The sequence below is a fragment of the Ambystoma mexicanum genome, chromosome 12 (genome assembly GCF_040938575.1).
Source record: "Ambystoma mexicanum isolate Mex_15411 chromosome 12, UKY_AmexF1_1, whole genome shotgun sequence".
Classification (NCBI taxonomy): Eukaryota; Metazoa; Chordata; class Amphibia; order Caudata; family Ambystomatidae; genus Ambystoma; species Ambystoma mexicanum.
In genome coordinates this window covers 985,598,278-985,886,635 of record NC_090936.1, presented here as the reverse complement: position 1 = coordinate 985,886,635, position 288,358 = coordinate 985,598,278, and the positions used below count along the sequence as shown (strand labels likewise).

Sequence of the window (288,358 nt, the reverse complement as noted above, 5' to 3'; positions counted from 1 at the left end):
CCCTCAGCTGACTTGTGATTCAGAAATATTGCTCGATCAATGCTTGTCGCACGGAACGTCCCTCCCGTGCATCGGCACCATGTTGCTGTTCTGCCATTCCTTCCTCCACCTCCTCCTTCTCCTCATCTGGTGGCAGCAGTCCCACGTCAGGGGGCAGTGGCACGATCCGACGGATGCACATGTTGTGCAGCATTACACATGCCATGGTGATCTTGGAAACCTTCTCGTGGCTGTAGATGAGGGCCCCACCTGACCGGCTGAGGCAACGGAATCGTGCCTTCAGAAGGCCGAAGGTCTGCTCTATGACCACCCGTGTATGGGTATGAGATCTATTATAGTCCTCCTCGTGCCTGTTTTGGGGGTTGCGGACCGGGGTCATGAGCCACGGTTTCAAAGAGTAGCCAGCATCACCTGCATGAGAGTGGAATGAAGGTAAGTGTTAGTACATTCATGGTGGGGAACTGTGCTAGTCTTACATTGCAGCGGGTGATGACTGGCCATGCACACATGTCCCTGGATACAGTCAACCCATTACTGGTCCGGCCATGTGTGCTGGACAATGGAATGATGGAGGGGGTAGCTTCTCCCTGATGGGTCATGGTGCGCACTCATGTCTTGTTGCATGTGCATCGTTAATGCATGCAGCAGTGTTGGACTGCATTAATTGATGACTTGCATGAGACCTGCTGTAAGGGTGTGTTGGTAGTAGTTGGTAGCATACCCTTCATTCAGCACTGATCCCTATCATGGTGATTGGCAGCTATCCTATGGAGGTGCCGAACCAGTCACACGCAGTAGGATCCCTGTCAGACTAACCTCTATGCACTCCCATGGATGACTGTCCTTTGTGTTGAGATGCAGGAGTCAGCGACATGGTGCTATTGCACTGCATGGTGCACGATGGCCTTACGGTGTGCAAGGTCCACCGATGTGTGGTGCATGTGTCGTGGTCTTTGGCCAGGGTAACTGTCAGGTACCATTAGGTGTTGGCTCGTATTCACTACTGTGTGGTTAGGTGGTAATGTGGCATGCCACTTGTCATGGGGCACAGTGTTCTGTAAGGTGCACAACGTACAATAGCGTTGTCATTCCCTCCCGGGTGGAGTATGCATCCCCCCCCTTTCCCTCCCGGGTGGAGTATGCATCCCCCCCTTTCCCTCCCGGGTGGAGTATGCATCCCCCCCTTTCCCTCCCGGGTGGAGTATGCATCCCTCCCCCCTTTCCCTCCCGGGTGGAGTATGCATCCCCCCCTTTCCCTCCTGGGTGGAGTATGCATCCCCCCCCCTTTCCCTCCCGGGGGGAGTATGCATCCCCCCCCTTTCCCTCCCGGGTGGAGTATGCATCCCCCCCCTTTCCCTCCCGGGTGGAGTATGCATCTCCCCACCCCCTTTCGCAGTGGGGTATGCTGACAACCTACTCAGAGCCCCAATGCACTGCCATGGCCCATTATGGTTACTCACCAAGCAGCCAGGTAGGTTGTCAGGCATGTCGGCCCATGTAGCGTGGTAGTGTTGAGTTCCGCAGGACCAAGGAGTCATGAGTTGATCCGGGGTACCAAGCATTGCATTGTGTGATGGCTTTACTGACATTGCACACCATCTGGACGTTGATGGAGTGGTATTGCTTGCGGTTGCGATACGGCACCTCCATTGCATGAGGAGCCACCAATTCTACGTGGGTGCAGTCGAGGGCACCTATGCAATTTGGCATGCCTGCAAGTGCATGGAAGGCAGCTTTGGTATCATATATCTCCTGTGGAGTCCGGGGGAGGCATATGTAGTCCCTTCTGTGCTTGAGGAGGGCATCCAGCACTTGGTTGAGTATCCGGGAAAATATTGGCTGTGAAATGCCATGCATGTGCCCCACTGTATGCTGGTAGGTGCCTGTGGCAAGGAAGTGGAGCACGGACACTACCTTTAGTAGAGGGGGGATGGCAGTGCTGATTTCTATGAGGCTCACTATGTCGGTATGTATCAGGGCCACTATGGTGGTTATGGTGTCCCAGTCAAGCCGGTACAGGGTGTGGATCTGCTCTGGTGTGAGGTTGAAGGGGGTGGCTCTGATGCAGGGAATTGGGGGCTGCCGGCGTGGTAATGGTGGCTGCACCGGTAGGGCATGCTGGCCCTGTCTCACCCTCCTTCTCCTCCTGTGTATCCTCTGTGGTGGGGGCTGTGGTTGCTGTGGTTGCTGTTGTCGCTGTTGTCGTAGTTGCTGCCTTGCAAGCAGGGCCTCCAGCTCCAGGAATGCTGCTACAATTGGTATCATCTTGGTGTGGGAGGGGGTGTGGTGTGTGGGTGTGCTCCTTTTGTGCTGTGCCAGACTCTATTGCCTCCACCTGTGCTGATTGGGTGCACCTCTTCCTCTTCCAAACACTGATCAGGGTTGTTAACACCTTCCCCGCGATGCCGGTATTAACGCCATGGCGGTAAGGTACTTTGCGCCCTTGTGGAGGTCGTTATTTCCGTGTTCGCTTTGCTTGGAATCGGAGATGGTTTACGCCTTCCCGTTATTTCCGCGATGGTGTGCTGGGCGCGCGACACTGGTCCGCTATTTACGCAATCGTAGTTTACGGTGGCGTAAATAACGGTGTGGCGGGTCAGAATGGCCCGTAACAGTAAAGGAAGTCGTTATTCCTTTACCGGCCTCGATTTTCCCTTAACGCCGGACTCGGAATGACCCCCACTATCTCGCCCAGATGTGACCCTGTAAGTCGTAACCAATATTTGCTTCCCATTTTATACGACCTTGAGATGCATTACTGGGTTCCTACTGCACTTTATTATACAATGGTGACACCCATCCATGGCCAAGTGTATCTTCCGGGAGTAGTTTTCTTAGTCACTAGGAATAGCTTGGACTTGGACCAGTTTATACAATACCCTGAGTACTGGGAGAAGGTCTGTATTTCTTCAAGAGGGGAGCGGAAGTTCAGGTCCCGGTCACGAACATTAAGGAGTTCATCATCAGCATATAGCAATATTATATCGAGATGAACCAAAATACATAAGCAGCGATGGACATTTTTCACATGAATGAGCTCAGCCATGATTTCAATACACAGTGCGAAAAGAAGGGGAGACAGGGCACAGCCCTGCCTAGTGCCCCTGCCAATTGGTACCACTGATGATAAAGTACTGTTCACTTTTATTCGAGCTTGGGAAGCAGAGAACAACAGAATGACACAGTTAATAAAGAATGGGCCCAGCCAAAAAGAAAAGAACCCAGGGCCGCAAATAGATAATCCCAGGAAACCGAGTTAAATGCCTTCCTCTGCATCCAGGGTTAGATCCACTGCCCTAGTCTGGGGATTATTTTGAGAAAGGATACTGAAGGGCATCTCAAATTTAAGGCCGTCAATCTAGAGGGCCGGAAACCTGCCTGTTCCGGATGGATCAGATGTTTCATTAACGGCAATAATCTATTGGCCAGGAGCTTGGCAAAATGTTTGGCGTCCATATTAATGAAGAATAATGGACATTAGGAGCCCATCATCTCCAGTGGTTTGTTTGGCTTCAGTAGGACTGTAATTATTGCTTCAAGCATCGTGGGGGGCAATCTGCCACAATCCATCGATTCATTCCATACCTTCAGTAAATGCAGTGCCAGCGTATGTCTATATTCCTCGCAAATTCTGAAACCAAGCCATCTGATTCCAGAGCCTTACGTGTAGGTAGATTTGAGGTCGCCATATCAATCTCCTCCTCCATGAATGGTGCAGTCAATTATTCAGCAGCCTCAGCTGAGGGTGAGCGGAAGGTTTAATTCTGATTGATATTCTACCATGTAACAAGGACCTTATAGAATTCCACAAATGCTTTGTAGAGAGAAGCGTTGTCAGTGCGGACATCCCCTTCCAGAGTGTGTATCCCCATGATTGTCATCTCTTCAGCACCTGAATTTATGGCCTGAGCAAGGGCTCTACAAGGCCTGTCTGCCTCCTCGTATGTACGAGCCTGGGCAATACTAACCATGTGCCTGTACTAACCATGTACAGTATTTCCCTATATGCAAGCTCCAGGAACTCGGTCAGTTCCAATTTAATTTTGCCCAATAAGTGCTCTGTGCGTTATTCCCCATATCTATTTTCAAGATCCTGAATCATCATCTCTTTCGTACTGGGTGCCGCTCTGATCGACTTAAATCTTAAATGCACCAATAGACGTCGACATTGCCACCCCTCTGACATGTAGATTGAATGCCTCTCATAAAGTGGAATGTGAGGAGACTGTGCCCGTGTCAATGTAAAGAGTGATATTGTCAGACAATGTCTGAGCAAATGCATTGTCTAAGAGTGCGACCTGGGAAGGTCTCCATAAGGGCCGTGGAACATAATTGCCCCAATACTGATTAACAATATTATCAGGGAGTGATCAGAGTCAGTGCGGAGCAGTATAACACAATAGAACATCAACTCAAGCAAGAAGGAGATCAGCCAATAGTTGATACAAGACATCATATGGTGGACTGATGAATAGTATATGTATTGTCTGTATTGCAGGTGCAGGGTTCCTCATGCGTCTTCCATAACTTGTTTAAAGGACTTTGCAGCGTTAGTGAATGCTCTACTGGTGCATGCAGAGCAATCCATCGTCACATCTACGATTGTGTTGAAGTCCCCTCTCCATACTGCTCTCCTGAACAGCCGAGAAGATCTGCTCTCCAACCTTGACTCTAACATTCCCTCTGTCCTCATCCTACTTGATCTCTCTTCTGCCTTCGACACGGTCAACCATACCATCCTGCTCAACCATCTCTGTGATAACCTGGGTATCACCGATCAGGTTCTGGCCTGACTGACCTCTTTCCTCTCTGATCAACCCTCCCAGGTCAAACTTGGGCCCTTCCTATCATCTATCTCTCTCTCTACCTGTGGTGTTCCCCAGGGGTATAACCTCTCACCATGGCTGTTTAACCAATTCCTGGCAACCCTCGCCCACTGCATTGCCATTTTCTGGTCAAATTGTCAGTGCTACGCTGACGACACTCAACTAATCCTCAGGCTGCCCTCAGCCACCTCCTTACCCTCTCTCATCTCTGAATGCCTAACTGCCATTCAAGATTGGTGTGCCGCCAATGATCTTTGTCTGAATTCCAGCAAGACGGAGAGCCTCCTCATTAGCACACCTTCACCATCCTTTCCCCTCACTCTCTGGCTGACCTCACTTGGCCCTCCTCCTACCCCCACCTGTGAGACTAAGAACCTCGGGGTCATCTTAGACTCCACACTTTCCTTCTCCGCCCACATCTCTGATGTCTTTAAAAAGTCAAACTTCCAACTGCACTTCCTCAGAGGTACTTAGCTCACTGTCTCCAAATCTCTGGTTCCCTCTAAGTTGGACTATTGTAACAGCCTCTTTCTAAATCTACCTGCCTCTACTCTTCACCCTCTGCAACTAATCCAGAACAGGACTGCAAGACTTGTCCTTGGCCTCAAGCCCTGGGATTGTATCTCTCCAGCTCTGAGATCTCTTGATTGGCTCCCAGTGGATGCAAGGATTAAATTCAAAACCCTCTGCTTTGTCCACAAGGCTTTCCGGGGCCTGGGTCCAAAATACCTTCAGCTATCCCTCCGCAAATACCTAACCTCTCGAGCTCTTCGCTCCTCTTCCGCTAACTCCCTCAGGGTCAGTCGTTTTTCAAAGAAACGAGCTGGGGTTAGATCTCTGACTTCGGCTAGGGCCTCCCTCTTGAAGAACAGCCTCCCTACCACTCTAAAACTTGAGGAGAACCATCTCCGGTTCTGGAAGCACCACAAGACCTTCCTCTTTGCTTCTGCCCCCCCCCCCCCTTTCCCCTGCTGATCTGTTCTCTCTTGGGACTGTGCTCCTGACCACCCTGTGTCCTCCGGGGCCAGGTACCTGCACACCCTGCCACCCTACTGCACTGCCTCCTGGCCACCCCTTGTGCAGGGACTGTATCTGTACCGATACAGCCCCCCCCTTTTTTTCTTCCTGCACTTATCAGACCAACCCAGCACTTGCCACTTGCTGGCTGCGCTACCATTGTTTGCTGCCTTTATTATTTATTTATTTATTATTATTTATCTGTTTCTCCTTTGCTCTGCACTTTCCACTTCTACCCCCTTCCATGCACGTTTCCCCTACCCCTCTCCCATGCACTTGTGCATTCTCAATGTCACTGGGCCTAGTAAGATCGTTGTTTTGTTCTCCCCTGTTCCCCTCCCTTGCCTTGTCGCGCTCTGAATCACTTGTGTATGAGCGCGATATAAATAAAATATCAATTCAATTCAATATAATAAGAAGAGCTACACAATTATCCAGGATGGAGGCCAGCTGAGTGTAAAATGTAGGGTCGTCAAGATTGGGCCTGCATGTATTAAATAAGAGAATGTTAGTGTCGGGCCACCTTTCCTTGCAGGAGAGCATACCTACCACTGGGGTCTATAATGAAGTGGGCCAATTGGAATGAGAGAGTATGGTGGATTAATGTCAGCACCCCACAGGATTGGAATGAGTATCAAGTATAGTACCTGGTTTTCTCCCATCTAGGAACAAAAGCATCATGAACCCCCACCATTGCATGCGTCTCCTGCAACATCACTATTCGCAGAGAGTGGCGTTCAATATACGTCAACACTTTTCTAGCCTTCCCTGGATTGTTGATGGGTCTCACATTCCAGCTAAGGCATCTCACCAGTGTGAAGAGGCATGACATCATCAGAGTGTAAGCTTGTCTATGTGCCTAATATCAGTCACAATGTGTGTACCATGAAGCCTAAGGTCTTAGTCAACAAAGAGCCACAACAATGCAATTGTATTGTATAACTGTGTTTAACCCCATCCCCGTTCGCCCCAACACCATCCACCACAGTGAAACCCTCATCCACCCCAACCAATATTACAAACTTTGAGAATTCGAAGAGGACATTATGAGCGGCACACTAACTTGGCAGCCCATGGGAAAACTGCCCAACAGTGTAAAGATTGTGCCTTATCGCCACAGGGCATGACAGAGTTCAGAGTAACAGCCCGCATCCCCAGACTGCAATGCTACATTCCTCCCAGCATACCCCATCGCCACCAGCCACTGGCGCACAGGTCCAATATCCACCACAGAAAACCGTACCAAGAAAGTATGGTGTATACAAGTCATAACTAATTCACCAATCAGCCAAGGCACAGTCGGCTGCATTTCGCGGCAGCTGTGGCATTTCCTTGTAGGCACGCACATGGATGTCCAGCCATTTGCACAGGCTACTGGAACGAACAGAGGAACAGAGGCACTCTGGAAACAGCAGGTCATGCCGTCAGCCATTCCCTGTGAACCAGGGTGGTGTTTTTTTTTTGTTGCTGCGTCCTCTCTTCTCTGCGGCTCCATAGGTATATTAGACTCAATGGAAAATGTTGCCTTCCCAGACGATGTTAAAAAAACATGCACAATCTTTAAACTGAAGTCTGAGCTTGGCTGGGAACAACAATGCATACGGCACCTGTCTGTTCCTGAGAAGCTGTTTGACCTCATTGAACGATCTGCACACCGCCTGCATTGCGGGTGCGTGGCCGGATATATAAATATTCTGCAGGCTTCGCATCGTAGTTTAACACGTTGCATGGATAGCTTCAGGATTTAATCTTGGTCCCTACAGTTGAGCAGGTGTGCTATGAAGGACCTCAGCGGGCCCCAGCCTGGGCGGAGGATGCAGGGCTCTGTGGGCTCTTTCCACCATGAACTGACAGGAGAATTGAAGTTCATCAAGTATCACATTGAGGATATGTTCTTCATAGACCTCCATAGATCCTTCGAAGGGTGTCTCTTTAACCCCCACAACACGTATGTTGTTCCATCTGGAGTGAGATTCAAGATTGTCGCATTATCCTGAGTGAGTGTCAACTAGTTTCTGCATGTGTAATCCGACCCCTCTCCTTCTCAAGCTGAGCACAAGGTTGAGGATACATTGGCCGACAGGTCATCTCATTTCGAGTTCACCAATGCAAATCTGCTCTGTATGATTTCCACTATCGGGTCGAGAGGGCCTTGCCCAGTAGTGTCCTTGGGTCTGGCTGTCGATTGCATAGCCAGCAGCGGAGTGTCCTTGGAGGGAGTATTGGTATACAAATCAATGGCCATGCTTCCTTCTCGAGCCTCTGGTCATAACTGGGAAGGGCACCAGCAGTGAGCACTACCTATAGTGGACGTCATGCTGCGGCACTAATACTACCGCATGCGGCCCCACACTGATTGCCCCACCCGGCCCTGAACCCTGGCCCCACACAATGGGTCCACACCACCACCACAGGCAGCCGCTGGTTCCACCTCTCCTCAAGCATCAAATAAAATTACCCCTATTATCCAGGGACTCACCATATTTACCCATGACAGTCACAGCTCACAGGAGGGCCTGTAGGGATAGTGTAAGTCCCTCCAGCTGCCGGTGAGCAGGGGGGGTTGTGTACCAATTACGCTTCAGCAGCTAGCTCAGGCCACCAGCCGTCATCCCAGTTGAGGTTTACCCGTCTCACTCGTCAGCGGGTAACCGCCGAACTTGGAACATCACCCATCCCGGCTCGAGATGGCCAGTCCAGGAGAGCAGTCGGGGAGGATATTAGCCCAGCAGTCTCTACAAAGTCCTGGGAGCGGGCACAGCTTCTTCGGCGGCCAGGTGCTGCTTCTGATGTCACATGAAGGCTTTGCAATATATGTTGCAGATTCTTTGATGGCTAATAATTAGATTTTCCACCCAACTATGAACTGTTTGAGAATATCACTATTTTGACGGATGGCTGCCCTAAACTCTGGGATTATGTGATGATATGATATGATATGGCATTTGTAACGCGCCTATACACAGTGAAGAACTGGGGCTCCTCAGTTCTTTATTCTTTGGCTGTCACTCTGATTATGTTATTAGAGCTTGGCATTTTACTTATGAAGGATTTCACAAGTTTAGCAATGGCTCTGCGTAGTCTGGTTGTGGCTCTCTATTGTCTGAAACTAGTTCTCAAGTGTCTTGACTGTAAATCCTCCTTATCTTATAGGGCCTCTCCATTGTCTGATAGTAATTTTTTTCATATGATAATGCCACTACATTGTATGATTCTAACTTGATTGTCATATGGTGGTCCCGAATTTCCTCATAATGTCTCTCCATAATCTGAATTGGCCATTTCTTAAGTGACATGCCCCTCCATTATACAATGTTTTTCCACAAATGTTGTCTGATGACGTGTGTATCGTAAGAAGGTTGTAGTGGTCCAGGATGATGACATTGATGTAAAAAAGCCCTTTCTATATTAAATTAGGAGCTACATTTGTCTGATGATGGCCTTATTTTGGCCAATGGTAGCTGTAAATGTTTTATCTAAGTGTGTGTATTTTGTTATATCATACCCTCCACTGTCTAGAGGTGAATTATGCCTTTATGATAGTGGTTCTCTTTGTTAATTGTGGTCACCCATTTCCTGCTGGTTGCTCTCATTTAGCGAATGGTGCCCTTTAGTGTCTGCTAGTGTCCATCCATTGTGTATTAATGGTCCGCTATTGTTTGGCGGTAGTTGTCTGTTGGCTTTATATTATTTCATGTTGGTTCTCCATTTCCTAATGACATTGCTCTGTTGTATGATGGTGGCATTGCATTGTCTGATGGTTTGTCCTTTATATCTGATAGTGTGAGGAATTGCCATCTAACAAAGGTGCAAATCCCTGCCTTGTTTGATTTTTAGTACATAAAACGATGCAGGTGATTCCTTCTCCAAAGGGGTAATCTGCTAACCAGATCCCCCTTTGTCGCAACTCCAAACCAAAAGCATAGTGCACTTGTGCCCCGCTGTATCATTAGCCTGATCCGCAGATGCCCACTTGACCGCCTCAGCAACAGCAAAGTCACTGCAGCACAGGGGCGACATTTAAGATAGGCCTTCTGTACCAAAACAAAGATGATCATGAGTACCCCATAGTGGTGGCAGGGTAATCTCTAAGAATAAGACATGCCTGAGTTTAGGCATAGTACATGGTGATACTTATGATCATGGGCACCACACCCCAATTGATATTGCACATGTGTCAGCTTGTGTGAGTCAACTCAGCTGTAGAAGGGAATGTGTATTGGGGTTAGACAGGCCAATACTGCCACATGGCTGGACAGAAACCCAAAGGACCCAGCCTCTCGTTGATTCACTTTGTGAGGGCCGGTAAACCCCCTCTCCCAGGGACAGCCACACAGCAGACAGCTGTTGGGCCCATGTTTCAAAGGAGCACACCTATTCAAGTGGCACAGCGAGTAGAGCGCTTTGACACCCGTGCAGAGCCTGTTAACGCAGGTTCGAATCCCAGCGGGGCCAAACTCAGCCTTTCATCCTTCCGAGGTCGATAAATGAGCACCACACACCGTGGGTAATAATAAGCAGCGCTCAGATACCTGAGGGTTTGTAGCGCTATATAAATGCCTAATTATTATTATTATTATTATTATTATTATTCAGGAGGAGTAGCCTCACACCAGAGTGCTGCACATCCAATGTTTTTGCTGTCAGTAGGTGGGAAGGGGAGCAGGCGTAGGATATACAGGAGTGCTCTTGACACTAGAAGAAGCCTTCTTGTGTCTCTGTTTCCCTTTCCTGTCTCCTCCACTTCCTCTGGAGCAAAGTACTTTGTAGGGCAAAGCCCACTCCAGCCAGGAGCAGGGATTGGTCCCCTAAAGCAAACTAGCTTTATTCCAATCATCCGAGGACTTGTGGCTTTAAAAGAAGGAGTCTTGCACCCTATCAGCAGAATTCCCTCAGTTCCTCAAAAATCCTTTAAAGCCAAAGAGACTTTCTGAACATTCTGAACTGGACTTCCGTTGGGACAGTTGCACTGTTCAAAGCCCCAGGCCAGAGGTGAAGAAGGAGCCGTCCAAGACAGAAGGAAGATCTACCTCCTAACCAATCCCAGGGAACAACGGAAGTGACCAGTACTGTGGACCAGGACCAACCGCTCTGCAACAGAACCTTTTATGGCAGCAGAGCATACCCTGAACTGGAGTATCCTTTCCTCGAGTCCTTTGCAAAGGCCTCACAGTACCCAGAGGGCCAGACCAGCCGAAGCTCCCTGTTCTATCACACTCAACTGATCGCTCTGTGTTCCCTGCATCCTGATAAATAGGGAATGCGCTGATGCTGGTGTCTGCATTTCTCCAACCAGCCGAACTATCACATTGCATCTAAACCAGCTTGACACTGCATCGTATCCTATCGAAGCACGTCACCTGCTAGGCACAAAACAGGTGCTCAATGCTGCAACCCGAACCAAATCTCTGGAGGTTCACTTGCTGACTCTAACCGGGTGTGACAACCACAGCTCGGCCCACCTAGCCTGAGAACCACTGGCTCATTGACTGCAGATTGATGCAGCCTGGAACACCACTTGAACCACTGCCGCCCACAGACTCAAGCAGCTGGAACGTCATTCGCTGACCTCTCCAGTAGCTAATGCACGACTCAGCCTGGCCAACAGTGAAGTGTTCTTGGGACTGCCCTGACCTTCATCACTTGAAACACTGTTTGAAGGCACAGAACACCCACCTTCACCCCTGATGGATGCCCGCTTCCTGCTAGGGCCTCCACGACCCTACGTGCCCGCCTGAGCCTGATCAGCTCGCATCAACATTCGAATCTGGGTTTGATGCGTCAGCCCACCGAGAAATGAATCCAGGTAATGTGATAATGAACTGCCCCCACAGTTCACCTGAACCTTAGAGACTGCTTAGGACACAATTGCTCCTGTTTTTGACCCAATATCCTTTTTATGGTAGTACATTACCTACCACCCCCGGAACTATGCTTATAGTGCCTTTTTCTCCAGTCTGTTGCATCTTCTCTGTTCTTTCCTTTGGGGTGGGTTTTTAGTAATCTCTTTCATTCTACTTGCAGATGGGGTGTTTTATTAGTGTTTATATCATTATAGAACCTTGATTATTCCCTTTATTTTGACAGTGATAATGTATTGTTTGGGTCTCTTCTGGTACACCTTCATACTCTTTTTAGGAGTATAGCCTTCCCTCGGCCCCGTTTTACCTTTACAATTGCGTTGTGTTTTGGTTTGTAGAAGTGCAAGGGCTGATAATGATCCTCCTTTCTATGATGGTGGTGTTAAACTATCTGGCTACAGTCCTGTATTATCTGATGGTGTTTCATCTTCATCTTTGTCAAGTGTGACGCATCTCTGATCCCCCACAATCCATCCCAGTGCAACACACCTCCCACCCACAGACAATCCATCCAGGTATGACACCTCCCACCCTGAACTGTCTTTCAAAGTGCGATGCAATTCCCACCCGAACAAACTGTCTCGGGGAGCCCGAATCCTGCAAGATACCGATGTTACATAGTGCCCATCTCAGGTCGCAGCAGGGAGTATAATGGTTAGCTTAGTGTTAACTTGTGGTTCTAGTGTTAGCTAGTGGTCCACTAGGATTCCAAGGTTTTTGACCACTTGGACAGTTCAGGTGGGGTTTCTAGCTCTGTGGTCCATGGGATGTCCTGGTTGTTTCCTTGATTGCTGGGTGAAATCATGATTTCCATTTTGTCTGGGTTAATTTTAAGGCAGTTTTCTTTGAGCCAGTGTGTTAGTGTGGGGTTCTCCTCTTCATTGCAGTAGATTTTGTAGATGATTTGGTTATTGGCGCCCTGATTCTTCTAGATCTTTCAGCGGCATTCGACACCGTGGACCACGCCATCCTTCCCACTCGCCTGGCCCAGATTGGTATTTCGGGTCAGATATTGGCCTGGTTTGACTCCTTTCTGGCCGATAGATCCCATACTCTTTCTATTCCTCCATTCACGTCTTTGCCCTGTCACCTTAGCTGTGGTGTTCCCAGGGGTCTGCTTTGTCCCCCATTCTTTTCAACATTAATATTTTTCTGTTGCTGCGCCTTATCCGCTCCTTCAGTGTCAGGTGCTATTCGTACGCTGACGACACCCAACTACTGATTCGTCTCGATCTTAATCAGTCTGAGGTGTTGTCGTGCCTGCATAAGTGCCTGATGGCCGTGGGGGAGAGGATGGGACACAACTGGTTGAAATTGAATGGGGACAAAAGGGAGGTGTGGGGACAAAATGGAGGTGCTGGGTTCTCCTCCCGATCCCGCACTCTGGGTTTCCTCTTTTTGGCCCTCTTCTTTGGGTTTGCTTCCGGTAGCTTCTCTAAAGATAAACAACCTTGGGGTAACTATGTCAGCTGACTTTTCAATGACTGCCCAGGTCTCTGCAGTATGTCAGATGGGGCATTTTCAGTTGAAAATCCTAAGAACGGTGCTCCACCTGATTCCAACAAGATTACACCCTCCGGTGGTGGCGGCTATGATTCTGAGTAGGCTGTACTACTGCAACTCCTTGTAATTGGTGCAGCCCAAGGGGTTGGTTAACGGATTATAACGTCTCCAGAATCTAGCTGCCAAGGTGGCAACTGGTACCCCTTATGGGTCCCTTATATCTCCTGTCTTGCACGCCCTCCATTGGCTCCCAGTGGCCCGCGCATTCAGTTCAAGTCTTTGTGCATTGTTCACAGTGCCTTACATAATCAGGGAGCTGAGTATTTGCGCACCAAGTTTGAGCGTTATGCCCGGAACCGCCCCCTGCGGTCAGCGGTGGCTGGCATGTTGTGTGTGCCCTCCTTCTGCCTTACTCGGGTGGGCGGCCATGCTTTCTCGATCGCAACAGCACAATTGTGGAACATTCTTCCTCCATTTATGAAATTGCTGCCAAATCATCTAGTTTTTCGTAAAGCACTTAAAACTTATTTGTTTTGAGTTTTTACTATCTTGGTTAAGTTGGTGACTTGTGACTGGCCTTTTACCCTCTCTAGCGCCATGATGCCTACGGGCGACCGCATGCTCTCTAAATGGCCATAACATAACATAATATCATCTGCGTAATTGTAGCATGAAGCTGTGTCTTTTGATGAGACTGATTAGGGGCGTTAAGTAGATGTTGAACAATAGTGGGGATAACAAGGAGTCCTGTGTCACTCCACAAGTGGTGTTCTGCAGTGCAGATTTGAATGGTTTTAGCTGGATTGTTTCGGTTCTTCCGGACAGGAAAGACTTAATTAAAAGGAGTGCTGTGCTGCCGATCCCTTTGTCTCCAAGTCTTTTTATGAGGGTGTTATGGTTGACAGTGACAAAATCTGCAGAGAGATTGAGTAGTATCAGTGCTGAGTTTGTGTTGGAGTCTGCATTGGTCTTTAGGTCATCCCCTAAAGAGAGTAGTGCCATCTCGATTCCTCTCAGGGGTCTAAAGCCTACTTGTGTCTGATCTAATAGATAGTGGTTTTCAACGTGTTCCAGTATTTGTTCGTAAACATAGGTCTCCATTAGTTTTGCCGGGCATGGAATGTTTGAGGTCTGTAGTTTGAGAGGTCTTCAGTATCACCTGTTGTATCTTTGAGGAGTGGTTTGATGTAGGCTAATTCGAAGGCTTGTGGTACACTTCACGTTGAAAGTGACAGGTTGAAGAGGTTTAGGTAGTATTCTGATGGTGTTCCCTGTGCAAGGATCGCTTTGTAGATGTCTGGTGGACAGGGTTCATCTGGGAGCCTGCCTTGTTGCTTTCGCTCACTAGGCTGATTCATTTTTCTCTTGAGATTTGGGGAAAGAGGTTCAGCCTGGTCTGTTGGTCGTGGGTTGGTTTGAGATGAGCGGTCGGGTGGCCAGTCTACTTTGTATAATCAGTTGTATGGTGGGGATTTTGCAAGCAGATTGGTGTGTTATTGCACCCGTGAGGGTTTCTCATCTCGTTTATGATGTTGAACAATTCTTTCTGAGTGTTGTTGGCTTTCGGGATGCAATCATTGTAGTATTTCCTTTTTGCTTTGAGAATTTCTGCTTTGTATGATCGGATATGTTATTCTTTTGTCTTGATCATAGTTTTTCCTCCATTATTGTCCAAGATTCCTGTTTTTTTTTTCATTGCTTTCAGATGGGGCATAACCCATCTAGCCACTGATTTATTTCACGATGGGATGACAGGTTTTTCTGGCGAGATGTTAGCTATTGTTTTCGTGATCCAGTTCAGGATTATGTCTGTTGTCTGATCAACTATATGAGTGTTTTCAATCGATGGGTGGTAATTACACCATGAACAATACAGGAAGGCAATGCGTATATCTATGTATTCATAAAGGGCATTATATAATTAATGGGACATTGTGACAGGGTTTTATTACTGTCTAGGTGCTCTTATATGGAACGCAATCTGTTTGTGTTTTGAGAGTTACACTTTTATAATGTTTTGATATGAAACACATTATGTTAGGTCACAACAGAGATCAGAGCCATACCGTGATTGGTTGCTTTACATGAGAGTTTTTGGAGTATAGATTATCGAGTTGGCAAGAGGGGTGACTATGGAACATATAACAGGGACGTTACAGACTAATCCAGTAGCAGTGCATACAATACGTACACAGTATAACAATCCTTCAACTATTATTTATTAGCATTACTTACAGATGGGGGAGGAATGAAGCCTTTGGGGTATAGATGATGAGATAGGTAAGTACTAAGGGCTCTTGATGGAAGAGGATATGTTGTTTCTTTTTGGGTATAGCGGAATGCTAATATTGTGGGGATGTTCTTGATGCTGCGAGACAGGGAATTCCAGTGGATGTGAGCAAGAAGATTGAAGGAGCGAAAATGAGAGCCTGTGCAGAGTGGATGAGGTGCAGAAGGGATTAAGTGGAGTATTGCAGAGAAGGGTCCAAGTTGGACGGTATCAGGATATAGAGGTATACATGGGCGGAAGTGTGATCCATGGGTAGATTTGAAGGATAAGGGAAGAAATTAGAAGACAAATCAATGATACATAGAGAAGCATTCAGCATGGATGTGATGGGCAGATGTGGAAAAGGTGTCAGGGAGGTTATAACAAGCATGAGTTGCACAGTTAAGCACTGTATTTAGAGGGGCAATGTAATCCACTGACGGGCCCAGTTGAAGCCTGGAAAAATAATTAAGTCTGCTGTGTACAAGTGTTGAAGATGAAGGGTATTAGTAGATTGGTAGGGGAGGTGGGTCCGGTCTTCCTAGTGTTCGTTAGAATCCGCCTTGCAGCTGTGGTGGGGGTTAATTGGTGGAGGTTTTTTTGTTGTCAAACAACATCCAAAGGTTGAAATCTGTGATGGTTGGTGTGTGGAGGAGAAGGGCAAAGGTTTAAGGGACAGCCAGAGGGATTTGGCAATAAAGGCAAGTAGGTAAAAGACACTGGTCTTTGATGAGCTGAACATTAGAATTAGAATATTATCTAGTAACAGGTGGGTGAGAGACAATTAGACAACTGTGTGGATAGCTGAGGGGGTGAGGTCTAAATATCATGAACACCAACAATTTATTAAAAATGAGGAAATAAGCTTTCCAGGTGAAGTGGTATGGAGGGCAAACAGTTGTGCGCTAAGCACCAAATATGCATTGAAAGGACACAAGTGTTTACTTTGTACATTCCAATGCCAACAACTGAGCAAATATGCTTTTGTAGTAGTTTAACCAGAGCCATGGTCCAATATCTCTTCCAGGGACATGGAGAAGTTACAGCTAGTGACAGGGGCTAGTGAGCTGCTGCACACCAACAAGACGGAACAGATTATCAAAATCAAAAGTGTCAAAATGCATGACAACTACACTGACAAGACCAAAGGAAGTGACATTGCCCTTGTCGAATTGGAGACTCCAGTCTCCATGGATGTTTACACTCAGCTTGCCTGCCTTCCTACTGATGACTTGGATATCAGCACTATGAACTCTTGCCTCATCGCTGGTTGGATAAAAAGACCCGAGTCAGGTAAGAGACATTATGCGGCCCTCCATGTTATTTGAGTTACACGACAGTGAGACAGCACCACATACTCTTTCCTACATGTGAGCCTCATTCCTCCGATTGAGGTTGCAAAGCAGTTCTATATGTGTCTCGGTGTGATTTATGACAGGCACAGGTGCTTCATTTTATGCCATTCTGTTTCCTTTATTCCAGCACAAAATATATCTAAACATTATCTTTATTTTGATAGGAAAACATGTCACAAATGTCCAGTCCTTCAGACCATTTGCGATAGGCTATTTCGGATCTCCATCTCCTACACTGTCCTCAGTGTTATCAGCCCAAATACTCTTCTCTTGTGGCTTTAGGATCTACCAAAAAATGTTGCTATGTTTCCCTCTGCTAAGCCATTTGGGGAACTAGGGTACTGCAGTCCGTTTCTGCCTCGATTCTAGCAGGGCCCACACATGCATTTGGAATGCTGCAGTCTTTTCAACTTGGAACGCTGCACACACACATTCTGCCAACATTAACTTGCTTTGTCCCTTTGTGGGAGGGGTGGGAGGTTGTGCACATTGTTATGTAAACCTCCACAATTGTCTAAATCAAACTGGCTGTTCAGTGCATACCGGAGCATACTTTAGTTTAGTTTGGTTTTAGTGTGCATGCACTCTAGCATCCCTGATCTTCCCCTGAATGTTTATTTTATCATAATTAAACCCTGGCCAGTCCTCAACTATAGCGGTGGCCCCTCAATATTAATATAATAATAATAATTATTATTATTATATTTTTTCTCTTTATTGAGCATTCAGTTTTATGACAGAATAAAACCTTACACAAATCATTATTAAACAAGAAACTCATTATTACATAAATTCATTTCTACATAAAATTACAATCATAAAATCATACATTTATTTTTCCTAAAATCCCAATAAAATGACATCCCTCTCAAAACCTAAACCACGTGTGTGACACTAGAATGCTAATTTCTGAATCATTAATTATTTCATTCTGAAGAGTTTGCATATCATTTATTTTCTTCTACTCCACTAAATGTATCATACCCAGGAATTAAAAAAAACCTTACTTGGTTGACATGGCAAAGTTGACCAACACAAATTCCATACCGAGGGTCCCATATTACGGCAAGCCCTACTAATGTATTTTTCAAAACAAGTTTGTCGCTGATCAACCAATGCCTAACATTCAAGGAAAAGATTGAGCACATCTCACTGTTATTTAAACAAAATCTACACTTATCTGACACACAGTTCAGTTTCTTCCATCTGAGACATTTTACCCTTGTGGGTAGGATGTCCAACCTAAACCTTAATAAGGTATATCCAAATGTCCATGATGGATAGCGGCAGAGTTATTGCACACACACTCCTAACTGTTTGTGGCATATCATTTGTCTATTGTACCGATTATACCCACCCACAGATTATACCCACCCACAGAGTCACAAGTACCATACCAGTCAGTGAACCACAATGGTTGCTTATAAGCTCAGAGGTTCCCACACAGGGAGTCTCCACACAGGCCCCACTCTTCCAATTTCTACATTGTTTTAATCAGAAGAGTGTTCTTCAATGTTGAGTCCTTTTCCTTGAAGTCCACAAAGAGGGAGTTTACCGTAGGGGTTTTAAATTTATGGCACAATAAAACTATCTTCCATAAAATATGTGCTTCCAATGACATTAACCCCAATTCAAATCTAATTACACTTACAGGTATTGACATTGGAAGCCTTAAAACTATTTTCCATATAAAACCTTCAAGATGTGTAAAATCCTCATCCAGCAAACTATGATGGATTTCAACTCTGTAAGTTAAAGTAGGAATTAATTTTCATTTGTACAATTTTAAGAGGAATGATAGAAAACTGTCCATAACTATAATTAAAAATGTTCATTTGTGCAACGGCTAGCAATGCTTTTTCATAAAAACCTTCCAAAACCACTCTTTTTCCTGGGTTAACAAAAAGACTAAAACCAAGATATTTCATGCTGTCAACCTGTTCCACTTTACCACCTACTAAACACACATTACTTTTCTTGTTCTTTTGCCCGCCATCAGGACTAATAAATGGGTCTTCCTTGTATTTATCACTAAGTCATTATTTTTGCAGTACGTATTGAAACTCTCAATTAATGTTTGTGTTTGCACCTTAGTGCAGTACACCAATATATAATGTTGTCAGCATAGGTTAGCCAATATATTTTTGTCCCTAGCACAATAGGGACTACAAACGACGCAACTTCAAATGCTGCCCCAAAACAGCCATATAAATATTAAATAAAAAGGGGGCAAAAATGCAGCCCTGATGTAGGCCATGGTTGGTTGGGATCATGGCAGACAGCATTCCTTCTTGGTTTAATTTCACTTTCAACACTGGGTTTTCGTGTTGGTGGATGAGTATTGCTATCAAACCATGTGGAAATCTCCATTTCTGTAATTTTAGCCACAATTTGTCTCCATTTAACCGATCAAAGGCAAGAGAGAGCTCCACTGTGACTACGAACACTTCCTTTACCAAGCCCTCCCAGGCAAAGCACTGCATGTAGTTCAACACCCATCCTGCTACTATTGTACCCACCCCATTCTAAAACCTACTTGATTAGGATTTCAAATACCCTTTTCGTTAGCCCACTCTTTAAAGTGACATAAGCACTACTGGCACAAAACATTTTGAGTCTGCACCTAGTAAGGCAATAGGCCTATAATTTAAAGGAGAATCCCTCTCAACTTTAAAAAAAATCAGTACTATATGTGCCATTTTCCAAGTTGATGGAGTCTATTTTTAGAGAAATAATGGACTGGAATAGGCTACACAAAATATCCGTCCCATTACGGGATCTTCTTTAATTACTTTGTTACAAAGACCATTCGGACCTGGTGCCCTTGAGTTAGTACTGCGTTTGATGATATTTTTAATTTGAATCACTGTTGGATTCAAGAGCCATGTTTCTTTCTTGAAACTTTCCCAATCTAGTAAAGTATCTTCAGGTTGTTCGCACAATTTTGGGAAATGCTATGCCCAAGTGGATTCAGAGAATCGATTTTATTGTGTTAAAAATTGGAATTCATATTTGGTTTTAAATAATTTGCAATCATGTATTTCCCCTTTAGCCATTATACAGTAGAGCATCTTTCCCCCCTCCCTTTGGTATATCCATGCCTGAATAGATTTTCTATTTTTTTATAGCATTGTCTTAACCTCTTCAATTGGCTTCCCGTCAGGAGGCTTGCTACACCCAGTCATTATATTCTTCTAGCATCATTCCTGAACCTTCTTTTATAGTACTGAATGTCCGCGCTATGAGGAGTACTTCTTGGATTCTCTTTCAGTTTCCTCGGTACTAAAAGGTTCTTTATGAAAATCAAAAGATATTGACCCGTGCACTCATGTTTACTTCTCCTTGTTCATATAACAGTGTCACCCAAATTCTCATATTAAAATCTTGGATATCCCTACGTGCCCAAATCAGTCTGTTTTTCCCCATGGGACACACCGACCATACCCATTTTATCCCTGCATGATGACTGACTAAGCATAGAAAAATTTGCTTCGGAACTAGCATGATCACTATGATATCCTTCATTTATTTTGAAGTGATTGTTGAGTGCACACAAACTCTCAGATACAATTATAAAATCAATAATAGATGTACTAGTCCCACTTTTCCATGTGTTCTCATAATATTCACCTTTTGATAGTTTCCAGTGACCACACAAATATTCTAATTGTCAAAAAACGTGAACAATTTTTTCCCTTTTTGGTCTTGAACTACTTTCACTGAGTTATTAACATTTTTATTTTTTTGGCATCTAGGAATTTTAAAGGGATTTAAACAATTCACATTAAATCACCAGCTATTATTATGGACCCTAGAGTACGTAATTCTAACCATTCAGTCAGAATATCAGCATTATGATCCATGACGAGAGTTTGTGACTTCTATGCATAATTACAATATACATTAATTATTATAAAATGATGCTCACCTTCCTTAAATGCTGTATGACCTCCCAGAACAGCATACATGAAGCTTTTCAATACTTCCAGACTATGTACTGTATCAGCTTTTGTCGCTGTTAGTAAGCCTCCCTTCAGGTGGCCCGATGTACCTTTAATTGCTATTTGCTGGCAGTTGTGGTAACCATCCAGTGAGACATTTTTCACCAAAACCTTTTTGTAAAATGATAAGGTCATGGTTACTTAGTTTCTCACAGAAATGCCCTGGATTAAGCGAATGATGAAAACCTCGAGAATTCCATGAGCAAACGCTAAAAACCGGTGCTTGACAGTCTGCTGCCACCCTCGTTCGGCACCAAGCGTCTGAGACAACCATGACCAGTCCTTGCTCAAACTGCCATTTGCCCCCTCTTGTGGTTCCATTGTCACGACATGGTCTTACTCTGGTCTTTTGGGCAAGAGATTATCATTCCCGACAAGGCCTGCACTTCATGCCCTTTAGAATAGATTACAGTTTGTGGGTAACTTTTTGGGTCACACCTAGTAGTGTAAATGTCAAAACCCCTTAATCTAATATCATCCACTGATGCTAGAATGAGATAACTGACTAAACGAGAGCTCATAGTAACAGCCACCTGATCCCTCCTTTTATCATCACAAAAATCGATCAGGTCGATGTCATTGGATTCTATTGCTTTTACACATAGGATTTCATGTAGGATGCCTAAAACCGTGCTTTTATTCAAAGTTACACCATCCTCATATCTAATAACTGCTTCCAAATAGAAATTGGTGGTGTTCGTTTCCTGTGCGTCCAGGCTAAAGGATGGAGCCCGCTGGGGATTCATTTACCCTTGCTTTTTCATAGGCCCTTGGACAGCTATTTGGCTCTAGGACACTTCCCGTTGGTGGTGATCCCCAACCCGGCCCAAGTCCCCCAGAAGAACATTTTCCATGCGGCATAAGACGTGGAATTCCAATTCTGTTTTACATACCATATTTCTCTGTACTTGTGCGTCATCAGTAATACCCAAATCTTTGCACTGCAAAGGGACATTAGACTGAATCCCCAACTCTTTAGTTTTTGGTTCCCCAATAAGTTGTACTGAATCACAAGAAGTAGGTTGAGATATGGTTAATGCCAGATTACTCGTATGACCGCAAGACTGCTTTTCCCTGTCCTTTTGAAACAACGTATGACCTAATATGTCATTTAGGGAATACTGCGAGGCCGTTTGAACTGAGGCCTTAGACCTCTGTCTACCGATACATTTTCTAAATAACAGAGCAATCTTTAGCCCCCCTGTCCCCTCCCTTGGTAACTACATGACTAAGTACTGCTTCTTGGTCTAGTTTGAGATTTAATGTTCTAACAAACTTCATGGAGGAACATCTATTAACTTTCTTCAATTTTGTTTTTTAGTCTCTTTACTCTGCTGCACCACTTCCTTTACAATATTTTGTTTCTTCTTCTTAGATATTCTTGTTTTTCTTCTCCTTTTGTTTCTTATTCTTAGAAATTCTTGTTTCACTTATCAAAGCCAATGAGGAATCCATTAAAACTACTGATTGTTCCAGCCTATCCTCAATGACTCCTAAACTGAGAAATTCTTCTATTAACTCTATTGCGAGGGGAATACCCATGAAGTAAAACTCCTCCATTCTAAGGATTGGCAAGCAAGGGGTTAGTATCGCTTGTTCCTCCCTTACCTCCAACTTATCCTCCACACCCACCTTAGTCACTTCTGCCAGAGCAATTGAAGGTACATTAACAAAACCCTGATGTAAACAATTAACACACACATTTTTATGCCCACTTTGGCTTAACACGAGTGAAACTAATTTTTTAATGTCCTATGTTTTGCCAGCGATATCAAGTGCCTTCTCATGGAAGGGCAAAGTACTTAATTCTCTTGAATGTCTACTAGTTTCGTTACATCCCCAAGACCTCATTTTGAAGAAGCATCTAACTTCTTCCTTCTTGGCAAAAGCGTCCAATGTCTCAAGAATTCCCTGCAATTGTTCCGAATTAACCCGGACCGCTTCTTTTAAAATGTCAAGGACCTTGACCAGAGATGACAAAACCTAATCCAAGGCTGCCAAAGTTTGCCGGCCCATGTCCGCCCTAGAAGGATTAGAATACTCTGTAGAGCTTGATAGAATGGAAGAGTCACTTAGCAGTGGTTCATCCTCACCCGCCGGAGTGTTAAACAATGTTCGGGGTATTCAACAGTGAATCCCGCGACATACAAATTCCAAACTGGTTCACACTTTCTCCCCCCCCCCTCCATCTGCACATACTCAGCAGGCACAACCTCCAAGTTTGGCATTTTTGGATCGCTCACACTTTCCAGTTTAGAATAGTTCAAGTTACCGGTGCACATTTGCAAACCTATTAGTTCCTCTTTTTGACAAGGGAAAAAATCTACAATTTTCCTTTTAATTCACATAGCATTGAGCGTAAAATCCAAACCAGGAGAGCAGTTGAGTATAGCAGGGGACAAGCCCTGAGCCAGTCCCTCAGTTTCGCATATCAACATTGAATTTTCCCTATTGTTGCAAATCAACTCCATTTGGGTAAAGCTCCTGAGCCTCCCCTTTGGTGACTACAGAGGTTCATGCTGACTGAAGATAAGAAAAGAAATATAAGGTTTGTATACTCATCAGGGCGTCCTTCGGATGTGTGGTCAAGAGTTCAAGGGTCCACTCAGAGATGTCTTTATGGGAGGGCAAAAGGGGCGCTTGCACAGGGCGCCAACCTTGGAGGGGGGCCCCAAAAAGGCTGCCTGATCCGAAGAAGTAAGATTGCATTATTAACCAGTCTTAAATAGCACACATCAGGATATTTTATGGGGTGCTGCTGAGTCCTTAAACCCATTGCCTTTCTGTTTTCACAAGTACATTCTGCCTCGATCCATCATGTATTGCTTTCTGTGTTCACTGTGGTATACATAGTTTGTGTGTTCTTTACGGTACAACTCTGTAGCATTCTTTCCTTCCTGTGGGAATTATGTTGATTGTGTGCAATAGGGAACAGTGAAATATGGTTCAGAAGTTAGCTCAGTGTGTGAAGCACCCATTGCAGAGATACGTGTTCATATGCAAAATTAGAATATCATATTCCATCAAGGCTGGCTGAGCTTTTCCTGTCTGATGTTTATAAAACTGCCTGCATATGCACTTGGTTTTGCAGAACAACATCTGCTGGTATCAGCAATGTACCTGTACCAGATAGGGAATGCTATAAAAACTAACATGTCATCGTATGGTGAAAGTCTAGAAATGGGTTTGTTCAGATGAGGTGTTGTAAAACCTAGACAATCGCCTCTAACGATGGCATAAACTGTTAGTCCAAGAGGTGAATAAGTATCCAAATTCAAGACTATGGAACAAAAGCGTTCATGCTTGTATCCTGGCTTTGCCAGCAGACGATACAGTGATCCTGTCAAATCATCTAATATATCTTACATTACTTTGCTGTCTTCTGTGAGGTTTGCCTTCTTGTATGCTATGCTTCTGGCATCGTTTAGCCCATTACTTGATCTTTCTTCTTATGTAGACAATTAGAATGGAAGGGGTGGTAGACCGAAGAGAGCGGACCAGATGTTCCAGGCCTTAGGAAAGCATATTTCAAGGTCTGCTTGTTTGACACAAAAAACGGTTAGCTTTTTGGTAAAAGTCAAAGGTTTTTATGCACGTTTATAAATGAAAATGCCACAAGCCATTGTTTTGAAAGTATTTAATGCTTTAAAATACAAAGCTAGATTACATTTGTTAAATCACATCGATTGGTATGCTGGTACTTATATACTTCCCTTGATGATGGAGAGAATGAAGCTAGAACCATTCCCATTTTGCATAGAACCCTTCTATAATATTTTATTAAAAATGGTCCTGTTTGGTAATGTGATTTGTGTACATTCCAAGTCTGTTTTTATAAAATGAGATTGTTTTAGTTAATGGTAAGAACTGGAAAAGAAAGTGTTCAAATGCAGAAATTGCAGTGTTGGCTCAAATCCCAGCTTCGACCCTTCAGCCCTTAACCAATGTGGGATCCTGGGCATCTCATTTAATCTTATATTGCCAGTCCCTAAACCTTTCAAAATTGTCAGACCTTCAGAGTGAGTTCCTTCTCATGGTATGATCTTCATAAAAGACTTATTCATGGTTTCATTGGCTATAGGGTTGCTTCCACTTTAATAGTGAGTATATTTATGATCGCACACCACAGGCATGTGTCCCTTTGATATCTAATGGCAACACTATTTGAAAACCATATCCCACTTCTAATCTCAATCTGTCTGGATAAAGACACCTTTCTGGTAACTTCTAATCTGCTTCCACTATCCATGTTACGGTATGTGTAGCGTTCTCCTTCCTTCCAATTGGTCTCCTATGTCCATGCATGAGCACTTTTGCATTCTGTGAGGCAGCTAATGTGAGTTCTCTGTCTATTATGGGTGAAATGTACCTTTTACATATGGTCCTGCATTAATACTGCAGGCTGCACACCTTCCTGGTTACTGATAACAATTATCCTGTATGCACTAGAGCAGTAACCTATTCGTAGATTGCTAATGTTGGTCTTCAAATGATACTTGTTTATCATTCTGATTAGAGCAAGAATGAAGAAGGTAAGGGGACTTAAAGGTAGTACACGTGCTTATTATGCTGCGAGGCAGCATATCAACCTATTGGTTGCGAGCGCAACGGGTGGGGGGCACGACCATTATTCTTGATCCCTTAATTCGTTTGGTTTGGTGGAGGGGGCCCCAAAGATGACCGTGCCCAGGGCCCCAAAAGTGCTTAGGATGGCCCTGGCCCACTCCTCTGTGAATGGTCCAAGAGTCCACTCCTCTGTGGATCTTGGAAAAGCAATGCTACCATGAATCTTTTCTGCGAATTTCGGAAGCACTAGATACAAAGACACAAAGCATGAAACACGGAAACACACTGCTGCACTTCACGAATTTTGTAGCTGTTTTGTATGTAAGGCACCTCCTTCCAGGAAACAATACTGCAGACAAACTCAATGCTCTTAAGTCAGTCACAGAAACACACTGCAGAAAACAGCTGTGCACCATGAATTGGGAGTCGTTTTGTGTGTAAGGCACTTCCTACCAGGAAACAATACTGCAGACAGACTCAATGCTCTGAAGTCAGTCACGGAAACACATTGCAGCACACCGCTGCGCTGTGCTAATTCTGAACCGTTTTGGGTGTAAGGCACCTCCTGCCAGGAAACAATACCGCAGACAGACTCATTGCTCTGAAGTCAGTCACGGAAGCACACTGCATCACACCCTATTATTATTATTATGGTTTTTATTGAGCAGAGACCTACTTTCTGAAGCACTGGAGCACTTTACGAACTATGGGGGGAAGAACATGGCGAAGGAAGGAGAGATACCAGGGGCGAGGCAGTGGAGGGCAGGCAATTTGGCAGCAAGGGATCTACAAGCGACAAGGGCATGAACCAGTGGGGAGAAGATCACACATTGTCAGGTAGAGTGGAGGGTGTGGATCTATGTGTTAGAGAGGCCCAGAACTGCATAAATAATAACATTCTGTACAGCACTCATAGCCAGTAGCAAATCCTGAGAGCAGATTTTGACGATCAGAATACTACATATTGAATTGGAATAATGGAGAGAAACAGGAACACACCCTCCTGAAGAATTGCAGAAAGATAAATAGGAACTGTATCCACTAACCGCCCGGGACAGGGAAATTAATTTCCTTTTTTGATGTCTCCATTTGTTGAAACCTGAGCAGAGCTGGGTCTGCTTCATTAACCTTCTTTTCAGCAGAGATTGGGCGATCCATTTACAATACCTCTTCCTAAATAATTACAAGACCCAGAGTCAGATTCTCCAGGGTCGCACTGCACGGACTAGTGATGATGGGTGCAGTGAGTCTGGGGTCTGACCTACACCCAAGACCACATCATGTGGGACACTAGCTCACCAAAATACAGGCACCTGCTGTTCTTTACACAAGTAAACCTGAAAACATTAATGTTTTATAATGTTCTAAAGCTACATGCGAAATTGCTCACTTCAGGGCAAGACAGCAGGAACAGAGAAAGTGTTAGGAGAGTGGGAGGAAAGAGAGTGGAGGCAGGGGAATATAAAAGCAAATCTACAGAAAAGAGGTAACAATGTATGCACACTGAGGATGAGAGTGGTATGTTTACCATTGACCCTTCACAACTCATAGTGATGATGGGTATTCTTCTGTCTATGGGAAAACACGTAACAAAGTTTCCCTCTGGTTGCAAGGTACACATGCCAGCTAAGAACGCACAGTCTACTCCAGCTCTAATTACATTGCCTATTGACCCATGGTCTTGGTCTTCCCTGGAGGACTACAGTTCTCTTGATGAGATAGTCGTGATAGATCCTGTTGAGGATACACCCCAAGACCTACTGGAATTAGGAATCCAAGTGGCGAATTCATGTTTAATCCCACAACCATTTTATGTATTTATTTATTTATTTGGATTTGTATAGCGCACATCTGCCCGGGGGCATCGTGGCGCTGATAAGGTAGGCCCACTTAGTACATGTCATTCACGGGTGCTAAATTTACAGCAGGTAGGTAATTTGAGTGCGTTACATACAGTAATTACATGTATTCATTGCATACGATCGATACATAAAGTTGTTACATAAAACGATATATAAAGTTGTTGCATACAGTTTTTACATACAGTCATTATGAGGAGTATAGAGAGGAGTTAGGTGAAGAGAGTGATTTCTAGCAATTTGCGGAAAAGCATGGTATGATTTTTCGTTCCTTAGTGCCATAGGAAGTGCGTTCCAGCTTTTTGGTGCTAATTGTAATGTATGACATTCTTTGTCACAAGTCACATTTCCTCTAGACTAGAAGTGACAATTAGAGGCAGCATTGAGCAGAATGCCACAGCTCTTCTGTGCCTGGAAATGCACAGCTACTCCCGCCATGGACCCCAAAATAGGACTCTTTTTCTCAAACTATTGGAAGGAAATTAGCAACTGGGTGGGTAAAGCCGGGTTTTACCGTCAAGACAAACCTTTTGATACAATGGGGGGTCTCATGTTCGATATGGCGTAAACAAAAGTTAATGCGTAAAATGTATGTGTAAACATTTGACGTATTAATGGTTCTGCCTCGACCCATCCTCTCAGGCATACAAATACTCCAGAATGTATGGCAACATGACATTTTCATGATGGCATAAATGCTGTGGATGTAAACACTTCCTGCATGAATAAAAGGCTGGCAGCATTTACTGATTTTTCACAGCAGATTTTAGAAGTGAGGCATAAAGGTGAATACACCTCCACTTTACATCTACCTTTTGCACTTGGATGTAAAAATGATGACATTACATGGAGAAGACTTGACTCACATGCAAGTGAAAAGGCCCCCTCTGCGTAAATTATGGGGAACTAAAACATGAGCCCCAATGGGTCCATTGCTTAAGATCATTGACCATGCTGAACCAGCTAAAACTTAGGGTACTCAGATTGATCCTAATATACTGATAGTGGGGTAGTGGGGGAGAGGGGGGTTTAAAGGGTCATCTCCTTTCTCAGAAATGCCAATACCTTATTGAGCTCTAAAGGATTTATGGGCATTCTTTTAACAATGAACCTTAAATAAATGAGCTTAGCATATACCCATCCAACCATTTTGGTGGGTCTTCAGTTTGGGGGATATCTACATGACAGGTGTTAGCCGATATGTCACCAACTTGTCCTGTCTTGACATGCTGCAGTCTATTATTAAATGTATTTTCTATACTCAGGATTTCTCATGGGCCAGCTGAAACAGAGGTCATTCAAACGATCAAGGACCAAAGCAATCAGGTCTCAGAGCACCTACGTCTACAAAGTAACAAGACCAATCACCAGTTTTATTCCCTAGAGAGGCCAACTGTACAGGTGTAATTGCCCTATGATATGACATGGTAGGTGTCTTAATGGGAGACTTGCTTGCTGCTCGGATGATACACAGTCTGTATGAAAAAGGTACTATATAAAAGTGTTATTCACCTACAAGAGGTTGGTCAAATGTGTTTCTGGTACAAAGAAAGACAAAGGTTTTTATACACTTAAGAGTTATCAATCCATATTGTTTTTTTTTGCCATTTCAAAATGGAGGAGACTGAAATTCTTTGAGAAGTGCTTCCAGAAAGTGATTGGATTGTGAGGCTGGACCTCACGGATCCATACCTTTTTAGCTCCTATATTCTCTCCACATAAACATTTCCACCAGGTACTTTGGAGCAGGCTCTCCTTATAGTTTACATGAATTCCATTTGGCCTGTTCTCTGCTCCATGGTGCTTCATCAAGCACTAGCATCCAGTGGTGGCTATGTTAAGGAGTCAATGAATGTGTCGATATAGCTTGATAACATTCTGATTACAGCCTACTCTCAACAGGAAGCCGTGGTTCACTTCCAACAGACATTACATCTCCTACAGGCACTCAGGTTTGTTGTAAATCTGTAAAAGTAAGAAATATGCCCCTCACAGATGAGTTCCAGATCAATGTGGTTCAATCTTTGTAGCATCTTCCCTCAGGGAATATCTATTCAAATAGAAAGGCACTGAGAAGGTACTGGGCTTACACGCAACATCCCTGAAACACTATGCTAGGGTAATAGGTCTATTCTGCTCATCCATTCAAGCAAAATTCCCAGGTCCCATCGATTAAAGTGCATTGAAAAGGCTAAAGATCAATCAATTTAGGGGTGATCTTACACAGATTGGGTCCTTCTGACAATAGAGGCAAAAGATGAAATCAATTGGTGATTCAGGCCACATTGACGCATTCAATCGTAGGGCAATTCTCAGTTCATCCCGAGTCACCATTAGAATGAAATGTGAGTGCAGTGTGCTGGGGAGCAAGGTGTGGTGAAACCTCGGCAGGAGGGTTGTGGTCACCCTCAGGGTCGGATTGGCCCCTCAGGCTTTCGGCCCGTAGTCGGGCCAAAATCGGCCCTCGGGAGTGGGGGACAGTTTCTGGCCATGCCTGGGTCGGTTTGGAAAAAATTAATTGAACAAAAATATATCTTTTTTTCCATTTTCTTTTCTTTTCAAAAAGCCTTTCATCCTTCTTAGGTCGATAAATGAGTACCAACACACGTTGGGTGATATTGTATGCATATTTGTTCTATAAAAAAAGAGCTTAAGCGTAAGTGCTATACAATAACATATCATTTGGTCTTGCACGTCTGCTTGGATTCACAGTAATTTAGTGTACTTAGGTACAATGCTATTTGATGTCACTTATTTTGTCAAGAGTTGAGGTCATGTTTCATTGCTTCCTGGGATGTCACTTTGGGTGGGGGTCAAATGACATCACTTCCGGTGATGTCATCAGAGGTCAAGGGTCGTGAGGTGAGGGGTGGGCCACTTTTTTGAGGCGACAGGTGGGACACTTTTATTTGGGTGACCGGCCAGGCCTATTTCTTGTCCCATTCTGACCCTGGTCACCCTGGGATGCAAAGAAGAAGACTTGTCACGTATGGACAATGTATTAGCAGTGAGTTACAATAACATCTGGGAGGCACATGCTGCAGGCATTGGCAAATATGGCCCAGACTTTCTTCTAATTCTACCTCCTTTGTGAAATTCAGGTTGTGGAATCCAGGTCAAGGTCGCATTTCTACCAGGTTCATAGAACATGATAGGGGACTGGTGTTCCAGAGAGTGGAGATATTCAGGCTCTTTGGTCTGGCTGAGCTACCATGACCACAATAATTTTGCTCCCAGGCTGTACACACAACATCCAATTTTCTTTATTTGTAGACCAGACTCAGACTCAGACTCAGTCTTATTTTGGGACCAGATGGGCCCACATGGGAATGTTGTGATTGACTTTGCATTCTTGTGTGAATCCTTGGATCCAGGTACAAGAAAGGTGTAGGTTATCTTTAGGAAGGCCTGGTTTTGCTTTGCTATTTAGCAAAGGACATGGATACCATTGCATCACATGTGCTGGTTTTGAGTGAACCTACATTGTTCTTATTCCTTCCGATCTGTTCATATTTATAGATTGGCTATTTTGGATCAGCTCACCCAGACCTTAAGATAGAACCTTCAGGTTTGAAGCTTATAAAATAGTATTCTCTTTAAACCAATTCCCGGATTTTAGATACTCAGTTTTATGTGATGTCAACCAGGTTTTCTTGGATTGACCTGACCACAATGTACTACTATCTCTGAAGGCTCTTTTGGCTAAATGGGTTACCTTTCTGTCGCCTTTTCTTTTGATGAGTTTCAGTTGTTCAGGCCCTGGATTTGCACAGGAGGGCCATTTTCCCTTCTGGGGTTGAGATTTGTGATTAGGCAGAGGACTTAAAAGAATACCAAATGTGTACAATACCCTACTTTTCCAGAATGTCCTGAATTAAGTGTGATCATTTGTCTCAGCTCTCAAAAGGATTGGGCCAAAGATATGAGGGGATGCTTTTTACCGTTTTTATATCTTTCAGGTATTCCCTTCATCCCCTAAACTGGCTGGGTGGTTTTTCTGGATGATGTCTCAGGGTGGGGTAGCTGTTACTGTTCTTGGGTCTTGTCCCACAAGAGGTGCCGTGACATCCAATGCCTATTTGTCTAGAGGATATACTCAGCAGATTGCTCTAACAGAAAGGTGTTTGGAGAATTGTTCATGCATCTGCTATGGTTGTGACCAGCTATTTCCTGTTTTAAATGTATTTATTGTTCGCTTGTTAGGTGTTTAAACTGTAAGTCAATTCTATTTCAGGGAGGGAACATGGGATTGAAACATTAAAATACAGTAGAGGGAAAAAAGGACAAACCTGCTATGCCTTGTGAATATTCAGAACATGCAAGTGCAGCAAGGAAGAGGGGACTGGGGGTAGGTACTGGGTTGTCCATGCTTGTGGGTGAGCAACAGATAAAGTGCATGGTATGGTAAGTGCTAAGCGGCCAGGAGCCGCCTTGGGTGGAAAAAGTGCGAGCCTCCAGGACGGAGGCTGGAGGGTGCAGAGGCGAGTGCTTAAAGGTAGACAGAAGCTGGGACGATTGGGTGTGGAAGGTCAAGGACCCCAAGGATGCATAAGGGCCCTGGACACCAATCACAGCAACTGTGAGATTAGCAGAGGAGGGAAGAAGGGAAGGAGGAAGTAAAGAGGAAACAAGCTATGAAGTTGCATTATATGAAGTTCATGTTCCTGCCAAAAAATACAGATTTTTCTATTTTTACAACCTAAAGTCATGATTTTATTAATGCATGGAGGCAATGATTATCCCGCCAATGGTTTTTACTGAGCCAACCACCCTGATTGTTGCTTTGTGTGTATTTCAATCTGGAGTGATAGTCCTGCTTTTTGAGATGCACTTTGTTATCTGTTAAATTGGCTGGACTTTTTCTCCCTTTGATAATTATAATTGTTCATTTATTTCACTCTTAATACCAGCAAGTGGTTTCTATGAGCAGGATCGGGATTCGAACTTGTGTTGCACCACATTGTTTTGCTTCCAAGACAAGCAAGTTGCCCCTCAGCTATCCATCCTTCTGTATATGAGGGTTGTCTATGGCACATATAACATGCATTAAAAAAACAATAGCTTTGGCAATTACTATTTATTGTATCTATCATTTTTAGGCAAAAATGCAGTAAATGCTTGGGTCATACATAACCAGTAAATCCAAACATGCCTGCAAGTTGGTATTTGCTTGAAGGCACATACCAGTATTGAGAGAGATAACAAAATAATGCTTTGTTCGACACAGTGTGTTTTTAATTTTGTTATCACGAATGTTCTGTCTGCAGTCATGATTGAATCTTTACTGAAGAGTTCATGCCCCACTCGATGGGCGTACATGGCCGTTAACGGCCTGCAGCCTGAGACAGGTAGGGCATGAACTCTATAAACCCACTGGGTCAATCGTCCCTGGGTACCCTTTTTTTGTTTTAGGGGAGAAACTAGAAGCTCTGGTCATTTATGCCCAATTCCCCCTAAAATAAACAGCCAGGCGAAGATGGTCGCCAGCAACTTAGAAAAGGCACATAGTTTCTTTTATATGTTTAGGGCAGCCAGCCCAGTAAAACAGCAAGACAGAGGCATTACGGATAGAAGGAAGGCATGTGGATTTCTAGGCGGGAGGAACGACATGGGGTGGAGGTCAAGAGGGTGTGAAATGGAGGCCCAAGCGGGAGGAGAGAGAACAACATGGCAGACCCATAGGAGAGGCAGATGTAGAATGCAGGCTTCCACTGGCAGTTCACGTCACGTTCTCTGCATCCTGATTGTCCCTGGACCCACGGCGGGTGCTAAAATTAATTACTCCACATTTAGGGCATGTTTAAATGATCATGGTGATTTTAGGGCTAAGTTGGGAGGGGGAGGGTGGAGCTGGTGGAACTAGAGTGGGTGGGTGGCTGGGGGTAGCGTGGGATAGGCAGGCATAATGGAAGGGAAGAGAGTGTTAAGGCTTGATTTGTAATAATGTGGAGTTCGTTTTTATACTTTTGAGTTTGAGTTTCATGGTTCAGTTTATAGTGGTATCTAATGAGTGTTTGAATTCTTCTTTCTGCCTGGATGGTCCAAATGTGAAAGGAATAAGAGACCCTCTCTTTTATAGGGCAAATGTCCAGAGGTGATGGGACAAAAGCAAGCCTGCATTAAGGGGTCCAATCAATACCTGCCCATCTGACAAGTCGTCATTGCCTTATTGGGTAATACACAAAGTGCATCATGCTAAAGGAAGTGAAGGAGACAGGAAGGAAGGAGAGCTGCAGAGAGAAACAAGATATTGGAAACCTTCCCCACTTGTGCCGGGCTGCCTCTTGCTACACTAACTCTGCCCCCTTCCCAGACCCATAGCCTCAAAGGCCCTTTGGTATGCAACAGCCTGGTGTAATGCTAGTCCTTTGGTTTAGGGTGTGCCCTTTGATTCTTGTTTCCCAGGACAGCTCCCAATAAGGGGCTGTCCTGCTGGTGAGAGGTGTTACCCAACCTCATAAAGGTCAAATTAGGCAGCCCCCACTGGCTCTAGTCTTGCTGGGGGCAGCAGGCACAGCCAGTCTGGGGCGAATACACACTGCCTGTCCATGGCTGGCCTGGCTCAGAGTGTTCACACAAGTGTGATAAAGATTCAGGTTTGGCGTTAATATTGATATGAATTACCAACCACAATACCCCAAACACAGGTATGGTTTATGTTTAAAGATTATAATTGCTATCAGGATGGTGATTTATTTTAAATATGTAATTTGGGAACAACAGTGCATATTTTAAATGCAGCACCTGCGCTGAAGAGCCTTGGCTGCCACTGCAGCTGCCAAGATGAAACCTGTGACCCCTGGACCTGCAATGTGCCACTGGAGAGCAGGCGCTGCACATCAGGATAATGCTGCAGCAGGGCACAGGTGTCAAATATGCTTTTGGCATGGGGTTTGCTGAAAGAGAGGTGTGGTTATCAGGTCACCCCTTGTGAGATAGAATTACCTGCATCATTTTATTATTAATACAAATCCCAGAAAGCCATGGCTTTTACACCCTTGTCAATCCTTCACACCAGACATTTGTTTGTCAAATCTCCCTCCTGCCCATTTGTTAATCGTGACACCCCATCACCTGTTTTAGATTTCATCAGTTGGTGCTGATTGGTTGGGAAAAACGTTTCCATGTGGACGTTCCTATCTTAAACTTATAAACCCTTTAAGCATCATCTCATACATTCCAAAGTATCTTTTTAAGCCTGTACATCAAATGTCCTACTTTGCCCTTGAAAAAGATGGCAGCAACATTACTTTCCACTAAATGTAATATTGAAAATGTAAAGAGCAGCACACACCATCAACTGCTATGCGATTTTCTTAACAAGTGTTACTGTACTTCTGCACAATATGATGGCCCTCATTTCTTCGAGCGTCTTCCGCAACCAATCACGATTCAAAACTGAGGCCTGTCACTCACAACACCAACAAGTGGACATGCTTTGAATTCAACACAACCGCCTGCGATTCCTCTGGACAGCCTTACACTCCCCCATCGTCATCGCTCAGCCATAACAGAAAAGGTATGTTAAGACAAAAGCACACCACCCGTCCCGTTGCTGCCTCAATAGTGGGAGTCCAGACCAAACCACTAGGTCCCATCACTTCTAAACAAGACTAGAACAATTACCAGGCATCCCTAGCGAAGTGCAGCCAGCTACCATAGTTACAGCCAGCTTTGGACCCAGGTCTGGGTACACCAATGCCACTCAGGGCGACGTGCTAACACTAAAACGTAAGGAATGGAAATCTCTATTTGATGATAACATGAATGAGTCAAAGCTATCCAGTGGGAGGGTATGCCGAAAAGCACGTTCACTGCTCACTGCTACCAGGGAATGAAACTGCACTCACATGGGAGTTCCAGCTGAAACACATCTGGGGCTGCCAGTGCCCATGCTCATGTGCAGTGGCAATGTTTAGGCTCCGTCGCCTCCATCAGTAGGAGAACCAAAACAGACTTGCACAAATCCCCGACCCCAAGTCACTATGATTAATTCAAGCTATCCAGGCATCAATTGTGTGCTCACCTGTAAATCAGACATAGAACTCTGTAGTATGAGTTACCTTGCCAGTTTCATTTTCTGCTGCCTTTGCCCATCTGTCAGTCCACCATTTCTACCCAGAATCACATAGAAGAGCAACATTATACACTACACTGGTGAACAAGTGTTACTGCCATGGATCCCTTCCAAAGTCAAACACCTCTTTTCCCAAGTATATATATAGAGGTTAGCTGTGTCCTAGTGGGCTTTGTGTAGCGTCATTAGTGGGTAGTGTGTGACACTGGCACTGTGAGGTAGAGCAATGGTGGGTATTGTGAAGAACATTAACTCATGGGTAGTGTCAGAAAATGAACTTGGTTTTCAATATGTGAAGCATGAACTGGTGAAAAGAACTGCAAGCCTGCACTACAGGGCAGTGTGTGAAGTTGGCCTTCACACACAGTGTGAGGAATTGGAACCGGTGGCCATTGTGGAAATGTCAACCTGGTGGACAGACTGAGAATCTTGTGGGCAATGCAAAAAGCTGGATCTGATGAGTCATATGTGATGAGCTCGCACTGGTGGGTAGTGTGAGAAGCTGGTAACGAGAGATGTTTGCACAGCTGGGCAGTAGGAAAACCTCACTTGGTGAGTATTGTCAGGTATTCACACTGGCGGGCCGGGTGAGGACTGCAGCAGATAGGTAGTGTGTGACGCTGGAGTGGTGTGTGAGAAGCTGAAATTGGTGGACAGTGGATTAAGCTTGCACCAGAGGATAATATGAGGAAGTGGCACTGGTTGACAGTGGGAGGAGATATCCTAGGTGTGCAGTGTGATTTTCTCTGTTAGGTATACAATAATAAAGATATTTTCAAGAACATCCTTTTTCAGCTCTCTGAGGTGTCCTGCAACGAAGGTTCCAAACCATAACTGGACTCCAAGGAAACAGTTATGCCTTTCCATGCTGCACTGTCACAGTTTTATAACCCGGCACACTCCAGTCAGAGACTCCTTCCCCGACAATGAATGTGGCGCACAATAAAAACGCTTTTGATTTTTAATAAACCACAGGTTCTTTTATTTCAGTAGGCCTTCAACCTGTCTGCACCCAACCTTCACAAACACCCCGTGTCACAATGGACTAGGAACCACGCCGGTGTGTGTAATAAGATATTTATTAATTTATTATTTAATGAAAGGGAAAAAATATTCAAAATACAACAACCACTAATATGTGGCAACACAAATGTAATGATTCCTACAGAACAATTAATTTCAGATAGCCTGTATCACAGTTTACACAGATCTTTAATGGCAAAATGGGAATAAGAACAGTTTTGAATCAAGTAATAGCATCAAGGTTTAGCACGCCCCCTGCAACACTCATCCCAAAACATCAGCTAACTTAATTCCTTTGAATGGAAGGCAGTGGCAAGGAGTAAGGTTAGAGAGAGAAAAATCGGATTTGGAATAAAGCCCACCACCCCAAGATGGGAAGCCAGAAAAGAACGTGAAAACCCGTTTTTGGAGCAAAACGGCAGAATCGGACTTGGATTATTATTCACACGGCTACTCGCAACCGCTGTGGGACAGAATAAAGGAAATTCATGTTGCTACACTTGAGGAGATAGGGAAGCTTAGAGACTACTAATCAGTTGACAGAACAGCGTGGAAATGAGGTAGGAAAATCGATTTTGGGGAGAAAGCAAATGCAAAAGGAAAAAATTACAAAAGGCAAATGAAAATTTGTTTTACATGGGATTTACAATGACAGGTAGCTAAGGAAGGGGTTTGCTTACAAAATCGGAAATCAGTTTTCAAAGACAAGGACAGAGGCACATAACAGATAGGATTCTTGACAAAAGGGATTGCTCTCAATGGGACTACGGTTTGAGGTTTTCAATAGGACACAGCAAATTTGGAGTTTGTCGGGTGATGCACACAATACACGGGAAAATTTGATTTTCAGTTACACAGAGACTAATTCTGTTGAGGCAATACTTTAATGACTATAGTTAATAAAAAACACTCAAAAAGATTGTTGATTTCGAATGGCAACAATTTTGAACATGAATTTCAATGGGGGATTCATTGATTTATTTCAAAATGATACTAAGGACTTATACAGACAACTGAAAGATTTATCAAAGGAATACGCTAACATACACAGGCTAATACAGATTCTTCTAGAGAAAGCTGAATTAATTATACTGGCAATTTGGGACTTTAAATGGGATTTTCAATGGGATTTCAATGGGGTTAAGTTGCAAAAAGGAAAAGTTTATGCCATTTAGGGCTGGGGTTATTTGCTACTTACAAAGTAAGCCTTGGTTTAGGATTCTTGAAAGCCAGCTGGATCTCAGGACACTCTGGACAGCTAGGACAAGGGATCTGGTCACTGCACTCTCCTGGATGGGATTCTGGACAGCCAGCTGGATCTCAGGACACTCTGGACTGCTAGGCAAGGGATCTGGTCTTTGCACTCTGCTTGGTATGTTTCAGCTGCCTCCTCTCATCCTCCTTCTCCTGTCTCCCCCGATTCTTGTGTGTGGGTCTGTCTCTCCTGTATGTACAGTCCCCCCTTGTATGGCCCAAATGACATCATTCACTTTATAAACTAGGGGGGTACTCTAGAATTACTCCTACTCTGGGATAGGACAGCCTACCATTCCTCTCTCCACCCCTGGCATCATTGGTTCAAGGGGAGTGAGCACCATCTGTCTGTATGGCATTAATTACAGTTTTTGTTTCTCGGGTCAACTTTGTAGCAAAACTGAATTATGTTTCCTAACTTCATATTTATACTAGCCACTGCCATAAGAAATAGATATGTGGTTTCAGTTAGTCATAAGGAATTAGGGAAGCCTATCGCTAACTCTGCAAATGATTAAGCATGTTCATAATCTCATTTTCCATCTTTCCATCAAAATCTCATGCTTGTCACATTTTTAAATCAGCCAGAAACTAGTCTTTACTGGCCATTTCAGTCCACAAAGTCTTAGGAACATTCACTTAGTCTCTAAACAACATCCTGGAAATCACATGCAAATATAGCAGAAAACGAAATTACTTCGTATTCTGAATGCTGCAAAAAATGCCTAAAATGAAGCAATCCTTTAATGTCAATTTGGAGGATCTGTCACATATGGGAGGGTGGTGCTTCATCCCTCACAGCCAACTGTCTTCCCCTCGCTCAGCGAGTAATCAGCGATTTTGATTAAACCCTTGAAGTTTGTCAGATTGTCCTTGGTAGTGGGTGCAGGAAGAACTCACACTTCCTAGTCAAGCCCTAGCCACACCTGCTTTCTTTGTCCTCCCTGCTAGTACTGCCTTCAAGTGTGGCAGAACAGGGAATTATAACACCCACAGTCACACCATATGTCATTGCGGAATAGTTCACTTATAGGTGCAACTTCCAGTGGGAGGCAAGGCTTTCAATTGAGAAGTTTCCTGGCTGAGCTCCAAAATACAGTTTTTTCTGTTATTCGGAGCCTCTTCCAAGGTGATTGAAGTCTTGTGGGGGAAAACATAATGTACATGGCTTTACTCAACACCCCACCCACAACATATTTCACTGACATTTTCTGTGCAAGCAAAACTATCCTTTCACAGAGGCTTTTAAAAATCATTTTTCTTTATTTCACACGTGTGCAGGCCGTTTTTGATCTACCATTTGAAATGCTGTTCTGTAGGTCATAAAAAACTTTAATTTGTCCTTTTTAAGCGAGTTTGCATCTGCTGTTGGTCCATAAACACGGAGGGGTAGATTTGACATGGAATAAAAGCAAAAGCCAAGCCATTTTTTTTTAATTTGCAATGTTTTAGAGCACTGCTGTGCACATGAAAGGGAAAACAAAAGCTGTGTTGGGTTGCAATGTTGAAATCCTTGCCCCTCATGTGAATTAACAGTAAGACAAGGCAGTTTTTGGATGTAGTGCATATCTTTTTGGTATTCCCATGAAAGAAAAGCAAATGGAGGGCCGTTTTTGAATGCAGCACACAACTTCTTGTTATTCAGATGAAAGAGAAGCAAACGCTGAGCCGTTCTTGGTGGCAATGTTTAATGCAGCTTTTCAGGTGACAGTGACAGTGATTTCCATTTTGGGCCTGTAAATGCACCCCACAGATTCCCCCCCCCTGCTCTTCCGTGACTTTTTATTGGGGAAGAGTAGGGCAGAGTGGGGTTTCCTTCGACATAATTTTCCTTGCTCAGGGCGTGGCACTCTGGAATCCCCTTCCGTCTTTGGGTTGGAGAGTGTAGTACAGGACCCTCTTTCCTTCCTTCCCTTCCAGGTCCCCGAGGTGTTCCTCTCCAGGCTGGAATTTAAGGATGTTAAGTATAGTTTTTGTACTTTTGTAGACATTTGTCCCAGAAGATTTACAACAATCGAACAACAACAACAACTTGCAATTTTCATGACATTTTTATTTTTATTTTTTTACAATAACACCAAGTAAATTATACTACCTGTTATAATGATATACCTATGCATCTAAATACTTCCGTCTGTTTTTTCCTCCTTTCTTTTCATTCTTCAGATGGTTCCTCTGCTCGATTTTCATTTGGCTCATCAATCATCCGCAAAGCGTGTCTGAGTTGACAGCTTTTCAACTGATTGATGAGGACCCATTTTTTTCTGACAGTTCTCCTTTGGGGATGCAGATCTTATAGGCGACAGGTGAGATTTTGTCTACAATTTCAAAGGGGCCGCGCTAGGAAGTGTGGAATTTCCGCTCCTTGGTCTGGTTCATCTGAACATTGTACAAGTAGTCCCTGTCTCCTACTTGATATTCGTTTTTAGTAGTCTTTAAATCATAGTGGGTTTTCATCCCCTCTGCCGATTTTTCCAGATTCCGCTGAGCGTACGCAAAAGCATGCTGAAGGTGTTTTCTCAGATTTTCAATATATTCGTGTGTTGCGGATGTGTTAATCAGTCTCTGCTCTTGGGTTCTGTAGAGCAGATGCTGGGGTAGCACCTTTTTCCATCTAGTCATTAGCTCAAATGGAGACATTTTGGTTGCAGAAGATGGTGTAGACCTGATGGGCATCAGGACAAGCAGTAGTCAGATGTCCCAACCAGGCCCATAATCCACCAGAAACTTCTTAAGAATGCTCACAATCGTTTTATTGTACTTCTCAACTCCCCCACTAGAGGCTGTGTGGTCGGCAATAAGGAGTTTACTCTTTACCCCAAGTATCTCCCACATGTTTGTCATCACCTCGCTGGTGAAGTGACTTCCTCGGTCCGACTCAATCCTTTGGAGAAGGCCGAAACGCGAGAAGATGTTGATCATCAGGGCAGCTGCTGGTTCTGCCTTGCAATTTGGGGCCGGGAGACATGCCACTCATTTGGTAAACAAGCATGTTACTGTTAACATGTGCTTGTTTCATCTAGAGGAGCGAATCACGGGCCAGATGAAATCTACTTTTACATCTGACCAAGGCAGTGTCATCCCCGTTTTCTGGAGGGGAGCTCAGTGTGTGAGTGAATTTAGCTGAAATTGTGCATACACAAGACACTCCTTCAATTATTGGTTGAGGTCCTGACCCATGTGTGGCCAGTATGCGACCTCCTGCAAGATTTCCAAAGTAGAATACAACCCACAATGACCGGCTGTGGCCGCGTCATGAGCATGACTTAGCATCAGGCTTCGGAATGAGGTAGGTACTACCCACTGGTCACATCCAGAGATGGATCTCCTTACCAAGAAACCGTCTTGGATTCTAAACATTTTGGGAAATTTCATCAACACCCGTAGATCCTCTTTCCTGATGTAATTGGTTTTGGTCAGAGGAAAATTCACAGGGTCTTTAATGTTTTGGTAAAATTTCCCAATAATCGGATCCCTCTTTTGTGCCTTGATCAAATCAGCATCTGGGGTCTCATTACTCCACTGGGCAGTTGAGAGTTCATTTTGGGCAAGTTTTTGGGACCTGGTGACAGCAGCGACATGGATTTCCCCCAACAGGGACTCTATCTTAAGGAGATCCCACGATTGCTCTGGTTTTGGGCAACTGGTCAGCCAGGTCATTTCCAGTTTTGTCTGGTCCCTCTATTCTGGAATGACCCTTGATCTTCTTCCAGTAGATGGTCATCCTATTAGAGGTGACCAGACCATCAATAGATTGTATTAGTTTGCCATGCTTGAGTGGTTTATTGTTTGCACACAGCATGTCTCTGGTTTTCCAATTAATCAGATGGTCCACGAACCCATTCCGGACATAATCTGAATCAGTGATTATGACCAGTTTGTGGAGTCGGTGTTGCACGGCAGTGAGGATGGCCTGGTGAACTGCCATCAACTGTGCCAACTGACTACTTCGGGGACCAATCTTGTACCCAGAGGAGGGCTCCGGGGCATCATTCACCCAGGCATTCCCAGCGCCGGCCACCAGTTCCTTTTCCCTGTTGTTATCAACATGGTAGGAGCACCCATCCACTTAAACTGTGGGCATCCCCTTGCACATGTCTTCTTCATAGACTTTGTGCAGGGAATCCAGGTACGCCTCCATGTTGTCTTAGGTTTTGAGATTTTCGTCCTCGAGACAGTTTTCTCAGGTACATTCATGCGAGTCAGCCAAACCTTGTGTAATGGGACTCTTCTTTTTTTAGCCAATCTGTCCTCCACAGGAAAGCCTTGCATGGACAGAATCCAGGAAGTAATTCTGGAATTACTCACATTCCCTGCCCGGATTTTGTCACTTTGGAGGTATTACAAGGGCTGGTGTGGAGTCTCGACAAGGATGTGCTCCCCCTGGAAGAACGGGCTGTCATTTTTCAATGCAAACGCCTTTGCCAGGAGTGCCTTCTCACAATTCTTGAATTTTTCCTCCACAGAGGATAAAGTCTTACTCGCATAGGAGATGACTTTATTAACCTTGTCATGCTTCTGGTATAATACTGCTGTTAAGCACGTATTCGAGATCCCCGTCTCCAAGTAGAACTCCTTGTTTTTGACGGGGTAAGTTAGACAAGGTGCTTGTGAGAGGCTTCTCTTCAGTTGTTTCACTGCCTCGGCTTGTTCTGGACCCCACTCCCACTTGACCCTGGCCTTTAATAAATGGACCAGGGGTCTTGTGACCTGTGCGCAATCCTCAATGAACTTTCTACTGTAATTAGTCAGTCCCATGAGGCTCCTTAGTTCACGCAGAGTTGTGGGGTCTTTTAATTTTAATAAGGCTTCCACCTTTTTCACCTGGGGACAGAGACCCTCAGCAGTGATTTCATGCCCTCAGAAGTTCAAACGGGTCCTACACCACTGCGCCTTCAGGAAGGAAAGTTTTGCTCCGGCAACCTTCAACTGGGTCAGAACATTGCGGATTTCCGCTATGTGTTCCTCCACAGTTGAGCTTTTAATTAGGACATCATCCACATAGGCCAGGTTACCCCTTTAACCTAAGTCGGGCATGGCCTTATGCAGAAAGATGTTTAATTCATTGCCGAAGTTTATGGGCCTCATTACGACCCTGGCGGTAAGTGAATAACGATGCCGGTAAAGGATTAACGGCATCGCTTACCGCTCTGCCGATTAGGACCTGATAAACCGCTATTAGCAGCACCGTAATTAACGGTGCCGATAAAAGCGCCAAGTGCACGGGCACGCGACCACCCATGCCGCAAATACCGGCATGGCGCAAACAGGGGATCATCACAAGTCAGGCGGATATGCAAATAACGCCCTACTGAAGCCCGAAAAATACCTTACCGGCATGAAGCTAATTCCGCCATCGCGGACCACCCATAAACGGCCATGTGCAGTGTTCCCAAATGCCACAGGTGCACACAATCAGCACAGGTGGAGGCAATACAGACTGTGCCAGCACAAAAGGGGCACACCCCACCCCTTCCCACAACCAGTCACACTCCACAATGATTCCAATACTACTAGCAATGCTGGGGCTGGAGGACATGATTTCGGTGGAAGTGCTACTACAACAACAACAACAACAACAATAACAACAACAGGCAGCACAGAGGAGACTCAGGAGGAGAAGGAGTGCAAGGCAGGGCCAGCATGCCCCACCAGAGCAGCCAGTGGCACCACACAGGCAGCTCCCAATCCCTCGCATCAGAGCCAGTCCATTCAACCTAACCCCTGAGCAGATCCACACCCTGTACCGTCTGGACCGGGACACCATCACCACCATTGTGGACATGATACATGATGACATTGTCAGCCTGATTGAAACACGCTCCGCCATCCCACCCCTACTGAAGGTAGTGTCTGTACTCCACTTCCTGGCCACGGGCACCTACCAGCACACAGTGGGGCACATGCATGGCATTTCACAACCATTATTCTCACGTACACTAAACCAAGTGCTTGATGCCCTCCTCAAGCACACAGACGACCACATTTCCTTACCACGGTCTGCCCAAGAGATCTCAAACACCAAAGTTGGTTTCCATTCACTGGCCGTCATCCCTGGTTGCATTGGCGCCATCGACTGCACCCATGTGGAATTGGTGGTCCCACATGCCATGGAGGTAGCGTACCGCAACCGTAAGCTATACCACTCAATCAACGTGCAAATGGTATGTGACTCAAACAAGATCATCACACATTGTTGTGCCCGATTCCCCGGATCAACCCATGAGTCAATGGTCCTGCGGAACTCCACGATACCACGCTACATGGAGCGACATGCAGGGCAAAGATCCTGGATTCTCGGTGAGTCGCATGTTAGGCCCATGGAAATGTGATGTGGGTAGGTGATTGGGGTAGAGATTCATACTTCACCTGGCTGAGATGGGGGGGAGGTGCATACTTCACCTGGCTGAGATGGGGGGGGAGAGATGCGTACTTCACCTGGCTGAGATGGGGGGGAGAGAGAGATGCATACTTCACCTGGCTGAGATGGGGGGGGAGAGATGCATACTTCACCTGGCTGAGATGGGGGGAGATGCATACTTCACCTGGCTGAGATGGGGGGGGAGATGCATACTTCACCTGGCTGAGATGGGGGGGGGTGGATACTTCACCTGGCTGCGAGTGCCTGAGGGAATGGGCCATGCTCATATCCCAAAGCAGCCCAAACGGGACCTGACACCTGACCACATAATGCAAGATGTAAGCAGCCCTACCATGTAAATGATGCAGTGTCACAACCATTCCACAGCCATCTGCATGTGCACTGTACCAAATCAGACCGCATCCCCCTCAACACAATGCAGCTACAAGCAATTACTATGGCCAATACACAGCACCAAATACCATCAACTGAAAGGACAGTCCCCCATTACTGCATACAAAGGAGTCACATGAGGGTCAAATACATCAATACACCACTACACTGACACAGAGGTCCAACTGAATTGCATGTCACCATTTGTTGTGCATAGTGCAATCATCATGAGGCTGACATCAACGGTGCCAGGATGAAAGCATACAAATTACTGGACATCAGCCAGATCATAGAAACAACCGCCGTGCTAACACAGTGCATGAGCACTCACAAGGAACTGGAGCCCCCTGCGCCCACTAGTTGATGGCATGCACACCAGTCCATAAGAGGAATACACACATAGCAGTCACATTGTGTGTCTCCATTCATGCATGGAAATGTGGTTGAAATGAAGAAATTAATGCATGCTATGGTGTCAATGAATGAGGTCCCTTATGATGTGATGACTTACACATACATTGTTGCCCACATGCAGGTGATGCAGGCTAGCCCTTGAAGAGGTGGCTCCTTACCCCAGTCCGGAACCCACAGAACAGGCACGAGGAGGGCTATAATCGTGCACCTACACGTACCCGTGTGGTGATTGAGCAGACATTTGGCCTCTTGAAGGCATGGTTTCGCTGACTCAGCAGGTCTGGTGGGGCACTCCTGTACCGCCATGAGAAGGTGGCAAAGATCGTCATGGCATGTGTCATGCTACACAATATGTGCATCAGACGGAATGTGCCCCTGCCCCCTGATGCTGAACTGCAACCACCTGACGATGAGGATGAGGAGGGTGGCGATGGGGCAGCACCTCAGGGAGGCAGCGATGCACAGAAGGGACGTGACATGCGTCAGACTCTGATCAACCAATGTTTCTAGCACACATGGACGGGGAGTGACATGGAGATGGCACTCGGGGCACTGGGTGTGTCAGGGACATGGACACTGTAGACTGTTCACCAATAAAGCACACGTACGCAATAAGCAATGTCCACACATGGGAATTATGAGTTACCAAAATGTGTATTGAAGAATTATGACAAAGTGAACAAGCCCTTCACCCCACACACCCTCTCCCCCTTGCCCCCTCAACTCCCCCACACACCCTCTCCCTCCTCACCTCCCCCACACAGTAGCGTGCACCAGTGGTCCACATGGAACCAGTATGCATGGCTGTGCCTACTGGCCTCCCCCTCTTCCAGCACCAGGTGCCCCCTGTCCGATCTGCGCAGGGTCCTGCCAGACCTCAGCACGGGGCTGGTCCTGGTTGAACTAGCAGTTGATGATGTACCTACTTGTTCAGAAAACTGTGGTGGACGCATGGCCTGCATTGCTGCCACCATCTCAGAGAGGACTTGCTGCACTGCTGCCAATTCGGCACAAATATCCTTCGAGGATGACTCAATAGCTGATTTCAAAGATGCAATACATTCCCGGATGTCATCCCTTACACTCCCACATTCAGTTATGTGCTGCGAAAACAGGCCAGTGAGCTCCCGCTGGCGCCTCTGAATGTCCTGGATCCCCTCTTGGGTGGTTGGGGCTGCGGTGGATCTTTGAGGGGTTTCTATGTTCCTTGGGCACAGTTGGCGTGATGCTTGGAGTTGCAGGCCATGAATGATCCGGAGACAGCCCGTGCATGAAGCATGGGGACAGTTGTGCGGAATGCAGGGGGCCTGTGGCGGGAGTTGTAACATGCAGCTGATCCTCTTCCTCATCAACAGAGACTGCTGCTGTGGCAGCTATCTCGGCCACTGTGCTGCTTGCAGCCAATGCAGTCCCTTCTGCAGCTGCCACTTGGGTGCTGGTGGCTGTTGTGGGGGCTGTAGAGCACATTGGTGCTGTGGCCTGTGGTGTTGTCTTGGCCTTCCGATGTGGTGCCGGTTGGCCTATGCCCCTTGAAGTGGAGAGGCAGTGTTTTCCCTCCTCGGCCCTGGCCTTCTTATGTGGTGTGCCATCTTTCTCCCTGCTGTCCTCATCACCACTGTCTGATTGCGTGCCTGTGGGAGACCAATAGAGGAGAGGGAGAGGGTTAATGATGGGTCTACGGCAATCGGGCATACATTGGGGTGGCTGCATCCATATGGAATGGCAGATGATTGACATTGGGGGAGTGACATACAGGTTGCTTGGCTTTTGGGTGGGTGATGAATGGAGGCGTCTGGCCTTACACATATGGGGTGCATTCAGCATGTGGACAAGGTGATGCTCTGCATTTCCTGTAGGCAGTCTTGTACTCATGTGTCTGGTGGACCCTGCTCTACATCATTGCACTGTCTGTTCAGGTGGACATCATCGTGGTGGTATTAGCATTGTATAATTTGGGACACCTACCTGCATCGGCCGATGACGGTGCTCCTCGCTCCATGTCCCCGACTCTGTGAATTGACTCTGCCCCTATGGTGGTGCCGCATATCTCCTCCCACGGTTGTAATTTGATGGGGGACTCCGCACCTCCACCTGTCGCCATCCCCATGTTGCGGTTTGCGGAGAGTATGCTGCGTACGCGTAAACGCAGGTCATCCCAGCACTTACGGCATTCTTTTGGTGTGCGGGGTGTGGTGCCAACAGCGCTGACTTTCTGGCTGACCTCCGCCCAAATCTGCTTTTTGCCCTGCAGTGCTGTACGGGACATCTCGTTTGAGAAGACCTCATCTGATTGCTCCTGCAGTGTCTCAGCTAGCATTGTCAGCTCCTCTCTGGAGAAGCGCTCCTTGCGCTGGCGATCTCCCATTTTCTTCACAGCTTTTGGCATGGTTAAATGGAAAAGGTAGTGGTGGAGGTGTGTAAGAGTTCTGGGGGTCAGATGACTTCTGGTTGTGGTGGATGGGAATGGATTGTGTTTTTAAACATGGCCGCCGTGCTCTTTCCCATTCCTGTGCGATGACGCTACTTCCGGTTCCGGTTATTAACGGTCACCACTATTAGCAGTGACCGCTAATGCCGAAGGCTTGGATGCCGGAGGAGCTATTTCCACTTCAGACAGTGCCGGAAAGGGGTTTTTTCGGGGTTTTACAGCATGGCTGTGAGGTCATTACCGGCATGGCACAAAGCTCGTGCCCGTGAACTCGTAATGGGCCGCTTTTAGCGGTCTATTGCCAGCACGGACACAGTAATTGTGCCATGCCGGTAATGACCGGTACTTAGCGCCCAGGTCGTAATGAGGGCCAATATATCCAAAGGGAGTTCGGGTCCATGTGTACTGCTGCCCTCCGAAGGTGAAAGCCAGCTTGTACTTGTCTTACCTACTTACGGGGTACTGTCCAGTATCTGGTGGTCAGGTCAATGGCGGTGTACACCTTTGACCCCTGGATCTGGGCCAGTCCCTGGTCAATGTAGGGAAGACACCATCGGGACATGTGGACCCATTTGTTCAGCTCCCTAAGGTCTGTGCATAGTCTCCATTGGCCATTAGGTTTTAGAATCTCCAGTACCGGATTGTTAAAGGTACTGTGGACTGGAAGAATTATCCCACATAACTCTAGGTTCTTGATGATTTCCGTGAGTGACTCCATAGACACGAGAGACAACTGGTATTGGTTCAGGAATACGGAGTCATCCCAGTGTCCATGGGTATAGAGGTTGAATGTATCTCGGTGCAACCACAGCAAACATTTCTTGAAAATCTAAAAACACCTGCTTCAGCTTTTGCTCCTCTGGCTCACAGGCATCAGTGAGGTTGACCCATTCCTCAACCATCTGTCTGAAGCCTAGAAAGACCTCAGGTTTTGCAATCTGCGCGGGATCTCCAGCTGTGTGGAAAGATCTCTGGTTATGGTATTGTCTTGGACAGGAGGTTTCAGGTAGGAGAGGCAGTCCCTGTGGACCTGGAATATCACCACATCCTTCCTGATGTCACAGGTCACCTCTTCCCCCCTGTAAGGGCAGGAAGAGTACACCAAGAAATTAACCCCTTGCCAGGTAAAGATCTTTTCTGGCGGTATGTCATTGTCACAGTCATAGCAGTCATTGGGGATCGGTCCTATGATTTCATTCCCTAAATCCATGGAGAAATGTTGGTCATCAACCGCCATTCCAATAAAGGAGTCTGCGGCCAGAGTGATACTCCTAGGGTCGCTGTTACCCACCCCTATTGGAATGGTGTTGTGTTCTAAGTCAACTAATGGTGTCAGGTTCAAACCCAACCCCTGCTGTTGGAGATGGTGGTTTAAATGTACATAAGCGTCTGGGTTTTGGAGTTTCTGTCCTCTCTTAATTTTTAGGAAGACTGGGAATTGTCGGGTCCATCCTGGGATGGTGACCTCCTCTCCAATTTGAATTTCAACGGCATATGGTAAGAATTGAGCTGACCGAAATGCCTTTTCCGGATTGTAGAACCCATGGGGTTGCCGCCCAGACGGGACCAGACTTTATAATTAACGGGGTCCAAATGAATTGCCAACCATTTGAGAATGTCACTGTCTAAGTAGAATGCATAGGGGACATCTCGCACAACCCAACAATTATCCTCTATGCTTTTATCCCCAATGGACATTTTTCGCATGCACCTACTCGGCAGGAGATGTTTGGAATTGGGGGTTTCCAGGCCCATTTCCCACTTATCAATCAATTTAAATGTGGGAATGGTCTGATCTTTTGGTAGTTTCCTGAATACCAGTTAGCTGATGAAGCTTTTTCCATTATTAAGCCATACTCTGGCGAGAACAGGCTCCCTCCCCTCATTTACCTGAATGGGGAGGAAAAGCTGTTCACCCTTTTTCTGAATATCAGCCAAGCTTTGAGCTGGTTTCTCATCACTTTTTATCATGGTATTTGGGTTTTCAAATTGTGTATCAGTATAACATTTGAGGGCATTTCCTTCCAGTGTGGAATGCCACTTGGAACTGGAAGGAAGGTTGATTTTCAGGAATGGAGAAGGGTTCCCATCACCAGTTTGTTGTCCTACCACAATGATAGTGATGTTGGGGACTTGATCTTAAAATGGAACTCAATTTTGTCAGATTACTGCTCAACCATGTGGCATGTGCCATTTAGACTTACATAGTTGGTGCTCTGTTTTAGTTTTATTGGCCAGTTAGCCTGAGTCCAGAGGACCTTGTTCATGCAGGCTATTAGTGGAGGCAACCTCCAAAGGAGGTAATTCCCTAAGCGACAGGGGGTCCCCTCTGGAGTAATGACTATAACCAGATGTTTCACCTTGTGTTTCCCAATTTTGATCTCCAGATCTGCAGTCCCCTCGACAGGAATGTAATTTCCATCGAAGTTCTGGAGTTGTCCAGGAAGAGGTGTGAGGGGAATTTGATGACTCCCCCCCCTTCCTGAATTAAGTTGCTCAAAAGCCATTTTGGACAGAAGAGTGGCTTGGGATCCAGTGTCCACCAGTGCAGAAATTGCACACTGCCCTTGCACCTGGAAGGGTGCATAAAACCTACCTTCTTTCTCCTCTAGGGGGCAAAGGAAATGGACATTTTGGGCCAACTTGGCAATGAACTTCTTTATTTTGGACTTTGACACCGGGGAATCTTGGGCTGTTTTTTGTGTCGGAGTTTGGGAAGCTTTGAAGAAAATTTGGCATCCTGAGATTGGTGAGTTTTTGTAATCCCCCTTTTCCCTTGATTCTGTGATGTCACCCTTTTCCCGGAGACAGTCACTTGAACCGGTTTGGGGGAGGATCCCTCATTCAATTCTGATCTCTCAGGATGACATTTCTGGGGTTCAGGGATGGGCGGTTCTAGGTCAGTCCCCATACCTACCCAGTCTGAGTTATGGTCTTTTGGGACCCATTTTTCTTTGGGAGGAACACCCCATCCTTGAAAGAGAAGACTTTCTTCCCAGAATCCTCCAAGGATTCTTCCCCTTCATACTGGAGGACGCTGACCTCCTCCACAAAATGGGTCTTCTTTGTCCCTTGGTTTCTCCTACTTACCCTCTGTTCCCTAGGTTACAGCTTTTCGGGGGTAGGAGATTTGGGTTCAGGTTCAGAGATTTCTAGGGGCTGTTCACGGTTGAGGAAGGAAGCTTCCTCTAGGGCTTTGCATCCCCCTTCCTCCCGAGCCTCCTCCTCTGGAACCTACTGGTTGTCAGCGTTCTCTCCCCTTCATTGTTCTGGGGTGCCAGACCCTGGGTTCGAGCTGTTCTGAGTGGCCATGTTCATCTGAGGATTCTGCTGAGCCCTCAACACGCGACTCAGCTCTTGGGTCAGGTTTTGGACCTGGTGCTCCAGTTGGGACACCCTCTCTGGCTGATACGGGGTTCTTGAGTCACATCATTGCTGCTCTCTGGAAGGGTATCTGTCCCTTCTCCCCGATTAGCCTTGATATGGAAGATTTCCCTGGTAGCCCTCCATTCTTGGCCTTCCTTAACCCTGATTTGGTGGTGTAGACTCCTAAAAGCAGGGAGACAAAGGAGGGTTGTTTTGAATGTTGGGGTTTTGAGGGTACCTGGGAAAGAAACTTAAACTAGAGGGTGGAAGATTACGGTCCTCCTGAGGGAAGTTTGGAGGAAAGTTTCCTGGGGCCGTTTTCACCTGATTGGATCCCCCCTTGGGCCGGGGGAGTCCATACATACCTCAGGATGGGTCTATCTCCTTGTACCTGGGGCTGATGTAGGTGGCAGAGTCAGGTGACCCATTTGTGGGGTACCCTGCCTGGCTACCACCTGGGTGGGACTGGTCAGAGGATCTTATCTGTCTCTGGTTTAGTTGGTTAGTGGGAGGTGTATTTTTAGCCCCCACATTTCTGGGTCCAAAATGGGGCTAACCTTCTACTCCGCCACCTTGGCAGCAGCCGGTGTGTTGGTTTGTTTGGGGCTTTTGGGGGGATTCTTATTTTCTACTGGTTTTTGGACCTCATAGATCCGAGTAGCTTCCTCTATTACCCAGTCCAGGGTCCTTTCATTGTGGAACCAACTGCGTCATACAGTACTTAGGGAGTGCATGGAAATAGGTTTTAATGAACTCCCTACTGTTCGTGCGCACCTGCCTCGTGGTTTGTGCAAATGCCTGCTTCAATTCCTGTTCACTCAGGGCCTGATCCTCTCTGCACTGCAGGTTGTAGGCCGCCTTGCGAGCCTCCTGGGGGTTTCTATGCACGGAGAAGTGCTTCAAGATGGCCGCCTTATAAGTAGACAACCTTGAATGGTTCTGATCCTCCAGCAAAGAAACTGGAGTATTCTGGGGAGAATGTCCATTTGGCAAACTCCATAGAATTCTGATTATTTCTAATGCCAAATGACGTCAACATCTGGTCATACAGCTCCAGATGCTCCCATACTGAGTACTTGGAATTCTTATGGTACAATGTCATGAAGTTTATAATGGCTTTTATTTGTCTAAAGGGTTCTTTTACCAAAGTTATTTTTAGTTTGGCAGCCTTCTTTTTCCATTGCACTTGAGTCCATTCGCCCTCAGACTCAGAGCTGCTGCTATTTGAGGTCCCATCCCTATCCTCTAGGCGCTCCCTGATTCTATGAGCCTGGGGGTCTCTCCCAGAAGGACAGGCCTAGTCTCTTCTCCCCTATTGTATTGTGGGCTCCCTGGTTCCCTTCCCTTGGACTCCCTCTTTCGCACAGGGGAGTAAGAAAACCATGTGTAAATCTGAGACCATGTATTTTCTGCTGTAAGAAAAAAAGCAGGGTATGGACAGATGAAATGGAGCCAGGATAGAAGCACTAGGACAATAACACAGGTAAAGAGCAAGACCATGTAATGTTTGGGAGTGACCGGCAGGAAAAGAAATGCCCCGCTTGTGTGAAGTCGGTGCTAGAACAGTGAACAACAGAAGAGAGCAGGTGAGGCTAACGATAGAGAGCTTGAAGGGCCTGCCAGAAAGAAAGCCAAAAGGGTAAAGTGAGCAACCAGGGAGGGCCTGTCAGTAAAGGGCAGACAGGACATGGGAAGATAGCATGCGCCTGGGGTCCTTATCTAATGACAAATACAAAGTTGCTTTGCAGGATGGTAGTCACAGGAAGGGCAACAGGGAGGCAAGAGGAGGAATGGATGAGGGGGGAAGGTAAGCTCAATGTAAGAGAAGGGGATTGTCAGAAACATTCTGACTGAGAGGCCTTGGGGACATTTGCAGCATTAACACAGAAGATAAAGGTGTCAGGGGTCTCCCCACGCAGCCCAATATGAGCCCCCAAGGAGACACGTTTTTTTAAAGGATGCCTTCAAATATAACTTTTGCACTAAAATGTGTGCTAAAATATCTCATTGGTATAATGGGCCTGCTGCAGAGATCACCAGGTAACCTGCAGATTCAGCGGACCAACCAGGCATTCAATGTTTGAGCTGGATGCACAAGTACCATTCAGATGTGTCAATGGTAGCAATGAAAGAAAGCAGACTGGAAGCATACACTCATTACAATTTACATTATGCTATTGGCAGTACTCCAAGAGAGGTGAGGATTTCGCTGTTTCGAGAACTGGATTACCCTTCACAGGGCAACCCAGAATTGTTGTACTGTTGATGAAAACTGTTGCAGAGCTATGCTGGAATAAATCACAGCGGACCCTATGTCTGCAAATGTATGGTTTGTGAAGACAGACCACAAGGTTATCGGGTTTAGCAGAGGTTACAAGCAACCTCCGTCCTAGTTCCGTCCTGGGCAGTTATCAGGAATGTTAAGAAGTGAAAGGCAGTGTCCGGCTGACTCGCTCTGACGCTCAGAGGTTAATGTGGTGACCTTGACGTCACTACTATGGTCCTCCGGTGCTGGGGTGAGTGTGTGCTTGCCTTAGGCACTGAAATTATATTTTTCTCCATTACTGCTTTGGTGCCGTAGCGTGTGTACTTTCTACTCACCCTCCCCTTGTCTCCTCTTTCTGATTGCTGGCCTTCCCCCTCCTTCCCACACACTGTGTGCCCATTGGCCATCTGGTCCTAATAGACATCCACCGTAGGCAGCCCCTGCCATGGCAGCACCCTCTAGGCGAAAGACCCACAGGGAAAGGGTGGCTCCCAGAAGCAGCTCCAGATGGTGTCAGCCGGGGTAGCAAGAAGCCTGCAGCCGTCAACCTGCTGCTACCAACCAGGTAGGTGCAGTGAAGTCAGGGGGGGAAGCAACTACTCCACTGCACTATACTGACCAACCCCTCAAACGAATCCTATATCACATACTGCACATCCTCTGTTAATTGTATTTGTTAGCCATCCCTCTTTTTCCCTAGGAAAATCGCATTGCACTGCTGTGTTTACAACTAGTCCTTTTCCCCTCTTTTTAGTAAAGTTGCATCTGGGTAGTTGTGCATTGCTGCTGTGTTCATAACGAGCCCTTTTTCCCTCTTTTTAGGAAAGTCGCATCTGGGTGTTTTGTGCTTTGTGGTCACTGTGGTACTTTGTACTCTGCCCCATTGGCTCTCTCTCACTCCCTGGGTCCCCACCCCACTGGGCTACCATTGTACTGCTGTGTGAATCCTGTCCACCCACCTCTATGTCCCCTACTATGCTACACCCGCCCCTGTGCGCTTCCTGTGTTATGCAGCGCTGGGTTGTGTTTCTCCTTCTCTCTTTCACTCCCCCCTCCTCATACTTCTTCCTGCACTCTCTATGGTGCTTTCCGTCTCTCCCATCTTCTCTAACTGCTACTCTATCTCCTATCTTACTCACTAAGATTGGAAGAAAGAAGTTCAAGAGGGACATGCTGATCTCCACCCTAGACCTCCCTATCACTGATACCTATATCAGTACATCCTCAAGACAGACTCTCACTGATATCCTCTTTGTTGTTCCCTCACCAGACCTATGTACCCTTCATATGGTCTTGGTACTGTATCCTACCTCTTCCTCTCCCATTACTGGTGGCAATCAGTGGGATGTCCTCTTGGCCTCCTTCCACTCCTCCAAGGCCATAATTAATGTCTATCTGAATGGCACCATCTTGGTCCAGGGCCCTCAGCCCAATCTCCTCCTTTTTGACAAGCGTCTCCCATGTCTTATCAACTTCCTTCCTTCTCCTGCTACACTTACTAGCACCTCTCTGGCTTCCGTAGCCTACATGGCACCTCCTTCCTCCTCTCTGGGTACTATCCCACCTCCTCGCCTCTGCCCACTCTCAGGCCCCTCTACCACTTCCGCTGGGTATGCCTCAAGCTTGTAGCCCACCCCGGAAGACTTTCAAATGTGGCAACCTGCTCCATGTCGCTACTCTCAACTCTTGCTCTGCTGTTAAACACTTCTCTGACATCTGCCACCTCCTTGAAGAACTGGACCTGGATCTCCCGCTCTCACAGAGACATGGTTCAATGCCAGCTCTGAGTTTTGACACCCTCCTCCCTGATGGCTACAAGATCCTCTCTCAGCCCAGATCCTACCAACCCAGAGGTGGAGTAGCCCTGATCATCCCGGAGTGGGTCCCTGCTTCTGTCATTTCTATTCAGGTCTACTTTTCCTCTGAATGCATGGTCTGCAGGTTCTCTATCTCTCCAGGCCCCTCTCTGACTGTGGCCACCAACTACAGGCCTCCTGGCCAAGTTGCTCTCTTCCTGTCAGAATGGGCAGAACTCTCCTCCTCTCTCCTTGACTCTACCTCTCAACTGTTCCTCCTCAGGGACCTCAGCATCCCTCTGGATGCATCTAATACCTCCTCTGGGCTTTTTTCGGCAACCTCTGCAACACTCTCTCTCTTTCCATTCTTTCCTGTGGTCTGACACACTCTGCCGGACACACCTTGGATGTTCTCATCTCCTCAGACATCCCCCTCTCTAACCCTCTCACCACTCCTCTCTCTTGGACTGACCACTTTCTGTTTTCCTCTCACCTGTAATTCTCTGTCCCTCAGGCAAAGCCCACCCCAGCACTGACACCTACCTTCTCGATCATTCGGCCCGTGAAGCATGTGTCAGTGGATGCCTTTGCCTCTACTTTCTGTGCTCCTCCTACTCTTGCGGTTGACTCACACTCTGACACAGCCCTCTATAACCTGCATCTGTATATCTCCAACAGTCTGGACATCCTTGCCCCTGTCATGAGAATCTGTCTGAAGCAACTCTGGGTATGACTCCGTCCTCGCCACCCTGAAACGCAAGTCTCCACTTTTCCAGTTACCTCTCAGGCCCTCTGCATGGCTCTGACTTCTCACTTCACCACTAAAACCTGGAACATCCTGTCCTCGCTCTCATCACCCTCTACCTTTACCTTTCTCGCCCCCCTCTGGCCGCCTCTCCCACTCCCCCTCCTTTCTCCTCTTTCTCTCTGATTACACCTGACGATGTTTCTAGACAAGTCCGATCTATGCAAGTGTTATCTAAAAAGGTGCTCCCCTGCACCTCCAGAACTATCAAGGACCACATTGCCACCCTCGCTCCAGCCTTGGCCGATTTCTGCAATCACTCTTTTGCCACTGGATGCTTCCCCTCTCTCCTCAAGCACTCCCTTGTGCACCCCTACTTAAAAACTCTTTGGTTGACCCTACCTGTCCGGCAAACTATCGCCTGATCTCTATCACTCCTTTCCTGGGAAAACTCCTCAAAAAGCTGGCCATCTCCCAGCTTACTCTCCATACTGAATCTGTTAGTTATCATCATGACAACCAGTCTGGCTTCAGAGCAGCCAGAGGCACGGAAACTGCTCTCCTGAACACTGTGAAGATCTGCTCTCTGATCTTGGCTCCAGCCTTCCTTCTGCCCTCATCCTCTTGGAACTTTCCTCTGTTTCTGACATGGTCAATCACGCCATCCTGGTCAATCGACTCTGCGAGGGCCTGGGCATCACAGGCCAGGCCTTGGAGTGCTTGACCTCCTTCCACCTGAACTGACCGTCCCAAGTCCAACTTGGGTCCTTCTGTTCACCACATCTGTCTCCACATATGGTGTTCTCCGGGGCTCTAACCTCTGTCACTGGCTCTTCAACATCTACTTGGCCCCTTTGGCCCACCTGATCTCTACCTTCTCTTCTAACGTCCGGTTTTATGCTGATCACACTTAGCTCTCTTTCAGGCTTCCCTCAGCCTCCTCTCTCGCTCATTCCTGTCTATCAGTGATTCAGGATTGGTGCACCTCCAACGATCTCTGTCTTAATGCCTGCAAAATAGGGATCCTTCTCATTGGGATGGCCCCCTGCTCCCTCAGTCCCTATCTCACTCTGGCCGCCCTCCTTGGGCCCTCTACCTTCACCTTCCTGCAAATCAAAAAACCATGGAGTCATCTTTGATTTCTCTCTCTCCTTCTCTCCTCACATCACAGGCCTTGCCAAGAAGGCCCACTATCAGCTGCATCTTCTCATAGGTTGTCTTCTTTTTCTTACTTTCCCCCAGAAGCTCACTGTCTCCAGAGCCCTGGTTCTCTCTAGGCTGAACTATTGCAACAGCCTCTTTCTCAATCTGCCTTCCTCTACTCTCCACCCCCTGCAACTAATCCAGAACAGGTCTGCGAGATTTGTCCTTGGCCTCAAGCCTAGGGACTGTATCTCTCCAGCCCTGAAATCTGGCTCCCTCTGGCTGCAAGGGTCAGGTTCAAGGCCCTTTGCATTATCCACAAGGCTTTCTAGGACCGTGGCCCACACTACATCCAACTCTCTCTTCCAAGAAACCTTACTTCTCAAGCCCTTCGCTCAGCTACCTCCAACTCCCTGAGGGTCAGGCGCTTCTCCAGGCAGAGATTGGGGTATATCTCTCTCCTCTGCAGGTTCCTTCCTCTAGAATGCCCTCCCTGACCCTCTCAAACCTGAGCCGGACCACCTGAGGTTCCGGAGGCTACTGAAGACATTCCTCTTCTTCTCTGCTTTCTCTCCCCAGTTGACCTACCTGTCTGTTGTGCCGACTGATTGCTTGGCTACCCCCTGAATCTCACTGGGTACCAGGCTCCTCCATGATCAGTCTTCCCTTAGGGTCTACAGCGCACTTATTGGTTGTAACTGTAACCTGTACAGCCCCCTGCCTCCTTGCACTTACCCAGAGTCACGCTGCTCTGACTGCACTGCCCTGGCTGCATTCACTCAGAGCAATGCCACCCTGATTGCAAAGTCCCTCTCCCTGGCACTTCCCCCTCTACCTTCCCCCTGCACGTTACAATGTCACACTTGCATGATCTGAATGTCACAAGGCCAAGTATGATCATTTGTCCTGTTCTCCTTCTGCCTTCCCCAATCGTCTTGTCACACCTAGAAACACTTGTGTACAGGCACATTATAAATGACATATCATAGCATACTTGTATGGCCTGCTCCTGTGGGACCACCACAAAGTCTAGTATGGCCCTCCCCTGCAGTGTCTCCCCAAAACAAGGAGACACAGTGATGACGATCAGAGACACACATCTTTATTCTTCCCCTTCCTTCAAAAAACTCCCCATACCGCTTTTTAGGGTGAATTCTCTTCTATGGCTAATTTCCCTTACCTATAGAGTCCCCTAGCAGCTTTGCTGGATTTGAGGGGTTTATTTTGTTGTCCTGCAAAGAGTGAGACCCTTTTTTCCCACTCTTAGGCAGATTGCTAGTGTGTGTTCTAGGCTATCTGGTGTGCTTATGTTCTATGGGGTTTTTCTCACCCTGATAGGACTCATCTTTTTACATGTGTGGTACACAGCACCCTCCGTGCCGTATCACAGGGGTGTTGTAGCGACCCCCAAACATAGACTTCATACCCTGGGACTGACTACTGTCTCCCAGGGCATATAAAGTCCCCATTGACTTTACTAGTCAATCCTTATGAACAAAACCAGTGAAACCCATCTTAATATGGAAGTACTGCAAAGGGTTAATGGTGTTTCCTGGTGTTCATTTTACCGTAAAGTCCCTCTCTCAAAAGTTTCTGGCTGGTGGCAGTGGTTTCTACCATAAATATTTGACCACAAATATTTTCCTCTGGGATTTTCCCATTGTTCGAGGCTACCACTTTTACTGACAGCCTCTAACATACCGCTGGTTTATTATAAAATTAACTTTACTCTGGTAGATTTTTACTGCCATAACTTTGATTTAATTTCTTTCTTGTGTCTTTCTCTATAGTCCTAACCCAGGTCGGGGATCCTTTGTTCGTCCTTTTGGCGGGCTTCTGCACAGAAGCCCTCTCGGCGCCACTGGGGTAGACAGGATGTGTGGGAGGCGGAATAGGCAATCTGGACAGGGTTGCCTACACAACCCAAGTCACACTCGCCATGATAGGCTGGGGGTTCTCCCTCCAGGAGAGCCACCCCACTGTGTGAGTGACAGCTAGGCTGTATGAATGGGGGTCTTGCTGCATAAAAGCAGGGTCCTGAGGACTGGAGGACAAGACGTTGCCACTGCAACTAAGAAACTAAAGAGGAGAGAAGCTGAAGACATCTGCAACGACTGAACCACCGGTGAAGCCCTGCTGCAGATCCTCACCACTTTTCTATGACGACTTGAGAAGATCTTCTGCTGAAAGAGTCCTCTTCCCTTGAGCTGGTGGGGCCAACCAGTTCGCCAATCGCCTTCCCAGACCAGCCTTGGTCGAATCGCCAGTGCCAAGCACTAGGAGACCGATAGCCAGGCACCCGCCCACCCGGACCGTGATTTAAAGGAGCAAACCTTTTATTCGTTTTGGCAGCACCGCGGCTGGTTTCCTCCCTGGGCAGCGCAGTAACTCGAACCTTCCTCCACGACGAGAGCTTCTCTTCTTCTGCTGGATCTACCAAACTGCAGGAACTGCCAGGAACTACCGCCACCGCAGGAGCCACTTCCACTTTCAAGGTACATTGTTCCGCCAGGCTTCCAGTTTCGTTGGGTACTGCTAAAGGTGTTTTAAATCCTTGTTTTACCTACTGGGTTGGCCGACCTTTCATCCAACACTATCTTTCACCTTCTGCAACTGCCTTTTCAAATTGTTAACCAAAGACTTGACTGCAGCTACTAGAACATTTTGATCCTGGGCACATTGCCCTGTACCACTGACTCTGGCACAGGCCTATTAACTCTGGCTAAATCTGTTACAACTGACTTCTCTAGATTGATTCTCACCTAGAAATGTGTTGGTGCACCTAACTCTTATAACCACCTTAAAGTACTGCCTTGACTAACTTGTTCACAATCTTCTTGGGAAGTGTTGCTGGTGTGTTTAAGAGTATAACCCTGTATAACGTGTCCTTTCCCTCCCTTTTGAGAAATTGTTAAAGTGCCATTTCTGCTTGGTTTTCACTGTGCCCTTTTGCTCAGTTTTCACTCTTGTTCAAACTTGTCTACAATTTAAATAGGGAGTTGTGTTTACTTTTCTTGACTGATTTAACTTGCTTTTATAATAGTGATTTGTGTGTGAACATCAGAGTGAGTAAAATAAATATATATATTATTTTTGATACAGACCAAAGCCAGTGTTTCCTTGTTACATAGTATTGTAGTCCTAATGTGTAAACCCTGAACACTGCTCATCTCCCTCTTGAGATAAGTCTGACTGCTTAGCCACAGCTACCAACTAAATCTTTGTGGTACAGACTGATACCAAAGGGGATGTATTGCATATACCTGTAGTCTTAATCTTCTGTAGTGCTCCCTAAGGGAACTGCACAGGATTCTGCCTAACACCGCTTGTCACTTCCTCCCCTTCCTCTTTGTCCTGGGCCTCCACCCCTCTCCACCACTAGAGTGCTCAGGACACTACGACCTCCCTCTTTTTTATTTTTATTCCTATCATTCATTTCCTCACCCCATTAATTTAATAAGTCTCTGAGGATGCACCGCTTCCTCAACTTTCTTCCTCAGGTCTTCATCTTCTCTGCATTCCTCTGACGACTTTGGGATGTGCAGTATTTTAGTTCTCAGAGGGGCTGCACACCCAACCATTTAATTTAATATAATTAATAATGTCCTTTTCGCGCATTGAAGCACTTACTACAAATAGAGCAGGCAGACTACTTTATGCCAAGCGGTACGTATCTTAAAATTAATCAAAACTACAGGAGAAGAACTACAATAAGTAAAACAAGCCTGGGGAACTTGTCAATCAGCTTGAATGTCTGATCAGGAGAGAAATCAGCCAAGGCCTACATGCCACAACACTTTCAACTTACCATTGTGCCCAACGGATACCTGAGTTTGTGAAAAGATGGAGACTGATTCTCAATAAATGTTCTCTGGACTTGATTCTGTTAACGATAGAAGAATTAGCACAATCCTTACACTCTATTGATTCAGATATAGAACTAATCAAGTCCTCTAATATACCAATTCGATCAAAAGACATATTAACATCTATATCAGAGGATATCAATAAAAAATTGGACAGTTATACATGAGAGATTCAGTAAAAAAATAAGGAAATTTAGAAGAGATACTCTCGACTACAAACTGGATATCGTGTATTCCTGAAAGTAACACTACCACCAAAGAGATAATCAATCAAGAGCATCCAACCCTATTTTCGCAAGATTACCTTGTAAACCCTATTCAGTGACATCCTCTTCAGACGTTTCCGGTGCAGAAGTTGAAGCAGAACAACCCTCCACTAACCCAGACAACAAACAGGAAGAGAGACCAGGACCATTGTTAGTAAGCGGCACCACCGAAACACTCAGAGGTATCACCACTGAAATCTCTTTTTTAGAAAGAGACAAATTACAAGAAAAAGTAAGAACAAAAAACCTGTACAGGAAGGTACAACTCCCTCCGAAGCGGATTTAGTTGTCAATATTTCATCTTATCGTCTGACCAAGTTACAGAAGAAGACATTACAGAAGGGACTTACATTTGTTCCACATTACAACAGCCGCTTACTCAAAGAAAAGATCTAATTTTTTCATCTATTTAGAAAGAGGAAACTTAAGCTGTTTTTTGAAAGACTAGAAGAGGAACAAATTGAAGATATTGAATACGTGGAATTACATCCTAAAAGTAAATTCATGCCTCCATCACAGAATCCAACTTTTGATTTTTTTCAGAGATACGTATTGAATGATCTTAAAAGAATTTACTTTAAGATGAATCTGAGAGGTAACTTCACACATCGACAACAGCAGGCACTCAACCAACTATGGATCAACCCAGAGATTATACTTAAACTGGTTTACAAAGGTGGCACTCTATGATTATGGATCTTGACAAATATAAGCAGGAAATTGAAAACCAGCTACGTGATATAGACACCTATATGCAAGTTGACTATGACCCAAATGAGCAAGTAAAGTCACTTATCCAGCAAGTACTTGAATAAGCTGAGAGCAATGAATTTATTAATTTCAACACTAAGGCATACTTAACCAATACTCACCTCATAGTGCCAGTCTTGTACATTTTACCCAAAATTCATACAAATTTCAGCAATCCCCCTGCAGGCTCAATAATTGTGGCTACCAACAGTTTACTGGAACCGTTAGCCAACTACATTGATCTTGTTATTCAGCCATTGGTTCAGAAAACCAAATCTTACCTCAAAGATACTAATGACTTTTTGTTGAGAATCAATGACCTTCAATTTCAAGCAGAGAAAACATCCTGCTCACGATGGATGTCACCAGTTTATACACTAACATTAATCACCAGTATGGAATTGACACAGCAGAATGGCTACTGTTGTCATCATTAGAATGTTGTGCAGATAAGACCTTTGTCTTGAAGATATTAACTATTGTTCTGAATAACAACTTCTTCAGATTTGAAGATCGCTATTTCATCCAAATAGCAGGAACTTCAATGGACGCTTCAATGGCACCTAGCTATGCCAATACCTACATGGCACATTTGGAACATGAACATATCTTCACCAACGACTACTGGATGAAACACTTGAAATGCTATTTCTGTTACATTGCAGATATGTTTGTTATTTGGACACGGACTACACAAGAACTTGAGGAATTCACCATGTATGTGAATTAAATAACTACCAGCATCAAGTTTACCAAAAAAGAAAGTCTTTCCAGACTTGAATTTCTTGATGTTGAAATTTACATCCAAGACGGCAATTTAAAAACCACAATTTAGTCTAACCCTACAGACAAGAACAACATTTTATTGACTTCAAGTTTTCAACCAACACCACCATTGAAAGCATTCCATTTAGCCAATTTCTAATATATCAACTGATTATGATTATCTTGGACAATCAGCAGTTTGTTGAAAAATCCTGTGAACTATCTAACACTTTCCAAAAGAGAGGTTATTCCACAAATATCATTCAGAAAGCTGTGCAGAAAGTCAATGGGCCTCATTATGACTATGGCGGTAGCCGTGCCAGTAATTACCGGCACAGCTGCCGCCGGAGTCAGGTTTTTTTCAGGCACCTGGCAATGGGCGATTACCGGGGTATTCCGTCCCCATCAGACCTGTAATTACCCATTGCTGGGTTTTGGTATTTATTACTCCCCATTCCCTTTCAGCCCCATAGGGCTCAAAGGGAATGGGGAGGCTGGTAGAGCCAGCACCGCCAATAACGGTGCCATCGCTACCGGGTAGGTCTGCTTGTGGGTGCCGTTCCGCATTGACTGGTCAGACCTGCCGGGCTGACAGTCACCCGAGGTCAGACATCGTAGTTTGCCGGTCCTGTAACCACAGTACCAGCAAGCTTACCGGTACCGTAGTTACCGGACCGGCAAACTTATAATGAGGCCCAATGAAATCCCACAGATGCATAGTCTATTACAAAAGGAAAAAGACACTTCTCCAGAACTTGTATATGTGACTACTTATTCAAATCAAAGTCCTCAAATCAAACGCATTCTCAAATCTAATTGGAATATTCGACATCTTGATCCTACCTTAGTGAACGTATTCCCTTCTGGACCTACCTTTGCCTACAAAAAAAGTCTATCCCTCAGAGATTTAGTGGTAAGAGCAGATATCAGTGTCACTAAAACTAAACCACCACCCTATGGAGGAACATTACCATGCATGAACTGCCAACATTGCAACAATAGTATAAAAGGGCAGTCTTTAAATCATCCGTACACAGGGAAACCGATACTACTAAAACACACTTCAACCTGTGATTCGGTAAATGTGGTATATGGAATCAGATGCCCCTGCAGCATCTACTATATAAGTATCACCACAAGGAAAGCAAAAAAGTGTTGTTGGACAGAACACAAGTCCAACATCTGTACTGTCTCTGAAAGATCTCCAGTAGCCCAACATTTTAAGGAATTTAGCCACACTGTATCACAAAGGCAATTTGTGATTTTGGAACAATTGAAACAACCACGTAGGGGAGGTGATTTAGTCAAATCATTAATTCAGAAGGAAATGATCTGGATTGGCCATCTGGAAGCACTGCCACCCACAGGAATGTACACAGAGTATGATTTATCTTGATTTCTTTAGTTCCTTTACAATTGAGATGACATTATATCCAAATGTTTCCTATCAGTCATGAACATATTCCAATAACCCCTTGATAGAGTGACCCACTACCATACAGTAACCCTAATGACAACACTAATAAGTAACATATTAGTATTGCTATTTAACGCAATTGTAATAAGGTGAATTTGTATTATCGTGGTACATCAAGGATGTTGAGACCTAAATTACAGTGTATGTACTCAATTGCATATGGCGATAATCATTTGGACCTAAATCATTACTTATTGTACTGGATATCATTAAAATCATTATGCGATTTGTGCAATGTCTGTTGTTATTTCTGTAACAATTAATTCTACGGAACAGATGTTCTTTTGGTGGTCCACATTCAGTTAATTGTTGAGCATATTTGACTGTACAACTATATTTAATATTGATTTGTGATCAATGGACACGTTCTAGATACAATGGAAATCATTGTCTTACAACTGCTTTATTGCTCAATCTGCGAGATCTGATACTCAGTTAAAACAGTGGACTTAGTTCTGCCCAGTTAGCATTCAGGACTATATGTAAAGACTGTGAGATGGAATGTTTCCAGTCCTCATTTATGTCCTCTAACACCAGCCGATGACACGGTTGATCCTTAACATTACTTTTATGATACCATCTCTACTTTGGTTCATTGAACCCCCCGTTACCGTTTCTGCAGTTATAACCACATTACAGGTACCAATATAGCTTCCTTCAGTAGATCAAGCCTATGTTGACGAACACAATTACTCGCGATCATGTGACCGGAGCAGCCCGTGTCAGCACTCACACAAGTCACGTGATTTCCATATTATATGGCAATCGCGGGACGGGAGACTGCTTGTTTGTTGCTAAACCTGGTTTAATGATATGATAGAGGTATGTTACTATTCCTTTTGAGGAGAATGAAGCAGAATATATTTTTGGGATCACTTTAGAACGCTGTTAGTGAATTCTACTGTTCCCTTTACAGGGACCGGGAGAAGGCATTATATCTATTCAGACCACATCAGTATTTGAGATCTCTCTAAAACATAAGTAAGTGTTCTCAAATTCATCTATAGACAGATTGTAGTCTCTATATCTCTGACCTTACCACTAGGGACATGTGGAATTTAATTCCCATTCACAAATTATCTTTACGTCGACAGGTAGATCACCAGACAGCCGTCCAGAACACAGACCCCCGATTGGTTCAACTTTCAGCCAGTGATATTATCTCTTTAATTGTTATGCACCTCCTTTTATAGGAACAAAAGGCCAGTGGCAACCTCCTTTCCAGCCACGTAGCTGATATTTACTATCACACAATGCAGCAGTCCCTTAGGCTTCTTTTTTACGACTATAGAAATAAACTTAAGAACCTTGTTCCTTTACTTTCAGATACTTAATTGAGTTCTTCACACCTGAAGAAGAGTTATACACTCGAAACGCGTAGTGACAGTACAGCTTTCAACAGAACCCCACACGGTTCAGGACCATCTTTGAAAGACATTAGTAGATTGGACTGAAATCAACTCCAGAGGTTTTCCTTAACCTGAAAAAATCATTAGATGTTTGTTTATGTGAATTTGATACGTTATTTGAAAACAACATAATCTGTACAAATCCATCAGATGAACTGTTACGATATTGTGTTACATTATGTAAAATATGAACAATGGTTATGTTTTGTATGAGTTATTATATTTCATTGCATTCTGAACTCGGATATCATTAATTAAATCAGTGATACTGTTGACTACACCAGAAACGGCTAGTTAATTGTGTCTTTAAACATTCATTGAGTGATCCTCTTTTACCCCTCTATTGAGTTATTGAGTGTACTGCGATTTGTCTGATTAACTTCAGATGACACACCTCCTATTCCTGTTTGTTACTTTATCCCTTTAGCCAGGGATAACTTTAGCAGTCGCACCTTAAACTCAATTGAATAATTGCTTTTAAACCTGTTAATATAAGAATATTGAGTGCGTACTTCCATATCTTTTTGTGCTTGAGTATCCTAGTTCTCACTTTTCTTCCAAACACGATCTCCGAAGGACATTTCCCTGTGGTGCTGTGTGGCGTACTCCAGTAGTCCCTGAGCAGTTGATAGAGTGTTTGTTCATATGGCTTGCCTATAAGATGTGCTATCGGCAAATTCCTTTTCAAGCCATGCACCTTTCCAATGTGCCGTTGGCTTGCAGCCAAAGGTGAGTCACTCTCTGGTGTTCAAACCCCATGTATTTGACGAATGTTCTGAAGTCCTGGTTTGTGAACGGGGGCCCGTTGTCTGACTTGAGTACTCTGGCTATGCCATAAGCAATAGGCATCTTGTCCAGAGCCGGGATAACTTTATGTGATGCCATGGATCCTACCAGTTGAACGTCAGAGAACACCAGCACATCTAGGACCACCAGCACGTATTGGGACCAAAAATGTAAACTGCAATCTTGTCCCATACCCCCTCGGTTAGTTCTGTCATTTGCAAAGGCTCAGGTTGTGTTGCAGGCGTTAGGAGGCAGCATGTCGGGCACCCCTTTAGTAATACTTCTACTTGACGGGCTAGGCTCGGAAACCATACCATCTGCCTCAGTAGCCTCTTGGTGGACACTATTCCCCTGTGTCCCTCATGAGCTATTTCTAAGACCAGTTGCCTCATGGCTATTTCTAAGACAAGCTTGTTTAATTTGAGTAGTAGTCCCTCTTGTGTTTTGTTATTTGGAAAGTTCATCCTTGAAAATAGCAGTTTCTAATGTCTTTTGGGAATCCGGAGATTCACTTTCTGTGATCTTCTAGGCACCTCTCCATTTTCCCGACCTTAGACACTCTCCCACTACTTGAAGTTCTTTGTTCCGTTCCATCGCCTTCACCATTTGCAGCTGATCCAACCCCCTGGGTGTCACTTCTGTGACAATGTAGTGTATATATCGATCAGCCACCAGTGGCTTGGGTATCGCTGATTGTTGTGGGTATCTTGATAGGAAGTCAGCTGGGTTGTCCTCTTTCCCTGGTCAGTGTATGATGTTAAATGCGTAATCCTGTAGGCGTACGCCCTACCTAGCTGGGGGGTTCCCATAGAGGAAAAGTAAGGCCTGGTGGTCAGTAATAATCGTGAAGGATTTTACATATAGAAAAAGATAAAACTGTTCACAAGCCCACACTACAACAAGACTCTCTTTTTCTGCTTGTTAGTAGGCTTGTTCAGTTTTCGAGAGGCTTATGCTGACATATGAAACAATGGGCCTCATCAGAAGTTTGGCCGTATCCTGGTGGTAAATACAGCCGCAGAACACAGAAAAATAACAAACAGTACTCCAGTATTTTCATCCTCCAAGCGTTTTCAATTGCCATGACAATGAGGTATTCTGCATCTTCTATCCCGTTTGCTTTCTGTCTCACCTATAGCTATGGTTTTGGCAAATTGGTGGCACAAGTAAATATTACAGTCTTACATATATTCTCTTTATAGTTGGATACTGTGCCAAAATTGTTTAAAATCTCACAGAGATGAGAGTTCAAGGAAACTGGGTCAGGGATGAGGACCAAAAGATCTTCTGCATAAAGAATGACGGAGTAATTTCTCATTTTACAAACAAGCTAGTTGCTATTAAATCAAAAAGTGTAGCATCATGCAGAGTCCCTGTCTATGGCTAGCCTGAATCCTTGAAGAAGATGCTGATGGAGGCCAGGTGTTTTGAAGGAGGTGAAGTGTTGGTTAAGGGTGGTCATGAGGCTAGATGGAGTGAGGTGTGGTTTGAGTTGGAGAGGGTTTGGGAGAAGAAATAAAGGATACCTGGGGAATACAGTGAGGCCCGGGTGAGCTTGGAGTGCAAGAGCAGGCAACAGCTTCCTTGGAACGCAGGAAATTACCAGAAACTTCAGCCAGCATTCCAAGCAACCTGATTGGTTGCTTATCTGACTGTTCAGATAAGAGTGAGGGTTCAGCCACTATTTGTGTCTCTTGTCTTCCAAAGAATTCCATTTGAACGTTTAGCCTCAACAGTAAAGTGAATTTGTCCATCCACTGTTGAAAGGGTTGTCAAATAGTATATTGTCTCTGTTGTTTTCATCCTCCTGTGGCATGCCTCACAGAGAAAATGTACCATGCTGCCTGCATGCCAGGGGGAGATAAGAAGAGACATCAGTATCATGACTGCATTTGGACATTGCAAATGTAACCATTCTAGATCTAGGGGATGCATTTAGCAGTCCTCCAGAGGTTGACAGTATAACGTTTGCAATGTTGTTACCTCTGACATGGTTGCCAGCCCCCATACCTTACAACCGCAAAATGACGCTGACCATCGGAAGGTGGGGAGAGAAACACAATTCGGTCCGTGGCTGGGCTGAAATCATGACGAGGCCCTGGGGGTCGGTACCTGAAGTCCACGCCTGGGCAGGAACCGGCCCCCAGGGCCTCAAGTTGCAAAGGATCTGTAAGAAACATACAGATCCTTTGCTGCCCGCGACACCATGCTGCCAGCAGCGGTCAATGTTGCAAAACACTTGGAGGGAGTGGAAGACTGGGCGGGGCTGCTCCCTCTCATTGATTTGTAACAGACACTTACTATGCTCGCCCCTCCGCCGCACGCCGCCAGCACCACAAGTTGCTGCAGTGCCTAGCTGCTTTCTTCTCAGTACCCACACAGTGTTTAGGGCAATGGCAAAATTGCAGCCAGCCAATAGCAGTCAACACTTTGAAATCACTGGCAGAAAACATGGGACACGCAATACCAACAACAGGAGTGGGCTAATTCTTCACATGGCCCCGCAGGGTCTGCAACCTGCCACTCTCCAGGTATGTCAGACAACAGGACCCCTCACCATTGACCATGTTGACTTCAGCGCATGGAAATTATTTGTACTACAAAACATCTGGAGAGCCAAAGATTGTAGACCCCTCAGTGCTTCCCGGGAGCTCAGTCTTCTTAATGGGATGGTTGGAGAGCCTTTCATTTGTCGTGATATTAATTTTAGGAATTTGGCTCACAAATAATATTCTGGCGTGAATCAATTTCAAAGCAAATCACGTGCATGTTTTATTTCAATTTGCCTTTTATTTTAGTTATTCTGACCCCTCTACTGGTGGGTTCTTGACCCCAGTTCAGGAGTCGATATTCATTTGTTATTTGGAGGCACTTTGCGTGTACCTATGTTTCTAGTCCATGCCATGCCTATGTGGTCGATTTAGTGTACTGTACACTGAGAAGAGACCCTTTGGCGGTCAATGCTGGAATATAATGCACCAGATTATATAATTCACAAAAAATGACAAACCATGACGTTACGTGTAGCTTTGGATAAGTAATTGAGCTATGTATAAAGCCAGTGGTGAAGTGTCCAATTAGTGCGCCAATACGTCTGTAGGTGCAGCCAAACAGAGAGGGCTTCTGGAACCCTGGAAGCGGAACCCGCCCACCCTCACCGTAATCCATCAGTGCGTCTGGATGCTGTGCCTGCTCCCGCGGGCGCAGGGGATTCGGTAACCCGTCCAGTGTTAAAGGGCAAGTCGTTGGTTCAAGGCAGTGTGTGGCATTTAAGGGACACTGTGCCAGAGCTCTCAATTGCCTGTTTCCGTGTCAGGCGAGTGAACAACCCTGTGCTTGTTTTAGCATTTTTATAATGTACGTCTTTTTTTTTTAATCAAAAAAGTTTGCAAGTCCTGGAATGTAACGGAAAATACAGGACTGGGTGGGCTTCACCTGCCTCATATGGGTTAATCTGGCAACACAGCATCACATTGCGACGTATGCAGACCTGGAACGTGGCATTTTAATGTTCCTACTGTATGTAAACAAGGGGCTAGGAGTACCAGAATGCCACACAAACATAGTAGGGATTCTGATCAGTTGAGAGGGAGGCCATCCTTGTGTCTTTAGTATGCAGGGACTAGCCCTTGTGTGGGCCCAGACACGCACCTGCAAGGCAGTGTGGGCCAGGAAAGATGTATGTGTCCGCTTCTGAGACTCCAACCAAGAGGCATAGAATGACTGGCAGGTTGCAGTAATAGCATGTTTTTTCTGCCGTTGTCTCTGTTACGATCATCAGAAGACATTCCATCTCGTTGTCCTCGGGCACTTAAGCTTGTGTACATTGTAGAAATATTTGACCATAGGCTCTTTGCGGTTTATGTTCAATGCATTCCATGTTAGTTTCCAGCGGTAATAGGCAGTGTGCAGGCTGAACAGAGGGAGATGTGTTAAACCAGGACACAATGTTTCTTCTCGGTGCCCAGTGTCATTTCGTCAATTTCTTAAATATGTTTTTGCCTTTTCTATGATTGTGCGTGCGTGTTTTTGACAGTATATACTTGAATACACCGGGCATGGTTGAACCCTACGAGTGCGCTGCTTTCCCTATTTTGCCAACCTCTTAAGCCTGAAAAGTATATGCACGCAGGCTTGACATGCGGCCACATTTGCACCAGACGTGCAGATGAACTTAACTGGTCTGCTGTTATATCTCAGTTACCAGTTTTATGAATAATTGCTCATTTTACTATAGCCGATATGATAGCTCAGTGGGTTGAGCGCTCGCTGCTGCAATGTGTGTGTGATTTGCAGGTTGCATGTTCGAACCATCTCAGCCTTTCCTCCTTCTGAGGTCGATTAATGTGTACCAACACAGGTTGGGTGATATTGTATGCATATTTGTTCTATAAAAAAGAGCTTAAGCGTAAGTGCTATATAATAGCATATTATCATTTGGCCTTGGACGTCTGCTTGCATTCACAGTAATTTGACAATATGGATCTATACACACAGATATTAATGGTACATATGGTGATCATTGTTGTATGAAATGTATATCACATTAGGGAAATAATAACCATATTTTTCATAGTGTACTTAGGAACAATGCTATTTGATGCCACTTCCTGTTTTGTCAAGGGGTGAAAGGTCGTGTTTATGCCACTCCTGTGCTTCGGTGCTGTGGACTCTGTCACAGAACTGTATGCAAATTTATGTTATTTTATGAGTTGTGTTGTAATGTAATAGACACAGAAACCTTCACTTTTCTGCAAAGTCATGAATTGACGCGATTCACGGAGGATTGTTTGAGGGCTACTTTTTTGAGGCACGGGGTGGGACACTTTTTTGAGGCGAGGGGTGGGAGGGAGGATTGGTCCAAAAGACCCCCCTTGCCTACATTCCCTCCCTAGGTGAGGGCCATGGCTCATCGGGCGCCCCCTCCTTACCACCAGGGCCCAGGTGGTGGATGGCTTACCTGCTGAAGACATTGCCCAAACGTATTAAATTTAGCTAGGCCTCAGAAACCATGTTGTCTGATTAAGATGGTGTGAGCTCGGCGCACTGTAGCGCGGCCCCCACCTTTGGAGAGTTTCAATTATCCCTGTGGCCGCAGCTCCATGGCAGATCCGCTGTGTGCCCGTTCCCACGAACAAGACGGACATGAGCTAGTGTAAGATACCAACACTGTAACATTTCACCTTCCGCAGTGTATCACTGCTTCCAACATGACCCGGCCAGCAGAGCCGGGTGGAAAAAGAACTGTAAAATGACCATCAGATAAAAGCAGAAGTTCCCAAATACTGATGCTAAAACTACCTGCAATGGGCGTATTTTCTCCACAAACCTCTTGGATTAAGAAAACCTGTAAAATGTACAGATATGGCAGAATACATGTTCACATGGCATTAACAATGAAGCACCCACACCACTGCAGTTATGTGCAAATAGTAGAAGCGTCCTGGGGGGGTTATTTGTTATGCGTATCATTGAAATGTTTACACCCCACGGTCCCGCGCCATAACCAAACTAATGCTGCTAGAGTGCAAAGAAAGACGAACACAACCATACTGAGGGCTCATGTGAAGGACGCGCGAGAATGCACCCTTCACGTGTGTATGTCCAAGCCCCTTATGTGCCACTACCGTCACGTACGGTGGCGAGTCGTTTTCTATGTGCTCCACCAACCTTATTGCTACCTCACTTACTGTAAATATATATGCATATAACAAAATGTTGTAGTTGTTAAAACATAGTGTACAAATAATGTGCTCGGGTTGGCTATATTTGAGAGGCATTTAGCAAAGTTAAAAATGTAAGCCTTGGAATGATTCAATGAGTATTGTATAGTATTCAAATGTTTATGATGCTTTCACCTCTGGTCGGCAACACACGAGGAAAATACCTTTGTGAATATGAGCAAGGCCATTCCCCCTCCCTCCCTGCAAAGCCTGCCAGACGAGAGAGCAGAGGCCAGCGCTGTGCTACTCTACCTCCCCCATCTAGGCTGGAGCCGCTTCAAAGATTTGTAGTTCCCTCTGCAGCACCCAAGGCCACGGCCCGCCACCTGCATTATTTACAGCCTAGCAGTAAACCTCCGCCTGAATACACAAATCCAGAGGCGCCCCCTCTTAAACCCCACAACCCACCGGATCACCTTAGGACTCCCAATATTATGGCAACATTATAGCAACACATTCATAACGACTTCTAACAAAACAGGAGGACATGTACCGTCTGTCCCATGCCCTGAGACCCAGCCCCACGACCTATGGTAACCGGTCAACAGGACACTGGTAACCGTGTACTGATGAATCGTCATCGAACCCCTCTCAAGGTGCATTCCTCCTGTGTTGCATTAACCTGAAGAATAACCTATTGGAAGATTTACTAAAGAAGATAATATTGCAATGACTGAATGACTGCGGTGTGCATGGCCTAGGGCAAAGAAGTCAGGAAAAGGCATTCATCTCTGACACTGGCCACAGTGGTACAACAACACCGCCCGGATGAACCCAGCTGACCTGCCAGGCCCAGCCCAACCCACGAGGCTGACCAGTGACGTCCTCCAGCCAAGACCAACCACATCACAGCAGCACCTATAGCTAATCGTCGCCAGGGCTGGACTGCCCCACCGGGACACCGGGCCACTCCCCGGTGGGCCTCGGGGCACAGGGCCTCTTTGCTTAGCGCCGCCGCGGAAGTATACATAAAGATAACGAAAACGTCAATCGAGGCCAATCAACCAGCCTGGGTGGTTCACTGTAAATTGTTGCAGCTGTCTGCCGCTGGCTGCAAAGGCCCGGGTTGGGCTGGTCGCGCGCCTGCGAATGAGGGGCACGAAATGCACATGCCCTGCTCTGATGCAGCCAGCTACTGCGTGGTGTGTGCTAATTATTCCCATTGCGCAGCGCAGGTGCAGCCGGCCAGGGCTGTGCACAGGCACACAGCGGCAGGTGCACTGACTTCCTGCTCTGAGTGACGATTGGTATGTACAATGATGACTGTGTGAGCTGCAAGCTACTGCCGGCCGCAGTATTACTAAGGTTCAGGTGCGTGCAGACTAGTGATCGTGATAGATTGCTGCTTGGGGCGTGGGGGTGCCGCTCTGCCAGTGGGCGGGTGGATGGGATGGGGGGGTCGGGGTTGGCTGCCGTGCCAAAATCGATACCGGGCGTAGCAGCAATTTTTTCTCTGGGGGGAGGGATTGTGTGCTTCGTGTTATGAGCCCAGATTCTGCGCCTGCTGTGAATAGAGGTGGATGGCTGACCCAAGCTGGACCCAGCATGAAAGTGCCTCCTTGCCAGCCAAATGCAATTACAACAACGCCAATGGCCTGGGCTCTGCGGGGTGAGCAAGCTGCAAGAAGAGGACACCTTGGCTAGAAAATATAGCTCCGCCAATCGCAACTTATATTTGAATACAAAGTCTCACAATATTAGGCATTTTATAGAATACGCATTTTACATCTTTAGCTGAAGTGCACTATACTTCTTCTCAAACTAGGATACAAACCCATCAGTGGCACGGCCGCCCAGCTCACCACACAGGGCGCGGACACCAGTATTTTGCAACTCAGTTGGAAAGACTGGCATCTTAACAAAAAATCTGAGCCATGTAAGCACATAGCAAAATTCCAGCACCGCAATTTTTTCTGCCTCGCTGCTACCCTACCCCATCTATCTCTTCTCTTCCCTTACCGCACCCCTCCCGGTCAAACCCAGTATTATCACCCAATCTACCACCCACACACTTCCACCTATATGCAGTTGAGGAACGGTGGAGGCGTGCACGAGAGGCAGGGAGAGTGCAGAGAGAGGGGCAGTGAGCGAGCCGCAGGAGAGGAAAGGTTCATGCATTTAGGAAAGGCATATGGAGAGCGGCAGAGAGAGGGGCAGTGAGCGAGCCGCAGGAGAGGAAAGGTACATGCATTTAGGAAAGGCATATGGAGAGCGGCAGAGAGAGGGGCAGTGAGCGAGCCGCAGGAGAGGAAAGGTTCATGCATTTAGGAAAGGCATATGGAGAGCAGCAGAGAGAGGGACAGTGAGCGAGCCGCAGGAGAGGAAAGGTTCATGCATTTAGGAAAGGCATATGGAGAGCGGCAGAGAGAGGGGCAGTGAGCGAGCCGCAAGAGAGGAAAGGTACATGCATTTAGGAAAGGCATATGGAGAGCGGCAGAGAGAGGGGCGGTGAGCGAGCCGCAGGAGAGGAAAGGTTCATGCATTTAGGAAAGGCATATGGAGAGCGGCAGAGAGAGGAGCAGTGAGCGAGCCGCAGGAGAGGAAAGGTTCATGCATTTAGGAAAGGCATATGGAGAGCGGCAGAGAGAGGGGCAGTGAGCGAGCCGCAGGAGAAGAAAAGGTTCATGCATTTAGGAAAGGCATATTGAGAGCAGCAGAGAGAGGGGCAGTGAGCGAGCCGCAGGAGAGGAAAGGTTCATGCATTTAGGAAAGGCATATGGAGAGCGCAGAGAGAGGGTCAGTGAGCGAGCCGCAGGAGAGGAAAGGTTCATGCATTTAGGAAAGGCATATGGAGAGCGGCAGAGAGAGGGACAGTGAGCGAGCCGCAGGAGAAGAAAAGGTTCATGCATTTAGGAAAGGCATATGGAGAGCGGCAGAGAGAGGGGCAGTGAGCGAGCCGCAGAAGAGGAAAGGTACATGCATTTAAGAAAGGCATATGGAGAGCGGCAGAGAGAGGGGCAGTGAGCGAGCCGCAGGAGAGGAAAGGTTCATGCATTTAGGAAAGGCATATGGAGAGCGGCAGAGAGAGGGGCAGTGAGCAAGCTGAAGGGAAAGCAAGGTGGATGAGAAGTGGGATGAAATGCCAGGAAGAAGGACACGGTGCAAAGAGAAATTTGGAGAGAGAACGATGAGCAGGAAGAAGAGAGGGGCAGTGAGCGAGCCGCAGGAGAAGAAAAGGTTCATGCATTTAGGAAAGGCATATGGAGAGCGGCAGAGAGAGGGGCAGTGAGCGAGCCACAGGAGAGGAAAGGTTCATGCATTTAGGAAAGGCATATGGAGAGCGGCAGAGAGAGGGGCAGTGAGCGAGCCGCAGGAGAAGAAAAGGTTCATGCATTTAGGAAAGGCATATGGAGAGCGGCAGAGAGAGGGGCAGTGAGCGAGCCGCAGGAGAGGAAAAGGTTCATGCCTTTAGGAAAGGCATATGGAGAGCGGCAGAGAGAGGGGCAGAGAGCGAGCCGCAGGAGAGGAAAGGTTCATGCATTTAGGAAAGGCATATGGAGAGCGGCAGAGAGAGGGGCAGTGAGCGAGCTGAAGGGAAAGCAAGGTGGACGAGAAGTGGGATGAAATGCCAGGAAGAAGGACACGCTGCAAAGAGAAGTTTGGAGAGAGAACGATGAGCAGGAAGAATACAATTAGTGGGATCAAACCGAAAGATAGGCCCAAGAAGGGGGAAGGAAGGGCATCAGACAGCACTGACGGCTCAGCTCACACCAATTTCAAAAGGTGCAACACCGAGGCGGGGTCATTAGATAGTGTGGGTGAGCAATTTACCACACACCTGATGTTAAAGGTTTAAAACCAATGCAATTTCAAAAACACATTTAGACCAGAATGGAAAAGCATGAACACCGAAGCATTTCTAAAATCTTTGTTTACATTTAATGCATTTACTACTTGTTTTAATATTCAAAGACGTTTCTAAGCCTGGGAAGTTGTAAAGTAGGTCTTGGGAAAATGTATAAAATGATGCAGCGAGCAGCTCATCACAGATAGTCATCACAGCGCGCCCACACCACTGATGGTCACGAGGAGTGGGAATGGCACAACAACAATATATACAGCAGAGCTGCAAGGGAATCATCTGTATTCTGAAGCAGAGAGACTTCCCTTGCTGCACATTGGGGGTTCCACTGAAACTCCAAAATGGAGGCTGAAAGGTAGCTTTGGGGGAAATAACTGTTTTACATTACTTTTCACTGCGGTTGAGTTGTTCAGGAAAATGTGGAGCTTGTACTACCTGCCCATGTGCCTTATCAGGGACGTCATTTCACCAAAATGTCAGGGGGAGTGGAAGTGACATCATACGACCCTTGACCCCCTGATGACATCACAGGAAGTGGTGTAATTTGACCCACCCCGAAGTGATATCACGGGAAGCGATGGAACACGACCTTTCACCCGTTGACAAAACAGGAAGTGGCATCTCATAGCATTGACACTACGAAAAATATGGTTATATCACTATAATGTGATGTACATTTCATTCAAGAATGGATCGCCATAAGTATTGTTAAGATCAGTGTGTATGGGCCCATATTACCAAATTACTGTGAATGCAAGCAGACGTCCATGACCAAATGATAATGATGTGTTATTATATAGCACTTACGCTTAAGCGCTTTATATAGAAAGAATATACACCCAATTTCACCCAACCTGTGTTGGTACTCATTTATCGACCTCAGAAGGATGAAAGGCTGAGTTGAGGTGTTTAAGAAAGACTAAATCAGTGACTCACCCCCTGACGTGTGCCTGAAATAAACCTAGATTCATTCTAGCAATTATTGTATACAATTCCAGAAAGACACATTATTTGGTATTCCTATTCTTTCTTATTTAGGGTCAGTGCCTAAACAAGAAAGCCAGCCACTCCAGAAGTAAAGAGCCCCATGGTGCTGGCCACAGCCCAGGAGCTTGCATTACAAAAAAAAAAAATAACAAGTTGTCTTTTTTGAAAACATTATTTTACAGGTCGCAAGGTGGACCTCAAAGGTCACAATTGCAACTTCTGGCGACCCCTAAATTACATCCCTGTGCCTTATAAGTGCCGGTGGCTAACGATTGTAGCTTTTCTGTTTTGTCCCCATTGTTTTCTAAAGGACCTTTCGTCCTAATTAATGATAACCTTCCCAAAATAATCCTTAATGCTTTCTTTACTCTATGCTGTCTTGCTCTTTTCGAGCCGAAAAATTAAGCAGTTCAAAAACCTTAGAAAATGCATCTTTTTATTTTGAAATACATTGAGAGGGGTTTGTGGGCAGTTTTGATATTTGGCGCAGAACTCCCAAAGGTCAGTTCAGAAATATTTTGTAATAATTAATTTTCCACTTTACGTCAATAGATGAATTAACTTTTGGCATTTTTATTTTTTTTAACAAAGCAGCATTAGGTACTGTGACCTACACATATCTGTGCTTTGTACATATCAAACCAGCTTTGAACTGTACATTGATAGAAACCTTTCCCGCTGACCATCTACCCCTATGTAAATAATTATAGTTTCTTTTACTTGAAAGAATTCTATATTTTTAAATCAACATTTTCATGAAACTATTTCAAAAGAAAGCTTTAATCCTTTCAAATGATCCTGCTGTTTCAAGGAATGGTGTGCGGTCAGAATTAGGCATTATATATAGACCTAGCCCAACAGACGTACAGTGTAGTGCCACATCACTCCCCCAGGACATAATAGATTTGACTTCATATTGGACTGTAGTAGTCATTTATATAGCGCCTTTTCCCATTTGTAGGGCTGCAAAGCGCTTTGTGGTAGGAACGCACTCGAGGACCAAAGTCCAGGTATGGGAAAGTTCTAGGAGGAGGCTTCAGATGCGTGTGTAGATTTGGCCAAGATTAGGATTTAGGAAGGCTGGCTATGCCCCGTAAGCAACTCAAGAGGGCAGGCATGTGGGTGGGTACTGCCCCCCCCTTCCCCAGCCAGCGGTGGGCCCATTCCAGGAGCAGTCAACAGGGTGCACGTGAGACAGCATCAGCAGGCAGTACCGGATAATGCTGTGGCCATGGGCATCAAAGACATACCACCGGGCCCAAGTGATGCCTTCCCCAGAAGTGTTCAAGGCACCCCACCAATGCTATAGTGGCCTGATTGCCTGCCCGTGGAAAGTGGGCAGATTATGACGCCTTTGCGTGCAACACAGTAACAGTGCAGCACCCACAACGCCAAAAGTGTGCATCCATCGCCATTGCAAAGACTAAGCAATGCTCACGAGATGCAAACAGACAGCGCAGTGCCCATGAGGCATGTGATGTTATTGTAGGGCCACTGGTATTTCTGTGTCCCTGATCCAAAAACAGCAAAGCATTACCCAAGACAAGTTAGACCTCCATGCTGACCTAGTGAGCCCCCTCATGAAGAGTTTGCCCTTCAGAGCCAGTCCCAAAGTTTTAAACTTATTTAAAACATGCATTTTTTTATCCATATATGTTTAAAACATTCTTTAAATGAATACATTTTGACAAATGTTATTCAACATTGTCTTGGGGGGATACTCTCCATCCCCTCATAGAAGGGCTGGGCTCATGTGCTGTGTTCGCTCCTTCAGTGGAATATGGGGCCACTTTGAAAAAAAACTCCAGGGCCACTTTTGGTTCCCAGTCCAGCCCTGGTCGTCGCCACCCAATCCCATTGAACTTGTGCCCCCTATAGTGTGTAGGTTTTGATGACGTTTTTTGTAAATATATACGCCTGTCTTTGCTATTGTCAGACAGAGCGCTCTCGGAGTTTGCAGAGTTCTTTGCATGCCCTATTCTGATTGATAAACTTCCCTTTACGCTCACCCGCACTTGTTCTGGCCTTATTCCCATTTTGGGAGAGTCCATCATTGTCTCTCATTGCGGGGAGGATCGTGCTGGTTGGGGACGCTTGCCTTCAGTGGTGACCCCGAAAGCGTGATTCTTATTTTTTCCCAACATATCCCTACCGTCCTCTTTGGCACGAAAATCTCCGGTCGAAAAGGGATACGCACGGTGCGCCGGCTCCGGGAGGCTGCCCGCCAACGGCGACCGGTACGCTCAGAAGTGCGCACTCAACAGAGAGAGGGTACGGGATCCCGGTTGAAAAATCCCCTTTGAGTACCGCTCGCCGGAGCCGGGGCTGACTGTTGAGCGTACGGCAGCACTGCCTGGACGGACCCAGTTTCGGAGACTCTCGGTTCAAGACGGGCACGTGAGTATTGAGTGCGAGCGATCATAAAGGGAGTAGAGGAGGAAATGTAGGACAGCGAACGAGGCGGGGTAAACAGGGGCACATTGGGTCTACTAAGGACCATCATAAACTTTCTTTGCTTTTCTTTGCATATGGCCATTAGGATTAAGAGGTGATTAAGAGATAAAAGTGACGGGAACCTAGCTCCGAGAGGGGGTGGAAGGCGGCGCCGCATAGTGCTATCTTGACTAGTACTCGGAATATATGAAGAAGTGGAAAATAAGATAAAAGTGTCTGGCAAAGGCAGACACAGAGAATATATTAGTGACTGCTATTCTTTCTATTCTTTTCTTTAGAGTTACGGGAAAAATAAAAGTGGGTCAGTACAAAACCAAAGAGATAGAGTAAAGAGACAGAGAGTTCTACCCTAAAATTGAAGATCAAACTCATATATATATTTATATATATATACATATATCTGAATAAAACGGACAGGGACAGCCGGCCAGGGAGGACAGGGAGGACAAATTGGACTGTGAATAGAGTGTTACAGAAGTGTGTGTGAACATTGTATGTGTCGAGAGACAATTTGGTGTAATGGTTGTATACAAATGGTCAGAAATGTATAGCCATTGAGTGGTCATGGTAAGTGAGACAAGACAAAGCATCACAAGGACAAGAGTAATAAGGTGAAGTGAGTGTGTACCTTTCTGATTTTTGGGTTAACATTGTTGAGATTACTGATGGTTTGCTCTTGTACGTGCCCCCCGAAGAGAATAGAATAGAGGCTGTGCGCGGCCAATCTCATGGTGTGCAGGCGGAGGGAGGAAAACGAAGGTACCCACGATTCAGTAAGACATAAAATACGCGAACTCATATGGTGATACGTTTGTATTGAGATATCGAGATACATAGAGATACACAAGTACCAGGTGGGCATAAGGTATGGGGGCAGAAACAACCTTATCACATATTTGCAAGAACCTTCCTGGGTACGCGGAACGGATTAAGAAATATCATGACCAATGGATCACAGAGTTGAAGGGAGAGGGGTTGCCTCAGATATGGCCCGAAGGGGGTTCATTTGACAAGAGTGTCATAGACATGGTAGCCACATGCATTTGTTTGAAATACAAGGGGAAGCAGTTGCATAATAGGAGAGAAATATTAGATCTCTGGAGGCTGTTTGAAGAGATACCGCCGCCTAAGGCAAGGGAATTAGATCCTAATCTACCATCTACCACTGATAATCCACTAATGATACACAAAGATGATAACGTATTGCCAGAAAAAGAGCCACCGATAGAGGTAACAAGGTTGTACCCAATACTAAACAAGCCAGTGCCCGCAGAGGGATACAGTGACCCTACTTATGTGCCCCCACCGACGACTATCACAACCCAAGGGCCAACAGCACCCCCTCCATACGAGAGTCATAGGGAGCGAGCTCAGGTGAGCACACCAAGGGTGGACATAGAAAAACTAACAGACGATCTAGAATCGAGGCTCTCCATAGCAAAAGACGAGCTCTCGAGAATAAAAAGCATATGTGAGCGGACCGCACTTAATGCAGCCAGATCAGAGCACGCGTCTAGAGCACAGAGCGAGGGTAGAACATTTGAAGAAGAGTGGAAAAAAGGCGAGATACTGTTCAGAATCCAGGAAGAACCAACACGAATAATTGAACTAGAGACAAGAGAGCGATGTACTGACAATGAAGAAAGGCCTATAGGGGACAGGGAGGAGCTACTATGTGATATAAGGGATGATTTGGAAGAAAGCGACAGGTTGAGTATGGCAATGGGAGGGGGAAGCGAAGGGTTGGATGGTGCATGCTCAATGAGAACACTGGATGATGAGTGGACGGGGCGATTAAGGAACCGGGTGGGGAAAATGGCATCATTAGGAAAACCAGGAGTGAAGGCAGGTATAGATACGATGACGAAGGGGAAGTTGCAGCTCCCGCTAATACATAGGGGAGGAGGGAGGCCGAATTACATACCCTGGGCTCAAATGGACAAGGCCAACTTACTAAAGTTATTGCCCCCGTTATCGGGAGGGGCGAGCAAGTGGATATACGCCTTTGAGAAACACACTGCCAGGGTACCCCTAGCAATAGGGGATGTGAAGAGCTTACTCGTATCAGCAGTAGGGGATCAGGCCGACAGAGTATGGGTCAAGGCTGGTTTCCAGGGAGTAACATTAGACTGCGATCGCCATGATGGGGCCTCCTTTAACACAGTGCGCGCAAGGGTGTGGGATGCTTTGCGGGAAACGTTTCCAGACACCCCAGACTTACAGTCAGTAATGCAGTGTACAATGAATGACGGAGAAGATGCTATGGATTACATTTTTCGGGTCCAAGAGATGTGGAGAGCAGAAACGGGTATGCCCTGGTATCAATCGACATCATTATTTTACTTCATTATAAAGAGGGGGCTGCCAAAAGAGGTGCAAAAGGCGCTCGACAAGATAGCAGGTATTGAGGCGAAGGGATGGCCTGAAATTCAGAGCATAATAGTGCACCACTGTAAGAGAATAAAAGAAAGGGAGAAGGAGGTGGCTCAGAAACGATTGGCAGATGAAGCGAAACTAGTGCAGACAAAGTTGGTGAAGGTCGCAGCAGCAGTAGCCGCGCTCCCACACAGCAGGGAGGGAGATGAGGAAGAGGAGGGGCTGGTAGCAATACAAGGAAGGATGACAACTAATTGGGCAGGAGCAGGGCAGAGGCAGTGGAACGAGCAGGAGCAGGGCGGAGGTCCGCAGTGGCAAGAGTGGGCCCCTCGAGGGGGACGAGGTGGGTACAGGGGCCGAAGAGGAGGTGGACCAGGGTACGGAGGAATGGGAGGAAATGGATGGCAGGGTCCCAGAGGTGCGCAAGGGAGTTGTTGGAACTGCGGGAGGTGGGGACATTACTCTAGGGAGTGCAGAAGCAGACCAAACAACGGATTTCCAGAGGCAGAACATCATGGCCATCCCCTTCCGGGGAGCCCATATGGTCTCCCAATGGGACAACAACAAAGAAACCCAGGGCAGGGGTACAATGAGCAACAACAGGGACACCAATACAGAACACAGAATCACCCACAAAACAATGACACTATGCACTACACGCCAGGCAACCCTTTCGCGACAACAGCAAACGGAGCCCCAGCACCAGCCCCCTATAGTGGCGTGTCAGTGGTTTCAGGGAGCGTGTTCAACCAAGGGGGGGCAATGAGACACCCCGCATAGGACAGCCCACAGAGAACACTTGCGTGTCCAGTTCTATCTACCACCTACGATGCAGCAGAGGAACCATTGGTAGGGGCGCAGATAGGAGAGAAGCAGTTCATATTCATGGTGGATTCGAAAGCGGAGAAATCATGTATTAAGGAGGGCCGGTTCCCGTTATCTAACCGGAAGTTCGAGACGCAGGGGTTCTCTGGGGCTGTAATTGAAGTTCCTTACACAGAAGCATTGGATGTGACGGTGGGGGGTAAAACTGTAAAAACACCCTTACTGTATTATGAACATTCGCCAATAAATTTACTAGGGAGGGATCTTCTTAGCAAACTCAATATGACGATATCATTCACTGAGAGAGGTATAGTGTGTTCAACACCAGGAATATGCCCATTACGTGTAATGCTGGTAGTACAGGCTCACACAACCGCACCAGAAATACGTGGTTTGCCAGTGGACGAGAGAATGTTTATTGAAGGACTAAAGACGCTGGCCCTCATAGTTCTTGAGTTGAAAAGAATGGATTGGAGAATACCGGCGGAGTTCCTCTTCTGCCCAATAGTGCACCCTGACATAGCACCAGGATCAGTGGTATCATTAGACTTGCACGCTGTACAGGTATCTGCGAAAAGGATCTCTGTGATTGGAATGGATATAAAAGGATGTGAGTGGCGTACAGTACTGTGTACCAATGCAAATATTGCCCTGAGAGACTTAACTGATGAGGATCTCTTTTCAGATTCGGAAGGGGATGGTGAAATAGTAATGGAAATAGCAATGCCCTGTGACATTCTGATTCAGGCTAGAGAAATTCCTGTCCAGCTGATGGCAGTGGTGGGAGCACCACCGTCATTCTTCGATGATGACATGTGGCTAGTACCAAATAATTTGTGGACAACAGGCCCCCATGACGTAGGGTTGTTGCATGGAGTACAACCAGTGATAATAAAGCTCAAACAAGGAGCGATTATACCCTGAGTGAAACAATATCCATTGTCCCGTGAAGCTGAAGAAGGGATAAAAGAGACAATAAATGCACTACTAGCACAAGGGATAATAGTACCTTCAAACTCCCCATGTAACACATGCATTTACCCAATTAAAAAAGCAAAGGGAGGGTCTTGGAGGATGATCCAGGATTTACGACCCCTAAATGATGTAATACAGAAAGAGTTCCCTTTGGTCCCGAACCCTGCATCAATATTATGCAGCATCCCAAAAACGGCATCACATATCACGGTGGTTGATTTGAAAAATGCATTTTTCTCCATCCCCTTGGCTGAAGAGAGCAGATACCTGACAGCATTTACACTAGGGGGGAAGAGATATGAACATTGTAGATTACCACAGGGATACTGTCAGAGCCCGAGCATATTCAACCGCATACTACATGAAGACTTAGGAAACTTATCAGTTGAGAGCACAATTATTCAGTACGTAGACGATTTACTCGTCTGTGCACAGGATGAAGAAACATGCCGAAAAGATTCAATAACACTCCTGACCCTGTTGGCCAATAAGGGGTACAAAGTAGACAAGGAAAAGCTACAATATTGTCTGACAGAAGTTCTATACTTGGGACAGCTAATATCAAAAGATGGAAAAAGAATAATCCCCGACAGAGTAGAAGCAATAAGATTAGTAAGAGAACCCACAACAGTGAAGGAGATGCAGAAATTCTTGGAAATGTGCAACTATTGCCGAGCATGGATATTAGATTATGCAGCATACACGAGACCCTTACTGCAAGCGCTCAAGGAGGCCCAACAGGAGAACAAGAAAATAGAATGGTCAGAAGAAATGAGCGCCTCCTTCAAATCATTAAAAGAGTTGATTTCAAGCGCTCCAGTACTCGCAAATCCTGATTATGGGCGCGAATTTTACCTGTTCTCACACTGCAAGGGGACACTCATGACAGCTGTACTGACACAAAAGACGTCCCTAGGACACAAACCTTTGGCTTACTATAGTGGCACTTTGGATGCTGTGATGCAAGGACATTTCGCGTGCGAGCAATCGCTCGCTGCAGCCGCGTTCGCAATTGAGAAAAGTGCCACAATAGTAATGGGATGCCCTGTGACATTGTTTGTGGAGCATTCATTATTTGCAATACTGGAAAGATCAAAGAGTACACTGACCACACAGCGGGCCACCGCCTATGAAATAATATTGTCCAGCGCCAATATCCATGTGGTGCGATGCCGGACAGTGAATCCGGCAACATTCATTACAGAAGCATGCACACTAGAAGACATGCAGGAACACGATTGTGCGACTTACACAGGAGAAAGAGGGGAGGACACAGTGGTGTGCGAGAATGCCCTGACAGAGGGGGAAGTGTACTTTGTAGACGGATCAGCATCAATTGACATGGACACAGGAGAAAAACATGTGGGTATGGCAGTGGTGAGATTAGAAGACGGTGATTATGAGACGCTAGTGCAGTACCGCCTTCCATCACATTTCTCAGCACAAGCAGCAGAACTCATTGCCCTAATAGAAGCATTGCACGCAGCTAAAGGGTGCGCAGTGACAATTTACACGGATTCAGCTTATATGACGACAACAGTACATGGGGGTCTGGCAAGATGGGGACGAAGGGGGTTCCGACGAGCAGATGGGACTCCAGTGCAACATGCAGAATTACTGAAGGAGTTAATTGAAGCTCTACGAGATCCCACGATGGTAGCAATAGTGAAGTGCCAAGCACATACGTCCAACACAGACACCGTGTCTTTGGGAAACGCGGCAGCAGACGCGGCTGCGAAACAAGCCTCATACTTTGAGAAATATGAAGCAGGTGAGTACATGCTACAGCAGAAGACAAACGAGGAGCTTCCAGAAGGATACAATACAATGCCTATATCAAAAAATACTAGAGTTGCAGGAAGGAGCAAGTGCAGATGAAAAGGCGATGTGGGTGAAACGAGGGTGCAGCCAATCAGCAACAGACTTACTGTGGCGACAAAATAACTCAGGAAAAGTGGTAATGCCAGTAAAATTATTAGAAATAGCGTTTCAACAACTACACTTCCCAGCACACAACACGAAACAACACATTGCAGCAGAGATACAGGAAGAGTGGTTTGTGCCCTGTCTTCAGGAGCACTTGTCAAGATTGACACTGGAGTGCACAACATGCCAGATATACAGTTCAGGAATGACATTACGTACGCTCAGGGGAACAATTCCAAAACCAATTGGGCCCTTCAGAGAGTTACACATCGACTACGCGGACATGGGAGAAAGGTGTAATGGGGCACGTTATATGATTGTGGTTGTGTGCCCATTTTCAAGATGGGTGGAAGCGGGCCCATGTGCACGACCTGATGCTAAAAGCGCTGCGAAGTTCCTAATGAGAGAAGTATTTCCGCGCTGGGGAATTTGTGACGTGATTCACTCAGACAACGGCACTCACTTTGTAAATGAACTCTTCAAGGAAGTAACAACACTGTTGGGAATAAAGCACAAATTGTGCTCGATTTATCATCCTCAAAGTAATGGCGTAGTAGAAAAGATGAACGGCCTGTTAAAAGGAAGATTATCGAAACTATGCTTTTCATTAAAAAAGAACTGGATTTACTGTTTGCCCCTTGCGCTGTTTGAGCTGAGAAATCAGGCAAGCAAGGACCACCATTTGTCCCCGCACGAAATAGTGACTGGGAGACAAAGGCACACAGCGCACTCCCCACAGCGCGAACACTCAGATGCACACAGAAGCGCTGCGATATTGGGAGATGAGTTCACAGACTACTTGAAAAAACTAACAAGGACAGCGCGCGCAATATCAAAGCAGCTTTCACCACCATTCACAAGAGAAGAAGGGAACACAACAGGGTCCGTTACGGAGCCTGAAACGCAGGTACAGCTGATGCCGGGTGAATTCATTTATGTCCGGAGCTTTGTACGCCGGTGGAATGCACCACGGTTCCATAGCCCATACGAAGTTGTGTTTTGCACGCCTACGGCTGTAAAAGTGAAGGGCCTGAAATATTGGGTACATCTAACAGATGTACGAAGGGCATATAATAATGTGCAGGAAGAGGTGGATGAGGGGGCACAGACAACAGCAAACAATGCAAGTGAAAAGAATGACTGAATATGCACTTGTGTGTGGCAAAGATGCAAATGATTGAGAAAGTGGCTGACAAGTATAATTACATTTAAGGGTATTTAAACAAAAAAAAATAATAATATTTTGTTTTGTGAACCTGTATGTCAATAATGATGTGATAAAAATACATAGTGTATGCTCCCTTGTCTGTGCATCCCCAACCCTACTGCCCTACCCGCTTCCATTCCCTTTCAATATATACTGGCACTGGTAGTGCCAACAAAATGTTTACATTCATGCACTTAATGCACTTTTATATCCCAAACAAAACAGGAGCTACTATGGCATCTAACGGGCAGCCTGCAACGGATAGATTTATTAGATTCAGAGAATTGTCAGCTGAAAGATGCAGATACTCGTATGAGTGTGGATTGTCTGTGTGCATCACATTGTTTTTTACAATAATGTTTGGCCTGGTTACATATTGGTTCATAGCGTTCATCTCTATCGAGATGAACGAGGGGGGAGGGATTAACAACACTACTGTGACCAATGTAACAACAAGTGTAAATACTAAAGAAGGTGATTTTTTGATATGGGACGGAACTAAACTTGTATGGGGATATTATACCACACCATCCAATGCTGTCATCTCGAAAAATGAAGGGCTACAGGGAGAAATGCAAAATAACACAGTGTCTCCACCAAAAATATCTAATTACAATGCCCGCAGCTTAAATGACCGAAACCCCTCCGCCATATCTTGGTTGTATGACACCCCCACCAGCCAGCCTGCCCCTATAGCAAAAAACACACTGATAGACAACGTGAAGGAGGAAAATGTAAGAATGATAGCAACACACGAAATATTATATGATGATTGGGCAAAGAGGGGCGGGAAGGAGAAAGGGGGGCCCACTTTGTCCATCGCCCATGAAGCCGGGAAGTACATTAGGAACAAAAATAACAGACGAAAAAGGGAGGCGGGAAGGAGGAAGTATGATGAGTATTATGGGTTAGGACTAGATAAAATGGAAGACCCGCGACACCCCCACCAGACAAATAAATGGTATGCGGACATGAGCGCAACAGCTAAACAAACAACAAATGAAAGCTGTTATGTCTGCTCCCTCATTCCCCATGCTTCAGGCACGCCCAAAGTATTGTTACCCAAAGAGTTGCCTATTGTAAATGCCCAATGTCTCCTTCATCTCACGTTGTGCAGAATTAAGAGCACCTTCCAGGCACAGGAAGTTACTTTTAGAATGCTGCAGAACGAGAAAACTTGCTATCCAAAGACAGTAGAAGTAGTATGTCTGGAAGAACCATTTTTTATAATACAAGGGACACTTTTTTCAGACAACAAGTGGAAGGACGAAGAAGTAATGTGTAAGGCTGAAGCACTGAGGGGTGTGGCACCAGAGAAATTGCAATGGATAGAAGAGACGTGCACACCAGTATGGAAGGAACACATTTCAAAACTAACTTGGGTAACAGCCATTGAAAAACCCTTCAAGCTGCAGAAGGAAATAGACTATGAACTGTGTTTTAAAGGAGAGGGGAAAGCCTCCATGGGGACAAACAAGAACTGTAACAAGACCCTCACCATCCCAGATTTAAGAAAAGGGACAGCGGCCCTGATGGACACGTATTGGGTATGTGGCAACCAGGCATACCTGCACCTCCCACAATCATGGAGTGGCAGCTGCTCAATGGCCACTCTGCACACAGCACTAATGGTAATCCCAGAAAGCCACATTGATGGGAGCAAAAGGACACGAGAAAACACCCAACAGAGTGCGGCCCAGCCAACTGCCGAGTCACAAGTCTATGTCCTGTCTTCCGGGAACAAGGAAGAGGTGCTGTCCCGAAACAGACGTTCATCGAACTACATATCAAAGGCATCGTCAGAATTGCTAGCACAGATCCCAGACAGGTATCGATTATTCAGCTCTGCAGAAACATTCTTCGCCTCACTCATCCCAAGTATCCAGGCGTTAGCAAATGCAAAATGGCTCCAAATAACACGTTGGGAGCTGATCCAGCTGGCAAATTACACTGAAGAGGGATTCAACGTAATAAAAGTGGAACTAAGAGCATTACGGCTGATGACCATGCAAAACAGGTATGTCTTGGACCTGTTGACAGCGATGGACGGAGGTGTTTGCCAACAAATTGGAAGCGCCTGCTGCACTTTCGTACCTTCCGAAGACGCAGACAACGGCTCCCTGTCCCATGTGATCGAAGCAGTTCATAACCTAGGAGAAAGAATGAGAATGGAAGGTGGTGCGGAAGAAAGCACTTGGTTCGACAATATTTTCTCCTGAGTTCCATCATGGCTGGGAATGACTGTGAAATTTTTGATGCAGGCTGTGGTGTTCCTCCTCTTTATTTTTTGCCTGTGTCAGGTGGGTCTTCGATGTTGTGCTAACGCAGTACCAAATGGTGCAATGATGATGGTGACAATGGGCAACACCCGTGGTACAATACAAAATATGCAGGAAGTGCAGGTACAAACAGGAACAGATGACACACCAAGATATCAGCTAGTGCCTATGTATCACGACAAGGATATTGTAGATAAATTGTGGCATACCACCATTAGAGAGCCCCGTGTACTAGAATGGTACAAGGAGGTGTGGGTAGACTTGGAAGGAGAGGGTGGATGTATATATCTGACTTGTACCCCAGACGAGTATGCTAGGAGAGGTGAGAGCCTAAGGGGGGTGTGCAGAGCATGGATGCCCATAAAAGGCACACCTGCATGGGATGACGCAATAATTGACGAAGAAGAGTGCAGGAGATTGGAGGATTTAAAGTATTCGTTACTTATGTAACGAAAGGGGGGAAATGTAGGGGAGGATTGGTCCAAAAGACCCCCCTTGCCTACATTCCCTCCCTAGGTGAGGGCCATGGCTCATCGGGCGCCCCCTCCTTACCACCAGGGCCCAGGTGGTGGATGGCTCACATGCTGAAGACATTGCCCAAACGTATTAAATTTAGCTAGGCCTCAGAAACCATTTTGTCTGATTAAGATGGTGTGAGCTCGGCGCACTGTAGCGCGGCCCCCACCTTTGGAGAGTTTCAATTATCCCTGTGGCCGCAGCTCCCTGGCAGATCCGCTGTGTGCCCGTTCCCACGAACAAGACGGACATGAGCTAGTGTAAGATACCAACACTGTAACATTTCACCTTCCGCAGTGTATCACTGCTTCCAACATGACCCGGCCAGCAGAGCCGGGTGGAAAAAGAACTGTAAAATGACCATCAGATAAAAGCAGAAGTTCCCAAATACTGATGCTAAAACTACCTGCAATGGGCGTATTTTCTCCACAAACCTCTTGGATTAAGAAAACTTGCAAAATGTACAGATATGGCAGAATACATGTTCACATGGCATTAACAATGAAGCACCCACACCACTGCAGTTATGTGCAAATAGTAGAAGCGTCCTGGGGGGGTTATTTGTTATGCGTATCATTGAAATGTTTACACCCCACGGTCCCGCGCCATAACCGAACTAATGCTGCTAGAGTGCAAAGAAAGACAAACACAACCATACTGAGGGCTCATGTGAAGGACGCGCGAGAATGCACCCTTCAGGTGTGTATGTCCAAGCCCCTTATGTGCCACTACCGTCACGTACGGTGGCGAGTCGTTTTCTATGTGCTCCACCAACCTTATTGCTACCTCACTTACTGTAAATATATATGCATATAACAAAATGTTGTAGTTGTTAAAACATAGTGTACAAATAATGTGCTCGGGTTGGCTATATTTGAGAGGCATTTAGCAAAGTTAAAAATGTAAGCCTTGGAATGATTCAATGAGTATTGTATAGTATTCAAATGTTTATGATGCTTTCACCTCTGGTCGGCAACACACGAGGAAAATACCTTTGTGAATATGAGCAAGGCCATTCCCCCTCCCTCCCTGCAAAGCCTGCCAGACGAGAGAGCAGAGGCCAGCGCTGCGCTACTCCACCTCCCCCAACTAGGCTGGAGCCGCTTCAAAGATTTGTAGTTCCCTCTGCACCACCCAAGGCCACGGCCCGCCACCTGCATTATTTACAGCCTAGCAGTAAACTTCCGCCTGAATGCACAAATCCAGAGGCGCCCCCTCTTAAACCCCACAACCCACCGGATCACCTTAGGACTCCCAATATTATGGCAACATTATAGCAACACATTCATAACGACTTCTAACAAAACAAGAGGACATGTACCGTCTGTCCCATGCCCTGAGACCCAGCCCCACGACCTATAGTACCCGGTCAACAGGACACTGGTAACCGTGTACTGATGAATCGCCATCAAACCCCTCTCAAGGTGCATTCCTCCTGTGTTGCATTAACCTGAAGAATAACCTATTGGAAGATTTACTAAATAAGATAATATTGCAATGACTGAATGACTGCGGTGTGCATGGCCTAGGGCAAAGAAGTCAGGAAAAGGCATTCATCTCTGACACTGGCCACAGTGGTACAACAACACCGCCCGGATGAACACAGCTGACCTGCCAGGCCCAGCCCAACCCACGAGGCTGACCAGTGACGTCCTCCAGCCAAGACCAACCACATCACAGCAGCACCTATAGCTAGTCGTCGCCACCCAATCCCATTGAACTTGTGCCCCCTATAGTGTGTAGGTTTTGATGACGTTTTTTGTAAATATATATGCCTGTCTTTGCTATTGTCAGACAGAGCGCTCTCAGAGTTTGCAGAGTTCTTTGCATGCCCTATTCTGATTGATAAACTTCGCTTTACGCTCACCCGCACTTGTTCTGGCCTTATTCCCATTTTGGGAGAGTCCATCATTGTCTCTCATTGCGGGGAGGATCGTGCTGGTTGGGGACACTTGCCTTCAGTGGTGACCCCGAAAGCGTGATTCTTATTTTTTCCCAACATATCCCTACCGTCCCCTTTGGCACGAAAATCTCCGGTCGAAAAGGGATACGCACGGTGCGCCGGCTCCGGGTGGCTGCCCGCCAACGGTGACCGGTACGCTCAGAAGTGCAAACTCAACAGAGAGAGGGTACGGGATCCCGGTTGAAAAATCCCCTTTGAGTACCGCTCGCCGGAGCCGGGGCTGACTGTTGAGCGTACGGCAGCACTGCCTGGACGGACCCAGTTTCGGAGACTCTCGGTTCAAGACGGGCACGTGAGTATTGAGTGCGAGCGATCATAAAGGGAGTAGAGGAGGAAATGTAGGACAGGGAACGAGGCGGGGTAAAAAGGGGCACATTGGGTCTACTAAGGACCATCTTAAACTTTCTTTGCTTTTCTTTGCATATGGCTATTAGGATTAAGAGGTGATTAAGAGATAAAAGTGACGGGAACCTAGCTCCGAGAGGGGGTGGAAGGCGGCGCCGCATAGTGGTATCTTGACTAGTACTGGGAATATATGAAGAAGTGGAAAATAAGATAAAAGTGTCTGGCAAAGGGAGACACGGAGAATATATTAATGACTGCTATTCTTTCTATTCTTTTCTTTAGAGTTACGGGAAAAATAAAAGTGGGTCAGTACAAAACCAAAGAGATAGAGTAAAGAGACAGAGAGTTCTACCCTAAAATTGAAGATCAAACTCATATATATATATATACATATATCTGAATAAAACGGACAGGGACAGCCGGCCAGGGAGGACAGGGAGGACAAATTGGACTGTGAATAGAGTGTTACAGAAGTGTGTGTGAACATTGTAGGTGTCGAGAGACAATTTGGTGTAATGGTTGTGTACAAATGGTCAGAAATGTATAGCCATTGAGTGGTCATGGTAAGTGAGACAAGACAAAGCATCACAAGGACAAGAGTAATAAGGTGAAGTGAGTGTGTACCTTTCTGATTTTTGGGTTAGCATTGTTGAGATTACTGATGGTTTGCTCTTGTACGTGCCCCCCGAAGAGAATAGAATAGAGGCTGTGCGCGGCCAATCTCATGGTGTGCAGGCGGAGGGAGGAACATGAAGGTACCCACGATTCAGTAAGACATAAAATTTGTGAACTCATATGGTGATACGTTTGTATTGAGATATCGAGATACATAGAGATACACAAGTACCAGGTGGGCACAAGGTATGGGGGCAGAAACACCCTTATCACATATTTGCAAGCACCTGCCTCGGTACGCGGAACGGATTAAGAAATATCATGACCAATGGATCACAGAGTTGAAGGGAGAGGGGTTGCCTCAGATATGGCCCAAAGGGGGTTCATTTGACAAGAGTGTCCTAGACATGGTAGCCACATGCATTTGTTTGAAATACAAGGGGAAGCAGTTGCATAATAGGAGAGAAATATTAGATCTCTGGAGGCTGTTTGAAGAGATACCGCCGCCTAAGGCAAGGGAATTAGATCCTAATCTACCATCTACCACTGATAATCCACTAATGATACACAAAGATGATAACGTATTGCCAGAAAAAGAGCCACTGATAGAGGTAACAAGGTTGTACCCAATACTAAACAAGCCAGTGCCCGCAGAGGGATACAGTGACCCTACTTATGTGCCCCCACCGACGACTATCACAACCCAAGGGCCAACAGCACCCCCTCCATACGAGAGTCATAGGGAGCGAGCTCAGGTGAGCACACCAAGGGTGGACATAGAAAAACTAACAGACGATCTAGAATCGAGGCTCTCCATAGCGAAAGACGAGCTCTCATGAATAAAAAGCATATGTGAGCGGACCGCACTTAATGCAGCCAGATCAGAGCACGCGTCTAGAGCACAGAGCGAGGGTAGAACATTTGAAGAAGAGTGGAAAAAAGGCGAGATACTGTTCAGAATCCAGGAAGAACCAACAAGAATAATTGAACTAGAGACAAGAGAGGGATGTACTGACAATGAAGAAAGGCCTATAGGGGACAGGGAGGAGCTACTATGTGATATAAGGGATGGTTTGGAAGAAAGCGACAGGTTGAGTATGGCAATGGGAGGGGGAAGCGAAGGGTTGGATGGTGCATGCTCAATGAGAACACTGGATGATGAGTGGACGGGGCGATTAAGGAACCGGGTGGGGAAAATGGCATCATTAGGAAAACCAGGAGTGAAGGCAGGTATAGATACGATGACGAAGGGGAAGTTGCAGCTCCCGCTAATACATAGGGGAGGAGGGAGGCCGAATTACATACCCTGGGCTCAAATGGACAAGGCCAACTTACTAAAGTTATTGCCCCCGTTATCGGGAGGGGCGAGCAAGTGGATATACACCTTTGAGAAACACACTGCCGGGGTACCCCTAGCAATAGGGGATGTGAAGAGCTTACTCGTATCAGCAGTAGGGGATTAGGCCGACAGAGTATGGGTCAAGGCTGGTTTGCCAGGAGTAACATTAGACTGCGATCACCATGATGGGGCCTCCTTTAACACAGTGCGCACAAGGGTGTGGGATGCTTTGCGGGAAACGTTTCCAGACACCCCAGACTTACAGTCAGTAATGCAGTGTACAATGAATGATGGAGAAGATGCTATGGATTACATTTTTCGGGTCCAAGAGATGTGGAGAGCAGAAACGGGTACGCCCTGGTATCAATCGACATCATTATTTTACTTCATTATAAAGAGGGGGCTGCCAAAAGAGGTGCAAAAGGTGCTCGACAATATAGCAGGTATTGAGGCGAAGGGATGGCCTGAAATTCAGAGCATAATAGTGCACCACTGTAAGAGAATAAAAGAAAGGGAGAAGGAGGTGGCGCAGAAACGATTGGCAGATGAAGCGAAACTAGTGCAGACAAAGTTGGTGAAGGTCGCAGCAGTAGTAGCCGCGCTCCCACACAGCAGGGAGGGAGATGAGGAAGAGGAGGGGCTGGTAGCAATACAAGGAAGGATGACAACTAATTGGGCAGGATCAGGGCAGAGGCAGTGGAACGAGCAGGAGCAGGGACGAGGTCCGCAGTGGCAAGAGTGGGCCCCTCGAGGGGGACGAGGTGGGTACAGGGGCTGAAGAGGAGGTGGACCAGGGTACGGAGGAATGGGAGGAAATGGATGGCAGGGTCCCAGAGGTGCGCAAGGGAGTTGTTGGAACTGCGGGAGGTGGGGACATTACTCTAGGGAGGGCAGAAGCAGACCAAACAACGGATTTCCAGAGGCAGAACATGATGGCCATCCCCATCCGGGGAGCCCACATGGTCTCCCAATGGGACAACAACAAAGAAACCCAGGGCAGGGGTACAATGAGCAACAACAGGGACACCAATACAGAACACAGAATCACCCACAAAACAATGACACTATGCACTACACGCCAGGCAACCCTTTCGCGACAACAGCAAACGGAGCCCCAGCACCAGCCTCCTATAGTGGCGTGTCAGTGGTTTCAGGGAGCGTGTTCAACCAAGGGGGGGCATTGAGACACCCTGCATAGGACAGCCCACAGAGAACACTTGCGTGTCCAGTTCTATCTACCACCTACGATGCAGCAGAGGAACCATTGGTAAGGGCGCAGATAGGAGACAAGCAGTCATATTCATGGTGGATTCGGGAGCGGAGAAATCATGTATTAAGGAGGGCCGGTTCCCGTTATCTCACCGGACGTTAGAGACGCAGGGGTTCTCTGGGGCAGTAATTGAAGTTCCTTACACAGAAGCATTGGATGTGACGGTAGGGGGTAAAACTGTAAAAACACCCTTACTGTATTATGAACATTCGCCAATAAATTTACTAGGGAGGGATCTTCTTAGCAAACTCAATATGATGATATCATTCACTGAGAGAGGTATAGTGTGTTCAACACCAGGAATATGCCCATTACGTGTAATGCTGGTAGTACAGGCCCACACAACCGCACCAGAAATACGTGGTTTGCCAGTGGACGAGAGAATGTTTATTGAAGGACTAAAGACGCTGGCCCTCATAGTTCCTGAGTTGAAAAGAATGGATTGGAGAATACCGGCGGAGTTCCTCTTCCGCCCAATAGTGCACCCTGACATAGCACCAGGATCAGTGGTATCATTAGACTTGCACGCTGTACAGGTATCTGCGAAAAGGATCTCTGTGATTGGAATGGATATAGAAGGATGTGAGTGGCGTACAGTACTGTGTACCAATGCAAATATTGCCCTGAGAGACTTAACTGATGAGGATCTCTTTTCAGATTCGGAAGGGGATGGTGAAATAGTAATGGAAATAGCAATGCCCTGTGACATTCTGATTCAGGCTAGAGAAATTCCTGTCCAGCTGATGGCAGTGGTGGGAGCACCACCGTCATTCTTCGATGATGACATGAGGCTAGTACCAAATAATTTGTGGACAACAGGCCCCCATGACGTAGGGTTGTTGCATGGAGTACAACCAGTGATAATAAAGCTCAAACAAGGAGCGATTATACCCTGAGTGAAACAATATCCATTGTCCCGTGAAGCTGAAGAAGGGATAAAAGAGACAATAAATGCACTACTAGCACAAGGGATAATAGTACCTTCAAACTCCCCATGTAACACATGCATTTACCCAATTAAAAAAGCAAAGGGAGGGTCTTGGAGGATGATCCAGGATTTACGACCCCTAAATGATGTAATACAGAAAGAGTTCCCTTTGGTCCCGAACCCTGCATCAATATTATGCAGCATCCCAAAAACGGCATCACATTTCACGGTGGTTGATTTGAAAAATGCATTTTTCTCCATCCCCTTGGCTGAAGAGAGCAGATACCTGACAGCATTTACACTAGGGGGGAAGAGATATGAACATTGTAGATTACCACAGGGATACTGTGAGAGCCCGAGCATATTCAACCGCATACTACATGAAGACTTAGGAAACTTATTAGTTGAGAGCACAATTATTCAGTACGTAGACGATTTACCCGTCTGTGCACAGGATGAAGAAACATGCTGAAAAGATTCAATAACACTCCTGACCCTGTTGGCCAATAAGGGGTACAAAGTAGACAAGGAAAAGTTACAATATTGTCTGACAGAAGTTCTATACTTGGGACAGCTAATATCAAAAGATGGAAAAAGAATAATCCCCGACAGAGTAGAAGCAATAAGATTAGTAAGAGAACCCACAACAGTGAAGGAGATGCAGAAATTCTTGGGAATGTGCAACTATTGCCGAGCATGGATATTAGATTATGCAGCATACACGAGACCCTTACTGCAAGCGCTCAAGGAGGCCCAACAAGAGAACAAGAAAATAGAATGGTCAGAAGAAATGAGCGCCTCCTTCAAATCATTAAAAGAGTTGATTTCAAGCACTCCAGTACTCGCAAATCCTGATTATGGGCGCAAATTTTACCTGTTCTCACACTGCAAGGGGACACTCATGACAGCTGTACTGACACAAAAGACGTCCCTAGGACACAAACCTTTGGCTTACTACAGTGGCACTTTGGATGCTGTGATGCAAGGACATTTCGCGTGCGAGCAATCGCTCGCTGCAGCCGCGTTCGCAATTGAGAAAAGTGCCACAATAGTAATGGGATGCCCTGTGACATTGCTTGTGGAGCATTCATTATTTGCAATACTGGAAAGATCAAAGAGTACACTGACCACACAGCGGGCAACCGCCTATGAAATAATATTGTCCAGCGCCAATATCCATGTGGTACGATGCCGGACAGTGAATCCGGCAACATTCATTACAGAAGCATGCACACTAGAAGACATGCAGGAACACGATTGTGCGACTTACACAGGAGAAAGAGGGGAGGACACAGTGGTGTGCGAGAATGTCCTGACAGAGGGGGAAGTGTACTTTGTAGACGGATCAGCATCAATTGACATGGACACAGGAGAAAAACATGTGGGTATGGCAGTGGTGAGATTAGAAGACGGTGATTATGAGACACTAGTGCAGTACCGCCTTCCATCACATTTCTCAGCACAAGCAGCAGAACTCATTGCCCTAATAGAAGCATTGCACGCAGCTAAAGGGTGCTCAGTGACAATTTACATGGACTCAGCTTATATGACGACAACAGTACATGGGGGTCTGGCAAGATGGGGACGAAGGGAGTTCCGACGAGCAGATGGGACTCCAGTGCAACATGCAGAATTACTGAAGGAGTTAATTGAAGCTCTACGAGATCCCACGATGGTAGCAATAGTGAAGTGCCAAGCACATACGTCCAAAACAGACATTGTGTCTTTGGGAAACGCGGCAGCAGATGCGGCTGCCAAAGAAGCCTCATACTTTGAGAAATATGAAGCAGGTGAGTACATGCTACAGCAGAAGACAAACGAGGAGATTCCAGAAGGATACAATACAATGCCTATATCACAAATACTAGAGTTGCAGGAAGGAGCAAGTGCAGATGAAAAGGCGATGTGGGTGAAACAAGGGTGCAGCCAATCAGCAACAGACTTACTGTGGCGACAAAATAACTCAGGAAAAGTGGTAATGCCAGTAAAATTATTAGAAATAGCATTTCAACAACTACACTTCTCAGCACACAACACGAAACAACACATTGCAGCAGAGATACAGGAAGAGTGGTTTGTGCACTGTCTTCAGGAGCACTTGTCAAGATTGACACTGGAGTGCACAACATGCCAGATATACAGTTCAGGAATGACATTACGTACGCTCAGGGGAACAATTCCAAAACCAATTGGGCCCTTCAGAGAGTTACACATCGACTACGCGGACATGGGAGAAAGGTGTAATGGGGCACGTTATATGATTGTGGTTGTGTGCCCATTTTCAAGTTGGGTGGAAGCGGGCCCATGTGCACGACCTGATGCTAAAAGCGCTGCGAAGTTCCTAGTGAGAGAAGTATTTCCGCGCTGGGGAATTTGTGACGTGATTCGCTCAGACAACGGCACTCACTTTGTAAATGAACTCTTCAAGGAAGTAACAATACTGTTGGGAATAAAGCACAAATTGTGCTCGATTTATCATCCTCAAAGTAATGGCGTAGTAGAAAAGATGAACGGCCTGTTAAAAGGATGATTATCGAAACTATGCTTTTCATTAAAAAAGAACTGGATTTACTGTTTGCCCCTTGCGCTGTTTGAGCTGAGAAATCAGCCAAGCAAGGACCACCATTTGTCCCCGCACGAAATAGTGACTGGGAGACAAATGCACACAGCGCACTCCCCACAGCGCGAACACTCAGATGCACACAGAAGCGCTGCAATATTGGGAGATGAGTTCACAGACTACTTGAAAAAACTAACAAGGACAGCACGCGCAATATCAAATCAGCTTTCACCACCATTCACGAGAGAAGAAGGGAACACAACAGGGTCCGTTACGGAGCCTGAAACGCAGGTACAGCTGATGCCGGGTGAATTCATTTATGTCCGGAGCTTTGTACGCCGGTGGAATGCACCACGGTTCCATGGCCCATACGAAGTTGTGTTTTGCACGCCTACGGCTGTAAAAGTGAAGGGCCTGAAATATTGGGTACATCTAACAGATGTACGAAGGGCATATAATAATGTGCAGGAAGAGGTGGATGAGGGGGCACAGACAACAGCAAACAATGCAAGTGAAAAGAATGACTGAATATGCACTTGTGTGTGGCAAAGATGCAAATGATTGAGAAAGTGGCTGACAAGTATAATTACATTTAAGGGTATTTAAACAAAAAAAAATAATAATATTTTGTTTTGTGAACCTGTATGTCAATAATGATGTGATAAAAATACGTAGTGTATGCTCCCTTGTCTGTGCATCCCCAACCCTACTGCCCTACCCGCTTCCATTCCCTTTCAATATATACTGGCACTGGTAGTGCCAACAAAATGTTTACATTCATGCACTTAATGCACTTTTATATCCCAAACAAAACAGGAGCTACTATGGCATCTAACGGGCAGCCTGCAACGGATAGATTTATTAGATTCAGAGAATTGTCAGCTGAAAGATGCAGATACTCGTATGAGTGTGGATTGTCTGTGTGCATCACATTGTTTTTTACAATAATGTTTGGCCTGGTTACATATTGGTTCATAGCGTTCATCTCTATCGAGATGAACGAGGGGGGAGGGATTAACAACACTACTGTGACCAATGTAACAACAAGTGTAAATACTAAAGAAGGTGATTTTTTGATATGGGACGGAACTAAACTTGTATGGGGATATTATACCACACCATCCAATGCTGTCATCTCGAAAAATGAAGGGCTACAGGGAGAAATGCAAAATAACACAGTGTCTCCACCAAAAATATCTAATTACAATGCCCGCAGCTTAAATGACCGAAACCCCTCCGCCATATCTTGGTTGTATGACACCCCCACCAGCCAGCCTGCCCCTATAGCAAAAAACACACTGATAGACAACGTGAAGGAGGAAAATGTAAGAATGATAGCAACACACAAAATATTATATGATGATTGGGCAAAGAGGGGCGGGAAGGAGAAAGGGGGGCCCACTTTGTCCATCGCCCATGAAGCCGGGAAGTACATTAGGAACAAAAATAACAGACGAAAAAGGGAGGCGGGAAGGAGGAAGTATGATGAGTATTATGGGTTAGGACTAGATAAAATGGAAGACCCGCGACACCCCCACCAGACAAATAAATGGTATGCGGACATGAGCGCAACAGCTAAACAAACAACAAATGAAAGCTGTTATGTCTGCTCCCTCATTCCCCATGCTTCAGGCACGCCCAAAGTATTGTTACCCAAAGAGTTGCCTATTGTAGATGCCCAATGTTTCCTTCATCTCACGTTGTGCAGAATTAAGAGCACCTTCCAGGCACAGGAAGTTACTTTTAGAATGCTGCAGAACGAGAAAACTTGCTATCCAAAGACAGTAGAAGTAGTATGTCTGGAAGAACCATTTTTTATAATACAAGGGACACTTTTTTCAGACAACAAGTGGAAGGACGAAGAAGTAATGTGTAAGGCTGAAGCACTGAGGGGTGTGGCACCAGAGAAATTGCAATGGATAGAAGAGACGTGCACACCAGTATGGAAGGAACACATTTCAAAACTAACTTGGGTAACAGCCATTGAAAAACCCTTCAAGCTGCAGAAGGAAATAGACCATGAACTGTGTTTTAAAGGAGAGGGGAAAGCCTCCATGGGGACAAACAAGAACTGTAACAAGACCCTCACCATCCCAGATTCAAGAAAAGGGGCAGCGGCCCTGATGGACACGTATTGGGTATGTGGCAACCAGGCATACCTGCACCTCCCACAATCATGGAGTGGCAGCTGCTCAATGGCCACTCTGCACACAGCACTAATGGTAATCCCAGAAAGCCACATTGATGGGAGCAAAAGGACACGAGAAAACACCCAACAGAGTGCGGCCCAGCCAACTGCCGAGTCACAAGTCTATGTCCTGTCTTCCGGGAACAAGGAAGAGGTGCTGTCCCGAAACAGACGATCATCGAACTACATATCAAAGGCATCGTCAGAATTGCTAGCACAGATCCCAGACAGGTATCGATTATTCAGCTCTGCAGAAACATTCTTCGCCTCACTCATCCCAAGTATCCAGGCGTTAGCAAATGCCAAATGGCTCCAAATAAAACGTTGGGAGCTGATCCAGCTGGCAAATGACACTGAAGAGGGATTCAACGTAATAAAAGTGGAACTAAGAGCATTACGGCTGATGACCATGCAAAACAGGTATGTCTTGGACCTGTTGACAGCGATGGACGGAGGTGTTTGCCAACAAATTGGAAGTGCCTGCTGCACTTTCGTACCTTCCGAAGACGCAGACAACGGCTCCCTGTCACATGTGATCGAAGCAGTTTATAACCTAGGAGAAAGAATGAGAATGGAAGGTGGTGCGGAAGAAAGCACTTGGTTCGACAATATTTTCTCCTGGGTTCCATCATGGCTGGGAATGACTGTGAAATTTTTGATGCAGGCTGTGGTGTTCCTCCTCTTTATTTTTTGCCTGTGTCAGGTGGGTCTTCGATGTTCTGCTAACGCAGTACCGAATGGTGCAATGATGATGGTGACAATGGGCAACACCCGTGGTACAATACAAAATATGCAGGAAGTGCAGGTACAAACAGGAACAGATGACACACCAAGATATCAGCTAGTGCCTATGTATCACGACAAGGATATTGTAGATAAATTGAGGCATACCACCATTAGAGAGCCCCGTGTACTAGAATGGTACAAGGAGGTGTGGGTAGACTTGGAAGGAGAGGGTGGATGTATATATCTGACTTGTACCCCAGACGAGTATGCTAGGAGAGGTGAGAGCCTAAGGGGGGTGTGCAGAGCATGGATGCCCATAAAAGGCACACCTGCATGGGATGACGCAATAATTGACGAAGAAGAGTGCAGGAGATTGGAGGATTTAAAGTATTCGTTACTTATGTAACGAAAGGGGGGAAATGTAGGGGAGGATTGGTCCAAAAGACCCCCCATGCCTACATTCCCTCCCTAGGTGAGGGCCATGGCTCATCGGGCGCCCCCTCCTTACCACCAGGGCCCAGGTGGTGGATGGCTCACCTGCTGAAGACATTGCCCAAACGTATTAAATTTAGCTAGGCCTCAGAAACCATTTTGTCTGATTAAGATGGTGTGAGCTCGGCGCACTGTAGCGCGGCCCCCACCTTTGGAGAGTTTCAATTATCCCTGTGGCCGCAGCTCCCTGGCAGATCCGCTGTGTGCCCGTTCCCACGAACAAGACGGACATGAGCTAGTGTAAGATACCAACACTGTAACATTTCACCTTCCGCAGTGTATCACTGCTTCCAACATGACCCGGCCAGCAGAGCCGGGTGGAAAAAGAACTGTAAAATGACCATCAGATAAAAGCAGAAGTTCCCAAATACTGATGCTAAAACTACCTGCAATGGGCGTATTTTCTCCACAAACCTCTTGGATTAAGAAAACTTGTAAAATGTACAGATATGGCAGAATACATGTTCACATGGCATTAACAATGAAGCACCCACACCACTGCAGTTATGTGCAAATAGTAGAAGCGTCCTGGGGGGGTTATTTGTTATGCGTATCATTGAAATGTTTACACCCCACGGTCCCGCGCCATAACCGAACTAATGCTGCTAGAGTGCAAAGAAAGACGAACACAACCATACTGAGGGCTCATGTGAAGGACGCGCGAGAATGCACCCTTCACGTGTGTATGTCCAAGCCCCTTATGTGCCACTACCGTCATGTACGGTGGCGAGTCATTTTCTATGTGCTCCACCAACCTTATTGCTACCTCACTTACTGTAAATATATATGCATATAACAAAATGTTGTAGTTGTTAAAACATAGTGTACAAATAATGTGCTCGGGTTGGCTATATTTGAGAGGCATTTAGCAAAGTTAAAAATGTAAGCCTTGGAATGATTCAATGAGTATTGTATAGTATTCAAATGTTTATGATGCTTTCACCTCTGGTCGGCAACACACGAGGAAAATACCTTTGTGAATATGAGCAAGGCCATTCCCCCTCCCTCCCTGCAAAGCCTGCCAGACGAGAGAGTAGAGGCCAGCGCTGCGCTACTCCACCTCCCCAACTAGGCTGGAGCCGCTTCAAAGATTTGTAGTTCCCTCTGCACCACCCAAGGCCACGGCCCGCCACCTGCATTATTTACAGCCTAGCAGTAAACTTCCGCCTGAATACACAAATCCAGAGGCGCCCCCTCTTAAACCCCACAACCCACCGGATCACCTTAGGACTCCCAATATTATGGCAACATTATAGCAACACATTCATAACGACTTCTAACAAAACAAGAGGACATGTACCGTCTGTCCCATGCCCTGAGACCCAGCCCCACGACCTATGGTACCCGGTCAACAGGACACTGGTAACCGTGTACTGATGAATCGCCATCAAACCCCTCTCAAGGTGCATTCCTCCTGTGTTGCATTAACCTGAAGAATAACCTATTGGAAGATTTACTAAATAAGATAATATTGCAATGACTGAATGACTGCGGTGTGCATGGCCTAGGGCAAAGAAGTCAGGAAAAGGCATTCATCTCTGACACTGGCCACAGTGGTACAACAACACCGCCCGGATGAACCCAGCTGACCTGCCAGGCCCAGCCCAACCCACGAGGCTGACCAGTGACGTCCTCCAGCCAAGACCAACCACATCACAGCAGCACCTATAGCTAGTCGTCGCCACCCAATCCCATTGAACTTGTGCCCCCTATAGTGTGTAGGTTTTGATGACGTTTTTTGTAAATATATATGCCTGTCTTTGCTATTGTCAGACAGAGCGCTCTCAGAGTTTGCAGAGTTCTTTGCATGCCCTATTCTGATTGATAAACTTCGCTTTACGCTCACCCGCACTTGTTCTGGCCTTATTCCCATTTTGGGAGAGTCCATCATTGTCTCTCATTGCGGGGAGGATCGTGCTGGTTGGGGACACTTGCCTTCAGTGGTGACCCCGAAAGCGTGATTCTTATTTTTTCCCAACATATCCCTACCGTCCCCTTTGGCACGAAAATCTCCGGTCTAAAAGGGATACGCACGGTGCGCCGGCTCCGGGTGGCTGCCCGCCAACGGTGACCGGTACGCTCAGAAGTGCGAACTCAACAGAGAGAGGGTACGGGATCCCGGTTGAAAAATCCCCTTTGAGTACCGCTCGCCGGAGCCGGGGCTGACTGTTGAGCGTACGGCAGCACTGCCTGGACGGACCCAGTTTCGGAGACTCTCGGTTCAAGACGGGCACGTGAGTATTGAGTGCGAGCGATCATAAAGGGAGTAGAGGAGGAAATGTAGGACAGGGAACGAGGCGGGGTAAAAAGGGGCACATTGGGTCTACTAAGGACCATCTTAAACTTTCTTTGCTTTTCTTTGCATATGGCCATTAGGATTAAGAGGTGATTAAGAGATAAAAGTGACGGGAACCTAGCTCCGAGAGGGGGTGGAAGGCGGCGCCGCATAGTGCTATCTTGACTAGTACTGGGAATATATAAAGAAGTGGAAAATAAGATAAAAGTGTCTGGCAAAGGGAGACACAGAGAATATATTAATGACTGCTATTCTTTCTATTCTTTTCTTTAGAGTTACGGGAAAAATAAAAGTGGGTCAGTACAAAACCAAAGAGATAGAGTAAAGAGACAGAGAGTTCTACCCTAAAATTGAAGATCAAACACATATATGTATATATACATATATCTGAATAAAACGGACAGGGACAGCCGGCCAGGGAGGACAGGGAGGACAAATTGGACTGTGAATAGAGTGTTACAGAAGTGTGTGTGAACATTGTAGGTGTCGAGAGACAATTTGGTGTAATGGTTGTGTACAAATGGTCAGAAATGTATAGCCATTGAGTGGTCATGGTAAGTGAGACAAGACAAAGCATCACAAGGACAAGAGTAATAAGGTGAAGTGAGTGTGTACCTTTCTGATTTTTGGGTTAGCATTGTTGAGATTACTGATGGTTTGCTCTTGTACGTGCCCCCCGAAGAGAATAGAATAGAGGCTGTGCGCGGCCAATCTCATGGTGTGCAGGCGGAGGGAGGATCACGAAGGTACCCACGATTCAGTAAGACATAAAATTTGTGAACTCATATGGTGATACGTTTGTATTGAGATATCGAGATACATAGAGATACACAAGTACCAGGTGGGCACAAGGTATGGGGGCAGAAACACCCTTATCACATATTTGCAAGAACCTGCCTGGGTACGCGGAACGGATTAAGAAATATCATGACCAATGGATCACAGAGTTGAAGGAAGAGGGGTTGCCTCAGATATGGCCCAAAGGGGGTTCATTTGACAAGAGTGTCCTAGACATGGTAGCCACATGCATTTGTTTGAAATACAAGGGGAAGCAGTTGCATAATAGGAGAGAAATATTAGATCTCTGGAGGCTGTTTGAAGAGATACCGCCGCCTAAGGCAAGGGAATTAGATCCTATTCTACCATCTACCACTGATAATCCACTAATGATACACAAAGATGATAACGTATTGCCAGAAAAAGAGCCACTGATAGAGGTAACAAGGTTGTACCCAATACTAAACAAGCCAGTGCCCGCAGAGGGATACAGTGACCCTACTTATGTGCCCTCACCGACGACTATCACAACCCAAGGGCCAACAGCACCCCCTCCATACGAGAGTCATAGGGAGCGAGCTCAGGTGAGCACACCAAGGGTGGACATAGAAAAACTAACAGACGATCTAGAATCGAGGCTCTCCATAGCGAAAGACGAGCTCTCGTGAATAAAAAGCATATGTGAGCGGACCGCACTTAATGCAGCCAGATCAGAGCACGCGTCTAGAGCACAGAGCGAGGGTAGAACATTTGAAGAAGAGTGGAAAAAAGGCGAGATACTGTTCAGAATCCAGGAAGAACCAACAAGAATAATTGAACTAGAGACAAGAGAGGGATGTACTGACAATGAAGAAAGGCCTATAGGGGACAGGGAGGAGCTACTATGTGATATAAGGGATGATTTGGAAGAAAGCGACAGGTTGAGTATGGCAATGGGAGGGGGAAGCGAAGGGTTGGATGGTGCATGCTCAATGAGAACACTGGATGATGAGTGGACGGGGCGATCAAGGAACCGGGTGGGGAAAATGGCATCATTAGGAAAACCAGGAGTGAAGGCAGGTATAGATACGATGACGAAGGGGAAGTTGCAGCTCCCGCTAATACATAGGGGAGGAGGGAGGCCGAATTACATACCCTGGGCTCAAATGGACAAGGCCAACTTACTAAAGTTATTGCCCCCGTTATCGGGAGGGGCGAGCAAGTGGATATACACCTTTGAGAAACACACTGCCGGGGTACCCCTAGCAATAGGGGATGTGAAGAACTTACTCGTATCAGCAGTAGGGGATTAGGCCGACAGAGTATGGGTCAAGGCTGGTTTGCCAGGAGTAACATTAGACTGCGATCACCATGATGGGGCCTCCTTTAACACAGTGCGCACAAGGGTGTGGGATGCTTTGCGGGAAACGTTTCCAGACACCCCAGACTTACAGTCAGTAATGCAGTGTACAATGAATGATGGAGAAGATGCTATGGATTACATTTTTCGGGTCCAAGAGATGTGGAGAGCAGAAACGGGTACGCCCTGGTATCAATCGACATCATTATTTTACTTCATTATAAAGAGGGGGCTGCCAAAAGAGGTGCAAAAGGTGCTCGACAATATAGCAGGTATTGAGGCGAAGGGATGGCCTGAAATTCAGAGCATAATAGTGCACCACTGTAAGAGAATAAAAGAAAGGGAGAAGGAGGTGGCGCAGAAACGATTGGCAGATGAAGCGAAACTAGTGCAGACAAAGTTGGTGAAGGTCGCAGCAGCAGTAGCCGCGCTCCCACACAGCAGGGAGGGAGATGAGGAAGAGGAGGGGCTGGTAGCAATACAAGGAAGGATGACAACTAATTGGGCAAGATCAGGGCAGAGGCAGTGGAACGAGCAGGAGCAGGGACGAGGTCCGCAGTGGCAAGAGTGGGCCCCTCGAGGGGGATGAGGTGGGTACAGGGGCCGAAGAGGAGGTGGACCAGGGTACGGAGGAATGGGAGGAAATGGATGGCAGGGTCCCAGAGGTGCGCAAGGGAGTTGTTGGAACTGCGGGAGGTGGGGACATTACTCTAGGGAGGGCAGAAGCAGACCAAACAACGGATTTCCAGAGGCAGAACATGATGGCCATCCCCATCCGGGGAGCCCACATGGTCTCCCAATGGGACAACAACAAAGAAACCCAGGGCAGGGGTACAATGAGCAACAACAGGGACACCAATACAGAACACAGAATCACCCACAAAACAATGACACTATGCACTACACGCCAGGCAACCCTTTCGCGACAACAGCAAACGGAGCCCCAGCACCAACCTCCTATAGTGGCGTGTCAGTGGTTTCAGGGAGCGTGTTCAACCAAGGGGGGGGCAATGAGACACCCTGCATAGGACAGCCCACAGAGAACACTTGCGTGCCCAGTTCTATCTACCACCTACGATGCAGCAGAGGAACCATTGGTAGGGGCGCAGATAGGAGACAAGCAGTCATATTCATGGTGGATTCGGGAGCGGAGAAATCATGTATTAAGGAGGGCCGGTTCCCGTTATCTCACCGGACGTTAGAGACGCAGGGGTTCTCTGGGGCTGTAATTGAAGTTCCTTACACAGAAGCATTGGATGTGACAGTAGGGGGTAAAACTGTAAAAACACCCTTACTGTATTATGATCATTCGCCAATAAATTTACTAGGAAGGGATCTTCTTAGCAAACTCAATATGACGATATCATTCACTGAGAGAGGTATAGTGTGTTCAACACCAGGAATATGCCCATTACGTGTAATGCTGGTAGTACAGGCCCACACAACCGCACCAGAAATACGTGGTTTGCCAGTGGACGAGAGAATGTTTATTGAAGGACTAAAGACGCTGGCCCTCATAGTTCCTGAGTTGAAAAGAATGGATTGGAGAATACCGGCGGAGTTCCTCTTCCGCCCAATAGTGCACCCTGACATAGCACCAGGATCAGTGGTATCATTAGACTTGCACGCTGTACAGGTATCTGCGAAAAGGATCTCTGTGATTGGAATGGATATAGAAGGATGTGAGTGGCGTACAGTCCTGTGTACCAATGCAAATATTGCCCTGAGAGACTTAACTGATGAGGATCTCTTTTCAGATTCGGAAGGGGATGGTGAAATAGTAATGGAAATAGCAATGCCCTGTGACATTCTGATTCAGGCTAGAGAAATTCCTGTCCAGCTGATGGCAGTGGTGGGAGCACCACCGTCATTCTTCGATGATGACATGAGGCTAGTACCAAATAATTTGTGGACAACAGGCCCCCATGACGTAGGGTTGTTGCATGGAGTACAACCAGTGATAATAAAGCTCAAACAAGGAGCGATTATACCCTGAGTGAAACAATATCCATTGTCCCGTGAAGCTGAAGAAGGGATAAAAGAGACAATAAATGCACTACTAGCACAAGGGATAATAGTACCTTCAAACTCCCCATGTAACACATGCATTTACCCAATTAAAAAAGCAAAGGGAGGGTCTTGGAGGATGATCCAGGATTTACGACCCCTAAATGATGTAATACAGAAAGAGTTCCCTTTGGTCCCGAACCCTGCATCAATATTATGCAGCATCCCAAAAACGGCATCACATTTCACGGTGGTTGATTTGAAAAATGCATTTTTCTCCATCCCCTTGGCTGAAGAGAGCAGATACCTGACAGCATTTACACTAGGGGGGAAGAGATATGAACATTGTAGATTACCACAGGGATACTGTGAGAGCCCGAGCATATTCAACCGCATACTACATGAAGACTTAGGAAACTTATCAGTTGAGAGCACAATTATTCAGTACGTAGACGATTTACTCGTCTGTGCACAGGATGAAGAAACATGCTGAAAAGATTCAATAACACTCCTGACCCTGTTGGCCAATAAGGGGTACAAAGTAGACAAGGAAAAGTTACAATATTGTCTGACAGAAGTTCTATACTTGGGACAGCTAATATCAAAAGATGGAAAAAGAATAATCCCCGACAGAGTAGAAGCAATAAGATTAGTAAGAGAACCCACAACAGTGAAGGAGATGCAGAAATTCTTGGGAATGTGCAACTATTGCCGAGCATGGATATTAGATTATGCAGCATACACGAGACCCTTACTGCAAGCGCTCAAGGAGGCCCAACAAGAGAACAAGAAAATAGAATGGTCAGAAGAAATGAGCGCCTCCTTCAAATCATTAAAAGAGTTGATTTCAAGCACTATAGTACTCGCAAATCCTGATTATGGGCGCAAATTTTACCTGTTCTCACACTGCAAGGGGACACTCATGACAGCTGTACTGACACAAAAGACGTCCCTAGGACACAAACCTTTGGCTTACTATAGTGGCACTTTGGATGCTGTGATGCAAGGACATTTCGCGTGCGAGCAATCGCTCGCTGCAGCCGCGTTCGCAATTGAGAAAAGTGCCACAATAGTAATGGGATGCCCTGTGACATTGCTTGTGGAGCATTCATTATTTGCAATACTGGAAAGATCAAAGAGTACACTGACCACACAGCGGGCAACCGCCTATGAAATAATATTGTCCAGCGCCAATATCCATGTGGTGCGATGCCGGACAGTGAATCCGGTAACATTCATTACAGAAGCATGCACACTAGAAGAAATGCAGGAACACGATTGTGCGACTTACACAGGAGAAAGAGGGGAGGACACAGTGGTGTGCGAGAATGTCCTGACAGAGGGGGAAGTGTACTTTGTAGATGGATCAGCATCAATTGACATGGACACAGGAGAAAAACATGGGGGTATGGCAGTGGTGAGATTAGAAGACGGTGATTATGAGACACTAGTGCAGTACCGCCTTCCATCACATTTCTCAGCACAAGCAGCAGAACTCATTGCCCTAATAGAAGCATTGCACGCAGCTAAAGGGTGCTCAGTGACAATTTACACAGACTCAGCTTATATGACGACAACAGTACATGGGGGTCTGGCAAGATGGGGACGAAGGGAGTTCCGACGAGCAGATGGGACTCCAGTGCAACATGCAGAATTACTGAAGGAGTTAATTGAAGCTCTACGAGATCCCACGATGGTAGCAATAGTGAAGTGCCAAGCACATACGTCCAAAACAGACATTGTGTCTTTGGGAAACGCGGCAGCAGATGCGGCTGCCAAAGAAGCCTCATACTTTGAGAAATATGAAGCAGGTGAGTACATGCTACAGCAGAAGACAAACTAGGAGATTCCAGAAGGATACAATACAATGCCTATATCACAAATACTAGAGTTGCAGGAAGGAGCAAGTGCAGATGAAAAGGCGATGTGGGTGAAACAAGGGTGCAGCCAATCAGCAACAGACTTACTGTGGCGACAAAATAACTCAGGAAAAGTGGTAATGCCAGTAAAATTATTAGAAATAGCATTTCAACAACTACACTTCTCAGCACACAACACGAAACAACACATTGCAGCAGAGATACAGGAAGAGTGGTTCGTGCACTGTCTTCAGGAGCACTTGTCAAGATTGACACTGGAGTGCACAACATGCCAGATATACAGTTCAGGAATGACATTACGTACGCTCAGGGGAACAATTCCAAAACCAATTGGGCCCTTCAGAGAGTTACACATCGACTACGCGGACATGGGAGAAAGGTGTAATGGGGCACGTTATATGATTGTGGTTGTGTGCCCATTTTCAAGTTGGGTGGAAGCGGGCCCATGTGCACGACCTGATGCTAAAAGCGCTGCGAAGTTCCTAGTGAGAGAAGTATTTCCGCGCTGGGGAATTTGTGACGTGATTCGCTCAGACAACGGCACTCACTTTGTAAATGAACTCTTCAAGGAAGTAACAATACTGTTGGGAATAAAGCACAAATTGTGCTCGATTTATCATCCTCAAAGTAATGGCGTAGTAGAAAAGATGAACGGCCTGTTAAAAGGAAGATTATCGAAACTATGCTTTTCATTAAAAAAGAACTGGATTTACTGTTTGCCCCTTGTGCTGTTTGAGCTGAGAAATCAGCCAAGCAAGGACCACCATTTGTCCCCGCACGAAATAGTGACTGGGAGACGAATGCACACAGCGCACTCCCCACAGCGCGAACACTCAGATGCACACAGAAGTGCTGCGATATTGGGAGATGAGTTCACAGACTACTTGAAAAAATTAACAAGGGCAGCGCGCGCAATATCAAACCATTCACGAGAGAAGAAGGGAACACAACAGGGTCCGTTACGGAGCCTAAAACGCAGGTACAGCTGATGCCGGGTGAATTAATTTATGTCCGGAGCTTTGTACGCCGGTGGAATGCACCATGGTTCCATGGCCCATACGAAGTTGTGTTTTGCACGCCTACGGCTGTAAAAGTGAAGGGCCTGAAATATTGGGTACATCTAACAGATGTACGAAGGGCATATAATAATGTGCAGGAAGAGGTGGATGAGGGGGCACAGACAACAGCAAACAATGCAAGTGAAAAGAATGACTGAATATGCACTTGTGTGTGGCAAAGATGCACCTGATTGAGAAAGTGGCTGACAAGTATAATTACATTTAAGGGTATTTAAAAAAAAATATATATATTTTGTTTTGTGAACCTGTATGTCAATAATGATGTGATAAAAATACGTAGTGTATACTCCCTTGTCTGTGCATCCCCAACCCTACTGCCCTACCCGCTTCCATTCCCTTTCAATATATACTGGCACTGGTAGTGCCAACAAACTGTTTACATTCATGTACTTAATGCACTTTTATATCCCAAACAGGAGCTACCATGGCATCTAACGGGCAGCCTGCAACGGATAGATTTATTAGATTCAGAGAATTGTTAGCTGAAAGATGCAGATACTCGTATGAGTGTGGATTGTCTGTGTGCATCACATTGTTTTTTACAATAATGTTTGGCCTGGTTACATATTGGTTCATAGCGTTCATCTCTATCGAGATGAACGAGGGGGGAGGGATTAACAACACTACTGTGACCAATGGAACAACAAGTGTAAATACTAAAGAAGGTGATTTTTTGATATGGGACGGAACTAAACTTGTATGGGGATATTATACCACACCATCCAATGCTGTCATCTCGAAAAATGAAGGGCTACAGGGAGAAATGCAAAATAACACAGTGTCTCCACCAAAAATATCTAATTACAATGCCGCAGCTTAAATGACCGAAACCCCTCCGCCATATCTTGGTTGTATGACACCCCCACCAGCCAGCCTGCCCCAATAGCAAAAAACACACTGATAGACAACTTGAAGGAGGAAAATGTAAGAATGATAGCAACACACAAAATATTATATGATGATTGGGCAAAGGGGGGCAGGAAGGAGAAAGGGGGGCCCACTTTGTCCATCGCCCATGAAGCCGGGAAGTACATTAGGAACAAAAATAACAGACGAAAAAGGGAGGCGGGAAGGAGGAAGTATGATGAGTATTATGGGTTAGGACTAGATAAAATGGAAGACCCGCGACACCCCCACCAGACAAATAAATGGAATGCGGACATGAGCGCAACAGCTAAACAAACAACAAATGAAAGCTGTTATGTCTGCTCCCTCAATCCCCATGCTTCAGACACGCCCAAAGTATTGTTACCCAAAGAGTTGCCTATTGTAGATGCCCAATGTCTCCTTCATCTCACGTTGTGCAGAATTAAGAACACCTTCCAGGCACATGAAGTTACTTTTAGAATGCTGCAGAACGAGAAAACTTGCTATCCAAAGACAGTAGGAGTAGTATGTCTGGAAGAACCATTTTTTATAATACAAGGGACACTTTTTTCAGACAACAAGTGGAAGGACGAAGAAGTAATGTGTAAGGCTGAAGCACTGAGGGGTGTGGCACCAGAGAAATTGAAATGGATAGAAGAGACGTGCACACCAGTATGGAAGGAACACATTTCAAAACTAACTTGGGTAACAGCCATTGAAAAACCCTTCAAGCTGCAGAAGGAAATAGACTATGAACTGTGCTTTAAAGGAGAGGGGAAAGCCTCCATGGGGACAAACAAAAACTGTAACACAACCCTCACCATCCCAGATTTAAGAAAAGGGACAGCGGCCCTGATGGACACGTATTGGGTATGTGGCAACCAGGCATACCTGCACCTCCCACAAAAATGGAGTGGCAGCTGCTCAATGGCCACTCTGCACTCAGCACTAATGGTAATCCCAGAAAGCCACATTGATGGGAGCAAAAGGACACGAGAAAACACCCAACAGAGTGCGGCCCAGCCAACTGCAGAGTCACAAGTCTATGTCCTGTCTTCCGGGAACAAGGAAGAGGTGCTGTCCCGAAACAGACGATCATCGAACTACATATCAAAGGCATCGTCAGAATTGCTAGCACAGATCCCAGACAGGTATCGATTATTCAGCTCTGCAGAAACATTCTTCGCCTCACTCATCCCAAGTATCCAGGCGCAAGCAAATGCAAAATGGCTCCAAATAACACGTTGGGAGCTGATCCAGCTGGCAAATGACACTGAAGAGGGATTCAACGTAATAAAAGTGGAACTAAGAGCATTACGGCTGATGACCATGCAAAACAGGTATGTCTTGGACCTGTTGACAGCGATGGATGGAGGCGTTTGCCGAAAAATTGGAAGTGCCTGCTGCACTTTTGTACCTTCCGAAGACGCAGACAACGGCTCCCTGTCCCATGTGATCGAAGCAGTACATAACCTAGGAGAAAGAATGAGAATGGAAGGTGGTGCGGAAGAAAGCACTTGGTTCGACAATATTTTCTCCTGGGTTCCATCATGGCTGGGAATGACTGTGAAATTTTTGATACCGGCTGTGGTGTTCCTCCTCTTTATTTTTTGCCTGTGCCAGGTGGGTCTTCGATGTTGTGCTAACGCAGTACCGAATGGTGCAATGATGATGGTGACAATGGGCAACACCCGTGGTACAATACAAAATATGCAGGAAGTGCAGGTACAAACAGGAACAGATGACACACCAAGATATCAGCTAGTGCCTATGTATCACAACAAGGATATCGTAGATAAATTGTGGCATACCACCATTAGAGAGCCCCGTGTACTAGAATGGTACAAGGAGGTGTGGGTAGACTTGGAAGGAGAGGGTGGATGTATATATCTGACTTGTACCCCAGACGAGTATGCTAGGAGAGGTGAGAGCCTAAGGGGGGTGTGCAGAGCATGGATGCCCATAAAAGGCACACCTGCATGGGATGACGCAATAATTGACGAAGAAGAGTGCAAGAGATTGGAGGATTTAAAGTATTCGTTACTTAAGTAACAAAAGGGGGGAAATGTAGGGGAGGATTGGTCCAAAAGACCCCCCTTGCCTACATTCCCTCCCTAGGTGAGGGCTATGGCTCATCGGGTGCCCCCTCCTTACCACCAGGCCCCAGGTGGTGGATGGCTCACCTGCTGAAGACATTGCCCAAACGTATTAAATTTAGCTAGGCCTCAGAAACCATTTTGTCTGATTAAGATGGTGTGAGCTCGGCGCACTGTAGCGCGGCCCCCACCTTTGGAGAATTTCAATTATCCCTGTGGCCGCAGCTCCCTGGCAGATCTGATGTGTGCCCGTTCCCACGAACAAGACGGACATGAGCTAGTGTAAGATACCAACACTGTAACATTTCACCTTCCGCAGTGTATCACTGCTTCCAACATGACCCGGCCAGCAGAGCAGGGTGGAAAAAGAACTGTAAAATGACCATCAGATAAAAGCAGAAGTTCCCAAATACTGATGCTAAAACTACCTGCAATAGGCGTATTTTCTCCACAAATCTCTTGGATTAAGAAAACCTGTAAAATGTACAGATATGGCAGAATACATGTTCACATGGCATTAACAATGAAGCACCCACACCACTGCAGTTATGTGCAAATAGAAGAAGCATCCTGGGGGGGTTATTTGTTATGCGTATCATTGAAATGTTTACACCCCACGGTCCCGCGCCATAACCAAACTAATGCTGCTAGAGTGCAAAGAAAGACGAACACAACCATACTGAGGGCTCATGTGAAGGACGCGCGAGAATGCACCCTTCACGTGTGTATGTCCAAGCCCCTTATGTGCTACTACCGTCACGTACGGTGGCGAGTCGTTTTCTATGTGTTCCACCAACCTTATTGCTACCTCACTTACTGTAAATATATATGCATATAACAAAATGTTGTAGTTGTTAAAACATAGTGTACAAATAATGTGCTCGGGTTGGCTATATTTGAGAGGCATTTAGCAAAGTTAAAAATGTAAGCCTTGGAATGATTCAATGAGTATTGTATAGTATTCAAATGTTTATGATGCTTTCACCTCTGGTCGGCAACACACGAGGAAAATACCTTTGTGAATATGAGCAAGGCCATTCCCCCTCCCTCCCTGCAAAGCCTGCCAGACGAGAGAGCAGAGGCCAGCGCTGCGCTACTCCACCTCCCCCAACTAGGCTGGAGCCGCTTTAAAGATTTGTAGTTCCCTCTGCAGCACCCAAGGCCACGGCCCGCCACCTGCATTATTTACAGCCTAGCAGTAAACCTCTGCCTGAATACACAAATCCAGAGGCGCCCCCTCTTAAACCCCACAACCCACCGGATCACCTTAGGACTCCCAATATTATGGCAACATTATAGCAACACATTCATAACGACTTCTAACAAAACAGGAGGACATGTACCGTCTGTCCCATGCCCTGAGACCCAGCCCCACGACCTATGGTACCCGGTCAACAGGACACTGGTATCCGTGTACTGATGAATCGCCATCGAACCCCTCTCAAGGTGCATTCCTCCTGTGTTGCATTAACCTGAAGAATAACCTATTGGAAGATTTACTAAAGAAGATAATATTGCAATGACTGAATGACTGCGGTGTGCATGGCCTAGGGCAAAGAAGTCAGGAAAAGGCATTCATCTCTGACACTGGCAACAGTGGTACAACAACACCGCCCGGATGAACCCAGCTGACCTGCCAGGCCCAGCCCAACCCACAAGGCTGACCAGTGACGTCCTCCAGCCAAGACCAACCACATCACAGCAGCACCTATAGCTAGTCTTTGCCACCCAATCCCATTGAACTTGTGCCCCCTATAGTGTGTAGGTTTTGATGACGTTTTTTGTAAATATATACGCTTGTCTTTGCTATTGTCAGACAGAGCGCTCTCGGAGTTTGCAGAGTTCTTTGCATGCCCCATTCTGATTGATAAACTTCCCTTTACGTTCACCCGCACTTGTTCTGGCCTTATTCCCATTTTGGGAGAGTCCATCATTGTCTCTCATTGCGGGGAGGATCGTGCTGGTGTGGGACGCTTGCCTTCAACACATAAACCTTCACTTTTCTGCAAAGTCATGAATTGACGCGATTCAAGGATGATGGTTTGAGGGCTACTTTTTTGAGGCACGGGGTGGGACACTTTTTTGAGGCGAGTGGTGGGTCCCTTTTTTTTGTTGTCTGGGCCTATTTCTTGTCCCAGTCCGACCCTGTAAGTAAGGAACAGACTTTTCACAGGACCTCTGCAGAGTACAAAATAACCTAAATTAGGTGTCCGCATAGATCAACAAGAATCAAAAATAAATGTAATGTTTGATAGGACTTACCCGGTAGAGCATGTAAGCACACAGTGCCCCGATGACACCCACCTGCTCCTCCCTGTCTTACTGAATGCCCGAAGAAAATCCTGACGATCCAGAGATAAACTGCTGTTGTAATAATGAGTCATTCAAGGAGGAATCCAGGGTCTCAATCAGGAGAAAATATATAAGTTAAGCATGCCATCCGTGAGCAGGGAGGAATCTCACAAACGTGGGAAAGGAAACTCAAGTAGAAGAGGTGTGCTGCATCGTGCCATGGAACCAGAGCAGTGAGGGAAAGAACATGCAGCTGGTTCGGCAATGGGCGTAAGAGAGAGTGCTGTAAGGAATGGGAAAGGTATGCAGCGCTGGAAACTTCAGGGCTGGTTCTGAGAGATACCTGGGGGAAGAGTGTGGCATGGGATGTGGAGTGCAGGAGAGAGTGCAGAGAAGGAGAGAAGCAAAGAGAAAACTCAGAGCAAAACTCTGATGCAACAGTGGGATGCGTTGGGCAGGCTGGACTTCCAAAACAAGTCTGGAAAGCATCTGAGTTTATCTTCGATCAAAGGGCTGGAACAGTCCCACCTAAGGGATCAACCGATGGACGTTGCCAAGCAACCTCTCTGTAATCTCTTCTCCTCAACCTCCACTTCTACCTTTCTCTTGTCCCGTCGGATCCTAACAGACAGGACAATTCACTGCCTCCCTGCCTCTCTCAAACTTGAACAGGAGCACCTCAGGTTCCAGAAGCAACTCAAGACCTTCCTTTTCGCTTCAGCTTTCTCTCTCTCTCTCTCCCATACTGATGTCCTTGTCTGCTGCACTAACTGTTTACCTGCCATCCCTCTGAACCTTATGGGGACCAGGCTCCTTCGTGACCAGTAGTCCCATTTACTGCCTCTGGGCCTACCACACACTAGGGACTGTATCTGCAACCCTACAGGCCCCTGTCTCCATGCATTTACTTAGAACAGGCCACCCAGCGTCACTTACTTGAGCTTTGCTTGCACTCTTGCACTCTGTCTTTTCCTCCCCCTGGAACTTCTCCTCCCCCTTACCTTTTCACAATCTGAATGACACAAGGCCTAGTCAGACCGTTTGTTTTGTTCCCCTTTGTCTTCCCCTTCCATATCTTGTCGCGCCTAGAAACACTTGTATACAAATGTGTTATAAATGACATATCATATCATGCCCCTTAAAATTACACACAGGAAAATAAGAACCAAATACAAATTAGACATTTTCAAAGGCCTGACAAATAGGGTTTGTTGCCATGCAAGAATAACTTTGCTGAAAGGGAATGTTCTCCAGAGAACCTGCAGGTGCTTTCCGTGCTGTGAATATAAATGGAGCTTTAATAAAAATATACCTCTTCTACAACATTTTACTGAGTGTGTCAGCAGAATTTCTCACAAGAGTAGTGTATCCCCAGGCTCATAGATCTCAATACAGAAGACGACCCCCTCTATGTCGACAGATACAATTGAGTCAAAACTTTGACCGGGCGAGATACCTAGAGAGAGAGCAGTTGAACTCTAACATTCAGAGTTGCAGGTATACTACACAAAGAGGGGATTTTAGAAGAATTGAAAAAGAGGCAATTTTAGAATTTGGGAATAACAGAATAGACCTAGTCCCAGATCTGGCCCTGGAGATTATGAAGACAAGACATAGGTTACATGAACTCAAGGGGTTTTCCATCATAGAGAGTGCAAAGCGGACTGCTCCGAACTGCCAAACTATGAGTATCATGTGGAGATGAGGAATACATTTTCTGGCACCCATAGAAGGGTGGGACTTTGTTGATATCCATTATAAGAAAGAAACATACGTAGAGAGCGATGTTCGAGTAAATAGGCAATATTAGTCTGGAAGTAGCAGCATGTGCCCAATGTAAATGATGAAGTGGACTTCCACGAGAATCTTAATATGGGCGCTGTATGATGATCAAGGAAGGAAGGACAAGCCTATTTTTGTGCTTCTGTTGAAGGGCTTTTCCACTTGTATCTTTTATGTAATATTTTTTTTATGAAAAATGCAATATATATATTTTGTTTCAATGTAGACCGAAATTCCATTCTGACAGTCTGTTGTAGTGAGGAATACCAGAACCTTCACTCAGGAATTAAACAGGACCTTGCACAAATTATGATTTAATGGGTGCAATAAAAATATATTCTAACTATGAAAATAAATATTTTGGGCAGCACCTATGGCTCCACACTGGGGTGGGCTCCTTTCCTTTCCCATAGACTAAGAAGATCTTTAAATTCAAATACTGGTGTCTAATGTCACCAGGGAATCTGTGAGCGTAAGAAGCACTGACTCTGCATGGAGTGTGAAGATAAATGTACCTAAAACACATTTGTTCTATAATACTTAGCAATCCATATTGAGGCATTTATCCAACACTGATATTACTTAAAGCTTAAGAGAACTTACCTAGTATAACCCTGTATAACGTGTCCTTTCCCTCCCTTTTGAGAAATTGTTAAAGTGCCATTTCTGCTTGGTTTTCACTGTGCCCTTTTGCTCAGTTTTCACTCTTGCTCAAACGTGTCTACAATTTAAATAGGGAGTTGTGTATACTTTTCTTGACTGATTTAACTTGCTTTTATAATAGTGATTTGTGTGTGAACATCAGAGTGAGTAAAATAAATATATATATTATTTTTGATACAGACCAAAGCCAGTGTTTCCTTGTTACATAGTATTGTAGTCCTAATGTGTAAACCCTGAATACTGCTCATCTCCCTCTTGAGATAAGTCTGACTGCTTAGCCACAGCTACCAACTAAATCTTTGTGGTACAGACTGATACCAAAGGGGATGTATTGCATATACCTGTAGTCTTAATCTTCTGTAGTGCTCCCTAAGGGAACTGCACAGGATTCTGCCTAACACCGCTTGTCACTTCCTCCCCTTCCTCTTTGTCCTGGGCCTCCACCCCTCTCCACCACTAGAATGCTCAGGACACTACAACCTCCCTCTTTTTTATTTTTATTCCTATCATTCATTTCCTCACTCCATTAATTTAATAAGTCTCTGAGGATGCACCGCTTCCTCAACTTTCTTCCTCAGGTCTTCATCTTCTCTGTATTCCTCTGACCACTTTGGGATGTGCAGTATTTTAGTTCTCAGAGGGGCTCCACACCCAACCATTTAATTTAATATAATTAATAATGTCCTTTTCGCGCATTGAAGCACTTACTACAAATAGAGCAGGCAGACTACTTTACCTGAAGCGGTACGTTTCTTAAAATCAATCAAAACTACAGGAGAAGAACTACAACAAGTAAAAAAAGCCTGAGGAACTTGTCAATCAGCTTGAACATCTGATCAGGAGAGCAATCAGCCAAGGCCTACATGCCACAACACTTTCATCTTACCATTGTGCCCAACGGATACCTGAGTTTGTGAAAAGATGGAGACTGATTCTCAATAAATGTTCTCTGGACTTGATTCTGTTAACGATAGAAGAATTAGCACAATCCTTACACTCTATTGATTCAGATATGGAACTAATCAAGTCCTCTAATATACCAATTCGATCAAAAGACATATTAACATCTATATTAGAGGATATCAATAAAAAATTGGACAGTTATACATGAGAGATTCAGTAAAAAAAATAAGGAAATTTAGAAGAGATACTCTCGACTACAAACTGGATATCGTGTATTCCTGAAAGTAACACTACCACCAAAGAGATCATTAATCAAGAGCATCCAACCCTATTTTCGCAAGATTACCTTGTAAACCCTATTCAGTGACATCCTCTTCAGATGTTTCTGGTGCAGAAGTTGAAGCAGAACAACCCTCCACTAACCCAGACAACAGACAGGAAGAGAGACCAGGACCATTGTTAGTAAGCGGCACCACCGAAACACTCAGAGGTATCACCACTGAAATCTCTTTTTTAGGAAGAGACAAATTACAAGAAGAAGTAAGAACAAAAAAACCTGTCCAGGAAGGTACAACTCCCTCCGAAGAGGATTTAGATGTCAATATTTCATCTTACCGTCTGACCAAGTTACAGAAGAAGACATTACAGAAGGGACTTACATTTGTTCCACATTACAACAGCTGCTTACTCAAAGAAAAGATCTAATTTTTTCATCTATTTAGAAAGAGGAAACTTAAGCTGCTTTTTGAAAGACTAGAAGAGGAACAAATTGAAGATATTGAATACTCTGAATTACATCCTAAAAGTAAATTCATGCCTCCATCACAGAATCCAACTTTTGTTTTTTTTCAGAGATACTTATTGAATGATCTTAAAAGAATTTACTTTAAGATGAATCCGAGAGGTAACTTCACACATCGACAACAGCAGGCACTCAACCAACTATGGACCAACCCAGAGATTATACTTAAACTGGTTTACAAAGGTGGCACTCTATAATTATGGATCTTGACAAATATAAGCAGGAAATTGAAAACCAGCTATGTGATATAGACACCTATATGCAAGTTGACTATGACCCAAATGAGCAAGTAAAGTCACTTATCCAGCAAGTACTTGATGAAGCTGAGAGCAATGAATTCATTAATTTCAACACTAAGGCATACGTAACCAATACTCACCTCATAGTGCCAGTCTTGTACATTTTACCCAAAATTCATACAAATTTCAGCAATCCCCCTGCAGGCCCAATAATTGTGGCTACCAACAGTTTACTGGAACCGTTAGCCAACTACATTGATCTTGTTATTCAGTCATTGGTTCAGAAAACCAAATCTTACCTCAAAGATACTAATGACTGTTTGTTGAGAATCAATGACCTTCAATTTCAAGCAGAGAAAACATCCTGCTCACGATGGATGTCACCAGTTTATACACTAACATTAATCACCAGTATGGAATTGACACAGCAGAATGGCTGATGTTGTCATCATTAGAATGTTGTGCAGATAAGACCTTTGTCTTGAAGCTATTAACTATTGTTCTGAATAACAACTTCTTCAGATTTGAAGATCGCTATTTCATCCAAATAGTAGGAACTTCAATGGGCGCTGCAATGGCACCTAGCTATGCCAATACCTACATGGCACATTTGGAACATGAACATATCTTCACCAACGACTACTGGATGAAACACTTGAAATGCTATTTCTGTTACATTGTCGATATTTTTGTTATTTGGACAGGGACTACACAAGAACTTGAGGAATTCTCCATGTATGTGAATTAAATAACTCCCAGCATCAAGTTTACCGAAAAAGAAAGTCTTTCCAGACTAGAATTTCTTGATGTTGAAATTAACATTCAAGACAGCAATTTAAAAACCACAATTTAGTCTAACACTACAGACAAGAACAACATTTTATTGACTTCAAGTTTTCATCCAAAACCACCATTGAGAGCATTCCATTTAGCCAATTTCTAAGATATCGACTGATTATCTTGGACAATCAGCAGTTTGTTGAAAAATCCTGTGAACTATCTAACACTTTCCAAAAGAGAGGTTACTCCACAAAGATCATTCAGAAAGCTGTGCAGAAAGTCAATGGGCCTCATTACGACTATGGCGGTAGCCGTGCCAGTAATTACCGGCAGTCAGGTTTTTTTCAGGCACCCGGCAATGGGCGATTACCGGGGTATTCCATCCCCATCAGACCCGTAATTGCCCATTGCTGGGTGCTGGTATTTATTACTCCCCATTCCCATTTGAGGCCCCAAGGGAATGGGGAGGCTGGTAGAGCCGGCACCGTCAATAATGGTGCCATCGCTACCGGGTAGGTCTGCTCGCGGGTGCCGTTCCACAATGACTGGTCAGACCTGCCAGGCTGACAGTCACCCGCGGGCAGAGATCGTAGTTTGCCGGTCCTGTAACCACAGTACCAGCAAGCTTACCGGTACCGTAGTTACCGGACAGGCAAACTTATAATGAGGCCCAATGAAATCCCACAGATGCATAGTCTATTACAAAAGGAAAAAGACACTTCTCCAGAACTTGTATATGTGACTACTTATTCAAATCAAAGTCCTCAAATCAAACGCATTCTCAAATCTAATTGGAATATTCGACATCTTGATCCTACCTTAGTGAACGTATTCCCTTCTGGACCTACCTTTGCCTACAAAAAAAGTCTATCCCTCAGAGATTTAGTGGTAAGAGCAGATATCAGTGTCACTAAAACTAAACCACCACCCTATGGAGGAACATTACCATGCATGAACTGCCAACATTGCAACAATAGTATAAAAGGACAGTCTTTAAATCATCCGTACACAGGGAAACCGATACTACTAAAACACACTTCAACCTGTGATTCAGTAAATGTGGTATATGGAATCAGATGCCCCTGCAGCATCTACTATATAAGTATCACCACAAGGAAAGCAAAAAAGTGTTGTTGGACAGAACACAAGTCCAACATCCGTACTGTCTCTGAAAGATCTCCAGTAGCCCAACATTTTAAGGAATTTAGCCACACTGTATCACAAAGGCAATTTGTGATTTTGGAACAATTGAAACAACCACGTAGGGGAGGTGATTTAGTCAAATCATTAATTCAGAAGGAAATGATCTGGATTGGCCATCTGGAAGCACTGCCACCTAGAGGAATGAACACAGATTATGATTTATCTTGATTTCTTTAGTTCCTTTACAATTGAGATGACATTATATCCAAATGTTTCCTATCAGTTATGAACATATTCCAATAACCCCTTGATAGAGTGACCCACTACCATCTACAATAACCCTAATGACAACACTAATAAGTAACATATTAGTATTGCTATTTAACGCAATTGTAATAAGGTGAATTTGTACTATCGTGGTACATCAAGGATGTTGAGACCTAAATTACAGTGTATGTACTCAATTGTATATGGCGATAATCACTTGGACCTAATCATTACTTCTTGTACTGGATATCATTAAGATCATTATGCGATTTGTGCAATGTCTGTTGTTATTTCTGTAACAAATAATGTTCTTTTGGTGGTCCACATTCAGTTAATTGTTGAGCATATTTGACTGTACAACTACATTTAATATTGATTTGTGATCAATGGACACGTTCTAGATACAATGGAAATCATTGTCTTACAACTGCTTTATTGCTCAATCTGCTAGATCTGATACTCAGTTAATACAGTGGACTTAGTTCTGCCCAGTTAGCATTCAGGACTATATGTAAAGACTGTGAGATGGAATGTTTCCAGTCCTCATTTATGTCCTCTAACACCAGCCGATGACACGGTTGATCCTTGACATTACTTTCATGATACCATCTCTACTTTTGTGCATTGAACCCCCCCGTTACCGTTTCTGCAGTTATAACCACATTACAGGTACACAATTTAGCTTCCTTCAGTAGATCAAGCCTATGTTGACGAACACAATTACTCGCGATCACGTGACCGGAGCAGCCCGCGTCAGCACTCACACAAGTCACGTGATTTCCATATTATATGGCAATCGCGGGACGGGAGACTGCTTGTTTGTTGCTAAACCAAGTATAATGATATGATAGAGGTATTTTACTATTCCTTTTGAGGAGAATGAAGCAGAATATATTTTTTGGATCACTTTAGAACGCTGTTAGTGAATTCTACTGTTCCCTTTACAGGGACCGGGAGAAGGCATTATTCAGACCACATCAGTATTTGAGATCTCTCTAAAACATAAGTAAGTGTTCTCAAATTCATCTATAGACAGATTGTAGTCTCTATATCTCTGACCTTACCACTAGGGACATGTGGAATTTAATTCCCATTCACAAATTATCTTTACGTCGACAGGTAGATCACCAGACAGCCGTCCAGAACACAGACCCCCGATTGGTTCAACTTTCAGCCAGTGATATTATCTCTTTAATTGATATGCACCTCCTTTTATAGGAACAAAAGGCCAGTGGCAACCTCCTTTCCAGCCACGTAGATGATATTTACTATCAAACAATGCAGCAGTCACTTAGGCTTCTTTTTTACGACTATAGAAATAAACTTAAGAACCTTGTTCCTTTACTTTCAGATACTTAATTGAGTTCTTCACACCTGAAGAAGAGTTATACACTCGAAACACATAGTGACAGTACAGCTTTCAACAGAACCCCACACGGTTCAGGACCATCTTTGAAAGACATTATTAGATTGGACTGAAATCAACTCCAGCGGTTTTCTTTAACCTGAAAAAATCATTAGATGTTTGTTTATGTGAATTTGATACATTATTTGAAAACAACATAATCTATATAAATCCATCAGATGAACTGTTACGATATTGTGTTACATTATGTGAAATATGAACAAAGGTTATGTTTTGTATGAGTTATTATATTTCATTGCATTCTGAACTCGGATATCATTAATTAAATCAGTGATACTGTTGACTACACCAGAAACGGCTAGTTAATTGTGTCATTAAACATTCATTGAGTGATCCTCTTTTACCCCTTTATTGAGTTATTGAGTGTACTGCGATTTGTCTGATTAACTTCAGATGACACACCTCCTGTTCCTGTTTGTTACTTAATCCCTTTAGCCAGGGATAACTTTAGCAGTCGCACCTTAAACTCAATTGAATAATTGCTTTTAAACCTGTTAATATAAGAATATTGAGTGCGTACTTCCATATCTTTTTGTGCTTGAGTATCCTAGTTCTCACTTTTCTTCCAAACACGATCTCCGAAGGAAATTTCCCTGTGGTGCTGTGTGGCGTACTCCAGTAGTCCCTGAGCAGTTGATAGAGTATTTGTTCATATGGCTTGCCTATAAGATGTGCTATCTGCAAATTCCTTATCAAGCCATGCACCTTTCCAATGTGCCGTTGGCTTGCAGCCAAAGGTGAGTCACTCTCTGGTGTTCAAACCCCATGTATTTGACGAATGTTCGGAAGTCCTGGTTTGTGAACGGGGGCCCGTTGTCCGACTTGAGTACTCTGGCTATGCCATAAGCAATAACTTTGTGTTTGGAATCCTTGGAGGCTGCGCTTCACAAACGAAGCCTTGATAATTACTTAGACTGCAGCGTGAGCCCAGCAGCACTGCGAGCCGAGCTCTTGCTGCTTCCCCTGCTTCCTGGAGGAGGCGGGGCCTAACGCGGACACGTGAGTGGTCACGTGACTTGAAGGCAGCATTAAGTGCCGGCATATCCGCCCGAGCGGCGTGTGTTTGGAATCCTTGGAGGCTGCGCTTCACGAACGAAGCCTTGATAATTACTTAGACTGCAGCGTGAGCCCAGCAGCACTGCGAGCCGAGCTCGTGCTGCTTCCCCTGCTTCCTGGAGGAGGCGGGGCCTAACGCGGACACGTGAGTGGTCACGTGACTTGAAGGCAGCATTAAGTGCCGGCATATCCGCCCGAGCGGCGTGTGTTTGGAATCCTTGGAGGCTGCGCTTCACGAACGAAGCCTTGATAATTACTTAGACTGCAGCGTGAGCCCAGCAGCACTGCGAGCCGAGCTCTTGCTGCTTCCCCTGCTTCCTGGAGGAGGCGGGGCCTAACGCGGACACGTGAGTGGTCACGTGACTTGAAGGCAGCATTAAGTGCCGGCATATCCACCCTTGCGGCGTTAAGCCCTGGAGGCAGTAAGGGCTGGAGACGCTGTTTTGCTGTTTGGCTGTGCTCGCGTGCAGTGTGCTTTCCAGCTTCGAGGTACCCTGTTATATCACGTGAGCCCATAAACTTACATTTGCCACAAGGGTAAGGGGGGAGAGACGGACTCTGGCAGCTCCTTAAGCTGTCGGGCGTTCCTTACCCTGTGACTGGTCAAACTGTGAACTAATATATGATTTTAGAGAACTTATTGGCTATCACATTTGATTCTAATTTTATCTAATTATTGTGTTTCATTTTCTGTGATACCATCAAGGAAATTTCAATTGTGTACTTTAAATTTTCCTCTTTCTTGAATTGTTGGGCATTTTTAAAGTTGACTTACATGGCCTATTTACTAACTTCTGGCATGCCTCAAAATTTGCGCCAGAAGGGTCTGACAATACCAGCGGCTCGACTTCCCTGTCTCTCTCGTAGAATTGTCCATCTCCCCTCTGCTACCATGCTAGGTAGCCCTCATTACACAAAGATTCCATTAATCTCCGATCACACTAGTGAAGTCCAGCCAGTTCTAAGTTGTTTGTCCCCCTCTCAATCTTTAATGAAGGAGCAAATCAAAAATGACGCCAGGAGAGCGGCTCTTCCTCTCTCAGACAATACAATGCTGCACACTCCCTTGCCAGGTATGACTACAAAAAGAAGAGGTACCAAGTATTTAGACAGACCCTTAACGTCCTCTGCATGTTCCGAACACAAACTTTCACTACATGCCAGATACTCTGATTCTAATAATTCACTACTGCAGGATTCCCAAAGTGCAATTAACCTTATCTCAGCTAGTTCATGTTTGGAGTGTTCACCAAATTCCCCCTCTATTTCTTTTGTTTATCCTACTCCTCGTAGAGTCCAAATACAAGTCCCAGAGGAACCTTCTTTTCAAAGTACTGTGGCAAAACCCATGTCCCAAATTCCATTCAATACCTTATTAGACAATTTGGTGGACAATACAAACTTACCTTTTAAGAGTCCATCTCCTACTACAATTACACCACCAATGCGGCCTATAGTAGTAGTTGATTCTCCTCCTCTAGTAGCTAGTCGCCCTACAGAAGTTAGAGGTGTCTCATCAACCTCTGATATCACTTTGGCCGCGATGCAGCTAAATTTATTAAGCCTGTATAAGCTATTTGAATGTTTAGATGCTAAAGTTACCTTACATTCAGCAGCAGCACACGAAACCTTAGTAGTACTTAAGACCTTAGTTCACGATTTGTCAGTAGAACCTCGCCATCCTCGTCCAACCACTAATGTTCTTGATGACGATATTTCAATTAAGACCATCGGATCCACAAGTCCTTTACCTTCTAAGTTTCCACCACCGCAGCTCATACCGACATTTGCGGACATTATTACTTCCGAAGGATGGCGGAATCCTGCCATCATTAGTGAACCGGCTAACGACTCACATACCACTCTCTCTACTGATTCTCCCATTTTAGTTCTTCCACCCCCCCCCAGCTCCTGTATCTTCCACAATTGCTGTTGTAGAAATAAATGATACTCAGGTTGTACCAGGAAGAAGAAATCGAAAAAAGTCTTCAAAAATTTCTCATCATACTGAGAAAAAAAATAATAATAAGAAAACTTCTAACCTGGTTACTTTAACATTACAGAAGCAAACCATGAAAACGTTTTTTCAAAACGTAATACCGGTTTCCGAGTCCCAAGTAGCCTCGAAAGCCCCTCAAGATGCAATACCAGCATTAGTGTCTAACCAATTTTCACCTACGCTGGTCTCCGGTTTTGTTCCTCCTATTACTAGTGCAAATTCCTGTTCTCTGACTCAAGTAACTGCCCCTTTAACAGATAAGCCAGTTCAAACTCCTGATTCTACACAATTGACAGCAACAGTCTCCTCTTTAGTGCCTCCCATCTCTGGTTCGCAAATTTCCAAACCCATTTTAGGAGTCCCCAAAGTCCCGTTGGCGGATACTGAAGCATCTTCTTCAAATGTGATTCTCACTGCTCCATCTTTGCATCAGAACCCTATCCAGTCCAATATCGAGTCCCCTAACCCTGCGCTGCCTCCAGTGTCAATTATTACCATGGCCTCTAGTTATCCCCCCTTAGATGCTCTGATACGCGAACTTGAGTTAGCCTCCAGCTGCCACCTACCAAGCAAATGTAAAAGTCAAACAAATTTAGCTGCTGATGATAATATGGTATCTGTAGTCACCAAAAAGACCATGGACCCTCCAATCAGAGTCTCGACGGAGCAAATACGCGAGGCGGTAGATGCATATTTGGCCTCTGGTTCCCAGCCTGTTTCTTCTAAGCCTCCCCAAAAATCAAGTGGTCTAAATTCGTCGTTGAGCCAATGGCTCCTACCAAGTTCCATGCCAACAGCCATTACTACTCAACGTTCCTCTCTGCATATTGATAATCGCCCTCATGCTATTCCAGCTCCCACCTTAGATCCACCGAAACTTAATCCAAAGACTTCTTTTCCTTCTGCAATCCACAATTCTCGAAATAACAACCCTGTGGTACCCACTTCTCTTCCCTCGTCACGGCGTAAATGCCATTCCTTAATTTTGAAATGTCGAGGAGGCAACTATGGCATCTATGATTTAAATCGCCGTAGTGTACTCAACATCTTTTCTGAAGTGGTAGAGCTCGAAGACATAAGCTCGAGCGATATTGAGCAGATTGAGTTTATCTCTGAGAACACCTGTTCGGTGGTGCATTTGTGGATTCCCTCGGGTATTGTTTTAAATACCATTTGGAAATCAAAAATGCAATTATTCTCAATGGGGTTTCTATTAGCACAAGACCCCGCATTTATAAATTATGACGCTAATATAAAGCATTTATTACATCAATCTAGCGCATGCCTCGGTTCAATACAGAACAGTGTTTATGCTGAGCCATTCATGTCATAACCATTAGAAACACCTAAAAACCATCTTATCCGTGTTGCTAGCTGGAATACCAGAGGTCATTCTCATTTACAAACCTCCATTGCCAACTTTCCAGCAGTTATGGACATAATAGCATTACAGGAAACCTGGCTCCTACAAACACCTGTATGGAATAATTACGAATTTATTTTGCTTCCAGCTATTGGAAGTCATAGAGGTCGACCATCTTCAGGTTTATTGACAGGAGTAAATATATCTAGTGGTTTCACTATTGAAGCCTGGGACTCCGTTTCTGCCTTTATCCAACTTGTCAAGATTACAGGTCCAGCACATATTATTGCGCTAATTAATATATATCGTAATCCGTTAGGATTGACTGATACCGCGTTTTATTTAGGTTTGTCCAGACTTTTGGACACGGTACTCCTTGCCCAAAATATTACGGACACTCTCATCATGGGTGATCTTAATCTGGACTGCATTAACCCTAAAGGAAAAATCACAATGGAGAAGGTTCAGCGCTGGACCTCCTACATGTCTAATCGCCATTTTCACATGACCAATGGCGTAATTCAAGGTGATATCCCAGCTCAGCCCACATGGCATAGAGGTTCCATATCTACCACAATAGATTACATCTATACACATTCCAACTTATCTGGACAAATAAGTACCTTCAAAATATTTCCACAAGTGCACAGTGATCATCATTTACTTGTGCTCACAATTAAGTGGAATTACTTATCCACCGAAAGGTCATACTATATAGATAACCTAAAAGTTAATAATGCTAAAACGCGCCTTCGTTGGTCAAATAGTAATCTGTCCTCTTTTGCTCGTTTAATCATCTTAAATGATAGCTCTACTTGTCCTAAACAGTACACTAACCTTCTCCTCACTTTCGAGTCTCGCACGGAAAGTCATGTGCATCGTCCGCACAAGCATATCTTCAATCCTTTAATCAAGGCTAAAAAGACTGAATATCATCGTGAAAAAATAATGATTATAAAAATGAACCTGCCCAACTTCATCCAACAGTTGCGAATGGCGAAGAGCAAATTTCGTAATTGGATGAAACAACATCGTGCATACATTTTACAACTAGATGGCGAACATATGCTGAAACTAATAGCGAATAAAAATATAGCTGAAACTTGGGCAATCTTTAATCAATGCACTAACACATCTCAAGGTATTCTACAGGTCTCTAGTGTTACCGAGACCCAATGGATTGAACACTATTCTAGCTTATATGCAGATCCGTCTTTTGTGCCTTTGGTTAAACTACCTATCAATTACGAGCACTGGTCTCTTGTTTGTTCCCCACTTATTCTCGAAGACTACATTAAACATATTAGCTCCTCTCGGGCCACCGGCCCGGATGGCCTTAGCAATCATATGTTTAAACGAAATCCTACAAAGTGGGCAAAAATACTAAATAATCTTTTTCAATCTATCATTAAGTCTCGTGAGATCCCCAACTCTTGGAAAACTTCCATTATAGTTCCCATTCACAAAAAGGGCGATCGCACTTTACCGTGCAATTATAGACCCATTGCCCTTCTTGATGCCCCCGGAAAGCTTTTTTCGAAACTTATCCTGAGGGATTTCAACATCTGGACTAAAGCAGCCCAGGCAAGAGACCCGTTTCAAACAGGATTTCTTGCAGGGCTAAGCACTAATATTAATTTGTTTTGCCTCAATGCCCTTAAATTTCAAGCGCAAAAAACAAAACAAGCACTGTATTTTGCCTTTGTGGATCTCCACACGGCATTTGATTCCATTTCTCGGCCGATTCTCTTTGCAAAACTTATGAGAGACAAGTGTCCGCCCACCCTACAACAAATTATTCAATTGTTACATGGGGATACCTCAGTGCGCATTAGACTGAACCTAGATGGCCTTCTATCTAGATCAATACCAACTGCTCGTGGCCTCAAACAAGGCTGCCTCTTAGCGTCCGCAATCTTTAATTATTACATTCATGACGTGCGCAAGGTCTTTGAGGAAATAACATCGGACTCCCCCAGATTACACAATTGCCAAATTCAGACCCTAATGTATGCTGATGACCTGGTGTTAATCTCTAAAACTCCAGTTGGACTACAAAAACTTCTTGATGGCTTTAATAGCTATATACGGGCCAATGACTTACATGTGAACACAACCAAAACCCAAGTGGTTGTCTACAGACCCTATAATACAAAAAAATCTCTTTCGTCTTGGTCCATTAACCATATAAATCTGACGATAGTATCGAGCTATGTTTACCTTGGTATGGTTTTTGATGCCAGCATCACTTCTAATGTTCATCTTGATGCAATCAAGTGTAAGCTTAATTCTGCTATCTCCCAAACCAAAATTATAATGCATCGGTATGGTGCCTTTTCTATACAACCAGCTGTCCTCTTTTGGAAACAAAAAGCCACCCCATGTATTTTATATGGTTTAGAGTCTCAATCGCCATGGCTACCAAAAGTTTTTAACAAACTTGAAGGTAAATTTTGGAAAGCCGTTCTTCAGCTGCCTCAATGTGTTCCGACCGTCTGGATACGATATGAATTAGGCCTCTCCTCTTTGTATGCTCAGTATCAGTGGAGAACATGTGCCTTACTCCGGAAAACTCTTTTACCTCACCATGAGCATAACCTATTGCATTTTCTATCAAATTACATTTTCTACACTGATCACTCTTTTGTTAAACAATGGTTGCGGGCAATTTATCGCACTTTGGTAGAGGCAGACGCATCACTTGAACTGCTCTTGACTAATCCAAATAAAGTAAAACAATTAATTTACCGCAATGATTGGATTAACACTCGAAACCAATGTTTGCAATATAAATCTGCAATTCCTGAAAAATTTCGTCATAAGACATTGGGATGTGTTGAGCCCTATCTTTTAAAATTTCCTTGCAAAAGAATGCGTTCAGCCATTCTTAGAATGCGTCTGAACTTATGGCATACTCGTGATCTCTTGGCTAGACGGAAGGGCAGTGCAGAAGTGGTCTCCTTTTGCAGATTTTGTGGTGATACTAAAGTTGTAGAAACCTTAGAGCATATACTTTCACTCTGCCCGGCATTAATTCAAAAACGCTTAACCTTTTTCACATGGCATTGTAGTTACCTAGGAAATTTAGATTCAGTAGAAAGATGGTCTACACTATTGCTAACGACCAACGTTTCTCTTCAACTAGCCATTGTTAAATTTCTTTACGGGGTAAACTTAACTTGTTAAACAACTGTTGTTATTCATTTGAGCTCCTGATCCATCATGTAAGAATGGCGTGCTGAAGCGTCTCGCTTTTTAATATTTCTAACTAAATGTGTTTTATATGAATTGATTTGAATTGAATTGAATAATGTCTTTCTTACTGTGTCTTGTCCAGGCAACTTGTATAACGTATTAATGCATTAATTTCAATGCCCAATGAATCTTATCCATTCTTCTCTATTCTCTTAAACTTCATGTACTATGATTAATTGTATATAACATTTTGTATTTTGTATTGAAAAGTTGATTTATTTCAACGATATCAATAAAAAAAAAAAAAAAAAAAAAAAACTTTGTGATGCCATGGATCCTACCAGTTGAACGTCAGGGAACACCAGCACATCTAGCACCACCGGCACGTATTGGGACCAAAAAAGTAAACTGCAATCTTGTCCCATACCCCCTCGGTTAGTTCTGTCATTTGCAAAGGCTCAGGCTGTGTTGCAGGCGTTAGGAGGCAGCATGTCGGGCACCCCTTTAGTAATACTTCTACTTGACGGTCTAGGCTCGGAAACCATACCATCTGCCTCAGTAGCCTCTTGGTGGACACTATTCCCCTGTGTCCCTCATGAGCTATTTCTAAGACCAGTTGCCTCATGGCTGTGGACACGACCAGCTTGTTTAATTTGAGTAGTAGTCCCTCTTGTTATTTGGAAAGTTCATCCTTGATAGTAGCAGTTTCTAATGTCTTTTGGGCATCCGGAGATTCACTTTCTGTGATCTTCTAGGCAGCTCTCCATTTTCCCGACCTTAGACACTCTCCCACTACTTGAAGTTCTTTGTTCCGTTCCATCTCCACCATTTGCAGCTGATCCAACCCCCTGGGTGTCACTTCTGTGACAATATAGTGTATATATCAATCAGCCACCAATGGCTTGGGTATCGCTGATTGTTGTGGGTATCTTGATAGGAAGTCAGCTGGGTTGTCCTCTTTCCCTGGTCAGTGCATGTTGTTAAATGCGTAATCCTGTAGGCGTACGCCCTACCTAGCTGGGGGGTTCCCATAGAGGAAAAGTAAGGCCTGGTGGTCAGTAATAATCGTGAAGGATTTTACATATAGAAAAAGATAAAACTGTTCACAAGCCCACACTACAGCAAGACTCTCTTTTTCTTCTTGTTAGTAGGCTTGTTCAGTTTTCGAGAGGCTTATGCTGGCATATGAAACAATGGGCCTCATCAGAAGTTTGGCCATATCCTGGCTGTAAATACAGCCGCAGAACACAGAAAAATAACAAACAGTACTCCAGTATTTTCATCCTCCAAGCGTTGTCAATTGCCGTGACAATGAGGTATTCTGCATCTTCTATCCCGTTTGCTCTCTGTCTCACCTATAGCTATGGTTTTGGCAAATTGGTGGCACAAGTAAATATTACAGTCTTACATATATTCTCTTTATAGTTGGATACTGTGCCAAAATTGTTTAAGATCTCACAGAGATGAGAGTCCAAGGAAACTGGGTCAGGGATGACGACCAAAAGATCTTCTGCATAAAGAATGACGGAGTAATTTCTCATTTTACAAACAAGCTAGTTGCTATTAAATCAGAAAGTGTAGCATCATGCAGAGTCCCTGTCTATGGCTAGCCTGAATCCTTGAAGAAGATGCTGATGGAGGCCAGGTGTTTTGAAGGAGGTGAAGTGTTGGTTAAGGGTGGTCATGAGGCTAGATGGAGTGAGGTGTGGTTTGAGTTGGAGAGGGTTTGGGAGAAGAAATAAAGGATACCTGGGGAATACAGTGAGGCCCGGGTGAGCTTGGAGTGCAAGAGCAGGCAACAGCTTCCTTGGAACGCAGGAAATTACCAGCAACTTCAGCCAGCATTCCAAGCAACCTGATTGGTTGCTTATCTGACTGTTCAGATAAGAGTGAGGGTTCAGCCACTATTTGTGTCTCTTGTCTTCCAAAGAATTCCATTTGAACGTTTAGCCTCAACAGTAAAGTGAAGTTGTCCATCCACTGTTGAAAGGGTTGTCAAATAGTATATTGTCTCTGTTGTTTTCATCCTCCTGTGGCATGCCTCACAGAGAAAATGTACCATGCTGCCTGCATGCCAGGGGGAGATAAGAAGAGACATCAGTATCATGACTGCATTTGGACATTGCAAATGTAACCATTCTAGATCTAGGGTATGCATTTAGCAGTCCTCCAGAGGCTGACAGTATAACGTTTGCAATGCTGTTACCTCTGACATGGATGCCAGCCCCCATACCCTACAACCGCAAAATGACGCTGACCATCGGAAGGTGGGGAGAGAAACACAATCCGGTCCGTGGCTGGGCTGAAATCATGACGAGGCCCTGGGGGTCGGTACCTGAAGTCCACGCCTGGGCAGGAACCGGCCCCCAGGGCCTCAAGTTGCAAAGGATCTGTAAGAAACGTACATATCCTTTGCTACCCGCGACACCATGCTGCCAGCAGCAGTCAATGTTGCAAAACACTTGGAGGGAGCGGAACACTGGGCAGGGCTGCTCCCTCTCAGTGATTTGTAACAGACACTCACTATGCTCGCCCCTCCGCCGCACGCCGCCAGCACCACAAGTTGCTGCAGTGACAAGCTGCTTTCTTCTCAGTACCCACACAGTGTTTAGGGCAATGGCAAAATTGCAGCCAGCCAATAGCAGTCAAAACTTTGAAATCACTGGCAGAAAACATGGGACACGCAATACCAACAACACGAGTGGGCTAATTCTTCACATGGCCCCGCAGGGTCTGCAACCTGCCACTCTCCAGGTATGTCAGACAACAGGACCCCTCACCATTGACCCTGTTGACTTCAGCGCATGGAAATTATTTGTACTACAAAACATCTGGAGAGCCAAAGATTGTAGACCCCTCAGTGCTTCCCGGGAGCTCAGTCTTCTTAATGGGATGGTTGGAGAGCCTTTCATTTGTCGTGATATTAATTTTAGGAATTTGGCTCACAAAAAATATTTTGGCGTGAATCAATTTCAAAGCAAATCACGTGCATGTTTTATTTCAATTTGCCTTTTATTTTAGTTATTCTGACCCCTTTACTGGTGGGTTCTTGACCCCAGTTCAGGAGTCGATATTCATTTGTTAGTTGGAGGCACTTTGCGTGTACCTATGTTTCTGATCCATGCCATGCCTATGTGGTCGAGTGAGTGTTCTGTACACTGAGAAGAGACTCTTTGGCGGTCAATGCTGGAATATAATGCAACAGATTATATAATTCACAAAAGGGGACAAACCATCACGTTACGTATAGCTTTGGATAAGTAATTGAGCTCTGTATAAAGCCAGTGGTGAAGTACCCAATTGGTGCGCCAACACGTGTGTAGGTGCAGCCACACAGAGAGGGCTTCTGGAACCCTGGAAGCGGCACCCGCCCACCCTCACCATAATCCATCAGTGCGTCTGGATGCTGTGCCTGCTCCCGCGGGCGCAGGGGATTCAGTAACCCGTCCAGTGTTAAAGGGCAAGTCGTTGGTTCAAGGCAGTGTGTGGCATTTAAGGGACACTGCGCCAGAGCTCTCAATTGCCTGTTTCCATGTCAGGCGAGTGAACAACCCTGTGCTTGTTTTAGCATTTTTATATTGTACGTCTTTTTTTTTATCAAAAAAGTTTGCAAGTCCTGGAATGTAATGGAAAATACAGGACTGGGTGGGCTTCACCTGCCTCATATGGGTTAATCTGGCAACACAGCATCACATTGCGACATATGCAGACCTTAAGATGTCCATATAGATCCCCAACATCTGTTAAGTTTGTTTACATTCTGGAACGTGGCATTTTTATGTTCCTACTGTATGTAAACAAGGGGCTAGGAGTACCAGAATGCCACACAAACATAGTAGGGATTCTGATTAGTTGAGAGGGAGGCCATCTTTGTGTCTTTAGTATGCAGGGACTAGCCCTTGTGTGGGCCCAGACACGCACCTGCAAGGCAGCGTGGGCCAGGAAAGATGTATGTGTCCGCTTCTGAGGCTCCACTCAAGAGGCATAGAATGACTGGCTGGGACCCCACGGGAAGACCCCTACGCGATCACAACGGTAAGGTAGGCGGTGTTGCGTAGCAAGCACAGTCATGTATGCATGCGCGAGCAGCATCGAGGCTCACGCATGCGCTTAAGATATTAAAGGCGGTGCGCCGGCAGTTCGCGCCGGCGACCGGAGCAGACACACGTCTCCGGCGTCTTCTCTGTGGATGCCTGCCCGCATGTGTGAGTGTGTATGCGTGTGAGGCCCCGACATGCCCTGAGGCCCATAACACTGGTGACGAGGGCGGACACGGAGCCGTCCTCCGCTCCGAAGGCATCGGAGAGAAAGAACGTTGCTTCGTGTGCATCGATCGTATGCATACAGACCCGCACGCACGGCTGGCGGCCATTTTCTTAATCTACCTCTGCACGCAGATTTCAGTGGTTGCGGCCCGAGAGGGTGCTCGTGCGCCATCTGCCTCCTGCACTGCTCCAGAGCAATTTTTGGAACCACCACAGCCCAGATACCACAGGGTTGTGGTAAGGACAAGAAAGACAGTGTGAAAGCACTCTGAAGTTGACCGGTCACCTCGACACCTACCAGACAAGGATCACTGTGAGTACATCATGGGTGAAGAAAGAGAGGAAGAAGAAAATGCTGTCGCCCCAATACCACGCAGAATGCACAGTACTCTAGCCCCCATGCCTGAATTTGATCCCACAGGCCCCCCATCTAAGCTAGGACCGAAGTGGATCACATGGGTCAATAAGCTGGAAATGTTTTTTAGGGCCTCGGGAGAAACGGAGGATGAGACGAAGATTGCCATCATGGTCTATTCTGCAGGGACTGAGGTTCAACGCATATATGACTCTCTCAACATTCCAGCAGCTAATTATGATGCGGCCAAGCAAGCACTCCGTGACCACTTCCTTCCTATGGCGAACGTTGACTTTGACAGGTTTGTCATGGGCTCTGAGAAACAATTGGAAGAGGAGTCATTAGACCAGTTTTGTGCTCGTTTCAGACACCTAGCGAGTTCCTGTAGATGGGTTAACGAGGAAGAAATGGTTCGCAACCAGCTGCTGCAGGGTTGCTGCTCAGGGAAACTGAGGAGACAAGTGCTAAGAGAACCTGGACTGACTCTGCAGCAAATTCTGGGCATGGGGAGAGCGTACGAACTGGCGGAGGCAAGAGGGGCGAAAATGGACGCTGCTACACGCTCCAGGAAAGAGGAAGAAGCATATGCAATAGGACGTTCTGCCACAGGGAAGGCAAGATGGACACCAAGGTGAAGTGATGGGCCCACAACGCAAGGGAATGTCTCATCGTGTTCACACTGTGTATACGATCTGCCACATGCGGGAGAGTGCCCAGCAAAGTCAAGAACCTGTGGTCGATGCGGCACATCGGGACACTATGCGAGGATGTGCAGGGCAACGGCACCAGTAACAGTTTTGAGAGGACCAGAGAGAAGTGGTAGGAGTGTCACTGGGAGAGTAAGGGGTGTATCCTCTGTCGAACAAGGAATGCAAGATCTCAATATCGCGGAAGAGGAGGAGGATGAAGAAATATTTTTCATCTCAAGCATTGCGCAAGGCCCTGGCGACCGTCGACAACCCAGATGCACCGTCAACATTAGCGAGATGCCAACTCCAGTCCTCATAGATACCGGGGCGTCTGTCTGCGTACTTGCAACCAAACATTACAATGCTCTTCCTGGTCCACCAAGGCTGACGAATTCCACAGCGCGAATCTACGCATTCGGAGGAGATACACCTCTCCCCATCCAAGGAGTATTTGTGGCCCCAGTCTCTCATGGTCAAAACAAAATAAAGGCAAGGTTTTTCGTCACCAGCGTAAGCCCACACTCCCTCCTAAGCTGTGCCGCGTCTGAAGTGCTAAACATTGTACACTTCACTTTTGCTGTGTACCTCACCGATCTGGACCGCCTACTACAGCGCTTTGAGAAGATTTTCACTGGTATTGGAAAACTCAAGGCTGAACCCATACGGCTGCACATAGATGGGTCAGTGAGACCGACAGCGCTTAAACATCGCCGCATCCCTTTTCATCTAAGGGAACAAGTTGTGAAAGAGCTACAGTCACTGGTGGACAAGGACATTATCGAAAGGGTAGATGGACCCACTCCCTGGGTCTCTCCAATTGTGGTGGCCCCGAAGCCGAAACAACCAGGGGCAGTACGCATCTGCGTAGATATGAGGCTGCCCAATGTGGCGATCAAAAGAGAACGCCATCTCACACCTACCCTAGATGACATCGTCGGAGAGCTCCAGGGAGCAAGGGTTTTCTCGAAGCTAGACCTAAGATCAGGTTACCACCAGTTGGAGCTCCACCCCGAGTCTAGATACATTACTACCTTTACGACTCATGAGGGGTTGTATCAATACAAAAGACTTAGTTTCGGGATCTCGTCCGCAGCAGAGGTCTTCCAGAATGCCATCAGGGGGGCACTGTCAGGACTCAAAGGGGTCATCAACATGTCGGATGACATCCTAGTTTTCGCAAAGTCAGAAGCTGAACATTTGAAGCGCCTAGAGAACACCCTTGAGAGACTGTTCAGTGTCGGTTTAACCCCACATAAAGAAAAATGCGAATTTTTGAAGGACAGGCTTGAATTTTTCGGATTTATATTTCATGCTGGAGGAATTTCCCCTGATCCGGAGAAGGTAAAAGACATCCGAGATGCATCCCCACCAGCGTCCCCAGCCGAAGTAAGAAGCTTCCTAGGGATGGTCAATTATTGTGGCCGCTTTATCCGAGATCTAGCCTCTCTATCAGAACCACTGAGGGCGCTCACCAGAAATGATGTGGCGTGGACATGGACAGGGAAGGAACAAAGGGCGTTCACCGCCATCAAATATGGCCTATCAGAGCAAGAAACAATGGCTTACTTTCACCCCGGTTGCGATTCGGAGATCGTAGTTGATGCAAGCCCAGTGGGATTGGGAGCAGTCCTCATGCAAGCAGACCATGAGGCCCATTGCCTATGCCAGCAAAGCCCTGACCGACACGGAGAGGCGTTACTCCCAAATAGAGCGAGAAGCCTTGGCCATACTATGGGGGTGTAAACATTTCAGAATATATATTCTAGGGAAGCCAGTCGTTGTGGTGACTGACCACAAACCCCTCATCCCGATATTGTCTGGAACGTCGTCCAAACCGCCTCCGCGCATAGAAAGGTGGATGTTGGCACTCATGGAATATGGGGTCAAATTACTATATCGACCAGGGACACACAACCCGGCGGATTACCTATCGCGCCGTCCGGGCACTGGGAGGCCCAGGGACTCACTAGAGGTGGCAGACTGTGTGGAAGCCGTACATCTAGTAGTTGAGGCAGCACTGCCTGTTGCCCTGACACGTCAGGAAATCGCGGATGAATCCAATAGCGATGAAGCATTCCGAAAGATAAAAAGTGCGGTGGACACAGGAGAATGGCGGGAGGTCCTCCTAGACAACTCCTGAAGGACTGCAGAGGCACAAAGGGATCTACAGGCATTCTGGAAGGCACGCCATGAATTATCGGTGGCGGACGATGGAATACCGCTAAGAGGGCACCAGATCGTGATACCAGGGGCGTTAGTTGTGAAAGTCCTACAGCTGGCCCACAAGGGACATCAAGGAATGGCCAAGATGAAAGCTCGTCTCAGATTAAAAGTCTGGTTTCCTGATCAGGAAGGCAGGGTGGAGAAATTTGTGAAGGCCTGCATCCCATGTCAAGCCGCAAGCCCTGTAGCGAGGGGGCCACCCATTCAGGCCATGGAAAGGAGTGACCGCCCATGGGGGACAGTGCACGCGGATTTCGGATCCACGGGCCGAGGTTTATACTTTCTGGTGGTGACCGACCAGTGGTCACGATACCCAGAGGTGGAGTTGGTCGAATCCACATCCAGTGACCACACCATTCTGGCCATGGACAAAATGTTCGCCACACATGGTTTCCCTCTGGAGATTTGCTCGGACAATGGGTCACCATTTCAAGGCCAGGGTTTTGCTCAATACTGTGAGGACAGGGGAATAAAAAATCGTGAAATAACCCCACTATGGCCGAGAGCAAATGGCGAGGTAGAGCGGTTCATGCGAACGCTCAACAAAGTGTTCCGCATATCGGTGAATGGGGGAGAAGACTTCCGGCGCAATCTGATCGATTTTCTCAGAGAGTATCGCACGACCCCACATCAGTCCACCGGAGTCGCCCCCGCAGAAGCCCTTTTCAAAAGAATACCAAGAGGTCTACTACCCGAAGTAGAAGGAAGACTACCAGGAGAGATCGACAACCGCAACGTGCGCACAGAGAGGGCCATTCTGAATGAGAAGGAGACTACATGGGGAAAACTACCTGAGAGGGTGATCGCAATAGGTGACACCGTGCTGGTGCGCAACAGAAAGCCAGAGGGGAAGTTAGTGCTGCCGTATGAAACACAACCATTGGGGGTGACCCACGTCAAAGGGTCGATGGTCACGGCTGCCAACGCAAGAGGGACTGTTACCACAAACATTTCGTTCTTCAAGCGCATAGAAACTGCGAACCCTGAGGCAACAGTCAGAGATGACCCTGATCAGAATACTGGAGTGCCGTTGGAAAACGATGGGCCACCAGAGACTCCCGTGGCACCCGAGGACCCCGACGCAGGAGCACGCAGGTACCTGAGCCGGGCGGGGCGTAAGCCACCGCAGAGGTTCAAAGACTTTATTATGGACCCTACCTCGTAACTAAGGGCACACTTATAGTGAAAGTTATGGGGGACCCTGTTGGTTCCTATGTTTGCTAATGTTATTTTGTTTTGGGAGAAAAGGAGGGATGTTGCGTAGCAAGCACAGTCATGTACGCATACGCGAGCAGCATCGAGGCTCGCGCATGCGCTTAAGATATTAAAGGCGGTGCGCCGGCAGTTCGCGCCGGCGACCGGAGCAGACACACGTCTCCGGCGTCTTCTCTGTGGATGCCTGCCCGCATGTGTGAGTGTGTATGCGTGTGAGGCCCCGACACGCCCTGAGGCTCATAACAGGCGGGATTTCCCTCTGTAACCGTAACTATGTATTTTGCTTTTCACAGGTTGCAGTAATAGCATTTTTTTTCTGCCGTTGTCTCTGTTACGATCATCAGAAGACATTCCATCTCGTTGTCCTCGGTCACTTAAGCTTGTGTACATTCTAGAAATATTTGACCATAGGCTCTTTGCTGTTTATGTTCAATGCATTCCATGTTAGTTTCCAGCGGTAATAGGCAGTGTGCAGACTGAACAGAGGGAGATGTGTTAAACCAGGACACAATATTTCTTCTCGGTGCACAGTGTCATTTCGTCAATTTCTTAAATATGTTTTTGCCTTTTCTATGATTGTGCGTGCGTGTTCTTGACAGTATATACTTGAATACACGGGCATGGTTGAACCCTACGAGTGCGCTGCTTTCCCTATTTTGCCAACCTCTTAAGCCCGAAAAGTATATGCACGCAGGCTTGACATGCGGCCGCATTTGCACCAGACGTGCAGATGAACTTAACTGGTCTGCTGTTATATCTCAGTTACCAGTTTTATGAATAATTGCTCATTTTACTATAGCCGATATGGTAGCTCAGTGGGTTGAGCGCTCGCTGCTAAAATGTGTGTGTGATTTGCAGGTTGCATGTTCGAACCATCTCAGCCTTTCATCCTTCTGAGGTCGATTAATGTGTACCAACACAGGTTGGGTGATATTGTATGCATATTTGTTCTATAAAAAAGAGCTTAAGGGTAAGTGCTATACAATAACATATTATCATTTGGCCTCGGACGTCTGCTTGCATTCACAGTAATTTGACAATATGGATCTCTACACACAGATATTAATGGTACATATGGTGATCATTGTTGTATGAAATGTATATCACATTAGGGAAATAATAACCATATTTTTCATAGTGTACTTAGGAACAATGCTATTTGATGCCACTTCCTGTTTTGTCAAGGGGTGAAAGGTCGTGTTCATGCCACTCCTGTGCTTCGGAGCTGTGGACTCTGTCACAGAACTGTATGCAAATTTATGTTATTTTATGAGTTGTGTTGTAATGTAATAGACACATAAACCTTCACTTTTCTGCAAAGTCATGAATTGACGCGATTCACGGATGATGGTTTGAGGGCTACTTTTTTGAGGCACGGGGTGGGACCCTTTTTTTTTGTTGTCCGGGCCTATTTCTTGTCCCAGTCCAACCCTGTAAGTAAGGAACAGACTTTTCACAGGACCCCTGCAGAGTACAAAATAACCCAAATTAGGTTTCAGCATAGATCAACAAGAATAAAAAATAAATGTAATGTTTGATAGGACTTACCCGGTAGAGCATGTAAGCACACAGTGCCCCGATGACACCCACCTGCTCCTCCCTGTCTTACTGAATGCCCGAGGAAAATCCTGACGATCCAGAGATAAGCTGCTGTTGTAATAATGAGTCATTCAAGGAGGAATCCAGGGTCTCAATCAGGAGAAAATATATAAGTTAAGCATGCCATCAGTGAGCAGGGAGGAATCTCACAAACGTGGGAAAGGAAACTCAAGTAGAAGAGGTGTGGTGCATCGTGCCATGGAACCAGAGCAGTGTGGGAAAGAACATGCAGCTGGTTCGGCAATGGGCGTAAGAGAGAGTGCTGTAAGGAATGGGAAAGGTATGCAGCGCTGGAAACTTCAGGGCTGGTTCTGAGAGAGACCTCGGGGAAGAGTGTGGCGTGGCATGTGGAGTGCAGGAGAGAGCGCAGAGAAGGAGAGAAGCAAAGAGAAAACACAGAGCAAAACTCTGATGCAACAGTGGGATGGGTTGGGCAGGCTGGACTTCCAAAACAAGTCTAGAAAGCATCTGAGTTTATCTTCGATCAAAGAACTGGAACAGTCCCACCTAAGGGATCAACCGATGGACGTTGCCAAGCAACCTCTCTGTAATCTCTTCTCATCAACCTCCACTTCTACCTTTCTCTTGCCCCGTTGGATCCTAACAGACAGGACAATTCACTGCCTCCCTGCCTCTCTCAAACTTGAACAGGAGCACCTCAGGTTCCAGAAACAACTGAAGACCTTCCTTTTCGCTTCAGCTTTCTCTCTCTCTCTCTCCCATACTGATGTCCTTGTCTGCTGCACTAACTGTTTACCTGCCATCCCACTGAACCTTATGGGGACCAGGCTCCTTCGTGACCAGTAGTCCCATGCACTGCCTCCGGGCCTACCACACACTAGGGACTGTATCTGCAACCCTACAGGCTCCTGTCCCCATGCATTTACTTAGAACAGGCCACCCAGCGTCACTTACTTGAGCTTTGCTTGCACTCTTGCACTCTGCCTTTTCCTCCCCCTGGAACTTCTCCTCTCCCTTACCTTTTCACAATCTGAATGACACAAGGCCTAGTAAGACCGTTTGTTTTGTTCCCCTTTGTCTTCCCCTTCCTTATCTTGTCGCGCCTAGAAACACTTTCACAGCTTTAATAAAAATATACCTCTTCTACAACATTTTACTGAGTGTGGCAGGAGAATTTCTCACAAGAGTAGTGTATCCCCAGGCTCATAGATCTCAATACAGAAGACGACCCCCTCTATGTCGACAGATACAATTGAATCAAAACTTTGAAAGGACGAGATACCTAGAGAGAGAGCAGTTGAACTCTAACATTCAGGGTTGCAGGTATACTACACAAAGAGGGGCTTTTAGAAGAAGTGAAAAAGAGGCAATTTTAGAATTTGGGAATAACAGAATAGGCCTAGTCCCAGATCTGGCCCTGGAGATTATGAAGACAAGACATAGGTTACATGAACTCAAGGGGTTTTCCATCATAGAGGGTGCGAAGCGGACTGCTCCGAACTGCCAAACTAAGAGTATCATGTGGAGATGAGGAATACATTTTCTGGCACCCATAGAAGGGTGGGACTTTGTTGATATCCATTTTAAGAAAGAAACATACGTAGAGAGCGATGTTCGAGTAAATAGGCAATGTTAGTCTGGAAGTAGCAGCATATGCCCCAATGTAAATGATGAAGAGGACTTCCACGAGAATCTTAATAGGGCCGCTCTATGATGATCAAGGAAGGAGGACAAGCCTATTTTTGTGCTTCTGTTGAAGAGCTTTTCCACTTGTATCTTTTATGTAATATTTTTTCATGAAAAATGCAATATATATATTTTGTTTCAATGTAAGCCGAAATTCCATTCTGACAGTCTGTTGTAGTGAGGAATACCAGGACCTTCAATCAGGAATTAAACTGGACCTTGCACAAATTATGATTTAATGGGTGCAATAAAAATATATTCTAACTATGGAAATAAATATTTTGGCCAGCACCTATGGCTCCACACTGGGGTGGGCCCCTTTCCTTTCCCATAGACTAAGAAGATCTTTCAATTCAAATACTGGTGTCTAATGTCACCAGGGAATCTGTGAGTGTAAGAAGCACTGACTCTGCATGGAGTGTGAAGATAAATGTACCTAAAACACACTTGTTCTTTAATACTTAGCAATCCATATTGAGGCATTTATCCAACACTGATATTACTTAAAGCTTAAGAGAACTTACCTAGGTTTCATGCCCTTTTCCTGCGCGCAGTGCGAGGAGAGCTTTACCTGAAATACACATCTTCAACAACACCAGAGAAATTCAAGGGAACTAATCAAATTCTCTAGTGTCCTTTTCCTTCATTTTTATGGTTTGAGTGACAATGGTTACAGGTTGTTGGAGTTTAGTTTTTATGTGGCTAGAGTTAGTGGCTGAGTGTCAGGGATCAGTGTTAGGGGTTAGAATTCAGGGTTAGGAATTCACGTTCAGGGTTAAATATTTGGCGTTAGTGTCTAGGTGCTAAGTGTAGCTGTTTGTAAGTAGAGGTAGGAGCTAGTGGGTAGGTGTCAGTAGCTGCCTTCTATAGATTGGGGTTAAGGATATGAGTTAGCGGGTTAGAGTGAGAAGTTAGCCAATATAAGTAAGGGGTTATAGCTAATTAATAGCAGAAGGGGTAGGTGGCTAGGGGTCAGGATGAAGGGAATAGTTTCTTACCTGTAACTCCATTTCTCCAGCATTGGTATCTTTCATGGATTCACATGCTTAGAATATTCCCCCTCGTCAGACTGGGACCCCTCGGTACACATATATAGCCTTTTCCAATAGGAAAACTTCCGACACTTTTGTGTCCTATCTACGTCCTTTTAGGACCCGCCTACGCATGCTCCGTAGGACGTCCCCGTATAAGAGGCCCGCCCCCGCGGCTCCCCTTCAGATTTCGGCCCCTCCAAAGTAGGAAGGGTTAAATTTATCAATTAAATACATTACATTCCGGGGAGGTTGGCGGGCGCATGTGAATCCATGAAAGATACCAATGCTGGAGAAATGGAGTTACAGGTAAGAAACTATTCCCTTCTCCAGCATTGGATCTTTCATGGATTCACATGCTTAGAATAGATTGTATAGCAGTAACACTTGAGACGGCGGTGAGAATGTAATGTAATATACCCTCAACATACTACACAATGCATATGTACAGTAGGAATAAGTTACCGCATATAACCTTACCCACCTAAAATAAACTGTCCTTAAAAGGGTAGACAACAGATTCTCCACAGCGTGGAGCTTACCTTATTGAAACAGATGGCGCAGGACAGCTCTTCCCATCTGCACCTCGTCCGCATGCTGCCTGGCAAGGCAGTAGTGGCGGGTAAACGTGTGGGGCACTGACCATGCCGCAGCTTGGCATATGTCCGTCAACGGAATTCCTGCCCATAAAGCTGTTGAGGAGGACATCGATCTTGTAGAATGGGCTCTAGGATGTCCTTGCAGTGGCCTTCCGGCCTTAGAGTGACAAAACGCAATCGTCGATGAGACCCATCGAGACAATCCTTGTTTAGAGATTGCTTTTCCTCTCGTCGACGGACCATATGCGACGAACAGTTGTCTAGTAGACCTGAATTCCTGTGTATGATGTAGGTAGAATTTCAGAGCCCTCTTAACGTCCAGGGTATGAAGAGCTTTTTCTGCTGCCGATGATGATGTGGTGAAGAAAGTAGGGAGAACAATGGATGAGTGTTTGTGATACACTGTCGGAACTTTTGGGACGAACATAGGATTAGTTGCCAGGACTACTTTGTCCTTAAAGAATCTTAGGTATGGCGGGTCTACGACCAGCGCTTGCAGTTCCGAGATTCTTCTAGCTGATGTGATAGCAATCAAGAATGCCAACTTACACGAAATGAATTTTATGTCGGACGTGGCCATAGGCTCAAAAGGCGGTTTCATTAAGCCTGCCAACACTGTGTTGAGACTCCAAGTCGGGGGGAAACGTTTTTCCGGGGGAAAAACTCGAAATAAACCCCTCATGAAGTGTTTTACAAGTCTGTCGCTAAATAGAGGAGACGACTGCCTTTTCCTTGTGAACCTCGAGATGGCCGCCAGGTGCACCTTTATCGATGCGAAGGATAATCCCCTCTCCGCCAAAAGGAGCAGGTAAGGTAGAACTTGTTCCGGCGTTACCGACAACGGTTGTAGGCCCTGTTGTCCCCTACACCATTCGCAGAACCTCCGCCACTTATAGGAGTAGGATTTGTTTGTAGAAGCGGCTCTAGCCACCTGCAGAATTTTTTGACAATCTTCCGAAACGTCTAAAGCACCGAACTCCGAAAAGTCAGGAGCCAGGCTGTAAGGTTGAGACTGTCCGGGTCATGATGCCACACCGTGCCTTTGTCCCGGGATAGTAGGTTCGGGGCTTTCGGAAACCCTATGGGATGTTCCAGCGACAGGTGAAGCAGGTCGGAGAACCACGGTTGCCTTGGCCAGTATGGTGTCACTAGAATTACCCAGCAATTGTATCTGCGTATCCACTGTATTGTCCTCCGTATGAGGGGGAACGGGGGAAAAGCATAGAGGAACATGTCCGTCCATGGGAAGGAGAATGCCTCCCCCCTGGAGCCCTCTTGAGGCCATCTGCTTGCGAATTGCTCGCATTTCTTGTTGTCTTTGGTCGCGAAGGCGTCCAGAGGGGGGTGACCCCATTTCTCGAACACTTTCATCAGGTGACCTGTGTCCATTTCCCACTTGTGTATCTGGGCCATGCTTCTGCTGAGGGAGTCTGCTTGGGAGTTCCTCACTCCTGGAAGGTGATGAGCCACGATGGAAATTTCATGCTTTAATGCCCAATGCCATGTTTTCTGGGCTTCTATGGAAAGAGTTCTTGATCGCGTCCCTCCTTGTTTCCTCAGATAAAACATGGCCGTTGTATTGTCGGTCAGTATTCGTACTCGCGAGCCCTTGATGTGTGGTAGGAATGCCTTCAAGGCCCATCGTACTGCTCTGAGTTCTAACACGTTTATGTGTAGGAGTGACTCTGTTAGAGACCAGCGGCCCTGCGTTTGGAGAGCACCCACGTGAGCTCCCCATCCGGTTAGGGACGCATCCGTGACTATGGTTCGCTGAAACTCCGGCTCCTATGGGGGTACGCCATTGTTCAGATTGTGGAAACTCTGCCACCACTGAAGGGTCCAAAGCAGCTTGTCGTCGTCGATGAATATCTTGTCTGACCACGATCCTTGAGCCTGCGTCCATCGGTCCGCGAGGAATTCCTGGACTGGCCTCATGAATAGGCGACAGTTTTCCACCAGATGGATGCAGGATGCCATGGCCCCTAGGACCGAAACGTATTTTCTCACTGAGATCTTGTTGTTTCGCCGTAGTCGGCATGCTTGTTGATTGAGTCTTGAGGTTCTGTCGAGAGAAGGTTTCACTAGCCCTAACTGGGTCTCGAACTGTGCCCCCAGGAATACCAGCGATCTCGATGGCTGCAGAGAGGATTTTTCGAAGTTTATGGCGAATCCCAGCTGTTGTAGAAGCTGCATGGTGGCTTGTAAACTTGTGTTGGTCGACGCTGGGGATGATCCCCTTACCAGCCAGTCGTCGAGGTATGGGTATACATGGTGGCCTTGCTTCCTTAGCCAGGCCGCTACTGGAGCCAGGCATTTCGTGAACGTTCTGGGGGAGGTCTTGAGCCCAAAAGAAAGAACCGTGAATTGGTAGTGAGTCCGCCCTATTATAAATCTTAGGAATTTCCTGTGTTTCCGACACATTGGAATATGGAAATACGCGTCCTGTAAATCCAGGGACGCTAGAACATCCCCCTCTTGAACGGCGCGGATCACTTCCTGCAGAGTGAGCATCTTGAATTTTAGGCTCTTCAAAGATTTGTTGAGATCGCGTAAGTCTAAAATGGGACGCCATTTGCCGTTCTGCTTTTTTACGACGAAATATCTTGAGTAGACTCCTTGACCTCTCTGTGATGTTGGAACTAATTCTATCACGCCCTTTGCTAACATGAGTGTTACCTCTTGTTGCAGTATCTTCAGCTGGGAATGAGCAGTGAACGCAGGTGGAATTTGCAGAGGGCTGTGTTTGAATTGTAGAGAGTGTCCGTTTCTTATAGTATCCAGCACCCATTGATCCGTCGTTATTCGTTCCCATTCGTCGACATATGCTGAAACTCTTCCCCCCAGAACGGTGTGTTGTATGTCACTGCTGATCTTTATTTTGCTTGTCTCTCGACGACGACGGATATGATGGTCTTTTTCTGGAAGTCTGGAAGTTCCGGCGACGGTTTGCCGTTTGGGAGGCACGTCTGTATCCCTGGGAGGGGTAAGCAGATCTGCCAAAGGATCTGTCTCCAGATGCAGAGAATCTTGAATTACCTGAGGCTCCTCTAAAGGGACGAAAAGACTTGTAGTTTCTGCCACTCTGGAGGGCACCCAATGAACGTGCCGTGTCCGAGTCCTCTTTCATTCCCTTTAGGGCTTCGTCCACCTTCTCACCGAAAAGAAGGTCTCCCTCAAAGGGCATATCTAAAACTTTGTATTGTACTTCTGGCCTGAAGTAGGTACACTTAAGCCATGACTGTCGACGTAATACGACCCCATTATTGACTTGCTTGAAGCCTGACTCAGCGAGGTCCACCGCGATGTTTATTGCGTGATTTGAGGCTTCCTCACCTTCTCGGACGAGTAACATCGCTGCCTTCCTATGCTCTTCCAGAAGATGATCAAGCAACGGAGCTAGCCTGTGCCACATCTCCCTATCGTATCTGGCAACAATTGCCAGAGAGTTTGCGGCCTTTACTGTGGTCGCTCCCACAGATAGCACTTTTTTGCCAAAGGCATCTTGGCGTCTCGCTTCGTTCTCAGGAGGAGTCGTGCACTTGTGCTGGGCCTTCGCCTTCCTCGCCGCTGCCGCAGACACCACCGAGTCTGGCGTTGGTTGGGAGGATAAACACTTGGGGGTAGACTCTGGAGCCTTAAACTTTTTTTCCAGGCGTCCTTTCACTGCCGGCTCTGAAAACGGGTGACGCATTGTCTGCAACCCCTCCTTCCATACATGGTCTAGTATTGGTATCGAGAACACAGACCTCCTTCTCTTACCCATGTGGTCGAACAAAAAACAGTCCCTTTTCTGTTCTTCCTGGGACAAACCAAATTCTTTGCATGCCTTCTCCATCATAGAATGGAATGACGCAATGTCGTCCGGAGGGGACGGGTGAGCTGGGCTTCTAGGGGTTTCCAACTCCACCTCTGACTCCCAGGTTGGATCCCTGGAGGGGGATGATGAGATATCCGACATGGCTCCCCTGTCAGACTCCGAATCTGGCAGCTCACCTTCCTCTTGTGCCAGTGCTGAGATCGGCGTGCGTAGGTGCGTCGGTTGACGGGACGGGCCCGGCTCGTCGACGGGTGACTGTGGCAGGTTTGCCTGAGGTAGTCTCTGGTCCAACGACTGTAACAACGACTGAAGCGTGGACAGAATTTCCAACGACAAAACAGATTGAGGATTGAGAAGAGGGGAAGATACCGGTATAACGGATCCCCTCGTCGACGACTTGTCAGCCACTCGTAGCCCTAGGTCTGCTGGGCCAGCTATTCTCTCATCCTCGTCCTCCGAGGACAGTAACACAGCCTGTTCTTGTAGTAAAGTATCCGGGGGGATCGGATCAAAAATTTCAGGCCTCCAGGCCTCCTGTAGAACCCCCGTCGACGAGGCCATCATCGACGTCGTTGTCGGTGGGACAGTGGATGCCACCTGTGGCAGGGTGGAGGCCGATGACTGGGCCGCCGTTGACGACGGTGACTTAGCAGGTGGTTTTGGCGGTCCCGCCTTTTCCACACTTGGCTTGCTTTTACTCGACTCTCGACTCGTGGTCGATCTATGATGATCGCCCGAGGAGGATTTCCTTTCCTTTGATGAAGATGATTTCTTTGACGAGGAGTCTCTAGTTGAGTGACGTCCAGACGACTCTTTTTCCGTCGGTCGAGATTTCTTCGCCGGTGGTTCCGACGAGGTAGCGCGGCGTGATGTTTGCCGATTGTGTGGAGCCTACCTCCGAAGGGGGGTGTGCCCCCGCTCCATCATTCAGCCATGCCACCAGTCATCGACTGCGGTCTTTGAGGGTTTTTTGAGAAAACCCTTTGCATATGTTGCAGTTATCCGCCGAATGATGAGGGTAGAGGCAATATATACAATCCATATGTCCGTCCCCCTCGTAAACTTTTTTCAAGCCGCACGTCGCGCATGGGGGGAACAGCGCTTTTCCTGACACGGAGGACATTTTCTGTACTCAAATTCCAGTAATGCAACCTTGTACAAAATAGTAAGACAACGCGAGGAGATCCCACTACTTTGGAGATGGTTGAAATCTGAAGGGGGGCCGCGGGGGCGGGCCTCTTATACGGGGACGTCCTACGGAGCATGCGTAGGCGGGTCCAAAAAGGACGTAGATAGACACAAAAGTGTCTGAAGTTTTCCTATTGGAAAAGGCTATATATGTGTACCAAGGGGTCCCAGTCTGACGGGGAATATTCTAAGCATGTGAATCCATGAAAGATCCAATGCTGGAGAAAGGATGAAAGATCATGGTTAAAAAAGAAAAAGAAAACATCAGGGAAAATAATGTTATGAAAATACCCTACTACTTTAAAGTTTAGAAACTCAAATGAAATTACTCAAAGTAAGGCAGAGTTATAAATACCATGTTAGCCAAACAAACAGTGGTGCAGGATACTGTTTGGAGTTTTTTTTTTTTTTTTTTAAAGTAAAAAATAACACATTATCGTGCAGAAGAGATACTTTATTAGGCTAACTCCATACCTTTGTCTGCTAGATTTCAAGACTAAAGGGGCCTTTTTCTCAGCCATTAAGCTGTTAAAGTTCTTTTATGCTTCTTCTGGATTCATCTTCACATTATTGGTTGTGAAGCAGTGAGAATCTTCACCTCTTGTGGCAAGGAGCCATCGGACGAGCAGGGTTTGACTCCCACCCCTGCCAAAACCTTTTTGAATTAGCCTTTTTTAAATGTATTTTGGTGCTTTTGTTTTGATGTCTTTAACAATTAAAATATGAAAAGCGATTAAAACACAAACAGGCTCATTATAACCTTGCTGGTATCATGGCGGTAAATCTGACAGGATACTGGTAAATGGAATTACCATTACCGGCACTCGGTGTGGCGGTATTACTGTCGGATTATGAGTGACGGTATGCAGTGTTAGTCCCCATTCCATGGAGTCCCATAGGACTCCATGGGGGCCTTTGGCGGTATTAATACAGCAGGTTTTGCTGGTACGGTGGCGGGATTACTTCCAGCTCTTATTTGGAGGTAATTCCTCCACCCCACCGGCAATCTCATAGTTGGCCGATGCGGCACAGTGACGTGTCAGTATACATAATTACCAGCACGTTATTACTGCACCGGCAACCATGTAATGAGATCGGACTAATGCAGATACTAGTCACAGTTTACAGTACTGTATGTACAGTTATGCACATTTGGAGCAGCATTTAGAATTGTGGCTTAGCTAGCCCAAGGGTTCTGTGCACTGACTTACTTGCTGAAGATAGCCTCTCATGTATCGAGATGCCCATGAACAGCTTGAAATAATCCCCTTACACACCGAATAGCAAACGTTTAGATTTGCTTGAGTACCAAATTTGGCTTTGACATTTGAGTAAAATAATGATAATTGCAAATGGTTTCCCTTTACCGTATCATCTTAATTGGAAGGTGTGCTGCAGTTTGGAATGCCTTCTTCCCGTTCTCACTTTTGTTACAGTACCTTTCAGCTTTGGGCTTTAGTGGCTATTTTTAAAGAGATGTAAACTGCCTGCAGAAAGGTTAATACTGCTTTGGTTCACAACTTGCACCTTTTGACATGGGACCCAGTTGGTGCCAGGTGTGAGATGCTGAGGGGGGAGAAAGGAGTAAGTATTGCGCAGCTTCAGCACTTAAGGGAATTAGTAAAGGATGGCCCTAACAGCAGCACAACTTTTTGCTTCATGGAGGGAAGAAGCGGTGTTAGTCATAACATAGTCATAGCCGGTCAAGTGGCACAGCGAGTAGAGCGCTCGCTTTGACATCAGTGCAGAGCCTACGAATGCAGGTTCGAATCCCGGCAGCGCCAAACTCAGCGTTTCATCCTTCCGAGGTCGATAAATGAGCACCACACACCGTGGGTAATAATAAGCAGCGCTCAGAGATACCTGAGGGTTCGTAGCGCTATATAAATGCCAAATTATTATAACGAAGCACCAAACTGTGCATGCTTTGCACAAACCACCAGTTTATTGTAAAGCGCTATGATGTTAACAAGTATAGCCGGTCAAGTGGCACAGAGTAGAGCGCTCGCTTTGACATCCGTGCAGAGCCTGCTAACGCAGGTTCGATCCCGGCGGGGCCAAACTCAGCCTTTCATCCTTCCAAGGTCGATAAATTAGCACCACACACCGTGGGTATAAGCAGCGCAGGGTTTGTAGTGCTATATAAATGCCAAATTATTATTATTATTAGCATATGTTTATTCCCATTTCTACTGTTTAGGGATTAGGCTTTGACTGGTGCAAGCAGTGGACTGTATTTGGTACTATAAAACACAATGGCCCTCATTACGACCCTGGCGGTAAGGGGTTTACGCCAGCGTTAGCTGCGCCGACCCCTTACCGCCAACTACGAGTTCCCAAAGCGCCATGGTCAATTTTCCGCCCGCTTTTTGCGGGCGTAAAAATCCATGGCGCTATGGGACCTTGGTGTTAATTACGCCACCGTAATGTACGGTGGCGTAATTAACGCCTTCCCCACTCCCATTGAGCCCTATGGGGCCGAAATGGGAATGGGGAAGGGTAAATGGGTCAATGGGGACTTACCGCCCCGCCAACCTCGGAATGGGGCGGTAAGTCCACCATCCGCCATGGCGTAAACGGACTTTACGCCATGGCCGAAAAGTCCGTCGATGGCGGAAAAAATCCGCCATGGTCGTAATGAGGGCCAATAAACAAAAGGAAAACCAAGTCTGTGTTGGATGGCAGTGGGGTTTGAGAGACATTGGCAGAGGTGATATTCGAACCCAGCTATTACAACTGCTCCTCATTCAGAGGACCATGTCATGCCCATTTGCCAGTCCAGTGTTGCACGAGTGAAGCCTGCAGAAGAGCGGGTGGCTTTTGACACATCGCCATACGTCACGATGCACTGGGCTAGGGTGAAACCTCGCACATGTGCAGTGTAGTTTCCTTCTAGCATCATGCATTTGGGAGGATAGTTCAGGGGCAACGCGATGCGTAGCAACACAGTTTCGATCCCCGGGTCTGCCCTTAGAAACCTCTGGGTATTAAGCGCGTTATAAATAACCAATTAAATTAGAAACCTCCGTGCGTTATAAATATTCAATTACATTGGAGAGGTGAGGTTCCTTTTTCTTTCGGCATATTGGAGATAGGAAAAAATAAATCAAGCAGACGTCCTTTAACAAGACAACAGGCCTTACATCGGCCTAAAGTGTGCATTGTGAATTGGATCATATAACAACTGTCAATGATAGGTACTATATAGGTGAGGCTGGGACCTACAAAAACCCAGAGGGGCCTCTGATATTCCCCTGACTCTGCACCAAACCCATGGGCTTCAGATACAGCACCTTGTGGAGTGAGATCACCTTTGACCAATTTACTAAACGACTAGCTTGGCCATGCAAATAGCACGTATTACTTTGCGTCATGCTCAGCACAACATCCCAAAATGTATGCGAAGCGAGGTGCATGTTTGGACTGTGGTCACGCATTTTACATGGATGCCTCCTCCTCTGTTCCACACTACAGTCAACACGTGGTTAATGTTTAACATTAAACCTGGTGGAATCATTGCAACAGGAGTTCCCCCCGGAGTCTCGTGGATAAAAACAAGAGGGGTAGATTCTTCATCAGTTACCCGTATTCAAGCATGAATCATGCAGGCAGTAATGGCTTTCAGAGAAACGCTGGGCCCTGGGTCCATGCTGGTTGCAGTTAGAATCCGGTACCCCTGCTGTGCACCCCCTCCATGCCACTGACTGATTTTTAACTGCCTCAGAGCCAGCCTTCCATCTGCCCATGCAAGGAAGCCATCCAACTTCCGGACCCTTACTCTCCCTTGCCATACCTACAGACTATTCCATCACTAGATGCAACTGCAATACCCCGCAATCAAGAGGGGTCGGAGTTGCCTTTATTCATAGAAATTCTCTTGGCCTTAGAGTGATGCCTAGCCTAAAGATCACCTCGGCTGAGTTACTCTCGGTTAAGCTTCCTATCTCTCCCAACCAAACCCTACATCTCATATATAGACCGCCTGGCCCTGCCACATCATTTGTGGATGAGATCACTTCCTTATTATTAAACAAATCAAAAACTAAATTGCAAATCATGCTTCTGGAAGAATTCAACCTGGGTTTGCAAGATCCTAATGACCCCACCGCAAACGACCTTGCTAGTACGTTAACTGACCTGGGATTTACCCACAACATTCAAGAACCTACTCACATCAAAGGGCGAACGCTCAACTGGTTAGTTGATTCCAACTGCAACGTCAGCCTACAAACCAACTTACCTTGCGCCTGGTTAGATCATCAGAAAATTACTTTCAACATAGAGCTGTCCAATGCCCCAAACAGTCTACCGCGCCCGCCCTACCCACCGGAAATAAAAGGGACATAACAAGAGGCAAATTACGTCCTCTTATCCTTCCTACCCTCAACAGAGTATCTGCGTCCTGCTCCGACCCATCGATCCTAGTGGATACATACAACCATGCCATGCTCACAGCAATAAACTCAATAGCCCCTATTAAACTTAGGAAATCTAAACCTCGTGCTCGTCTCAACTCATGGTTTACTCCACAGCTGAGAGTGCTACGAAAAGAAAAACGCAATGCTGAAGCCCGGTGGAAAAGCCATCCTTCTGATACCCACAAGGACTGTCTTATTATAGCATCCATCAACTACAAAGAGGCCATCTTCCAGGCTAAAAAAGATATCTTCAACAAACGTATTACGCAAGCGGATTCTAACACCAAATAATTATTTAAGATTCTGAAGGAACTTGAATCGCCTGCTACACCCCCTGATACCTGTATTAAAGACAGCAAATGGTACGCGAATATACAGAAAGCACTCCTGGACAAAATTGCCACCCTTCAAACTAAAATCAAAGACAAATAAAACTGCCTACAGACGGACAAGCCACAAAATACTCCTTCAAGTGCCATCCCCCAGGCCACCCCCTACTGCAAACCTTTCAGCTTCTCCCCACTCACTATTGCTGAAGTTGAATGTATCATTAATAAAATTAAACCATCCAATTGTCAAGGCGACTCATGCCCAGCCCCCATTATCAAGGAGGCCTCTCACGACCTAGCCCCATTCATTACTGCCTTTATCAATTCATCCTTCAAAACATGTATAGTCCCGGACAATTTAAAGGATGCTAGGGTCATCCCTCTGCTCAAAAAATCTTCCCTGGACCCTAGCATACCAATGAACTATAGGCTCATCCCCACTGTCCCATTCATGCTCAAAATATTAGACCGAGCTGCTTACCTTCAGATCCAGGATTATCTTGAAGTTAATAATCTCCTTGGTTTGAGGCAAACCGGTTTGCGGCCCAGGCACGGGACGGAAACCGGCCTCTTTGACCTTAAAACACAGATTGAGGTACTGAAAGACAATGGGAAATTAGCTCTGCTATTACTATTAGATCTCTCGGCTGCTTTTGATTTGGTTAATCACCAAATCCTGTGTCAGCACCTCATTTCAGCTGCCCACTTTTCAGACTCTGCCACTGCCTGATCAGATCTTTCTTAAGCAACAGATCCATGCGGGTTTTCTCCCCGTCTGCATCCGCGGACCCTGCTCCCATTTATTTCGGTGTTCTCCAAGGTTCATGCGTGTCACCCACACTATATAATGTGTTCACCAAACCATTATTCGATGTTCTTGACTATCTGGGTCTCTCATACACTAATTATACTGATGACACCCAGATACTCATCCCCATCGCAGGTGACTATCAAGTTGACACCAAATCCTTGAACGACGTCTACATGGTTATTCAGGCATGGAGGCGCAACACGAACTTTGCCTCAACGATGATAAGATGGAACTCTGCATTCTGGGTTCTCATCAACGTCTTAATAAACTTGACCAGTCCTTCAAGTCATTCATCATTGATGGCAACGTCATCAAGGTTTCTAAGGATACAAAAACATTAGGAATCTACCTTGACTCCACACTATCACTATGTAGACAAACGAATGCTGTCAGTTCAGCATCCACTTATACATGCAAACTTATTACTGCCTGCAGACCATTCTTGACTACACCCAATTGCATTATCCTGGCTAGAACACTCGCCATGTCCAAGATAGACTATTGCAGGGCTCTGTATCTAGGGACTAGTCAGTCTAACCTTAAACTACAAGTCATTCAGAATAATGCCATCGGAGCGGCGTTAAACATACCTAGAAGCCACCACATCTCCAACCACAGAAGTCTTCTACACTGGCTTCCTGTTAAGCACAGAATCTCATTGAAAACACTTGCCTTAACTCACAAGTGCCTGACTGACCAGGCCCCCACCTACCTAGCCAACCGACTGACACCTCACAGGTCCATTCGGCCTATGAGAGCTGCCCAAGCCCATAGCCTATCCCTTCCCAGATTCAAACTACAAAAAGCTGGCGGTGTGAGCTTCCCTGTCTTGGCCTTCAAGCTTTGGACTACCCTGCCCAATGCTATCAGAGCTGAGCCATCCTTCCAATCATTCAAGAGCAAAACCAAATAATGGCTCTCTGCACAAAACATATGAGACACCTGGCACTCTACTCCTGACACTGCCATACTGTTACTCACTTTTGTTTTCTGCTACTTAGTATGCGTTAAACGCCTGTATGATTCATTGTATATATCTCCTGTACTTAACTTATTGCTCTCTCACTGTTTTGCCAGCCCACTCACTCTATTGACCTTATCTTTTAAGCCAGCTGTTTGTTTCCCCCTGCCTGCACATGCCTCTTGCATATTATGTTGTACATACTTTGTCACACTGCAGTCCTACTAGCATGTACTGTAAGCCGGTCGAGCTATTTATTGTCTCTGTGTATGTTATTGTAACTTTGTTCTCCTAAAATTATGCACCAAGATGCCTTTGAACCTGGAGCCATTTACAAAAAAACAAAATACAAATACAACTGCCCAAGCTCAGCGCTACACGTGATTTATAAGAGCACTCTCAAATTCATAATACAGCGCAGTAAGGAAACAGGTAGGATGGTGTAACACAACTCGAAAATCCCTCTGGATAAGACAGAAATAAGAAGCGGCTTGGAGTATAGTGTGATCATTTTCTAGGTGTCTGGAGTGTAAACTAAGGAAATCACCAAGGTGTAAACTGTTTAGGCCTTGGTTTTATACTACTGGGAGATCAATTCTATTTGAAGGTGAATTGGGGACACGGAACGTGAAATTCGTGCTTTGCCTTCAAATAGGACATGGTTTTCCACTAACATGTATTTTACCCTGGCGGAAAACCAATCCATCTGACTTTATCGCTTGACCAAAGCAGTACATCCATCCTGCATTTACATTTTCTAGTTTGGGCTCTTAGGTGGAACTTAGCGATACGCCTAAACTATTGCATTGGTTTACAGGTAGCAGGCAAATGACATGAGGAGAGACACACAGCTTGTGGGTGTGATTTGTTTATTTACCTACACATTGACTGCCCATCTCCATGTTAATCCTTACGGCCATTTCCCACTCCTTGACACCGTCCCAATCCCCCCCAACCCCTACATCTTGGATCTCTTTGAACTCGTTCTATAAATTAGCATAATCAAGCTTTAGCCAGCTGGTGTTTTTCTAAGCAGTCTGCTGAGAATGAATGGCTTAATTGCAGCTGAAAATGGTTACTGGTATAATTTGAAAAAAGTCTTAACGAAGTATGCCTTTAACCACTTCATGTATATCTGTCCCTTGCTCTGAAGTCCTGTTAAAAACAAGCAACAGCTAATCCAACAATTCTGACTTGAGATATTAAACATTTGCCAGATACAGACAACATATGGGGGTCGCCAGGGGCAGAGCAGTAAAATGCAGCCGCAACGCTACTATTGCTCCATTTACTGCTCCGCCCAATCTCGGGTTGGGCGGAAAATGGGAGTTTTACCTCCAGCTTTTTGCTGCAGGTAAAAATCTCCACTTTCCGACCGTTTTCGGCGCTATTTGCGCCGAGAAACCCCCATTGGGTCCAAAAGAACCAATGGGGATTTACTACTTGTGATCCGGGGGGAAATTGCACCTGAATGAGTAGCGGTAAGGCTTATAGCGTTGGGTGATATCCCTGCACAATTACAGCGGGGATACAGCCTAACTTGTGATGAGGCCCTTAGTCTGTTCTTAAACACCTCAAATTCACAATCCAGACTAAAACTTACAAAAAGCATTGTGTGTAGAATAAGCAACAGTTTTGGACTATGTATTTTGCTTTTCATAGTTGCAGTTATAGCATGTTTTTATTGTGCCGTTGCCTCTGTTACGATCATCACAAGACATTCCATCTTGGTGTACTCGGTCACTTGACAAAATCCTTGTGCCTAAAGCTTGTGTACAGTGTAGAAATGTTTGACCATAGCACATAAAGTGATTTAATTGTGCCACAATTAATGCTTTGTTGTAATGTGTCCATCTTTCCTATCTCCATGGCATACTGTTCAGGATGTTTGTTTGCATGTATGAGGTAACGAGTGCCCAGAGTATGGGATGCCCTGTGAGTGCGCTGCTTTCCCTACGCTACTCTGAAATCTATAATACCAGCTATGAACCCTTCCAGTGGTATGTATTTTGTCAACCTCTGAAGCCTGAAAAGTAGATCCACGCAGGCGTGACATGTGGCCAACTTTGTTGTTAAATCTGTTACCAGTTTAATGATATCCACTACAGAGTGTAATTTGCGTAATGACTTTGAGAACATTCAGACATGAAATCGCTCATTTTAATATAGCCGGTAAAATAGCTACAGCCAGTAGGTTAGCTCAGTGGGTTCAGGGTTCGCTGCTGCGATGAGTGTGTGATTTTCAGATTGCAGGTCAGAAAACCGGCAAGGCCAACTAAGCCTTTCATCCTTCTGAGGTTGATAAATGATACCAAGACAGATTGCGTGATATTGTATGTATATTTTTTCTATATAAAGCGCTTAACCGTAATTGCTATATAATAACACATCATTATCATTTTGCCTTGGAGGTCTGCTTGCATTCACAGTAATTTGGTAATATGGGCTATACACACTGATATTAACGATGCATATGGATATCCATTCTTGTATGAAGTGTATATCACATTACAGTAATATCGTAACCATATTTTTCATATTGTACTTATGAACAATTCTATGTGATGCCACTTCCTGTTTTGTCAAGGGGTGAAAGGCCATGTGCCATCACTTCACGTGATATCACTTTGGGGTGGGGGTCAAAAGACATCACTTTCTGTGAAGTCATCAGAGGTCAAGGGTTGTGTGATGTCACTTCCACTATACCTGGCATTTTTGTGACATGACGCCCCTGCAGGTAGTACCTTTATATCAGTACCTAGCAAATGCCTACCCCATAGCTACACAAAAGCCCAAACAGTTGGCATTGCCAATGCTTCTTTAAAAGGGGAGTGGAAAACTGAAGACAACGTAATTTTGACTGTGTATTACTCCATGCATTTACAATTCGTTTTGGAAGTGACCAAAGTTGCATAGTTGCAAACGGACACTGTCTCCAGCAGTCCTATCTCAGAACGTTACACATACAACTGTAATACTTCAGTGGCAATGAGAGCTTAGCATAAAGGCTCAAGGGCTCAACAGAAGCCAAGATGCAAAAAAAATGGTAAGAGCACAGTCAAAAACATTGAGCAGGTGAAGATGGAATTATGAAGAGTACAGGGTGGGCAATGTGCTGTTCCCGGACGGATCTGGGATCGGACACTTTGGGCAGCATCTTATAATGTTAGCCTGTCTATTGCGCTTGAAGATGTATGATGGTAACCTAGCCTTTGCACTTAGAAAATCTACAAGTTAGGCATTGTAACACATAATGATATATGCAGGTATCCTTGACTCTGCACTAGAAGATGTGTGAAGGTAACCTATTCGATGTCAAGACGGAGGCAAGAATTATCCTTCATCTCATCTTCTTATTTATTACTCTCCAGCAGTTTCAACAAATAGTAACATTTTCTATCTTTCCATTGAATTAACATTTCTTTAAAAAAAAAAAATGTTTTAACGTGATATCCCATCAGTCTTAGGTCCCTGTAACCCCAGTGTCCTGGTCATGTGACCTAGTCCTTCCTCTTCCTGTAATCCTCCTCTTCTTGACTGCTTCCAACTGCAATCTTAGACGAAAACTGAATTGTCAACTTGATCAACATAGTCTCTGAACGTTTGAGCTCTGCTGAGTCGATCTCTCACACACCAACTTGTGATTTCGGTCAACGTGTCTCGTTCACTTCCTGTATAGTTTCAGCCATTCTTCTGCTTGTCTCCTAGTGGCAGAAACAACAGTACATGTTAGGGCGGCGGATACACACCCTATTCTGGGAGGAAATCATGTGAGTTATCCTGATACATATCACAATACACTTATCCATCAGTATTTTAGCTCTCTCGTGTATCTAGGGCGGGAAAGTAATGCTTGCCTCCTTTTCTTTAATAGAATCAAGAGCTCCCTGCGCTATTAGCACAGGAATCTTCATTCTATGTCAAGACGGAGGTGAGCATTCTGCTATCGTGTTAATTGGTCTAAAATAAAACCTTCTAAATGTAGTATCACTAGCCCAATCAGCTGCTTTCAGAATATCTTGCAAAGTCGCGCCTTGCCTCAGTGCTTTTGAGGCCATTGCACCCCGCACTGAATGTGCTCCAAATTTTGACATATCTATTCCTGCTAGGCTCATAATCTCTCTACCCTACCTCGCTATGGTGGCTGTCGCTTCGCCTTTGTGCGGTTTCCTGTGCGCTATCAGCAATTGAGTCGTTCCCATTGGTCTCAGTTCGGCTGTCATATTTACATATTCTTTTATGCAGGCGGCCATGCACCACTTCGGATGCTCTTGCATATTTGGATACGTTATCGTGGAAGAATCTGTCTTCGTTCTCTTGGCCAGACGGAAAGTCACTCCGTCTGGTCCATATAACATCCTATCTACTTTTAGCGCTCTGACGTCTGCTACCCGCCTACATGACACCATACATAGCAGCATCGCTAATTTCCTAGAAAGTCTGTCTAAGGGCAGGTATCTATTGCCGGGCCAGTCTGCTAGCAACTGTAGTACAACTGCCACGTACCATAAGGACCCGTATCTTGGTTGTGGCGGTTTCCTAAATCTTATTCCTTTTAGAAGTCTATTTACTGCTATGTTCTCCCCTACTGGGATTCCTTCGATGGGCATGTGGCCTGCTGATATCGCTGATCTATACACTCCTATTGTTCTATAGGCTTTCCCATCTTGTAGGAGCTCTGCTGAGAAATTAAGTATCTCTACTAGAGGGGCAGAAACAGGATGAAAACCTCTCCTTTTGCACCACCTCGACCATCTGTTCCATGCTGCGTCGTAGCTCCTTCTAGTCGAAGGGGCCCATGACTCAGCGATGAGGCTCGCAGCCTGTGCCGAAATTCCTGGGAGATTCCAGCGTCTCATGCTATCCTGCACGCCATCAGTGGCAGTGTCCCCTTCACTCTCAGAGGGTGAAACGACCCAAGTGGGTCCGTGAGAAGGTTTTCTCTTTGAGGCAGCATTCTCGGATACTCGGATATTAGCTCCATGAGCGCTGCAAACCATAACTGCGACTTCCATATCAGAACTACTATTATCAGATTCGCTGCTTCTCTGCGTACTTTCGTTAACACTCTGCTTATCATTACAAATGGAGGAAATGCGTAGAGCACCTCTCCTCTCCAATCTTGTAGGAAAGCATCTACCCCCGCTGCTGCTGGGTCCAGCCTCCAGCTGAGAAATCTGTTCTTCTGCGCGTTAAGTCTGGACGCAAACAGGTCTTTGTGAATTGGACCACAGAGCCCTTCTATCTGATGAAAAATCTCTCTGTCCAGCATCAAGCCTTTCATCCTTTTTAGGTTGATAAATGAGTACCAACACAGGTTGGGTGATATTGTATGCATATTTGTTCTATAAAAAAAGAGCTTAAGCGTAAGTGCTATACAATAACATATTATCATTTGGTCTTGGACGTCTGCTTTGATTCACAGTAATTTAGTGTACTTAGGGACAATTCTATTTGATGCCACTTTCTGTTTTGTCAAGGGCTGAAAGGTTGTGTTTCATCGCTTCCCGGGATGTCACTTTGGGGTGGGGTCAAATGACATCACTTCCGGTGATGCCATCAGAGGTCAAATGTCGTGAGGCAAGGGGTGGGCCACTTTTTGAGGCGAGGGCTGGGCCTCTTTCTTTTGGGTTGACTGGGCCTATTTCTTGTCCCAGTTCAACCCTGATGGAACGTTGAAAATTTAGAGTAAGAATATAAGGGTAGCCTGTCTATGGTGCTAGAAAATCCTATGACCCTAGACCTTAAGGCAGCCTGTCTGCCACATCTAGAAGACGATCCAAGATAGACGGTCCATTGGCACTTAGAGGACCTTGAGGGTAGCCTGTCTATAGCGCCTAGATGAGCATATGAGGGCAGCTTGTCTCTTTACCACGACGATCGGATAACACAGAAAGTTCAAAGAAAAACTCCATCCAAGCTTAAGGTATGTATAAACTCACCACTTCGATGAACATCTGCTGCAGGCATGGCTATCCATCCATGCACTCTAGAATGCAGCTATGACTATGACAAATTCAGTCTAGCTGGACACGTAATGGTTTCGCCCCCTTACACTAGACTTGTCAAAACACCTCTGCCATGAAAACAGCACCAACCTACAACAATTTTCAGTCTAGCTGGCCACATATCGAGTCTCTTGCACTAGCACTCTGTCGTGACCTCCCTCAGCACGCATCCACATGCCTGACCTCTTGGGTTTTTTACTTGAGCCTAGCCAGCCCACCTAATTCCTAATCTTGGCCAAATGCACACACACAGTCTAAGCCTTTTATGAGAATATTTCCCATATCTGGACTTCGGTCCCCGAGGGCGTTCCCACGATAAAGCGTGTTAAGGCCATACAAATGGGAAAAGGTGCTATATAATGACAACTACTAATACTACTACTACAAGGCAAACCAGCATGGGAGAAATTATACTTGCATCCAGGGACAGGCGCTCAGTCAATCAGGCGGCTGGAAGAGTGGGCCATCTGCTCTTTCCTGCCATCCGAGGCCCTTTCCCCAGGTGGCGCCATCTTGATTGTAGGGAGGCAACAGGGAGCCTAGCCTCACCCTCAGCTGACCCCCCAAAACAAAACATACTCTTCCCCCACCCCTTGACTCCGTACCCACTTTCCTGCTGCACCAGAACTTTGTGCTCTGGTCCCGCTGCTCCACCTGCCTGCGGCTGCCATAGTTATAGAAGAGGGACGTAGGGCCTCACTATAGGTTGGACAGAAAGGTACAAATGCAGCGGTAGCACTATTAGCGCCACATTACCGCTCCACAATCCTGAGTTTGGGGGAAACTCAGAGCATTCAGCTCAAGCTTTGAGCTGGAGGTGAGAGCGCCGACTTTCCGCTGATTTTCAGCGCAATTACTGTGGCGCAATTAGTGCCTCTGTAATTGCGCCAAGAATGCCCCATTGAGTGCCATGGAGGGCTTACCGCGCCACTTCAACCTGTGATCTGGCGATAACAACGTTGGACCAATTTGCAGTAATGATAATTGCGTTGGGCAGTATCCAGGCATAATTTTAATGACCCCCTTAGTCCCTTTTCCTATGGTGGCAGCAGTCTTTTTTTCCCCTTGTTTTTTCAGGAGATTGGCGTACCACAATACTTGCGCAGTTGATCTCCCGTAGAAAAACAAGTAAACTATTTGCACCCCAGGGTTTTCCCGGTCACATTCAAGGTGTGGTCACAGTTCAAGGTATGGTCACATTCACACAGCGATCAAACTATAGCAGTAACACTCTCGTCAGGGGTGCATACATGGCCGGGCTGGCGGGCAGTTACCTGCCATCTACACCCCCGACTCAGGGGTGATTGATATAATTTGTTCGCTGTGTGAATGTGACCACACCTTGAACTTGCAGAGTTCACTGAATCATATTGTAGCTGTTGATCTTAAGCAGTAACCCAGCATCTCTATGGTGAAAGAAAGTGAAGATTGTCTGCGTGCGCTCAAAAAGCTATAAAGCACCTCTTGACTGTGACCTTTGATAAAAGGTAGCGTGTTGAAACAGATAAAAATCACAAGAGAACACGGGTTGAAATGGTCTTGTGAAGCACATGAAGACATATAGGAAATCTTTGTAAGAGTTCTAAGACAGAGCTGAGCTAGATTTTAAAACTAGTAGTTGGGACAAAGGAATGTAAATAAGGGGCTGCAAATACAGAACAGAGAAATGCAAAGCATGAGAATGAGAATGAAGAACAGAATAAGCAGGACACAGGTTTAGACAGCAGAGGCACCTCTCATTCTGGGAATAGCACTAATAATTTGGCAATATTACATTAGACTTTTAGCACAATATGGATGCATAGAATGAAACGAGAAACTGACAGTGATGTATCATGGAGCAAGGGTATTCATAAAGCCAGGGTAAAACATGGAACTTGCAAGGTAGGCTACACACTGGAAAACAGCTAGAAAGCGTAGTTTGCTCTGCAAATCAGGAGCAAAGTGGAACATGCGAGGCAAAGAGTCAGGATCTGGTTCAGAGAGACAAGGATCCGGGTAGAACAGCCACTGGTGAAAGACTGAGATAAAGAACCAGAGGACTCATAAAGGTGAAAGTAATTGACGATTGACACAGCTGAAAACACTTAAAACTCCAATCCTGACCATGTTCTTTGTATAGGTGTAGGGAAGTCAAGGTTGCAAAGACTGAAACATATTTTGGGCTATGGTTGGATATGTAAATCACCAGGGTGGTATGCTGTAAAGTACTAGGAGCCCTGGATAGCATAGGAGCGTGATATGCCGAAGCCAGAACAAAGCACAGCCCTTGCATATGGATATGTTCCAATATTTCACAAAGAACCACAATGCACCATTCTGGCTCGTGTGACGACTCATGTAATCACATACTTCTCCCAAGGGGAGAGCCCTTCCCTGTGAGGCTAGGGAGGTGAAGCCGCTACCCAATAGTCCCCCCAGGGGTTGTGGAAAGTGATACATCACAGGGAGAGACTCCCCTCATGGGGATGACTCCCGTTCCGTGAAGGAACTCTCTGACCCCTCTTCCCTTGGGACCAAGTTCTCGTCAGAAATCCCTGAAAACATTACCGTCTGTTATGGTAAAGCTTCTTCTGTCTTTGGTCTGCAATCTATATGGCACAGAAGAAGAAGAACCAAATACACCTGCTGAGTAATAACATATTGCCTCCATGTAGTACTGAGAAGAGTTGGTCCCAGAAGGCATAAGGATGATCTCAACAACTGATCATAGTACTGAGAAGAGTTGGCCCCATAGAGGCATACAAATAATCTCAACCACTGATCAGAGTACTGAGAAGAGTTGGCCTCAAGGAGGCATACGGATCATCTTAACAACTGACCATAGTACTGAGAAGAGGCTGTCACCAGGAGGCCTTAAGACCATATTAACAACAACAAAGAAGGAATTGGACTTTATGCTGGGGAGAATCTACCCACAGGAAATAAAGACTAAGAAAGTAGTAGGAAGAAGAGAGAGCAGCCAGCGTGAAGCTAGCCCTGCCGGGAAGGTCAAGCCTGGGGACGTGAGGCTGCAAGGACGCTTATCCCTAGTGGTAAGGACATTGAGGAATGGTCAGTGGAGCACGACGTAGGAACAGCAACAACATAGAGTGGACCAGCACATAAGGGATGGCACAACTAACTACCTGTCATGGTCATAACGTCAGGGGCACAGGCATGCAGGGGTCGCATGCACAGGAGACCTGGGTCGACACTGTCCTGGAGCCTTTGTCACCAGGCTCATGAACAAAAGTAAACAAGAACATCCATTTAACAACGAAAAGCTTTTATTATGGACATAGCACTTCAGATGCATTAACCTTGAACATTCCATTCATTATGCAGGATGCATTAACATTGAACATTCCATCCATTAAGCAGCCCCAAGTGTATTCTTGGGTGTGGCTGCTAATGGATTGCCTTCGCACGTGCTCACTCTCTAGGAGTGGCAAGGTGTGGCTGGTAAGACAGCCCTAATGGCCGTGCCCACGATCTCAGCTATACAAGCTGCCCCGATCCTCAAGACAGACGCTTCACATTATTCTGCACTTGCAAGCAGCGTAACGCTCACCTTGGCCTGAGGTCAGACTTACCTTTAAAGATCCTGCTTCCTGGACATCCTGCTTCCTGCCAGCATACTTACCAAATGGGGGAAGCTGTTCTTACCTGTACATCTCTTCGGCAAACCAAGTATTAATCTTTACATTTTCCGGAACGCCGAAATCTTCATCTTGGCACCGCAGCACGAAATTCTCCATTGTCGGCAGCAGCGCCTGCAAGCAAAAACAGAAGACAAGGTTAGACATCGAAAGAACAGTCAGTTTAAGGTTTCCCTTCGCCATACTTCACGCTTTTCCTTAAACCTTCACTTACCTGCTGTCGAACATTGCGGTAGCATCCATCTTCAACCCGGCCGCGTCTCGCGTCTCACAGCTGCATTGGGGCCGCATTTCCATCTAAGTGAAGAAAACAGAAGAGAGACATTATTGTGGGCATAAATAGGAGCAACATATAAAGACATTAAACAGAACGAAGAGCCTCACAAGAGCTCAAGAAAGACTTGCCAATCATAAGCAGAAGCATAGTCGCAGCTGGACTGGACTAATCCTTATCAGGGATCAGTGAAGGAACTAGACCCCATTCGACGCGCCCCTGCCAGAAGTAGCAGGACGGAGAGCTTATCTTCCATAATTCACAGGTGAGCTTTATGGGCCTGTGTATGCTCACATAAACCGTACTTTGGGGTAAAGGGTTTGAGGGGTACAACAATCACAAATTGGCGCACTCACACACTGTTATCTCCACGCAGGAGCAGTATTACCACGTACCATCGCTCACAGCTTTTCAACTGAGTGAGAGGCCTGAAGGGGGTGATTCAAGTTTAGGGAGGGATGCAACTGTGCCCCAACGCCTCCGCAGAGACCAGGTGAGCGTAACACTACCTCAACTAACTTAGTACATAATACAAATTTTATGAAATCAATCAAGTACAAAAATAATAATCATACATTGTATGTTGCACCATATTTAAAAATACCATTAGCAATCATCACAATTCTGCATCACTCGACTCATAGTCAGAAATTCTCCGTCCCTCATTCATACATACACTCCTAAAACCAGCGCAAAGACCATACGGGGAGACCCTTTCTCGGATTTATATTAGCACAAAGCGCGAGGAATTAGTCCATCCATATGACTGTTTGGGATGTGAATAAATGAAGGTACTCAAGGGTTATTTCACTATGGCAGGGCATTTATGTGACTATAAAGTGGATGAACAGTAGGATATATATCTTTGCCATACTGTGGTATGATTGTGATGGCTTTTTTTGTATCTGATTTAGAATTGGAGACATAGAACGAAAAAGAATACGAAACAACCTATTCTATTAGTTAGTTGAGGTAGTCAGTCTTGTTATCTCCTATCCAGTGGTCCACTCTATGTTGTTGCTGTGTCATTTTACCTGATGGACCAGGGATTCTAGTACAGGTAACCCCTTATTTTTGAATAGCACGATGTAGGAAGCCAGGTTCTTTACCAACCGAAGAGACAGAGAGAAACCAGCCGTGATGTGACCTCGAGGAGGTGTACTGTGTGGTCCTGCAACATCGCCGAAGCTGTGTGCTCAAAGTCTCTGCGGAGCCACAAGGACAAAGAGGGAAGCGGAGTGAAGAACACTGGAGACGCCAAAGCTACTCAAGTCAGCCTAGCCCCCTAGGAAGAACTTGTGACACAGTGAACTCCCTCATCACAGTAGTGACACCCAGAGAATCCAGAATCCAGAGAAGCTCACGAGTGATCTCCCTCATCACAGTAGTAACACCCAGAGAATCCAGAGTCCAGAGAAGCTCTCAAGTAATCTCCTTCATCACAGTAGTTGATACCTAGAGAACCAAGAGTCAAGAGAAGTTCGAGAGTAATCTTCCTCGTCACAGTAGGGATACCCAGAGAACCGAGAGTCAAAAGAAACTCAAGAGTAATCTCCCTCATCACAGTAGTGATAACCAGGAAACTAAGTGCCAAGAGAACCTTGAGAGTAATCTCCTTAGCCATAGTAGTGATACCCAAGGATTCAAGAATCAGGAGTGCATCAGGGGGAATCTCCCTCGTCACAGTGAATCAAATAGGATTAAAGAGCTGTCTGGTGGTAATCGTAAAACGGTGAAGAATTTCCGGTATTGTAAAGCAAGCTTTCAGTAACCCTTGGGAAGACGTAAAGAGACTTTTGAGGACTATTGCTAAAGAATATCCCAAGACAGCCCCCAAGGCTGTGAAAGGTGGGTCAGGAAAAGGGAGTCATTCTCCTGACCACACTTTCTTGGTTGAATCAGAAGCTAAAGCAAAGGATTGCTGGAAAAGAGATTAAGACTGAGCCAGTTTAAAAGGAGATGGGAGCCATTATCCTGGTATTATTTTCACTTTCATGGTCAACCGTTTTTGTAGATTAGTGGTAGGGTAAGAATAGGTTTTGGACAGAGGATGGATACTTTATATTTCAATGAACATCCTGACGACGAGCACCCTAGTTGCTATTGGTTTAGGTAGGGAGAACCCTTTTAGAGACAGAGAGAGGTAGCTTATTTTCTTCAAATCTTAATAAAACTTTGTTGAAACATGCCACCCCTTTGTCCGACTCCTTACTCCACCTCACCACACTCTGCAAGATCCAGAACTGGATTCCAGAAGAGAGCTTATTCCATAATTCACACTGAAGGTTTGATGATTGGTTTCAGGACACTTGAACCGTTCAGGATAATAGCCAGCTCATGAATGAACATCCCCTGATGGCAAGGAATGACACTCGTGCAAAGAAGCACAACCACAAAATTTACTATTTGTTTAACTTACAAATGATCGGTGATGACAATTTATAGTGCAGGGTAGCAGAATACCAAGGATGATACCTTCAACTCTCTCTTCCTAAATATCTTTCTTCTCGAGCTCTTCACTCATCCGCCTCCAACTCCCTCAGGGTCAGTCGCTTCTCCAAGCAACGAGTTGGTGGTAGATCTCCTTCTTCGGCTGGGGCCTCCCTCTGGAACAGCTTCCCTGCCTCCCTGAAACTGGTTCCAAGTCTTAAAATGGTGGCAAAAATGGCCGTGTACACAAAATATCGCAGCAAAAATGTTGTTTTGCCGAAACAATCATGAAAAGGATGCGGGGGCCACCCCGCAACCCCCGGAACCATTATATGATTTAAAGGGGATCGGGGGACACTCCCGAAAACCCTGCTCCCCTTAAATGGTATAATGGGGTACACCTTTACCGGGTCAAACCCGCAATTGTTTTTACCAGCAAACTTTTTGCTGCGATTTTATTATCTGATACCCTGAAACTTGAGGCAAATCATCTCCGGTTCTGGAAGCACCTCAAAACATTATTCTTTGCTTCTGCTTTTTCTCCTCCAATCCCCTGCTGACTTCCTGCTTGATACCGTTACTGGACTGGTTACTTTCTGATCTCGGGCCCAGGTCCCCTCCCCTGCCAGTCGCACACCTACACTGCCTTCCTGGCAACCCCCGCACTTGGGGACTGTTTTCTGTATCCCTTCAGTCCCACTACCAGCACTTGACACCTGATGTCTGCACTTACCCTTACACTTGCCACCTGCTGGCCGTGCTTTTTTATTGTTTATTTATTCTATTATCCCATGTACTGCACTGTCCCCTCCCCTTACCCTCCCACACTTTCCTCCTTCCCCCTTCCCATGCACTTGCGCGATCTGAATGACACCTGGCCTAGTAGGATCGTTGTCTGTCTTCCCTCCCTCCCCCCCTTGCCTAGTTGCGCCTTTAAAACACTTGTGTATATGCGCGTTATAAATGCCATATCATATCATATCATATCATACAATGCTCCAACACTATTTGAATGGGTTATTTTAACAAAATAACTTTCTAGTTATTCAGTGAATCTGCACACACTGCCCCTTCCTTCTTTTCTTTCCAACTAATGTTGCAAGCTGAAAAAGTTTAAATCTCACAGGGTGGCAAGTCTCTGGATATGCTAGCACTGTTGGGGTTGCCTTCGATTCCCTGGCAAGTGATGCTGAGACCTCACAGATAGATTCTGAAAACTAGTGCACTGGGCAAATATAGCGGCCGTGCTGTCACAGAAAGTGTTCCCTTAGGAAATCAGAACCTGCGGGTGACTTAAGCAATGGTTGTGAGATTCTCACATGGAAAACATACATATAAAAGCTAGGCGAAAGGAGCAAGACTCTTGCCAAAAGGTTCAAGACAAGACTGCCCAGGAAATGACAAAAACAAAGCAGCTCAACATCATTCTAGTGCTCTCCTCAACCTCTCTCTCCTTTGCTAATCAAATTTCAACATTCTCTCCTTTACCGCTCATATCTCAACGTTCTTACCGCCTGGACATCCACCAAAATCCTCATTACTGTTGGGTCCCACAGAAATATTGATAGCTGATAAGGTGGGGAAATTGCAAGATGACTTACATTATTAATGAGCATGAGAACTAAAATAATAATTTGCAGCTCTTAAAATAGAAAGAAAAGAATATTCATACTGCACGTAGATCTGAAACAATGCTATACATAAAGGCAATGGTACTGGGACGAATCTGATGAGATCATCACTCTTTGCCCAGAGGTAGCTTATCCTCATGTGGCCAGGGGACGGCAGCCGCTACCTGATCCTGACCCTGGTGGCGACTATATGAAGGAGGACCACATGGGGAGGCGAACCTCAGGGAGATGACACAACATCTTTGGAGAAAGTCACATAACCCCATTCACTTTTGGGAATGTTCCCCCCATTCCTCATGCCCTGATGGCATATTGTAACACTCTCCCTCAACCAATTGCTAAGTCTACTTCAAGTATTCCCCAATATCACACAAGGAACATGTCAACAACTGAGAGGAGGAAGAGTCAAGGCATAGTCATGATCACTCCCAATGAGTTTCAAAATCAGCTTCCTCAAAATCACACAAGGAACAGCATGGTAACAACGGAGACGTCGAAGAGGGACAGAGCAATAAAGATGACTATGACTGCTAAACCAACACAGTTGTCTAGTCTTTGGAAATTGCTCAATAATGGCAGGAAATTAAAATCTGCCACAGCTGGTAGACAGAAGGGAGACCTGCAGAAGGTGAGTTGTGCAGCAGTCGGGCTGAGAGAAAGCATGCCGTGGGAAGCGGCGTGGAGGCAAATCCAGATGGCGGAAAGAGAAGCCAGAATGCAGAAAGCATGCCGCCCGGGAATGCGAGACAGCAGGAACCAGGCACAGTAAAGAAGGACTTGGCAAAAGCCAGCGGCTAAGGGGACACATGGCGAGCCAGAAAATTGAAAGGAACAGATGCTGAGAACTGCAAGAGAAAATTAAAATACCTAGTAAGCCCAGAGAAGTTGGACGAGTTACCGGGTTGACTGAAAGTGTGTGCCGTTTCATGAAAGTAACGCGAGAGATGCAAAGTGAAGCCTCTGAAGAGATTAATATATTTGTGAACCATGCTATGATTAGGTCATTGGACCCATATTGCAGGAGAGAAAGCAAAGTGAATGTGAATGGTCTTGGAAAAGGGGCAGTGACCCAATGTGTGAGAGTGAATATTGAAATTAACTTTAACAAACAAGGCTCAATAAGCCAACATTGTGCAAATATCATTTCATGGACAAAAGGAAAAGTAACTGCATGCAAGTCCTGGCAGGCAGTATAAGAGGCAAAGCTAAGTTCTTGAAAGAAAAGAAAGAAACCGCAAGACAAGTGTTTGAAAGACTGTGTAGAAGTCCTGGCAGGAGAGTATACCAGGCAAAGTCAAGTGTGTGTGAAAAGTTACAGTAAGAGGAGAACCTCAAGGAAGATCTGTACCCTTGAGGGTTTGAATTATTGTAATTGTGGAAAGAAGCCTGACAGGGGAGTATACCAGGTGGCCTGCGATTCTGGGACCCTCACCGAAATAATAACACAGTAGAAGAGAATCCCAAGGAAGACACATGCTCTTAAGATCATTGAAATATCTTGAATGTGAAGAAAAACCTTGGGAAAGGAGCAATTTCCACGGAAACCGTGAATAACCAGATGACCTGCGAGTCTGAGACCTGCACCCAAATTGTAATACAGTGAAAAGAGAATCCCAAGGAGGACACATGCATTTAGGATTGTGAACTATCTTGAATGTAAAGGGAAACCTGCGGAAGGGAGCCATTTCCTCTGAGGACTGTGAACACACCAAGAGGAGGGAGTTATCATCTTGGGTTACAAGAAACTTGGTTATTTTTTGTTTGAACTTTTTGCATTGGTAAAAAGGAATCTGGGGAAGGGAGCCATTCCTTGGAACTGTGAACATTGTCCACTTGGAACTTTTTGTTGGGATTTATACTTTTGTGTTGGATTTGAACATTTGTGCACTTTGAAAAGCAGAGACAATATCCTTTGCACCTTAGAGTTAGTTTTAGAGTGTGAGGACAGAACAGGATTTCTGACACAGGATATGTTTTTGCTTTGGACATCTTGACAAAGGACAGACCCCTTAGTTTTGGTTGAGGTGGGAAAATACCTCCTAAATTAGGGGTAGTGAGGCATTTTCCAACCCCCTTTTTATTGACTAAAAATGTTTAACCAACAATCATAAGTCCTCTGTTTCCGCATCTCATTCCTGGCTCCTCACAGTGCATATATTCCTTTAACAGGGATGCCAGATGTCTAATGATGTATTACTGTTTACTGTTCACTATCTGTCATGGTACCCTCCAATGCTCAGATGAGTTTGAGTCATTAAGGGGACATCTCTCTGCTGTCATTATGTCCTTCACTTTCTTGTACTGAATTACAAAAGACGGATCTACATGATTTCATCAATGTTTCTTTCCCTAAGAGGATTCGGTTGAAATTTTGTTTTTAGATACATTCACTGCAAATATATGTTAGGGTAGACCCCCTGCAGCCAACTCCCTATGCCCCCACCTTAATTATTACCTTAACCCAACCCCTGCATTTATCTGCAGCAAGATTCGGCAAAAAGAATTTGATCAAATCGTCCTCGATACAATCTACTATGCTGTGATCAACGTATAACACTCAGAAGAGGTATGGCTGTGGCTGTGCTGCACATGCACCTATAGGCAAAAAAAGAAAAGGTACTGAGTTGTGGTCATGCATGAATATACAGTGCACCGGCATCTGTAGATAACGCACACAGGCACTGCAATGCCAATACCTAAATTGCTGCCTAATGATGCAGAGGGCTTTGCAAGAAAGTCTAGACTCCATGTGGGTGAAAGGCTCCTTCCCTGTACAAAGTGTGAAAAGACCTTTTATTGAAATACTGATTAATATCACCATCAAATCCATGTGCTATCAGGGCCCTTCCCATGCACCTAGTATGAAAGTGACTTAGCTAGTACGGCACATCTTCACCATACTCAGTTAATCCACTTGGAATAGAAGCATCCATGCAGCATGTTTGCAAATAGCTTTACTGAAAATGCACACTCTATGCATACCCACATCATACTTACAGAAGGGAGATCCTTTCCCTGCATTGGGTCTGAGAAGAGGATAATTGAAAAGAGAGATCTTTAAAATCAACAGAAACCACATGCAGTTTAATCTTGGAGGCACCAATCATGTGAGATGTTTCTTTGCATCTAGTGTTGAAACTTATACAGTATGCCCTGGATGAGGAATGAGAGTCAACCCCAAACTTTTTTGCACAGCATATACTCATCTTGGGAGCTAAGAGTGGTGCTTATAGAAGTATCTTATTTTTGATTCAGTGGAAAATTCACACAGGATTGATGCCCTTGCCATCCACTGAAATTTAACGCGTAGGCAAACAACAAACTCCTAATTTATGAGGAAATGTGCACAGGACTGAGGTCCATTACTGTAGTGAGGGTAAGAACAGCGTTATGGAAAAGGAAAGCCTACTCCAGCAACCTATGGTCTCATACCAAGCAAAGATTCATTCTGATTAAATATCCCCAATGACATCAGAAATTCGCACTAACAAGTAAGACTTTTCCTGTACTAACTTGAGGGGATTTCTTTTGAAAGTATTGTCTAAAGCTTAAATGAATTCATAGAGGTATTAGGGCCTATCATTGCACTAACTTAAAGAGACAATTGTTTCCTCACTATGACCAAAGAAGCCAAATTACCAGTGAAGTTATGTAGGCGTGCGACACCCACCCAAATGATAAGCATGAGAAAATCTGATCTAATGTTCAAGGTATCTAAGGTAGGAGTGGATGTCCCTTTTGTGGGTGGAGTGGCATCTGAGAATTCTGTCCCCAAATGATTTCCCCTCAGGTATCTGAAATTGGGGATTGAGGGATCAAGCTGGTCTGTGATTTCATTCTGGCCAACTGATTGTCTGGAACACCAGGCATTCTGGCTAATGAGGGAACAGGGAATGTTCTGGGAATCTGATTAGATGAAAAGTCCACATTGCCACAGGGCTGAATGACCCCTTATCAATGAGGGCAATTGGGATCAAAACCACTGGAGTCATGGCAAATATATGGGATTTTGGGACAAATATACCATTCCTGTTTTTTCTACCTACCCTTCTTTGTCGTACTCTTTGGATGCAGTCTACACAGCAGAAAATTTACAGATAAATACATAAATATAAGGCACTGATTTCTTCACCACAACTCCTTAGCTAAAAGATCTAAGGGGTGATCCACTCTTTTGTTTCTAGAGCCACTATGTTTTCCAGTGTGTGCACTGTAGCCCGAGATTCTATCCATATTTCCATGGTGTCCTTTCACATCATTTGGCCAATCTTTTGTTCTTCCAAAAATGATGACACTCAGAAGCGCATGTGTGTGTTGGCTGTATGAGCTATATAGATGAGGTTATATCCAGAGCTCAAGGTCTCTGTCACAAGGTGGTGATATTAATAGGTGGTGATTTGAATGCACATTGTGCCAAAATAGAAACTGACAAGATGCTAACACATGTGAAACCGCAGGATATGCCAGCAGTTACTTGGGTTCATAACCAAAATAATAAACAAGGGACAAGATGGCTGAAATTCTTCGCCAGTAATCGTATGTGTATGTTAAACGGGAGAGTGGCTGGAGATATCCCTTGTAAACATGCCTGGAAATACAGTGCTAAAAAGGACACCATTGATTCTTTTTTTTCTCACAGTAAAAGACTTTCGCATGGTGGCAGAACTGAACACCATTTTTAATTAAAATAGAGATCATGCAGCCCTGATGCTCAAATTGCGCAGTCGTAAGGATATGTAAAAAGGAAGAAAATAGGAAATGTATGCTCTAAAAATCAAGGCAATCTGATTGTTTGGTCGGCACAGAATACTGCAACGATAAAGGAACATTTAGAATCTGCTGGTAATATCATTGGCCTTGAATCACCCAATATGAGTGTTGAAGAGATCTCGGCATGGATAACATATGTATGCACTAAGTTTGGTAGCATGAAGTATAATTATACTTTGTATAAAAAAGGTGATTTCTATGATAACGCAGCCCCAATATATGCAACCATCATTGACTAAAGCGGTGCATTCAATAATGTCGATAGATCCCAACTATGAGCTAAATCGGATAGGTGGGGGCTGCCGGTCAGCAAACTCAACCTAGTGTTGCAAATACACAACAATACCACTGTTGATGTTATGATTGATGACGAAGGCACGCGCGCACGACCCATAAGGAGCAACAAAGGATTAAATCAGGGATGTGTGCTGGCCCCCATATAATTGAATCTTTATATGGCAGACATGGTAACGGTGCTGAAGAATATACATAATTTCCCACCTAAAATGGGGGACCAACACATATGTTGGATGAGTTACACTGATGACTTGGTCCTCCTTGATCATACGCAATAGGACTGAGTTAATTGCTGCAAGCATTGGGCTAATATTCCAGGGATATTGGCCTGAACATAAACACTGATAAAACCAAGGTAATGTATTTTGGGAAGGAGACACATTGATCTATGCATAGATGGCATATGCAACAACAACAGCTTATGCAAGTGGATTCCTATAACTATCTGGGAGTTGTATTCACTAACTCCACAAGAGAAGCTATGCTGAGAGAAGCGTGATCCATACAGGTAATGACTGAAGTGGCCACAATAAGGAACTACGTCTTCCAACCAGAGAGATATAGGGCCTCATTAGGAGGCAGGCAGCCACGTAATGAACGGTGCTGGTACGGGACCGGCACCTTTATTTACGGGCTGCCCTATTACGAGGGCGGCTGTGGGACCCGCTAAGGAACGCCTGGTCAGACCAGGCGTCCTTAGCGGGTCTCACTAGCAGTCCAGGATGCTAACAATGGGCCTGTCATTAACAGGCCCATTGTTAGCATTCTCCCCATTCCCATTGAGCACCATGGGAATGGGGATGTACCGGGTCCGGGGCCCACGAAAGAGATTTACCGGGCCCTCCAAGGTCGGAATGGCCCAGTAAGTCCCCTTTTGCAGGACCCGGACCTGGAACCCGGTATGGAGGTAGTAACAAGGCCCATAGTCTTAGTCCATACTCATAATGAGGCCCATAGTCTTAGTGCACTCTTAATTGTTTATGGTCTAAGTATACTGCCTACCATATTATATATGGGTATGATGCCTACTTAGGTAAAGATCATGGCTGCTTGAATAAGCGTGAAGCCAAAATATGGAGATACTAGCTGGGAGTGTCCGATTCAGAACCAGTAGAATTTTTGAATACCATATAGACTATGACACTGATGTTACCAGCCTCAGAAATAAGGTGATACTTAAAGCCTGTACTTGGAACTACATACAGAAAGTTGAAAATGCAAGTAAGAAATCATGGACCTAAGAAATTATTGGATGGACATATCTTCTTTGCCGAGCTCTGTTTAAAGAAGTTCTCTGCGCCTCATATTTGAAAACTATACATGTTATTAAGGCTAAATCAACTACCATGCATGTCAGTATTGGGTCCACGCTGAGGCCTACCCAGGGAACAACGTATATGTCCCATGTGTAAAAAGATGGCCTAATGGAAACAGTAAGGCATCTGCTAATGTACTGTGATAAATGTGTTGAGACGCAATGTAACATATTTGATACTTTGTGTATAAGTATGAAACTATTTTAACAGATGCATTTTGGTTGTGCTACTTGGTGGCAATCAAATATTAATGATTGCTGTGGTAAAGATGTGGACAATAGTTAATAACAAATTAAATGAAATGTAATGGAATTTTAGTTAATTGTTGCATATGAAATATGTTCCATCGATTGTATAAATGTGTTTTCTAATGGTATTTACATGTATGAACAATTAAATGTTAACTATATCACACTTCAATAAAAACACTTTAAAAAAAAGAGCATGGGTGTTAGCTGTCTATGCTCGTGGACTGAATAAGGATTACCACATTTAATAATCATGTGGCACATTTACATATAATGAATCTGGTTGCAATGAAAGCATGACTGGTGAGGCACCAGAGGCCTGCCGTCCAGTATCCACATTGTACAAATATCAAGGTAGAAAGTGTGGCTCTGAAACAATTTTGGTGGGCATGGCATTTTCAAAGAGCATTGCATTCCAGGCGTGCCGGTGGTGGAATGGCGTATGAGTGGTGCGCAATGCGTACATATGCGATGCACAACAAAGAAAGGGCTGACATCTGTCACAACTTTCTCTTTCAGGGAACATTACATTAGCAGAAAGTCTCAAGGTAGAAACCGTTAACCTGTTTCCTGTCGGCCAATGTAACAGCAGCAACTGGTATGAGGGGAGAATCTTTAAGAGCAGCATCTGCACACAATATTCAGGAGCTGGTGGAATAGACACTTGCGAGGTAAGAGAACTGCTCCCATTCTCTGTTCCCGTTCTAGTTACCCAAGTTTGAACGACCCTTGCTTGGGTCATGAGGAAGTTGATACCCCCCCACAAAGGTACATACAGCCATGAGCACCTGGGCATGCAAGCCAGGGTGCCAATAGCTATTTTCCATGGAATTCACATCTTGAAAAAGCCCTACTCCCTTAAAAAGCTCCAAACAAACATGGCCACTATGGATATCCAAACAGGATCCCTTTTCTATTTCCAGGTTGGCTGTGGTGGTGAAGGGCAGCTGCAAGTTTTCACAATGGGAGGTAACCAGTGGTGGCAGGGAGCTGGACACAGGAGAGTGATGGGAGTGTGTGTGTTATGGGGGTAAGTGTGGGACAGTTCTACAATGGAGCATAACAAAAAAGGCAACTGAAGGGAGAGGTGTAGATATCGTACTTGACATGGAACATTGGCTTTACAATGATGAAATGTGCGATAGCGTGTAGCAAAATGAAAGGACTGCAGGGGTGTTGCTAGTTCTGGAAAGGATCAGGGTTAAGGTAATATCGGGACTGGCAGGATTCGGGGCTAGCTATAACCTTTTGGTTGTAGTCCCTGAGCTTCTATCCGGGGCTACATCCAAAAGACCTGGGGCTATACCACCTCAGCCCCCCTTGCAGCGTCTCTGAAGGACTGTAATAAAAGCAGTGCCTCAATGCAGCATCATAGCAAACACAGGCACCTGTGTTTTCAGACTTACAGACTTATATTTTAGTGAGAGATTGGGGACTCCTAAGAGAATTGTTTTCAGAGATCTCGGCAGTTCAACTCCAGAAATGTCCTTTATGTGGCTTAGTATTTCCTTCCAATAGGCCACAGCTTTGGGGCATGTCCACCACACATGAAATAGGTCTCCCTTCTCACCGCAGTTTCTCCAGCAGTTTGGCGAGTATGACTTTGTGATTTTATTGATGCAGTTCGGGGACATTTACCATCTGAGGCATAGTTTGTAAGCTGATACCTGAATCGTCGTGCACCTGGAGATGCTGTGTGCACGTACCCATATTTGGTTCCATTCCGCCTCTGTTAGCGGCTCTTGCATGTCTCTTTCCCAGTTCATTTCATATGTGAGATGATCAGTCGATTGATCGTTGGAAAGCAGTCTGTAGAGTCTGGTGACCCCCTTCGCCTTCCTGCAGACAGTTCTAGGCCTGATGGCATTCTTGTGCCCGCTCTCTTCACCGTCGGGTGGGTTATCCAGTGCCTTATTTGTGCATATCTATAGCACTCATTTTCTCCTATATTGAATTTCTGCTGATAGTCTGTGAAGAGTAATGGAACTACGTCTTTGTACATGTCTCTCAGGTACATGGTCTCGGCCCCTGACCATCCCACCCAATACTGTCGCTGAAGACCCGGTGTGAAATCTGGGTTGTGCATCAGCAGAGTATATGATCCCATTCCGCGCGGGATGCATTTCTTTTTCCGGGCTTTGTCCCAGCTTTGCAGTGACCATTTTGTCATTACCAATAGTGCACCCCTGCTCTCTCCGTTTTTTTTTCTCAGGCTCAGCAGGGTTATTAGGGGGGCTAATGAGGCTGATTGTTCGATTCTACACCATCCCTTGTGGTTCTGTGTTTTTTTTTTGCCCACCACAACGTAGGTGCTAGTTGTGCTGCTAAGATGTATTGTCCATTTCTGGAACTCCTAGGCCACCCAGGAGCAGGGGGCGCATTAGGATTCGTTTCTGGATCCTGGGTTTCTTACCATGCCATAGGAATTTAAATATTGTGTTTTGTAACTCTCGGATCTTGGCTGGCGGTATGGGCACCGGTAGTGAACTTATTTCATAGAGGAGACGAGGGAGGATAGTCATTTTGACTGCTGTGATGCGGGCAAACCATGACAGCTTCTGAGATTCCCATCTGAACATGTCTTCCTGTAGCCGTTTCCACAGCGGGATTATGTTTGCCTGATATAGCTCATGTGGTTCTCTAGTAAGGTGGATCCCTAATTATTCCAGTTTTTGCCCCACGCAGCTCATCGGGAATGTTCTCTCCAATGTCTCAGTCACTTCTCTCCTTGCTGTTATGTTCATGGCTTTTGATTTGGAGAAGTTTATGGAGAACCCTGAGATCTGTCTGAATTCCTCCAGTAGGGCCATCGCTCTGAGCATCGCATTTTCTGGGTCTCCCATGAAGAGCATAATGTCGTCTGCGTACAGCGCTATTTTGTGGGTCTCTTGACCAATCGTCACTCCTCTGATCCTAAAATCTTGTTGGAACTGCATTGCGCATGGTTCCATCGCCGTTGCGAAAATCAGAGGGGAGAGTGGACAGCCCTGTCGCGTGCACGTTCTGATCTTCACGAACTCCGTACTTTGTCGGTTGATCCTAAGCTTATCGATGGGTGTTGGTAATTGGCAAGCACCATCTTGGTGAATTCTGGGCCACAGCCGAAGCACTCCAAGATCAGTTTCAGATAGCACCAGTCCATGCTATCAAAAGCACAGGTGGCATCTAGGGCTGCCACTGCAAACGTCTGTCGTGTTCGTCGCCCCGCTTCTATGACGTCTACTGCCCTTCTGACGTTATCTTGTGTGTGCCGGTCAGTAATGAACCCCGGTTGGTCATCGTGTATTATGTTCGGCAGGATTTTCATTAGGCGGGTTGCTAGGATTTTCGTACAGATTTTTGCATCGGTGATCAGCAATGCTATGGGACGATAGCTTGCACAGTTGGGGGGATCGTTACCCGGTTTCAGGGGCAGTATAGTTATCGACCTCCCCATATCAAGCGTGACCTTCCCCTCTTCTCTGATTGTATTATATAGCTTTGTCAACGGGCCGAGGAAATTGGGTGCAGAACGTCTTGCAATAGCCGTTGCCGAGGCCGTCTGGACCTGGGCTTATTGGCTGGTAGTGCTGAAATGGCATCGCTGATCTCTTGTGCCGTAATTGGGTTCCCAAGACTAGTTCTGTCTTCTTCAGCAAATCTGGGGCAGCGGGAGCATGTTGATGTAGGTGAGTTGACGTTCTTGGTCAAGATTCTCGCTACTTAAGAGTTCCCCATGAAATCGCTTCATTATCTCTTTTTTGTCGAACTCCGCCGTGTGGGGTTTTCCATGGATGTCGTTTAGTTGTGCTATATATTCTGTGTTTTTTGCTTTCTCAATTTCACCACCAGGAAACGATTTGCCTTGCCCCCATGCATATAATAGGATTGTTTTGTTTGTAGTAGCGACTGGGTGATCCGGTCCGCCGTATGATTCTCCAGTTGAGCTCTGATTTTCCAAAGCACTCTTAAGGATTTTCTTGAACAGTGGGCTTTGTGTTGGGCTTTGGCGGCTTTCACCTCTTGTTCTAGTTGGTTTGTCACCAAGCTCTTTCTCTGTAGTATGCCGCTGCCTGTGACATAAATTCACCCCTGATCACTGCCTTTCCTGCATCCCATATTACCCCCCAGTCTGTTTCCCCATTGTCGTTTTCTTTGAACTAGTTGTTGATGGTAGCCTCCATTTGTGCCCTTAGCACTATGTCCTTCAGGAGGATTTCATTTAACCTCCAGGGCGGTTTTGTTCTGCTCCCTTCTACCCCCCAATCTATACCCACCAACACTGGCACGTTATCTGAGTGATACTCCACTCTTATTTGTACATCCGTTATTTGCGGGACTAATGTTGTGGATACTAAGATCATGTCTATCCTCGAGTATCCCAGGTGGACTGCTGAGTAGTGAGTGTATTCTCTCTTGTCCCCTTGGAAGAATCACCAAGTTTCAATAACCCCTAATACTCTGAAGAAGCGGCCAAGGCTGGTCTGTTTTTCTGATTAGTTGTTGTGGGGGGGAGGTGGGGTTGTGTCCAGCATTGGGTCTATAACACAGTTGAAATCCCCACCTACAATCAGTTGGCCCTCGCACCAGTTGCCCTTTTTGCCCAGCAGATCTGTTATGAACACATCTTGGCGACTATTAGGAGCGTAAATGGCTAGGATTGTGTACAATTTCCCCTTTATCAACCCTTTGAGCCCCAAGTACCTGCCCTCTTTGTCTTTGCAGATTTGTAGTTTTTTGAAGTCGAGCGCCCTCCCAATTAGTATAGCTACTCCCCTTTTCTTCTCACCACTTGAGGCAAAAAATTGTTGTGGGAAGGCTCGATTGGCCATTCTCTTCTCGTCTTTAGGGAGGAGGTGTATTTCCTGTAGGAGCCCAATCGCCATCTGCAATAATTTCAGCCTGTCTAGTATCACCTGACGTTTTATTGGCGAGTTCAGGCCCTGTACATTCAGAGACATTACCTTTGACTCAGCCATTTTTGTGTAGGGGAAGTTGCGCAGTTTCGAGCTGGGAGTGTGGCGCTTCAGTGACTCTCACATTTACCTTTTCCGTCCCCTGGGTCTCTAGCTTGTTCTGTTGATGTCCCTCTTGGTTCCTTTGCTCTTCCGCCAACTCTCCAACTCTCCCTCTTCCTCCCCACTTCCCAGATGTGTTGTTCTCCTTCCTCTGTGCAGGTTTTGTATGTTTCGGTGTGTTGTAGTCCTCAACCATTGTTCTAAGGTTCTACCCTCTCTTGTTAGTTGCTTCTCCTAGTGATCTTCCGTCGCTAGTTATTCCTGGCTCTGTTGCGGAACCTTGGATTTCCCTGTTTCCTTTGACTTTCGCTTTTTCTTGATTGACCATTCCCACAGTTTACTCGCATTGTCTGGTGGATTGGGATGTGGTCGGTCGTTCGGACGATCCTGGTCTTCCTCTAGCTGTAGGATTGAACAGCCCTCCTCGCAGGTAGAGATTTTCTGCTGCTTGCCCTCCCATGTAAAGGAGAGGGCGAATGGATGCGTCTACCTGTATGTTATCTGCTTTGCTTGGAGTACTTTTGTAATTGGCTGCATCATTCTTCTCTTGCGGAGAGTAATCAACGCTAGGTCTTGGTATAGTTGAATGTGAGAGCTGTTGGTTGTGAGATCATTGTGGGATCTTGCTGCTCTCAGGATGTCTTCTTTCTGGCACTAGGACGTTACTGCTATTAGGACGTCTCTAGGCCTTACTCTAGGGTCGTTCCATTTTAGGCCAACTCTGTGTATCCGATCAAACTCAATTTGGGCTGACTGCATGTCTGGGAGCATGCCACTGAAACATTGTTGCATAGTGTCTTGGAGGTCTCTATGCTGGATCGTTTCAATCAGGTCTTTGACCCTGGTGTTAGATCTTCTTGAATGGTTTTCAAAGTCCTCTGCCTGTAATTCTAAGTTGGTTGTTGCGTTAGCCAACTGGTCTAGAAGGACGCTGTTCTGGTTAGATTCTTCTGATACATTTGATAAGCCATTTTTGACGATACCTATTCTGCCTCCCAGGTCTGCCATTTCTCTGCTTACCTCCTGGAGGGAAGATTTCAATTCCTCCTTCATCTGTTCCAACTGGTTGTGGAATGTATTTGTGAGTCTGGCTTCCACCTCCTTCAAACAACGCCATAGTGTTTGGTGGCGATGCTTCTGCGTTGTTGGGTCGTTCCTGAGGAGGAGGAGGTGAATCGCTCTCTGTTCGCCGTCTCTGACCCCAGCACTTTTCAAGTTGGCCCACCTGGGTTTTAGCCTGTGTTCTCGTCTTTGACTGTCTGGGCCTCACCCTAGCCCCTGGCATCTGAGTTGCTACTTTGGGAGCGGTCAGTGCCACTCTGAAACAGCGTAGCTATCTTCTTGGACGTCAGAGCAAGAGGGGGCTCATTCCTTTGTGTTTCAGCTTTCTTCACAGCTTTTGTTTCATCTCCTTCTTCAGAGGAAGTACTCGGGGAGCAATTCCGCCTGCTTAGTCTACGGTGGCAGTGTCTTGTAAGGGGACCACCTGAGTCTAGGGAAGGCGGTTTTGTCTGCATCAACTCTTTTAGTTTATTATATGTTCTTGCCACCCAAGACTGTAGAAATTTCGTTTTCTGGAGAGGATAAGGCGATGCAGTGCTAGTGCGCTCTCTACCTGGGGCTCCTTTACCAATGTGTATGCCTCCTTCACCTCTTGGAGCTCCTAGGCGGATTGATGTGCTTCTTTACAGTTCTTGTTGTCCCTTGTCATGCTCTCTGGACCCCAGGGGCACCATAAGGCCGCACTTGTTTACTCTCTTGGTGGTAGCACCAGGGTAATGGTGCTGCTGACACTGTATATTGCTTGGGAGTTTATGCAAAGGAGCACGCTGCTGCGCTGTTAACAGGTATGCAGAGTGATGTTGCTGCAGACTCTGCACCTTGCTTGGAGGTTTATGCAGATGAGTGTGCTGATGTGCATGTCAACAGGTGTACAGGTAGGCTAATGCTTCAGTAGTTCAGTGTCTGTGAGAATGTTTAGGCTTTGTCGGGTAGGAGCCTGTATAAATCTTATTTTTGAGGTTGAGGGAGCAGGAGCCCCCCGTCACGAGCCTACACCCGCCCCAACATGGCCCTGCTGTTTTTCTTGCTCCGGAGCACTTTTGCGCCCCCCTCGCACAGTACATGTGCTTGCTCCGGAGCAGGATTCGGGGCGCAGCGCAAACTGGTGGCAGTCCAGGATTGGCAGATATGTGCTGTATGTAGCACGTACCTTGTAGCTGTTGATGTCCGTAGGACTCCCCTCGACCCAGTCCCCCTAGCTGCTCGCTCGCAGCGCACACAGCTGGTGCTGGGGAGGGGGATCCGTATGTACACAGCTGCCAGGGGATGTGTGTTGCGGGTCCTGTCGCACACGAGTCGCCTTCTCTCCGCCTTCCCTCTTGCTGGTTGCTCCGGTGCTGCAGCGGGAGCTGGCTGTGTTCGTTTGGGGCTTCGCCTCCTACCAGGGCTGTTTTTAAGGTGTTTAGAGGGGAGGTGGGACAACGGTCCCCTTATTAAATTTCCAGGAGCTTCCAAAGTCTCCCAGTGTGTCCTCACTACCCGAGTTAGCAGGCCTCTTGTGGCTCTATTGTGCCTGTGGGGGGGGTGACCTGTGAGCCCGGCGTGTCTGGCGCTCCTCTCAGAGCCCTGTGGCTCCCTCTGTACGACCACTATCTTATTCCCCCTTGTCCGGCCTGTCTCGGTTGACTTTGATGATGCTACTTCAAGTGTGGATCTCTAGGGTTATCGCCGGAGTGGTTCTTCTAGTTCTCTATCAGCCGTATCTACCGGGCCCCTGTAAGCTGCATCTAAGATCTGCTGTGTTGTGTATTGCAGCCCGTACTGTGTCGCTACATGTGTTGCTCGCGATGGCTGATAAGTTTTGTTTCCAGGAGGTCTCCCCTGTAACTTGAGGTACGACGTAGGGTGAAGATTTAAACAAGTGTCCCACTGCAGCCATTGATGTTAGGATGGCCGTTGTTGTGAAGTGCAATCCAGTATCGTCCATACTCAGGATGTGTGAGGGCGTAGCAGTGGTTCGCTGCAGCTCGTTGTCCTCTGCTAATTGTCCTGGAAGTGCTGTATCCCGTCTTGTCCTTTAATATTGTATGCACAATCAGTTGACGAAGGCCCTTAGGCACGGTGCAATGCCACTCCTCCTATGCCAAGGTGTGCTGCCGTAACGGAGGCCGGCTCCTTTAATATTGTATGCACAATCAGTTGACGAAGGCCCTTAGGCACGGTGCAATGCCACTCCTCCTATGCCAAGGTGTGCTGCCGTAACGGAGGCCGGCTCCTTTAATATTGTGTGCATAATCAGTTGACGAAGGCCCTTAGGCACGGTGCAATGCCACTCCTCCTATGCCAAGGTGTGCTGCCGTAACGGAGGCCGGCTCCTTTAATATTGTATGCGTAATCAGTTGACAAAGGCCCTTAGGGACGGTGCAATGCCAAGGTGTGCTGCCGTAACGGAGGCCGGCTAGATGCGCTTCATCTGTACCATACGTTTGCATATGATCCGGTAAGATCCACTAACCCTTCCCGCCCGGTGCCGCCCCAGGGCTACACAGTCTGAAGGGCTGCTTATTCCGAGGCACGCGACTCGGGCGGCCTCAACAGAACCCTGAGTGCTCGCAGCAGCCGTCTCTCCCTCGGTGCACCGCGCTGCAGAGCACTCGCGGGGGGGGCAGCACACGCGCCACCAACTGCACAGTGGTCTTTCCAGCCTATTGTGATCTCAATATTTGAGTTTTAACATGCATCAGCTTGCAAGGGGACCCTTCAAGGCGCTTGCGTGACATATGTTACAAGAATAGAAAGCATGGGATGAGGGTAGACAACCAAGTAGCCTCCTTACTTACAGCCAGTATCCGATATTTAAGATGATAGTTGGTTACATAGTGTGCGTGACACTTTTATTATTATTATTTAGGGTATTTGTTGAGTGCGGACCTAACTTTGGGAAGCAACGGAGCGCTTTACAATCACAGTAAGCTAACAGGTGGGCAATTTGCAGCAAGGGCTCTACAAGCAACCAGGGTAGTAGACAGTGAGCAGCAGATCACAGAGTCTACGTACGGTGGGGAGTGCAGGGTGTGTGGACCTTTGTGTTACAGAGGAGCCATTCCTTGAAAAGGAAGGTCTTGAGTTCTTTCCTGAATGGTAGCCGCAATGGGCTGAGTCCAATGACCAGCTTGTTCTTTTCTTCCTGCGCCATCAGATTCCAAGTCTGCACATTTCCTGACTTCTGGTGGATAACAGGCCTTTGGAGATGCAGAGATTCTCAGTGAGGTAACTTGGGGACCTCAGGGTGACAGCATTGTAGAGGCTTGCAGCAGGAAACAGTGCAGTTAGAGGAGGGTCAGGGTCAAATTTCCTGAGTCCTTTGATGAGTCGTGCTGCAGCATGCAGGACACATCTCAGGGGTGCCAGAGTAGTCAAAAGGGCACTTTTGATAAGGCACCATGAATAATAGAAGGTCTGTTGCTTGAACGTTATTTAAATTACAACAAACATAAAACAAGTGATGTAGGTACAAGTCTGGTAACCTTTTGCAGCGGCAAGAGAGGAAAAGTCCTGGTTATCTGGTAATATCTAAATAGGTTCTCGGGTAGAGTTTAGAGGTCTGAGGAAATGCGTGGTAGACTAAAGCATAGGAGTCATGGGTGAGGAGGGGACAGTATTTAGTTAATGTGTGCAGGCATATCTTAACTAGATTTCTCTGTTCATGCAACCACTTTTTCATATTGGTGTTTACCTCTTGTGGCTGTATTTGGTTTTTAAGGTCACACTTGCATAGTAGGTTAATGTAAATGAGCTAGACCAGAATATCATGACTAGATCATTATTTTGAGTGAAAGCAATTGTCAAGTAATTGCTATGGCCTGTGCCTTATTAAATCTTACTGCGTAGATGAGAAATATCTGTGTGCGCTGCTAAATATCTTCTGAGCGGCACCCAGAAGGAAGCTGGGCAAACGCACACCCGCACAGCTTACAGGGAACATTGGTGAGGACCACCAGCTCTCCCAACTAAATTTGGGTTTGTGCAGGCGACGTTCTGCCACCTTGCCTCTTATCCTCTCCTGGGACATTCTTGCTTCTTTCCAGGACTGGATGGCTGCAGGAAGTGGAGACATTTAATGGATTGTGTTTTTCAAAATGGCTGCCACAATACTTCCCATTCCGGCAGGGATGAATTTCCGCCAGCGCTAATAGCACCAGGATCACTGGCGTGGCGCTATTAGTGTCAGTTTGTCAGTGCTAACACTTATTTTGGTGCAGTTTCCACCGGGCGCTAAAAGCATTACCGTCGGAGTTGGGCGCACGTCCACACCAACTTGTGATGCGTCGTCAATACTCATCTGCTTTACATGCACCCTTTTCCTTTTCAGCATATGTTACATGAGGTGTATGTGGATAACATGTGCAGCTGACATGGTGGCTGTCATGTGGCAGTGTATTTCCACTGTGCATTTGCCATGTTGGGTTTCCCATGGGTCCTCGCTGAGCATTTGAGTCGGCCGGCTCGCCATTGTGGGCTAGCCGCACAAGCGTGCATGACTGTGGTACTGGCAGGGTTGTTATTGTGTAAGGCGATGTGGCTATTTGTGCATGTTGAATTGTGGTACCTGTAGTCATGTTGGTGTTTATAGTTGCTACTGTATGTGTACATCAGCTTCTTCATGCAGGTAAGTCCGACATGTGCATGCTCCCTGGCCTGTACTGTGACGTTGGTGCAGGAGGTGGTCAAGTACGGAATTCGCATTCGCTTGTCATGCCATCCTTTGTGTTGTTATTTACATCCCCTATCCCCATCTGGGCATGTGCTTCACAGCACATATATGCTGGCTTTTCTACTTACCGACTAGCCAGGTCTGTTGTCCTCTGTGCCTCTCCATGTATCCTGGCAGTGTGCTGTTCTGTAGAACCATGGCATTGTGGGTGAAACCAGGGTGGCGGCCACATCAGTGGGTGATGGGCAGGTTGGGGTCGCAGGTCACCTGCACATTCAGGGTGTGATAGTGCTTACGGTTATGGTACACTGCTTTGTGGGCCTGGAGGGCCACCAGTGCAACATGGGTACAGTCCAGGGCTGCAATCACATTTTGCATTTGTGCAACAGCATAGAACTGTGCCTTCATGGCATTGACCTGGGCTGGGGTGGTAGGCATTGAGATGTGGCATTGCACTTGCCACAGGAGGGGTTGAAGCACCTGGCTCAACACTGTGCAGAATGTGGGCTGTGCCATGCTGTGCATCATGGCCACTGAGTGCTGGAAGGTGCCAGTTCCCAAGAATTGTAGGACAGGCAGTAGCTTCAGCAGTGGGAGATATTGCTCCCTATGTCATCCTATATTGTGGTGAAGAGCTCTGTTATGGTCTCCCTTTTGAGGAAGTATAGAGTGACCAACTGGCTGTCGGTGAGGGTCCAGGGTGAGGGCCTACACCTGGGGATTGGTGCATACCTTGCCTGGACTCCCCCCCCCCCACAACTCCGCACCTTGTGTCCTGGCCTGGTTGTCCTGCCTCTCTACTTCCAACCGTAGCATGAGCAGTTGCCTGTTCCAACTCACAGTAGCTAGTGGCAGCATGGTGTTGGAAACAGTGTCTGGGTTAGGGGTGTGCCTTATGTACCACTCTGGGTGGACTGGCTCACATGTGGCTTCATTTCTGGCACCTGTGTTCATTTACCTCCAGCTAGAAGCTGGAGGTAAACACGCCATGTTTTCGGCGTATTGGCACTGGTTTTGGTGCTAATACCGCTCAACATGGACTTGTGATGCAGCTGTATTTGTGCCTTGTGTGTTAAGCTGTAATAACGCCGGCTGTAATAGCGCCGGCTGATTTTACAGTCGGTGGTATTTGTGCCGGCTCATGATTTGATGGAGCAGTATTGGCAGTGCTAATTCTGTTACCGCCACTTTTAAGTGTTACCACCATACAGGTGGAGGATGTTGCTAAGGCACCCAAATGCCTCACCAAGTTAGCCAGAGGCCCTGTGCAAATGCTTCTCCAGTTACCAGCTCTCATCCAGTGTAATGATGTGACTGTCAAAATACCTGTTAGTGTGCAGAGTGAAGTGCCTGGGAGAGTCCTGTTGGGTAATTACCTGAAAACTCTTGGAGTTGGTTCAAGCACCCCCAGGCTTCCCAGTAAAAGGAGACAGGAGCTCACTAGGCCTGCAAGAGAGAGGACCTTGAGAGGTTCTCCAGAGGAGTTGATAAAGGAAACTATCACTCCCACTCCACATGAATTGATCACTGCTATTTCTAGAAAGAATGAGGCAAAGGGGAACCCCAAGACCTCAAGGAAAAAGTCAGACAGCACCCCTGTGCTATCAACCAGGACATCTCCAAGATTGTCCAAGGTCACACCTGTGACTCCTCCAGCTGCTGAGGCAGAGCGTGAGGTACAACCTTGTGTGGTTGAGCCAGTTTCTGAAGAATCTGGAAGAAGACACTTGGGGTCATTCCGAGTTTGCTATTAGCACCATGGCTACCTCCAAACTTGGGTCCGGGTCCAGGTAGGTGGAATGTGGACTTACCGGGACATTCCGACCTATGCAGACCCGGTAAGTCCCCATGCCGAATACCATTCCCCATTCCCATTCGAGCCCCAATAGGGCTGAATGGGGAAGGCGCTAATAACGCGCCCGCAATTAGCTGGCCCGTTATTTTCTCCCTGGTCCTCTAACGGGACCCGCTAAGGACGTCTGGTCTGACCAGACATTTTCAGCGGGTCCCGTTAGGGAACCTCGGAATAGGGCGTAAGGGGTTACCGGCACCGGCATCCTTACCAGTGCCGGTAACCCCTTACCGCCCAACTCGGAATGACCACCACTGTCTTAGTTGGAGATCTTGAACCTGTTGACCATCCTGAGCTGCAGTCTCTACTGGCAGAAGGTGGACCCAACAGGGCAGACTTCAGCAGAGAACAAACAGAGTGTCCCACAGGCTGCTAACCAACTTGATGGGCAAGAAGTTGGAAAGCATAGGTTAAGCTGGGAAGATGGCCTCTTCTACAGTGAACCGACTGAGTCTATCCTGGGGACTGCAAACAAAGTGTTTTGCCCCTTGCAAACAGACTGTTACGCTCACCTTGCTCCCACAGAGGCGTCGAACGGAAACTGGACAGCTGTGGTCTCCACCAATGTGACGCGTAGGGCCGAGATAACGGACTGGACTGGCCCACCTAGCTTCGTTTGCTTGGCCCGTAGGAATATTCTTCTGCAAATGGAGAAAGGGAATTAACCACCCGTGGAGTTGAGCGTAAATCCCCCCCTCCCCGCTGTTCTCCCCACAGATCACCTTTGATGTCCCCTCTTATAGTCTCACCTGATGGTTTGAAAAGATGAGCTCTCCATCCTGAATTGAGCGCAGGGGCGCGTTGATAACCAGTTGCTTCACTGGCTCGAAGGAATTGGTGAGTTCCAGAACAATATTGACTCCGAGATTCCCGACAAGACGCCGTAAGTATAAAGTTCAAAAGAGTTCAAATGCCTGACTTTCACTCTTGTCCGATTCCTTGCAGGTTGCAGCTTGACCCTAATGAAGAGTTCCTCGTGGCAACCAGTAGTATTCTGGTAAGGATTTGTATTTTCCTACACAGTTCGATAAAATAATGGCAATATGTAACCTGTTGCTTTCTCCCTTATTCAGGCGCTGAGAAAAAGTATGAAGTCTTGGGGAATAATACATCCGGCGGTAAAATCAGGCAAGTCTATTGTGGTGAGGAGGGTTCCCCTTGTTAGTCCCTTTGTTTCACCTTGCTGTCCTTTTGTTTCCCCTTAGGGGCCCGGGTTCGGCAAAGATGCAGAGGAATAGTACCCCCAGTGGTAAAATCAGGTAAGTCTATTGGGGGGGTAACTAATATTCCTCTGTGTATTCCATTGGCTCACCTTGCTGTTCTTGTCTTCTCCTTAGGTGCCCGAGTGCGGAGGGAACATGCAGGAGGATGCGGTGGAATATGAAGATGCTGCGAAGGCCGGTGAGTTCAGCGCGATGCTGCAGCAGGCGAGGCGACGCGCATAAAATAACTTCTTTCTTCCAGCTCGAGGGCGCGATGGATCGGGAATTCAGGTAAGGATTAAAGGTATTGCTCTTGTTCTAACCTTTTCTCCTTCTTTCTCCCTTTTTCTAGGAGCTCCAAACTCGAGGCGGGTGTGGCAGAAGGCTGGATGCAGACTTGCAAGCATGGTGAGCGTTACGCTGCTGGATGCAGAATAACGCGAAGCGTGTGCTGCTCTTCGAGCGTGGTTTAAATAGCCTCCAAAGTAGTCCCAGGTAAGTATTCCTCCCCAGCCCCGCCCGAGTAAAAAATAGTCCCTAAGTAAAGTAGTCCCTTCCAAGCCTCTTTTGGCTTGGAGCTCTTGCAGCATGGTCTGCATCAGGTAAGTTTTAATCTATGAGCCTGGCGCCTATGGCGCCAGGACTGACTCTCTATATGAGCCTGGCGCCATAGGCGCCAGGACTGGACCCAAATAGCCCCTAGCAGGGGTTGTTGGGCTTGCTTAGAATAACTTGATGCCTGCTTCCGGGGCTGCTGGACGTGGTCTGGGTCCCCGGGGGTAGGCATCATGACACAGACTCCAGTTCCTACAGTTGGCCCATGAGATACCTTTGGCTGGTCACTTGAGTTTCAAAAAGACCAAGGAAAGGCTCTCCTTATACTTCTACTGGCCTAAAATGGGTTCAGAAGTTGACAAATTCTGTAGGAGCTGTCATACTTGCCAAACCTCTGGCAAGAGTGGAGCCAAGAATGTGGCACCCCTGGTGCCTCTCCCTGTGGTGGGAGTTCCTTTTGAAAGGGTGGGCATTGACATTGTTGATCTTCTTGACCCTCCCACATCTTCAGGGAACAGGTTTATCCTGGTTATAGTAGACCATGCTACAAGATACCCAGAAGCCATACCTATGAGAGCTGTTATGGCTCAGGCTGTGGCTAAGGCTCTACTTGGTATTTTTAGCAGAGTGGGGTTTCCTAAGGAAGTGATATCCGACAGGGGATCCCATTTTATGTCCCACTACCTGCAATCCATGTGGAAAAACTGTGGTGTCATTTACAAGTTCTCTACAGCCTACCATCCAGAGACAAATGGACTGGTAGAGAGGTTTAATCGCACTATGAAGAGCATGGTAGGTGCTTTAGGGGAACCCCTTAAAATAAAGTGGGACCTTCTACTGCCATGCCTTCTATTTGCTTATAGGGAAGTCCCTCAGGAGGGAGTTGGTTACAGTCCCTTTCAACTTCTCTATGGCCATCCAGTCAGAGGTCCATTGGCCCTGATTAAGGAGGGGTTGGAGAGAGCTCCTTCCCCCAAGCCAGTCAGAGTGACTGACTATGTGATAGGTCTCCGGAGGAGAATGTCACACATGATGGCAGAATCTAGTGATAACTTAAAAGCAGGTCAGGCTCTGGTCAAATATTGGCATGACCAGAAGGCCAACATGGTTGAGTTTACTCAAGACCAGCTTGTGTTAGTTATGGTGCCAACAAGGCAGAGGGCCTTGCAGGACAAATGGATAGGACCCTTCAAGGTTGTGAGCACTTTTCACTTGGGGCCAGCATGATATCCTAACTGGTGACTGTTTACCTGTGAAAAGCAGAGGTTACAGAATGTCAGAACATTTGAGATCCCACATCAAAGGAGAGGTCAACAAGATTCTTGATCTCGGGGTTATAGAGACCTCTAAAAATCCATGGTCTAGTCCAGTTGTTCTAGTACCAAAGGCAGAATCCAAGGAGTTGAGAATCTGTGTGGACTATAGAGCTCTAAATGCGGTCACTAAGACTGATGCCCATCCTTTGCCAAGGACAGATGAACTGGTGGATAGACTTGGTTCAGCCAAGTACTTCAATACATTTGATCTGATGTCAGGCTATTGGCAAATAGCCCTGACAGACCATGCCAAGGAGAAAACTGCATTCTCAGCCCCAGCAGGCCTCTACCAATTAAGGTTATGCTTTTTGGACTAAGGAATGCACCTGCTACATTCCAAAGGATTGTCAACAAAGTTCTGAATGGGATGGAGGACTTCTGCATGGCATACTTGGATGACATTGCAGTGTTCAGCCCTACATGGAAAGAACATATTGATCACTTAGGTTATGTTTTGCAGGCTCTTGAGCAGGCCCATCTGACCATAAAGGCAAGTAACGGTCAAATTGGTCAGAGCAAAGTGGTCTACCTTGGTCATGAGGTAGGAGGAGGTGAAATAAGGCCATTGCCTAGCAAAGTACAAACTGTACAAAACTGGGCAACCCCTACTACTCAGACCCAAGTGAGAGCCTTCCTAGGTCTCACTGGATACTACAGGAATTTCATGGAGAACTATGGGACCATAGCTTCTCCCTTGAATGTGATCTCCTCTCCGAAATTCCCTAAAAAGGTTAGATGGAATGAGGAGTGCACTCAAGCCTTTGAAAACCTGAAGAAAGCCCTTTGTCAAGCTCTAGTCCTAAGACCAACCCTTCATTGTGCAGACAGATGCCTCCAATACAGGTTTAGGTGCAGTCCTTAGTCAACTGGATGAGAAAGGTATGGAGCACCCCATTTGCTTCATCAGTAGGAAACTGAAGGAACCAGAAACAAGGTTGGCAACCATAGAGCGTGAATGTTTTGCCATTGTGTGGTCTCTGAAGAAGTTTAGACCATACTTGTATGGATCTACTTTTGTGATTCAGACAGACCACCAACCCTTGAGCTGGTTAATGCAAATGAAAGGGGAAAACCCAAAACTTCTGAGATGGTCAATCTGTCTGCAAGGGTTTGATTTCACCATTGCACACAGAGCAGGATGTCACCACCAAAATGCTGATGGTCTCTCTAGGATGTTTTTAACCGTCTAGAGGTAAAGATTCATCCAGGAGAAGATTAAATCCTCCTGTCACTTAGTCTGGGGGGGACGAGTGTTAGGGAGAATTCTCCAGAATGGCTAATTTCCCTTACCCACAGAGTCCCTCAGCAGCTTTGCTGGATTTCTAGGATTTATTTTTTTCACCTGATAAGAGTGTGAGCCTTTTTTTCCCACTCTTACAAGTGTTTTGCTGTGTGTGTTTAACATTTTTATGTTCATAGACTGTGGAGCCTCACCTACTCCACAGGCATCATCTTTTTACTGTGCGTTACACAGCACCTTCAGTTCAGTGACACATGGTTGGCTTTTAGACTTCTCAACTCAGACTCCATTTTCTGGGACTGACTACTGTCTCCCAGAACATATAAAGTTGCCATTAACTTTATTAGCCTCTGTAAAACCACAGACCCAGTACACCCTATTTTACACAGAGTACTGGAAAGGGTTAATACTTATACCTTTTTGTCTGTTTCTCTTGGAGAGTTGTTTCGCTCCCTTTTCATCAAAACTTGGCTGGTGGCAGTGGTAACGACCCTATTTTCCCTACCGCGGTTATCTTAAATAACCTTGGTATTGTTTTAGGCTATCTTGGTAGCCTCGAACATAAACCCGCTAGACCATATATGTTTTATTTCAGTTCCGGCTGGGTTTATTCACCATATCTTTTTGAAAATGTCTTTCTCGTATTTTACTCTGCACGCCAAACCAAGTTTAGTTCCTTTGTTCTCTGTCTTTTCGCGGGCTTCTACGCAGAAGCCCTTCTTAGGATGTGAGAGAGGGGTTTAGGAGTCCCTGCACAGGGTCTCCTTGGAGACCCATGTCACACTCTGAACTTATTGGCTGCGGTGACAGCCACCCTGCTGTGTGATTGACAGCCAGGCTGTGTGAATGGGGGAAAACTGCATAAAAAGCAGGTCTCTGGGTCTGGAAAGGCAGAGTCACCACTGGAACGAAAGAACTGACGAGGAGCTGACGGAAGAGACCCCTACCACAACTGATCTGCCCAGTGAAGCCCTGCTGCAGGTCCGAATCCTCGAACTCCAACAACAGAGAAGATCCTCCAGGAATCTTCTTCCCCTGAGCTGGTGGGGCCAACCAGTTCGCCCAAACTGCAAGCCAGGACTCCCACCTCTGGTCGAATTCGCTGTACAGAGCTACAGTGGGCCGGATAGCCAGGAAGGTCGGACCCTGCTTGGGTTTTAAAGAGCGCACCTTTTATTTGTTGCTTTGCTCTGCTGCTGGTTTCTTCCCTGGGCAGTGCAGGACCCTCCAGTCTTCCTACTTCATGTCTGTCCGACAGTCGCTTCAGGAACCGTGAGCCTGCAGGAACTGCCAGGAACGTCCGCCTCAGCTACAGCTTCTTCTCTGTTTAAAGGTACTGTGCAAACCCGGTTGTTTGTTTCGTTCAGCCGCGTTGAAAGTGTGTGAAATCTTTCTCCAATCCGATGGCTTGTCCTTCTCTACTGTTTAAACTAACATTTCTGCCGACCAACTTCGTCCAGAACTCTTGGCAAAGACTTAACCGCAAACTACCCTGAGCTGTGTGATCTTGAGCAAAAGACTTTTGTCCTATTGACTTGGGCCCTAACCCTTTTTGATTTGATTCCATCACTGTAGTTCATCTTTCTAGATTGCTCTGCTTACTTACCTGTTGGTGCTGTTCAATTTCTGCCTAGCTTTGTCTTTCCCTCCCTTTTAAATTTCTGGAGTGCCATTTTGCTCCCACTTCATTTGTGAGCTTAACTTGTCTGGAACCTATTGGGAGTGGTGTGTAGTATTAAGCGTGTGATTTTTTAAGCTGCTTTACTTTAATGAAATGTTATACAACTGATGTGTAAATAAATGTATATTCTTTTACTCAGAAACCTTGAGTCAGTGTTTGTTTGAATCATAGTAATTGCTGTACTTTGTGTAACTATTGATACTGCTCACTTGCTCTTAGATAAGTCTGGCTGCTCAGCCATCGCTACCACTTTTACTGTGTAGTACAGGCTTGTACCAAAGGTGAATTTGTACTGTCACTTGTAGTCTTAATTGTGTGTGGTGTTCCCAAAGGGTACTGCATATAATTCTGCCTAACAAGCCCCAGAGAATCCTTGAGTTCATGGCATCGCCTGACAATTTATACTTTCCTTCCCATATGCACGACCTAGTCGCCCCAGTGTCAACCAGAAAGGAAAAGACTTTGTCACCTATAGCCACCGTATGCGAGGTTCCTCCGCAAGATTAGGTGGGACACAACAAGTTTGTTTGTGGGCTGTCCTATTATTGGGGGGTACAATGATTGTCCATTCCCTGGTTATGGGTTGGGCCCCACCATTGTCACCCACCCATCCTGTTCACGGGTACCATTGCAGTGGTGTCCGAGGTTCGTGTGGAATCGTCCTTTATTTGTGTCAACTGCTGTATCGGTGTTGTGCTTCGGGGCTGTGGAGCTGTCAAGCCCTGTTGTTGTGGCTGTTGTGTGTACAACACATGCGCGTGTGTGGTTACTGACATCACCTGTTATTGTTGCTGTACCTGGGGTGATGGGTTGGGTTGTGGTACGTTGTGTAGTGGCCCTGTCTGTCACGCGTCCGACACATAATACCTGCCCTACCCATTCTGGTAGTTCTGTTGGCCCTGCTCGTCCCACCCTGGCTGCATCTACCTGCTGCGGCAGGTGCAGGAGATATGTCCTAGTTGGCCACAAGTCCAACATTGCTGAGGTTTCTGCTCTTGCCACGGGTACCCCATTCCTCCTTCCCCCCGTCTCTGTGGGTAGCCCCTGAACCCACCACCTGGGTGTCCACTCTGGAATCCTTCCTGCCCCCGATAGTTGCCTGGGTAGCAACCTATTAGCATGTTTCCTCCTCCCTGTTGGGGAATGAATTTCTGGGCCATGTGGTACTGTTGCTGCTGTTGAGGCTGCAGTGTTGTTACTTGCTGTCTACTTGCTGTTGTGGGGCCGGGCTGGTTATGAGTGCACCTTCTGGGGAGTATTTGGATAGTTTCTTTTGAACCAACTTGGCTTTGTCTGCTTTTCTATCCTCTGCCTTTTGTTTCATCTTATCTTGCCATAGCCTGCAGTGGTTTACTATTGTGAGCTGTATTTCTGACCATGCCTTGGCCTCCATTCCTACCAGTTTCTTTAGTTGTCTCTAGACTGGCTCTGGCAACTCTTGTATCAGAATGTGATAAAATATTGCTATTGGTTTATCCCATGGCTCTCGAAGCTTCAGCTTTCCTGAATCTCCTGAATATAGCTATGGGGATACTCATCGTCATGCATTTTGCATGACGTGATTGCACCTATGTTGATTTGTCGGGATATTGCGTCCGTAATGCTTGCCACACTGCATGTCTACAATTTGCGAATGTTGCCCCATCGTGTGCGGTATTGGGTGTGGTCACTCCTGGGAATCCTGTCCTTTTTTCAGATACCGTCTGCAGCGTCACCCAGTATGGACACTAGTAGACCCTTGACATCCCCCACCGCCAATCTATGCCCCGCCGTCAGCTTCTCCATTTCGTATATCCATTTCCCCCGCCCCTCCATTTAGGGAGGGTAACCTCAGCTTAATGTTCTCCTTGTCTGTGTGTTTCCATGGTTTATACTGTGGCCTGCTCCCACCCCTCTCCAGTAAGGGCATCTACGAGTATGCGCCCCTCTTCTCTGGCATGCGCCTATACTGTTGCATCTGAATAGGCCCCCTCTCATCCTCCGTCACTGTGTCCATCACCTGTACTGCGTGTGGTAGGCATGGTGTTTTGCACCCCAATGAACACGCCTCGTGAGCATGCGTGTCCCCTTGTCTGCGCTACTGTCATTCCCTCCCATCTACTCCGTGGGAGATCCCAGAGCCTGCTCGTATAAGGTGTCTATGGGGCTGCCCCTCCCTCAGTTGCCCCTTGAGTGGTGCTGTCTACACTCCTTCCCCTGTCCTTTTCATCTTGTATTTTACACTCCCATGACTTCCCCGTGCCTGTTCGCGTTATGTAGAGTTTGCTAGGCCCTCCTCTTCCTTCAGCAATTGGGTTGTCATCTCCTCTGTCATTTTCCTCTTCGCTACAAAACATGTCAGAGAACATCAGTTTACGCGCGTGTGGGTAATGCACGGTTACTGTCTCAAGATCGATGTTCGTTAACCCGCATGCATCTTCCTCCTCCCTTATTTCCATGTGCTCTATCTCACCACTTACCGAAGGTGTCTTAGATACGCACATGCCGCCCACTGTGGCCCCATGCAGAGCCTGCCCGGCTGGTCGCTCCCCTCGCCTCTCCTCATCCTGCCTCTTTCTGTCCAACTCTTCCTGTATCACCTCTTGAACAATTTTGAGTGCCAGCTCTTCCTCGTTCCCCTCATTGCGTTCCCTAGTTATTCTCGCCAACCTCAGCTCCTTCAACTTCCCTTCTTCATACTTACGTGTCTGTTGTAATAATATCTTTTTCCTCCACAACGCCATCTCTCTTTCTGCATCTTCCCTTTTCTGCTTCTCCATCTCCTTTTCCACCTCCTCCATCTCTGCGATCTGCTTCATTCTCTCCGCCTCCCTACTGACTTCCTCTTCCCGTTCCCTGTCCGTCTGAGTTGACCATACCTGCCATTTTCGCTCCTTGAGCTCCAGCCCCTTTATTATCATTTCCTTCTGTTCCCTCCTTTCCCTTTCCACCTTTTCCTCCACATCCTCCCGCTGGTGGTCTTTACTTACCTCGTGTGTCACTTTCCCTCTACATCCCTGTTACAGCTCCAACCCCTCTATCGCCCTTGCAGCACCTTCTGCTTCCCCTGTTGTGACCCCCTGTTATTTTAGCAGCACCTGTGCCCCCATCCATTCATCTGGGCCTATTTCCGCAAACTCTGTTTTCGCGCGCCGCAGTCCTTCGTCAAGGTCCGTGCTAGGGGCCTCCTCCCCTTTGTCACCCTGTAGGATGCCCAGGCATGTACCGTTGGAGCGTATGGGGGTGGTTTATAAGTGGGGTTGGAATATCCCTCTGTCGCTTTTAGTTCTCGAGGCTCCCTTGCCTCATCTAGGTCCTGTAACGGGTACAAACCCCGCTCATCCTCCTCTATATTGTCAGAAGTGATGCTGGGTGGTGCGGGAGGTGGTGCTCATGAATCCGCGCCCTCCTCCCTTACCCCCCGCATGCTCATCATCCAAGGTTGGTCCGCCTGGAACATATGCCATAACTCGTATATTGCCATTCGGTTAGCTAACTTCTTCCCCTTGTATGTGTTTTGAATGTGCATCAGTAGTGATTGCAGCGCGTCTGGGGAAAAACTGCCGTTAGGCGGCCATGGTCAAATTACTTTCCCTTTGGTACATTTGGACCATTGCACACTATACTTTACAATCTTGTCCTTATGAAGGGGCAGAGTGAGACATGTGCTGAATAGGGGTTAACACCATCCCCGAACCACCATACATTCTCCTCCCTTTCCCAGCTGTCTCCTCATGAGGGGCGATACCAGACCTTATTTTACCTGACCTCTAGTTGAGGATTTCGACACTCCGCTGTCACGTCAGGAAGGAATATTCATAGGTTATACAGTGCAATGTACAGTGTTCTTCTTTCTTTTCTCTTTTACAAGCCTCTGTGGCTCTGCACCTTGCGCAGCATACTCTTGTACCGCCCTGCCCTTGCCCGAACTACCGTTGTCCGGTGCACCACCTCAATTCTGCGCAGGCGCCGTCCACGCACTGCCACTCAGTCACCTGTCTACCAATCCGAGGAATACCAGTTTGCTAATCCTCCACAAATCCACAATGCAGGGTCCAATGCAATAGCCTATGGGGGACGTCACCAAATACTGTTCAGAGGAGAGGAAAAACACTACGCTCGCTGACAGAACAACAATACATTATTTCAATCCCACCCACAAAACCTCTTACAACTGTCTCCCCACCTCACAAGAGTGGAGTATCCATTTTCAACCTCTTAACTTTTTGTGATTGAACTGCACCTGCTGCGTAGCCTAACGGATTATATGCCTCTCGCCGGGGAGACTTAACCAGTCAATTCATCTTCCACACTAGATAGCTTCAGCTAACATTCATGGGAATACTACTTCTATTTGCTGAACTAAAACGTCCAACTCATAGGGATCCGTTTACTTCTACTTTTTCATTTACAGACTGGACACGTCGCATGACAAACCCATGTACGAAACACCAGAACCGAACCCACCGCTACACAACTCTAACACAGATACCTTGACTTGAACTAATAAAATCGATCCACATTCCCCCTCTTCCCCTATTCACACATCCCTTTCCCACCCCCGCAAATAAGGTTGCTCGTTACGTGGACCACACTTACGTCGTTACATGCCTGCCGGCGTCGCTCATCTGCTGACTCCCCTCCTTTGGCTCGTCTCGCCCCCTCTGGACTGCGTGGACAACTCGCCAACCGCGGGTGGGATAATTTTTAAGTCAGCTCCCAATGACCAATTCTTCCAGTTGCGCAGGCCGGCTATCTCGCAATTCATGCGAGGGTCCTACGGTCCTCCGAGGTCCGATGGCAGAGGAGGCAGCACCTGGCCGAGTTGACTTAACAGAACGATCTCACTGGAGCTTCCAACTTGTCAGGGTAGTTTCTAGGGCCGGCAGAGCCATGCCAAGGGTCCGCGGACTCCCAGCACGCGGAGGGCCCAAACTCCCTCCCTGGTCCCAAGAAGTCAAGCTCCACACAAGGAGCAAGGAGTTACTGTGGTTTTTTAGGCAAACGCACAGGGATCACATGCCACTACAAGGTTCAGGCACATCTCGCCAAAGTCTGGCTCGCAGGCCAGATTTGTGTCCTCGTGGCACAATAACCTTTGTCACCTGGTGGACTGCCTCCCAAACCTATCGGACCGGGATTGGCCCGCTGACTGGTAGGTCCAGTATAGGACCCTTTAGGATGGGTTACTATTGGACAGGTCTGTGTCAGGTGGTATACTTGGATCATCCCCAAAAGTTGCTACACTAAAAGTGTTACAGTGAGGCAGTCTGTTGATTTGTTAGCACTCGTCATCTGCCCCAAAACCCTTGGTTCTGATTGGTCAGACTGCAAGCCCCCAGGCCTGGGACATGCATCATTCCCAGCCCGTGAAACACCTGTTCTCAGTGCATGTCTACTATTTTTCCATAATTGCAACTATGTGTTTGCGTATAACAATAGTGTGAGGACGACTACTGCCATGAGAGCACTCCCTTCCCATCGTAGACGGTGTCTGGAAAGTAACAAGTATGCTGCAAGTCGCTGTCCAGACCTGGACCTGCTGCTCATTCTCAGCCTCTGAGGCTTGGCTTATTCACACCTCGGCTGGATCACGTGGAAGGAGACCGTTCTTGCAGGCTCAATTGCCTCGAATTAGTGTGTATTTTACACGGAACAATTGCTGCTGCCGCCAATTCCACCATGGTTCAGGATATGTAATGTCACTTTGCAACATGATGTCCTTGGTAGTCTGCGGCCCACGCCGTCTGCGTTTCTACCAGCGTAGCACCCTTCCGTTTGGGATTTGTCTGCGATCGCTGCGGCCTACTGTTTCCTCCTGAGGCCTGCTCTGGCTTCCGGTATGGAGTCGGCATAGTCCATGTGTTAGTATGAGCTTTATGGTTGGTCAGGTCCCTTGGGTGCTTCTGTTCTTCCATAGGCTTAGATGCATGGAAGCATCAGCAAGCGTATACAAGCTCTTCTTGCTTCTTGCATTTCTGCTGTGCTATAGCGAGCCTAATGATAAAATAACAAATGTTCTACTGTGTAGATGTCGCAGTCCTCTATCTAACAAACTTTACATGTTCTTCATGTAGATTGGTGGGTGTGTATGTGTGAGATGCGCAGATTGCGCCTATACTTCATGTCTAACGGAACTATGTCGTTGGGATGTCTCTAATGACCTGCATCATACCAGCATTGAATACAGTGTCTTTCGTCGAGTCGGTCCATGCGGCTTTCTCTAACTCGGTTGTGTGTCTCTTCATCTGTTCTTGGCAGCGTTAGTGTTACTGTGGGAACATATGGCCGACTGGCTGTGTACCACTCGCGGTAGTTGTCCCTGGTTGGAGCAGTAGGGACGGGCATAAGTTTATATGACCAGCGGCCATGTTGTTGTTGGTGCTTCTTCCGGTTGGGGGGTCATCCAGGACTGAGAGTCGGCTCGGGTTTTTCGTCTTCAGCTCCCACACTTAATTATCAGTGGTGCACAAGATGCCGACTTGCGGGTCGTAATGGCATCGTAAGGATGCCTCTATTGTCATTGCGGATAGGCCGGGCAGGTGCGGTGCGCGTAGGACACCTCCCTTTTGCTTACTTGCGGGCATTTCTACAAGGACTGTGCGCCGCTGAGTCATAGCAGCATTTAAAAAAAAAAGCCAATACCACATATACACTCAACAAAAATGTTATTATCAACGTTTACTTGAACTCTTTCATGCACACCATTAGGAAAGGGAAGGGGTAGCACAAGTGGATACTTATTGTGGGGAATTGGGGATTTGCACAAGTTGGATGTGAGGGGAGGAAGAGATGGAGGTATCACCGTAACGTCTCCCATCACACAGATTTTGAGGGGATGGCGGGCTGTGACATGGGGAAGGGGTACACGTGCAGGTCTGTCAGCGCTGTTTTATTTTGTCCATAATATACCCTTGTACGCAATATTTTCAGGCGGCGCAATTGTTCCCCAATTTTTCCACTTTGGCTTCCAGGCTGTCCATTTTGCTATTTACAGACTTTCTTTCCTTTCCTATGCCCGTATGTTGTTGTGCAGGGGGTGCCGCTTGTGCTGCCTTGCTTTCCTTTCCAATAGTTCTCTTACAGAAAACAAAATGTGTTAGGTGTACATGAAGCAATATGTTCTGCATAACTAACATTTCATACTACTGTGTGTACCAATAGGGTTACTATTGTAAGTCACTGCATAATGAGGGACATTTCCTTCCAAACAGTGTAAGGTGCTTGCCGTTGCTACGTGCAAAAAACAAAATGTTCTGGCTCTGTACCACTGTATACTGCACCACCTGCGCAATTATCAGACAAAATGTACTGTGCTTGCTACGTTACAGTGATGTTCTGGTCTTAGTACTTTCCCGTCCTTACTATGGCCGTTCCTTCTTTGGTCCCATGCACAGTAGCAGTGAGGCAAGAATGCTGAAGGGAGACGTCACTTCTGTTGTTGGTGTAATCCGTTATGGTGCAGTCCCTATGCCTATGTGCTGTTTGCTTCAAAGGTACACAGTTTGCAGTGCTACTCTATTTTACCTTGCAATGCATGTACATGTTGCTAATTCCATATGTTCCTTGTGTTTGCTGAATGGAAACACTATGTAAGAGAGGCCCTGCCTTTCTAAGCAGGTTGGATACCAACCGATGTACACAACCAGACGTATAGTCCGAGACTGCTGTGTGCAGTAACATGGTGCCCACAGGTTCAGTATGTTGTACAGTACATCGGCAAAAAGTAAGGGTATCCTGCTAAACACATATGCAATTCACTGACTTTTTTTTGCTGAAGGAACATTATGCTTACTAGCACTAATAAAAACCTATGAAATTCACTGACAAAAAACCTGGTTAAAGGGACGTTATGGGTAAGTTCCACTACTAAAACCCTATGCAATTCACTGAGAAAACACCTTCTTAAAGGGACGATATGTTTCAGTTGCCTTTGGGAAAACTGATCAAATTCAGTACAACAAGTACTTGGAAGGAACATTAAACTTACTTTGCACTAATAACAACCTATCCATATTATGGTTACAAGTAAAACCATAAAACCCCAGAAACTCGTCAGTATGGTAACCTAAGCAACCATAACTCGCACCACCACTGTGCACTGCTAAGACTAACACCCATGACATCAAAGATGACATCACAAATGTCATTGATGACATCACTGATGACATCACATGTCTGGCTCCCTCTTTTTTTGTTCACTGACATATATAGGCCAGGTGCTTTTCTTCGCCGACAGTCAGGAACTAAATATTGTAAAGGTACTCCATTTGTAGACCTTACCCTTCTTATATGTTCTGGAATTTGACCTGACCCCACAATCTGGCTAAAGAAATTAGCAATATATCTGCCCAGAGCTCATGGTGTGCTTACCATATTGAGATCCCATCTGGCATGGGTGCTCTAGAGTTTTTCTAAATCTTAATGGTACTTATTAAATTCTCATTATTGAAGCTCAAATTGAACGTTGGAAGATAGCTCGAATTAGACAGGATTATTACACTGAATTTGGCTGCCAAATAGGATTCCCACATTTTAGCAATCGACAATTGATTTCCTCTTCCGTTAAATATATGCCACATTCGCTTGGAGTCACTCTTTCTAATGGCCTCATATTGAGCTCTTCATGAGCTTGTACAAAAGGATAGATGATACCACTTCAATGAGTTACAAAATGTATTTTGTAGCTTCCTAACTGCAACATGCATCATGCAAACATCCATAGTATTTTGTCTCACCGTCCTAATTTCTTGTCTCAAGGCAAGTCTTGCTTGAATTATAACTTTATTGTAGGGATGGGGATGATTACACCCCAATCTAGTCCCTGATCCGTGACCTCTTGACAAGAAACAGATGGTAATGGAGATAATCCAAGTTATTATTTCATTCGGACATCTGAATTTTTCATAGACTTTATCCAGCTAGCACATTTAGACAGTAATTGCTTCCAAATTTCTATCTGGCCAGCCAATTCGAGTTTGACCATTATTCAACTTCACTACCCCCACCCTGTCCAAAACTATTGTCCCCACATGTTGCAAGGCCACCTTGATGTTTAAGATGGCATGGTTGCTGAAGTTGTTAAACACCAGAGACATCTCTTCCACCCTATTGCAAAAGGTGCTGCCGGCATAAATATAATCAATGGTGGTTGCCTTTCCCCATTCTTCCATGTCTTGGCCCCAGGAATGTCCCCTTTGATAGATCCTAATCATCTGCATCCCAAGATCAAAGACAAATTCAACCATAGGCAAGCAGCACCCATTGCTCTCACATGTCTGTTGGGTGAAGAGAGCTGTGGCATAGCGCTCTTTTCCATTACAACACACTCAATACAGGGGAAGTTCAGATCACCTCCAATGAACAGATCCTTATGATCCTTCATATGTGAACAAATAGTTTCATATATTGACAAGTGTAGGTCATTGGTACTAATCCCCCCTGGAGGATCGTAAACATTTAGCACACATATGGGATAACTGTCCCATAGCGTCACTTCAACCAACAGGAAGTTAGGGTTACCAGAGAGTGGAACGATTTCACGTTCTTCCAAAGTGTTAAAGCATAGGGTCAAAAATCCCCCAAATGGTCAACCCCTACTTCCTCTTTTGACATGGTTGATAAAACATGTGTAATCATCAAACTTTGCATCTCCCATCAACCATGTTTCCTGTAACAATATTAAGTCTGAATTATGTGAATTGTTATAAGAACCTCCTTCTGGAAACAAATGAGTATGGCCTTGCATATTCCAGGAGGTGATTCTTACATCCCTCTTAGGTACGCTGATTGGGAGCAGGTAGGAAGGATGGAAAGAACTCCCAATGAGATTTTGCCATTGCATCATCTGTTGAGGTTGGTATCGGGGGCTTTGTAGAAGGCTCAACCGGTTTACAGAGATACTTTTTTATAGGTTCAATGATGGCCGCAATGGATTTATTTGTTACTACATGTTTATCTATGCCTACATGTTTACAGGGGCATAGGAGACACATACCATCTGGGGGGGGGGCACCTTGTGGACTTTGCTACAGACACAAACCAACCCATATTAAACCAACACAAGGCAAGGCTAGCTGAGTGCTGAAGTTGCTGTCCATCGCATGGAAAACACAAAAATCTGACTGCATTGCACTATTTTGTGTGACACGAACTGAGCTCCAACCACGTGCTATACGCCACCTCTCTGGTGAAGTATTCATACATATAATAAGTGGGCACTTGAAGTGTCTATAGTGACATTGTATTATGTATCGTCAACGTATTCCCACCCAATTCCATGTACTAGTATCACATGTCCCGTAGACCCATCAAATGCTCATCCTGTCAGGTTCTCACCTGCAAGCTCTTGCTATCAAATGCTGGATACTCGAACACTGGGTACCCTATTCCACTGGTCCACGCTCATATTCCATGGCAGATAATGCCATCAAAAGCCAGGTCCTAATTTTGCACCATATGCCAAGCACTGTCATGATAGATTGTCATAAAATTTCAAAGAAGTCATCCCATAGCCTAGAACACTGTCACATGCCCAGCGTCTTAGCTCGTTGAAAGAATTGGTAACTGCCCCATTGCCGAGAATTGGCAAGAAATGGCCAGATACTTGCTGCATTGCTAGAGATGGTTCATCAAATGCCCACATATGTTTGCCCACAGTCATCAACTATTCATGAACTCACTGTATTGTCGAACATTGCCATAAAGAGCCCAGGTACTTATGTTAGTGAAGACTGCCAACAAATACGCATCTACCGACCTTATAGGCACACATTACAAGCTTACTCATTCAATTTCCTGGCATTGCCACTAAGTGTCCAGGTATTCACCAATTGCTATAGATATCCATGACAAGGCCAGTTACACAATTCTTGCTAGAGATTGCCATGAAATAACTAGGTGCTCACCCCATTGACAGGGAATGCCATAAAATGCCCAGGAACGTCAACCATTTCCAAGGATTGCCATCAACTGTGCAGGTAGTTTCCGAGTTGCCCAACTTTAGCATGACATGCCCAGGTACTTGCCCCATTACTATCAACCTCCTAAGTACTTTCAACTTTGTGGAGGATTTCCATCAATAGCAAATTGCCCAGGAATTTGTCCTTTTGCCAAGGATTGGCATCAAGTGCCCAGGTACCTGCTGCACTACCAAGGACTGCCATGAAATGTTCAACTATCTTCCCCATTGCCAATGAATAACATCAACTGCTCAGCTGCATGAAACTGTGCCATCGATTTCCATGAACTACTCACGTATTTTACCCTTTGCAAATGATTGCCATTAACTACCCAGATACTTGTCCTTTCTACCTCCCCATGCACCTGTCTTGTCAAAAGTGGTGGGGTGGAGGGTATGCAGCAAGGATTTATTCTCTCATTTGCACCAATATTAAAGAGCATTCAGCACTAGAGGTAGAGTGTCATATCATGGGACTCCACCAGCCTTGCCTGCCTCCTCACTACCAGTGCCGGATTTGTTTTTCTTTACTGTAAGATCCTACCAGCGACTGGGAGAGGGATGTAAATATTTACCTCTCAGAAGAATAATCATGAACACCTGGTAAATAAACCAATGGAGGGGTGATTCCTATGATGCTGCAAGCAAATTATAAAAGGTGCACACCTTTTAAACCTAAAAGGCAGTACTTAAATATTTCATACAGAGTACAATCTTAGCAAGAGATTTTACTGAGACCTCGATCAGAGGGTCTTGGGGGTGTTTTACCCCTGATCCTAACAACCACTGTTCAAAGCCTAGCGTCAGCACCACGCCATTGTTTAAAGCTGCTCTACTCCACTAAAAATAACACCATATGCCAGCACTGCCTGCTGCCACTGACAGTATGAGTGGGAAGTTGGGCAGGGCCGAGAGAAAGTGCAGCATGCTCCTGCTGCCATTGACAAAGCAGGGAGGTTGGGGTAAAAGGGGGAGTGGGTTCATAGTAAGCACTCCAACGGCAGCATTAGCATTGCATGTCATCTCTGCTGCTTTCTTTAATACGCCCAGTTCCCCAGTCCTAGTTCCTTTTGGAGGCCTGGGTCACCAATCATGCAGAGCTGGCAGACCGTAGGGGGCACCATATGGCATTCGGCTCACCGTAGCCAATAAACTGAAGAAGAACAGACTGCAGGGGGCACCCTGCGGCCTCCGGAGCACCGGAGCCACATACCTCGGCTGGGGGCACTCAGCACACCACAGCCCCGGCTCTGGAGGCACCCAGGCCGGGGTTATCACAGCTGCCGTGAACACATAGCATGTCCATTCAATGGGGACGCCGTTGCCCAGCAGGGGCACCGTCCTGATGCCAGGTCACGTGGCAGGACTTTGGCATACTCTGTGGCACCAGCTTGGTGCATCAACCACAACACAGGAGTCAGTTCTTCGTTCGACTGATGAGCCGGAAATGGCTCATCCCATTTATTAGGTGGGTCACATGGTTAATACCATGTGACCCAAGCACAAGTCCTGGGATTGACCAAGCTCCAAGGAGGGGTGACATCCAACACTCCTCCTTTTCCATAAGGACCAAACAACGCTTAAAACATGACACCATAACACAATACAAACAACGACACTAGGAATATCGGCGCAACTAATTTTCACACACTTGGAAGTCCAGGTTACCCCCAACCCCTGAGCCTTGGTACCCATGGGGGTGACAGTCAGGGTTGGTAGGCAATGTTCCCTCTAATTATTTTTCTCCAAGTGCGGAATTGGTTGCCTTTCGTGCGCACTTTATTTTCCATGTGTGAAAATGACTAACGAGGTAAGCCAATTTGTGAGCATTCGAAGTTAGTGAGTTATCATCTCCGAAGAGAGTTTGGAAAGGAATTTCCCCTTCCCAACCACTGCAATTCTTTACAAATTTGTGTACAAGGTGCATTTTACAGGTCCTTTTCCAAACACATAGGCTAAAAAACAAATATTGTATATGTGATTATAAAGAGAACTTAATTAACAATTCAATATCTCAAGATCTGCTACAGTAGCTAGCAAATGTACTCCTGTGTTGAGAAAAATGTTGTTGAAGCCACTGAAAAAACACTCATGTGTATTTTTTAAAAAAAAGAAATTATTTACTTGGTTTAATTGTACAAAACAATTTTTACAAGACAAACTTCCCACATTAGTTAGGATAAGTTATTTTTAAGTTTCCATCATGTTCCAATAAGATCTTGCATCAAAAGTGTCCAACGTGAAGAAGGGAGGCAGAGTTTCCTTTTCTTTTCAAACTGGGCCATCAAGTGAGTAGGCCGATACTTCGAAAGAAGCCCACCACTGCAATGACCCAGGAAGTCTTTTCCCCACTCATAAACCGGCACCACCATTCGTCCTCGTCATAAAAATGTAAGTTCCTGAATAGGTGCCCTAGATGCAGGGAGCCAGGGCCTATTACACCTGAACAATTTAACAGTAGGTGTTTAATTGTTTCCGTCTTTTCCAGCAGCTTACAGAATCTGCATGATTTTTCCTCAGACAGATTTCTTCTTGCTAGAATTTCCCTTGTATGTAAAATATTCAGGCGTATTCTTAGGAAATTCTCCCGGAGATTTTTATCCGGACATTTTGTCAGGTATGGTTTTAAATCATTTACTTTAGACGTATACGGAGGTAGATCTTGCGTCAGTTTAGTGGCTGATGATTTTTCCAATGTCTCTATCCAGTCTCTCTCCATGATGCCCTGTTTGACCTTTACTGGGTTATGGATAAGTTCCTTTTGGGAACTACCAGCCCAGAGAAGGAGACAATGGATCCTCGCTGCCCATTCCGAAAGCATTTTACTGGACCCTGATTGAATTTCCTGGTGTATTTCTTTCAGGATCAATGGAGGTGAAGGGAGTAAAGTCTTTCGTTATAGCATAGTCTCATTTTGGGCCACTATTGATCCCAACGATTGCAATGAGAGTTCTCTCCTTATTAGGGCAATTGGAAGTGATTGTGGGAGATTGAGGACTTTTCTCCAGTAAAACCCCTCTAGTCTCGGCCAGAAGTTTGCTGGAAGGTTAGGTAGCGCTTCTACCCCATAAGTCAAGCTTGGAATGACTTTTGTCTTGTAGAAAATCAACGTTGGTGACATTGTGAAACGTCCGAACTTATTTGCTACCGCTCGAGACTGCGAGATGAGGAGCCAAGCTTTTGACCTGATGCTCTCGTGCATCAGTGTTTCTTTGTTGCTTTTATTTAAAATGACCCCCAAATATTTGAAATTGTTCACAATTTCAATTTTGATATTGTCCACTGTCCATGAACATTTCTCCACTTTCCTGGACGTACCTCCAAGTGTCATGATTTTAGTTTTGTCAAGGTTCATGAAAAGATGGTTCTCTCTAAGGTATACATTTAGATTGTTGATCTGCCTCTGGAGACCAATTGGGGTTAAGTCCATGGGGATGATATTGTCTGCGTATAACAATCTTGAAATTTTACTCTTTCCCAATGTCGGGGGGAATAGACAAGCTCTATCCTCACAGTCTTTATAGTCACCCCTCTTCCAGTCTTAATCCATGCCGATAAGAGGCCTCGGTTGTTCAGACGGAAGGCACATTGAGGTTTCGGAGTAAAGGGCCTTGATAGGGTCCAAAATCCCTGAGGGACAAGCATGTTGGTGTAGTTTGGACCACAGTAGTGGCCTATCTACCCGGTCAAAGGCCTGCACCAAATCAATGAATGCCATATAGACTTTTGGGTTGCCCTCGAAAACTTTTGCTTTTAATGTGCTCACAGCCAGAATGTTTACTGTGGTCCCAACATTTTTCACAAAACCAGCCTGCAAAGGATCGGACAGTCCGGTAGAGGAGATCCATGATTGGAATTTGTCTAGGATTAATGCGACAAAGAGTTTTCCTATAGAATCTAATAAGGCTATTGGGCGGTAGTCCAATGGATTCTCTTTTGATACCTTTTTAAAAATTGGCACGATTATCGCCTTTTTCCAAGACAATGGGATTGTAGAAGACTGGACACAATTTGTGAAGACCTCCATTATGAAGATGGACCAGGATTCGATGTTCTTCTTGATGTCAAAATTAGTAATGCCATCTGGACCGGCCGCCCTGGACCCATTGAGATGTTTTATTTTCCATTTGATTGGTTCCAGGTCCAACGGAATTGACCAATCCACCTTCGCGTTAGCTGAACAGGAGTCGTTCGTGGTATCCGAGACACCATAGAGGTCCTCAAAATGGGATATCCATGTTTGCTCACCTATTGAATTTTGCAATACCTGGTTGATAGTTTTTGAATTGCCCTTTATTAATGACCAGAACTCTCGTGCATTATGACCACAGATAGCACGAAGCATGCTTTCTGCGTCGTCTTAGAGGCGTTGGATTTTAGATGACTTCAGCCAGGATTTGTAGTTTCTAACTGCCACAGTCGCTTCTTCCTTTTTTTTTTTATAGAAATTGAATTTGCTGCATCCCATTTTAGTTTTCTTACCCACTTTCTTTGGTCTACAAGTTGTTTGTTGAATGTGTGTCGGAATGCATTATTTTCTATTGCACTCTTTCCTTTTTTACATTTGAATACCGTTAAAAGAGGTGTATAGTCGACCGAAGTTGTTGGGGTGGTTAAATCACCGGGTTTTAATTTCACATATAGCTGAGTGAGTTTTGTGATTGCAGCTTCTGACAGTCTTAACCTAGTACCACTCTGATTGGTATCTAGGTTAGAGTTAGTAAAACAAACCTCTCTCCTCCGCGAGTGCCAGGTAAAATTTAGCATGTTATGATCACTGTGTTTAGTCCTAGTGACTATGAATGATTCCATTAGGGGCAGTAGGCTACGAGAAATCTGAATATAGTCAATCGTGGCCATTTGGTCCATTCGCTCCCAGGTAGGGATAATTTCATTCAAAGAAACAAACCACTGCTGGAGATTATGCATCTCTCTAGAGTTTAATAAATTGATCCATAGGCTGGATCTTCCTTGAGGACAGTTGAGTCGATGGGTTAAGTCAATATTCAGGTCTCCAGCGATAATGCCATGACTTGACTTGGACGTGATCAAAAATCTGTCTATTAGATTCTCCATTTGAACAATGAAATCATCATTAGTTATTCGCTTAGGGTTCCAATAGATGTTGATCAACAAGATCTCTGCCCGTTGGGCGGTTTCAGAGGACCTTCCAGACAATACCCAATCCAACGTTGTGGCCAGGAGGAATTCCGATGCTAATAGCATCTTAAGCATTGACAAACCACTGCCTGATCTGATGGCGGTGATAAGGCCAGATCTTGGTCTGCCCTTCTCTCCTTTATAAGCCGGAGAGTGCGCCAATTCGAAGCCATCCAAAACGGGTTTCTCAACCAACCAAGTTTCTTGCAGACACAAGGCATCAAAGTTTGCAAAATGTACATCGGATTTGATGGTCAGGTGTGAGAAGCCCCTGGTGTTCCAGGAGCCCAGCTTCAAGTCAACATCTATAAAATCTGGTATGGGCTCCTCCTGGTTCAAAGTGCCTCGATAAAGACCATCTGATGGCTATTTCTTTCTCGGTTGTTCCCTCAGGAAGTCCATACTATCTCTTCTTCGATCAACACAGAGAGCTGTTTCTCTTTCATTTTTCCTGCCATCTATCTTCACTTCACCCAAAAAGTCCACTTGCTGGAAGTTACGACGAGAAGATAAGTTGTTTAGATGGTCATTGTGCGTGTGACGCTTTTCAGGGCTCGCTTTCCTGTATGCATCCTGACGAGTGTTGAATTTATGTAAAGTTCTTGAGTCACGATTTTCGATATTAGTGTGTGAAGCATCCCCCGTTAATCTCCTCGTATGATGAGGTCTTCGACAATCACTGTCTTGAGCCTTGAACAAAAAAATGTTCGGGCGTTGGGGTGTCATTTCAGGATAGGGTGTAGGAGAAGATACTTCTCCTGGTACTTTGGTCAAGTCAAAGCCCATATTGTACAATTTTCCTCTTGCTCTCCATATTTGTTGTTGAATGTCGTTGGAACCTATGTGGAGGTAAGAGCTGTCTTTTCTTCCATTAGGATTAGGTTAAAGGATTTTTATGTCTTTCGTGATGTCAATTTGAGAAAGACGGATCTCATGGAACAGTTTTGCTAGATCCCTTCGATTTAATGTCCAGTTGTCTTGCTTTTCATACGATCTTTGCAGTTTGAAAGTTCTTGTCAAGGTTTCTTTTTGCCTATGTAAGACGGAATGATTGTGAGAATTACCCCTCGCTGGCGGGTTACGTTTTACCCCCCTAAGGTCATGTGCCCTGGATCTGTAATGAACTCTTGTGCCGACAGGAGAGGGCCTCCGATCCTTTACTCTATCTTGCTGATCGCGAGCTGTTAATAAGGCAGTGGGTCGGTGATCTTGATGTAATTGATCTCGAAGGCCACTGCCATGCTTTTTCTCATGTTGTTCCTTTTCACTCCACCGCTCCTCCTTGACACTTTCTCTTCTCTGAGGAAGTTTCCTCTTTTTCAACAGCACAGGCGTAGTCGAAGGGGAATCAAGAAGCAAGGCCTTTGTTTTAGGCTCTTCCATTGCTCTGTTTTCCCGGGTTTCTGGTTTTTGCCTTTTTTGCTGATTGGTAAGCGGAATTTCAGATTCACATTCTTCCACTGTATAGATGCTCATGTTCATTAGGTCAATTGAACTACAGGAAGCATCTTGCGACCCCTCCGGACTCGTAAAAGCAGTCAGAGACTTTTCCGTAGGCTTCAACTTAAACACTCTTCTATTTTGTACTGGAGCGGAGTCCTTGTCTGAGTTCCGTTGGGCTCTTGAGTTGGAGTTGTTTGTCGAAGCCGCGGTTGCTTCCGCTCGAGGAGCAGGAGTCTTGGCTTTCAAGTCTTTCTTTCGTCTCTGAACTGGTTCACTGGGTCCTTTGTGTTGAAAAATTTGGAAAGTAGATGTAATCTTGATTGTGGAAAAGTCAATTGCTTTTGAGGCTGTTTGAATAGAAGCACTCTCCGGGAGCTTAAAGGCCACCAAACTGTTTTTCTTGGGTGCATTGCTGGTCTGAGCTTGAGGGGCTTGCCCCACCTTTACTTGCGTCTTCGTCAGTGGAGTGGTCTTTGTAGGTGGAGGGAGCCCTCTCAAAGGTCGTCGGGATTGCTCATTCTCTGTGGAGCTGTGCTCTACACAGTCTGAGATGTTATTTTCCTTTGTTAAGAAGCATTCAGTGGTTTGAGTACCTTGCGAGAGTGGGGAGTTAGTCACCGTGCAGGCTTGGGGGCCGGCCAACCCCGCTGCGGAGTGGTCAGATCTTTCATTACCAATATACCCTTTACCATTGCACCAGTAATGTTGCTGAGCGGACACAAACCCCTCAAGAAAGTTAAGCTTGGTGTGCATGTACGCAATCAGCGTGTTTTGGTCCTTCAGAGTGTCATTGATTGCTTCATAAAGCTTACCAAAAGAAGCCAAAGCGATGGTAACTGTGGACAAAATAGCCATTGGATCCAGTTTTTTAGGAGGGGTATCATTCAGTGTCCTAGATGTAATTTCACTCACGCGTCTTGGTGCCAAAGGGGAACCAGTGCTTTGATTGAGTCCAATACTTTTGTCATGTGACTTGCCGCCCTCCGTGGTTGGAAGGTCCTAGAAAGGATTAGGGGGCCGAGGAGGGGGGAGGTAGACCCCTTTATGAGGGGGCGTAATATCGTTCTCAGGTGCTGGAGGTGGCAAAACCACCCCCCTGGAATCACAGGATGGTGCAGGGCCTCCATTTCGCTTCTCGGCATCAAAAGGGACTTTTGCCTGGGCACCCTCCCCGAGAATTGTCCCACCATGGTCCAGCTGGACGATGGGTATTGGCCTCATGTTTTGCGAATCGCTTGGTTCGCGTGAACCATTTATCACCACTTCTCTCCTCCCTTTCGAAACATCCAGTATTGGCTGAGTTGTTTCAATTTGCTGGTTCACCATCCCAGCTTGGGAGATAGGTTGCGGCGTCTTGTTGGTACTTCTTTCCAAAAGAAGGGACGTCTTTAGTGGTAGGTTTAAATTCGAGAGGTGTGTGGCAGTATCTTCCACAGTGGCCAACAACTCTGCGTCTGATAAGTCTTGAAGGCCTTCTTTTTCAAAACGTGTTTTTTTACCAAAGAACTCTTTCAATGTGGACATGGACATTGGGATACGAGGGTTCAAGGATCTTTCCCCCCCCACTAGCCCTCTTTTATAGGGTGCCATTGCCTGCACCGTCTTCCGTGAGAACATTTTGTGGCCACTCCCAAATGGTCTCGCTTTTAGAGGTAGATCCAGATTACCACTTACTGGTGGATCATCTAAGCACGGAGGGTCAGTTGTTGAAACGATGGAGGGCATTTTCGAAGGGTCAGTGAAACAGAGGCTCTGATTTTGAGTTTCGGCCGATGCACATTTCAATGGACTTGGAACAGTACTGACTTCGGGGAGTAGCCCTACATCCACGATAGGGTCCCATCCCGCCTCTGTCAAAAGCTGCTCCTCCAGTGTGGCATCGAGAGAGTGTGAAGAGAATTGGTGTTCCTCGGCACCCGGGGGAGTCCTCAAAGCATCTTCTCCCCTAGTGTTATGAATCATTATCACAACCTTGACCACTGAGACGGCGGCCCCCCCTGCCAAAATGTCCCGTTGGACTTCACGGTCACATACGACAAGGTCAGGATCAGGCGGGAGAGGGTGCATCAAGAGTCCTGCCAACTCGGGGGCCCGTAAGGGGCACTTCGCCGTATCCAGACCCAACACGAGCTGCGAGGGGCAAGAGATGCCTAGTGGAGACGGCACCAGAGGTAATGCGGGGGCCTGGACCGCGCCCTTAGATTTACTCAGAGCTGTAGGGAAAGAGGGAGAGAATTGGGGGAGTGCGATAGAGTCAGGCACCGCATTATCCTCTGCTGCAGAAGGCATAGAGTTCGTACCCGCTGATTCAATTGGAGTCAACTGAAAGTCACTTACTGTGGAAGGCTCTGCAGCTCTCGTCGTTCGAACAAGGATAGGTTCCGGATGGTGTTTTTGCCGAGATTTTAACAGGGGACTCGGGTCCTCTGGCCACTCGAATCCTTCCGGGGAAGTTGGAGTGTTCTTAGAGAGGCCAAAGAGGCGGAGTTTGGAGCTTCATAGCGTACGCTGATCAGGCTCTCCTGTGCAAAGTTCCTTTTTTGAAGATTCAGCCTGAGTCGCCATAAACTATGGGCCCGCCTTGCCTCTTGGCTCCCCCAGACGCTCTGTATGGATTCTAAGTCACCCGCGAGTCCGACGAAACCAGATGGAAAAGATGGAAGAAATGCAGGCGCAAAAAAAGAACGGGTAAGTCCAGAAAGGATTACAGTCACACGGGCCCGCGGACTGCAGACTGCCCTTGTCAGTCCCTTTGCGGTCTGCTTCGCGGAGGACTGGAATTATGTAGCTGGAGGGCTCAGGTTCACACACCTCCAAGCACATGCCTCCAGTTGTAGAAAGTGAAGAGTTACTGCTGCACTGTAGCAACGCTCTGAGCAGATACTGCAGACTGCCCTTGTCAGTCCCTTCGCCCTACAAAAAACAAATATCGCTTTTCATAACTGATGTGGCTGTCAATAAATCAGACTGGATACAATATTTGCAGAGTGAATAATGTCAAACAAAAGTCATGTGACAATAAAATATGCAAATAGTAGTTCATGTGCCACTTTAATGTAGTAATTCAAGGGCCAGGAGAACATGCCTCTCATAATTTGTGTAAGGATGATAATTGCATCAGAATAACTGCATCTCTTAATACGATGATCAAAATTCACTGGCTTCTGATTACTATCCACATTAAGTTGTCATGTGAGTTGCGACAACACTGGCTCAAAACCAGCCTTACAGTTAAGAGACATACACTATCAATGTTTACTCCCTAAAAAAGAAAAATGTGCCCAACAAAAAAGTGAAACAATGAACACATATTAGCCAACCCCCGGCTTCTGCCCACAAAGCTCCATTGATATTTTTTCAAATCAGTGACTAGCATAGCAGTGGAATAGGAAGGAACTCTAATAATATTTCTGCCCAATCTCAAGATGAATTTTAACGGGAAAGAACCTTTTTAATAAGGATAAAGTATCCTGGTTGGCAAAGCTAATTACTTTTTGACTCCCTGAAAAATCATTTCACTCCAAGTAGGAAGAAAATTCCTATTGGAGCCTTGCTTGTTACCGTAAGATAGGAAGTAAAATGACAGGGCAAATATTACTGCCTATAGTTTCACCCACCCTTCCTCATCACAGCCTACATAAAAATTTAAAAAGAGCCTTACTGAGGTTTCTTCTGGAGCTCGGTTGAAGAACATCAAATACATATATATATATATATATATATATATATATATATATATATATATATATATATATATATATATATATATATGTGTGTGTGTATATATATATATATATATATATATATATATATATATATATATATATATATATATGCCTTTTTAGGTTAATACCACTAATGCTCAGAGGTACAACAGCTTGCCTGTCTTCTTCTGTAACTAGGGACCCCTCTGTAATTCATTTGTATCAGTTAAACAAGATGCAGGGGGATGCTAGAGTCAACCTGTTCATATTGAAATGACCTCAGCAGCTGTGCATAGAAAGACACAGAAGGTGCAGTTCTCTAGACTGTTACTAGAGTTTCCTATCCTTTAGCAAACAAACAACAGATTTCCTTTACTGTACTGTACTGCTGAAACAACTGACTTGGTTTTTTAAAGTTACTGATTTGATCATCACCCGTAAGAAGTGTTCTCCTGTGCCTTTCCAGTCGTACCCTTTTCCAGCTCCCATGGTAGCCTCCAATACTAGTTGACAGGGCACTATCAAAAAAGTGAGGGATTGCAGCAGTACATCACCCACTGGGGTATTTGCAGATCCATAATACTTTGCAATTAAAACATATTTAGTGCCTCACCATGATATTATATGCATTTTAAGAAAGTGTCATGAATCTGCATGTACACTATTATTTTGCAGTGCATACAAGATTGTTTGCAACTTATCCCACCCTTATATAGTTGGGTAGGATTATACAACTGATAAGTGAAACCGTTTTTGTATAGCAGCGAGTTACAGTATAATTTGTTGGGGTCTATGCCCAATGCAACTTTGAACACTTGGAAAGGATGCAGATTGTGTGAAAAGCATTCTACTGTCTGAATATCTGTTAGTAATACCACAGTTAGTCCATACCCATTATCCCTTGCAGGCCGAGTAAATATTGCAATGTTACTCTCCACCTATAGGGTAATATTAGCAATGCTAAAGTAGGAGACGGAGAGCATGACATTTGTCTGCTCAAAATCCATACAGAGAAAGTTAATATTTGAGTCTTTTTTTTAAACCAAGTTTATTTTGAATCGAAGGCATACAAGTAAATACAACAGAACATTTGCCATCAATTATTAACTAGGTTCTGTATCTTACTTGTGTTCGTACCCTAGAGTTCGTAAAAGTTCCCTTAGCCTTCGAAGATTTTCAATTTTCCAATTTCCCCCCGCTCTCCCCCTCCCTCCATCCCCCTCCCATCATTTACCTCTCCCCCCACAACTTTAACCACTACTTTACCCTATAAAGTTGAGCCGATTTAAGATCTTTTCCTGACGCTTGGGTCCCGGCGTCTTTACGTCTGGTGGGTCTCAGATCACATGCGTGTTCCGGAGTAGGCCGGGTTTGAAGAATTGGGCTTCTCTGTCCTGCACCAGTTCATGGAATAGGTTCCAGATAGTTAAGAAGTTTAGGTATTTTCCGGTACTCAGAGCACATATCTTCTCCATAGCCATTACTCCCCAGACCTTGATCCACCACCATGCTGAAGTCGGGCCCTCTTTGTTTTCCCAGTTTTGTGCAAGGGTCATTCTTGCTGCTGATAACAGGTGAGTAATGAGAATGGCTGTCGTTCCTGACATTGCGTATTTACCTTCTATGGGGACTCCTAAGAGAATTGTTTTCGGAGATCTCAGCAGTTCAACCCCAGAAATGTCCTTTATGTGGCTTAGTATTTCCTTCCAATAGGCCACAGCTTTGGGGCATGTCCAACACATATGAAATATGTCTCCCTTCTCACCGCAGTTTCTCCAGCAGTTTGGTGAGTATGACTTTGTGATTTTATGGATGCGATTCGGGGACATATACCATCTGAGGCATAGTTTGTAAGCTGATTCCTTAATCGTGGTGCATCTGGAGGTGCCATGTGCACGTGCCACATATTTGGTTCCATTCCTCCTCTTTTAGCGGCTCTTGCATGTCTTTTTCCCAGTTCATTTTATATGTGAGATTGTCAGTCGATTGATCGTTGGAAAGCAGTCTGTAAAGTCTGGTGACCCCCTTCGCCGTGTTGCCTTCCTGCAGCGACAGTTCTGGGCCTGATGGCGTTCTTGTGCCCGCTCTCTTCAGCGTCGGGTGGGTTATCCAGTGCCTTATTTGTGCATATCTTTAGCGCTCATTTTCTCCTATATTGAATTTCTGCTGACAGTCTGTAAAGAGTAATGGAGCGCCGTCTTTGTACATGTCTCTCAGGTACATGGTCTTGGCCCCTGGCCATCCCGCCCAATACTGTCGCTGAAGACCCGGTGTGAAATCTGGGTTGTGCATCAGCGGCGTATATGGTCCCATTCCGCTCGGGATGCATTTCTTTTTCCGGGCTTTGTCCCAGCTTTGCAGTGACCATTTTGTCATTTCCAATAGCGCACTCCTGCTTTCTCTGTTTTCTTTTCTCAGGCTCAACAGGGTTATTAGGGAGGCTAATGAGGCTGATTGTTTGATTCTACACCATCCCTTGTGGTTCTCTGGTTTTGCCCACCGTAACATCGGTGCTAGTTGTGCTGCTAAGATGTATCTGTCCATTTCTGGAACTCCTAGGCCGTCCAGGAGCAGGGGGGGGGGCGCATTAGGATTCGTTTCTGGATCCTGGGTTTCTTACCGTGCCATATGAATTTAAATATTGTGTTTTGTAACTCTCGGATCTTGGCTGGCGGCATGGGCACCAGTAGTGAACTTATTTCATAGAGGAAACGAGGGGGGATAGTAATTTTGACTGCTGTGATGCGGGCAAACCATGACAGCTCCTGAGATTCCCATCTGAACATGTCTTCCTGTAGCCGTTTCCACAGTGGGATTATGTTTGCCTGATATAGCTTATGTGGTTCTCTAGTAAGGTGGATCCCTAAGTATTCCAGTTTTTGCCCCACACAGCTCATCAGGAATCTCCTCTTCAATGTCTCAGTCACTTCTCTCCTTGCTGTTATGTTCATGGCTTTTGATTCGGAGAAGTTTATGGTGGACCCTGAGATCTGTCTGAATTCCTCCAGTTGGACCATCGCTCTGAGCATCGTATTTTCTGGGTCTCCCATGAAGAGCATAATGTCGTCCTCGTACAGCGCTATTTTGTGGGTCTCTTGACCAATCGTCACTCGTCTGATGCTAAAATCTTGTCGGAACCGCATTGCGCATGGTTCCATCGCCATTGCGAAAATCAGAGGGGAGAGTGGACAGCCCTGTCACGTGCCCCTTCTGATCTTCACGAACTCTGTACTTTGTCCGTTGATCCTAAGCTTGCCGATGGGTGTTGGTAATTGGCGAGCACCATCTTGGTGAATTCTGGGCCACAGCCAAAGCGCTCCAAGATCAGTTTCAGATAGCACCAGTCCATGCTATCAAAAGCACGGGTGGCATCTAGGGCTGCCACTGCAAACGTCTGTCGTGTTCGTCGCCCCGCATCTATGACGTCTACTGCCCTTCTGATGTTATCTTGTGTGTGCCGGTCAGTAATGAACCCTGCTTGGTCATCGTGTATTATGTTCGGCAGGATTTTCATTAGGCGGGTTGCTAGGATTTTCATATAGATTTTTGCGCCGGTGTTCAGCAACGCTATGGGACGATAGCTCGCACAGTTGGGGGGATCGTTACCCGGCTTCAGGGGCAGTATAGTTATCGACCTCCCCATATAAAGCCTGACCTTCCCCTCTTCTCTGATTGTATTATATAGCCTTGTCAACGGGCCAAGCAATTGGGTGCGGAACATCTTGTAATAGCCGTTGCCAAGGCCGTCTGGACCTGGGGTCTTATTGGCTGGTAGTGCTGAAATGGCATCACTGATCTTGTGTGCCGTAATTGGGTTCCCAAGACTAGTTCTGTCTTGTTCAGCAATCTGGGGCAGCAGGAGCGTATTGATGTTGGTGAGTTGACGTTCTGGGTCAAGATTCTCGCTACTTAAGAGTTCCTCATGAAATCGCTTCATTTTCTCTTTTTTGTCGAGCTCCGCCGTGTGGGGTTTTCCATGGACATTGTTTAGTTGTGCAACATAGTTCTGTGTTTTTTGGTTTCTCAATTCCGCCGCCAGGAAACGATTCGCCTTGCCCCCATGGATATAATAGGATTGTTTTGTTTGTAGCAGCGACTGGGCGATCCGGTCCGCTGTATGATTCTCCAGTTGAGCTCTGATTTTCCGAAGCACTCTTAAGGATTTTCTCGAACAGTGGGCTTTGTGTTGGGCTTTGGCAGCTTTCACCCCTTTTTCTAGTTGATTTGTCACCAATGCTCTTTCTCTGTAGTATGCCGCTGCCTGTGACATGAATTCACCCCTGATCACTGCCTTTCCTGCATCCCATATTACCCCCAGTCTGTTTCCCCATTGTAATTTTCTTTGAAGTAGTTGTTGATGGTAGCCTCCATATGGGCCCTTAGCACTATGTCCTTCAGGAGGATTTCATTTAACCTCCAAGGTGGTTTTATTCTGCTCCATTCTACCCCCCAATCTATACCCACCAACACTGGCACGTGATCTGAGTGATATTCCACTCCTATTTCTACTTCTGTTAACTGTGGGACTAATGTTGTGGATACTAAGATCATGTCTATCCTGGAGTATCCCAGGTGGACGGCTGAGTAGTGGGTGTATTCTCTCTTGTCCCCTTGGAAGAATCACCAAGTTTCAATAACCCCTAATTCTATGAAGAAGCGAGCCAAGGATTGTCTGTTTTTCTGATCAGTTGTTGTGGGGGGAGTATTTTGTCCAGCATTGGGTCTATGACGCAGTTGAAATCCCCACCTACAATCAGTTGGCCCTCGCACCAGCTGCCCAGTTTGCCGAGCAGATCCGTTATGAACACATCCTGGCGACTATTAGGAGCGTAAATAGCTAGGATTGTGTACAATTTCCGCTTTATCAACCCTTTGAGCCTCAAGTACCTGCCCTCTTTGTCTTTTCAGATTTGTAGTTTTTTGAAGTCTAGTGCACTCCCAATTAGCATAGCTACTCTGCTTTTCTTCTCACCACTTGAGTCAAAAAATTGTTGTGGGAAGGCTCGATTGGCCATTCTCTTCTCGTCTTTAGGAAGGAGGTGTGTCTCTTGTAGGAGCCCAATCGCCATCTGCAATGTTTTCAGCCTGTCTAGTATCACCCAACATTTTATTGGCGAGTTCAGGCCTTGTACATTCAGAGACATTACCTTTGACTCAGCCATTTTTGTGTAGGGGAAGTTGCGCAGTTTCGAGCTGGGAGTGTGTGTAACGCTCACCTGATTCCCGCAGAGGCGCCGGTCTTGACTGGGTGAATGCCGTATCTTCAAAGGTGATGTGTAACACACGGTTGGCTCTTTGGGCTGGACCTCTGTGCACTGTATGTCTGACTTGAAGAGTAAGATGTCTGCAGATAGAAAATATGGGTTTAATGAACTGGGGTTATTGGGTGCCTCTCTCCTCTTCCCTTTCTCTTCTCCTGTAGAACCCCAAAGGTTAACGCCCTCACCTTAGGTAAGTGAACGCTGAGCTCTCCATCTGCCTCGGGGCAGGGTGCCGTAACCAGTTTCTTCACTGGATAAGGGTGCAGGCCTCTTGACCTCAGAGGACTGCTGTCCGTCGTTAACTGCACGAACGGTAAATTCTGGGCACTTCAAATGTCTTAAAAGTCTTTTGTAATGATATCTCTTGTTTTGCAGGGTTCCGGCGATGGCGGATGGCGGGCTGATGAGAGTTGAGGATCGAACCCGCGTGAGGAATAGAAGCGCCTGGAAGCACGTAAGTAAGCGCTTGTAGCCTGCTTCACGATGCGCACTAACTGTCCCTTTTATCTTGCAGGTACAAGTTCAGAGCTTTAGAGAAGCTGAAGGGTGCTGGAATACCCACTGGATTCGGCGTGGGAAGGAGTAATGGCACGTGAGTAATAAAGTTGCCCAATGTCTTTAAACGCACCTTCTTTTGTCTTTCAGATGCGGGATGCAGCGCCGAAGGCCTCCGGAGCGTGCGAAGAGTAGGTAAGCCTTTGTCTTTCAGATGCCGGAATGCAGCGCGAGGCGTTGGTGACAGCCGATGGACCAGGTAAGAGATGCGCTGCCACTGAAGACCGTAGTGCTAACCTGTTCTTTCTTTGTCTTTACAGGTGCTGCTGAAGACTGGATTCCAGGATGGTAAGCCTTTGTTCCCTTAGGCCCAGGATCAGAAGCAGAAGACACGATGAGCGTTCTGCTGCAGAGAATGCCGAATAACACAAAGCAAGATTCATCCATCGGGTGTGGTTTAAATAGCCTCCTGTAGTGCTTAGATGTCTCCTTCCACAGCCACGCCTAGGTAAGAAAAGAGTTCCTGCTTTCCAGAAGAGTTCCAGTGTTCTGAACCTAGGGAGTGGCTCCTGCCCCACCCAACAGGAAAAGTAGTCCCAAACAGAAGGGGATCAGGGGTTCAACTGGCAGGTAAGTAAGCAGCATGGTCTGCTGCAGGTAAGTCCACCCAAGCATTATGAGCCCGGCGCTTCCAGCGCTGGGACTGGGCATCTTTATGAGCCTGGTGCCACTGGCGCCAGGACAGGGTCCAAAAGGTCCCAATTGGGACTGGCTGGCACTCGGAACCGGGGTTATGGGTCTGCTTCCAAGGGAGTCGGGCAAGTCCTGATCTTTTGGAAGCAGAGATCATGACAGCACCCCCCCTCAAGGCCCCTCCCAAACCGGGCTTCTCCGGGGGTTTGGGCTTGTTAGGAAATGTTCGATGAAATCTTTTGATTAGACTAGGCGCGTGGACATATTCTGCAGGTTCCCAGGATCTTTCTTGGGGACCGTAGCCTTTCCAGTCAATCAGGTAAAATAGTTTAGATTTGGAGATCTTGGAATCCAGGATGCTTTTGACTTCAAACTCGAGTTCTCCATCAACTAGAATAGGTTTTGGAGATGTAGTTAGTCGGGTTTGAGGTTGCACAGGTTTTAATAGAGAGACGTGGAAGACCGGATGTATCTTCATGTGAGGGGACAAGTCCAACTTGACCGCTACTGGATTTACTATGGTAGTGATGGAATAGGGACCAAGGTATCTTGGGTTGAATGTGCGTGGTCCTTTTAGAGGTAGATATTTGGTGGATAACCAGACTTGATCCCTTACTTGATATTGGGGGGCTTCCTTCCGATGTTGGTCTGCTCCTTTCTTGTATTGTTCTTTAGCCCTTTGAAGGTGAGAAACGGCTTCCTTAAAGGCTTGGGTGATTGTAGAATGCAGGTGGTCTACTGCTGGTGTTCCAAGATCTTGGAGTGGATCCAACTCCGAGGTTCGAGGGTGACTACCGTATAAAAGAAAAAACGGGGTCTTCCCAGTTCCCGAGTGGACAGAGTTATTGTAGGCATATTCGGCTATCCAAAGGATATCTTTCCAAGTTTTTTCAGTTTGTTGTAGCATGCAGCGCAAATACTGTTCCAGAGTTTGATTGGTCCTCTCGGTTTGTCCGTCGGTTTGAGGGTGGTGGCTGGTCGAAAGTCTCACATCAATTTGAGCCGACCGACAGCAACTTCGCCAAAAATGAGAAATAAATTGACTACCTCGATCCGAAATTAGAACTGCAGGAAAACCGTGCAGTCGGACGATGTTTTCGAGAAATTCTCGGGCCAGAGTTGCTGCTGTTGGTAAGCCTTTGAGTGGAATGAAATGCGCCATCTTGGAGAATAGGTCCACGATTACTAGGATCGTATTGTATCCGGAGCATGGAGGTAGATCGGTGATGAAGTCCATAGAAAGCGTATGCCAAGGGCGAGGCGGGATGTCAATAGGGCGTAAGAGGCCGGCTGGTTTTTCCTTTTGACTCTTGTTTTGGGCGCATACTCCACAGGACATTATAAAGTCTCTGATATCTTTTTTCCAAGACGGCCACCAGAAGTAGCGCTTGATCTTTTCCGAGGTCTTGGTCATACCGGGATGTCCTTCCATTAAAGAATCGTGATAACAAGAGATTACCTTTTTCTGTAAATCTGTGCTGGGCAGGTATAACCGTTTTTGGAAATATAATAGGTTGTCCTTCACCGTAAAGTCCTTTCCCTGCAGATGCCAATTCTGTATGTCTGCTGGAGTTACCAGTAGCCTGGCTTTATCCTTAACTTCCTCTATGGATTGTGTGGCGATTACACCTAGAATTCTTTGTTCGGGAATGATAGGTACAGGTTTAGGATTGATCAAATGTTCTTCCACTCCCATCCGAGAAAGGGCATCAGCTTTACCGTTTTTTGTACCAGGTCGATAGGTAATTATGAAGTCAAACTCGGCAAAGAATAGTGCCCAACGGAGTTACCTAGAGGATTGAGCTTTTGCGGTTTTCAAATATTGCAGGTTTCGGTGATCTGTAATCACAGTAACGGTGTGTCGGGCCCCCAGAAGATAATGCCGCCAAGCCTTAAAGGCGGACTTGATAGCTAGAAGTTCCTTATCAGTAATAGTGTAATTGATTTCAGGAGGCGAGAATTTGCGGGACCAAAATGCCACGGGATGCAACTGATTGGTTACTGGGTGCTTTTGTGATAGAACTGCCCCCATGGCAAGGCTCGAAGCATCAGTTTCAACGATGTAGGGGAGTTCTGGGCGAGGATGTTTTAAGATCGGTGCAGAGATAAATCTAGTCTTCAAATTCTGGAAAGCTTGTTCCGCCTCGGTAGACCATTCAAAACGTTTGTTTTTCTTTAACAAGGCGGTGATGGGCTGGACTATTCGAGAGAATTCGGGGATAAACCTGCGGTAAAAGTTAGCGAAGCCTAACATGCTTTGAACACCTTTTACGGAGGATGGCGATGGCCATTTGAGAATTGCATCGACCTTCTTTGAATCCATACGCACTCTGCTAGGTGATAATATGAATCCCAAGAATTCAACTTCAGTCACGTTGAAAACACATTTTTCCAACTTAGCGAAAAGTTTGTGTTGACGCAATCTCTCGAGGACCATTTTCACGTGTTTCCGATGTTCAGTTTCCGATGAAGAATAAACGAGGATGTCGTCAATGTAAACAACAACACACACATCTATGAGCTCTCTGAGGACATCGTTCATAAAATATTGAAAGGCGGCCGGGGCATTGCAAAGTCCGAAGGGCATGACCTGATATTCAAATAGCCCATACCTGGTGCGGAAGGCCGTCTTCCATTCATCGCCCTCTTTTACTCGTACCAAGTGGTAGGCTCCTCTAAGATCCAGCTTTGTATATATGCATGCTTTTCTGACTTGGTCCAGGAGTTCAGGGATCAAAGGTAACGGATATCTATTCTTAACGGTGATCTGGTTCAGGGCGCGATAATCTATACAAGTTCTAAGGTCCCCTTCTTTTTTTGGAACGAAGAACAAAGCTGAGGAAGCAGGGGACTTGGAAGGACGAATAAACCCATTCGCTAGGTATTGATCCAGGTATTGTCGGAGGTGAAGATTCTCAGGCTCGGTGAGGGCATAAATTCTACTACAAGGAGGAGTAGATCCAGGTATCAGGTCTATCTGGCAGTCATAAGACCTATGAGGAGGTAGAGAGTTAGCCTGATCCTTCCGGAAAACATCTTGGAATTCTAGGTATTCAGGAGGTAACTGGGGAGCCTCCGAAGGAAATTGCTGCCAGTGCAACACCAGGTCGAGGGTGACAAGTAGAGACACATTCTGGAAACTGAACCGTTCTTGCTCGCCAATCGATCTGAGGATTGTGCTTCTCTAACCAAGGAATTCCTAGAATAATCTGGAACTGAGGGGCCTTGATCACATCGAACACGATCTTCTCATGGTGTCCATCTTGACTTACTAGCGTCACTTCTTGGGTGGTATGCGTTACTGGTCCGGAGGCTATCTCCGTACCATCCACCGTAGTAATGACGTCCTTTACAGCCTTTGGACAAAGAGTCAGATTCATCCTCAAAACCATTTCATGATCCACATAATTGCCGATGGCACCGCTGTCGACGTAAGCTTCAATCGCATGTAATCGATCCGGATGTTCAGGGCTAATGAGGACCATAGGTATCACGAAATGCAAAGTCACTGAACTGGTTTTAACGCTCGGCAAGAGGACCTCTATTCTTGTCGGGCAAGGTCGTTTCCCTGCTCAGAGTTTGTGACCCTGGTAACTGCAGCTTCTACTGCCTTCTTGGCTGGTTTCACCGGACAGTCTCGAAGAAAGTGCCCCGAGTTTCCGCAATAGAGGCATAATTGTAGCTGTTTTCTCCTTTCCCGCTCCTTTTGTGTTAGTGGTCCTTTCAGGCCCCCTATTTGCATGGGTTCCCCGGAGTCTACTCGTTTGGTAGGAGTTGGTGGTTTGGAAAATACTCGAGCATCAAACTTGGAACGATCGGCCTTCCTGTTCTGCAGTCTGTGGTCAATTTGAACGACTAAGTCAATATAGTCCGAACAGTCTTGCGGGGGATTCACTACTTGGGCTAACACATCTTTGAGCTCTCCACGTAGACCTCTATAAAACAGCGTAATCCTTTTGTCCTCAGGCCATCGAGTTTCCACTATCAGTCTGTTGAAAGACGCAATATAAGCCAAAAGGTCTTGATTACCCTGTCGCAATGAAAGGAGCTCATTGTCCAAGGCCTGCCCCTGTGAATGTCTTGCAAACAGTTTTTCCATACTGAGCTGAAAAGCTTGAAAATCATGGAGAACCGGATCATCTTGATTAACTAGAGGGATCGACCAGTCTGCCACATTGCCACTAAGGTACGAAAGCACGAAAACTACCTTAGCTTGATCAGTTGGAAAGGCTGCTGGCCGGCATAAGAAGTGCAACCGGCACTGATTAATAAATACTGCAAACCTCTTTGGGTCACCAGAAAATCGTTCGGGCGGAGCCAGAGGTACATTCCCAGGTAGGTTGATCTGCACTGGGTTCGTAGAGGATGTTGAAGGAAGATTTGCCCCTGATGCGGGTAACAGAGTTTGTCCGGCTTGTGACTGTAGCAATTGTCTAGCGAGATCGTCTGTTCGCTCCTTGGAAATAATCAGTTCCCTTCTTAGAGCATTCGTTTCCTGACGGGCTGCATGCACTTCTGCTCTTAGTTCCCCAAGTAACTGGGCTAGCTGGTCGGTATCCGAGGTTTCCATAGCGCCTGGGTGGGAGTTTTGCGGTAGGCTTTGTGTTCTGTAACGCTCACCTGATTCCCGCAGAGGCGCCGGTCTTGACTGGGTGAATGCCGTATCTTCAAAGGTGATGTGTAACACACGGTTGGCTCTTTGGGCTGGACCTCTGTGCACTGTATGTCTGACTTGAAGAGTAAGATGTCTGCAGATAGAAAATATGGGATTAATGAACTGGGGTTATTGGGTGCCTCTCTCCTCTTCCCTTTCTCTTCTCCTGTAGAACCCCAAAGGTTAACGCCCTCACCTTAGGTAAGTGAACGCCGAGCTCTCCATCTGCCTCGGGGCAGGGTGCCGTAACCAGTTTCTTCACTGGATAAGGGTGCAGGCCTCTTGACCTCAGAGGACTGCTGTCCGTCGTTAACTGCACGAACGGTAAGTTCTGGGCACTTCAAATGTCTTAAAAGTCTTCTGTAATGATATCTCTTGTTTTGCAGGGTTCCGGCGATGGCGGATGGCGGGCTGACGAGAGTTGAGGATCGAACCCGCGTGAGGAATAGAAGCGCCTGGAAGCACGTAAGTAAGCGCTTGTAGCCTGCTTCACGATGCGCACTAACTGTCCCTTTTATCTTGCAGGTACAAGTTCGGAGCTTTAGAGAAGCTGAAGGGTGCTGGAATACCCACTGGATTCGGCGTGGGAAGGAGTAATGGCACGTGAGTAATAAAGTTGCCCAATGTCTTTAAACGCACCTTCTTTTGTCTTTCAGATGCGGGATGCAGCGCCGAAGGCCTCCGGAGCGTGCGAAGAGTAGGTAAGCCTTTGTCTTTCAGATGCCGGAATGCAGCGCGAGGCGTTGGTGACAGCCGATGGACCAGGTAAGAGATGCGCTGCCACTGAAGACCGTAGTGCTAACCTGTTCTTTCTTTGTCTTTACAGGTGCTGCTGAAGACTGGATTCCAGGATGGTAAGCCTTTGTTCCCTTAGGCCCAGGATCAGAAGCAGAAGACACGATGAGCGTTCTGCTGCAGAGAATGCAGAATAACACAAAGCAAGATTCATCCATCGGGTGTGGTTTAAATAGCCTCCTGTAGTGCTTAGATGTCTCCTTCCACAGCCACGCCTAGGTAAGAAAAGAGTTCCTGCTTTCCAGAAGAGTTCCAGTGTTCTGAACCTAGGGAGTGGCTCCTGCCCCACCCAACAGGAAAAGTAGTCCCAAACAGAAGAGGATCAGGGGTTCAACTGGCAGGTAAGTAAGCAGCATGGTCTGCTGCAGGTAAGTCCACCCAAGCATTATGAGCCCGGCGCTTCCAGCGCTGGGACTGGGCATCTTTATGAGCCTGGTGCCACTGGCGCCAGGACAGGGTCCAAAAGGTCCCAATTGGGACTGGCTGGCACTCGGAACCGGGGTTATGGGTCTGCTTCCAAGGGAGTCGGGCAAGTCCTGATCTTTTGGAAGCAGAGATCATGACAGTGTGGCGCTCCAATGACTCTCACATTTACCTTTCCATCCCCTGGGTCTCTAACCTGTTCTGTTGATGTCCCACTTGGTTCCTTTGCTCTTCCCCCAACTCTCCAACTCTCCCGCTTCCTCCCCACTTCCCAGATGTGTTGTTCTTCCTCCGTGCAAGTTTTGTGTGTTTCGCTGTGTTGTAGTCCTCGACCATTGTTCTAAGGTTGTACACTCTCTTGTTAGTTGCTTCTCCTAGTGATCTTCTGTCGCTAGTTATTCCTGGCTCTGTTGCGGAACCTTGGATTTCCCCGTTTTTTTTTACTTTCGCTGTTTCTCGATTGACTATTCCCACGGTTTACTCACAGTGTCTGGTGGATTGGGATGTGGTCGGTCATTCGGACGATCCTGGTCTTCCTCTAGCTGTAGGATTGAACAGCCCTCCTCGCAGGTAGAGATTTTCTGCTGCTTGCCCTCCCATGTAAAGGAGAGGCCGAATGGATGCATCCACCTGTATCGTATCTGCTTTGCTTGGAGTACTTTTGTAATTGGCTGCATCATTCTTCTCTTGCGGAGAGTAATCAACACTAGGTCTTGGTATAGTTGAATGTGAGAGCCGTTGATTGTGAGATCATTGTGGGATCTTGCTGCTCTCAGGATGTCTTCTTTCTGGCAGTAGGATGTTACTGCTATTAGGACGTCTCTAGGCCTTGCTCCAGGGTTGTTCCGTTTTGGGCCAACTCTGTGTATTCGATCAAACCCAATTTGGGCTGACTGCATGTCCGGGAGCATGCTACTGAAACATTGTTGCATAGTGTCTTGGAGGTCTCTATCCCGGATTGTTTCAGTCAGGCCTTTGACCCTGAAGTTTGATCTTCTTGAACGGTTTTCAAGGTCCTCTGCCTGTAATTCCAAGTTGGTTGTTGCGTTAGCCAACTGGTCTAGAAGGACGCGGTTCTGGTTAGATTCCTCTGCTACATTTGATAAGCAAGTTTCAACAATATCTATTCTGCCTCCCAGCTCCTCCATTTCTCTGCTTACCTCCTGGAGGGAAGATTTCAATTCCCCCATCTGTTCCAACTGGTTGTGGAACTGGTTGTGGAAGGTATTCGTGAATCGCTCTCCATTCGGCGTCTCTGACCCCAGCACTTTTCAAGTTGGCCCACCTGGGTTTTAGCCAGTGTTCTCGTCTTTGACTGTCCGGGCCTCACCCTACTCCCTGGCATCTGAGTTGCTCCTTTGGGAGCAGTCAGTGCCACTCGGAAACAGCAGAGCTATCTTCTTGGACGTCAAAGAAAGAGGGGGCTCGTTCCTTTGTGCTTCAGCTTTCTTCACAGCTTTTGTTTCGTCTCCTTCTTCAGAGGAAGTACTCGGGGAGCAATTCTGCCTGCTTAGTCTACGGTGGCAGAGTGTCTTGTAAGGGGACCACCTGGATCTAGGGAAGGCGGTTTTGTCTGCGTCAACTCTTTTAGTTTATTATATGTTCTTGCCACCCAAGACTGTAGAATTTTCATTTTCTGGGGAGGATAGGCCGATGCAGTGCTAGTGCGCTCTCTACCTGGGGCTCCTTTACCAATGTGTATGCCTCCTTCCCCTCTTGGAGCTCCTAGGCTGATTGATGTGCTTTTTTACAGTTCTTGATGTCCCTTGTCGCACTCTCTGGACCCCAGAGGCACTATAAGGCAGCACTTGTTTACTCTCTTGGTGTAGCACCAGGGTAATGGTGCTGCTGACACTGTATATTGCTTGGGAGTTTATGCAAAGGAGCACCCTGCTGCGCTGTTAACAGGTATGCAGAGTGATGTCGCTGCAGACTCTGCACCTTGCTTGGAGGTTTATGCAGATGAGTGTGCTGCTGTGCGTGTCAACAGGTAGGCTAATGCTTCAGTAGTTCTGTGTCCGTGAGAATGTTTAGGCTTTGTCGGGTGGGAGCCTGTATAAATCTTATTTTTGAGGTTGAGGGAGCAGGAGCCGCGTCACGAGCCTACACCCCCCCAACAAGGCCCTGCTGTTTTCCTCGCTCCGGAGCACTTTTGCGCCCCCCCTGGCACAGTACATGTGCTTGCTCCGGAGGAGGATTCGCGGCGCAGCGCAAACTGGTGGCAGTCCAGGATTGTCAGATATATGCTGTACGTAGCACGTGGTGGGCAGTCATAATTTCGAAAAAAAAATGTCGACAGACAAAAATGTTGACAAAAAAATGTCGAAAAAAAAAAATGTTGACTTTCGTTTTTTTTAATTATATATTTATTTTAGGGGTTCGGGAGTTAAAAAAAGGGAAAAATTAAAAACAAATTTAAAAAAGGGGGGTTGGGGGGGAACCCCCCCATTTAAAAAAAAAAATGCATTGAAAAAAAAAGACATTTTTGTTGTCGAAATTATCACTATGAACCGTAGCACGTACCTTGTAGCTGTCGATGTCCGTAGGACTCCCCTCGACCCAGTCCCCCTAGCCGCTTGTTCTCAGCGCACACGGCTGGTGATGTGGAGGGGGATCCGTATGTACACAGTTGCCAGGGGAAGTGTGTTGCGGGTCCTGTCGCACATGAGTCGCCTTCTCTCCGCCTTCCCTCTTGCTGATTGCTCCAGTGCTGCAGCGGGAGCTGGCTGTGTTCGTTTGGGGCTTTTCCTCCTACCAGGGCTGTTTTTAAGGTGTTTAGAGAGGGGAGGTGGGACGGTCCCCTTATTAAATTTTCAGGGGCTTCCAAAGTCTCCCAGTGTGTCCTCAGCCACCACCCGAGTTAGCAGGCCTCTTGCGGCTCTATTGTGCCTGTGGGGGGGTGCTCCATGAGCCTGGCGTGTCTGGCGCTCCTCTCAGAGCCTTGTGGCTCCCTCTGTACAACCACTATGTTATCCCCCCTTGTACGGGCCTGTCTCGGTTGACTTTGATGATGCTACTTCAAGTGTGGATCTCTAGGGTTATCGCTGGAGTGGTTCTTCTAGTTTTCTATCATCCGTATCTACCGGGCCCCTGTAAGCTGCATCTAAAATCTGCTGCGTTGTGTATCGCAGCCCGTACCGTGTCGCTACATGTGTTGCCCACGACGGCTGATTTTTGTTTCCACGAGGTCGCCCCTTTAATTTGAGGTACGACGTAGGGTGAAGATATAAACAAGTGTCCCACTGCAGCCGTTGTTATGAAGTGCAATCCAGTATCGTCCATACACAGGATATGTGAGGGCGTAGCAGTGGTTCAGTGCAGCTCGTTGTACTCTGCTCATTGTCCTGGAAGTGCCGTATCCCGTCTTGTCCTTTAATATTGTATGCACAATCAGTTGACGAAGGCCCTTAGGCACGGTGCAATGCCACTCCTCCTATGCCAAGGTGTGCTGCCGTAACGGAGGCCGGCTCCTTTAATATTGTATGCACAATCAGTTGACGAAGGCCCTTAGGCACGGTGCAATGCCACTCCTCCTATGCCAAGGTGTGCTGCCGTAACGGAGGCCGGCTAGATGCTCTTCATCTGTACCATACGTTTGCATATGATCCGGTAAGATCCACTAACCCTTCCCGTCCGGTGCCACCCCAGGGCTACACAGTCTGAAGGGCTGCTTATTCCAAGGCACGCGACTCGGGCGGCCTCAACGGAACCCCGAGCGCTCGCTGCAGCCATCTCTCCCTCGGTGCACTGCTGCAGAGCACTCGAGGGGGTGGTGCAGCACACGTACCACCAACTGTGCAGTGGTCTTCCTAGCCTAGTGTGATCTCAATATTTGAGTTTTAACATGCATCAGCTTGCAAGGGGACCCTTCAAAGTGCTTGCGTGACATATGTTCCAAGAATAGAAAGCATGGGATGAGGTTAGACATCCAAGTAGCCTCCTTACTTACAGCCAGTATCCGATATTTAAGATGATAGTTGGTTACATAGTGTGCATGACACTTTTATTATTATTATTTAGGGTATTTATTGAGTGTAGACCTAACTGTCACGACCCACACTCCAAAGACCCCCTGGCCAGCCTATCGGCCAGGGAGAGTCTTGACCCCAGTCACCACTAAGCCCAAGAATTCACAGCCTAGGCCTTCTTGGGGCCAGTCCAGCTCATGTTTGAATATGGACTTGTGCTTGGGAACTACTTTTTGTTAATGCCAGTCAGTGTGGAGGCATCCACATAACCTGGCTCCTTGAAACCAGGCTTGCAGTATAGTGTTTTGGGTGTGGTACCAGAGGGACTATTTTACCTGGACTTCTTTCTTAAAGCTATTTAAACCACACCCAAATGGACTGACACGCTTCGCGTTAGTTTGCATTTCTGCAACGTAACGCTCACCGTGTTCATCTCCAGCCACGAACCTCGGAATAACAGCGCCTGCAGAAAAAGGAAAAGACATCGTGAGAAAAGACAACAGCTTACCTGAACTTCATCGCCAGCGATCCGCAGCTCTCCCGACCCTCATCCTGGAACCAGCGCTCCTCGGATCGACTGACCTGTAAGAGAAACAAGGCATTAGACATTACGAACCTTGCTGAAAGGCTTACCTTTCAGCAAGCTGCTCCTCGATCAGCATCACTTCGGAAATTCAAGACTCCGGCCGAGTACCGCGACCCGTGAAGAAGAAAAGATAACAGGTTTTGCAAAGGCAAGTCTTCTTAAGCGCAGCGCATAGCGCCTACTCACCGCATCAAGGCGCTCCAAAACGCCCATACTTCCCGGCAAAACACAGATTCCACCTTGCCACATATTGGACTTCCGTGTACCTAAGGATGCAAAAGACATAGTTCAAAATGCATGCAGGGACAGCAATATTCACAGCAATAAGACCTACCTAAAAGACTTAAGACGGGCTGGCATCAGTGAAGCAACTCGATCGCCGTTGCCCACCAAGCACAAAGCGCCCCTGCCAAGACAGCAGGACGGAGAACCCGCCAACATCTAAAACAAGGTGAAGACAAGTCCAGAAGGGCCGCAGATCTACTGGGAGGTGGGAGGCTATTTACTCCAGCTGCCCAGCCCTGAACATCGCTTTCCTGTATTTCAGGCAGAACTCATCCGCTGGTCGCATCTGGGCATCGCAAGGAGGCACACCTGAACCCCAACTGCTGGGTGGTGCCCCAGTGGAACCAGGTGAGCGTAACACTAACTTTGGGAAGCAATGGAGCGCTTTACAATCACAGTAAGGGAAGCAGAGAAAAAGGGAATGGGAGCTAACAGGTGGGCAATTTGCAGCAAGGGCTCTACAAGCAACCAGGGTAGGAGACAGTGAGCAGCAGATCACAGAGTCTCCGTACGGTGGGGAGTGCAGGGTGTGTGGACCTTTGTGTTACAGAGGAGCCATTCCTTGAAAAGGAAGGTCTTGAGTTCTTTCCTGAATGGTAGCAGCAATGGGCTGAGTCCAATGACCGGCTCGTTCTTATCTTCCTGCGCCATCAGATTTCAAGTCTGCACATTTCCTGACTTCTTGTGGATCACAGTCCTCTGGAGAAGCAGAGATTCTCAGTGAGGTAGCTTGGGGACCTCAGGGTGACAGCATTGTAGAGGCTTGCAGCAGGAGCCAGGGCAGTTAGAGGAGGGTCAGGGTCAAATTTCCTGAGTCCTTTGATGAGTCCTGCTGCAGCCTGCAGGACACATCTCAGGGGTGCCAATGTAGTCAAAAGGGCACTTTTGATAAGCCACCATGAATAATAGAAGGTCTGTTGCTTGAACGTTATTTAAATTACAACAAACATAAAACAAATGGATGTAGGTACAAGTCTGGTAACCTTTTGCAGAGGCAAGAGAGGAAAAGTCCTGGTTGTCTGGTAATATCTAAATAGGTTCTCGGGTAGAGTTTAGAGGTCTGAGTAAATGCGTGGTAGACTAAAGCATAGGAGTCATGGGTGGGGAGGGGACAGTATTTAGTTAATGTGTGTAGGAATATCTTAACTAGATCTCTCGGTTCATGGAACCACTTTTTCATTTTGGTGTTTACCTCTTGTGGCTGTATTTGGTTTTTAAGGTCACACTTGCATAGTAGGGTAATGTAAATGAGCTAGACCAGAATATCATGACTATTTATTTTGAGTGAAAGCAATTGTCAAGTAATTGCTATGGCTTGTGCCTTATTAAATCTTATTGCATAGATGAGAAATGTCTGTGTGCGCTGCTAAATATCTTCTGAGAGGCACCCAGAAGGAAGCTGGGCAAACGCACATGCCCACAGCTTATAGGGAACATTGTTGGTAGGTTAGTGACAAACTGTTGGAAACCCCACATTGAAGCACACCCTTTATTGGCCTGGGTGAGTGGAACTTGCACAAGTGATAAAACACCCTCACAACACAACCCACACCCACAGGATACCAGTCCGACCTCCATGTGTATCTTTCCAGGACAGTTCAAAATTCAAGGGCTGGCAAAGAGGCACCTGGGGGTACCAGGTTCCACCTTGGCCTAGTCTCTCGAAGGTGGGACAAACTCGTGGCCGGATGCTGGTGGCAAAATGACGGACCAGCTTAACATTCAGGGCCGGCAAAGCCGCACCTGGGGGTACCAGGGGCCACCGCGGCCTAGTCTCTAGACAGTTGGGCGAACAGTGGCCTGACACCGGTGGTGAAATGACGGATCACTCACTTCACTTCCCCCTCCACACAGGGGCCGCTGGTCGGACATTGCTGATGTCAGAGGGCGCACAAGCACTCGCAAGAGCTGTAACCCTTTTTCCCTCCTTCCTGTATCCTGCAGCCAGCACACCTTCCATTGGGCCCAGTGTCTTGCAGGGGCCACTGTCACTGTACTGACACTCCTCAAACAATGAGTTCCTCCTTTTGTATTCACACTTGCCAAACACCCCTGCGGGACCCCGGACCACCCTGGGGGTTCTACTTGCACCGCTGGACCGAGTGGGCTGATCGTACCACCACTCTTGCACATGCTGCCTGGGACGTCATCACTATCCATGGCCCTTTTCCCTTTCTACCACCCCAACCTGGATCGTGTGCCTTGCTACCCTGCATCAATGCTCGGGCTCTTGTAGGCTGCGCACTCACTGCCATCGCGGCTGATGCACTTCATTTTGTATTCCGGGGGACTGCTGGCAATGCACGTGTCTCTTTGGTGTGTGCACGCCTGCTGGCGTGTCACCCATGGGGCAATCAAGGGCCATTAGTGCTGCCCTTACTGACATAGAGATGACCTTTGTTGAAATGCTTTCTGCTTCCAGGACGTTTCGTGTTGTATGTATCCCCAGGCTACCCCTCTTGTCGATGTTGCGGGTGGATATGCCCCCCCAGGCTATCCCTTTGTCACGATTGCGGGGGCGCGCGAGGACCCACAGCTCCTCCTTCCCTTCATCCCTCTTGCGACCGCTGCCAATGGCTGTTTGGATCGCCGCAGGCCCGATGTTTTTTTCCTCTTCATGTTCACTGCCGCAGGCCCGGTGATCACAATCCACGCCCACCTCCTTTGTTCATATCAGGGCCGCCGCAGGCCTGTTTCCATCGTTTTTTTCCCCCTCTCCTTTCACCGCAGCAGGCCAGGTGATCATAGGCCACACACCCATTTTGTTACTCTGGGGGCCGCTGCGTGCCTCCGTTCCATTTGCTATTTTTTTCTCAATCTTTTTTTACTTTCGCTCCGATCCAAGAGCTTATCTCTTGAAGTGCTCCTTTCATTTGCGGCTGCTGCGGCCACACCATTGCCTCACCAGATCTTCATTTCTTTGTTGGGTGGCCACCTCCTCTCACACCAGGCCACAGTTGATCTTCATGCCTGTGTTGCACAGGTAACACCACTAACGTGGCCGACGCCGCCTCTCCCTCTTCCTTTGTGGCCACCGCCTCCTCACATTCACCCAGCACAAGCGCCCCATGCTATAGCAAAGCACATACCCCTGGACCACCCGCAGCACTTCCTCCTTTCTTTTGCAGCCGATGCTGTTGACATCCAGAAAAATAAAAACACTGTCTTCCAGCAGCCCGCATGCGGGGCCCAGACCAGCCCTCGTCGCCGTTGTTGGATCAAAAGGCCTCCACCCACTCTGCAATCCACCCACGCTATGGCATCCGGATCACCGGATCCAATAAACTGAAGAAGGACGGACCGCAGGGGGCACCCTGTGGCCTGTGGAGCACAGGTGCCACGTACCTCGGCTGGGGGCACCTAGCACACCACAGACCTGGCTCTGGGGGCACCCAGGCTGGGGTTATCACAGCTGTCGTGATCACACTGCATGTCCATTCAATGGGGACGGAATTGCCCAGCAGGGGCACTGTCCTGATGCCGGGCCACGTGGCAGGCCTCTGGCATACTGTGTGGTACCAGCAAGGTGCATCAACCACGACACAGGAGTCAGTTCTTGGTTCGACTGATGAGCCGGAAATGGCTCGTCCCATTTATTAGGTGGGTCACATGGTTAACGCCATGTGACCCAAGCACAAGTCCTGGGAGCTACCATGCTCCCAGGAGGGGTGACATGCAACAGTTCCCAGGAATCAGAAGGTCATCAGAATAGGGGAACCGAACAATACGGACACCAAGTGTCTTTGCCAGTGTGGGGCCTTGAAAGCCATGTAAGCCACTGGCGAGTGAGACGCGACAAAGGGGATTCCAGTGTAGTCATCTCCTGATTGCAACCTGTGTGGCCTTTAATGCTCTCGCTGCTCAGGGTGCTGTTGTGTAGTGGGCAAGGAGAATGCACTTCACCATTTAAGCGTGATCGGTGGGATACTGGAGACAACCACAGAATATAGTGCGCTTTGTCTTTGGATCTGTGTCACTTTGCTGGCATAACATATATGGCTCCACTTCATGCCTTCATCTTTATGCCAGGCGCTCTTCTGTTGCTTTCGGATTTTATCCCCAAAACCAAGGTTATTACACCGGAAGTTCTATGTGTCCCCAGTGCTTTTCTTCACTTTTTATCTTTTACGGATGTATCTTCTAATCCCCTGCTTGTCGCTCTGTTTAAAGGAGAGTTCCGGGACTTTTTTTTTATTGTCCCTACGGTTCGGCCATGTGTTTTTAAGCATAACTCGGTAGATCGTGGAAAACTTTCCTATGGACCTTACCCGACTTTTCGTCCATTAACGCACTCGAAATCAGCCGCCATTTTATGATAATCCTATCACTTGCCGCATCGCCCTGGCTCACCTGCTTTTGCGGCACTAAATCAAATCCCCCGCCCCCGAGGCTGACATCAGCAGACGCGTACCGCCCATTTCCCAACGCCAAAGCACGTTTCGTGTCAACAATCGCTGCGCCTCAGCTAATGAAGTGTCGCCATGGAAACGGCAGGACGCCTCTTTCCTCAATAAGTATAAACACACCGTTTCACAACACACAGCAGCAGATTTTCGATTCCATTACTCTCGCTGTGTTACTTTGAGTATTCTGTGACTCGTTTCTGTGCTCTGGTCAGCTACCTTCGTTGATTGTAGCCCGTGTGAACAGATACCAGTACCACCGCTATAAATTGTTTTACTTTCTTTACCACACAATGGCTACAATAATGCCGTATATGTACGAGCCCGAGTACACCGAGGAAGAACTACTGGAAAGGCAAGCACGCGAAAACGATGGGGATTCGGACGGCAGTTGGGAGGACCAGTCAACGGATGAAGAGCCTGGACCATGTCGCATGGACGGCGTCTCCACCTGGTGCACGTGCAATCGTTGCGAGCTAATGCCAACTGAGGAGGAGAACTGCTGCTGCCGTGAAAATTCCGGGTGCTTGGCCTACATTTCGGAAGGCGAGCCAAGTCCGCAATGCATCACCGAGCTGCCAGAGTTCAGGGAAGCCTGCCTCTCACGGACAGTGTTGAGGATGATGATGGTGCTTATGCACGAACTTTGCGGCACTGTTCGTCCGCGTAATCCGAGTAACGAGTAAGTATACTCTGGTTGTGATGTCAGTGATGCCACTACTATTTCATGGTCGTCTCCCACATATAAAACTACATCTACATATCATTCGAATGCATGTAAATTGGTTCCATGTTGTGCATTTTCTAGATAGAATTTTTTTCAAAGCAGAATGACATTTTTGTACCTGAATCGACAGTGATAAGAAAGTTGTCATTTTAATACAGTTTGCATCTTTCATTTTCACAGGTGGTACAGGCTGGTGGCCTATCGTTGCTTCACTTGGTGGCTTCACGGGAGGCTCGGACACCGCGTTCGGAGAGTAATACCTGCCTGTGCGGTACTTGCCATTAGACAACATTTCCCCAGCGACAGTGGACAATACCGCGGCTTTTCCCGGGATGTGCTGCAACCGCAACTTTACAATGTGTAATGTTTATTATTTATGTTCAATTGAAATTAAGATCTAAAATAAAACCCAACATATATTTTAACAATGGTTGTTTTGATTTTTTAAATGAATCTAGTGTGTCTCCATTGAATAGTCTTCCTGTGCCTTGTCTTGTCACACCACATGTCTCCGGCCAGCATCCTCCCTCACGCTGGCCGCCCACCTTCAATCCACATAACCGTTGAACCCATATGCAGCAGACATACATATGTTATTTTGCGGGTTGGCATCAAGCCTCCCGGCCTTGCCTCCTCCCCCAAAAATACTTACCACACCACTTTGTTCAGGGTCTCCAGGGTGAACTGCACCCATATATTCTCCTGGGAGGCTGAGGTATTTATAAACTCACCCCCCTGCCTTCCATGTACTAGATCCTGCAGCCTGCCTCTTACATGCAGTTAGATGGCCTCTCCTTGGTGAGGCCCTACGGCAAACGAGTCTTGTCTGCACGACCAGCGCCCGCACCGGGGTACTTGCGCTGGCAAGTGGAGCTGTCAGGGAGCGATAAAGGCCAAGAGGTGCCAAAGACCATGTACACTTCAAAGTGGTCTATAGAGCATGGGTTGTTGTTCCCATGTCTACCGCCAGACCCCGTGTCTCCTGCCAAGCATCTCCCCTCACGCTGGACGGCCCCCTGCAATCCACATAAGTGTGTCTCCATTCACGAGTCTTCCTGTGTCTTGTCTGCACGACCACCGCCCCAATCCACCCCCCCGCCCTATCAAAGGCAGTTCGCACCGGGGTACTTGCGCTGGCAAGTGGAGCTGTCAGGGAGCGATAAAGGCCAAGAGGTGCCAAAGACCATGTACACTTCAAAGTGGTCTATAGAGCATGGGTTGTTGTTCCCATGTCTACCGCCAGACCCCGTGTCTCCTGCCAAGCATCTCCCCTCACGCTGGACGGCCCCCTGCAATCCACATAAGTGTGTCTCCATTCACGAGTCTTCCTGTGTCTTGTCTGCACGACCACCGCCCCAATCCACCCTCCCGCCCTATCAAAGGCAGTTCGCACCGGGGTACTTGCGCTGGCAAGTGGAGCTGTCAGGGAGCGATAAAGGCCAAGAGGTGCCAAAGACCATGTACACTTCAAAGTGGTCTATAGAGCATGGGTTGTTGTTCCCATGTCTACCGCCAGACCCCGTGTCTCCTGCCAAGCATCTCCCCTCACGCTGGACGGCCCCCTGCAATCCACATAAGTGTGTCTCCATTCACGAGTCTTCCTGTGTCTTGTCTGCACGACCACCGCCCCAATCCTCCCCCCGCCCTATCAAAGGCAGTTCGCACCGGGGTACTTGCGCTGGCAAGTGGAGCTGTCAGGGAGCGATAAAGGCCAAGAGGTGCCAAAGACCATGTACACTTCAAAGTGGTCTATAGAGCATGGGTTGTTGTTCCCATGTCTACCGCCAGACCCCGTGTCTCCTGCCAAGCATCTCCCCACACGTCATTCATTCACAAACACACCCCTGTTTCGAATTCTTTATAACCCACTTCATATTTCTAATGAGAACTTCTTTGCGCTTTGCTAGTCAACCCGTGAAGGTGCTGGTTGTCTGCTCTTCGTCTCTGTGAACTTCCGTGACCACTTTGAGCAAACTCATCAGTTTGCAACCTGTGAACTGCTCCCTGTTCTACGACAAGAAACTACTCTGATCCCTGCATCTAACTGTTTGCTCGTCAAGGTAAGGCCATGTACCATACTCATTTTGCGTCCAATTTCTTTTCGTTCAAGACAGTACATGCAAGGAACTAGTCACATGTTCTGAGTTTAGTCAAATTATTTTTGTATTTTTTTAAAGTTATTCAAATACTTATCCGCATGTGAATACCGTGTATAGTTCCAAAAACCAAAACATACCTTGCATTGAACCTTTTATGTATTTAATTTTTTAACACATTGGTATTCATAGAGAATTGTTGATCTTTACTTTTCAGAACTTTCCACAATGCCTGCCTGTTCCATTGGCGGTTGTCCTTCGAAGACCCATAATAAATCTGAAGGTACTATAATGCATGTTTTCCCTAAGACAATAGATCAGATAAGAGAATGGGTCCGATATTGCGGATATCCACCCTCTGAGCTTGAAAGTAGAGTCCTAGAAGTCTTTGCGGACAAGAGGGGTGATCGATACCGCATCTGCAGCAGGCACTTTACCTCTGACATGTACTCCACATCATTGCTAATAAAAAAGAACACACCGCGAGCGAGGCGAAAATTGCTCTCAACCGCTATTCCCACTCTATTCGTCCACATCCCTCCACTGGTGAGTCAAGTTTACGTATTTATCTCTCGGCCTTGCGGTAGTGTGTAGCATTAGCTAACAATAATTTCCCCATTTATGTATCCACTCAATATGAAGGCGGAAGATTCTCCATCCGTGTCGTTATTGCAGTCATCAGCCACTTCAAGCGCCTATCGGGTAATATTACTTGGCTATTCTGCCACTGACTTGTTTTAGGCATGTAAATCAATAGTTTTAATTTATCGTGTAATTATTTTACCTAATGGTACACCCTTGTTCTCGTCCTCTAGTCTTTGTTTTCAGTTATAATTATTGTTATCCAAAATAATTCAAGTACTGTCTTTCAGGGAGATGCTGAGGAGTCCAACGTATTGACGACTACCGTTGATGTCACTCAGATGCTCGAGGTACGTTTCAGGACAGTTCCATCGATGGAGATCATCAGATCTTGCATTCTTGTAGCGTGATTGTTACACACAATGTTTCTTTCGTTTTTAGCCATTGATATGTCCTTCTGTCGTCGCCCTCCTATGTGTCTTCTTTTTTCAATATTGTGTTCATTACTAATGAAAGTCCTATGTTTCAGGGAGTCGATGGAGCATTAGTCCAAGAAGAAGGGGGAGCATGCAGTTACAGGTCGGCGCAACAGCTTGCAGAAGTGTGCACCGCAGTTACAGCGTCCCTTGATGTTCTTATGCATTTCGAGGTATGGATACTGACAGCTCGATCAAGCGAGATCATATGACGTGATTACATCCGCTATACTTCCTTCTTTATTAACGCAAGTACTATGTTTCAGGGAGATGACGGAGCTTCTTCTACAAGAACATCACCCCTAGTAGTTGATGCAGATTTCTGGGTGGTGACACTTCCAACGATCGAGCAAATCGAATCATATTTAGATATCCATTATTTATTTTAGACAACTGATCATTTGTGCAGGTCTATTTAGATGAGCCGTTCACGCCTGCACAAACTTTCTGTTCTTTTTATCAAAATAGAAAACCATACTAATGCAATTACTGTGTTTCAGGGAGTCACTGAAGCATCATCTTCAATAATATCATCAATGGAAGTCTATGAGGAGCCAGAGGTATGGATCTTGACAGTTCCATCTAACTAGATCAACAATGCGTGAATAATTGTCGTTTGAATGTTCTACACAAAGCGTTCATTCGTGTTTTGCTATTGAGATGTACGTGGGTATTGGTCCCCAAGTACATTTTGTGTTTTCGATATTATTATACATACTAATGAAAGTTCTATGTTTCAGGGAGTCCATGGAGCGTCAGTGCGTGATGGATGTGCTTATCAGGAAAACATAGTCGTTGCAGCGCAAGAGGAAGTGGAGACATGCACACACGAGTCGGAGCAACAGCGTCCTGATGTTGAAGTTCGAGGCAAGAAAGTTTCAAAGAAAAGAAAGCAAAAGAAGGTTAGTGTCCTGGTCACTATATTATGTTGTTTTTCACTCTTAATAGTTCAATACTGTAAGTTGTGTTTAAACTGAACACCCCTTTTCCAATCTGTCCTCTAGTTGCGAGTGGGTGTACGAACTAGATCTACACAGACAGTGAAGCGAACGAGAGATGTTGCTTGTCAAACCTTTTGGCAGGGACTTGAGACTGGAGAAGCATCGTGCCAATGGGAAGAATATGAAGTGATTGACAACGGAGCTATACCACCACCAGCCATTGATAGTGAATGTCCTCCTGGTAGTTTGGATGCAGTCGGAGATCAATTCACAGAATCCACACCCGCAAAAACTAAGACGGCGAGAAAGTTGAAGAAATTGTTTTATTCACCCATCGCCGGAGAAGGAACAGATGTTGCAATGGAAGAGAATGAAGTAGACGACAATGAAACACCATCAATATCACTGAACATAGCGGAAGACGATATCAGAGATTCTACCTTTCATGTGAGTGACATGTCCTCAACGTTACAGGCCGAACCAGCTGGGATGCAGAGTGACAGTATAAGGAAAGAGGCCAAATTCATTGTATTCGATAGTTGTTTGATTGATATTATTATTCGGATTAAATGTGGGCATTTGGTAGGTGGGGAAGTATGTGGGGAGCCATTGATTAATGTGACTCGTGCAATTCGAGGCACTTACCTTAAAATACATGCCACCTGTACAAAATATCATCCTTTCACATGGTCTGCACAACCTATGCTGGGACAACTGCCAGCAGGCAATCTACTTTGTGCAGCGGCTGCACTTTTTAGTGGTTCAAGTTTTAAAAAATTAGAGTCTTTCTTTCAGTTTGTGGGAATCCATTTCATTGCGAAAACTCAGTTCTACAAATACCAAACCGATTATCTATTTCCAGCCATTAGCGAAGCTTGGAGAATGGAAAAAATGTCTATTGATAGTACATTCGCGGGCAAACGGTTCAGGCTAGCCGGTGATGGACAGTGCGACAGCCCAGGATTTTCAGCCAAGTACTGCACCTACCACTTTCAGGACATGGAAAGTAAGAAAATTGTGAGTTCGGTGGTCGTGCAGGTGTCACAAAGTACATCCTCAGTGGCCATGGAGAAAGTTGGCTTTGTAGCATCATTGCAAGAACTACAATCGCGGGGAATGGTGATCGACCTGATATCCACGGAGAGACACGTTTCAATTGCCAAGACAATGAGAGAACAGTACAAAAATATAAATCACCAATTTGACGTTTGGTATCTTGCAAAATCAATCAATAAAAAATTGTCGGCTGCAGGTAAAAAAAAAGAATTGCAAGGTATTTCACAGTGGTCCAAGTCAATCAGCAACCATCTTTGGTGGAGCTCAAAAACATGTGGAGGGTCGTTGTAAATTCTACTGGAAAAATGGCGGTCAGTAATGCCACACTGTACAAATGTTCACCGATGGAACACGAACCAACATTTCCACAATTGTGAACATGGCCATTTGTCCACAGAGGAGGCACGGAAGAAGAAGTGGTTGATTCCTTCATCACCCACTCACAAAGCCATTGAAAAGATTGTATTTGATAAAACTATAACAAAAGCTTTGAGGGGACTCACGGAATTCTGCCACACAGGAGATTTGGAGGTGTTCCACAATATGTGCCTAAAGTACAGGCCAAAACGATTGCATTTTGGCATGGAGGGCATGATAAATCGGACTCTTTTAGCGGTCTTGGCACATAACCATAATGTTGGCCGTCAACAAAGTAGGACGACCGGAACTTTAGGGACGCTTCGCTACAATAAGGCCTTCACTAAAAGAAGTAAACAATGGGTGATCAAACCAGTGTTTGAGGATATGCAATATGAGTTTATTGAGAAACTTATTGTTGACGTCCTAGATAGGCACATAAATGGAGTTGTGAACGAACCTGTGCAGGGGACAACTGCATTGCCACCCAACATTGCATCTGTTCCATGTCCACCTAAAGAAGAACTCATTGAGAAATACACATCACGGTTTAAATGATTGTAATTTGATTGTCTGTTCTCTCAAGTCTCCTCATGTCGCAGGCCCATTGAATATGTGTATCTATGTATTGTGTAAATAAAAGTGATTGCTCAGTGTACATGCAATGTGTCTCTCCACCCTTGTTCATTTGCGCATTAAATTAAACCAAACAGTAATATAAATCATTTTTCAATAAATATAGAATCTCTCCGTATTTATGGTTCTGTGTGGCTGCAAAGCACGCAGACAAAATGCAAAGATGGAGTGTAAATTTCAAGTCCTGTGAGAATGCCTTACACTGAATGTAGCTAACTTGGAATGTGTGCTCGTTCGAAGTGAAGGTCAGCTGCTTTGATTTTTTCTCGGGTGCCAGAATGGCCCACGACTCAGAATAAGGTTCTATTGTATTTTGACCTTGACAGGCCTGGACCACGTAAGAAACGATAATGAATATAATTTCAGAAACGAAAGCCATTTCATGTTCGTTCATTAGAAGAAATAACGTCGGCATAGAAGGAGTGGTATTTCGGGGCTGCCCTACGCACAGACGCAATGGAAAATGCAAATATAATGTAAGTAACTCTTTAGATGAGTTTATACCGCAATTTAATTACTATACAGTTGCTTTAAAGACGGGTTAAGTTGTACTTGTTCGTTCTATGTGGCATGTTGTTTTGTACCGCACACTATCTTGGGGAGAACCGTCTACTTGGCCCCCTTCCCGCCCCTACCTGCAAGGCTAAAAACCTCGGGGTCATCTTCGACTCCACACTCTCCTTCTCTCCTCATATATCTGACGTCTCTAAGAAGTCACACTACCAGCTGCACCTCCTCAGAGGTATTCTTCCCTTCCTCTCCTTCCCCCAGAAGCTCACTGTCTCCCGAGCCCTGGTTCTCTCTAGGCTGGACTACTGTAACAGCCTCTATCTTAATCTGCCTGCCTCCACTCTCCGCCCTCTGCAACTTATCCAGAACAGAACTGCGAGACTTGTCCTTGGCCTCAAGCGGGCCCTTTTTATTTATTATTTATTATTTATTATTTTATTACGCTACTTACCTTGTACTGCACTTCCCCCCCACCTCCTCTCCTTGCACTTTCTCCTTTTCCCCTTACCTCTGCACTTGCGCGATCTGAATGACACCTGGCCTAGTAGGATCGTTTGTCTGTCTTCCCCTTGTTCCCCTCCCTCCCTGCCTCGTCGCGCCTTGAAACACTTGTGTATAGGCGCGTTACAAATACCATATCATATCATATCATACTTTTACGGAAGCACCTCAAAACCTTTGCTTCTGCTTTCTCTCTCCCTCTCCCCTGCTACAACTGGTCCACTGTCTGCGATCTCGGTCCTGGGCCCTTCCACTCTCCACCTGCACTCCCTGTCAACCCCTGCACTGGGGGACTGTCTCAGTATCCTACAGCCCCCCTTGACGTTTAAAACCCAGTTGCACTGTCCTAGCTATGAAATAATTTCCAGACCTAATATATAAAATGAATAATTTTAATAAAGATCTGATGGTGAGACTAATTTCCTTTTTTTATGTTTTTCAAATAGATACATCGTCCATTATTGTCTGTGTCACGAGTACCAGACACCGGCGGATGGCTTCTATAATCGCCAGTTGCTTCTCCGCGTGAACAACGTTAGCACCCTGACCATTTTGTGGGACGATCGCCAAGTACAAGTATGCCCTTACGCGGTACTAATGGCTAGATGCAACATACAGACCGTTGTGGTGCCCTAGTGCCTCGTTGTTGGAATAGCCATGGGATTATCAGTGCGACCGAAGAGCTTATTTTATCGTAAACCAACACCATGTCTACTGCACACGAACATCGCTTGCCTCAAGACGAAATATTTTGGATCGAGAGCAAATAAAAATTCATTTATCTAAGACCCTGTGTACAGCAAAGGAACATCGTGTGCCTCGAAACGAACTTTTCGGAACGTGAACAAATAAAAATGCAAATCGCTGAATATTCTCAAAACATTTGATGTCAAATAAATGTACTTTGCCAAATGTACAATCTTGCCGTTTGCTTTTAAACCACTGTTTCATATTCCGAATTGTGGCGCTGTATTGTGAGATGATCTAAGACCCTGTGTACAGCAAAGGAACATCGTGTGCCTCGAAACGGAACTTTTTGGAACATGTGCAAATAAAAATGCTAATCGCTGAATATTCTCAAAACATTTGATGTCAAATAAATTTACTTTACCAAATTTACAATCTTGCGGTTTAATTTAAAAGTACAGTTTCATATTCCCAATTGTGGCGCGCTGTGTTGTTTGAGCTCATCTGTGTTGATTTCCTGGTTCTGTGTGGAGTCGCGTAGAAGACGCCTGGGCGCGTTTGCCTACGCAGCTCAGTCACGTCACGGATAGAGGCGGGGAATATGAATGTTTTGATCAAGTCTGTTTCAGGGGCGGGGGATTTGATTTAGTGCCGCAAAAGCAGGTGAGCCAGGGCGATGCGGCAAGTGATAGGATTATCATAAAATGGCGGCTGATTTCGAGTGCGTTAATGGACGAAAAGTCGGGTAAGGTCCATAGGAAAGTTTTCCACGATCTACCGAGTTATGCTTAAAAACACATGGCCGAACCGTAGGGACAATAAAAAAAAAGTCCCGGAACTCTCCTTTAACTCAGATCCCCTGTGCCTCATCCTTTCAATACCCTGCGCCCCTTCTTCTTGTCCACTTGACCTTTGTTCAGCACCCTGCCACTGACACCTAACTTATGCTGCACCCTCCATGCCACAAGCACTTGTGTATGAGCAGTGTGTTCACTCTCGGTAGGAATAGGCCAGCCTACTAATAGGCCTGGGTTTTCACACACTGCATTGGGCCTCATTATAACTATTGCGGAATGCTTATAACGGCGCCGCTAATGGTGGCGGCGCCCTTAAACCCATTCTGCAATATTACGAGGTTCCCTCGCGGGACCCGATGTGGACGTCTGGTTTTACCAGACGTCCAGAGCGGGTCCTGTGAGGGGATCAGGGAGCTAACAACGGGCCGGTCATAATCGGGCCCTTGTTAGCTCCCACACCCATTCCCATTGAGCCCTATGGGGGCTCAAATGGGAATGGGGAAGGTCTGGGCCCGGGTTCCCTGAAGGAGGAATTACTGGTCCTCCAAACTCAGAATGGCCCGGTAATTCCCCATTCAGGGAACCTGGACCCGATTTTGGAGGCAGCCATGGCGCCAATAGCGCTATGGCTACCTCCAAAGTTGTAATGAGGCCCATTGTTTTTTGCGTTCCACTCATGCCGTTTTTCTACGTTAATGGCCTTTTTGTCCTTGTCATTCTATGTGGCACTAAACAAGTGTGACCAGAGAGTGTGTGACTGGAATGCAGCTAGAGGGCCACTGGGCCAGTGTGGTTCTCATTCTCTGCATTCTATGCAGGAGGAAAAGGGGACAACACAGCATTATTTGAAAAGGTGATTTTCCAAGAAAAAAAGGAAAACATATCTAATGCCCAGGCATTCTCACGGTCGCACTGCACAAACCAGTCCTGTCCTCACCTGAAATGAATGTCAAGCAACAAAATCAATGGTTTGGCACTGGCAGCGCCCGACTCAAGCGCCGGCCTGAGCATGTGTTGCTGCCTGCCTGCCCCACTTGCCTCCTCACGCGGCATCAATCAGCTCAGCAGCCAGCAGACTTGGCAACTTGGCACTGGTCCACCACCCCCTGCAGTCACTCAGCAGAGGGCATGTGCAGTTTACTGTCCGGCCCGGCTGGTGCCGTGCCGTGCTCCTCAAATGCACGCACAGAGAATAGAAATATCACTGGCAGGCAGTGCCAGCCACAAGCAAAGCCTTCACTTCAGTTGGAAAAATAACCCCTGCCTTTCCCTTGCCTTGCGATTGTGGTGATTGTGGGAGGATAAAGGACATTATATCCCCCTGCTTAAAATTGTGGGGGGGGATTTGTCCCCCGATACCCCCCATTTCCTACGCCCATGGCTTCACTGCAGTGATCCTCTGACCGCTGCATCTGCTGTGTCTGCTGCCAACTCATTAGAGAAATGGATGTGATGATGTCACCACATGTGACATCATCAACGTGTCAAATTGATTCAGTAAGTAGAAAAAAGAGCAAAAAAAAATGCAAAAACAAATGAAAACATCTAATAAATATACTGTAGAGTTGCAGAATCTCCAAGGTACTACACAGTACAAAGGGCCTCATTGTGAGTTTGGCAGTATACAGTAAATTGGAGGTGACCGAATTACCACCACTTTTACCACACACCGCCGAATGAGGAGTTGGGGCTAATTCCACTGGTGGAACGAGCCCCAGCGGGATAACAGGCTGGGGAATTACCACCAACATCTGGCAGAATTAGCTCTGGTGCTAATTCCGCCAGCAGAATTACCGTCAAGAGTGAAAACAGTATTTCCACCGTATCAGAAGTAGAAATACTGCTGAAATACCGCAGGAAATGGGAGGTAATTCTGCAGAAAAAACAGTGCAGTTACCTCCACCTAAAAGGTGGAGGTAAATACATACAGGTGATGGAAAACAAGCCACAGATGCACCCAATCCACTTTGAAAGACTGCAAGGTGTCCACTGGCACCCTTAAAGGGCAACCTTTAAGGGCTTTTGGGTTCCTTGTGTTAATATCTCTGCAAAAATATCACCATACAAAAATATCGCCATATTTTTGCGGCGATATTAAGGCATGGAACTCCCCCGCAACCCCTGAATTATTTTTAAAGGAGCGGGGGACACCCCTGCAACCCCCGCTCTCAAAAACCTCAAAAATGATCTCCCCAAAAAATATCACCCATGGCCGTTCCAGACGATCATATATGGGATACATTACTCACCGTAATCGTATTTCTGATGCTTGTATCTGCTTAGATTCACATGCTGTACATAGGCCGACGTCTAGCGGAAGCTGCGGAGTATTACAGTTTGTTTTTCGAAACTCAAAAATGGGCGTCGACACAGGGCGTGCCAGTAATATTATCCCTAGTGTGACGTCCACTGTACCCGTGATCCCTCGCGCGTCTAGGACCCTCAGATTGTATTTTTTCTGACATGAGGTAGCATGAGGAGTAGCGTGAGGACAGATAATCCAAGCAGATAGATAGAAAGATAAGACTATAAGCATCCATGCGCCTTCTCTCAGAGGGGAGGAAGGGTGGGTCGCATGTGAATCTAAGCAGATACAAGCATCAGAAATACGATAACGATGAGTAATGTATCCCTTCTGAGGCTTGTGGAATCTGCTTAGATCACATGCTGTGCATAGATTAGCGAGCAGTGTTAGAAGAAGGAGGTGGGATGTGAGAAGGGTCATGAGCAAATAAATGTCTTAGAACCGCTTGTCCCACTTGAGTACCTGTCTTGGAATGGGTGTCAATGCAGTAGTGCTGAGTAAAAGTGTGACTAGAGCTCCAAGTAGCTGCTTTGCAAATGGTGTCAAGGGGTACATTTGCAATGAAAGCCAGAGTGGCCCTAATGCCTCTTGTAGAGTGGGCTCTTGGCGTGAAAGGCAGAGTTTTTTCAGAAAGGGAGTAACACAGCTGGATACAGTTAATAATCCACTTACAGATGGCGCCTTTAGAGCCGCGATCTCCCTCTCTGTCTGTAGCTATGGAGACAAACAGCTGGTCTGTTTTCCTTAGCGGTCTGGTCTTGTTTACATAGTAGAGGACCGCCCTACGCACATCCAGGGTGTGTAGTTTCACCTCAGCCGAGCTCTGTGGGTCTTGGAAGAAAGCCGGGAGCTCGATGGACTGGTTCACATGGAATTTAGAAATAAACTTAGGTCAGAACCTAGGGTGTGTACGTAAAACCAGTTTATCTTTATGAACTGTAAAGAAAGGATCCTGCACTGACAGCCTGAATTTCACTGACCCTTCTTATCGATGTAATTGCTACTAAGAAGGCCGTTTTATAAGTCAGGTGTTTGAGACTGCTTTTATGCATGGGCTCGAATGGGGGGCCCATGAGTTTAGATAGAACCACATTAAGGTCCCATCCTGGTGGTGGGTTCGAAATTGGGGGGTGAAATCTCTTTACTCCTTCCATGAAGGCTTTAACCACTGGTACTTTCCACCACAACACCTTGTTATGGGAGGCAGTGTATGCTGACAGAGCTGCCAGGTGTACCTTCAGCGAGTTAAAAACCAACCCTGCGTCCAGCAGGTGGAGCATATATGTGACAATGGTGGAAGGAGTGCAATCAACTGGGTTGATTTGCTTATTCTGGCACCAGATAACGAATCTTTTCCATTTGTCAAAGTAGCAGTGCCTCGTGTTTGGCTTCCTAGATTCTTTTAGGATGTCCATACATCTCTGCCGCAAATTGAGATGTCCAAACTCTATGACCTCAGGAGCCATGCTGCCAGGTTCATTGAGATGGGTTGAGGACGCACTTTCTGATCTTGGTGCTGGGACAGTAGGTTGTACCAGCCCGGGAGTTTGATGGGTTCGCACACCGCTAGTCTGCGTAAGTGTGGGAACCACGGTTGCCTCGCCCACATGGGAGTAACTAGGACGAGCGTCATCGATTCTCTGTTCATCTTGTTGACCACCTTCCTGATGAGAGGAGTTGGTGGAAAAGCGTACACAAACATCCCTGACCAGTTCATCCACAGGGCGTTCCCCTGGGAGTCTGGTTGGGGGAACCTGGATGCAAATCCTGGGCACTGTCTGTTTTCGCTTGTGGCGAATAGGTCTATAGAGGGGAACCCCACTGAGAGAAGATATCTTCTACGATTTCTCTGTGTAGACACCCTTCGTGTTCCTCTGGAAGGGGGTCTCTGCTCAAAGCGTCCGCCAGAGAATTGAGATCCCCTGGAACATGTTGAGATGACAGGAAGATGTTCCGTCTGAGTGCCCATATCCAAATTTTCTGGGCAAGCTTGGACAGATTTGGCGAGTCCCTCCTTGCTTGTTCAGGTAGAACATGGCTGTAGTGCTGTCCGTCCGGATCTGCACTGACTGGTTCAACAGGTAGGGCTCGAACTCTTGAAGCGCTCTGAATACTGCCAGAAGCTCTAGCAGGTTGATATGATTCCTGGCCACTGAGTGAAACCAGAGACCCTGAGCTGTGTGGAGGAGATGGTGAGCTCCCCACCTTGTCAGGCATGCATCGGTTGTGACTACCGCCTGTATCTCGGGATCGTAAAAGGGTTTCCCCTTGGACAGATTTTCTCTTGTCCACCAGTGCAGGCTTTGTACACGTGTTGGCGAAACAACCACTAGATCGTCCCACTGACCACTTGCCTGAGACCACTGTTTCGCCAACCATTCCTGCATGGGACGCATGTGCAGGCGTGCGTGGGGGAACAGGTAAATACATGACACCATCATGCCCAGCAAACGCATTGCTTTGCGTACCGTTATCTGGCGACCGGCCTGATATTGCGGAATTTGCAGCAGTAAATTCTGAATTCTTTCCTCTGATGGAAAGGTCAACCCCTTTTGAGTGTCTAGGATAGCTCCTAGGAACTGCTTGGAGGTGCTTGGCACCAATCTTGACTTCTTCTCGTTTATTGAGAAACCTAATTCGAAGAGGAGGTCGATCGTTCTTTGAATGTTTGTTCTGCAAATTACTGGGGTCTCCCCCGTGATGAGCCAGTCGTCCAGGTAAGGGTACACCGGGATTGCCTCCCTACATACGTGTGCTGCCGCCACCGCCAGTACCTTGGTGAATACCCTTGGAGCTGAAGCTATCATGAAGGGCAGTACCTTGAACTGGTAGTGCCGACTGTCCATCTTGAAGCGCAAGTACTTTCTGTGCGGTAGGAACATGGAAATATGAAAATAGGCATCTTTCATGTCCAATGTTGCCATGTAATCCCCCTTTTTTAGGAGGGGGATTACCTCTTGGAGAGTAGTCATGCGAAATTTTTGGGGCTTGACATACTTGGGCGCATTGTCAAATCTTTTTTTGGCACAAGGAAGTAAGTTGAATAAATACCCTTGTTTACCTGGTGTCCCGGGACGAGTTCTATCGCGTCCTTTGCTAGAAGATTGACAATCTCCTCGAGGAGGATCTTCTGGTGGTCCAAAGAATGTATTTTTTGTCATGGAGGGTGGTTTCGGGGACGCTCTAACAGTTCTTTGCAGTATCCTGCAGTCACTGTGGACAGCACCCATCTGTCTGATGTGATCCCTTCCCAAGCTTGGGTGAAGTCGGAAATGCGTCCCCCTACTGGGGATGCGTGAGAAGGGACCCTGAGCGGAGCATCACTGTTTTGGTGGAGGCGTGCCGCCTTCTCTACTGTGGCTGCCTCTACCTTTTCCACATCCTCTCTTATTACCCTTGCCATAACCTTGGGTAGACTGCTGGTTGTTGTTGTTCCATGGTGTACCCTGCCCCTGGGAATAGTTTGATCCTCTCTGGGAATTTTGTCCGCGTGGGCGACGAAAATTTCCATTCCCTCTTTGATTAGGGGGTTTATTGGTTAGGTGGCCTAGGGATTTGAGTGTCTCATACTCGTGCTTGGCATTTTTCAGCGCGTCTTCGACCGCCTTTCAAAACAATAGATCCGGCTCCACCGGTTTGTCTATCAATGATGCTTGGGTTTCGGGTTTGAACCCAGATTGTCGTAGCCAAGCATGTCTTTTGATAACAGTACTCTCTGCTATCAATCTGCCAGCATTATCCGCGGCATCAAAGGTTGCTTTAAAATGCAACCGGACACGGCTCTTCCCTCCGCCGAAACTCGTGCCAATTGGCTTTTTAAGGGTTCTGGGGCAGAATCTATGAGAGCCGCGACTTCTTCCCACTGGTGGCAGTTGTAACTCGCCAGCAGTGTGGTGGAGTTGGCAATCCTTGCCTGGTAGGCGGAAGTGGAGGCTCGCTTCCCGCCCAAGCCATACATTTTCTTGCTCTCCTTGTCGGGAGGAGCTTCGGACGATGACAAGGATGTTCCCGCCCTCTTTCGGGTGTTTGTAACTACCAGGGAGTCCGGTTTCAGTTGCCCCCTTATGTACAGCGGGTCTGATTGGGCTGCCCTGAAAAGTTTCTCAATCCTGGGGTTTACTGCCCTGGTGAGGTTGGGATTAACAAGGGAAGGGTCTATTCTCCTTTGTATTGATTTAAGGATAGGGATGGCCTGGGCAACAGGTCTCCTTTCTCCCACTAACTCCTCGGCAAAGTCCCTCTCTTCTTGAGCACCTTGGGTATCAATGCGGAAGTGTCCTGCCGCTCTGGACAGGACTTCATTCAAGAGAGGCTGGTTGTCGACAGGGGAGTCGGTAACCGGGGGTTCTTTCTCTACCGGGGAATCTACCCTGTAGGTTTCTGGGTCGTCCTCCTCCTCCTCTTGGATCCTCACAAAAGGATGGATCTTCCTGGTATTGAGAATAGGGCTGTATACAGAAAGGGTCCGAAGACCGTGTTGGTGCTTCAACCCGGGACTTCTTACTTGGGGGTATTGGGTCCTTAGAGCCTGAGGGTGCTGACCCGTCAGGGGTATATGAGAGGAAGTGTTCAGGGTTCTTGGCATAGAAATCTGCCAATGACGACATCCTTGACATAACCCTGTCTATGTCATCACTAGACCATTCTCTTGAACTGGGAATGACTCTTTCCTGGGGGACTTTCCCTGTTTTATCCTGACTAGACCTACTGATTTGAGCAGGGGTCTTTGGGGTAACAGAAGACTGAGACTTGTCTGTCTGTTTATGTGGAGTAGAATGTTTCTGAGGTATGGAAGGAGGCTGAGACTGCTTCCTGAGTTGTTTTCCCCCTCCCCGTGGGTGGAAGAGTGTTTTCCCTGCTTTTTGGCCCCTTCGGAGCCTTTTGACGCCTGGTGTCGAGGTTCGGGGCTAGTGTCCCTATCTCTCTCGCGTGGAGGTTGGGACTCGGGAACCGCCGCTACGCGGTCTGCTGACGCCGACTCCTGGAGTGCGGACTGGGAATAGAGGTCGGCTTCGTCTACCGACGATCGAACCTCCGTTACCTTGGGGAGAGAGGCACTCTTGGCAACAATGGATGATTGCCTGGAGTCATGCGGCGATCTAGATCGAGAACGCCCAGAGGACACTGATTCGGACCTTTCTCTCTGTGCCTCTTTCCGAGAGCTCGACATGCGCGTCGAGTCTCGGTTGGACTTCATGTGTTTTGTGGAAGTGCTGTGGTAGCGCCTTTGTCACCGGGGGTTTTCCCCATAGCCGCCTTGCCGGACGACCTTCCGAGGTCAGGGACTTGCGCTTGGCTGTCTCTTGACGCGACGTTATCCTCGCCGTCCGAAAGTATGGCGTCGCTGCCATCGCTGAAGGCGCCCTCCGCTGCCATGGCCTCTTGATGCCTGGCGTGGTGGGCCCAACGCTTGGTCGAACGGTCCTTTAGTGTTTTCGGTTTGAACCTACTACACGCTCTGCAGTTCGCCTCAGGGTGGTCCCTCGGCAAGCAGAGATTGCACGTGGCGTGTCGGTCTACCCAAGGATACTTGCGGTTGCAGGTTGCACTTGGGGCAAAATTGGAAAGGGGTACCCTCCATACGCACCTTGTGACAGCGGGCTAATGAGTGTAGAAATATATAAGAATGTACCTATATACCAAACAGTGTAGAGTATGTCCACCCCCCACTCTCCCTATTTGCAGGGCCGAGGCCAGAGGCCTTCCAAGGCCCGGGCTGAGGCCAGAGGCCTTCCGAGGCCCAAGTCCATTGTGCGGCTCTCGACGGTCGATTCCTTCTCCGGGCCGGCGTCGAGTGTGGAAGTTCGGTGACTCGACGTTGGTGTGGAGAATGGGGAAATATAACAATATTTAGCAAAAGTATGGCTAAGGCCAGGGAACTCCACGGAATGCTTCCGACCAGTATGGTGGAAAAAAACAATCTGAGGGTCCTAGACGCATGAGGGATCAGGGGTACAGTGGACGTCACACTAGGGATAGTATTACTGGCACGCCCTGTGTCGACGCCCATTTTCGAGTTTCGAAAAAACAAACTGTAATACTCCGCAGCTTCCGCTAGACGTCGGCCTATGCACAGCATGTGATCTAAGCAGATTCTACAAGCCTCAGAAACAGCGATATTTTTGGTGGGGATAATATGAAGTGATACCGGCTTTTGTCATCCCTGTCTGGGCCTCAGCTATAATGCACTAGAAGACCGGTGCACCCGGATCGCAACATCATCCAGAATGCCTGTGCTGGGCTCACCATTACACCTACACAGCTCTGCTCTATTTGAATATGACCGCCATGGCCTCCTCTGCATCACCAAGGATGCCACCAGGCGAAATCCCGCCTCCACAGACGCTGGATTGGCAAGGGATTCCCTTATCTGCCCTTGACCAGAGGAGCCGGCAGCCAAAGCCGGCCCCCTTAAAGGGTAACCTTTAAGGGCTTTTGTCATCCCTGTCTGGACCTCAGCTCTAATGCACTAGATGACCTGTGCACCCGGATCGCAACATCATCCAGAAGGCCCATGCTGAGCTCACCATTATACCTACAGAGTTTGGCTCCATTCGAATATGGCCCCCACCGGCTTCCTCCGCGTCGCCAAGGATGCCACCAGGGGGAATACTGCTTCCACAAACGCTGGATTGGCGAGGGATTCCCTCATCTGCCCTTGCCCAGAAGAGCCAGCAGGCGAAGCCAGCCCCATTAAAGGGCAACCTTTAAGGGCTTTTGTCATCCCTTTCTGGGCCTCAGCTCTAATGCACTAGAAGACCTGTGCATCCGAATCGCAGCATCATCCAGAAGGCCTGTGCTGGGCTCACCATTATACTGACCAAGCTCTTCTCCATTTGAATATGGTCGCCATGGCCTCCTCTTGTTGCCATGGATGCCACCAGGGGAAATCCCACCTCCGCAGATGGCAGATTGGTGAGGGATTCCCTTATCTGCCCTTGCCCAGAGGAGCCGGCAGGCATAGTATGCCCCCTTAAAGGATAACCTTTAAGGGCTTTTGTCATCCCTGTCTGGGCCTCAGCTCTAATGCACTAGAAGACTTGTGCACCCGGATTGCAACATCATCCAGACAGCCTGTGCTGGGCTCACCATTATACCTACAGAGCTCTGTTCCATTTCAATATGGCCGCCACGGTCTCCTCCGCGTCACCAAGGACACCACCAGGGGAAATCCTGCCTCCACAGACACTGGTTTGGTGAGGGATTCCCTTATCTGCCCTTGTCCAGAGGAGCCAGCAGGCAAAGCCTGCCCCCTTAAAGGGCAACCTTTAGGGGTTTTGTCATCTCTGTCTGGGCCTCAGCCCTAATGCACTAGAAGACCCGTGCATCCGAATCGCAACATCATGCAGAAGGCTCATGATGGGCTCACCATTATACCCTACAGAGCTCTTCTCCATTTGGATATGGCCGACACGGCCTCCTCCGCGTTGCCATGGACAGTACAGGGGAAATCCCGCCTCTGCAGACGGCGGATTGGAGAGGGATACCCTTATTTGCCCTTGCCCAGAGGAGCCATCAGGCGAAGCTGTCCCCTTTAACAGGCAACCTTTAAGGGCTTTTGTCATCCCTGTCTGGGCCTGTCTGGGCCAGGAAGGCCACAACAGTATCAACATATCCAAGTATGTGCGGTGCCCATCTCCTGCATTAGAGGACTTACACTTTGTGACTCTATCAGATTATTCCTAGACATCCAGCGTATGCATTAATGTTGCAATATCTCCTGTACCCTGAATCACCTGCTTCGATGTAGCTCCTCCAATGTAGGACTTTCCCTGCTTGCCATGTTATCATTACGCCCCACTGTCTAGTGCGTCCCTGACTTCATGGCCACAATGCTTTTGATGCAATCCACGATACCGATCCATCTAGTAATTCTCGACTCCAGTTCTCATCATACCCCATGCTTGATTTACTGGTTTCGATCAATTTGTAATGAAACTTACAGACTTGACCTATTAAGCTCTGTGCTTAATCTGCTTTTTAACCTGCCTGCATCCCACTTGCATTGACGAGGCTGCCCGGTGATGTTATTATAATGATACTTGTCATGATATTACTGTTACTCTAACCTGCTGGGTCCTTTACAACAACACTATAAACCGACTGACTCAGTAAATTGACCCGCTCAGTCTTTGTTCTTGCGTATCTGTATACCTGACGTAGCCCCCACTCCAGGCGTGGTTTTCCCAGACTGCGCACCTACTCTAAATGTGTGTTTCTGTGGATCTGCACTCCTGATGTAGCCCCCCGACCCATGAGGCGTGGCTCTCCACGACTGTGCACCTTCTCTAATGTTGTCTCTCATGCATTTCTTACACTGGCAGTTGCCCCCATACCACGAGGCGTGGCTCTGCCAGATTATGCTTTCAAGATCGATTTTATGTTTGTAACCTTATACGTGCTCATGCACTTGTACTAACTCACCTCGCAGTTACTGAAAATAGTGCCCTGATGCCTCAGGGTTTGGCGCCTGCTATACATTGAAAATGAATAAAGTAAATACAGAATGATTGCACCTGACCCAAACACACTTTCCAACACCATGCTGCCATTAGCTGTCGCTAACTGGGACATGCAGTTCCTCCTGCTCCACATTGAGCTGCAGAAGCAGGATCAGCACAGGGCACAGAGAGGAGGTTTAGATGCCATGCTACGCGAAGATATATTCCTCGGGTGAGGCCTGCACCCTGGACATTTAACTGACATACAGATTACCCTGTACCGGCTGAACAGGGAGAGCATTCTAGAGCTACTCTCCCTGATCCATGACGACATACAGAGCAGGTTTAACATCAGAACTGCCTTACCCCCGCTGCTGAAGCTTGTGTCGGTTTCCTTACAACTGGCACCTACCAGCACACTGTGGGCATGCTGCATGGCATGTCTCATATGTGCTTGTGCAGGTGCTGTAATTAGTCCTGCGCCATGCCTCCTGGCACATCTCCCTGCCCACTACCTCTGCAAAAATGATTGCCATGGAAGCCTGTTTCAATGCAGCAGCCCACATGCCCAACATGATTGCCGCTCTGGGCTGCACTCGTGTGGCATTGGTTGCCTGCCAGGCATCCAAAGAGGTATAACGCTACAGGAAGCAGTACCACTCTATGAATGCCTAGGTCACCTGCAATGCAACCTCATGATCACACTCTACTGTGCCTCCATCACTGGTTCCACACAAAATGATATGGTCCTGCAGAACAGCACACTGCCTGCATACATGGAGAGCCACCAAGGCCAACGGACATAGATAATGGGTGTGTACAAGTGCATCCACACAAACTGATATCGCAGCACAAGTGAAATGCCATGTGAAAGGGAGGGGGACATTACAATCAATTAAGTTTATTCAGAATAAAATTCCATAGACATTAACGAGCAATACATACATTAACAAAATGCAAAATAGTACATTAGTTATATAAAACAGCAATATAAAGATAAAATACTACAGACAACACAATATAAAATAAGAAAGACATGTAGGTCAATGTGCTAATCGATTTCAGGACAACCATGATGCAGTAACACAGAATCATTAGGCTAACTTGAGGAAATAAATTCTCATATTGCAAGCCCTTATTTAGCTACAGCATACATAGGTGCTTCATTACTGGTTTCTTTACATAACGTGTAGGCTTCTAAGACATACTGGCCTTCATTATGAGTGTGCCGGTCCTAGAAAAATGCTGGTAAAATGGCTGGTAATACCGGATCTGGCATTTTTCCCAAACCAGCACACTCCAACTTTGCCGGTAGGGGCAGGCCTGACCTGCTGGGAGTTCAGGCCCTACCGTCAAAGATTTGCTCCTGTCACTGGCACTGTGCCGGTGATAGGGGCAAGCCCGTTCCATGGAGTCCTATGGGACTTCATGTAATGGAAACTTACACCAGTTGCCGGCACCCGTAACATCCCGGTAACACTGGCATATTGGGCACCAGTAACAGTAAGGCGAGTTGCACCAGCATGTTACTGGCAGACTCGAAATGCAGGCTTTGGGCCTCATTGCATCCAAATAGGACTCATAGCCCAGTGATAACTTGTTTTCCCAATATGACAACAATAGGAATTACTGTAACATGTGTGTTGCTGTATCGATCATCCTTATGTTTAATATCCAATAGGTGCATTAGTTCCCTTTTAGTGTTAATTGTGAGTTCCCCTGGATTTAGCCACAAGTCCACTTGTTCAATGCCCTGTAGCGTCTCTTTGACATGGGCACACCAGGGCAGAGAGGGACCTCCCGATTGTGATAAGACATCTATTATGGCTTCTCTATATTTGATGAGACCTGGGGCGCTCCACAGCCTAACCCAATGAAACATAGGCCTACTCGCAATCAAATTCCCTAAATAGGGTAAATATAGTTCTTCATGTAGAAGAATAGTTGGTGCACTTTTGGGGAGGCTCTAGATAGATTTCATGAAACCATTTTCATGTGTGGATAATTTAGTTGAATTAGTACAACCCCAAATCTCAGCACCATACAGTGCCGTCTGCCTCGCCTGCAGTTTGTACGCTGCTAACGTTGGGCCAAGTGCGTCGTTCCCCTGCTCTTTAGAACTTTTTGCTATGGCCTCTCCAAATCTAGCCAGTGTGGTTGAGGCTTTTTCTACCTGCTGATCTGATTTCCTTAGTCCCAAATAAGCATAATCCTTGGCTTGTTCAATGAGACCCACCTCTGTCTCCAACATTAAAGTAGGGGATTTGTGTCCTTTTTCTTGAGAGACATTACACAACTGATCAGTGCATGCCCTATCAAAGCCTTGTACATGCAGGACCTGCCCCCTCACCACACACATGATAGCCACCAACCCCTGGACTAAGATATGCATGACAATGCAGTAGTATGTTGGCAATGCATATTGCCTCAACAACCTAGCAATAGATACATACAGGACTGCAGGAATCACAATTCAATTGGATACATATCTACACACCAAATGCCACAGTTCAACACTGCACAAAAACAATGCAACACTGGCAGATAATAATGCCATGTACTCTGGTAACCATGTATGTGAAGCCATAATGGAAGGAACTCAGACCGTGCAAACTTTCACAAGAACCACTAATCACCCAACCGGACACATGCATGATAGTAACACACAGGATCAACACAGGCAGGATGCATTTTGCTATGCCAATCACAGACCATGAAAGTGACGAGTGCTGGTTGTGAGCTGTGTGCATGGTGTAAAAGGACAATATATATGTTCCCCCATTATAAATGGCTCTGCATTCAATTAATATGATGGCAAATTATGTTGTACAATTTATGAAAAATGCATTGTCCATCAGCATGCCTTTAGAAAGGTCAACACATACACAATGGACTGTGACTGACACCTGTGACCTGTGGTCTTGCAGGTGACTCGGGATACCCATGGCTAATGGCACCTGTGTGCAATCCATGTACGCCACAGGAGGTGACCTACAATGAGTCACACGTCAGGACCAGGCTGTGCATAGAGCAGGCCTTTGACCTGCTGAAGGGTCGCTTTTCGGTCTCTACACCGGACTGGAGGGGCCTTGATCTACAGGCCAGAGAAGGTTGGATGAGTATTTCTTGCCTGTGACATGCTGCACAACATCTTCCTCAGGTGGAATGTCCCCTGCCCCTGATAATGACATGCCACCCCCAGAAGACAACAACTCATAGTGACAATTGACGATGATTTTTGAACACATTGATAATCACCTGCTGCTCACCTTTGTATATAGCCATGTTTTGTTAAAAACATCACATTCACACAATAAGTAATTTCCTAGCATTGCTTGAAGTGAACTAGTATTTAATAGTTACTTGTGAAAACAGACATCCCCAATACCCCTGTCGGCACTGGCAGTCCAGGGACCGGAAAATCTTCCTGGATGATCCCTGGAAACTGTCCCTGATTGCCTGCAGGTGCTGCACCTGCTGCCCTGAAAGGTGTTCGATGGACACCTGGCGCTGCTCCATAGCTCAGCGGCAACATGCTCACCTTGGAAGCAAGACGACATGGAGCAACACAGGTTCGATCCCCGGGTCCGCACTTAGAAACCTCTGGGTATTAAGTGCGTTATAAATAACCTATAATATATCATATATCACATGGCATCCAGCCTCACCTATATTGCTGCCATTGAGTGCTGTGGCACAATACGTGGGCTCTGGAGAGGGCCAGGACTTAAGCAGGGGCAGGGGCTGAAGCCCATGTCTTCCTCCTCCTCCTCCTCCTCCTCCTCTTTATCTGGAGAGCAATAACTTCCTGTGTCTACCCCAGCCTGGTGCTGGGGATGCCTGTCTCGCATGGTTGATGCTAGGCCAATGAGTACTGCTGGGTGGGCATAGTGTCTGCTAAGGGTGTACACAGCGTATGCATGTGCACGTTGCCTGTTGGCCTGCCAAAATTGCTTGCTGTTGTGGTGGCGGAAGGGGTTCACTTGGCAACATGGACTGTCACAGCACACATGGGTGCTTCTCATGGTTGCATGGCTTAACATACAGTGCATGTGCATTACAGCATTATCCCACCTTCCCAGGCACATGCAAGTAGTCACTGTGCCTTTGACCTGATTTCCATGTGTTTGACCATTCCACTGCCCATTGTGCTCATCTATGCTGGGGGACGCATGCTTTTGGCCAGTGCATTCACATGGGAGTGGGTACTGAAGAACTCACCACCATGCCCTTGGATGCTTGCTCCAATGTCCGCTCTGCCGATCCCCTCTTTCCCTTCCATGTGGAGGATGGAGCTGGCCTTCTGCTCCCATGGAGTCAGGTCGAGGGGTTCCACATGGCCACCTACTGTGGTTGAGATCTCTCTCCTGTGCCTGTAGATGAGGCTGCGGACCCTGGCTTTGAGGTCGTTCCACCTCTTACGGTAGTCCTCATTGTCCCAAGGGACAATGCACACTGCCACCACCTCGTCCCTGATGTTGGCCCAGATGTCAGCCTTCCTCTGTCCAGAGGTCCTGCAACGTCTACTCTGAAAGCGTGGCCCCTCAGCCTCATTCTTGTCACCTTAAGCTTCTGTTTTCCCGTGATATGATTGTGCCAACTCTCGTTTCTGGATGGTAACAGGAAATGGGGGATTCAGAGTGGATCATACTTTTAAAGATGGCCACTGCCGTGCTTCCCATTCTGGCGATGATGCTATTTCCGCGGGCAGTAATTCTGCTGCAGAAATATCACTGAATGTTATAGCGGTATCAGTAATTCTGACGATTTTGGGCGGAATTACCACCGGAAAATCATTTTCAGCAGTTGTAATATGATGGTAATTCCGCCGGACACCACCAAATAATGAGAAAGAACATATATTGAACAATGTGTTTAACTGTCTCTGCTTCTATTTACACTAGGAGTGCTTCCCAGCATCTAGTACCCAGGAATTAAAAACCTACAGAGAAATCAAACTGCTCTTATCAAATATCTATACAGTGATGAAAAAATCACCATCAAACCAGCCGACAAGGGAAGGGCTTTGGTAATTCTGAATACCTCAGACTATGATGCTGAATGTCTACATCAGCTCCATGATCTCATGACATACATGCCCTTAAATCATGACCCCACCAAAGAAATCCAAGGGAACTTGAAACAGATCTTAGACAGAGCGGAGGAACTTGACCGGATCACTGAGAAAACCAGATGATTCCTCTTTACTTTGAATCCTAAAATTCCCAAATTCTACGTATTACTGAACATACATATGGATTTAGCTAATCCTCCAGGACATCTTATTGTTGCTGCTACCAATAGCATTCTCCAACTGTTAGACACATACATTGGCTACTTACTGCAACCTATTGTACAGAAGTCTAGGTCCCACATAAGATACTACGCATTTCATACAGATACCGATTGATCTTACTTACGACAGAGACAACACCCTTTTTACGATAGAGATTAAGAGCCTATGCACCTGCATTCCTCATGACCTGGGCCTGGATGTAATAGAGTGGGTACTATTAAAATCATTATATATAGGAGCATTTAAAGAACTCCTCATGACCTTATTAGAGTTCATTTCTCAGAATACTTACTTTATTTTTTAAACAATTATTTCTACACGTCACTGGGACATTGATGGGGGCCACAATAGCCCCACCATATGCAAACTGTTGTGTGTTTAAGTTCAAGATGAATCATATACTTCAACATCCTGTTTTTCACCAATATTAGAAATACTGGGCAGGAAAATTGACAACATCTTTGGTAAATGGAATGGCCCAAGAGAGACCTTGCTTGACTTTGCGGGTTATCTCAATTTAATTGGCTTGAGGATACAGTTCACCATTGACATGGGTAGCCCAGGAGTGAACTTCCTGGACGTTAGCGTCTATCCTAATGGCTCTAATTTTGACACCAACATTCAACATTTACTATATACCCACTGACAGGAATAACCTAGTGTACCATTTAAGCCCCACCCCCGAGTCTTATCAATAATCTATTTTACAGCCAGTTGTTATGTGTCAAATGCATGGTGGGAAACAATGAACAATGTGCTATCAAAATGGATAAAATGATCAAAATATTTGGCCAGATGGGCTAATGCTGAAAATGAACTTTTGAATTCTAGAAATAAGGTAACTGCAATCGGCAGAGAATCGACCCTCACCAAAACCATGACCAAAACTAATCCAGACCTCGTATTTGTATCAAGATATTCCATCCAAAATAACAGGATGAAGAAAATGATGCACAAACATTGGAATATCATCACAAGTGATCGCAGGATTAGAACTTATTTACTGATCCTCCCATCTTTGCACATAGACGCAGCAACATTAAGAAACATGCTTGTACAAACTGGAGGCATTAAGAAAAGGTCTAAAACTTGAAATGAAACTTTGAGATGTGGATCCTATCCGTGTTTACATTGCACACATTGTAATAATGTGATCAAGGACAATATTGCATATCATCCAAGAACCAGGGGAAACATCTTCCTTAAACAATATGCAACCTGTGATACCTCCCAGATTATATATTTTATTAGGTACTGCTGCAGCATTTACTATTTTGGACAATCTGAGAGAGCAGCAAGAAAAATCCGATGGAATGAACACTGATCCAGCATTTAAACTGGAAACCTGACTTCAGCTATAACAAGGCATTTTCAAGAACATCACCACCAATTTACACAGAGAAGATTTTAAATATTGGAAGTGATCACCAAAGCACGTGAAGATATCAACAGGAGACTGAACTGTAGGGAAGTATATTGGATTGGTAGACGTGACCCCTGGGGGAATGAACGAGGAATGTGATTTATCATGTTTTTCATAATATGTGTACATTTTGTAACGTTTGGCTTAAAGGTCTGTGCACTGACTATACTCATTTTGGCTACATTTTAAGACTTGCAGGATTTTGATTTGTTAATATGACCTTGCATTAACAGCTGTGCAGGCACTCCTAGTGTAAACACAAGCATGTACTGCATTGCTCAATATATGTTCTTTCTTATTATTTGTTCCTTATATAGAACACTATTACTGTCTAGAACCTTGGAGGTTCTGGGACCCGACAGTATATTTATGAGATGTTTTTGTTGATTTTTGAATTGTTGTGCTATTTTTTCTACTTACTGAATCAACTTTACACGTTGCTGATGTCACATGCTATCATGTTTATTTTTATGTTTATTGAGTTTATATAGCGCTTTACTCCAAAGCACTTTACAGAATAACAACAGTACATAAGGAAGAAGCATATTTACAAACTTGAAACAAACTAGTGGTACAGTATATGAAACAATTTACTCAACAGGAGGGGGGAAGCAAAGGGGGAGGGGGAGTTCCCAGGTGGTTACAGTCATAGCAACATCATCGCCATTCTCTGCGTCCTTTCAAGCTCCGACCGAGATCGTTACATTGTACCTCTTGGTAAGTGTTATTGAGAGCTGTTATAAGCACTAAGTATCATACATACATGCACACGTGCCCCAGACAGACAGGTACATCACACATGGTTAATCCCTTTTATTGTTGGTATAATTATTTCCATCTTTTCTGATGTATAGCTTTTTTTTGTTCATGTTTATTTTATCGATTTTTTTTTATACAGATTGGTCCTCAGGACAGATTATTTGCTGAATGCATTGGCCACAAGTGAATATGTTTGTTGTGGGCATTTCTATCAATTCTGTGTCAATATACAATAGATTGTAAAAAAAAAAAAATACCTGAGTCATACTGCACTCATTGATTTATTTGTATTTATTTGTATTTTATTGTTTTTTTTTATAACGCGCCTAATACCATACCTGAGTTTGGTTTCTAAGCGTAGATCCAGGATTCGAACCTCTGTTGCTCTGCGTGGTCTTGCTTCTAAGACCAACGCGTTGCCCCTGTGCTATCCTCTGATTTCACTTGCTTCCAAGACAACCATGTTGCCCCTGAACTATCCTCCCAGCCTATACTTATAACTGTACCTATATCTCTAGACCTCTGCTCCTGGTACCTTGATCTCCTCCTGTGGCTTCTCCTGTCGCTGATGACATTTAGATCTTCTTCTCCTTTTGCTCATCAGCTGACAAGCTACAGTCAAAAATGTCTCTCTGCCATCAAATACTGGATAGCATCTCACTTGCTCATGCTCAACTCCACTTACACTGACACTCTACTTCCCATCCAAACAGGCTATCTCTTCCTCTCCCCCTCTTGTATTTTTCATCACCTGAATACCTTCCCTACTCTGCTTCTGTTTGCAACCTTGTTGTCGTCTTCGACCCATCTCGCAAATTCTCGCTCTTCATCTCCAAATTTGCCACTGCAGCCAGACTTAATTGCCTCAAAATCAGAAAAATAAGAAGTCTTTTCCCCTTCAACACTGCTAAGCACCTCATCTCATCTTTACTGCTCTCTCGATCTGACTACTCTGCCAGTCTACTCAATGGCCTTCCCAACTATGCTTTTTCACCTCTTGACAAAGTCCTCTACTTTGCTGTCTGTACACTCTTCAACCTTCCCTGCTTTACCTCCACCACCCCAGCTCGTCGTTAGATAGGCGGGTTATCTATGAGACAAAGGGCAAAGTATAAACTCATTTTCATCATCTTCAAAACTATTCACAGACTTGCCAACCATACGCATCAGCCCATCTCACTCCGTACTCTCCCTCTCTCTCCCCATGATCACCCTCAGCTCACCTACTTTCCACCTCTCACGCCCTTGTGCTCCCTCTCATTTCTGCTTTCTTGCCCTCCTTGCTCCATTACTCTGGAATGCTCTTCCTCTGCCTACTACTCCCACCCTATCTCTAAAGCTAACCTCATAGCTCTTGTCCTTTCTGAAGAATCGCTTGCATAGCATTCTAAACCAACACATCTCCCTGTTCTCCTCTCCCCCTACCTCTCTACAACACCTCACAGCATGTTTCGCTCAACCCTGCTTCCTGAAACATAGGACTTCCTGCTCTATTCCGTTCCTATATCATGCTCTACTGTCCTTTTTCCTGGTTCAAGTTTCTACCTCCCCTGCATCATCTGGTCTTATATTAACATCCTCTCACTCATTGTTAAGGTCACTAGTCCTCTGCTCTGTAAATTAACATTAATAGGTTTGGTAAGCATGTTTTTGCCAACAATGCATTGTTTTCCCTGTAATTTTTAATAACTAAATAACGATATGTGGACAGTGAGATGCTCAGGAGAGGAGACAGAATATTTCCCCTGATGGACATTAGAGGTCACATCATAAACCTGGGTTACAAAGGTAACCAAGGAATAACTAAACCAAGCAGCGGAAATATTTAAGTTATGAAGGATACAATAAAGTGGACGTGGGCTAATAAGAAGGATTGGAAGAATGCAGTAAAAGAAATTGTAGTGGTCTACAGGTTCAATCCACATTCCACAACTGGTATATCACCCAGTGATGATATCATCATCAATTTGAATTTGGTAGGGGAAGGAAACCACAGATCTGAGACCAGCATGGTTGAGAAATGGGAGTTCTCCAATGTGGGATTGAGAGGTAATTGATGATAATATAAGGCACAGACAGGAGTGGGACAAAATTATATACACCAGGATAGTTGTCTGAAGTGTTCCTCCAGTGGTAATCAGATCATGGGTTACAATAATAGTACCCTGACCTCTGAGGAAGAGTGTTTGCAAGCGGTCAGATCCCATACAGGCGGTAGAGAAATGTCATCATGTGATAAGGATGGACGGGTGTAGATGGAGGAAAAGAATGGGTCAGCAACCAGAACGAATAGGTGCATGACTGGAAGAAGGTGGCTGTGGCAAGGCAAAGAGGGCATGAAACCAAAGTCTGTATCCTGAGCACGGAGGACATACATCACTCCCCGACATTCAGAGGACTACATTGTATGGGGTAGCAGAGAGTGAAAAAGAAGGAGGGGAGGTGTGTAGTATCCATGATGCATCTGAGGATGGAATAGAAAGGACAATTGGTCAAACGAATGGAGCATGTGAGAGGTGGACATTTATGTGGAGAAGCCCAATAATTGTTGTGAAGTTTTTCTGGTGAAATGCAATAAAGTGCTATTAAAATACAAAGCTTCTGATGATGCCTCCTCATTACAGAGGGAAAGTATGTGAACTCTTTCAAAAGGTTCTTATGATATGTTCTTTACTAGCTTAAGTGAATGTGTTATCTTTAGTTGTGGAATTGGCGAAAAATCCTGGCACAACATATCTGTCTTTGAGATTAAAGGTTTTAATGTTGTATTCCTTGAAAATAGCTTTACCGCTGTGAATGACAAGTTACAGGGACAAGAGTGTTTTCTGAACCTCGTCAACATTGAATTTAATACATATTATCTAATTTCTGCTTACATTGCAGGGTGATGAAGGTGCTACACTAATATGTAAAGAGGAACATGAAAGTCCATATTATGTGATAGGAATAAACAGTTGGCTATTGGGCTGTGATCTTGCACCGGGACCAGGGCTCTACTCTTCCACCCAATATTTTCTGAAGTGGATCATGAACACCATTAATGGAATGAAAAGTCAAAAGGCATACCTTAACATGAATTATACTGAGTCCTCATTAGCAAGTAATAACACAAATATAATAGAGGGTGCTAGAATAGCTCTGATTTCCACCTCAATGGCTATGAAATCAGGAATTCCAGAAATACTAGACCTCAGTTCAAGAGATGATCATCAGACTAAAAAGACAGGCATACTTATACCGAAAAGAGGACTTTCATTTCCAAGCATAGATGATAATTCTCTGGTGGACAATGATGTAATTGAGAATGGTGAAAACAATACACATACAGATATACTTCAGCCATTTGAAAATGCAAGTCCCAAATTTGTTGAAAGACCCACACGACTGAAGCATACACAAAGCAAATATAGAAAGTCAAGTTATTTCAGACAGGAAGAATTACCTTTCTTTTTTACAAACCTTCATCACAGGCAATCAGAAGACATACCATCAAGAGATGAATACAGAGAGCCATACCAGTTTATGACCCAACTTGACCACAGAACGCAGGGCAATCAAGAGATTCTAATAAACCTCTTCAGTAAGCTTCATCACAGGGAATTCAAAGAAATTACAAAAAAATATAAACGTGCAGTACGAAATTATCCCAGAAGGAAATCTCAACATGAGCGACCAAGGCATGTTTCCCATGGAATTCTAAAAGCAGAGTCATCCACCTTTAGAAAGCATCATCATGGAAAACGGAAAGGTCATAAACCAAGAATTAAACATGATAAACTATCCCTTTCCACAGTCATATCACCCCTTAACCACCAAAGTAGTTTAGCACAAGGATCTAAAGAGACACTGCTGACATCTCTCTTTACCAGCATTCCCCTTGGAGAACAAGAAAACACCACACCGAGGATTCCATATAGTGAAACATACAACTTAACATCACACCCTTTGAACAGTCAATTAAGTAATGTTACATCAGGAACTCAAGAGGCACAACCATCACTCTCTACAAGATACCAACTGAAAAATAGCACACAAAGGGTTCAACCCAGTGAGCCTCCACTCTTCACAGCAACGCTGTCATATAGCCAAACCAGTAACAATACACAGAGTACTAAATGGAACACACAATCCTTCTTTGCCAGTGTCCTCCATGGAGTGGTCCGAAGTACACAAGCAATTCAACAGAGAGAAACTGAACTTTTTCCAACTACACTACAAGAAGAGCAACAGAGCCATTTATCAAAGGGACCCCAAGAGACTCCACTGGCATCTCTCTTCACTGGCCTTAATCATGAAGAATCGGGAAGCACCACTCAAGGGACACAACAGAATGAACCATATGTGTTATCAACAAAACATTCTCTTGGGCAATCAAGTAGTTTAACAGAGTGGATTCAAGAGGGACTGCCAAACCTCTTTAGCAACCTTCATCATCAAGAACTAAAAGACCTACAACCAGAAACTGAAAATGGTGACCCAAACCTCTACACAACCAAACCTCTCCATAACCAACCAATTAACCTGTCAGAGGGGATTGAACAGGCATTGCCATCCCTATTTACATTGCTTCATCATGGAGAACTAAAAGAACAACCAGAAATTCAACGTAGTGAAACAAAGCCCTTGACAACAACAACGTCAACCAACCAATCACGTTACATTACAGAGGTCATTAAAGAGGCAATTCCACATCACCATAACAAACAACATGTGCAAATGAAAGAAGCCACACCAGAAGTAGAGCAAGGAGAACTAGATCTAATTTCAACAATACTTCAGTTTGGACAACCAAAGATTACAGATGCAAAGTTGTTTACAGAGACATCTCAAAGACGACCCCCATACCCTTTAGAAAAACATCACTCTGCACAAATCAAAGTCAATACACAAGGATCACCAATGAGTAAGTATAGTCAGCCACATTACTCTACCAATCAAATGCAAGAGACAGTACAAGCCCTTTCCAGCACCCCTAATCACAGTCAAGTGTATATTACTACGCCAGAAATAAAAAGTAGAGAATCAGACTTTTTTGCAAATGAACCTCAACAAAATCAACCAAGCTATTCAGCACATGGCACTCAAGAGGTGAGTCCATCACTCATTACCAGCCTTCATCCTGCACAATGGAATTTCTCTGCATCAGAGGTTCAACCTCAAGAACCAAATATCTTCACAACAAGACATCTTCCAAACCCACCCAGTGACTCTACAAAGGGTTTTCCAGCAGGACTGATGTCCCTCTCCATGAACAATAGTTATGGAGAACTGAGAAACAACAAACAAATTATTCAAAATGAAGGACCTACCCTATTCACCATAGAACCTTCATATAATCCAGCAAGCTATTTTACCAATGAGAATCAGGTGGAGCTGCCATCATTTACTGAACGCGCTAATCACGAAGAACATAAAAGTACAGCTCAGAGTATTCAACAGAGAGATCAAAACCTTACAACTGGTAAACTACGGCAAAATCAACAAAGTAATATTCTAGCAACGCAAGACCTTTTAGCATTGCTAAACAGAAGTCTTAGTCAAGAAGAACTAGGTAAAACCAATGGGAGAATTCAACAAGGTGAACAGGATGTTTTAACCAGCAAAATGCAGCCACATCAACTAAGTAATTTTCTACAGGGAACCCAGTATGCACAACCATCTCTCTTCACAAGCCTTCAACATGAGAAAGTCAGGGTGAGAGAAAGAGAGCCAGAACAGAGACTCCCAAACCTTTTTCCAAGTACACCTCCGCAAACTCTACCAGCTTATTTACCAACGGAAACTCAGGAGGCACCGCAATCTCCCTCTGTAGGCCTTCCTCAAGAAGAACTTAAACACAGCCCTCCAGGAAGTTCGCAGGGCAAATCAGAACTTTTAACGAATGAGCCTCAGCAAAATCAACCACCTTATTTCCTCCAGGGAACAGATCCATCACTATTTATAAGACCCATTAGTGGGCAACCAAAGAACAGCCAACTGGAATTTCAAACAGAAGAACCATTCATCCTTATATCCAAACTACAGTATAGGCAGCCAAGTAACCTTTTACAAGTTACTCAAGAAGCACTACCATACAAAAGCCTTCATCTACAACAACTCTCTGACATTAATCAAGGCATGCAACATAAGGAACCAGACCTGGTTGCAACAGAGCCTCTGAATTATCAACCTAGTACCTTACAGGAGGGTAGCAAAGAGAGACCATCTTCCATCTTTACAAGTTTTCCTCATGCACAGCCGAGAATGATCACTCGCGCTGTTCAACCTGAAGAACCACACACTCCTGTGACAAGGTATTTTTATGAGCAAAATGATAATCCAATACAGGCAGCTCAAGAGACGCCCACATTGCTCCCTACAAGCATTCTTTTACAACAAGAGGGAGATGCCCAAGGGATTCTGGATGGTAAACCCTATCAACTCTTTAACACTCAATCTTTTTCTAACCAACAAATGTACTCAGCAAGAGGAAGTGTAGAGGCAGTGAATCTAACCTTTCCAAGTTATCACAAACAGCCAAAAGGCGTGATCCAAGCAAATCACCAGGGTGCCCCGTATATCGTTCCAAAAAATGTTAGGCATGACCGACAAGTGCATTTGACACAAGCACATTTACAAGGTGTTCAAGGGAAAGGAATGCCTACACCTAATGAGGAAGAACAATTAAACAATGATGCAGGAATGCAGACAATTGCCATTGGAGAAGGGAATAATTATACACATGGAAATGAACAACCAGCAATTTATGTTAAGATTTTCAGAGTCATACCTTCTACATTTCAGAATAGACAAAGAGATTTACCATCAGATACAAATCTCTTGATCACAGAATTTCAAAATGAACAGCAGAAAGATGTTAAACAGGGAGCTCAGCAAGTACAATCTAACGTTGTGTATGTTACACAAAAAACCTTTACACCAGACACCAAACCCAGAGAAGTAGAAAGGTTTAAAGAAACATTTCTAACTAATCAACCAAAAGAGTTAGACACAAATTCAGACTGCCAGACAATGGATGTTGGGAAACTCAATGGAAATTCATGTGCAAATCAACATCCGAAGATACATGGAACAAGCCTGCCATTTAGAAAAACTTCAAGGCAATATCAACAATTTCATCCAATTTTCAGTTTAAGGGGACAAAAACAATTTAATGCCCCACATGACATTACCAGGAGAAACCAAAAAGCACAACTGCATCTTTATCCAGGAGTGTATCTTGATATACACGCCAATAATTTTGTATATAACAACGTCATACTTGAAGTAAAAGGAACCCAATTAGATTCTGTCACAAAGAGACATCCATATAATCAAAATATGGGCCAAATGTGGTTTGACAACATTTTAATCCCTTTTACAGATGGACAGCATAGTGAAAAATCATCAAGTTGGCAACCAAGCACCCCCATGCAAGGAAAGTATTCTCCAGAGCAAAATAAAGATATTATATTTGATAACTGGACAGCAGTTTATCAACTTGGACAAACGGAGTTACCAAGGAAGGCATATCAAATTGAACTCCCAGAATTATCTCCACATCTGCCCCTGAAATTTAGGGATTTGCCACAGGGTTTTCTAGTCCAACCAAGCATCTTCAAGCAAAATGTGCGTCAGCAAGTTGAGGACAGCAGACATAGATTTCAAGGAGGAAATTCTGACTTATTGATAGGGAAAAAGAAATTCAGAGAAAGGAAACCAGATGTCATTACTAATGTGCAGCTGCATGGATCATATGACCCTGATGAACAGAATGCACAGGATGGGCAAGTGGAATTCCCCACAGACAGATATCAAATTGGAACATTTGGGTTGTCTTTAAAAGACTATGAACAAGGACAACCACATTTTGCTACAGGTATGCAGCTGATTAGACAACACACCGTTTTGCCGCAGGAATTTCAAATCAAGCCTCTAGAGTTTTTTACAAATGAAGATCCAAATGGACAATTGAATTAATGTATAAAAGAAATTCACAATGCACCCACAGACATCCCAAAACGTATTCATGAGTAAGGGCAAACAAATGATTTTAGGAACGAGGTGAAAGCGTAGAAGTTGAAAGGCATGAAGCAAGATGTGTTTGACTGCAAGCAATAGAAAGAATCTCCAGGTAGTTACTCACAGTGACATCCACTTGGCTATTCTGAATCCATTTCATGGACACACCATGGAGCAGGACAGACATGGGTTTCTAGAGATCATCCTCAAGAAAAAACAATGGATTATTCAGAAAAGTGTCCAGTCTATGATGAGAAAGTAACCTTCTGGAGTGAAATCCTTATGGACAAATAAAAACCTTTCAAATAATCCCTGGTCCTGAAGTTCCACAGTAAAACAATCTCAAGCCAATGTGTCCTGGAGATCAACTAAAGAACTGTGCATGAAGGTTTTTATACAAAGAGATATTTTTATGAGCACATTATGAAGAGTTGCAAAGACATTTAGGCCCCCCATTTGCATTTAACCTAGTAGATGTCAAGTGCCCTTCAAATCAGATGCTTTCCAAGGAACACTGGATGCTCTAAATCTTGCTAATCAACCAGATCATGAGGATCTACTAGATGCTGCAAGTTCTCCTGATCCACCATGACACCAGGGCAGACAAGTTACGCAAAATCCTAACAGCTAAGTAACCCCTTTTGTAGAACTATAAAATGCCCTACCGCTTCACATTTTACCACATGCTTAGAATCCTGTAAATTATTTAAACTGCAGTATCCTCTTATGTCCCTAGTACACTACTTCACAAGTGCTCACCAGGCATATTATGTCCTCATAATCTCCACAAGCATGCTAGGCACTTGATGCCTTTTAACTCTCATATTTCAATGCATTCTGAGAACCAATCATCAATTGAATGGCCTAAATCATTAAAACCTGCTTCACCCATGAGACACACAGACGCTCTAAAGTCTCCTCATCCACTTCATATTAAATATTAAATACCCATTAGGTGCCCTTAATTGTCCCGATACACTACTTCCAAAGAACCCAACTCATGCTCTTAACCCTCATGGTCAATTAGCGTGCCAGATCAAATCAAATACCCTACATTCCAATTTGCCATTTCATTGAGACCCAACAGATGTCACAGACACATAATCAGGCACTTTCTGAGGGGCTGCCTTTGTGCTTCCATTTTCTTGATCCGCCACATGCCTAAGACCCTTCTCCAGATACAGAACTAAAATAGAAGTATTTAGCAAGACATTTGATTAAGAAAGGACAGCCAACCTCCCTTAAATTCCAAAGCTGATTTTGTAATGTATAATTGATCAAACTTGTACCATTAATTTGTAAGAAAAACGGATCAGTGTTATATGTGTGAAGTAAGCAATGGACGTAAAGTAATGCAATGTAATGCATCTATTCATTGATAGAAGCCCTTAACTTTAACTAATCAAAATTGCTCATTTCTGAGAGTGTAATTGCATAAAAAAATAACAGATTGCAAAAAATAAAAACTGAATATGCTTCAAATTCAGAGTCAATGTCTGGGAAGTAAACAGTGCTGCAAAAGAAACGTGATGTATGTGTTAATTGTGATGCTTACATGTACCTATGTTACTGGTGTTTGGAAAGCCATCATGAAAATGAGCAGCCTGGGGTGCTGCCATATACTGCTTATGAGGGTCCTGATTCTGCAGCCGTACAAGCACTGAGCTGCATACCGGGGCCAGTTGCACCCAGGTTTTCCCATGTAGTTTTAATTGAGTGTTTTTACTAATTGCTCAGGAAACATGCAGACCCGTGAACTCGGGGCATTAGAGAAAGAAGAATGTATGCTATGGATTAGGAATTTACTTGTAGAACAGTTAGGTCACCAGTTTTTGTTGAACCCTTTTCCTTTTCTTCTGTATGGATGGGTGTTTACTAATCCTACTTCAGCGCGGACATCAACTTCATGGGACTAGTCTTCTGATTTTCCTCTGTATATTATCTAAGAGGGTCCTGGCACTGTGATCGCATAGTGGGCACGCCGATGGTGTGCCAAACACGTGTCTGAATCTGTCCTCTCCAAAGGGTTTTAGGTGGAAAAAGCTGTTCATACTAAGGGAAGGAGTGCAGCTAGGAATACGTTTTTCTACTCTGTTTTCACAATTTGGATGAATATCCCTATACATTTTCTGAATACAATAGTAAGTAACATCAATTCCACCTACCTGCAACATTTCTACAGTCCTCACCTATAACAAAAAAATGATATTACAATCATATGTATAGTCAATGCTAGATCTGCCACTACATGTAGATTTGCAAATAAAAAATAAAAAATAAAAAAGGTAAGAACCCCATGCTTAGCCATTATTAAAAGCCTAATCCTCACTAGATGTCTAGCTGCTGATACTACGCGCTATATACTCCCTTAATCAGCATCAGCAGGTCTTCCATAAAAACATATCTGGATGGATCCTTACCTAATTCCTTTATATTTGTCAAATGCGAAATGATGACTATGCTATGGTACAAATTCCCAACCCATGTATGTCCACAAATGGCCATATTTAACTCTCAGGAGCTTCCTCCATTATATTAATACCCATTCCATAATTTTTTAAGAAAAAGGATTGGTCACCATATACTTACCTTGTGAACCAGCCACATCGAGTTATGTTGAACTCTCTTATTCATTATTAACCCGTGAAGTTAGTGGAAGCCGAGGGTATGTGGTCTTGTGGTTGAAGGTGGTGTCCAGTCATAATATCGAATACAATATTTTCGAAAGTCAAAATGTCGAAAATATTTATTCGAAAATAAAAATGTCGAATTACAAAAATGTCGAATTTTTTTCGATTTTTTTCGAATTAATGTTTAAATAAATAATGAATTAATAATAGTTTATTAAACATATTTGTTTTAAATAATTAAAGATATATCCATGGTGGGGGGGCGTGGCTAACCGCCATGTAGAGTGGACGCGTCTCTGGTGAGCTCCGCTCGAAGGACATCGATAAGCTGCTTTACGGGACACTTAAGCAACACTTGAGCCCGCAGAAACATCGAAGGAGTGGTGGAAGCCTGCAGGAGGCCCTTGGACTTCTCATACAAGGAAATCGCGGCCCTAAAAGACCTAAACGCGGCTTGCGAACAACGGCGTAATCTGAGACCAAGATGGCGGCCGCATCCTACTAAGCCCGTGGAGCCCCGCGCTGGCCTGGAGATCCGCGCCCCCATCGCAAGTGAGAGAGAAGAGGCTCCGGAGGAAGATCGAAGGAGGCCTCACCGGGTTCGAGACGGTCCCTGCGAGGGCATATATAGTGGCCCCGCGGTGGGGTCCGACGGGGACTGGAGAGTGAACCGGGCCCGCCCGCTGAGACGAGGGAAAAACACAGGCGCGCGGCCCTCCCGCCGGGGACCTGTAAACATGGCCAGCCTGGACAGATCTACGGGCAGGGGAGCCAAATCTAAACAGCGACAGACCACCCTGGATGTGTATGCGGCTAACGACCACCCAGCCCCTGGGTGCCCCGAAGCAACAACGGCTAATAAGGACCCGGGCCCCGCCGCGGCGCCGACCGAACCCAGCAATACCCAACTCATGGAGGCCATCGCTTCATTCCAAGCAACGATAGTGAACAAGATAGATGCCGTGGCCATCGACCTGGGGCTCCTGCGCCAAGACGTCCGTGCGCTAGCGGACAGGACCGAGACGTTGGAGACCCAGGTACGAGAAAATACTGAAGCAAAGGCCCAACTCCTACACGATGTAGACGGCCTACGGCAGAGAGTTAAGAATCTGGAAGACAGAGCGGAGGAGGCCGAAGGGAGGGCCCGCCGAAATAACATCCGGCTGCTAGGCCTACCTGAAGGCATAGAGGGCTCAGACCCCACCGACTACGTAGAAAATCTCCTGCTACAAGAGATCGGAGCGGGGAAACTTTCACAGGGATTCACCATAGAGAGGGCCCACAGATCACTCGCTAAGAAACCGCCACCGGGCGCCCCACCCAGGCCCATGATAGCGAAGGTGCTAAATTACAGAGACCGCGAGGTCATCCTGGCCTTCTCGCGCTCGGGAGGACAGATCCAGAGGAACTCGGCCAAGATTGCGATCTACCCGGATTACACGTTCCAAGTACAGATGAACAGGGCCCAGTTCATATACACTAAGGCTAGATTGAAAGCGGCCGGGGTGAAATACATGCTCCTGTACCCCTCCAGGCTAAAGGTACTACACAACAACAGGGCCCTCCTGTTCGACACCCCGGCACTCGCTCGTGACTGGATGGACGAGCAACAACTGCCAGACATCGAAGATAAGAGACGTAAGCTGAACTGAACCACCCATCGTAACTATAACGAAAAGAGCTCTTCCACAGATGCACAACGACACGGAATCGCGCCCTACAAGCAACTGAACGGATCATACCACGCGGAACACCGAAGCACCAGCTCCCTCAACCCCCTGGAGTTCTATTCCTCTTTTAGGGTACGTTTACCCGCCCGTAGGGCACCCGACGACCATGTTTGGTCCTAAGGAGCGGAAACGGGACAGTCATGACGGGGTTCCCTCCGTTAGACCAGCTTTTTGTTTGGGAAGTTTATTGGGGGGGAGGGAATTGCGGAGGAGTTGCACCCACGTTGGGACTTTGAAAGGGAAACGCCGAGACCCCAGGACATCCTTATCACAGATACATTGCCAACTAAACCCCCCGCCCGAGACAGTGGGGGAACATTGGACCCAACCATGCTCATGGCCGGAACGATTAAAATAATGACGTGGAACGTCAGAGGCATGAACAGTTACGTGAAACAACGCAGAATACACACATACTTAAGGCGCTGTAAAGTCAGGATTGCCATGATCCAGGAAACACATTTAACAGAGGAGAAACTAAAAGCCCTGGCCAAGACATGGCGAGGGACCCTGATTGGATCCTCCTACTCTTCATACGCAAGGGGGGTTTTGATATGGATAGACCCGACCGTCCCCTTCAGGATAACGGACACCAAGACGGATGATGAAGGTAGGATGGCCCTGGTGCGGGGTACGGTGGAGGGGAGGGAGCTGTGCCTGGTTAGCACCTATGCCCCAAACCATGATGCCACCCCCTTCTTCCACTCCCTATACACCAGACTAGGCCCTCATGCAAACTCCACGGTGATCTGGGGTGGGGACCACAACTGCACCCTCGACCCGCTCAGGGACAGATCTGATGCCAAACACTCCCGCCCGTCCCCCCCAGCCAAAGTGTTGCTTAAGCTAATGACTCAACTCTCGCTCTGCGACCTGTGGAGGGAGCTGGGCCCGGAGAAGCGTGAGTACTCTTTCTACTCCCCACCACACAAAGTCTACACTAGGCTGGACTACATGATGGTAAGTTGCGAGTGGCAGGCCACTTTCAGCGATGCACAGTACCTGCCTAGGGTCCTGTCGGACCACTCCCCCTTAATGGTCACATGGGAGATGCACCCGCCTAGACCCCCGGTTCCCACGTGGAGACTACGAGCTGAGGCCCTGCTAGATGTAGCCTTCCGGGACCATATACAGAACAGCACAGATGAATACTGGCGGGTTAACCTGGGTAGCGTAGACAGCATTGGTACCGCGTGGGAGGCATATAAGGTGGTCATGAGAGGGGACATGCTGATGGCAGTGGGGGGAGCCCAGAGAACTGTCGCGAACTCCCTGGCGGAGGCAGAGGGGAAACTGGGCGAGCTAGAAAGCAAAGCGGACGTAACCCCCGAGAGCCTGCGAGAAATGATTCAACTGCGACAGGCCTGTCTGACCCACTGGGAGACACTCGGGAAACTGAGCTACACTAAGCACGTTGAAAGGTCACACGCCCTAGGAGACAAACCTGGCAAACTCCTTGCCTGGCTATATAAAAGAGAGACCCCCAGCGCCCCTATCTGTCACGTGCGGAAACCTGATGGCGGCACTGCGCACACACAGGTAGAGATCAATGAGGTTTTCTCCGAGTTTTATCGTGACCTCTACTCCCAGACCCCCCTTTCGTCGGCCACCGGAATCGAAGACGCCCTAGACTGCATACAATTGCCCAGATTAGATCCACAGATGACGGAAGCCCTAGACGACCCCATTACACCTGACGAGGTGAAGGCTATAATCAGAACACTACCCTCGGGTAAAACGCCGGGTATGGACGGCCTTCCCGGGGAATTTTATAAGACATACGAGGAGACCATCGCCCCCTTGCTCGCACAGGTATACAACGAGGCCTTTGAGCGGGGCTCCCTCCCGGATTCTATGAGCGAGGCAATAATAATTCCTATACTAAAGCCTGGCAAAGATGGGACGGAGTGTGGAGCGTATAGACCGCTCTCTATGCTAAATGTCGATAGCAAAATACTCGCGGCACTATTAGCAAGCAGATTGCGCAGAGCACTCCCCCTCCTGATCCACCAGGACCAGACGGGATACGTGCCAGGACGCTCCATCACCGAAAATTTACGTAGATTGCACCACATCATACATGGCACCGAAGGGAAGCCCCAGAAGTACGCTGTGGCATCACTCGACGCCACTAAGGCCTTTGATTCGATCAGATGGGATTGGTTGTACGCCACCATGGTCAAGATGGGGGTTGGACCTGCCTTCCTTAAATGGACCCAATTGCTCTACACTCGCCCCACTGCCAGGGTCCGTACTAACAGGACCTACTCCGGTAAATGGCCCCTTCACAGAGGTACACGGCAAGGATGCCCCCTGTCCCCCATGCTCTACATCATAGCCGCAGAACCGGTGGCCGCGTACCTCCGCCAGGAGTACGGGGACGGAGGCATCAAGCTAGATGGGGTATCACACCTTATTTCTATGTACGCAGATGATATGCTGCTCTACCTGCATGATCCCGAGCTCCGCCTGCCCTACATCCTAGAGACACTAGACTGCTTCCACACACTTACGGGCATACAGATAAATAAAGACAAGTCCTGTCTCTACCCCCTAGCTGCTCTCCACAGTGAGGGGTACGGCTCCCTGCCTCCGCTAGCCCTCCAATGGCAAGCCACGTCCTTTAGATACCTGGGGATCACCATCCATCGCCACCCAAACACTGAACACATTCTTAATACGGTTAGGGCAAAGGACGCGCTAGAGAAATCCATGGGGTTCTGGGGGAAGCTCCCACTTTCAATGGCCGGGCGAGCGGGCCTCCTCAAGATGGTGGCGCTCCCACGCCTACTGCACTGCTTTACCAATGTACCCTTTAACATCCCCTCTACCTTCTTTAGAGATCTGTCCAAGCTCTGCAGGGGATTTCTGTGGCAGGGCGGCAGGCACAGGGTGGCACTAGACATTCTCCAGAGGCCTTACGAGAAGGGGGGACTAAAAATCCCCAACTTTGAGCTGTACTTCCTGGCTAGCCAACTAAGGCACGTAATGCACTGGATGGCAGATGAGACCACTGCTGACACTAGACTCCTCCAGCCAGCCCTGCCGAGACTGCTACTCAGGGACCTACTCTGGGTTAGATGGGGAAACACGCAACGCCTCCCTTACCTGATCAAACTTGGGACTCAGCTTTGGAGAAGGGCCTGCAAGGCAATAGGGGCAGCGGACCCGTATTCCCCACAGATCCCCATCGCAGCTGTCATGGCGAAATCCTCATGGGGTCACGTGGACACACGCACGCTGTGGGAACCATATGGTGTAGCAGTGCTTGGGGACCTCATCCAAGAGCAAGAATTTGTGGCTTTCGGCGACCTCTGCGAATCCACTGGCCTGCCACCGGGCCAGTTCCTGCTATATGGAGCAGTAATGACAGCCCTGAAGGAAAGATGGCCGGAGGCCGCCAATCGGTTTCAGGAAAACGAGGCTATCGAACTGTTGCTAAACGCTGCTGAAGGAGGCCATGAAACCTCCAGAATATACGAAACTCTCCTGCAGAGCACGACAAATGACGTATTGAAAAGCAAGAGTAGATGGGAGAGCGAATTGGGGATCGAATTTGAGGACAAATCATGGGGGAAAATAACACACTACCACAAGGCAATCTCTAGGAATGCCCGCCTCCAACTCATACAACTATATGTCACCAACAGAGCCTACCTCACGCCCGAAGTTATATCGAACTTCAAGGGAGCCACAATTCAAACATGCCCCAAATGCCATGAGCCTAGGGCGGGAATGACCCACATGTTCTGGAGCTGCCCGATAGTTCAGCAGTTCTGGAGCGGCGTAAGGGAAAAAATGGGGACCGCTGAGATCGAGCTGGTGACCGATGAGCCGGCAGCCTGCATATTGGGAAGCTACCGACGGACCAGCAAGAACAAGCCCCTAAATAAACTCAAGGACTTGGCATATATAACAGCGAAAAGACGTATCGCCATGAGCTGGAAGAGTGCAAGGGGACCGAACAGGGCCCTCTGGTGGAATGACCTCAAAAAATGGATAGCTGCTGAGACGGCGGCTTGGGAAACGGCAATCCAAACACAGAGACTGGACTCTAGCGCAGATTTGAACCGATGGGTGGCTTTAACGATGCCATTACTCCACCCAGTGTCACTGGATAGCACCCCGAACAGTCCAAGTGGCCCTGACGAGATATGAGCCTGAGACGCTTTCCTCTTGAGAGTTCCAATGGGGTCTCGGTGGGGGGGGGGAGGGACGGGATAGTTGGGATAGTTAAGACCTGCTGTTCAGGCCTACGAATATTGCACTGATTAATGATTGATTGTTCTGATGTTGTAAAACCAATAAAGAAATTTAAAAAAAAAAAAAGATATATCCATGGTGGGTGGGGGGATGGGGAGGAGGAGGGGGTTGGGGTAGGGGTTTGGGATGGGTTTTTTTAATAATTAATTATTTAATTAATGTTTTATTAAATATATTTTTTTTTAAATTAAAGGTATATCCATGGGGGTGTTGGGAGGGGATGGGGAGGAGGGGGGGGGTTGGGGTAGGGGTTTGGGATGGGGGTTTGGGGGGGACCCCCCATAAAAAACATTAGTATTTGTGACATTTTACATAGTTATTTTAACATTGGTTTTTCGATTTTTTTTTTCGACATTTTATTTTCGAATTAATGACTTTTTCTATTATATGTATGTGTTTTCGACATTTTTGAATTCGACATTTTTGTTTCGACATTTTTGTAATTCAAAATTATGTTTTCGATATTATGACTATAAACCGTTGAAGGTTACGGGGGGAGGATAGCTCAGCTGCAACGTGCGCGCCTTGGAAGCAAGACGACACTAAGCAACACATGTTCGATCCCCGGTTCCATGCTTAGAAACCTCTGGGTTTTTAAGCACGTTATAAATACGTGTTATAAATATGCAACTAAGACAAAAACACGTAACTAAAAAACAAACAATTCCTGTAACAGTGCCTCAATGCCCACGGGCTGTGTGCGCACTTTAAAAATGTTTTAAAAATAAAAATAAAAAAAACAGTAATCTGCCACACGATTCTGGATTTGTTGAAGGCTGTAGGTATCTGTATCTGCAAGTCCAAGAGAAATGGAGCTTCAATAGTCCAAGCAAGATGAGACCAAACTATTGGTTAGCATGCTTTGGCATATAATGAAAATAATATTTAAGAATCCAATGAGATTTTTAAGTTGCTAGAACCTCACCTGGGCCACAGCCGCTGCATCAGCTATTAGAGTAATTTCTAATGAAAATGCTATATTAGTGCATGGCCTCATACATGGCGGCCAGAAATCTGACAACCAGAGACATTGGTTTTGAGAGGTCAATAGAATTTCAGTTTTTTTCCAATTTAATTCCCGGCTTTTTCATTGCCTCAATGCAGGTTCTGAATTGTTTTCTCCAAATAAATTATTATCATCCAAGTTGTTGATAATCTGAGTGTCATTGGTGCACATGGAAAGGGGAGACCAAACAAATGAACCACATTTATTTTATATTTATGTTATTGTTTAAAGCACAACCTAGAATGTGGGTAGCCAGCACTTGGGCTGGCATCTTTTAACAATAGCTTAGTACTGTGAGTTCAAGTCTATGTGTCAGTATGTGCGTCCATTGGAATTAGTCCTTGGTCAGGAGTTGTTGAAAAGGCCACATTCATCAATGGGTATAACTATGGCCATGAAACTATCGACAGGGTTTGATCCTGTGGCATGCCTGAAGGAAATGGTTGTTTGTTTGAGTCATAAGGTCCTAAGGCTACTGTTTTACAGCATCCTGTGAGATAATATTGTAACTATTCCAGTACTGTTCCCAGGAAGCCGAGAAAATTTAAGAATTCAAGGAGCGATCAGTGATCTACAGCATCAAACACATCAGACAGATCTAGAATTACTAATGCTGCAAAAACTCCTCCATCTGCGAATCTCCCTAGATCATGAGAGATCTGTGAGGCTAAAGTGTGTCAATTACACAGAAATAGCCATTGTGAAATTGGTCAAACGTTGGACAACAATTATGGATTCAGGTTTTTTTGCAGTGGTTTAGCCAATTCTTTTAACTTTCTAGGAACTACACAAAGTATCAAGGTACTACTGAATAGGTGACAAAGATCTGCTAAAATCACTGCACCAGTATCTTACATTTTCCGATATGCTGTTCCACAATACTGGCCTGGAGCAAACTTCTGCACTCCTTTGGAATGCGTTTTATGTATATGCAGAAAATAATCACATTCTTCCTCTTCATGCAAATGATGGTACCATTCCCAATGTGTTTGCTGACTACATAGCGGTTGTCAGGGATAAATACTAATAGATTACAAAATAATGTATCCAAAAGTGTGGTAATGATTTTGGCCCACATTTTGATATCTGGAAGCCTATTATCTGTCCAAAATCCCTACAATATTCTTCCTCTCTGGTAAAGGAGGTGTAGAACCTTAGGAAAATGCTGAATAGCAAATGTATGATGATTGCCCAAATAAAGGAGTTAAGGAATTTGCAAAGTAAAGGAATTTGTAGAAACATCTTCACTAATTTCCTTTCACTGATCATCCATTGCCATTGATGCCTGTTGCACACTTCATGGCTTGCTATATTGTATTGCACTCTTTTATGGAATAGGTCCAACTTTTTGCAACAATTTATGATGCTTGTGTAGCCCTGCTACATGTATGACTATTTGTGAAGTTTGAGACTTTATTCTGTTACTGGATTGGAGTGAGCAGTGTTTCCATTCTGAAGTATTTGCAGCATAAAAAAATAACTGTGAGACCATAGCTGATGTAATAGTGTGACGCCTTTCTAGGGTGACATTCTCAGCTGTTTTTTCAGCTGCCTTTGTGTGAGAAAAGCAACGCTGTGCCTGTGCTGTTGTTATTGGGGCCTATAAGATGTGTTTACCTATCCCCTTTCCTGTGCATATGAGGAACACCAACAGTAGTTGGCCAGATCACTCGGAAATCACTAGTGACTATATTCCAAAGTATGTTCAGAGTGGAATTCTGTAGGGAGTACCCACCGGCATAGAAAAACAAGCATTGGCAAAGCCAAGAGTGTTGGCTAATGTAAAAGTATAGGCATTTGCTAGGCACTGCTATTAGATGACTCGCACCAGCTACCATCAGCTACCATCAATGGGCAGTTAATACCACTATGGCAGTGCTTGGCAAGTGCCTTTACCATGCCTCTACAAAGGCCCAAACTGCCAATAGTTGTTTTATAAAAGCTGTAAGGCCAGCCAGGTCATCCACTTTCTAGGCACTACCGTAGTGGCATTTACTTTATTTATTGTTGTCCGTTTATAGTTCATCAGTAGAACTTTTCACACATTTGGCATACGACAAAGCAGCACATTACAAGCAATAAAATGTAAAAACTTAAAAACATTTTTCCTCGAAGCCTAACATCACACTTCAAGAAGCCCAATTAAAAAAGACATTTCAGTCATCTAATAGCAGTGCTTGTTAGATGCATAACACTTATGCAAAAGCTAAAACTCTTGGCTTTGCCAATACTTCAGTGACAGTTCTTGTAAATCGAGTGGCTGAAGGTAGACTTGGTTAAGTCATTTTTATTACACCAATAGAACGTTGACAGCTATAATTAAGACAACTTTCAGAAGACTGCTTTGAAAAAAACACTCGTAGGCACTTCAAGTGCAAAGTTTTATGGTAAAGCTTAATTAAAGCAAGCTCAAAAATTTCCCATGAGGAAGTGTTTTCGGTGGGGAAGGGCAGGAACTGGGAGAGAATGGCCATAGGGATTAGCATGGCCATGGGTAGTCAATGGGTGGGCAAATAACCAAACACCTACAAGCTTTGTGTCCCTCCTCAGAGGTCATTCCTCCCTGTTTGTACTCTAATGCAATAGTTTCGACTTATAGGTGGCACTAAAAGAGAAAACAACAGCCAGCATTAGGTCAGTAGCAGAGTTTACGTGATCTGAAGTGACTGATCCACAGGGCAAGAGGGTGCACAGATAAAATGTGCAGAGTCACCTAAAGGGTTGGAGGGCAATGGTGGAATGGATCAAGAGCAGAGGGAACATCCCCTGTGTTACAGGCCCGTCCTGCTCCGCACGATACCAGTGCTCATCCAGCTCCCCATCGACACCTCAGGCATTTCAGGCACTCCGTACTTGGACACAAATATATTCTGCTCCCCCTCCACCCTCCCAGCCCCCGGCCTGGCTCATCCTTATGTACAATGGAGTAGCTAAATCTATTCTCCACCCATAAACCAGCACGTATGATGACAAACAGGTCATTATGCAGAATAGGAGGAAGAAAGTACCTTTCAAAACTGTAAGCTGTTTTCTGCAAGGTAGGCTCTGGCAGCCTTGGTATTTGAGCCAGCAGCTTCATCACTTTGTTCTTCTCAGGAGGGGCTCTTTGTGCCACGCAGTCTGAGGCCTCACAGCATCCCACAGCTCAGCTGTGCTGTGCGCTTTGCTTTTGCTCTGTGACATAGCTTGACATGGGTGTTCAGCTGTTAGGCCAGTCTCCTAGGCAAGTCTGTAGGCCAGTACCATTGCATCAAATCTACCTCAAATAAATGAAAAGAAAGTGCAGTATCAGAGAAGTTAACATGTGCCCAGTTTCTTTCCCTCTTTTCTCATTTTATGTATGAATCACTGACCAAAGTCTTGCACTATTTCTACACAAAGCACACTGCAATAAAACTATTCTGATACATACAAACTCAATAAGGATACAAAAGAAATAAATAATATTATCACACTAAGACAACTGATTTATGTTCTAACTCATCTAAAGCCATTCATTTACTGTACTGTATTGCATAAACACCCCCACCTATTTGCATCAGCCATAATGTAGGGTGCATCAGAAAACAACAAAAACAGTCATAACCACATGTCCCTTCCTTTCTAGCTCTGAGCATCCCTGTCATTCTAACATCCAGCACCAGCCCTGTCATGTTTGTGTGCACTGTCCAAGTCTTATTTTCCAGTATATAGTCAGCCTCAAGTACCGCCCAGTACCTAGTGCACCCACAGTCAGCAGCAACTTGTCAATGCTTGTCATAGCTTTCCCAAATAGCATCTTGCATGGTGAATACCTGGTCGCTGACCACTCTCTCACTTGTAGGCCATGGAGAACACACGATAGCCAGTCTTCCCACTGTGTGCCTTTCTCATCCATCTGCTTGAACTGCTCCTTCTTTAGCTCCTCTTTCTGGTTTTTCTTCCAACAAGTCACACAAATGTCCACGTGGCCCTGCCAGCATTCTTTTGACGTGGACCACCAGGCCATCTCTGTCGGGCACTGAATTGCATTCTCTTGCTCTTTCTCTGCATTGATACGTTGCATCTTTTGTTCATCCTCCCCTTTCCGATTGTCCATGAGCTGCTCACATTTCCTTTGACCCTCCTTCTTGCTCTTCTGTAGGATAAACTTCACCACTTCAAGCTGTGGGCCCTGTGCCACATGCCACTCCTTATCTTCTATGGATGTCATTAGCTGTGGCTGTAGGTCATTGTCAGGTATCATGGGACACTCTCGCTCAGATGGAATTATCTTCTTTCTTCTTAGAGCCAACACCGCTGATTGTAATTCACCATATGGTGCTCTTTCCTCCAAACACTATTGAGTCATGCTGCCACTGACCACCTTCTTTATACGTGGGCCTGTCAATGTCCTTCTCTGGTACACATGCCCTGAACATTTCCTGTTGTCTTTTGACG

At 46.1% G+C, this 288,358-nt stretch overlaps 1 long non-coding RNA gene across 1 annotated transcript; it reads right to left on the bottom strand.

The window, feature by feature from the left end:
- Window positions 1–160,069: 160,069 nt before the first annotated feature.
- LOC138514167 (uncharacterized) lies at window positions 160,070–287,193 on the bottom strand. The gene is made up of 2 exons (XR_011281889.1): window positions 286,948–287,193; window positions 160,070–160,440 (listed from the first exon to the last, which is right to left on the bottom strand). It is a non-coding gene; the product is annotated as an uncharacterized lncRNA (long non-coding RNA).
- Between the last annotated feature and the right edge of the window lie 1,165 nt (window positions 287,194–288,358).